Below are 254,960 nucleotides of genomic sequence, written 5' to 3'. Positions count from 1 at the left end.
GCCTTATCTATTTCACATTTGATATATTTATACATTCAGTTACAGAGTGACGAAAACCCCACAAGGCAAGACAATAGGGATAACTTCAAAGTTCCGATGTCGAGCGCAATTCAAGCATGTTCAGCCTTTGGCAACATTTCACAACGTTTTACGGTACAATCGATCGAACATGTTCCTTCTACGACGCTATCAAAGAACGTCATACGACCCTTGCTCAAAAAAGTTGTTTTGATCAGGGTTACGCCTTTCAAGGCCTTAGTAAGCTTTCAAAAGGTGTATGGTAGACATGTGGATGACGCATCGGTGATGATCCGATGCCAATGCCTAATTTGACTTGTGCCATATGGTCCCCTGATTCTTCTGGTGAGCACGTGACTTGTCGGAAGGGTAGAATACGCTCACCTTTTATCGATCACCTAGGATTACAACTATTTCATTTCACAGTGTTTGTTTGTTTGTTTGATTGCTGTTTAACGCCGCACTCAGCAATATTCCAGCTATATGACGGCGGTCTGTATGTAATCGAGTCTGGACCAGACAATCCAGTGATTGACAACATGAGCATCGATCCACGCAATTGGGATCGATTACATGAATCAACCAAGTCAGCGAGCTTAACCACCCGATCCCGTTAGTCGCCTTTTACGACAAGCATAATCGCCTTTTACGGCAAGCATGGGTTACTGAAGACCTATTCTATCCCGGATCTTCACGGGCCTATTTCATAGTGATTCGTCAACACATGCTAATGAAACAGTCGGAATCATCGTATGGAGACGTCTTATGATAATGGAAAGAGTTTGCTGGTTCTAATACACTAGAAATTAACTGTGAAATATACAAATAAATAAATATCTAATAGAAGTCTCTGCATTAAGCAGAGTCGATTGTACGATTCCGACTATATAAAGATCATGTGTTTATGAATCACCATCAAATGGCAATGATACTATACCCATGCAATGAAACCACCCGACTTCATACCACAGTAAATGTGTCTTTTCAATTTTAGTCTATAGCCTAAAATGTGTATTACCAAATCAGTTAATAAAAGAGAGAAACACTTTGCCATATTCATTAGAAATCTCTACTAAAAGCAGAGTCAATTGTACGATTCCGATAATGTCATGAGCATGTGTTTATGAGTCCGTTGTTTAATGTCATGGTTCAATATTCAAGACATATCAGCGGCGGTCGGGTAGCCTAGTGGTTAAAGCGTTCGTTCGTCACGTCGAAGACCGGGGTTCGATTCCCGACATGGGTACAATGTGTGAAGCCCATTTCTGGTGTCCCCCGCCGTGATATTGCTGGAATATTGCTAAAAGCGGCGTAAAACCATACTCACTCACTCAAGACATATCAAATCTTGTCATTTCATATCATGTTCTAAATGAGCTAAAACATAGATCGTAGCACGTTTAAACTTGTATGATGTCTGAAACATGTTAGGACAGTCAATGTTTCTTTTACAATTTACAAACAATAATTATCATTTCCAAATTTTATTTCACGTTTCGATTATATGTAGCAAAACCACCTCATCTCATCATTCACAGCTTCATCTTATTTCAAACCACCGACGGCAGTTCTTTGTCAATAAAGAGAGAAACATTCTGTGTGTCCAGATTTTCGGTTGTTATCGGACATTTGATACCCGAAAAATTCATTTGGGACAGGTTGCTTTCCGATTTAATAACGACGGAGCTTAAAAGTTATAAATATACATAATGCCTTGTCATGTTTTATAAAAACAAGGATCGTGATATATTTTTCAATTTCTGTGTTTACGTAAAAGGAATTCGTTGATTGAAAGTGTAGATCACTGTCCTGGACATGGATGCAGTGATGGTAATATACGGTGGTCATTTAGGGAAGTAGAGTAATGCTCCGGGGTCAGGGAAAGGGTACTCTCGCGTGTTGCTTTAATTAATATTGTAAATAAATGGAAGAAACAAGACTCATGAAATAAAAGAGAAATTGCAGATAAGACCCCCATGACAAATGACTTGTCTGACCCTGACCTTGAATTTCCCTTATGACCCGGTTGGTTGTGGGTTTTGCATAGCAAAACAAACAGGATAGTATTCTCATAATATAATAATAATGTATAATAATATATAATATATCATTTGTTTGCTTTGAGAGATACGCTCCATGAAGATGTAATGGTAGTTATAACACTGGTGGTGTGAAAAAATTGTTTGTTTGTTGTTGAACGCCGCACTCAGCAATATTCCAGCTATATGACGGCTGTCTGTAAATAATCGAGTCTTGACAAGACAATCCAGTGATTAATATCATGAGCATCGATCCACGCAATTGGGATAGATGACATGCTTCAACCAAGTCAGCAAGCCTGACCACCCTATCCCGTTAGTCACCATTTACGGCAAGCATGGGTTGCTGAAGACCTGAATTCCATTATTACACATTTAAATAAAAGCGACAAGACCCTTTCCATAACAACACAATAATCGCTTTGAAGGTAGAGTCTATTTACGATTACAATTATGTGAAATGGTGTGTATTGTCTTCAGCATTTTGGCATTGATCGATGGCTTTATCGATGTCCCAGGTTGTACCTGAACAGTGGCTTTCTGTAGAACAAATCATTTGGTTTGAGTGTGAGAGTGAATTGGGTTTAACGCCGCTTTGAACAGTATTCAATATCATACAGAGACAAAATAACCGTTGAGGAGCAATAGTTGTGTTTAACGCGCTTTGACCAGTATGCCAGTTACATCACGGTGTGTCAGCTTAATGTGGGAGGAAAGCTCGATGTGATGCAGACGTTTACGACTTTGGTGAAACCCACGAGCACAGTTGTGGTGCTGACAAACCTAAAAACATAATTTGGGCGAACCCGGATTCGAACCCACGATCATAGGTTTCTGGCGCGCCCAAGAGACAGACGTATTCGGTAATGTGGATCTCTCTGCTTCTGTGTCTATATAACAACTGTACCTTTGAATTATGTATACGTCACTTTACAATTTTAATATTCGGAAAACTTGTAGTAGAGGTAAACACACATGAAGAGGGACCTGGATTCAGGTCATGGGCATTTACCACTACACATCACAGCAGATCCTTGTGCGACTAAGGGAAGAAACTCTGCTTTACGAATGGTAGAGCTTTACATTAGGCCACACACATGCACACACATGTACACACGCACACACACACACACACACACACACACACACACACACACACACACACACACACACACACACACACACACACACACAGGTACACCTAATTGTTATAGCCACACACAGGTACACAGACACAGTTATATAGCTGGAATATTGCTGAGCGCGACTTTAAACAACAAACAAACAAAATGTTACAGCCATATGCAATGACACATTTAAAACACAAAAATAACATTTGAAACCAAAACCCACTGTATCCATAAAATTTAAATGTTCAACATGTTTAAATGTTTAACAAAATGTTATCCATATTAAATGTAGAACGTATACTACTCATATGTGTTATATAAACTATTTCTCCGCCAGAGTTATGGTCATTTAGCCTTGTCTGTCACGGCCGATGAGTCTCTCTCCACACAATATACGAAGCTTTCAGTGACGTTAATCCCCCGACACACAGTAAAGGGTTAAGGGGCCAGCGCTTGGTAACCTGACGATATATGAGCGGTATCAAAATTAGTAAATACCACTCCGGCATAAAGAGAGTGTTCCCTGTCCCTGCAAATACCTTCTAAAATTTAATGTTCTCTGGATATACGAGTCTTTTGAAAATAAAAGCGACAAACCCTTCCCATAACAATGAGAAAAATCTCCTTTTATTACGCGTTTCGTGTTACAGTCAAATGGATAACTGGATGCAATAGACTACATGTAGGTGTTATAAGGTATACTTAGGTGTGTACATGTACGTTTTGGACCTTTCTAAGGGACATTATGAATAAATGTGTGAAAAGTAGGATTTAAAAGGGCGAGGTATAATAACTTTAGAAATTGTTTTGAAAGTTATCAGATATGTTCATATGAAAGAGAATTACAGTTTGACTCTGCTTTTAGAATATGGAAAGGGTTATGTCTCTTTTATTATTACTATTATCGTATCAATATCTCGTAGTTTCACATGATCATAAAATTTGACGTACCAGTGCGTCAAAAGGTGCCCTTATCCAATCCCATTCTTTCCAGTACAGACACACGTTAGTTCTAATATACGCCGCTATCAACAGTATAGATGCATTGTATGTCATGTATCGGGTATGATGCTGATACATAAACGCGACAAAACCCTTTCCATTTTCATTAGAAATCTCTGCCAAAAGCAGAATCGATTGTACGATTCAGACTGTATAATGAGCATGTGTTAATGAATCACTATCAAATAGTGATGATATCATATGTTCTCGAAAAGGTGAGGGTCTCCCCGGTAGCACCCGTCACAAACACATGCAAAGGCAAGTCAATTATTAACACACTTCATCAGATTCTGTACTTGTTTACTTGCATCGAATTGGCTTAACACCTGATTGCACAATGTACATGCTTGCCCTTTGTTCCACGCACTAAAGTCCAAGGTTATCTTCTATTTCCCTAACTGTGAAGGAGATGGGTGTCATTAATTTCACTTATTCGTAAGTACAAGATAGTCATCTATTTACTCAATTAGGAGTTGTTATTGATTAAATTCACTGTTCTCTTCATGGTTGCCATTTATTATATAAGTGGGTGAGTGAGTTGAGCAATATCCTAGCAGCTCCAACCATTCCTGTCTACTTTCACCAATTTTGAGGTACAATCGCGCATGCAAGCTCTTCCTACGAAGATTTTAAAGAGCGTCAACGACGCCTGAGGGATCAGTAAAGCTAAAACGTTTTTTTGGAAGATATGTGAATATCATTTTCGAATTTATTTCAATCATTGATAAAATTGTGTCCATGCCGATGCAATTCCCTATTTCGACATGTACCATTTGTCTCCTGTTTGTTCCGATGAATTATGGACCATTTGCAAGCCTTTGTGAAGGGTGCCACTGGTGGGGCAGGATACGCCCATAATATCGCGAACACCTGACATCATCACTATTTGATAGTGATTCATAAACATGCTTATGACATTGACTCTACTTTTACCAGAAGTTACCTATGATTATGGCCTGGAAAGGGTTTTGTCGCTTTTTTACGATTCCCCTAATGGATGAAAACGTGGGAAACTGATCACTTGTGTTCGTGATATTTCTGGAATAGTCATCGTGACCATCTCATGCAAGTTAGATCTTTTACCCTAGTTTTATACCTCTGTTGTAGAGATTTATTGATCTGGGTATAAGACCTGATTTAACGTGGATGGGGATGTCATTAAAAAGAGAGAAAAAATCAACACCACTTAGGTATCTAGAAATGAATCCATGTTGTTCTTTGTCTACTCTCACCCGTGAAGATTCCGGGGTAGAATAGGTCTTCAGCAACCCATGCTTGCCGTAAAAGGTGACTATGCTTGTCGTAAAAGGCGACTAACAGGTCGGGTGGTCAGGCCCGCTGACTTGGTTGATGCATGCCATCGATCCCAATTGCGTGGATCGACGCGCATGATATTAATTACTGGATTGTCTGGTCCAGACTCGATTATTTTACAGACCGCCGTCATATAGCTGGAATATTGCTGAGTGCGGCGTTAAACAACAAACCAAACCAAACCAAAACCTTGTCTACTCTCACTCTGTGTACTCCCTATGGGACTGTCATATTATCATATGTGTGCGCGTCATATAAAATGAAACCTGCTTTGAAGTCATGTTAGACGACAAGTAAATAGGTCACATCGCAATCCATTTCCCTCATGCTTGAACTACTTCTGAGTCAACAAATTGGAAGGTAAAGTGGAACAGAAACTGTAGAGTCAAGTGTCATTTTCGCTTCAGAGTTTATGTACGGTATATTTTCCATACAACTTGGATTCAGAGTGCATCTATCCCTAATCTCGGGGTTTGAATGAATCGAACTTTATGTCACACTAGGCTACAAGACATAGCATGTTGAGGGTTAATTAAGATTAGTGTATACACTTACATGGCAGCATTATGTACAATAATCACTTGAAAACATTTACAGTAGATTTACAAAATGTGATAACCTCTTTATTAGTTTATTTTGCATTCAAATACTAGTATTGTTTATGTTGCATTCACCAGTTTGAACATTGAAGGAGGTGAGGTGAAATGGGGAAACGTCGCGTCCAAGATTATTGCACTTATATAGCGACGTGCATGCACGTGTGTGTGCGTGTGAACACCAGTGATCAGTGTGCTTGTACTAGACCGGACTGATGCCGATTTATAGTGCTAGCCAACTGAGATACCATGCCGCAGTTTAACATGAATACCCCACTCAGACACAGTATACTAACTCCGAGCCGACCAGTCCTTGCTTTAACCCCTTAATGCCGAGTGCCAGGCAGGGCAACAACAAGTACCATCTTTTAACGTCTTTTGGTATGACGCGGCCGGGGATCGAACCCCGGACCTTCCGCTCTCCGGGCAGACGCTCTACCACTAGACCACGGAGGCTGTCGAACATTGAAGGAATACACTTTTCACAAATCCATTGTCTTTCATGCAGTCTCACACATTAGCGGATGGGCGGAATAGAATGTACATGACTTTTTAAAAAAACATATATTCATTAAAAGTGTCTAAAACAACATTATTTAAGTAAATAGTATGAAAGAAGGAGTCTTTGTTCCACCAAATATGCGAATTTTACATTTGTCAATGTTCATTTTCGCGAACACCTGGTATTATTATTACTATTTGACAGTGATTCATAAACACATGCTCATGATATAGTCGGAATCGTACAATCGACTTTGCTTTATGCAGCAATGTCTCTTGGATATGGAAAGGGTTCTGTTATTTTATTCACATTTATCGCAAACATATCAAATGCATTTGTTGATAAAAGAACAGAATCATCAGCATACATTAGTAATAATAACTCAATATGCTCTTTCAGAGATGTATCATCAATAACAACTCATTTCATTTCTGTTAGAAATTCCCCAAGACCATTTGGGAATAAAAAGAGACGGATCAATTACCAAAGAATGTCTGATTGACTTATAAACTGTCAGTATGTTCCCCTGTATGTTGAAGCAAATGCTTGACTTACCTAGCCTTTGCATGTGTTTGTGAAGGGTGCCTCGTATCATCACTAATTGATAGTGATTCATAAACACATGCTTATGATATAGTCGGAATCGTACAACAGACGCTGTTTTCTCATGATTATGGAAATAGTCTTGTCGCTTTTATTTGTATGATCAAGATATCAACGCGAAGTGAAGAATACAATTCAATGAAACCACTTTCTTACTATATTTACACATTACTTTTACTAACGTTTTAGATATTAACAATTATTATGTTTATAATACCTGATACAGTGAAACCCCGTTAATCCGAATTGAGTTCCTAGTCTGTTTAGTATATATTTAATCACGCATCTATATGGCTGCAAACACACTATGTACTTAACAAGTATGGATCATAAACAACGTGGGTGTTTTCCCTGGCGTGTCACGTTTATTCAAACAATACCAGCTTCATTTTTCAATTGAGGCTCGGACTGCTAGATCTCATGATAAGATCGAAGAGGTCAGGCCCATTATGTCATTCAGCTATTGAAAATAAAAATTATTTTACTTTTCTATGTCTGTGTCTGTTGTGATCTAAAAATATGTTTATACCAGAAATAAAGCGACAAAGCCCTTTCCATATTCAATAGAAATCTCTGCATAAAGCAGTGTCGATTGTACGAATCCGACTCTCATGACAATGTTTTTAGGTATCACTATCAAATAGTGATGATACCAGGTGTTCGCGAAAAGGTAAGCGTACCCTGCCCCACTGGTGGCACCAGTCACAAACACATGCAAAGGCAAGTCAATTGTTCACCTGAAAAACAGTTGAACATATTTTTTACCCTTCCCTTGCTTTTATGTCTCTTCTCTCTTGACATGACGATGCTGTCATATTAAAACAGGCTTTGCAAGCCCAACACAATATTTCATTTACGAAACGAACTGATAAAAAAAATATCCCAACAATGACCCCGAACCAGTGTTTGTTCAGTATATATAGGCCGGAGGATTTAAATGCAATAAATGTCGTAACTTTGACATTGGCACTTAGAACACAAATGAATGGCGGGACCTATAATTGACACTACCTACGGTAAGACAGTTTAGTCCTGGGATATAACTACTCTTTGGTATAAGAAGTCTTGAGGCCAGTTGTCGCATTTAAAGGACTTTCGAGAAGTCCCATTGATTTATTATGTAGTTGTTTCAGATAAAAGTATATGTACGTGTCTTAACGACAGAGAGCATCTCTTCACTCAAACTAAAAGAGGCCTTTCCTGTTTTCATGTTGTTGCCAAAACCTGACTTCAGATGAATTCTTATGGCCAAAACAGCCTCGTTTGTCGAGATGTTATATGAGGAGAGGGCAACTATTCATCCAGGCACCTGAAACAGATGTATGGGATTATATTAGTTTACATCACTGAGGCCGCTCTGACATTGGATCTAGCTTGCCATGTCTGTGTTGTAAGTTTAAAACACGCGACACTGTGTTATGTATTGTGTCAACATTAACTGGAAGTACATGGTACTATTAAATTGGACATTGTAATGCGTATTCGTTTTTGTAGTAATACACTTTTTACTACGTAGTAGTTTGTTTGTTGTTTAACGCCGCACTCACCAATATTCCAGCTATATGACGGCAGTCTGTAAATAATCGAGTGTGGACCAGACAATCCAGTCATTGACATCGTGAGTTTCGATCGACGCAGTTGGGATCGATGACATGCATTAAACCAAGTCAGCGAGCCTGACCACCCGATCCCGTTAGTCGCCTTTTACGACAAACATAGTCGCCTTTTACGGCAATCATGGGTTCAGTAGTAGTAGTAGTAGTAGTAGTAGTAATCATGGGTTCAGTAGTAGTAGTAGTAGTAGTAGTAGTAGTAGTAGTAGTAGTAGTAGTAGTACCTCTGATACCTCTTCTACTCTTAAATCAGAGGAACTCTTCGTGACCATTTCTTGTCCTTCAGTTTTACTTTGAAAGCGCCGGTATATTCTGATGTCATTGAGACTAACTGTCGGGTTGTGTGACGTCATGTTTCGTTCTTTCAAAGTCCATAATTTAGCTTGTTATTCATCATCAACGTGCATGTCAACATTACTTCATCGCATAATTAAAGTTATTAAATATATACATGTATGTCCACAGTTATTCATTCCAGAAATGAAGTGCCGTCAAAGAGATAGTCATCATAAATAAATAATGCAAAAGTTATGTACTAAAATAGAAGCATGCCTAATGATGTAACAACCTTACATATAGGTTGTCAAAAGAATACACTAGATCTAAGGGGCGGTCGGGTAGCCTAGTGGTTAAAGCGTTCGCACGTCACGCCAAAAACCCGGGTTCGATTCCCGACATGGGTACAATGTGTGAAGCCCATTTCTGGTGTCCCCCGCCGTGATATTGCTGGAATATTGCTAAAAGCGGCGTAAAACCATACTCACTCACTCACTCACTCACTAGATCTACATGCACAAGCGAATAAGTCAGAAGAAATAATCTTATTTGGGTAATTAGCGATGAACTCGATAAAACGTAGTTACTAAATCTGAAGCAAATGTGTGGCAACATCGTCAAACCCAACTCCAAAAAGGACTGCGGGTTATAAAAGGCAAATATTGTTTGTAAAACACCTGTTATTAATATTGTGTGTCGTGATATATTTACATAGTGTAATATTTCATCAAGGAAGAAAAAGTACCAGGATCCTAGATTTCCAAGAACATACATCAAAAGAAAAATCGTGAGATCACGGATGTCAGGATGACATTATTTGTACACATGCGTGTTCTTCAAACTTCCCCGTCCTTAAGATGAGAAGAATATCACACCTGGTCCCGCATCCCCCTTGAAAATACGTCACGCGTAGAACAACACATGCCCATCAGGTAGAGATGCGTGCAGCAGCTTGACACATGATGAATTACGAGCCTCCCCTTGATAACATGCTGAAGTCATCAGTCTCATTCTCACTATCTCCAACCATCCACGACCCCTCCCCCTGCCCTCGCTGGTATCTGAAAGTATGATATATTTACTGACTGTATGAGACTCTCACGTGACATCAGTGGAAGAGTATATATACAGATTCTAGTACCTTTCGTGTCCCAAATCTCCAGCAACATCTCAACTTCATCAGATAAAGCACTAAGGATGAAGCTGTGCATTCTCTTGGTGAGTAATACAACTGATATGTATTTCCTACTGTTAAAGATTTAGTTCGCTTGTGTCATCTTCCAGCCTTAAAGTAATATTTCTAAAAATTAGTGCAAGCGTTTATGTCCTTGTCCAAGCTGTCAAAACCTATTGGCAAACATTGACATTTCTGAAATTGAAATCGCGTTTTTGTTGAAATAGTCTAAAGGCGGGGCAGTGGGATGGCCCAGTGGATAAAGCGTTTCCTCGTCTCGGCCGACACCCGGGTTCGATATCTAACTAACTCAGACTCTAAATTTGCAACAAATATTCCTCAAACACCATGTCTGTGTTCTCGCTGTGATCTCGACCAAACTGAGGACTTACATATATGAAAATATGAGAAGGGACAAATAGCCAGTATATATCTTATCGATAACTTAGTAGATCAGTTTTCTTACCTGAATAAATTTTCAATTAAAGGATATACGACGTTCTATGTCAAAGGATGTTCTTCATGGATCTGAAATCCAGAAACTGCACCCAATGATTTATGCAACATATTTAACAGCGTGTTTTAACTTGCATTATATATATTTTGGCATAATACGTTACGTACGATAAACTATTTTGTTTATTGGTGATCGGTTCCATAAATGGGTTTATAAAATGAAGCTCATTAAGGTCACCGCAGTCAAATTGCTGGTATATTGCTAAAAGCGGCGCAACACCTAACTCACTAACAACTTTTCAAAATAAAGCTATAGCGAATATTGAGCCGATCATTTAAACGTTTAGTTGAATATATATATACTTTTGTCACAAACTCCTTTTCAAAATAAGACCATGCCGAATATTAAGCTGATCTTTAAACGCTTATTTGAATATTTTTATAGACTATAGTAACCCCATGAGCATAAATATTAAGATCGCCACTCACACAAATGAGTTGTGTGTTGTCCGTTTACCATTCCGTGTGGAACCACTTGGCTGCATATGTTCAATTCTGATTTTTGTCTGCGTTCCGACCGTTTTGAGACTTTTTTTCTTAGCAATACGTAAACCAGGCCCTAGAAGCTATCGATCCTCTTTCCTAAACACCTGGTTCGATTTCCAATGTATATACATTTTATTAGGGATCTGACCATTCAATATGGAAGTAGCTGTTGGAGAGGGTATGGGGGTAGTATAGAGAAAGATGGTTTCCGTTTAAATTGGGAAAAAATATCTTCAGGTTTTCACGACAAAGTAAATAAATGCTGGATGTGTGTGAATTCTTTTCATCCCTCATCCCGACGCCACATCCCCAACCCCACCCCGACTCAATCCCAACCTCACCCCCCGAATATTACGTGCTGGGCCCCTGAGTCTGATTGTGGTGTGCTCCACCTCTATATCGAGTGAAACGATGTTCACTCATATTCTGTACTATTCTTGTGTCTGAATTACTACCATGAACACTGAATTAACATAGGCGAAAAGTATATCCTTGACAAGTATGATGCACAATCACTACCCTGTAGACCAAACTCAATAGCTTATCGGGATGTTCTAAAGTCACGAATCCTTAACCTGTTTCTATCCTTTGTTAAGATCGCTACGTTAGTGGCAGTGGTGTATGGGCAAGTGCCTTCACCGAACCAGCCAAATCCCACGGGTCCAGCCCCAGGGAGTCCTGCGACTGGCTCAATGGCGGGACCACTTGGGTCGTTTGCACAGCAGCAACAACTGCAAAGGATGCAGCAGCAGCAGCAGCAGCAGCAACAACAATGTGAGTACATACAAAATTATCTTACCTCCTCCGATAAGGCAAACGCTTTAAAGCCCTAGATATATGCTTAACTGCCGGGGAAACGAAAGTATACAGTTGAAATTTGAATTTGACGCAAAAATTACATAACATTGGAAAATTAGGGCCCAAAGCTCAACTATGATACCCGTATTAAATACATCAACATCGAATAACCATTTCATGTTTGTTTTCTTTTTAGCCACAGTGTATACTTTCTTATGCCTGACTATTTACTCGAAATCTCTTATATTTATACATTTGTTTACGACACTGTACGGAATAGTGTGTAACATTCAGGGATTCTGCATTATGCTGAAATACATATATTTGAACTGGAGTAATAGATATCACTCATCTGAGTGACGCAACTCTGCTGTTGACGGTGAATGTAATAATGATGAAGCTAACAGCATAATGTTTACAAAGTATTCAATGTAAATGGCTATTCTGCTATGACATAAAATACCCAATTCTGATTGGTCAGTCGATATATTTCAAATCACTAGATTTCAAAACCGTACTGTATATGCATATATATATTGAAAAGTACTTTTACAAACTTTATCGGTTGATGTTTTGAAGGAATGATATGTATAATTACCAGTTACAAGAAGCAGAAACTACGATAAAGATTGACCCGGGAAGGGAGGGGGGGGGGGGGGGGGGGGGGTATTGTTCAAAATATACGTTTACTGACAAGTTCAATTTTCTTCAATTCAGTCTTCAGGAAATCTAGCTCCATATTGAAAACATCACATGTGTATCCTCCATATATCTACATGTACTAGAATAGAATGTGATATTGTCCCTTTAAACCTGTGTCATCATTTCGGTGAACAATGAATGAAGCCCATTTCGTGTATCCCTGTTGCCATCTTGTTTGAAGATTGCTTACGAAATCAGCCTTAAACCTCACTCACTCACTCACTGTGGTTAATGGTTGCATTTCTCACTCACTCACTCACTCACTCACTCACTCACTGTGTGTGGTTAATGGTTGCATTTCTCACTCACTCACTCACTCACTATACCGTTGTGTGGTTAATGGTTACATTTCCTGGGTGTAACTTCATCAGGAATGTATCTCTTTTTGGTTGGTTCGATGTAACTTTGACACTTTCATCAGCACAAAAAGTTACATACGTGTATCTTATATATGTAAATCATAATTTCGTCCACTTACATAATCACATACTTCACAAAGTGCCTGACATACAACCCCGGTCAACCATCCTGCGTGAATCCAAACTGTGTGTTATCAACGCCATGTGGAGTTTTCAGCATCTCAGAGAATGATCACGTCCAAACGCCGTCATGTCTTGGTTATATATATATATATATTGTTTATCGTAAACAAGTTATTTTTCACGTCAGCATAACATCAGTTGCCTCTTACGAACCTGCTTGATGGATAACACATCAAGTCAACGTCAACAGCCTTCGGCAACATTTTGACATGGGCGTTCATCTTTTGTGGACGTAGTTTTGTGCTATTTATATATTAAAGACGTACTTCAAGCATGTCATTGAATCTCTTCTTCCACATGTTTCCCGCATGTACAAATGTACACAGTGCGATATGCAGGTTTATCTCTAGTTGAAGATGTTCTTTTCCTTTTTTGGTTGTCTGTGTGTTTAAACAAAACGTACAAGGAATTGCGGTTTAATAATTCAAGAGAATCAAGAGAGGTTTATCAAGAGAATTAGAGTTGTTAGTTCCAAGTCCTGTTTGGAACTTTCAGCATTAATTCCCTTGGGACATATAAACCATAATTCCTAGCTACGGCAAGGTTATTCTTTATGTTACCATGAGCATTTTAATTACTATAGGAACTTCTTTCTCCTGTTTTATGTCATGGTTCTTAAAAGGTTAAACGCTTAATCTTTGTTGAGCAGCTACATAACTTGATAAAGAAGGAAATGATGTATGTCAGCTTCATTATTATGAAGAACACAAGAATATAATTACTCCTTCATCATATGAAATGAAGGAGTAAGCATATACTACGAAACGCGATTTTCCTCATAATGAAGAAGTTGACATCCATAAATTCCTTTCTTGTGTTTATCACTTTTAAATGCCTTTCAAATAACTTAACAATGTGACGCTTTAGAAAACATGAGGCTTTATATCCATGACGATCTATCCATTGCACTAATTATGACACCATTTACATTTATATCAATGTGCATCTCGTTTGTGCATTACTCCGTCATAATGGAATGGCCATATAAGGCTCATAAGCAGTTAAACACTTAATTAAAAATTGAAGATGGAATTTGGTGACAAATATGATGACCCCAGTGCTTACTGCCATCAAACACTCGTTGATTGCAACTGCTGACGTTATATTTGATTGACACGAGAGGGTCATCTATATGCTGTAATGAGAACTGAACATAGTTGAGCCAAATGCAACTTAAGCTATCATTTGCTCTTCAATAGTTAATTGTATATTTATTTGTTTATTTATTATGTGACATGTTTGTACTTTCTGGCTCAGTCTCCATTATTTACAGGTGATATTGCTGAAATATTGCTGAGTGCGGTGTAAACAATACAAAAACCTATGGACCATTGCTGGTCAACCTCACTATCTTCTCAAATGCAAAACGTAGAATTTTTATTTGTACTTATATATCTATCCTATTTGTAAATGTTGAAACATCTACTTTAATAAGCTCTTTTCCTTTCCTGTTATTAATATATTGATTTACATTTCAGATTTCAACCCATGGTCATTCTACTTGTAAGTATACATTGAATATAACCTTGCTTATTTCACAAGCAAACCCTTTCTTTCTGTAATACGTGATCACGGAAAGCATTTATATCCCAATTGGAACGCGATTCATTTAATTAATTCACGTGACTGCCACATGTACTCGGGTTTTACAAAACTGTGAATGGACATGAAATATGAATGAAAACTCCAGAGTACTAAATAATGGGTACCTTAATTAACTTGTGCTTTTGTTTCAGTTATAACCAGATTGACAACCCATTCCTTCGGTACATGATGTTATCCAATCAAATGGGAGGAGGAGGAGGAGGAGGAGGATCGAACGGCTTTAACCCCTTCTGGTTAATGTTCGCGAACTAATTCCTCAACATGGGGATTATCTACCTCAACATATCAACCTTCATTCTCTGTCCTCCCCCTTCATCTCGCGGCTTTACCCTGGAAGTCAGGAATAGCCACGTGCTTGGTGCTTTTATCCTGTATGCGTCTTTGTAAGAATTGAAAATGGAAACATTGGTTCTTCCTTCGATTTCCTGGATTTTGATCTGAGAACATCCTAAGTGATGAATTAATAAAGACGGGTTTAGGCTTTGTAAAAAAAAACTTCCAGTGTGTTGTACATATTAAGGAACCGTCTGTGTTGGCCCTTATGTATTTCCTTATGTACTTTGTTCTATCTGTAGAAATAAAAGTGGTTTTTTTATAAGTCAATGTTTGTGATAAACAGATGAAAACATGAACACATATTTACAGGTGTTGAGACTTTATACATATAATGGAGTGGGACCACAACTAAGTCAATGTCCGGATTTGACAGGTTCGACTGTATAGCTCTCAATTTCACTTTTAAAAACCACAATGTATCTTAGTGCACCATCAGTGAGATACATGTAACTCCTCTGGCACTGATACTGGTGATATATTTACTGTACCAGGTGTGGTATAAGCCATGTGGCAACACCAGTGACATATCTCCTTTGCAACTTATGATATATCTCCAGCGCCGCTTGGGCTATATCTACTGCGCCATATGTAATATATCTCCTGCACTATGGGTGATATATCTATCGCGTCATGTGAGATATATCTCCTGCACTATCAGTTATATATCTAATGCGTCATGTGATATATATCTCTTGCATCGTGTGCGATATATCTATGGCGTTATGTGAAATATATCTACTGCAACACTTGTGATATATACACGTCATGTGTGATATATACACTGCGTCATGTGATATACATCTTCGACATCACTTGTGATAAGTCTTGTGCGTCACGTGTGATATATATACCGCGCCATGTGCAATACATACTCTGCGTCATGTATCATATATCTGCCGCATCATGTGTGATATATCTCCTGCATCACTTGTGATATATCTACCGCGTCATGTGTGATATATCTACTGCACCACTTGTGAGATGTCTCCTGCATCACTTCTGATATATCTACTGCGTCATGCAAGATATACCTCCTGCATAACTTGTGATATATCTACTGCATCAGTTGTGATATATCTCCTGCGTCTTGTGAGATATATCTCCTGCATCACTTGTGATATATATGTGTGACATATCTCCTGCACCACTTGTGATATATCTCCTGCATCACTTGTGATATATCTCCTGTATCACTTGTGATATATCTACTGCATCACCTGTGATATATCTCCTGCATCACTTGTGATATATCTACTGCATCTTGTGAGATATATCTAATGCACCACTTGCGATATATCTCCTGCATCACTTGTGATATGTCTACCGCGTCATGTGAGAAATATCTCCTGCATCACTTGTGATATATCTGCTGCACCACTTGTGATATATCTCCTGCATCTGTTGTGATATGTCTACCGCGTCATGTGAGATATATCTCCTGCATCACTTGTGATATATCTGCTGCACCACTTGTGATATATCTGCTGCATCACTTGTGATATGTCTACCGCGTCATGTGAGATATATCTCCTGCATCACTTGTGATATATCTGCTGCACCACTTGTAAGATATATCTCCTGCATCACTTGTGATATGTCTACCGCGCCATGTGTGATATATCTCCTGCATCACTTGTGATATATCTCCTGCACCAGTTGTGAGATGTATCTCCTGCATCACTTTTGATATATCTCCTGCGTCATGTGTGGTATATCTACTGTATCTCTTGCGATATATCTCCTGCATCACTTCTCATATAACTTGTGCGTCATGTGCGATATATCTAAGGCATCACTTGTGATATATCTCCTACATCAATTGTGATATATCTTCTTTGTCATGTGTGGTATAACTTCTGTACCTCTTGTGATATATCTGCTGCACCACTTGTGATATATCTGCTGCACCACTTGTGATATATCTCCTGCATCTGTTGTGATATGTCTACCACGTGATGTGAGATATATCTCCTGCATCACTTGTGATATATCTGCTGTACCACTTGTGATATATCTCCTGCATCACTTGTGATATGTCTACCGCGTCATGTGAGATATATCTGCTGCATCACTTGAAAGATATATCTCCTGCATCACTTGTGATATGTCTACCGCGCCATGTGAGATATATCTCCTGCATCACTTGTGATATATCTCCTGCACCACTTGTGATATATATCTCCTGCATCACTTGTGATATATCTCCTGCGTCATGTGTGGTATATCTACTGTATCTCTTGCGATATATCTCCTGCTTCACTGCTCATATAACTTGTGCGTCATGTGCGATATATCTAAGGCATCACTTGTGATATATCTCCTACATCAGTTGTGATATATCTTCTGCCTCATGTGTGATATAACTTCTGTACCTCTTGTGATATATCTGCTGCACCACTTATGATATATCTGCTGTACCACTTGTGATATATCTCCTGCATCACTTGTGATATGTCTACCACATGATGTGAGATATATCTCCTGCATCACATGTGATATATCTGCTGCACCACTTGTGATATATCTCCTGCATCACTTGTGATATGTCTACCGCGTCATGTGAGATATATCTACTGTATCACATGTGATATATCTGCTGCATCACTTGTGATATGTCTACCGCGCGATGTGAGATATATCTCCTGCATCACTTGTGATATATCTGCTGCACCACTTGTGATATATCTCCTGCATCTGTTGTGATATGTCTATTGCGTCGTGTGAGATATATCTCCTGCATCACTTGTGATATATCTCCTGCATCACTTGTGATATGTCTACCGCGTCATGTGAGATATATCTCCTGCATCACTTGTGATATATCTCCTGCACCACTTGTAAGATATATCTCCTGCGTCATGTGTGGTATATCTACTGTACCTCTTGCGCTATATCTCCTGCATCACTTCTGATATATCTTGTGCGTCATGTGAGATATATCTCCTGCATCACTTGTGATATATCTCCTACATCAATTGTGATATATCTTCTACGTCATGTGTGATATATCTACTGTACCTCTTGTGATATATCTCCTGCATCACTTGTGATAATCTACCACGTCTTGTGAGATATATCTCCTGCATCAATAGTGATATATTCTCTGCGTCTTGTCTGATATATCTACCGCGTCATAAGAGATATATGTATTTCACCACCTGTGCTATATCAACTGCGTCACATGTGAAATATATATATACTGTACCACTTATATATACACTATACGTTGTCGCAGCATCACTCTGGGTGCATGGGGTTTTGTGCCCCGACTCGTAGTATAAAACCAAACGCGGGACGCATACCCTTTGTGATGATGCTACAACGAATTCATCTTAGAGACATGTTTTAATTTGACATTGTAAAAGGGGCGGGATGCTGACGGTCGAGTCACTTCGCAGTGCCTATCTTACGACAGTAGACAACTTACTTCATAGAGTTGAAAATCACGACCATGACCACAATCACCAAGAAGTCCCGTTCCTTATGCAGTTCCTTACCTTTAAGTCCAAGGTGTTTGATCGGGTTAAGGCAACAACTCCCATTCCCAAGTCATTTGAAGACGAAATGGGAAACTTGAGGAAGAGCCACGATCCCGTGTGTGTGCGCGTGTGTGTGAGCGTGCGTGTGTGCATGGGTGTGTGTGTGTGTGTGTCTGTGTGTGCGTGCGTGCGTGCGTGCTTACGTGCGTGCGTGCGTGGGTGTCTGAGAGAGAAGCCAATTTCTGGTGACCACTTGGTGACCCTCCTGGATTACTGCTGAAGACGGCATAAAGCTATTCTCACTTGTTCTCTTTTATCATGTGCGAATCAGACCAGCCGGCCTTCGATGTAACGAACCTGACTTGCCGCCGACAGTCCTTGTTTGATCACATCAATGCCGATCGCCAGGCACGGTAACAACCAGCACTATGTTTTAACGTCTATTGGCATTACGCGTCATGAATCGAACCAGGGACTTTCCGATCTTTCCGACCTACGGACAGACGCTCACTTGCTGAATATTGGTATTGTGGTTTGGAGAGGAAGTGTTCACAAGATATTGTGTCGAAAGGATCAATTTACTGTATAATGCCTCGTTATTTAGTTTGCTTACCGACGTTTTTTTGCCAAACTTTTCGCCGGTGGTCGAAATATAAATAAAATTAGACTCTTCAAATATATAGCTCTTTTTATAGAAAATATACATGTAGGTTTAGTCTCTCCACCCCCCCACCCCCCCCACCCCACCCCCACCCCACCCCCCCACCCCCCCCACCCCCCCACCCCCCACCCCCCCAGACACTGGTCCAGACAATTCAGTGATTGAGATCATGAGCAATTGGGATACGATGACATGCATCTGCTAAGTCAGCGAGCCTTACCACTCGATCCCCAAAATAAACTGTACTAGTGCTTAATCAGCACTCAAAGAATATGTCTACATGGTTTTGTCTTTTAAAATATAATTTGATTTAAAACTTTTGAAAATTAAAAACTTCTGATGTGTATCTTAGACACCTTATCCATATATTTGTTTTTTTCGGCACAAATTTACAAGATTTCAAACACGGTAGGGCCCATGTGGTTGCACATTCATTTCTTACCGCAGTCTTTAACCAATTTATTTTTACACAAAATTTCCCAGCCATAATTAATTAAATAGTCATAATCAAATTTTACAACAGTTCTTTAAATTTTCAATGACATAAGAAACAAACTCGGTATACTTTCTTTAACTAGTAAAACTAGTAAATGTTACTGGGTGATGACACGCATGGCATCTTTATTGATTGAGATATTGATGAAAGGCTTTTATTTGCTGATGATATGTCAATATTTCCTGATTTTGTTATAAATTTGCAAAAGAAAATAACTAGTTTGGAATTGGATTAACAATAAATACATAATAAGAGTAGATTTGGGGTCTCCTCCCATTAGTAAGAGAGCCCAGTTGTGAGACACCTTAAAACAACAAGGTCATACCTGGTTGCACATGTTAATCAGGTAATTAACCCCTATCATGAGTGAGTGAGTGAGTTGGGTTTAACGCCGCTTTTAACAGTATTCCAGTTATATCGCGGCGTGTCAGCTTAATGTGGGAGGAAAGCCCGAAGTGATGCAGGTCTCAGACGTTTACCACTTCGGTGAAACCCACGAGCACGGGTATGGTGCTGGCAAACCTAGAAACATAATCGGGGCGAACCGGGATTCGAACCCACAATCATAGGTTTCTGGCGTGCCCAAGGGACGCAACTCTGCACAGCGAATCGCGGCGCCTAAGACGACTGGGCCACCCGCTGATTCCAAAGATCTGGGCAGGCGGAGAAAGTACCATCCACGTAGACAATGGAAGCTGACTGGAGGACTCTAAGCTGATCATCAGTTGCAAATACCAGCATCTTGTCTTCTTCACCGTCGGCAAAAAGCAGAAACCGCTCACCATCATGGGTCTCTCTCCAGGGTGCTGCAATGTCGACTTCAGCTCTGGTTTTAGGGAGTTTCGGGATGGTGTGACTGCGGTGTCTGTACATGGCGCTGCCGGCTGAGCTGAAGGAGGGAAATATAGCTGCAGCCTCCGGATCATGTCTCAAGACCTCGTCGTTGTAGAGGGCTGGCATAGGAGTGGTTGGTTCTTCTCTTGCTCTCTTTCTTAAGCTGCCAAGGAACTTGATTCTGCTGGTGTCTTCTGGTGGGTGGTTGTGTACAGTGAAATTTCTAACAAAATTTCCAACTGTTGTACATTTGCCAATGCAGGTCTTAACGGCACATCGCCAATGAGTACCAGTTTGTCTTACTTTGTTCTTGTAGTGGAGATATCCCTGCAAGAGGACCTGGAGAGTACCTCTTTGACTGTTAATGAACTCAACCTGCTGCAAGCCTGCCATGATTGTGCATGAAATGTTCACAGACTAGGGGGAATTTATATGTGTAATAAGTAAGTTTTATCAAAACATGCATCTCAACTTTTTTCGTAAGCTCCTACTAGCTCCTAACTAAGTTATTTCCTGAGAATATTCAAACAGAATTACTGGCCTACTCTTATTAATTAATCCGCTAATCATGGGCTGTGACCATTGTTAAGTGGGTAGACTGGCTGTGTTAGCTAATTAATCCCACCTACTCCACTGTCTTACAATGGGTGTCTCACTAATGGGATGTCTCACTAATGGGATGTAACCAGATTTTGGTACTTCAACATGGAGGACCTTCATCAGTGGTGTATTAATTGTAAAAGATTGCAATGATATCATACTATAAATAAACTGGTATTATATTTTCATGTAGAAGCATGTGTTACTTAAGCTAATTGGGCAAACAAAGCGTAAGTACCTTTAAAAGATGATGATGTTCACGTATATAAAATCAATAATTGTAAATTTTGCCTGTTTTTGTTATATGGTGCGGAAATATGATCTACAGAAATATGAAAAATAATTCAAATTGAACATAATAATTACATGTATTGTAAATATTCTTTGAAAATGCAGAACTTCAAATAGTTCTGTATAAGGTGAATTGGGAAGGATGTAAAAGCATCAACATGGTGATGTATAATTAATTAAGTTTTGGATCAGGCTATTAAGAATGCAGTTAGGCAAATATCTAGGCACAGCCATTTCATGCTATGTACATATGAAAAATTAGGTCATACAAACTGGGTTTTATTTGTCAGATGTACAATGTTAAGTTAAGGATTTGATACTGTTTTGTTGATGCAAGATGTAGGAGACTGTAATGCGTTTATTTATACATTTAAGCAAAGAACAAGAGATTTGTTTAGGCAAGAATGGTCAGACTGTATATCGAATTCACCAAGACGGGAATTACACTGTACCTACACATCCGTATTACAACCTAAAACAATATTAGTCGTGAATATAGGCCTGTAAATTGAGGAAGAGGTGTTACAATGTTCATATATTGTTTAAATGATTTTAAAACACAAAATACTGGGTATAGAATGTATAGTAATCATGATTTTACTCAGTTTCTGCAATGTCTGTTGAGAATACTTAGGTGATGAATACTATGTACATATATATGTTCAGCTTATACTAACTTAAGGTGTCTTTCCTTTTATTATTATGGATATCCTACCATGCATACGTTTGTATCTGTAATAACAACAAATGATGACAGCATCTTCTTTCAGCTAGCTCTTTATCTTGATTCTTTTTTAAATATAACAATTCCAAAAACAGAAGCAATTGAAGCGCACTATCAATCACAGTCAAAGAGAAACAAAATGTGGTCTGCTCTCTTCCTATTAGTCGACAATGATTGATAATTTGATACAGAAATCATCGTAAGTCTTTACTCAGAGTGCACCTTAATGGTACAATGTTAAAAGGTTTCGAATAATAGTTTTATGAAAGTCTTTTTACCAGAGATATTTCCCACTTTTCATGTTGTTCAGTTAAAATCAAGCTGTGGCGGTGTAATACAAAATTCGTTACAACCCTTTGTGCTACGTATCAGTGCATCTACTTGTAGATGATAAGGAACTGTTACTGTTGCCAGTTTCCCCTCGAATGTCTTTGTAAAATTAATTGTTTGGAGTAGGTTTTATCACCTCTCTATAACCGTTATATATTTTGACAAAGTTTGATTTACATCCATATCATTGCGCAGAAGAGGGGTCCCCGTGGGGAGTCTGGGTGAAAATGGGCCTCTAGCATCATATACAGTAGTCGTAGGAGCTGACTTAATGGATAGTGAAGGTTTATTGTGTTTTGTTTTGTTGTTCTTTTGTTTAACGGCGCACTCAGCTATATCTTAGCTATATGACGGCGGTATGCAAATAATCGAGCCTGGACCAGACGATCTAGTGATTGACATCATGAGCATCGATCCACACAATTGGGATACGATGACATGCATCAACTAAGTCAGTATGCCTGACCACCCGATCCCGTTAGTCGCCTTTTACAACAAGCATAGTCGCATTTTACGGCAAGCATGGGTTGCTGAAGACCTTTTCTACCCCGGATCTTAACGGGTCGGATCGTATGGTCAGGCTCGGTGACATGGTTGGTTGTGTGGGACGTCGCTCGTCACATCAATCACCTGATTGTCTTGTTCAGTTATTTCAGGCTGCCTTGTGCTGTGGGCGACGCTCAACATGAACTAAACAAACAATGCAAGATGGAAATCGATCGTGGTGCTCCGGTGATGAAAGCTAACCACAGAGCCGGGACGATAGAAGTCCAGATGACCAGACCCCGTGACATGCTGTATCCGTTTCATCATACACGTGGACCATTGCTCTATATATCAACCACTGCTGTATCTAGCAAAACCTCGATAATGAAAAGGAAACAAAACAAACTTATTCTTTTGCAGCCTGTTCTCGGATCATATGTTGCCTCACTCGATCATAGCCCGTGTACTTCGTTTTTCGGGAGTGGAATAGGTCGGGTAGCCTAGCAGTTAAAGCGTTCGCTCGTCACGCCGAAGACCAGGTTCGATACCCTATATGGGTAAAAGGTGTGATGTCCTTATCCCCTCTGATATTGCTGGCGACCCGTGAAGATCCGGGATAGAATAGGTCTTCAGCAACCTGCGCTTGCCTAAAAGGCGACTATGCTTGTCGTAAAAGGCGACTAACGAGATCGGGTGGTCAGGCTCGCTGTCTTGGTTGATGCATGTCATCGATCCCAATTGCGTGGATCGATGCTCATGATATCAATCACTGGATTGTCTGGTCCAGACTCATTATTTACAGACCGCCGTCATATAGCTGGAATATTGCTGAGAGCGGCGTTAAACAACAAACCAACCAACCAACCAATGATATTGCTGGCATGTTGGTAATAGAGGCGTAAAACTCGCTCTTCCTTGTGGGCAGCCAAGGGCGGTTGGTGTGCCGTTTCAACTTCTATCCGAGGACCCAGGATTGGTGACTCGCGGGGGTGTAACACACCCATGGACGTTGAGCTCATGATATTTTGAAATTTCGCTGTTAAAGTACCTAACTATATGGTTGCTATGGTTCACGTTTTCAGAGAATTATTATCGGTGAAATATTTGCGTGTGACAAAAATAACTATCTTGTTACCGGCATCATGTCACATATCATGACGTCATTAAGTCCGTCGGCCAACTGATTTCATATCATCTTCCCGAGGCAAGCGTGTCCACTAGCCTATGTCAAAACCTAGTTTCTACACTTGCCACATCAAGGTCACTTATCTTGGCTTGGCTCGACCCTGCGCCGCCTCGCGTAGATCACGAGTTGCTCCCCTTGTAATAATATCCAATCAGATCGCTGTTCTTATCTCGTATAGCTTCACAAATATGGCGACGACAATATGCGACGACCTAGTCGATCAGATAAGGAAAACATTCGCGATTTCATCCCTAACAAAAAAAACATAGGCCATCGTTGGGGGGTTTAGAAGATGAAAAAGACATATTCGTGTCAACAGGCAGCGGTAAATCACTTACAGACGAAGGTGTACCAGTCGTGGATGTTGATTTTGTGAAACGTTCTCTGATTGGACTATCGACTATCCCCAGCAAAGGAAAGTTGGCTTAATGTGGCAAGGGTGGAAACAAGACTTGGATAAAAAGGCTAGTGGACGCTCTTGCCTCGGGATTACATTCCTCGGAAAGACGATAACATTTTATGAATGAGTTGCATGTGTCACAAGCGGGTTGTACGAGATTGTACGAGCTGAATGGGCGTGTGCACCACGTGACCAAAGGTCAAGGCCTTATGGATGCTCATGAACGTTCAGCTCGTAGACTCCTTTAGTTTGTTTGTTTGTTGTTAAACGCCGCAACATATTCAAGCTATTTGACGGCGGTCTGTAAATAGTCGAAACTGGACCAAACAATCCAGGTCAATATCATGATCATCGATCGACGCAATTGGAATACGATGGCATGAATCAACCAAGACTGAGAGCCTTACTACCCGATCCGGTTTGTCGCCTCTTACGACAAGCATAGTCGCCTTTTACAGCAAGCATGGGTTGCTGAAGACCTATTCTATCCTGGATTTTCACGTGTCAGACTCCCTTACAGCCCGCTAGTGAAAAATGTAATGAAAGTATCATTGCGAGTTCACAAGTTAAACTGTTCCACTTGTTACAAGGTCTACTGTTCAACGAAAAAACGTATGTGTTACATTACGATCTACCTTTTGCCCGTCGTCGGACTGTCAGTGAGTTATTCAGTTGGATTTAACACCGCCTCGCACAGCATTCCAGTTATATCAAGGCGTGTTAGGCCTAATGTGGGAGGTATGAAGGTCTTAGACGTTTATCATTTTAGTGAAACCCACGAGCACGGATATGGTGCAGATAAACAAAGAAACATAATCGGGATTCGAAACCACGAACATAGGTTTCTGGTATACCCAAGGCACGTAACATATCAACTCTGCCTTAGACGACCATGCAATCGGGCTGTCAGTACGCTATTTCAATCCGGGAGCAATTGTGACATAACGCCCCCCGACTTAGATTTAAATTCAACATATGAAACTAAAATACCCAGTAAACCAGTCCGTACCATCTAACATTTTCGGCATTTACTTCATTTTGAGATCCAGCTGTTGATGGTACAACTCAGCTCACATAAAGTAACGTTCAGTAATTTGTACTGCGTCTATCGTCTTGTGACCCTGACAGTGAAGACGTCATGTCTCCGATGGGGCTATAAATCACCACACAATGACGCTGGTATAAGCTGGACTGGTCGTACACACAAGCTTTAATAATGACGATACATTCTTGGATCACTTGTCAGAGTCAACAAGTCTGTGTATGCAGATATTCAGGGAGATATTAACGCTACAACTGCCCAGTGTGTAGCTCTGCTATTTAGAAACACACGAAACTATTTTCGAAGCGTTAAGTGAGGTTCCTTAATTGAGACATGGCCAAAATGTTCATTCATGTGTGGGTATGCGAATGTCTACGGTCCCTGAACCCATCGCTTCAGGTCATGCAGAGAAGCGACTCAAACTCACAATGGCGAAACGAAATGGCAGTACGTACGCGTCTTCAAAAGGCACAATGCATAGTTATACTTTATCATAAAAAAATAATTGCCTAAATTTTGAAAATTATTTAAACGAAGTGCAGGAAAACGTTTGTCTTACTATGTTTAGAACTTGTAATCATAATCTACCTATTGAAACTAGGGAATGGAAAAAAACTTTAACCTAAAGGAAATGCCAAGTTACCAAATTATCTGACATAGGTGATTATTTGTTTGTTTGTCCATCTTAACAAAACGAAAGAAAACCATTTTTACACAGATTCTACTACATCAAACCCAATATGCATAAAATGAGTTTACTTTTCAATAATTCGCGAACATTGATAAAACTGTCTAAATTCTGTACAGTCATCATGTCATTGTTTAAACCCATCAAGTAACTCTCCCTCTTATTGAATTGCGCATATATTGCTACCCTAGTGAATCTGTATAAATATGCATGCAGCCTCGGCAAAGATGTTTTTGTGTCTATTCTATATTTATATGCATATGTATTATGTTTGTACCTCTGATGCCGCTGATAGCGGCCTGAGTGTAAATAAAAGTTCCGTTCAGATTCAAGTAAGCCAGTTACAACATGGCGGTGATGGGGTCTGCTCCTGTCCTGGCACCTATTGTTCTGGACTAGTTGTACAGACAGGTGTACTTAACCCTCAGACAATAGCAGACCACAGGGGTCGTCACAACACCTAGACATACATTAGGTAATACAGTGGCGATACATTGGTAATACATTGGTGGTTGGTTGGTTGGTTGGTTTGTTGTTTAACGCCGCACTCAGCAATTAATGTTCCAGCTATATGACGGCGGTCTGTAAATGATCGACTCTGGACCAGACAATTCAGTGATTGATATGATGAGCATCGATCCACGCAATGTGGATCGATGACATGCATCAACAAAGTCAGCGAGCCTGACCACCCGATCCCGATAATCGCCTCTTACGACAAGCATAGTCGCCTTTTACGGCAAGCATTGGTTGCTGAAGACCTATTCTACCCCGGAATCTTGACGGGTCAATACATTGGTGGACATACGTTTCAGCAATGTTACAGTTGAATATACAAAAGCGCCAAAAATGTCAGGCTCCTAGTCGATTTAGATCGTGTTTTCTGCTTTAAACTATTAATGTAATCGCAACTTTGGAGCGCGAATGTTCCAAATTCAATTTAAAGCCGTCAAATGTACAGTTTACATATCTCTAAATCGGAAACATAGTTTCTTTATCTACTAATTACAGCTTGACTTAGGTCCCCGCTCTAGTCTGGACGGGATTATCAAGTGATTGACATTATGAACATCAATCTTCGCAATGTCATGCATCACCTAAGTCAGTGTGCCTGACCGGCCGATCCTGTTCGTCGTCTCTTACGACAAGCATGGGTTGCTGAAGTTGTATTTTGACCCGAATCTTCAGAGGGGTCAAGGTATATTGAAACCAGTGCACGTCATGTTAATCAAACCAGTGCACGTCATGTTAATCAAAACAAGTGCACGTCATGTTAATCAAACCAGTGCACGTCATGTTAATCAAACCAGTGCACGTCATGTTAATCAAACCAGTGCACGTCATGTTAATCAAACCAGTGCGCGTCATGTTAATCAAACCGGTGCACGTCATGTTAATCAAACCAGTGCACGTCATGTTAATCAAACCGGTTCACGTCATGTTAATCAAACCGGTGCACACTACGGTTCTCGGTGTATTGTAAGGGTGCAAACAACAGAGAAAGACGAGGAGAGTGTGCTGTCAAATAATTAACGTTTGAGATGACTCGATAAATAATTGGCCGTTTCTACGGCGTGGCACGGTCCGAATCAATCTCCGTATGACAATTTGAGGGAGTCTTGTCCACACCTCTTGCAGGGCCTGGCCCAGTTCGGTAACGGAGCAGGTGGCTTCTGACGTCGGCCTTCACATCTCTGTTTAGCTGCGGGTGTCGTCAGTTAAGATGCGTGCACGATGGACACGAGCATTATCGTCCACAAAAGGTGGACTAGCATGGCGCGCAAAAGGCAACACCACTACCAGTATAATGTCTCAGTAGTACTGTCCATGAACACTATGCAGTGGCGTGACACCGCCCCATATCATGAAGGAACCTAACCCCCAAATATGTTTTGAGAGATACGTTCAATGAAGATGTAATGATAGTTATAACACTGGTGGTGTGGAAAAATTGTTTGTTTGTTTGTTTGTTGTTTAACGCCGCACTCAGCAATATTCCATCTATATGACGGTGGTCTGTAAATAATCAAATCTGGTCCAGACACCCCAGTGATTGATATCATGAGAATCGATCACCGCAATTGGGATCCGATGACATGCATCAACCAGGTCTGCGAGCCTGACTACCCGATCCCGTTAATCGCCTCTTACGACATGGGTCCATGGGTTGCTGAAGAAATATTCTACCCGGGATCTTCACTTGTTCCAAATATGAAATGTTACCTTTCGTTGACATTCGCATGGCGTTCGTTTGGCTGCCTCCAGACACTCCCTTGCCCATCCAGAAAGTCCTTAATGAATCTAGACTCATCTGAAAACTACACAAGACCATAGTGTCGTCCTTAAGGAAGTCACGCGAACGTGATAACCTCTATAGATCATCTCTGCAAGATTGCACCGACATTTCAGAACCTAACATGCATGTATTCAGCCATGATCGCGATGATTGACCGCGTTGTTCATCCTCAAAAACATTAATGTGTTTTTTATTAATGGAGAAGCGTCAAACACCTACATGAATATGTTCCACACCATGTTACCCCCGGCTCCAAATCTAGGCGCTAGAGATGATGAATCGTCACAATGATCGTCACCTACATTGAAATGGTTGAAGGTGCAAAGGATACTGACGCTCTAGTCTACAGCGTATGTTTGAGGGAAGGTATTAATTGTGCCCAATGTCTACTCCCTGAGTAGATACAGGTAAGGTAAACCGAAAAGAATTAAGTTATAATTCGGTAATCTTAATAACCCACATATTGTGGAATTATATGGAATTTGATCACACAATATCATCCCAACATGAATTCATATAAAAATGTCAAACCCTTTTTTGGACTGATCCCCATGCCTCATTTGTCTAACTAGCAAAGACCCTCATCCCTGACTATGCCTGGGTTGTCCAAAAGCTACTTGTACCTGTTTTTAAAAAAATAGACAAAACGGTTTGATACCGGAAATACACATTAAAGCTTGTGCTCTTTTAATTCTGTGGCCACCATTTCTCACCCGCTGTCTGTCATATTTCAAAATATGTATACTGATAATTGAACACATAGACATGATACCTATCAAAATAAAGTTCTTGTAATATCCATGTCATATGTCCCAGTAAAGCTGCATCTCAAGGACCTCACGCTAGCTGTAAGTTCTAGTTAAGGCTATCCTTTTCACAATCGTTGGTTAAAGCCGAATACGTCCCGAGTTACTCGTATATGGTGACTAAAATGGCAATTGGGTGAGCCAATGTATTATTTCACGAACAGATAACCATTGTTGATTGTACCGCTCTCTTCCACACACAGGCCTTCTATTTTGGTGTTGGTTTTCAACATCGACTGACATAAGAAAATGAAACTGGAAAAAAAATTGAAGGTTGATTGGTGTTGGTTTATAACATCCACCGACATAAGAAAGTGAAAATGGGGAAAAAAAGAAATGAAGGTTGATTGGTGTTGGTTTATAACATCCACCGACATAAGAAAATGAAAATGGAAAATAAATAAATGAAGGTTGATTGGTGTTGGTTTATAACATCCACCGACATAAGAAAGTGAAAATGGGGAAAAAAAGAAATGAAGGTTGATTGGTGTTGGTTTATAACATCCACCGACATAAGAAAATGAAAATGGAAAATAAATAAATGAAGGTTGATTGGTGTTGGTTTATAACATCCAACGACATAAGAAAGTGAAAATGGAAAATAAATAAATGAAGGTTGATTGGTGATGGTTTATAACATCCAACGACATAAGAAAGTGAAAATGGAAAAAAGAAAGAAGTGAAGGTTGATTGGTGTTGGTTTATAACATCCACCGACATAAGAAAGTGAAAATGGAAAATAAATAAATGAAGGTTGATTGGTGTTGGTTTATAACACCCACCGACATAAGAAAGTGAAAATGGAAAATAAATAAATGAAGGTTGATTGGTGTTGGTTTATAACATCCATTGACATAAGAAAATGAAACTTGGGAAAAAGAAATAGCGGTTGATTACAAAATAACAAATTTAAACATTCCTCTGTAACAAATGTATATATAAACGCTTGAGTAATATTTCTTTAAACGTTAGCGTTATATGTAAAAGCATCGCATCAAATTGCTTCTATGGGACTCCGTTACAAATAAATATATTTGAATGAAGGTACATAAACATAAATCAAATCATTTTCAGTGACAAATCAAATTAGTCAATCCGGGATTAGCCCGTATCGCGGTTCTTGGGTTTGAAACTGTGCACCGATACTAAACTTGGTCTGTCACACCCGGGGGGTTAAGCGACTACGAGCTGATTTGTAAGCATCACCCCGCGTAAGCTGACGACACTTCCTGATAAATGTGAAATATTATTCTAAACGGCAAGTCACCCATCCAAATCACCCACCATCAAGCGTTGACGCTATTTTTTTTAAATCCGTGTGGATTCTGGGAAAGATTGGTCCTCATCAACCTTTGCTTGACTAGGAGGCGATTAAATGGATCGGGTGTCAGGCTCAGAGACGTGGTTGTCCTCCTGGCATGGTACCCAGACGGCGTTTGACATTACGTTGCTCATAATGTCAATCATTGGTTTGTCTCGTCCATACTCGATCAGTTAGGGGTGATAAAGCTGAATATAGCTCTGCGTTAAACAACACACAACCGTATAAACAAAGATTCAATTCTGTGTTTCACGAGCAGGAATGGCAATTTATCAGCAGGGGGCAGGAGGGGCATGAACAAATGGCACAGTTCTATTTTTTTTAAATAAAAACCTTCTAAATTCAAACATTAGTTCGGGGCTAGTCATGTAATAGATAGAGATGTTAAGTGTATTCTTTGGGTGTCATGAAACAAATGTTACATAATTTGATACAGCCTAATCCGCTCCATACTCTCCATTACATATGACCAGTCCATGAGCTGTCATGATCATAACTCCGCTACCAGAAGCCATAATACATTGTAGGCGTCGATTCTCTATTCTACAAGCCCGTTACGACAAATACAACATAATCCATTATTCAGTCAAGTAATGACAGACATGAATACATGACACCTTTCCTAACAGTTCTCATGTTTATGTTCTCCAACTTCTAAATCCTATCAAAGACTTGATGACAAACGGTTTTCATATAAACTGAAAGTAGTGTCACCCGGTTACAACAAACACGAGTATATATTTAGAACAAAGAAATACCATTACATATATTGTGTCGTCTTCATCCACTCCGAACAAAACCTAACGTCAAGTTGTGTGGTAAATACGATCTGTTACCAAGATGACTTCGGTCAAGAGCACGTTCTGTCAATTACGTGTGGCGAACAAAGACAGATGGTGCTACTTGTCACACAACTGTCCATCAACTGTTTGTCCCGTTCACGGTGTGGGCGGAGTCTCCAGAAGAAACGAAATAAATAACAAATTTTATGTAAAAACTTCAGAGTCACTCGCAAGCCGCTCTCTGTACAGACCCTGGACGTACTGCACCCACAATGGCATTCCTTCGAATATTAGCGGTAAGTGGGCATTCATTCTGAAACTAAAATTGATAAGAACGAAACATGAAAATAGGTTTAAACACAGAAAGACACTTCATTATTTTCTTTCTTTTTTTCAAAAGAAGAATACTCGATTTGTTAAAAGCTTAAAACATTAGGTCATTTTAAAGTTGGTTACTTACTTTTACAAAGGCTCTTGCATTCACATTAAGAAATTACATACACAACCTTATTATTATTATTAGTAGTAGTAGTATTAATAGTAGTAGTAGAAGTAGTAGTAGTAGTACCTCTAATACCTCTTCTACTCTTAAATCAGAGGAACTCTTCGTGACCATTTCATGTCCTTCTTCAGTTTATCTTTGAAAGCGCCGATATATTCTGATGTCATTGAGAATAACCGTCGGGCTGTGTGACGTCAAAGTTCAAAGTTTCAAAGCTCATAATTTAGCTTGTTATTCATTTTCAACATGTATGTCAACATTTATTTATCGTAATTAGTAGTTTAAGTTGTTTAAAACTGTTTGATATGCGAGACAGCTGATGACAAATTTCATCTTGAAACATATTAACCTTACTCGATTTTAAACTGAGATATATTTGAAAATAGAATCAAACATACAAATTGAGCTCTACTCATAGGGAAAGCTCGAATACGGTTATAAAGTCAAATGGTGGCACCAGGTAGTCGCACCCGAGCTTTCTGAAGCAGATGGTTAACGTACGTCAACTGACTGACTGTGTGTCCGGATGTCCCAGACGCGTGTGATGGTGCTCATGCTACACTCCACTGGTGCCTTAGGTCCAGACCGAGCTATGTCCAGATCGCCGTCATACATACAGATAACTGTAACATGTTTCACAACAGTATTCACTCGCTCATTTTACTTGTATTCCATTCGGGAACATCGTCTTATTGTTATCACTGTTTTCATTCATTGTTTGACCATTTCAGTATAAACTATGGTTCAGGGACTTTGAGACAGACTATCGGAATCATACAATCTTTAGTTGGTTGGTTGGTTTGTTTGTTGTTTAACGCCGCACTCAGCAATATTCCAGCTATATGACGGCGGTGTAAATAATCGAGTCTGGACCAGACAATCCAGTGATTAATATCCTGATCATCGATCCACGCAATTGGGATCGATGACATGCATCAACCAAGTCAGCGAACCTGACCACCCGAACCCGTTAGTCGCCTTTTACGACAAGCATAGTCGCCTTTTACGGCAAGTATGGGTTGCTGAAGACCTATTCTACCCCGGAATCTTCACGGGTCTTTAATTCGAATTATATTAAATGAATGGCAAAGGGTAGCCTAGTGGTTAAAGCGTTCGCTCGTCACGCCGAAGACCCGGGTTCGATTCCCGACATGAGTACAATGTGTGAAGCCTATTTCTGGTGTCCTCCGTCGTGATGTTGCTGGAATATTGCTAAAAGCGGCGTAAAACCAAACTCAACCACCACCTTAATGCCGTGCATCAGGCAGGGTAACAACAAGTACTATCTTTTAACGTCTTTTGGTATGACGCGGTCGGGAATCGAACCCCGGACCTTCCGCTCTCCGGGCGTACGCGCTACTACTCGCGAAGTTTATCTTTTACGTAAATCACATTTCTATGTGATGTAGACAATGTCCATTGTAAATTGAAACTTCAGTGATCTCAATGAAGAAAATCTAAAAGGCCGCGAAAACTTAGCAATAATTTCTCTCAAGGATTATTGCAACCATTTCAACATAAGTGAAACAGCCATCGGTCAAATCATATTGACAATGAATATAAGGAAATTACAAGTGGCCTTTACGTTATTTTGTGTGTATATTTATACAATGATGACACCAGGTATTAATGAAACGGTTAATCCCAGATTCCATTGTTAGCTATTGTTAATCTCAGATCAGCATCACTTCGGGTTTTACTCCCACATCTAGCAGACCCGCGTGAAATACTTATAAAAGGGGAGTTATACGAAATTTACTTACACTCATTCACACACACGCACACACATTCATGCACGCACTCGAAAACGACCTTCACTATCGTAAATTGCAGGTCAATTCCGTAATTTCAAAAAGGGCGAATAGTATTATTTGACCAAGGATGAATAAAGTTAGTTTTTGTAGAACATTTGTTTTATAGGCACCACCCCATTCCTCGGGTATCTTATAATCACAAACGCTGCCACGGTTGAGTTATCCCACTGTCAATGTGTGTTACCCATGTGGTCAAATGGATAAGTCCCGATCATATCCAATTTTCAGAGTGAGTGGGTGAGTTGGGTTTAACGCCGCTTTAAAGAGTATTCCTGTTATGTCACGGCGTGCCAGCGTAATGTGGGATGAAAGATGAAGTGATACAGGTCTCAGACGTTTACCACTTCCGTGAAAACCACGAGCACGGGTATGGTGCTGACAAACCTAGGAACTTAATCGGGGCCAACCCACAATCATAGGTTTCTGGCGTGCCCAAGGGACGCAATTCTGCACAGCGAATCGCGGCGCCTTAGACGACTGATATTGCTGGAATATTGCCGAAAGCGGCGTAAATCGAACTCACTCACTCGCTCACGTTTCCGGAAGCAATTTCTTGAGTATCAAATAATAATTTTTGACATATATATAGTTACATCCGAACAGGCAAAAAAAGCCATATAGATAATTCTACAACGTTTAATGTAGTAAGCCCCTATCTCACATACACGATTTAAGAAATTGCGAACACGATTTAAGAAAAGTTGAAAAATCGTGTTGATTCGTGTTCAGATTCGTGAGTGTGAGATAGGGGCTTTACTAAATCAAGTTCCACCATTTAACACTTTGGAACCGATACCTAGAGTCAACCCAATGTCTGTACATGTCTCAATGATGCATCTCCAGAGAACACATAATCTCATGATCGGGTCATTCTACAGAAAATGGCATAAAGTTGTCGCTGACTCAAACATGCTATTCTTTTGTTGTTGTTTTAAAATGACAACAATTTTCACATGTCTGTTTCATCACTATCAAATGGGGATATTAAATCATAAAAACTCATTTTATCATGTTCGAATTCATTCTGCCCCTTTGTATGTTTCATACGACAAGTATAAGTTACTTGGGAACAAATCTAACCCCGTGTGCCTACGAGTTGGATTTCTGTAACTGGAGGAAACAACTACCACTAGCTCCAATGTTACAACCATTACACTATTTATCTGGGTCCGTGTAGTGTCAGCCTAGCTTCAGTCCTCATCCTCAAGATGACAAGCACCTCCTTGGAATTAGTGACAGCGTACACGTCTCCGTGAGTTTCAGTCCTTCAAATCCCCTGACTGAACCATGAGTCTAGGTAGGGTCGTGACTAAAAAACAAAATATTCCGTCATTTGTAACAAATGAGAGGTCATAAATAGAACGCAGCATGTGAGTTGCTGATGCCTTTCCTCTGTCATCATTCAAACTAGTTTTTTATGTTAAACATTCTAAAAATACAAACATTATGTTGATAACACGGATATAGCTGAACAGGCAATATAAAGAATGTCGTTGTCATCGACAGTTTCCATCGTAGCTTAAAAAAATAAACTATCGTGTATACAAATGTTCTGAACAAAAATTCTATGTCGCTGATATGAGGAAGTGAGTAGGAATATCAGATCCTTTGAAACACGATAAGGAGAGAGGAATTTGACTTAGAGACACATTGCAACAGATATGGCGTAATATACCAAATAAAAAATGAACTGAAACCCATTGAATAATAGGTTGAGTTTGTAAAGGTAAGCATGAATGAGAGAAGCCCTGCAACCTTTTTAAGTATGACGTCATTACAAGACAGCTAATCTGGGATCCGAATCTTTTAGTTCGATGTTTAAACTTTATTTATCCATTTCATGGCGTTTTCTTACCGATTTACTTATTTTATTTATTTACGTTATAAATACTTATAATTATGACGATACTGTAATGCAAACATAGTTTGTATGTGCTGAATCTAGTAAACTGTGAAGGTGTCACGATATCACAAGTCATGACATCTTGGGCGTAAGGATGCACAGGCTATGGTATTTTAAAATTTGAATGGGATGATTAGATTTAGGAATTTTCTTTAAAAATTAAAGCATTGTGATTCTGGAGTTATTATTCTCGTTCTCTTTACACCTTCATGCTAATCACTTATTGATACCACAAATTATAAACTGTGATCCGTTCGATATATACCTACGTCATTTATAAACACATTCATATTTTTTACATCCAAAAGTGTCAGTATACTTTCCATTTATTTTTTTATATTATTATGTTTATTTTGATATTATTTTTTATCCTTTTTTCATTTTTATTTATATATTTATTCATGTATTTTTATTATTTTTTGTATAAAGGAGGAGAATATATGGATGTCAAATTCCTCATAATAAAGAAGTTGACATTCATATATTCTCCTCCTTATGTGTATCACTTCTAAATGCCTTTCAAAGACCTGATTTATTATTATAATTTTATTTGCTTTTTTTTTTTTTTTGGTTGGTTTGTTGTTTTGTTTGTTTGTTTTTTTTGTTTTTTTGGGGGGGTGGTGGTATCCGTTATACATCCTATCCTTACGTCGCAATCAAACGTGAAACACAAGTGTTTGAATGGAAAGTTAAATGTCCAGTTCCTGGGGGGGGGGGGGTATTCTTTTATACTGAACTGAAGGATGTTTTTTCGCAAACTTTACTGCTACACGGGGTTTTATAAAACATTTTTCTACGCAGGTGCATGGTCCTGAATAATTATGAGAGCAACTACTATTATTTAATGTCACTGCAGGATACATTTTATAACCACGGGATATGTACATGTATATCCAAAGGGCGTTCTCGTAAACTTTTAGTTTAAGCACACAAATGGGCCATTGTGTCAAAATGCATTCTTGGGGAAGCGGACAAAATTAACATGTTTTGCTGTGTCTTGACATTCTTCTTGTACGTATAATTCCGGAATAGAATAGGTCTTCAGCAACCCATGCTTGTCGTAAAAGGTGACTATGCTTGTCGTAAAAGGCGACTAACGGGATCGGGTGGTCAGGCTCGCTGACTTGGTTGATACATGTCATCGATCCCAATTGCGTGGATCGATGCTCATGATATTAATCACTGGATTGTCTGGTCCAGACTCGATTATTTACAGACCGCCGTCATATAGCTGAATATTGCTGAGTGCGGCGTTAAACAACAAACCAACCAATCTTGTACCGTAACGTATTAACGTTTCGTTCCGTGAGGGATTCACCCTGATATATGCTGGTTTCAAAAATATATTTTACCACTTAAAGTAACTCGACCTCTTTACCATCGATCACCACTTTAGCCTGAATGTACCCCCTGAATGTACCTTTTCGTTCGGCAGAATTGCTATTCCGAAAAGGGGCGGTCGAGTTGCCTTGTGGTTAAATCGTTCACTCGTCACGCCGAAAACACGAGTTCGATTCTGGTGTCCCCCGCCGTGATATTGCTGGAATATTGCTGAAAGCGGCGTAAAACCCAAACTCACTCACTCACACACTCACTGGACCGTATTAAGCACACGAATCGTTAAAAAATCAGACGAAAACGGTATGGTATCTGGGGCAGAATGGTTCCAGTGCACCCTTTATCATCGTATGAGCCGATTCTTGGGGATGAGGTGGTTATTCCAGAATGGTTCCAGTGCACCCTTTATCAAGGATGATTATAATATAATATTACAAGCTTTAGAAATATCTACCCGTATTTAAATAATGATGACTCTCTCATTGGAATCGATATCCGACCTCGGCAATCTCCATTGTATACACAGATGGGTATTTCCCGCATATTCTCACAATCTTCACGTCGATTACCCGAACCTTCCCTCCAAATACAGAGTGTCATTTCTCTCCCGCTTTTTGGTGCGATCGTTCGGCCATCGTTGCCCAGCTACATCTATGGGGAACAACTCACAATTGCAAGACGCTTCCCTCTCAAAAATACCACGATATCGAGTTACAAGCGCATGTTCGAATCTCAAGAAAAGACGTCATGATAGAACAATGTTTTATCGTAATATAAACCACGCTTCTTTCTTCATTATATTTTGCGGTTTATCGCGTGGCTATCATATATTATGTATTGCAATATGTTGCCTAGCTGCCACCAAGATGGCATGGATCGTTGCTCATGCTGTCAACCACTGGTTTGCCTGTCCAGACTCGATTTCTAACAGGTCGACATGAAATACCTTGAATACTTTTAAGAGCGTTGGAAAACAACTTTTACTCACACAACACGCAACCCTTGAAGATCCAGGGTAGAATAGGTCTTCAGCAATCCATGCTTGCCGTAAAAGACGACTATGCTTGTCGTAAAAGGCGACTTACAGGATCGGGTGGTCAGGCTCGCTGTCTTGGTTGATGCATGTCATTGATCCCATTGATTACGTAGATAGATGCTCATGATGTCAATCACTGGGTTGTCTGGTCAAGACTCGATTATTTACAGACCGACGTCATATAGCTGGGATATTGCTGAGTGCGGCGTTAAACAACAAACCAACCAACCAATCATAGTTAATGAGAAAATCCTCACATTTTCAAAAACTCGAAATATATTTATCAACTAGAATGTATTTATATATTGTAGATAGCAAGTACATGTCTTGTAAGTCTTCGTGTTTTTATAAATCACTAGTGTAGATACTCAAACACGATATTCTCATGTTGACATATATGTAACACCTATCGTCACGATAGGTCATCGATCAAGAGACATAGGTTGGTGGCATAAATGGTGATCCATAAATTATATGGGCGGTGATAGCGGCTTCGCATGGTGTCTCCATACGAAATCCTATAATGTTTCAAACTGTGTGTTTTTACTATGCCGACCTCTGTTCAAGGGTACGTTGACTTTGTACTGTGCCGGATGTAGGTCAATCCCGGAGTAGGTTTACCTCAAATGAGGTTTGGCAAATGAACGACTATGTTATTTTACGGTACAAATCGTAAATAACCCAAAATACTGGTTCTACTACTCAGTATTTGTTTACAAGCTGATGTCCAGCAAAAAAACTATAAAAGTATATTTATGTTATAAATGCACTAACATTTTCTCTCCAAGGCTACACGGGAAGTCGTTAAACAAAACATTTGTTTCTTTTGGTTAACACCGTACTCTGCAATATTCCAGCTATATGACGACTATCTGTAGACAATCCAGAGATTGATATCATGAGCAATGAGCATCAAAGCAAAAAGACATGATTATTGTTTGGAAATGACTTTATTTTCAAATGTCCCGCTTGCTCACTGATAATGTTCCTCTTGACACGTAAGCTCTTTCAATGTTTTAGTGGGAGCCTTTGTAGTTTTTAACAAATATTGCACATTCATTGACTTTCGGGTACTTGTATTTGTGTGTGTGTATTCCCGAGAGCATGTTTTCAGTCGAGAACATGGGTAATCACGATTCCAAACACTTGACGGTATTAATGACACAGAAATACCCGTATTGACGAAATACAAAGACATGTCCTTTGACGTTTTATGTAATGACGTCACAGACTACCATTGTTGACGTTCCGGCGTTCTCGACACGTTATTCAATGAATATAACATCATATCCATATGTAAACTATCGATTATATAAGTATGTCATTCTTCTAATCATCACTCATGTATTATATATACAAACACAAATCAGAATCAGTATTAGCTGTCTGAATTAAAAAAATCTTCGTGATTAATTTTAAATATGAACTAATGAGGAAATATTTCTTAATTTAAAGATGCTAATCTACTAATATTTCAATAGTGTTTGTTGGTTTGTATTGTTGTTCGTTTGTTTGATAAAAAGGTTCTGTTTTGTTGATTACTTTGATATCAGTAGGAACTATTACAGCTGAACGGATGCATGTCACTTCGAAAGCATTAAAACCCCTTTTCTCTAAAAGTAGCGTTTCATTTTATTATGAATAATTAATTCTTTGAGAAGAAACTGGATTACTGCAGAAAAATATTAAGCGTTAAATGTGCAGAAATATATTTCATGTTACAGTAATCCTTGCAATGTATGTTTCCATTTATGAGAGTACATGACGTCATTTTGTTCCCTGTCAACGTTATTTGACAGGTGACAGTTGTGATTGACAGGTGTACATATACAGGCATATGTCCACAATATGGGACTTACCTGCTCATCAGTTGAGACAGGTAACACGTGAGAAGGGGAAATGTCTCTTTCGTTCGTCACATACGACACGACTTTGTGGATGACCTAGTTAAATTGCATCGGGAAAGCCTGTTTAAAATCACTTGGCTTGCAAAATATGTTTATGTCCGAAGGATAGGTTGTCGAAAAATATTAGTTTCAAACTGTTAGTTATAATTTAATGATCCCTTAAAAGCATATAGGTATGGTGAAAGGTTTGTTGTAAGGAAATGAAAGGAACGTTCTATGTGTAATGACCTTCTTGCGAACACCTGGTGTCATCACTCATTTTCGGCGATCCATTTATTTGAAATGAACATTAGTAGTAATGTTTAAATGACATTGTCAACCATACAGGCGAGTTTTGTCCCATTCACGTTGAACAGAACTTAAAATAGGCACTAGGTGTAATACTGTAACGCACACTTTTAGTTTGGGCATTGGTTTAGAAATATTATCTTTCAAATGAAGCCTGATATTGGGTTGGTAAACAAGACAGAAGACCTTTTTCAGTTCGTCACTAATTTGGTCTTGAGGCAACAACTGGTTTTAGGATTATACCGTAATAACGTATCTCAAAGTCAGTGGTAAAGATAGTATTTATGCGATACGTGAAAATGAATTAAGAATATTGGTAAACATATATTATACTTATATCTTCCAATAAGATCAATTGCTCATTCATTTTTCTCGAAAACTGTTTTCGGTTGTACATCAGAAACCATGTTTAATGTTATGAACAATGGGCTATGATGGCTGTGCACTGCACTCATAAATCGCATATTCTACTATGCTCCGTGCTTTATTTTACATGAACTATTGAAAGATGCAGTTCACAGCCGCGAAATGGAAACAATGCCACAATATATTCAATAGAGTAAATAGAATTTAGAAAATATTCTCCACCAATATGGCTATCTTGCTACAAATCACTTCCCAATACTGGTATATTCGTGTTCTCTTGGCATTATGTTTGAGCAATTAACACGTGAAGGTTGTCATTAACTGAAGCTAACATACACTAGTTAACGCCGCAATAATCTAAACGACGTTACCTTAAGGCTGGGCTCATTTGTAATGCTAGCAAATTGGTTCATGTTGTTCAAATAATTCTTTCTGCTGGTTCAAATTGGTACATTAGGTTTAACGATAAGCTTACTTTCCTAGAGACACTGTATAAGTTTCACAATTTGTATTAATTTCAATGTCTTGATATTGACACCAGAACATGGAGCAAAGTTTCAATTTGAAATAACTGCATATCGAAAACAGGAAAAGTAACATATGTATGGAAATGTATTCTACCCTTTTTAAGGGCGGGGGAAACGTAATGAAACAGAACAACAGTTTTACTTATGTCCTGTTATAAATTATAATCATGTAATAAAATTACCAGTTTCGTACTTCATATAAACAGTACAGCCTGGTCATAATGCACTTTTGTTCTTTGGAAAATATGGCATGGAAGGTGAAATTAGAACCTTGTTGACATGATAAAGAAACGTTATAAGAACCAAAAACATATCCAGTTCATATGTATTTATTCAAACATGACTTAGCCAAGATAGATATATATGATGAATATTAATATGGGTTGAAAGATGTTTTGACTCAATTCTATCCGACCATTGCAGACTTCAGGTCAGGCAGGGCTATTGGAGGAGGTAACCTGTTTGAATATATATTTGTTAATGTTTCTTCTGTTATGTTTGTCTGGCAGGTGAGCTTCTGTGTGCAGATGACATCAGCTATGATGCCGACGGGACCACAGTCCACACAGCAGGTTTCTGGCAGCGTTGACATGTTCGTCATGGACCCAAACACCGCCAATGCAGCTCTTGGAGGTAACATTAACTACAACAACGTTTCCTGGAATTAATCAAGGAAATATTATCAAGAAGCAATGAGAACCACAGGCAGTATGTGGCCATCGGCTACAAACTATCCTGCAGATTCTTCAGAATCACATTACTGCATAATATAGTCAATATAGAGTTCCTACTCTGTTGTAATTATGTTATGGTTGAATACAAATTATCATTGGTATTTTTAGTCCATGTTAGTTCAGATGCTTCGACTCATATCGAAGTTATTATTCTCGGAGTCAACCATGAGCGGGATTTTTGAAGATGACTTGGTAGCGTTGGTAGTCACTAAAGAAACTAGATCTAGGAACAATGAACATGTACTTATAAATTGCTTGTTGATATTTGTATTCTGTTTATGACTGTTGTAATATTTTTGTTTTGATTGGAAACTTTAATCACATCTCGACTGTAAGTTAATTACCACTAAAACATGATTACCTATTAATATAACACCACATACATTGATGGAAGACATTGATTTCACAATACTTTCATGCTCGTGGGTTTCACCAACGCTTTAAACAACTTGTAACTTCATCACTCCGGGCTTTGCTCGGTGCTGAGAAGCCGAGGTATCACATAAATTCTGTTCAATGTGGTAAAACCAACTCACGAATTCACGGACATTATCAATAACATTGATATCCTGAGTCGTGTGACTGGATATAGGAGCTTGTTTGAGTTAATTTCATTGTATGGAGGGACAAGTTGACTTTGATAGTTGTATTGCAGAACGATATGGCATGGGGCAAAACCTACTTCTATAAGTAGTAAAATCCGGTCTTATTGTGTCTTTATCGTCTCCCTAGATCTGTTAAATATTGTCGTGTTGTTTTCTGGTCGATTTTGAACAGGCATGAACGATGGTTAGGCTAGTGGTTAATGCGTCCGCTCGTCATGCCAAATACATGGTTCAGTTCCCAACGTGGGCAGAAAATGTGAATTAATTTACTGACGTCGTCATTATATTTCTGGAATGTTGTTAAAAGTAGCGTGAAACTATATTATTGATATTTCTTTAAGAGACATTGCAGTACTAGGTGAGTATAAGATTTATGGATGAACAGCTTCTTACAATTAGGAACGATGTTTCGGTGTGGCTTCACTTGCTTAATAACGGTGTTGGAACCTAACCCGAAACATCGCTCGTAATTGTAATAAAGAAGTTGTTCATCCATAAATCTTATCCTTACTTACATTATTCATATGTTCACAGGCTCAGAGACCGTCGTGGCCCCTAGCGATCCTTCCCTAACCAACATCGTACCAAACGGACCGCAACCACAGCCCGCACCAGCAATTGTACCCACCCAGCTGACCGACCCTAGCGTACCCCAGCCAGTGTACATAGATCCCGTCATTTCTGATCCTATCCCCCAAACAGAACCAGGCACCGCCGTCCCTCCAAATGCAAATATTCCTGTTGATCCCGCCCAGAATGCAGTAACTAATCTTGACCCTACCGCACAAGCGCCGATAGGGGTTGACGGTACGGCTAAACCTTTCACCCCTACAGTTGCAGGCCAGGAACCCCCACTCCCTTCAGGGACAGCCCCTGTGGGTACCGGGACAGAACCCGCATCCACCCTACCACCATATGATCCTAATCCCTTTCAGCAGGGGTCAGCCGCTCCATCACTACCTGCAGACAACAGTCTTCTGACCCAAGGTAGGTGTAATTGTGCCATAATAATGTTTAACTCTAGGACGTTATTGAGCAGCCTGAAACTACCCATGACGATAGACCCGTGAAGATCCGGGGTAGAGTAGGTCTTCAGCAGCCCATGCTTGCCGTAAAAGGCAACTATGCTTGTCGTAAGAAGCGACTAACAGGACTGACTTGGTTGAGGCATGTCATTGTATTCCAATTGCTTGGATCGATGCTCATGGTGTCAATCACTGGATTGTCTGGTCCGGCTCAATTATTTACAGACCGCCGACATATAGCTGGCATATTGCTGGTTGCAGGGGTAAACAACATACAATACACTACAATACTATTCCATGACGATTAAAAAGAAATTGAATATTCTTTTATATTGTTTAGCAGGTGCTATGCTCAACCAAAATGTTAAATGCCAAAATGTAGGTGTACGTCCAGCTCTCGAATTACGAGCTTACATTTTGCAGCTTTAAGTCAAGGTGCCCCACCTCCTCTTCCAGCAAACGACACTGCAGGGCCAATCCCATTCACAAACCCACCTGTAGGAACAGCCACACTGCCTTTGGAACGGACAGCTGCAGGTGGGCCAGCGTCTTTCATGGGCGGGGCACCTCTGCCGAATGAACCACCATCACCAACGGGAGGAGCTCAATACCAGTACATGCCACCACCACCAACGGGAGGAGCACCTCTGTTGAATGAACCATCACCACCAGCGGGAGGAGCTCAATACCAGTACATGCCACCACCGCCAACGGGGGGAGCACCTCTGTTGAATGAACCATCACCACCAGCGGGAGGAGCTCAATACCAGTACATGCCACCACCACCAACGGGGGGAGCACCTCTGTTGAATGAACCATCACCACCAGCGGGAGGAGCTCAATACCAGTACATGCCACCATCACCAATGGGCGGAGCACCTCTCCTGAATGCACCATCATCTCCAACGGATGGGTCTACTGTGCAGAACGCGTCATCAATACCAACGGGTGGAGCACCAATCCAGTACATGTCACCACCACCAACAGGCGGAGCACCGCTGCTAAGTGCACCATCATCATCACTGCTTGGCGCAGTATCGTCACCAGCCGGTGCAATGCCAAATGCGTCATCATCAACAGGTGGAGCACCTTCCGCAAGTGGACCACTACCTTTTGCAACAAGCAACCCTTTCATGGCAATGGCCGGATCTAGACCTTCATCAAATCCTTATAGTCCTAATCCATATCAAAGAAGTCCATACCAGCAGTCACCCTTCGGGTCCAACCCTTTCCAGCGTCCATTTAGCCCATGGGGACAACCTTCGTATAATTCATTCACGAGTGGCGGGCCATTGGACCAGTTCTCCGGCTCGATGAACCAGATGGGACAAATGAACCAGATGGGCCAGATGGGACAAATGAACCAGATGGGTCAGATGGGACAAATGAACCAGATGGGTCAGATGGGACAAATGAACCAGATGGGACAAATGAACCAGTATAATCCATTCAACGGTAAGTTACTTAACTATACCCAGGTGCGATTCTCTGTGTATCCTCGTATCACCTGATGAAAAATCATTATCAAAGATTTATTTACCTCCATTGCTTGACGACGGGCCATTATCACGCCCGTTGTTGGGTGACGTCATGGGGATAGGGAAAGGTGACGTCACGTTCAATAGTGACGTCATCTGGTTTGTTCTATGACGTTTCCATATTTGTAAAAATGTGTCAATGAAATTCGTGTTGATCGCAGTGAATGTTTCAAAACCGATAGTGTTGTTTATTTTTAAATGACAACACATTCTATCCATTTTAGCTATAATAACGGTAACGCTACTATTGCAGGGCATTATGATTTGCAGAAGCCCTCGAACCTTTCAATACAGTCCTTCGTCGGGCAGTTAATGGAAGACCTCGGTCTTCTGCAAATGATAATGCCCTGAAAAATAGCGTTACCCTTATATGAGCAGGCCACTGTAACTTGATAATGCCCTCGTATTGCTTGACGACGGGCCATTATCACGCCCGTTGTTAGGTGACGTCATAGGATAGGTATAGGTGACGTCACGTTGAATAGTGACGTCATCTGGTTTTTCTATGACGTTTCCATATTTGTAAAAGTTGGTCAGTGACATTCGTGTTGCCCTCGGTCTTTTCAACTGCCTTCGTCGGGAAGTTAATGGAAGAGCAAATGATAATGCCCTGAAATAATGCGTTACTTTTATATTAGTGAGAGAGTGAATACTGTGAAACGCCGCAGTCAGCTTTTTCATATTAGTGAGAGAGTGAATACTGTGAAACGCCGCAGTCAGCTTTTTCATTGGGGTATGGAAACAATCTAGCCTAGCCCAGACAAACCACTGGCTGAAATTTATTAGAAACGTCCAACACCGTCGGGATGCAGTGACATGCAAACAACCAAGTTACCGAGCTTGAAAACATATCCATTTACAAGCAAAGGTTATGGGGACAAATCCGACTCTGGAATCCCCGTTGTGGTGACTTAAATTAGGATCAGGTAGACATAATATTAATGTGTGACTGTGTGTCATCGTGCCCCAACGATGTGGTCAGTTGTTCATGCTATCGACCACTGGTTTACTTGGTTCTGACTTGATAACTTACACTACGTGATTAAGCTAGAGAAGTGAAGACTGCGGCGTCATTGTATAGACAACATTCACTCACCTGCCTCGAAGGCCTATTTAAACAACTTAGTGTAACTTGTTGGAATGTGTTAGGAAATTGTAAATGAATTGTTTATAATATTATTCAATGATAAACGTATTTACCTTGTTACAGGGTACTACCAACAGCAGCAGCAACAACAGCGACAAAAGCAACAACAACAGTCTCAGTTGCCCTTTCCTTTACTCTTGTAAGTATACATGTTACCCAAAAGGATCTTTGGATTCTTCTATACTTGGTTATGAAATTGAATGACCCATTGAACTATACGGATACGAGGGCGGTGTGGTAGCCTAGTGGTTAAAGCGTTGGCTCGATACGCGGAGACCCGGGTTTGATTCCATGGGTACAATATGAAAAGCCCAGTTTCCGGTGTCCCCTGCCGTGTAGAGTAACATCTAGTCTCTGAAATGAACACATCTTACAAAAAAGAGTTGTTAAATAAATAAATATATAAAAAGGAGCCCAGAGACTCTCTTTCCGATACTGTAGTAATCTAGACTTGCCCACTATTATAGGCTTGCATGGGCTGTTTTGGATATATATATGTCAGGGTCTGGAACCGACTTCCCGCCGTGATATTGCAGCAGTATTGCGAAAAGCGGCGTAAAACCATATTCACTCGCTCGCTCTATTGATGCGGAAGAAAGATTGAATAGTTCTCTGTCTTTTTTTTTGAGATAGAGTATTCCTTTAACCCTTTCCTTTTCTTTATTGTTGTGCTTAAATATGTTTGACAACTGTGCTTCTAGATACAACTTTGATTTTATGTGAAAAGCTTGTTTACACAATGCCATTCAGAAAGTGGACAAATGTAACAAATGTTGTATTTGGTATAACACTTTCTTAGTAAAGTACAGATTCTCGTACTGTTATTGGGTTGAGGGATGCCATACTTGGGATAACAAATCTCGCAGTGTGGGTTCGAATCCCGGACGGAACTCAACCCCCAAAAGTAGATGGATGCTACTGATGTCAATCAATGGATCATCTGGCCCGAAAATGTGAAGACTGACGACATATAGCTGGGTTATCGCTTAGTGTGGTGTTAAACAACAAACAAACAAACAAATAGCCAATGATCGTTGAAATTTGATCTTTCATCAGTCAGCACCATACCTGACTGTTTGCTGGTGGTATTCACCAAAGTAGTAAACGGCTTGTCTCAGACATTAAACAGACACACCGGGATCTGACGGAAATACTGTTCAAAGCGTTGTTTCAGCTCACTCATCACTCATTCATCCTATTTCATCTTCAGCTCCCTGTTGGGAGGCGGGGGAGCGGAAGGAGGACTCGGAACGTTGCTGTACCTGCAGGCAATGGGTGAGGACTTTGCACAGTTCCTTAGAAGTGCACTGAACTGTCGATGCTGGGTTTTAAGCAAATGAATATATTCTCTCCCATGGGCTATACTGTTTTCGCTCATGGGCGAAATAGTTTCATAGCGCTATAAATTACCTGGATTAATTTCAAATGAGTTGAATTATGTGTCATGCTACTTGTAGACACACCTTTATGTATTTGCAAAACAAAAAACTGAGTTTTGAGAAAGGAGAATACTCTCGACCATGGGCCACATAGTTAAACTTGCGAATTCGACAATATTTTCTTTTTCATTTTGTCTTATATATTTTGCTTCCGTAGTGTATATACATGAAAACAGTATGTGGAATTTTGTAAATACTTTTGACCAAGACTGGCCACAGTATGGAGAGTTTCTGAAACCTTGGGTTTAAAATTGGACGTGTTCATTCTCCTCCTTAGAAATATATCCATATATTGTAGAAAGGTGTCCCATTATGTGCATGTGAGAGAAAGAAGACCAGTCCTGTTTTCAGTGACATTATGTGAAATGTTTATGATATCATAACATTTTCTGTCACTTAAATTCTGTCATTTAATCAGGGCCAAAACGATCCCTTATCATTCAATGGATATTCTTACTACTGATACAAAGATCCGTGCTACAGACTAACTTGCCTGTATTTCATGTTATTTTTGCCTACCTACAGTCTTTTCCTTCTCCTATTGTGACAGAGATGTCATACTTTCCCTGCGATAGTGCTTCTACTTTATTCTGATTGTTCAAATCACAATAAGAAAACGATAGTTGACACAGCTTGACGGCCGCGCTAGTTTCAGCTTTCGGTTCCAAATTAAACTTAACATGGCTAAATCTACAGATAGCCTTGCTCTACTTTGAAAACAGTTTGAACCATCGAGACCAATTCAATATTGAGCATACTTTACAAAATATAGCAGTTGTTTTCTGGTATGCAGTCAACTATATATAAAGTTCATTATATCATTTGTCATTTGTGAATTAGTTGGGGGGGGGGGGCTTTCTATGTACCCTTTGATGCAAATGTCCCGTGAAGAATCCGGGGTAGAATAGGTCTTCAGCAACCCATGCTTGTCGTAAGAAGCAACTAACGGGATCGGGTGAACATGCTCGCTTACTTGTTTGGTGTATGTCATCGAATCCCATTTGCGTGAATCGATGCTTTTGATGTCAATCACTGGGTTGTCTGTCCAGACTCTATCATTTACAGACAGCCGTCATATAACTGGAATATTGCTGAGTGAGGCGTAAAACAACAAACAACAAACATACTTCAAGTAGAGTTGAAAATTCCCTATAGCCGATGTAGCATTAGAATGAGTTTCGTCTTCAGTAGTGTCGACACAAAAGTAACAATAACGCCTATGAGCTGGCATAGGCGGTTTACAGTGCGGCGTTAAACAACAAACAAACAAATGTTCAACAGTGTACTACCAATGCATGCTGAAAACGGCCAATTATATATAAAATCGTTTAACCATATTGTTACCAGCGACAGTTGAACACTTGTGTTTACATGTTGTCGTCCTTTTCAGGTAACGGTCAACAAGGACAAATGCCACTTCCCCTGATGATGTAAGTTAATGTATACAAGGTTACTGGACCCTTAAAGATTTTGATTTAGAATAGGTTTTCAGCAACCCATGCTTGCCCTAAAAGGCGACTATCCTTGTCGTAAGAGGCGACTAAAGGGAGCGGGTGGTCAGGCTCGCTCACTTGGTTTGTTCATGTCATCGTATCCCAATTCCGTGGATCGATGCTCATGATATCAATCACCGAATTGTCTCCTCTTGATTTTTGACTTGATTATTTACTGACCACCGTCGTAAACCTAGATTATTGGTGAGTGCGGCGTTAATCAACAAACACACACGCAAATGCAAGGTTACCGTCATTCAGTCCAACGTACATCCGTTGAATTGGTTGCCCATATCCACTTTTGGTTTACTAGTGGTACACATTGTGTTAAGTGTAAAGAACACGCATATCCCTCCTCGCCCCACCAAATCTCACCCCACCCCAAACAACCCAATTCCTCCTCACCCCACCCCACCCCCACCCACCCCAATCCCACCTCATCCCAACCAACCCAATCCCTCCTCACCCCAACCAACCCATTCCCTCCTCGCCCCACCAAACCTTACCCCACCCCAACCAACCCAATCCCTCCTCACCCAACCAAACCCCACCCCACTCCAACCAACCCAATCCCTCCTCACCCCAACCATCCCATTCCCTCCTCGCCCAACCAAACCTTACCCCACCCCAACCAACCCAATCCCTCCTCACCCAACCAAACCCCACCCCACTCCAACCAACCCAATCCCTCCTCACCCCAACCAACCAAATCCCTCCTCACCCCACCAAACTCCACCCCACCCACCCCAATCCCCCCTATCCCTCCTCACCCCAACCAACCCAATCCTTCCTCTCACCAACCAACCCACTCCCACCCACCCAAACCAACCCAAACCCTCCTCACCCCACCAAACGCCACCCAACCTCTTATCCCCACAATCCCTCCTCATCCCACCAATGCAAACCCCACACCACCCACACCAACCCAATCCCTCCTCACTCCACCCTACACCAACCAAACCAAACCCTCCTCATCCCACCCAATCCTTCCTCGCCCCACCAATCCCAACCAACCCCAACCAAACCAATCCCTCCTCATCCCACCCAATACTTCCTTACCCCACCAATCCCCACCCACCAGAATCCCACCCAACCCCTCCTCACCCCACCCAATCCCTCCTCATCCCACCCAATACTTCCTTACCCCACCAATCCCCACCCACCAGATTCCCACCCAACCCCAACCAACCCAATCCCTCCTCACCCCACCCAATCCCTCCTCATCCCACCCAATACTTCCTTACCCCACCAATCCCCACCCACCAGATTCCCACCCTACCCCAACCGACCCAATCCCTCCTCACCCCACCCACTCCCTCCTCATCCCACCCAAAACTTCCTTACCCCACCAATCCCCACCCACCAGAATCCCACCCAACCCCAACCAACCCAATCCCTCCTCACCCCACCCACTCCCTCCTCATCCCACCCAAAACTTCCTTACCCCACCAATCCCCACCCACCAGAATCCCACCCAACCCCAACCAACCCAATCCCTCCTCACCCCACCCAATCCCTCCCCATCCCACCCAATACTTCCTTACCCCACCAATCCCCACCCACCCGAATCCCCGCAAAACCCAACCAACCCAATCCCTCCTCACCCCACCAAATCTCTCCTCATCCCACCCAATACTTCCTTACCCCACCAATCCCCACCCACCCGAATCCCACCCAACCCCAAACAACCCAATCCCTCACCACTGAATACATTAAGTGATCTCCATTCAATAATCCATTCCAGGTCCATGATGGGAGGCGGTGGCGGCGAGATCTCACCGCTGATGTACATGATGGGGAGCCAGTCGTCGCAGATGATGCAGAACCCGATGATGATGAGTTTGTTGTTTGGGTCTCTGCTTGGTTGATAGCATACACTGAGTCGCACCTGAATGACGTTTTCATCTGCCTGTTGCGGGGTATCTCCGTACATGGCATTGCATTGTATTTACACATGCATTTCATCATGTCCATCTGTTTGTCGTACATTCAGCCATTCCATCGGTTCATACCATAGCTGCATCCGGGCAACTTGAAGGGATTGGTAACATAGTGCATGGCTTTTGATACTTCAACAAATATGGATATTATTTGCATGTATCATATTATTGTGACTATGAGAATAAAATCTTTTTGTGGAACTCATGTGTGATTGGTCTCGGTAATTGCACAGTAAAACAATGGTTAATGATTATTTCATTCACACTTGGCAGATCAACCTATCGGGCAACAAAAGTATACACTTGAAGAGGGAATTAAATCAAAATATTACAAACGTTATAAAAACGTTACAATACTGCAATCTAGGTCCCAAACACAACCATATGACCATTTCGTAATTGTTTCAATCTAGCCACCATCAAACATGAGTGTATACTTTCTTTTGCCCGTCAGTTTGTTAAATAATCGAGTCTTGACCAGACAATCCAGTGATTGAAATCGTGTGCATCGATCCGCGCAAATGAGATACAATGATATGCATCAACCATATATATATATATATATATATATATATATATATATATATATATATATCCACCATGTCGGGCGATACATGCATGACTCCTTGATGGCATACTGTTGATTCAATTGTCCTTGGTATTTCCCGCCATTTCGCCTGATCGAATAGCTACCGCCTCCGTGGTCTGGTGGTGGAGCGTCCGCCCGGAGAGCGGATGGCCCGGGGTAAGATCCCTGACCGCGTCATACCAAAAGACATTAAGAGATGGTACTTGTTGTTACCCTGCCTGGCGCTCGGCTTTGAGGGGCTTAAACAAAGACTTGTCGGCACGGAGTCAGTATACTGTGTCTGAGTGAGGTATTCATATTAAACTGCTGCATGGTATCTCAGTGGGCTTACACTATAAAATCAGTTTTAGTCCGGACTATTACTAGCAGCCACACAGACACGTGCATGCACGTCGCTATATAAGTGCAGAAATCTTCGACGTGACGTTAAACCCATTTCATTATCAGCTCAGCCAGGTCACACATTGTGATCTCTCGATTTTTATTATTCAGCTCTTCGGACAAGCCTGGGGTACAAGGGACTCATTCTGCTCCCCACGGGATCCCAATTCATGAACTACCCCATGGGGATTCTGGGTCCCCAGTTCCCTATAATGGTCATAGGAGGCGAGCAAATGGATCAGGTGGCCAGGCTCGGTGACTTGGTTGATTGCTTGTCATCGTACCCCGACGGTGTGGATCGTTGCCCACAATATCATTCACTGGATTGCCTGGTCCAGATATGTTTATTGTCAGGCCGCCGTCACACAGCTGGAATATTGCTAAGAGCGGCGTAAAACATCTTATTATTCCGGATCAAAGGGTATAGCTCAGCTCCCTGGGGAATAAACAATCCCAGCTGCCTATCTCACGCTAGAATCATACTCATCTCAGCTGGATGAGGCTTCCAAAGGGGACACAAGAACAAAACTGTAACAGGATGACAAAGAGAATGTGCCACTATAACCCCAGCATAACACAACAGATATATCACTGTGTTAAACAGTCACTGGGTCACTACTCCCCGAAAACATGCCTCTCGAAGATTAGTGATACATGATTCTAACATTAACCTGTCAGCTCCTTGTGGCGCTGTGTTAAATCACTCGCAACGACGTAGGCCACGTGAGCTTTGGGGAAGTACATTTAACACAGGCGACACATTCACGACTAAACTGTACCGTGTGGAGTGGAAGGAGTGGAAGAGGGATCACGTTATTATTCATCAGCTATAGACATATACATCAATCGGCGGGTCACTGCGGTGCTTCCGACAGGTGGGGCCTGGTCGCCGTCTTCGGACATCTGTCATTGTTAACTTGATGGTCCCATGAAGGATCCTGAAGTGCAAGGACATTAATCACACTGTCATGTTCATTCGTGACCACTCGTGTTATTACGATGCATGCTCTTGTGGCAATCGACAGACGTCGCCTCTTTCCTTAACCGCAAAGACGACTCGGTTGTGAATGTTGGAAATGACGCAACTTGTGGTTATACTGAAGACAGGCCTCCATCTAATTATGTAAACACTCACAGATGCACATTGTTTACGTCTTATTGGTTAACCTGCGTTCAATTTTCGTTAGACTTATATATATGTACGTATACGTAGTTACTAATGTAGAATTGGTTTCTTTGTTTGTTTGTTTGTTTGTTTGTGTTTGTTTGTTGTTCCAGCTTTTTGACGACTGTATGTAAATAATCGAATCTGGACAGGTAAGCATCGATCCACGCAACTGGGATACAATGTCATGCATCAACCAAGTCAGCAGCCTGATCACGCGATCCCGTTAGACGCTTCTTAAGCCAAGCATAGTCGCCTTTAACGGCAAGCATGGGTTGCTAAGGACCTATTCTACCCCGGATCTTCACAGGTCACTGATGAGAATTTTTTTATTCAAGAAATAAACGACGAGTGGGAGTCGTTTATCGAACAATAAAACACTGCAGGGAGAATAAACCATGAGTTGTTTTTTTTCTCCCTGCAGTGTTTTATTGTACGATAAACAACGACCACGAGTCGTTTATTTCTTATATGAGAAATCAACATTGTGTACAGTCTTCTTAAGGATGATGATAAAATTACAAGCTTCAAAAATATTTACCCGTATTTAAATATCGATGACTTCCTCAATAGAATCCGACCGCAGCAACGTCGGACGAGTCCATTTTATGCACAGGTGGGTTTTTCCCGCATTTTCTCACAATCGTCACGTCGATTACCTGTATTTTTCTCCAAATACCATTTGTCAAATCTCTTCCGCTTTTGGATGCTATCGTTCTGCCCTAGCGTTTATCTGCGTTGCCCAGCTTCATCAATGGGAAACAACTCACTACACACTCCCCGCTCAAAAATAATGTCGTCCAATAAACCACATCATCAATTTGTTCGCATTTTCGAATCTCCAGAAATTACGTCATGATAGAACAATGTTTTATCATGAAAAGAACGACGCTTCGTTCTTCACTGTTCTTTGCGATTTACCGCATAGCCATCTTATATTGTAAAATATATTCATAGGATACTTGTATACAACATAGGTTGAGGGTATCGTCCCTTTCTCTGCTAACCTACTTTGGAGACCATTTCTTAGTACTTCTGACCCCTGATGCTGTTAATATCCTGTACAGTTGGGAACGTAAATGGAGAATTAGCATTGAGTCCGTTGTCCGTTTCAGGCAGATAAAACATGTCGCAGTGTAATATGCTTTTTATGGTGACATTAATTTAGAGTATTCAGAAAGTAACAGGTATCTTGGATTCGGGCTTCGTGCTAGCTGTGGAATGCGGTATGCACTAAAAGAACTTGTCAAATCAGCATCACGTGCTCTTGACTAATCCACGTGTTTTGTCCTGTAGTGGCATGTCTTAAAATGTGTTCACTCGATTATAGGAATGTTTTTTGTATGTTGAATCAGCAAGGAATTATTTGTTCAATTAGCAAGGAATTTTAGGTTGAATCGGCAAGGAATTATATGTTGATTCAGCAAATAATCATATGTTGAATTAGCAAGAAATTATATGTTGATTCAGCAAATAATCATATGTTGAATTAGCAAGGAATTTTATGTTGAATCAGCAAATAATCATGTGTTGAATCAGCGAGGAATTATATGTTGAATTAGCAAATGATTATATGTTGAATTAGCAAGGAATTATACGTTGAATCAGCAAGGAATTATATGTTGAATGAGGCAATAATTATATGTTGAATTAGCATGATTGTGGTAGACTAGAACGTCCGACAGGCAGATTAGGAACCAGGATCCATAGATGGGCGAAAACTCCGGAAAATCATGGGACAGTGAAGTTTAAAATGTTTTAAAGAAATTTTATTTGCGTGACATAATGTGTTCCAAAGATTCATCTCCAACCTTGATGCTGAATAACATTTTATTTCAACGCCGTTTTGAACAGCATTTTAGTTATATATTACGGCGAGTCAGCTTGATGTGGAAGACAGCCTGAAGTGATGCAGGTGTTAGACGTTAACTGCTTTGGCTGTCATACAGCTAGATAATTGATAAGTGCGGCTTAAACAACAAAATACACACCTGCTCTGAAGATGTTTTGTAATTGGTACCTATCATCTCTATATATGTTTCTTGGAGAAGTGTATAGGGGTGATAGGTAGCAATGAACAGTCCCTGAATCATGGCGTATGTGTATTGAAACAGTAGTCTCATTAGTTATATGAGAAGTGACCAGGGAAGATTCCGGATTAGAATATGTCTTCAGCAACCCATACATGTTGTAAGAGGCAACAAACGGGATCGGGAGGTCAGGCTCGCTGACTTGGTTGATACATGTCATCGATCCCAATTGCGTGGATAGATGCTCATGATGTTAATCACTGGATTGTCTGGTCCAGACTCGATTATTGACAGGCCGCCGTCATATAGCTTGAATATTGCTGAGTGTGGCGTTAAACAAACAAACAAACAAAATATGAATTGATCACTAAAAAATCAGTGCGAGGCATGCGTATAGAAGCGTCTGTAAAATATTACTGTGTACGGCGAAGACAATCTTGAGAATATTCTATTAGCAAGAGATTCGATCATTCAGATGTACCTATTTATTTACCTTAACAATCCTTCCCTCCCCTAATTTAATTCAAAATGTTACTGTTATGATTATACTCGCTGTCAGCTGAAAAGCAACAAGAAGACAACGTCGTCCATATCCCCCGCCCTTTCTAAAATGTGCATAAAATCGCAACACTCGTGTGTGATATATCCCATTATACCAACAGATTCGTGAAGATCCAGGGTAGAATAGGTCTGATGAGGTTCATCAACCCATGCTAACAGTAAACGGCGTAGCAGTGCTACTTCATACGCAAACACTATGTTGTCACCTCTTACCGAAAATATGCAGTCCTTGCCAAGTTTGATTTAGTTCTAAAACGCACGTCAGTGTTTTTCTGACACACCGCTCATTGTGACGCTAAAGATATGATATCGGATATAAAAAAGGGCCAAATGTCAAGCTGTAAATCGTCCCTATATGAAATGCTCCCTCAATTTATAACGATTTTTCTGTCCAGAATGTATTCACCTTTTTGCCATGTATACATAGTTTGAATACATGTTTGGTTTTGTTTGTTTGTTGTTTAGAGCCGCACGCAGCAATATTCCAGCTATATGACGGCGGTCTGTACATAATCAACTATCCAGTGACTGATACCATGAGCATCCATCCACGCAATTGGGATCGATGACATGCATCAGCTAAATCAGCAAGCCTGACCACCTGATTCCGTTAGTCGCCTCTTACGACAAGCATAGTCGCCTTTTACGGCAAGCATGGGTTGCTGAAGACCTATTCTACCCCGGATCTCCACGAATCTGATGGCATTATGGGTAAATGCCTACAAACAATGATTGAGACATACTTAAACATTGCCGAACACCAGGTATCATCACTATCATGATAGTGCAAGCTTATGTATGAAAAAAGATTTTTTATGATTATTTAGAAAAGCATTTGTCGCTTTTATTTCATTTCTTCATTCGCATAATAATGTATATATATGACGTATAAAAGCTTATGTCTGGTATTATTCATTTGCAATTATGCGTTGAAAGCTTTTGCCGATTTATTTCTATGCTATTCGCTTCATATTCTCAGGCCGTAGATGATGGGAGCACATGTTGCTTACTTGCCTACCAGTGTCGCACTGGTGATTGTCGTACTTCTTAGCACAAGATAAAGGTTCATCTTAATATATATCAGGCGTCTTTGTTTTGCAAGTTTATAAAATATGCGAGTTTCGTCCTTGTTTACGTAAGCAGGAAACAGGGGAATTCTCGAATGTCAGGCCAGACGGAGACGGGTTTCCGCCTTGCATCAACACAGTCATAAATCTCGCGATATATCAGGGAAGAAGACTGGACGCTCGTGGAGCCTTCCTTCGTATTGTCTAAAACATAGACCTTCATGCTCGGCTTTTGATCGACACATATATGATTTCTTATGTCATATTTTCTATATATTATGTGTCTGTGCCACAGGGAGGAAAATTGGTATTTGAAATTTATGATACAACAACGACCTTTTATTATAAGCTGGTAATTTTGTATTTAGTTTTCCGTTATCGCTGTTGTTCAAAAAGGATATAAAAATTCTGATAAAAAATGTGAAAAACACTTGTCCTGCTCTTCCTTTTCACAGAAAAAGTAACCCTGAAGATCCGGGTTAGAATGGGTCTTCAGAAACCCATGCTTGCCGAAAAAGACGACTGTGCTTGTCGTAAGAGGCGACTAACGGGATCGGGTTGTCAGACTCCCTGATATGGTTGATGCATGTCATCGTATCCCAATTGCGTGGATCGGTGTTCATGATGTCAATCATTGGTTTGTCTGGTCCAGACTCAATTATTTACAGACCGCCGCCAAATAGCTGGAATATTGCTGGGTGTTGCGTTAAACAACAAACAAACAGAAGAAAGTGACCAAAAAATATCTCCTCTCTTAAAAAAACAACAAAAACCACCCACCCTCCCCAATCTTTTGGGACCGCCTCCTAGGTCTAGTGGTAGAGAGTCCGCCTGGAGAGCGGAATGTCCTGGGTTCGATCCCCGGTCGCGTCATACCAAAAGACGCTAAATGATGGTACTTGTTGTTACCCTGTCTGGCGCTCGGCATTAAGGGGCTAAAACAAGGACTGGTCGGCTCGGAGTCAGTATACTGTCTCTGAGTGTGGTATTCATGTTAAACTGCGGCATGGTATCTCAGTGGGCTAGCAATACAAATTCGGCATCAGTTCGGACTGGTACAAGCAGCCACACACACACACACACACACACACACACACGCACGCACGCACGCACACGCACACACACACATACTATAAGCCCACCATGGAATGTCCTCCATCAAAATATAACATTGTTGATCACGTAAAGCTACCGCGTTGTCCACTACCTTTAGTGCTTAACGTACGTGTCAGTGCAGGTATTCATAGATTTGATAAATTGAGCGTAGTAAATCTATTGCTCATGTGAACAGCTGACGATGTCAGTTATATAAGAGTGACGCCAGGCAATGTCAATACTTCGTTGATTTGTATGCACTCTGTTCCTTCATCATGTCATGTACAGAAACACGTTCAATAAGTATTGACGATGATCCAACACATGTTAATTTTGATCATATTGTATTTCAAATTAATAATAAACAATGTATTTTCTTTGCTGCTATCGAATATAAGTTTCGATATATTTAATTTGAAAAGAAAAAATTCGTCGGATAATTGACTGGAACAAAAACATGTATTTGATTATTGATATATTTGTGCACAGTGGATCTAATGTGTGAAACCCCGTAAATCCGAATCGTACCTTTTCCAGTGAATTACCTAAATATTTTCTGTCCTTTATAGATGTATTTTAGAATGAATAATTTGTTCTCATCGCTGAAATATTGCGGATGCCATGTAAAATTTTAACTGACTCACTCCAGTGAAATCATCGTGGATTTGATAATGAACGAAACATTGTGACGGAGAACTGTCCGCTAATTATAAATTGCCCAGAGAGCGGAAGGTCTACGGTTTGATCCCTAGCCGCGTCATGCCCAAGGACGTTAAAGAAGGTACTTGGCATGGTTGTTTTGTTTGTTGGTTGGTTTGTTTGTTTGTTTTTTGTTATCTAACGCCGCACTCAGCAATGTTCCAGCTATATGAAGGCGGTCTGTAAATAATCGAGTCTGGACCAGACAGTCAAGTGATTGACATCATGAGCATCGATCTACGCAATTGGGATCGATGACATGCAATCAACAAAGTCAACAATAAAAATAGATTCGAAGGTCACTACAATTTCAAGTCGATAAATCTACAGTATAAAACTGATTAGCCAGGTCAATCAACCAAGTCAACAATAAAAATAGATTTGAAGGTCTCTACAATTTCAAGTCGATAAATCTACAGTAGAAAACTGATTAGCCAGGATTGAATGCAAAAGTCATGAAAAAAAATATGTCAATGATTATTATGGTAGGGTAAGGAAAGATAGCAATTAAGATGGAAGTAACATGACAATAATTATGATATTGTCCTTTTTCAAAAAAAAAATATTAAAAAAATATCTTATGTTATGTTATGTTTTATCGATTTTATTCATATAAGCCTATCAAATTCATCTCATCTTTTCTCAACCTGTATGTTTCAGTGTTGTTTGATGTTGTTTTTCGTTTTGTTTTGTTGTTTTTTTTGTTTTTTGGGGAGTTTGTTTTGTTTTGGTTTGTTTTTTTGTGGTTTGTTTTGTTGTTGTTGGTTTTTTTTTATTTGTTTTTTTTTATATTTGTTTTTTGGGGGGTTTGTTTTGTGGTTGTTGGATTGTTTTTATTTGTTTTGGTTTTTTGGGGGGGTTTTGTTGTTGTTTTTGGTTGTATTTTTTTGTTTTTTGTTGTTGTTTATTTTTTTTTTTGGGGGGGGCGGGTATGTTTCAGTGTTAGAAAACAAATCTGAGATAAATCTCACGACAAAACACTGCATACAAAAATAATTCAGCAAAGACATACACAATCTCATGGAGCGTGTTTCCACGTTTACCGGCCCTGTATAACACAGGAGCATCCCGGGTCCGAGTACAGGCTAAACGCATTGTGCTGTCTGTGAACACTCGCGACCACACCCACATGAGTCACAGCGGCAATGCGGAAATGATATTCACGAAAACAGAGGACAGAGAAAGGTAAATATTTGAACCTTTTTGGTCTTCCACGCAGAGAACGAACTTCCAATATTATCGTGTTTCTATGTCAACAGCCACGTGACCACTTAACAGGCTCAGTGGATTGGTGGTGAACTACAAGAATAGAAGATGCTTGCGAGGGTCTCGACCGGTATCCTTTGGATATTTAGGAGGGTCAAGAGGAGGGACTACAACATGCGCGTTTTGTATTTTGGCTTCAACAGGAATATTTTCGTTTTGTTTTTTTCGAAATCACGAAATAGTGAGAAGATATCACTTATGCGCAGTGGGGGTGTATCTACCATGCTCATATGTTTTGCCATTATTAAAAGTTTTGGCAGAGGTTCGGATGTTTGTTTGTTTGTTTGTTTAACGCCGCACTCAGCAATATTCCATCAAAATGAAGGTCGTATGTAGATAATTGAGTCTGGAGCTCATAATTCAGTGATTAACATCAAGAACATCAATCTACGCAATTGGGATATGACGACATGCATCAACCAAGTCAGCGAGCCCGACGTCCATAGCGTAAATTCCATACAATGTCCGTATCACCATGTTTCGAAACAGAGAGCTTTTTCGACGTCTTGGAGGGTCATAATAAAATCATTTCTCGGGCCAATTGTACAGTGACATTGACCTACTTTCATGACGGGTCGAAGCTCACCCATCTCCATCCTCACGGGTTTGTACACACGACGTTCCATTTTTACACCATTATCATTAGTCTTCTGCAACCCATGCTTGACGTAAAGGGCGACTTTGCTTGTCGTGGGAGGCGACTAACGGGATCGTGTGGTCAGGCTCACTGACTTGGTTGGTGCATGTCATCCAGTGCCGTAGCCAGCCGGGGGCCAGGGGGGAGGTGAGGTGAGGTGGGGAATGGGGGGGGGGGGAATTATAGAAAACAATTTGAACAATTGTGAAAGTTAACTTGAATAACAAATGAATAATCCTATTTGCCCCCCACCCCCCTGTCAAAAAAAGTTAACTACGGCCTTGTCATCGTATCCTAGTTGAGTAGATCGATGCTCATAATGTCAATCGCGGCGTTAAACAAACAAACAAAGGAAACAAAACCATTATCAAAACAGAGGTGTTCCGCAAAAAAAAGTAGTATTGAAGCGTTTCTATTTTATTGAAATGAAATGAAGCTGTGGTGGAAGTGAAATGAGTCCTGTTCTGTGCGAACCGTACCGTTACCTCAGCATGAGTGTTGAGAGGCCCCAAGCTGCAGCACATGTTGCACGAGATATATCCCTGTTTGTGCGACTATATCTAATCGCTCATTGGTCAGGGCACTCGCTGGTTCCCTCCAGCTGGAGCCAGGCGATGACTGGATACGTTGGTTAAAAATAGCGACAACATCACACAGTGGCAGCAGGTATTCACTGAGATGAAGGAACTGTATACAAGCCCGGAAGTATTGACAGCGGTTCATGTAGCGACGGTTCATCAGTACCAGTTGTTACGTTGTAGCAGAGCACGTTATGAATAGGTATACTTTAACTTCTTTAACATTATTTTCCTGTTCTCAAAAAAACCCATTCCATTCATTATTCCGATGTCTCATTTATGGCTAAATAACAATTAAAAAAACGTATTATCTTGGACACGAATAGTTACTTTACTATAAAGAGATTAGATGATAAATCGGAAAAGATATGATCCATTATTCAATACGTTCCTGCATGACATGCCCTTGAATCCCGTATCGAAAACATAAATGATACTTCATGCACATTATGAGAGGGAAACCTTTTCCCCACCACAATCAATATTCTAACAATACCATGGCGGGGACAGTAAGATACGACTCGTACATCATGAACATTACCTGTTTGGGAATCGAACCCGGATACTTGGTGTGACAGGCGACCACCTAATCTGCTCATCTACCCACCCACCCCACCCACACACACACACCCTGCAACATTTATTATAACGTTATACCATCATCGCGTATCGGAGTGATGGGTGAGCCTAGTGGTTAAAGCGAAAAAGCGACAAAAGCTATTAAACCGGTGGCACCCATCACAAACACATGCAAAGGCAAGTCATGACCTGAGTCAAACTAGGAAATTGCATCGAACATCCCCAATGTGTCAAATTGGAAAATGGCCTCCACAAGTCCATTCCTGGTTGTCCCCACCCCCTTCCCGTTATATTGGAATATTGTCATGTATTTATTTATTTTAAGTCATGAATTTTCATAAGATTACATAAACACGCAATACGCCTGTTTAAGGTGAATATAAAGCAGCTGTGTTCTTTGCACCGCTGACGTTCGATACTTCTGAAGTACTGACATGCATTACCATTGATCCGCTCATACTTTTATTCTTCTAAATCCCACCGACTTTAGAAAATAAACACGTGATATTAAATTCGCTGCCTTGAATCTAGTGCAGTAAAAACAAGGGATCCGTCCTAATGCTCAATTAAAGGGAGTGTAAGCTTGATAAATGAGCAGTCCCAACAAATTTGATTCAAATCGTTCCAACAGTACCTTGGATAGGCCATATACAATTATATGGTGTGTACCAGTCCGGCAGCTTATGATGGCCACAGACGATGGCCCAGTTTCACGTATGGCACTGGTTACAAAGTCGAGGCTCGACAATATCATTACCTCAGTTCGATAACATTGATAGGGTGTTTTATATCAAAAAGCCGAGCAAAAGAAACTATGCACCCATATTTGATGGTGGTTTAAAATGAAACATAAGAAATGGTTATTCGATGATAATGTTCGTTCGTTCGTTTGTTGTTTAACGCCGCACTCAGCAATATTACATCTATATGACGGCGGTCTGTACATAATCGAGTCTGGACCAGACAATCCAGTTATTGACATCATGAGCATCGATCTACGCAATTGGGAAGCAATGACATGCATCAACCAGGTCCGCGAGCCTGACCACCCGATCCCGTTAGTCGCCTCTTACAAGCACATTCGACTGTTACGGCAAGCATGGGCTGCTGAAAACATTCTAACACGGATCTTCACGCCGCATTTCGTTCTGCAGAGTTGCATCCCTTAGGCGCGCCAGGAACCTGTAATCAAGGATTCGAATACAGATTCGCCCTCATTATGTATCTTGGTTTGTCAGCACCAGACCCTTGCTCAGGGGTTTCACCAAAGTGGTAAACGTCTGAGACCTGCATCACTTCGGGCTGGCGCTCGGCATTAAGGCGCTAAAGCAAGGACGGGTCGGCTCGGAGTCAGTATACTGTGTCTGAGTGGGGTATTCATGTTAAACTGCGACATGGTATCTCAGTGAGCTAGCACTATAAATTGCCATCAGTCTGGACTAGTACAAGCAGCCACACACACACACACACACACACACACACACACACACACACACACACGTGCATGCACGTCGCTATATAAGTGCAATAATCTTGGACGCGACGTTAAACCCCATTTCACCTCACCTCACCTGTTGGGTTTTACGGAAACCACGAGGGCCCGGGGCCCTGTTCTGCCCCGGAATCCCCCACGGGGAAAAACCAAAGTAACCGTCAGTTTACAGGCTGCATCAGAAGTCTTATATTTCACTCAGATAATAAAATATGCATGAGAGTAAAATTGATTGCCGTTTTTTATGGTGTTGGAAACTGTGTTTTCAAGGAATTGGTTAGATGATTTAATCAATGGTATTCGTCCTGACGTGTGTCTTCGTGTCTGTATGTCACACATGAGAGACTTTATATGATACGCGACATTCTCTATCCAATGGTATGTAATGAATCAGACAATTCTCATCGATCACACCCAATTTCAATGAACGCTCGTGTTTAAACAAAATGAATGTATGCTATATGCCACAGAGTTCTGGTAATATCGCCTGCCGCTATTGGTCAACAATGCGTCCAGCAATATCCAAGCCATTTGGGGAACCGGACCAACCAATTGATATTCTAACTGGATGGGGTAGGAACTTGATTGTTTTTAAATAATATAATTTGCAAAACATAACTTCTTGCAAATTTGAAATAGAGCATTGAAAATGCTAAATGTCCTGAAATAAAAGTGTTCTTAAAACAAACCTTGGTACACTCAACCAAATCAGTTCAACTGAGGGGTTTGAAAAAATATGCCGATTTTATTTGTTCTCCTAAATGAAAACTGAAAATTGTGACACACATCATGCTGAGCTGGTGTGTGTGTGTACGTGGCTGAGTGAGTGAGTGAGTGAGTGAACGCCGTGGTTGAACAGTTTTATTTCACTTATACCACGGCGTGTTAGTTTGTAGTGAAAGAAAAAACCCGAAGTGATGCTTTCATTAGACCTTTACCACGTTGGGATTCGAACCCACGAGCATAGCTTTCTGGCACGACTAAGGGACGCAACTCTGCACAGCGAATTATAGTGCACTGGATGAGTGGGCCATCTGTGCGCCCGTGCTCGTTATAGGTTATTTGGTAGTTTAACACCGCACTAAACAACGTGGCGGCGGTAGGTAAATTATCGAATCTTGACCAGGCAATCCAGTGATTGACATCATGAGCATCGCAATTGGGATACGATGACATGCATCAACCAAGTCAGCGAGTCTGACCCCCCGATCCCGTTAGTCGCCTCTTACGACAAGCATAGTCGCCTTTTACACGAAGCATGGGTTGCTGAAGGCCTATCCTAACCCGGATCTTTACAGGTCAGCTCGTTATATGAAAGACACTTATCAGCAGATAACTCACTTAAGAAAATGGGGCACGGGTGGCCCAGTCGTCTAAGGCGCCGCGATTCGCTGTGCAGAGTTGTGTCCCTTGGGCACGTCAGAAACCTATGATTGTAGGTTCAAATCCCGGTTCGCCCAGATTATGTTTCTAGGTTTGTCAGCACCATATCCGTGCTCGTGGGTTTCACCGAAGTGGTAAACGTCCGAGACCTGCATCACTTCGGGCTTTCCTCCCACATTAAGCTGGCACGCCGTGATATAACTGGAATACTGTTAAAAGCGGCGTTAAACCCAACTCAATCAATCACTCACTCACTCACTCACTCACTCACTCACTTCAGAAAATGTGTTATATATCATAGTTACCCCACATAAATATAAAACGTCAAAGAATAACTAGTCTCGATCACTTAAGGAAACAGATGCTATGGGCCGTGAAAGACAAACTAGTGGTGAAAAGAATATGAAGAGATCATTGAAAGATATCATGAGCATTGGTACCAGATGTTCGCGAAAAGTGTAAGCATGTCCTGCCCTAATTTGTTTATTTAATTATTCGTCATTATTCGTCACGATATGTTTCGCCCACTGGCGTCCTTCCGTAATAGCCCTACGACCCACATCAGGCCGAATGCGAGCCACATGTCGGCCGAGGTGAAGTTAGCCGCGCCCTGCACTGTACGCCACGCGCGGCGGTGGATTGTTCCTGTAGATACTCGCGCTGTTCAATGCCAGTGACAAAGGAAACGCCATAGTCTGCAGCAATGCGATAGGCTTTATCAATTTTGAATTAGCGGTACGGCTTGACAGCGAGCGCGGAGGTTGGCGCATCAGTTGAATATTGGCGGGGAATATGCAGCAGGGTGGAGTCGGGATACAGTGAAGCTTGGCTATGTGTTATTGGCACTGAGTACGCTGTGAAAGAGGACGTGATAACGACAGCTCGCGTTGTACAGAGACTCCACTTCACGCGTGGGTTTAGTTTTTGACTGATTTGGACACTGACAGCAAGCAGTTTAAACTTAGAACCAGTTATATTATCAGGAAGTGATATTCTGGAGTGAGTGAGTGAGTAGAACGGAAACTACTGTCATCGTTGCAAAGAGGAACCTGTGGAGTTTCTTCCTGGATTAGGATTAACGTGGATAAGGATTAACGTGGAAGTATGACGAAGCAGGGACACTCCGGACAGGTGCAGGTGATTGACGGGAAGAAGAAGCCGTTGTGTAGAAAGGTGAGATGTTTACTTACACTGACCACTGACTGACCACTGACTCTGCCAGCTACAGGTCAGCGTCAATAGATGGGGAGTAGTGGGGAAAGAGGACAGTGGGAAGATGCAAATATAGTCGATGGCTAAAATTCAAAACGATTTGTGTAAGATTTACTGCACTGCTGGCAGAAGGAATATGTAATATTGCTGGTAGAATGTACGGTGGCCCATAAGGGACATGGAGTCTGTTTTTCAATATTTTGATATTTCACTTACTGTTATCGTAACCTTTTGCAAATTAACACGATTTGTCATACAAATATGTGATAAATCATGTATAAAGAAGATACTGATTCGCTGAAAAGTGAAGCGAATATGTCAAAACTAAAATGATAATGTATAACGGGATATGTTACAGTAATGTTGCTGGTGGAACGAGAAATGTAATGTTACTGGAAAAACAGACTGGTATTGTTTGTAGAAAAGACTAAGTAACATTGCTGGTAGAACGGGATGTATGTTATATTGCTGGTAGAACGGGATGTATGTTATATTGCTGGTAGGACGGGATGTATGTTATATTGCTGGTAGGACGGGATGTATGTTATATTACTGGTAGGACGGGACATGTCATATTGCTGGTAGAACGGGATGTATGTTATATTGCTGGTAGGACGGGATGTATGTTATATTGCTGGTAGGACGAGATATGTCATATTGCTGGTAGGACGAGATATGTCATATTGCTGGTAGAACGGGATATGTCATATTGCTGGTAGGACGGGATATGTCATATTGCTGGTAGGACGGGATGTATGTTATATTGCTGGTAGGACGGGATATGTCATATTGCTGGTAGGAAGGGATATGTCATATTGCTGGTAGGAAGGGATATGTCATATTGCTGGTAGGACGGGATATGTCATATTTCTGGTAGGACGGGATATGTCATATTGCTGGTAGGAAGGGATATGTCATATTGCTGGTAGGACGGGATATGTCATATTGCTGGTAGAACAGGATATGTCATATTGCTGGTAGGGTGGGATATGTCATAATGCTTGTAGGACGGGACATGTCATATTGCTGGTAGAACGGGATATGTCATATTGCTGGTAGGAAGGGATATGTCATATTGCTGGTAGGACGGGATATGTTATATTGCTGGTAGGAAGGGATATGTCATATTGCTGGTAGGACGGGATATGTCATATTGCTGGTAGGACGGGATATGTCATATTGCTGGTAGGACAGGATTTACGGGATAGAGGAGACTAACGGGATCGGGTGGTCAAGCTCGCTGACTTGGTTGATGCATGTATCGTATCCCAATTGCGTGGATCGATGCTTGTGGTGTCAATCACTGAATTGTCTGGTCCAGATTCGATTACTAAAAACCGCCGTCATACAGCTGGAATATTACAGAGTCCGGCGTTAAACAACAAATAAACAAACATCATAGGTTGGGAAATGTTATATTGTCAGTAAACGGGATATTGACCAGAAAATCGGCCTCATGTACGAACTATATGCAGAGGGAACCGTCGGTAGGCAGTTTCCTGCGAAATCATTAATTGTCACAACTCCATATTGCTGCTCGAGCATACTGTATAGGCAACGGAATAACTCGAGTGAATCTAAGTGTAGAGGCATGTAGTGACCACTGTTCGCTGACCAAGACCGTCAGAACAAGGCTGGTCACATCTTCACGACCTAGCTTAGATAAATCTTAACACAAACACAGAAGACTAGAGTGAGTGAGTGAGTGAGTTGGGTTTAACGCCGCTTTTAACAGTATTCCAGTTATATCGCGGCGTGTCAGCTTAATGTGGGAGGAAAGCCCGAAGTGATGCAGGTCTAAGACGTTTACCACTTCGGTGAAACCCACGAGCACGGGTATGGTGCTGACAAACCTAGAAACATAATCGGGGCGAACCGGGATTCGAACCCACAATCATAGGTTTCTGGCGTGCCCAAGGGACGCAACTCTGCACAGCGAATCGCGGCGCCTTAGACGACTGGGCCACCCGTGCCCCCCAGAAGACTAGAGGACTCGTTGAGGATTCAGTGTGCGTGTATGTGTATGAGTTGGGTTTAATGCCGCTTTAACAGTATATATATATATATATATATATATATATATATATATATATATATATATATATATATATATATATATATATTCAAGTTACATCACAGCTTAATGAGGGTGGAAAGCCCGGAGTGATGCAGGCCTCAGACGTTTACCACTTCGGTGAAACCCACAAGCACGGGTACTGTGTTGACAAACCTAGAAACATACCTGGATTCGAACCCACAATCATAGGTTTCTGGTGTGCCCAAGGGACGCAACTCTGCACAGCGAATCGTGGCGCCTTAGACGACTTGGCCAGTGTTGGAATACGTTACAAAATTCCTGTTTCTGTCGCAATAGGCGACTAAACCGATTTGGCGAACAGGTTTAGTGACCTTGATGACTGTGTGCCATCGTTCCCTGACGCCGTGAGACGTTGTTCATAGTATCTATCACTGGTCTGGCTGGTCCATAGCCCGCTTAGATTGATTTTATAACTCACAGAACCAAAACCCATCCAAATTGATTCCATTTCCAGTTTACGCTAGTTCCTACTTTTAAAGATAAAAGCACAACTAAAAAGGAGAAATAGTTCAATATCGTTTAGTAATAAACACTTGAAGTTAATGCTGTGTTTCTTCGTCAAATCGGCCAAATGTCAACAAATAAGTGGGTTTTTTTCTGATCGAAAAGAGTACCTAACATTGCAAACGAAACACAACGAAACAAAATGCAGCATTATTGTTTTAGCCGATTTTCGTAAATAATTTAAACCACTTAGTGTAAAACACACAAAAATAGGTTACATAAACACGCCTATGATATTAGGCTTTTGTCCTGAGCTCGTTAGTTTAATAATTCTCCGTCTGTTTAGGATTTCAACCAAAACTGCATGGAGAAGTTTTATACCTGTCACATAGAGCAACAGAAAACGCCAAAACTATTATTATACCACTTTTTTTGTAAATTGATGTTAGTTCAAGTTCTGATGACCGCACCTGCGCGGAGAAGATGTTCCCATATGCAGTACGAACTGTCGCGAGTTGCACGTGTGTCACGATGTCTATGTGCAGAAACCTGAATAAAATACAAAATGATAGATTCTGGTCAGACAGACAGTACTCCGAAGTAGCCTGTTTTTATCCTCACGTACATACTTTTCAAAGTCAAATTAAAAGATCCGTTTGTTTTAAAAAAGTGTAAAATAAAAAATAGATAAACTCTTTATGAGAATTTAACTGCATTAAAATAATTAAACATATCGACTATTTTAGTGCATCTGATTCGTTTAACGCAAATCATCAAACATGCGACCTGTGAAGATCCGGGGTAGAATAAGTCTTCAGCAACCCATGCTTGCCGAAAAAGGCGACTATGCTTGTCGAAAGAGGGGGCGGTCGGGTAGCCTAGTGGTTAAAGCGTTCGCTCGTCACGCCTAAGACCCGGGTTCGATTCCCGACATGGGTACAATGTGTGAAGCCCATATTGGTGCCCCCCGTCGTGATATTGCTGGAATATTGCTAAAAGCGGCGTAAAACCACACTCACTCATTTTCGTAAAAGGCGACTAACGGAATCGGGTGCTTAGGCTCGCTGACCTGGTTGATGCATGCCATCGTATCCCAATTGCGTGGATCGATGCTCCTGATGTCAATCTCTGGATTGTCTGGTCCAGACTCGAGTATTTACAGACCGCCGTCATATAGCTGGAATATTGCTAAATGCGGTGTTAAACAACAAACAAACAAACATGATGCATTTATTCGTTCGCTGTGTTACACTTGCTATCAGGCATCTATTCCTTGCACCGGACTCTATACTTGTAGTGTTCATCCCGTTAAGATCAGGGGCAGAATAGATCTACAGCAACCCATGCTTGCCGTACATATATTGCTGAGTGTTTCGTTAAACAACAAACAAACAAACAAACAACCATCAAATATGCATGATATCTACGTGGAATCTACATACGATGGAAAGTTCGTTTATGCCAACCTATCCATTTTATTATTCAGAAATCATCCTGTCCTTGTCATTGTAATGTGTGATAAATGTAGCTGTCGACAACGTGTGGACACAGCTGCGATCTGGTTTAAACATTGTTTTGTTTATTCCTACAAATTATAATCAATAATGGAATATGCCCTTCACGGTAATGCACAGTAACGTCTGGTGTGTATCGTACAGTAATAACACGTTTAACATGTATGCGATTGCGGTTTGTAGAGCTGACTCCAGCGCCGTACATGTGGTATATATTTTCCATTACTGAAATGGACACAGCTAAAAATAGCAACAAAAGCTTCCGTCAATTGTTGCTTTGTCAACAACGGTCCTTGGCAAACTGTTAACCAAGAGTTTTTTATTCACGCACATAAAATTGCATATTTATTAATTGAAATGGCCTTTGTGTAAGTAGACAAGCTCTGTCGATTACTCCTTACAGCTAGTAGTGTAAATAGCCGTACCTAGTGTGTCAATTTCTGTCAGTCAGTGGGGAATTCGACTCACCTTGTCAATTTCACTAATTGATTGCTAGCAATTCATCCGTATTGCGGCGAGCGGTTATAATATTCTTCAATTCTTTTACTGATATGTTAAATTTATGATCAATTACACAACAATCTTATAATCAATTACATCGTTAACAGTAATATAATGTAGTTTATATATTATAAACTACATACACGTGTGTCAGAAGCAAAGAGAGAGATATCGACGTTAGCATAAGTATTCATGATTCCATTTACTACCTGGTGTAATTTGTGAAAGCACCTGTCGCATCAATCGATCAGATATTAGAGACCATTGGTGCATTAAGTGAACAATGCATACAGTTGTTAATATCACTTAAGAACTTTTTCAGTGTATGTCAGTTTTTTAAGTGATATTGACATTCTGGCAATAACAGTGAATACTGTTTTACGCCGCAAGTGTGTACTCACACCACCCTCCACCCCCACCACCCTCATATTTGCTTAATATTAACTCTATTTGTCACTACTTAATGGACCCGTGAAGATCCGGGGTAGAATACGTTTTCAGCAACCCATTCTTGCTGTAAAGGGCGACTGTATGCTTGTTGCAATAGGCGACCAACGGGATCGGGTGATCAGGCTCGCTGACTTGCAATTGGTTGATGTATGTCATCGTATCCCAAATTGCGTAGATCGATGCTCACTGGATTGTCTGGTCCAGACTCGATTACTCACAGACCGCCGTCATATAGCTGGAATTTTGCTGATTGCGGCGTTAAACAAGCAAACTGTACTTTAAAATATCAAACCCACGAACACAAGAGTCTGGCCACCGAAGGGACGCAACTCTGCACAGCGATTTGCAGCACATAAGACGACTGGACCCCCTTCATTTTTGTTTTGTTTGTTTGTTGCTAACCGCCACACTCCATGCACCAACCAAGTCAGCGAGCTTGACCACCCGATCCCGTTAGTTCTCCTCTTACGACAATCATATGTCCCCTACCAGTATTTAAATGAGGTGTTTGGAGACTGCCAAACCTATATGGTTCGCCTGGCTCGATCACGGTGTATAATTTGTAAATGGCCCTGTGACATTGTCCGAAATACAGTTTTGCTGATTGTAGCATAAAACAATAATATTTATCAATCACTCGTCATGCCGCACTCGTCGAGCACGTTACGTTACGTAAAAACTATCAAAGGCAGTAAATGTTGAACTGTTAATTTCTTGATCGCCGTGCACAAAACTGGTGGCAGTCATGCCACATTGTATTATAAACCAAATCCAAATGTTTTATTGTACATAAATAGCAGTTCGTGACACATATTGCCCTTTCCCCATAAGAAATATCACAGAAGGGGCAGTAACCGTTCCTTGATACACATTTCACCATGCAAATGTTGTGAATGTCATTTCCGCGTGTTGCTCGTGCTTCTCGCCCGTCATGTGTTTGTGTCATCGTCGAAGACAGGGCCTCAACGCGTCACGTGGTCTATATTTCTTATCGGAAGATCCGGGCGTGTCCTTTCAGTTGCGTTTTGGCGAATACCGCATGTATAGAAACAATTGAAAAGTATTAACATGGCGATATGTATATTGAAGCGTTACGCTGGGTTTACTCTTTACGGCCTGCGTCACCTGTCATTTTAGTGATTCTGTCAGTTCCTCCCCGGTTAAATTTAATCAACCTAATATTTGTGCTTTGATGGATTTAGTAAAGATATTTTGGTTGAATTTTCATGGTTCCTACTCCATGGTACCTACACATGTCGGACCGCATGACATCGATGATAACTAGCCAAAGCTGTTTTCGAATTTGATAAATTGAAACAGATGACCTAATGTTACCTTCTGCAGAGCCATATTCATCCTAAAACAAAATGACAACATCGATGGACATTGTCCTTAAAGAGAGGCCATCGCTATGGCATGTAGCCTTCTAATTAATACACTGTACAATTTGCTATAAGCTTTAAAATGTTGCTCATTATCTACTGTATTGTCATAAATATGTTCCCTTGGGCACGCCAGAAACCAATGATTGTGGGTTCGAATCCCGGTTCGCCCCGATTATGTTTCTAGGTTTGTCAGCACCATACCCTTGCTCGTGGGTTTCACCGAAGTGGTAAACGTCTAAGACCTGCATCACTTCGGGCTTTCCTCCCACATTAAGCTGACACGCCGTGATATAACTGAAATACTTTTAAAAGCGGCGTTAAACCTAACTCACTCACTCATAAATATGTAGATAAAGGTCATGTTATCTCTCTTAAAGTTCTGAATATTGATATGCAATTTGCTGGAATATTATGTTCTGAGAATATTGTTCGCCGGAAGTCCAAATGGGTGCCAGTGGCAGTTTTTCTACTTAATAATTGTTTATATTTGTTTCTAGAAATTATGGGCATGTTGTAACAGAGCCTTGTTGAACACCTATAAAACGTTCAGTCAGTCAGTCAACCAGTCAGCATTATGGCCCCTTTGGTTCTCTATGCAACAATTTCAAATGTCAGCAAAATGTCACTTGGGGAATGTGTCGCCATCACAGTTTTAATATTCATTGTAATCGAATGGATACACATATTTGTAAATTCAAAGCATATTGAATGCCGGGTGATCAAAGTGGTCAATCTGCAGTCTTTTAAGTTGTGAGACATATCCCAAGTGTCACCATCCTCCCAAGACAAGGGGGATAACGGACTATAAAGGTCCTGTGGAAACTGGACTTTTACAGTCAGTTACCTCCCTTGTCTCGGGTAGATGAAGTTTCCAACAAATATTGTGAGAATGCTGACAAAATAAAATACCGTTCATATCAAAACCGAAATTGTAGAACGCACCCAAAAACAACACGAAGGGTTACGAGCTTGCACGATCCTAGAAGTTCACTTCCATTTACCTACTGGTAGTGATGCTGTTCAAATCCAGTTAACTAATATTGACTTGAAAACCATTTCTTGACTTGAATAGTAAAGCCAAACGTTTATCAATATATCCGTAGTTTCTTATCGATATTTGTTATAAACAAGGGAATTGACGTTTAACTCGAGTTTTAGTTGTATCGATGATGTGATGTTCAATAACCATCAAATAGCCAATTCCCTTCCACTGATTAACCACCTGAACTAGAAATAAAGGAGACCTGTGAGACCGCCTCATCTGTTTCATATTTAGATCTATGCATAGAGTGAAACCAAACTCCCCACAAGACTAGAGGGATATTTTCAATAGTCAACGTTCCCTTCATGTGGAGCAATATTCCTGCAGCTCCAGCCTTTTGTGTTACATATCACAATAGAGCATGATCTTTCTGCGAAAGAGCATCACACAACTGTTGCTCAAAAGTGGTTTGATCAAAATTATACCATTCAAGGCCCAAGTACACACACACACACACACACACACACACACACTTTACCTCACCTCAGCTGTGCTCCGCAAATTATCTTTCCGAAAAACTTCCACTTAAGCTTTAAGCCTGCTGTGGATTATTTTGTTTAGAATACTGTACTTTGCTTCAGGTAAACGTTTCGGGACATAAAAGTTCATCGAAAATATAATGGGTTATTCGTCGTTATTACATCACAGTGCAAATACAAGTTGCAGTTCCAAGAAATGTCACTCCAAATGCTAAAACTCAGCATGCTTGTATGGGGTCGAATTAAAGACAGTCATGAAACGTTTGTTTATGTATTTTGATTTTTATAAACCTAATAATGAAAAATATTTTTCTTTATGAAATAGTTCACACAAAGCAAATACCCCACGGAAAGAGAGCAGAAATGACATAATAGAGCAAAGTCGACGATTATGGGCGATAAGGCGTAGGTCATCTTCTATTGTTGAAGCTTGAGAGCTATCGTGAATCTTGTAATTAATGTAAATTGGGATCAGCAGCTAATTGCCTATGACAGTTGTTTCGGATTTCTCAGTTCTCTGTTGAAACACCCCTGTCGGGTTAGAATTGGTCATCAGCAACCCATGCTTGTCGTAGGAGGCGACTAACGGGATCGGGTGGTCAGGCCAGCTGACCTTGTTGATGCATGTCATCGTTTCCCAATTGCGTAGATCGATGCTCGTGATGTCAATCACTGGCTTGTCTGGTCCAGAGCCAATTTTGTATGTACAGACCACCGTCATATAGCTGGAATATTGCTGAGTTAAACAACAAATAAACAACTGAGAAAGTCCCACTTGACGTGATTGGTTCGTCCTAATTATCAATTATTGAAATGAGGACGATTAGTTTCAAATCTGCACTCCCCGACTAGGAACAAGCGACACAGGGGGACTTATTTTTCCATTAAATTGGCATTTGGGAATTGTCGTTTGCATATTACTGAATGTCAATCACATAATTATCTCTGTTATGTTCATATCGTCGGCGTCGATGCGCATGTTCCTATTCCACTTATACCAACTGATGTGCATATCCGAAACACTGCTCAGTGTCACGTATAATCTGATTAGAGACGCGCCGAATGACGTAGACAACTTGTGCACTCGTAAATTTTTTTTAACTGGGTTTCGTCTCAGCGTCAGGGGAAGAACCACACTTAAACTTGGCTATCTGATGTTACATTGATCATTAAAGATCACTCGGATTATGCCGTTATCTACATACAGCCTTAGAGCGGCATTTGAAAAAAAGACCCGTGAAGATCCGGGGTGGAATAGGTCTTCAGCAACCCATTCTTTCCGTGAAAGGTGACCATGCTTGTCGTAAGAGGCGACTAACGGGATCGGGTGCTCAGGCTCGCTGAATCTGTTGATGCATGTCATCGTATCCCAATTGCGTGGAGAGAAGCTCGTGTTATCAATCACTGGATTGTCTGGTCCAGACTCGATTATTTACATACCGCCGTCATGTGGCTGGAATACTGCTGAGTGCAGCGTTAAACAACAAACAAACAAATCGTTGCTGGTTAAAAGGGGTCCCCTGTACCCGACACATGTAACTGAAGGCAGGGATGTGGGTAGCCTAGTAAAAGTTAAAGCGTTCGTTCGTCCCGCTGAAGGTCCCGGTTCGGTTAAAAAAAATGAATACAATATGTGAGACCAATTCCTGATTCACCCCGCCGTGGTATTGCTGGAATATAACTAAAAGCGGCGTGAAACCATACTCACTCACTTAGGTGTTGAAATACATTAGAATCGGGTTGCCATGGTGTCCTGATGGCTTACATCGTTGCTCATGCAATCAGCCACAGGTTCACGTTACCCAGTCTCCGTTTTTTGGCAGACTAGAGTGACATAGCTGTGATACTGCTATAAATACGGACTAAAATAATATCAACAAACTCGCGGTCGCCCACAGTCAGTCACATCAGCAACAGTTATCCTGCCGTAAGAGGCGACTATGGGGCATCGGGTGGTCAGGCTCGCTGACTTGGTTGAATGAAGCATGTCATCGATTCCAATTGCGTGGATCGATGTTCATGATATCAATCACTGGATTGTCTGGTTTAGATTCGATTATTTACAGACCGCTGTCATACAGCTGGAATATTGCTGAGAGCGACGTAAAACAACCAACCTGCCATACGACCATGCCTAACTTACATCTGACGGTGGCGTAAAACAACAGTCTCTCACGTACTTCACCCCATCTATTTCGCCCCTTGTATTTGCTGTGATATTTCAGACTTACCTGGAATCTATGAACCTCGTGCCGTGTTTTACTCTATTTCGATCGGACCGCCTCCGTGGTCTAGTGGTAGAGCGTCCGCCCGGAGAGCGGAAGGTCCGGAGTTCGATCCCCGGCGCGTCATACCAAAAGACGCTAAAAGATGGTACTTGTTGTTACCCTGTCTGGTGCTCGGCATTAAGGGACTAAAACAAGGACTGGTCGGCTCGGAGTCAGTGTACTGTGTCTGAGTGGGGTATTCATGTTAAACTGCGGCATGGTATCTCAGTGGGCTAGCTCTATAAATCGGCATCATTCCGGACTAGCACAAGCAGCCACACACACACACACACGTGCATGCGCGTCGCTATATAAGTGCAATAATCTTGGACGCGACGTTAAACCCTATTTACGCCGAAGACCCGGGTTCGATTCCCCACATGGGTACAATGTCTGAAGCCCATTTCTGGTGTCCCCCGCCGTGATATTGCTGGAATATTGCTAAAAGCGGCGTAAAACCATACTCACTAAACCCAATTTCACCTCACCTCACCTATTTCGATCGCGACCAGATGCCGCAAACCATGTTTGGAAACACTGACTGATCGCCGAAACGCGTAGTATTTGTTTGGCTTAAAGAAAGGTCAGATATCTGTGGTCGTGACCTGCGTGGGGCGTGATGCAAATTCATAGCACGTGTTGCAGGAACAACATCTCCAAGGGATTCGCTCCAAACTACAAGATATCTTTTTCTGCTTTTTTACCGATATTTGATTGTTTCAGTACGTTTTTACATTTTCTAAACAAATAACATCTTGTAACATAGACAACTATCGCGAGACTTGATTAAACGTCACAGGTATTCCAAAATCAAATTTTTGTGGGAAACATTTTTATACGAACCCTTAACGATGTTTACACAGTTGACAGTGCTTCGAATATATTTCTATACGATGGTATGTGGAAATCAACATTTTCGTCAGTCGTAGTAGCTGTATGTAGTCAATTTAATGATGCATCCGTAAAGGTCCGGGATGGAAAAGGTCTTCAGCAACTATACTTGCTGTAAAAGGCGACTGTATGCTTAAATCGTTGTAAGAGGCGACTAACGGGATCGGAGGGTAAGGCTTGCCGACCTGGTTGATGCATGTCATCGTATCCCCATTGCGTAGATCATGCACATGATGTCAATCGCTGGATTGTCTGGTCCAGACTCGATTATTTACATACCGCCGTCATATAGCTGGGAAATTGTTGAGTGCGGCTTTAAACAACATACAAACAAACAAACATGCATTTATTCGCTGTGTAACGCTTGCTATCAGACATCTATTTGCTTGCATCGGACTCTTTACGTGTAGTGCTCATCCCGTTAAGATTCGGGGCAGAATAGGTCTTCAGCAACCCATGCTTGCTGTAAAAGGCGACTATGCTTGTCGTAAGAGGCAACAAACGGGATCGGGTGGTCAGGCTTGCTGACTTGGTGGATACCTGTCATCGATCCCAATCGCGTGGATCGATGCTCATAATGTCAATCACTGGATTGGCTGATCCAGACTCGATTATTTACATCAGACCGCCGTCATATAGCTGGAATATTGCTGAGTGCGGCGTTAAACAACAAACAAACAAATACAATAGAATACAATGTACCATACGGGAAACTAACTCTTCATGCGCAGCTACCCTACGTTCATTAACGCAAACTGTCGGCCACCAGTGGTAACACCAATTTCCCCGTAATCCATAACCCGTGTCGTTATTCAACCCAGTGAGTGGATTGATATCATCTCCCCACGACCTTCCCATTACCTCCATTAAAAGCCTTGTTAAATCGTAATTTCAGCACAATCAATTCACTTTATGGTAAGTACCGCTGAACGAGCGATTGTGAGCGTGTGAGTAGGGTTTAGCCGTCTTAGACAATGTTCCAGCCATGTGACGGAGGGGCATACATGTAATAATTAATCGGCTTCACGCGTGCGAATGCAGATATGCGGTGATTCGGGCACCGTGAGGTCTATGGCGAAATATAGTTCTATGCTATACTAAGTCAGGAGGTGGATCCAGGAGCCACAAACGTAACATCAGTGGGGTGGGAGGGGGTCCACCCAGAAACCTACCCAAAAATCGGTAGCTCATAGGCGGATCCAGACAATCCCTCCCCCACCAATCACCCCCCCCCCCCCCCCCCCCCCCCCCAAACCATTCCACTGTTACGAGAAATTATCTACTAAAAGCAAGTTCCATTGTACGATTCCGACCATATCATGACTATGTTTCCCGGTGCAGTACAATGAATTGATTTAAAAAATTCAATTAAGGGTCAACAATGGCACGTTCCAATGATAGCAACCCAGGACATTGGAGACTCCTGTACTTGTAATGATAATTGAGAAAACGATACATATACATTGTACATCGATTTACAGAACCCTTGTTCAACTTGCCATTTCAATTCAAAACTTTCATAATGGTTACACCACATGGATGCTTCAGTGGGCATGAATTGAATTTTCACAGCTTCATGTCTTGTGTTGAGTTTGGATGTGGTGCAGTGTGTTGATGTCCTTAGCGAAGGACACATGTACATGATTATAGTCCGGACAAACTGCGTGAAATAGAAATTGATTAGATAACGACAAACGTAACATGATGCTAATATAGATGCACGACATATGTCACATACGTGACGTGTTGGTCGATGTAGGTCACGCCCTGTCATCAACCATTCAATGTTTGAAATATGCCAGCAAATGTATTTGAAGCTCTAGTAAAATATGTCTACCTTTGGCGCTTACTCGTATTGATTTATTTCGTAGCAAAAGAACACCCCTCTATGTCATCGGCCCAGCAGTTATCGGCGTCACAATACGCTGTACAAAGTGGCGTCGAATAGCAGGCAAGGATTGACTAATCGTAGGTTCGAATCCCGGATTTGGGTTTCACGAAAACGTCTGTCGGTTTTCCTTCCACATAAAGCTGACTTGCGTTGGAGAGCGTTGACTTAAGGTTTTCAACTTCTTTTTTCTTTAACGTGACGTCGAGGTACAGGTGCTTGAGATCCTTTCGTATATTGCTTGACACTTGCTTGTCACCTGTTCCGAAACGACGCATTAAATTAGTCACTCTGCCTTCAATGACACTAAGGCTTCTAAAATGTCACTAAAAGATACAGACTCTAGAAACATTCCTTTTAGGGGAAAGAAGCGGGGGGTTTCCACTTGGGCCTACTTGGTCCCATCCCGACCCTACCCAAACCGCAGTTGGATCCGCAACTGTAGGCCCAAAGTGTCTCAGGTCGTAGATGTTTGCAACTTTGGTGGAGTCCCGATATAATATGCGACAAAATCCACTATCATAAGAAATATCTGCTAAAAGCAGGTTCAACTGGACGATTCCGACTATATCATGAGCACGTGTTTATTAATCACTATCAAATAGAGGTGCTACCAGGTGTTCGAGAAAAGGTGAGCGTACCCTGCTCCACCGTAGAGACACCCGTCACAAACACATGCAAAGGCAAATCAATTGTTCACCAGAACAAACACGGGAACCCATGAAAAACGGATCCCTTTTTGCAGCAAAATGAATTAATTTCAAAAATTCCATTACGGGGCAACAATGGCACGTTCCAGTGAGGGCAGCCCAGGACCTTGTTCAAGACACCTGCAGATGTAATGATAAATGAGAAAACGATACACATACATTGTACATCGATTTACAGAACCCTTGTTCAACTTGCCATTTCAATTCAAAACTTTCATAATGGTTACACCACATGGATGCTTCAGTGGGCATGAATTGAATTTTCACAGTTTCATATCTTGTATTGCGTTTGGATGTGGTGCAGTGAGTTGATGTCCTTAGCGAAGGACACATGTACATGATTATAGTCCGGACAAACTGCGTGAAATAGAAATTGATGAGATAACGACAAACGTAACATGATGCTAATAAAGACGCACGACATATGTCACATACGTGACGTGTTGGTCGATGTAGGTCACGCCCTGTCATCAACCAATCAATGTTTGAAAATATGCCAGCAAATATGTTTGAAGCCCTAGTAAAATATGTCTACCTTTGGCGCTGACTCGGATTGAATTATTTTGTTATCGGCGTCACAATCCCTTGTACAAAGTGGCGTCGATTAGCAGGCAAGGATTGGCTAATAGTAGGTTCGAATCCCGGATTTGGGTTTCACGAAAACGTCTGTCGGTTTTCTTTCCACATAAAGCTGACTTGCGATGGAGAGCGTTGACTTAAGGTTTTCAACTTCTTTTTTCTTTTAACGTGACGTCGAGATACGGGTGCTTGAGATTCTTTCGCATATTGCTTGACACTTGCTTTTCACCTGTTCCGAAAGGACGCATTAAATTAGTCACTCTGCCTTCAATGACACTAAGGCTTCTAAAATGTCATTGAAAGATTCAGCTAAAACGCCACCATAAAGTGTGACACTGTTCAAAGCGGCATTAATTCCAACTAACTCGAAGCGAGTAACTTAACTCCGGCGCTTACTGCGCGTCGCCTCACTGCGATCTGACAAAAACTTTACAAACACCAAAATGTTCTCATCAATCCTGCGTGATTAAATTTGTGCATGCCTTTCCTCCTACCTTTTATGGATGATTGGTGTGAGTTCTAAGTTAACTCTCCAAGATATATTTCCAGACCCATGAAGATCCGGGGAAGAATAGGTCTTCAGCAACCCAGGCTTGCCATAAAAGGCGAGTATGCTTGTCGTAAAAGGCGACTAACGGGATCGGGTGGTCAGGCTCGCTGACTTGGTTGATACATGTCATCGGTTCTAATTGCGTGGGACCCGTGAAGATCCGGGGTAGAATAGGTCTTTAGCAACTCATGCTTGCCATAAAAGGCGACTATGCTTGTCGTAAAAGGCGACTAACGGGATCGGGGGGTCAGGCTCGCTGACGTGGTTGATGCAGGTCATCGATCCCAATTTCGTGGATCGATGCTCATGATATCAATCACTGGTCCAGACTTGATTATTTTACAGACCGCCGTCATATAGCTGTAATATTGCTGAGTGCGGTGCAAAACAACAAACCAACCAACCAATTGCGTGGGTCGATGCCAATGATATTAATCACTGGATTGTCTGGTCCAGACTCCATTATTTACAGACCGCCGTCATGTAGCTGGAATATTGCTGAGTGCGGCGTTAAACAACAAACCAACCAACCAACCAACCAATTGCGTGGATCGATGCTCATGTTATCAATCACTGGATTGTCTGGTCCAGACTCGATTATTTACAGACCGCCGTCATATAGCTGGAATATTGCTGAGTGCTGCGTTAAACAACAAACCAACCAGCCATGTTTGTATGGGTTCAGGTCAACGGAAGACACCTTCCCTAGGCAAGGGCGGTAGCAGACTGTCACGACCACAACAATCCGAAGCGAGGTCCCTTTTCGTAATTTCGCTTTTCGTGTGAGTTCAAAAACATTCCTTTTGGTGAGAGTTGCTTTAATTTCTTGTTTTTCTGTTTTTGTTTCAGACTGCGTGTTACAAGTTCACACTGTTCATAGTTGCGGTTCTCCTGGCGTCTCTCATTGTATCATGCGTCATCGTTGTAGTCTGTAAGTGTTCTTACGTGAACAACTTGACCCGTAAAGATCCGGGGTAGAATAGATATTCAGCAAACCATGCTTGCCGTAAAAGGCGACAATGCTTGACGTAAGAGGCGACTAATCGCATTGTGTCATCGTATCCCAATTGCTTGGATCGATGCTCATGATGTCAGTCACTGGATTGTCTGTTCCAGACTCCATTATTTAAAGACCGCCGTCATGTAGCTGGAATATTGCTGAGTGCGGCGTTAAACAACAAACAAACAAATAAAAGTAAGAAATGGATATACACTCTTCAAAAACAGTGACGAACAGGTAGATTTTTTGTAAATTTATTGTACCTAATAAAGTCGATATATTTAATTTGATTTAATATCATAGATACAAATATGATTTTTTTTTAGCGCGATAGTCACATATTGTCGTTGTACAAAGGCATTGAAAACTGTCACATCAGACCACAAGGTTGCGCTGAACTCAGTTTCTCGTGTGAACGCCCCTGGCAGCTATCACGGCTCTGCATCTCCTCGGCACTGACTGGATAAGTGTACAAATTCTGTCCTGCGGAATTCTGCGCCATTCTGCGTGTAACGCGTTGGCCAGTTGCGGAAGTGTCTGCGGCGTGTTCTGACGTTGACGTACACGTTGATCGAGTTCATCCCAGGGGTGTTCGATTGGGTTGAGATCTGGAGATCTTGATGGCCAGGGCAGGGCGTTGATGTTGTCATTATGAAGGCAGTCTACTTTGACAGGAGCTGTGTACGGTAGAGCGGTGTCCTGTTTGAAACAGCTCCCTCTGGTGGTCAATGATTGGAAGAAGGTGGGGTTGAAGAATTTGATCCATGTAGCGATTTGCTGTCAAATTTCCATGAACTACAACCAAGTCAGATCTCGTGGTGTAGGATATGGTCCCCCACACCATGACACTACCGGCACCGAAATTGTCGAATTCACGTACACAATGTGGGGAAAAACGCTTATGTCGACAACGATGAACACGTTGTCTTCCATCCCGCCGTTGAAGAAGAAATCGTGATTCATCGCTAAACCACACTCGTCTCCAGTTTCTCAAATTCCAAGGCTGTAAGGTATGGATCTTTGCAAAACAGGGACGATAACTGGTCTTCTGGGTCGGATTCTAGCCTCGCGGAGATGGTTCCTGACAGTCTGGTCCGATATCCTCCTCAAAACAGGGATGCGTCCTGCAGTCTCCGTAGCTGTGGCATTGCGATGACGGTGGAACAGTCGAATGTAGCGATCCTGTGCAGGGGTGGTAACTCTTGGTCGGCCGGTTCTCGGACGGTCTACAGTGGACGTTGAAGTGGCGTGCAACAGAAGACTGCGATTCCTCTCTTTGGATACGTCCTATAGCATGTTCCGATCGGCAGCGCTGGTCTCGGCATTTTCGAATATGAAAAATTGAATGAAACATTATTGGCTTATGCTTGCCTTTTTATAGCCACTACCACGAGTTATGAATGCCATAACTTGCACGTGCATTTTGCTATACTGTTTTCCGCCTTGACAACAACTGTGAAAACAATGCCGTTTAAGACATTTCGAATCGATAATGGCTGCGTTTTGACGCATCGTTTGTCGAATATCAGGCCACCAACATTTTCCAATAACATATATCCAATTTATATACCGGATTTTTTGTTTAGTCAGGTTCAATGAACTACACACTACCTGTGCGTTTGAAGAGTGTATACGGCAACGTGACTTAAAGATTGTTGAGATAATTTGTCAACGCACTGTGCAAATTGTTTGTCAGATGAAATTTTTTTACGTATACATACATTTATTGCATGTCACCTTGAATGTTATTTTCAGTGCGTGGCCAGTTGATAGAACCAGAGAAGGTGAAGGTCACGGTCGGAAACCTAGAGCTGTAAGTGAGAGCCGGGTTGCAAAACTCGAGATTCTATGTTCATTTTATGAGTAATGAAGAAAAAGGAGGTGGGAGAAAATATTTGTCCTTGAAGTCAAGTGAGGGAGAGTATTTGTCCTTGAAGTGAGGTGGGAGAGAACATTTTTCCTTAGTGTGAGAGAGTATTTGTCCTGAGACTGAGTTGGGATAGTGTAATTGTCCTGTGAGTGAGATGGGAGAGAGTATTTCTCCTGAGAGTGAGTTGGAATAGAATATTTGTCCTGTGAGACAGTATTTGTCCTGAGCCTGAGGTGGGAGAGAGTAATTGTCCTTGGTGTCAGGTTGGAGAGAGTATTTGTCCTGAGCCCGAGATGGGAGAGAGTATTTGTCCTTGGTGTCAGGTGGGAGAGTGAGTGAGTGAGTATGGTTTTACGCCGCTTTTAGCAATATTCCAGCAATATCACGGCGGGGGACACCAGAAATGGGCTTCACACATTGTACCCATGTGGGGAATCGAACCCGGGTTTTCGGCTTGACGAGCGAACGCTTTAATCACTAGGCTACCCCACCGCCCCCAGGTGGGAGAGAGTATTTATCCTGAGCCTGAGGTGGGAGAGAGTATTTGTCCTGAGAGGGAGGTGGGAGAGAGTATTTGTCCTGAGCGTGAGGTGGGAGAGAGTTTTTGTCTTTGGTGTCAGGTGGGAGAGAGTATTTGTCCTGAGAGGGAGGTGGGAGACAGTATTTGTCCTGAGAGTTAGGTGGGAGAGAGTATTTGTCCTGAGCGTGTGGTGGGAGAGAGTATTTGTCCTTGGTGTCAGGTGGGAGAGAGTATTTGTCCTGAGAGTGAGGTGGGAGAGAGTATTTGTCCTGAGCGTGTGGTGGGAGAGAGTATTTGTCCTTGGTGTCAGGTGGGAGATAGTATTTGTCCTGAGAGGGAGGTGGGAGACAGTATTTGTCCTGAGCGTGAGGTGGGAGAGAGTATTTGTCCTTGGTGTCAGGTGGGAGAGAGTATTTGTCCTGAGAGGGAGGTGGGAGAGAGTATTTGTCCTGAGCGTGAGGTGGGAGAGAGTATTTGTCCTTGGTGTCAGGTAGGAGAGAGTATTCGTCTTGAGCGTGTGGTGGGAGAGAGTGTTTGTCCTTGGTGTCAGGTGGGAGAGAGTATTTGTCCTGACCGTGAGGTGGGAGAGAGTGTTTGTCCTGAGCGTGAGGTGGGAGAGAGTATTTGTCCTTGGTGTCAGGTAGGAGAGAGTATTCGTCTTGAGCGTGTGGTGGGAGAGAGTGTTTGTCCTTGGTGTCAGGTGGAAGAGAGTATTTGTCCTGACCGTGAGGTGGGAGAGAGTGTTTGTCCTTGGTGTCAGGTGGGAGAGAGTATTTGTCCTGAGAGGGAGGTGGGAGACAGTATTTGTCCTTGGTGTCAGGTAGGAGAGAGTATTCGTCTTGAGCGTGTGGTGGGAGAGAGTGTTTGTCCTTGGTGTCAGGTGGGAGAGAGTATTTGTCCTGAGAGTGAGGTGGGAGAGAGTGTTTGTCCTGAGCGTGAGGTGGGAGAGAGTATTTGTCCTTGGTGTCAGGTAGGAGAGAGTATTCGTCTTGAGCGTGTGGTGGGAGAGAGTGTTTGTCCTTGGTGTCAGGTGGAAGAGAGTATTTGTCCTGACCGTGAGGTGGGAGAGAGTGTTTGTCCTTGGTGTCAGGTGGGAGAGAGTATTTGTCCTTGGTGTCAGGTAGGAGAGAGTATTCGTCTTGAGCGTGTGGTGGGAGAGAGTGTTTGTCCTTGGTGTCAGGTGGAAGAGAGTATTTGTCCTGACCGTGAGGTGGGAGAGAGTGTTTGTCCTTGGTGTCAGGTGGGAGACAGTATTTGTCCTGACCGTGAGGTGGGAGAGAGTGTTTGTCCTTGGTGTCAGGTGGGAGAGAGTATTTGTCCTGAGAGGGAGGTGGGAGACAGTATTTGTCCTGAGCGTGAGGTGAGAGAGAGTATTTGTCCTTGGTGTCAGGTGGGAGAGAGTATTTGTCCTGAGAGGGAGGTGGGAGAGAGTGTTTACCCTGGGAGTATGGTGGAAGTGAGTATTTGTCGTCGGAGCTGGTTGGGAAGTGGTGGTGGTGGGTTGGGGTGGGGGCATATTTGTCCTGGTAGTGGGATGATTTGGGACAGTTGTGGGAGTGGGTTGGGAGGGAAAATAAGATACTAGCATAGCACAAACGTAACACGTCACAAAACTATTCATAATGTTGACCATTTCTTCTCATTGTAGTGAAATAAAGAGAAACGTTTACGACCAGCTGAATAATTATTATCGAATGCTCGACGTCGACGGAAACGGAACCTACTCACTTCAAGCGGCGCAAGCGCACTTCAACTCTATGGACAAAGACAGTAAGTTGAAATCAAAACTTGAAAATACATCGTGCAAGGTACTGTTGTTTTCATATACTATGTTACGAGAAAACTATTGAGGTTGGTTTAACGTTGCTTTGAACTATATTTCAGTTATCACGGCTTCTCATTTATATGCGGAAGAGACGTTTACCAGTTTGGTCAAATCCATGACCACGGGTATGGTGCTGACAAACTGAATCAGGGATTCGAACCTACTATTATCGGTTTCTTAAGCGCCTAACGCATGTAGCTCTGCGCAGCGAATGGCGACGTCTAAAATGACTCGGCAGTCAGTGCCCCCCAAACACATTCCAAACAAAATGAAATGACGAAGATGTCCTGTCTGGCTGTAACACCCGTACTGAGGTGAAGGTCACGATGCCCTTTGACCTTCATGTCGGAAAACAAGCAGAATATATGTTCCAAATACAGTTTCTTTAATGTTTAGTTTTGATTTCCACAGTGTTTACTTTGCAAAAGATCCTTTGCAAAAGACTGTATTATATACGCATATTATGATCTTGTAGAATTACATTGTACATGGACCCTTCAGGATGCGGGGTAGATTAGGTCTTCAGCAACTCATGCTTGCCTAAAAGGCGACTATGCTTGTCGTAAGAGGCGACTAACGGGATTGGGTGGTCAGGCTCGCTGACTTGGTTGATGCATGTCATCGTATCCCATTTGTGTGGATCGATGCTCATGATGTCAAGCACTGGATTGTCTGGTGCAGATTCCATTATTTACAGACCGCCGTCATATAGCTGGAATCTGCTGAGTGGGGCGTTAAACAACAAACAGACATTGTACGTGGTTGTTATATATGCTGTGAAATTTAGGTTACGGTACCACACAACTAAGAGATGGAATATCGCTGATGCCAATGTTACACTCTCTGCATTCAGATAATGGAATAGTGACGTCAAAGGAGGTGGCGGATACAATTGGACGACAGTACAAGTTTATCTTCGAGGCAGAGGATTTTGATTCAGATGGCGTCATCAGAGCCAACGAGGTCACCGACGTACACAAAAGAGTGGACATCGACGGTAAGAATATTAATGTTGTGGCAGCACACAGCTATGAATAGCGATGAAACGCCGCTTAATTCATTATCGTAGGGATAAAAATGTTGTTTCTCAGGGCACCCACAAACATGTTTCGTATTTTCCTATTCAATTTCTGAACCTCAAGGTTGTTTGATGTTTCAGTGTGTTAAGTGTGTTTGTATATTCATTTTACAAGTTTGTCCAGATTACTTTTGTAAAAGATCATTCGTTTTCCAGCTGTATTCTAGAAATGTTCCAGCAGTATTCCAGCTATATTCAAGATATATTCAATCTTTATTCCAGCACTTTTACCGCTATATTCAAGCAATATTCCAGCTTTATTCCAGAAATATTCCAGCATTATTCCAGGATTAGTCCAGCTCTATTTCGGACTATTCAACCTATTTGTCAGAAATATTCCAGCAATATTCCAGCTATATTCAAGAAATCTTCCAGCAATATTCCAGCTATATTACAGCTATATTACAGCTTTATTCCCGCTATATTTCAGAAATATTCCAGCTTTGTTCTAGAAATATTCCAGCTATATTCCAGCTATATTCCAGCTTTATTCCAGCTATATTCCAGAAATATTCAACCTATTTTTAAACAAATATTCCAGCAATATCCCAGTTTTATTTCAGCAATATTCCAGCTATATTCCAGCAATATTCAGCATATATCCCTGCTATATTCCAGCTTTATTCCAGCAATATTCAACCTATATTCCAGCAATATCCCAGCTATATCTCAGTATATTCGAGCTATATTCCAGCAATATTCCCGCTATATTTCAGAAATATCCCCGCAATATGCAACCTATATTCCAGCTGTATTCCAGCAATTTTCCAGCTTTTTTTCCAGCAATTTTCCAGCTATATTCCAGCTATATTCCAGGAATATTCAACCTGTATTCCAGCAATATCCCAGCTATATCCCAGCTATATTCCCGCTATATTTCAGAAATATTCCACAATATTCCAGCTTTATTCCAGAAATATTCCAGCTGTTTTCCAAAATATTCCAGCTACATTCCATCTTTATTCCAGCAATATGCAACCCATATTCCAGCAATGTTCCAGCTATATTCCAGCTGTATTCCAGAAATATTCCAGCTATGTTTCAGCTATATTCCAGCTATATTTCAGAAATATTCCAGCAATATTCAAGGTATTTCAGTTTTCGAACCCTGAAATTATGCTAAGGGACTCAACTTCGCACAAATTGATACTCATGATCAATGGAGCAACACGAATATTCACTTAAACATCCACATGAATAGTTGATATCTAGGAAAGTGTATCATTCGTTTGTTTCAGATGATGAATTGGTATCAAAAGACGAATTTGCTTTTTACCATGAAATGGTAAGTTTACATAAGGAGCATTTACTTTAATCTGTTCTGTTTCATATTAGGTACATCAAGCTGTACACATAAAGTGACGAACGCTTTCCATAATCTTAAGAAATCAACATGTTTATGAATGACTCTCAAGGCTTTCGAGAAAAGGGCGGTGTATCCTGCCCCATCGATGGCTCTCATCACAAACACATGCAAATGCAAGTCAAAATTATGCGTCAGAAATCGAAATGTCCTCCCCATGTCTACTGGATTATTTCTCGACATAAAGGACTTTTTGTTTGTTTGTTTGTTTGTTGTTTAACGCCGAAAGGTGCATTTAAGTACAATAAAGGTGTACTGATTGGGTGTTTCATATTTTCAATTTATTTTACAGGCTCGCAGAGCAGCGCACGACCGAGGGGCTCTTTAAAATACATGCGGTTTCATCCTCGTGATATCGACGACTGTTCATCTCATCTTTGAAAGCATCGATGCATGTCCAAAGCATTAATGAATGACATTGGACATGCATCTACTTTGATAATTACGTCAGCATGTTATTAGTAATAGTAAACCTTACGTTCATGCTACATAGAATCGGTCCTTGGGAAAATAAATTCAAAAGTTCTGCTTTTTTTTAAAATTACTCTCGACATTTGCATCTCAATATATAAAGCACAGAAGAGTGCTCTCAGGCACAATATAGAAATATTTAAATAAGTGGAGTAAGATTGAACACAGTTTTATTTATATAATAATAAATTATATATGGGCCTGTTTTAAGTTATATGGGAATTTCATGGTGATAGCCAAGTGGTTATATCATTGGCATCAATCAACACTAAGCAATAATTCCTCCTTACCCTTCAGCATGTATACCTTTAAGCATAATACTATTTAAAAGTTATAAATGCTTTGTACCGTCCCCAAACTTACCATTAATGCTATTCTTCATGTGGGATTGGCCTTTTAACTTTTCTGTACTAGTAACTTCGATCTTCTTACCTCACCTAGACAGACGGCCCTTGTGAGCTGAGCTGATGGTATGGCGTTTTGAAAAGGATGACCCAGATGTGTTGTTTATAGCATCAGAATATGACTGATATTTGGCGTTAAAAGCAAAATGACCCATACGAATCCATTTCTAAGATGACTGAAATAAACACTGCCATTTTGTGTACCGACACAATGAGGTTCTGTAAATAAAACAAATCAGAAACATATCTTTGGATCTAGAAAAAATCTCAGAAAACACAAGATCTGAAATTTTATTATATTAACATGTGCAGAGCCATTATATGATTATGATTTGTCAGGGCATGAAATTGCACAAAACAATCTTAGGGGCCTACTATCAACCTTACAATTATCATATTCCACTTGCACAAAGCAATCTTAGCGCGATTGTAAGATGGCTTGGAGTTTCAGCTAAGATCGAAATCTTCGACGGTGGAAGTAAGAATATCTTTAACTCGACTCCTGTCTATACAGTTGTTTGCAAAGTCGCATAGTTTGCTGCGCATGCCAATACTGGAACCGGTCAGGACACACAACTGGTACAACCCGCCACCGCACCTTGTACAGTTTTTTTTAAAAGGTCCCAGTTATTTAAAGAAAATGGTTACTAGGATGATGGCATAGAATGTTTTTTCTGCATTGAAATTTTCGTGATTTAGGAATTATGAGTTTATTATTGCAACTAGAGAAATACCTACTCATGTTTTATGAAACTATTAAAACACGAATAAATACATTCATACATTTAACTCTAGATTTAGTGACACAATTATTTGAAAAATTAAAATAAACAATAATAATATTTCCTTATAACACATAAATGTTTGATCGTAATCTATTTTTAAGAGCTTTACGTAAAATTCTAAATATATCCAACATGTTTTGTTTTGCTGCTGTAAGAAAAGATGTTATGACTATCGTTTCAAAACACAGAAAGACAGTTTAATATATATTCACTTGGTATAATTTACATTAATAATTATTTCATAAAAAGTGTGGATTTTACTTGTGCTATTTTTAGGATATTCACTCAAATTTCAAATGTCTCATCATGTGTGTATCCTTGTTTGATGAATACTTGTATTTATTCATAATTCATGTACTAAAACTGCTCGTACCTCGGCCCACTCGATTATACAATTAAACCTGTATGATTTTGTACTTCAACTTGTATTTAATTGTAAATTGTTTTAATGATGATGAACTAAAGACAAAATCACTGACACGAATGTGACCCAAAAGATATACAGGCGGAGGTCAGTGATTTTACAACATTAATACACTGGGCAAGAAGGTACTGTAGATTCGACTCTTTGGGCGATGGCGTATACAAAGGGAAACAACTCCCACCGAGAGTATCAACTAAGATTAGCTGCCCTTGAGTTATCTCAAAGGTCACGGACGTTGCAGACAAGTTTCGTTTTTATCCTTCCCTTGATTAGCGAAAAGGTTTGTTGTTTCACACTCCTTTCAGCAGTGTCGGGTGGAAGTGATACGTTTATCTACTGACTCGATAGTTATGTGGTTCTCTGTCGCAATTGACGATATTTCTGGCGTTAAATCTGTGGTGCATTCTTCGTGTTGTTAAAGTATCAATTCGAATCGAATAAAGTTGAATGAAATAGTAGGGCAAGGTTTGAACGTAAAGCAGGTTATTTATGTGAAGCAGACCCTATCCTGCACGCCATTTTGTCAAGGTTATTATGGGACTACACCGATCTTAGCTACTTAAGATTGGTCCGGACCAATTGTAAGTTTCGATTGTAGCTTACAATGATCGTAGCCTACACTCGCTTTGTGCAAGTGGATGACGATTGTAGCCGAAGCCTAAAGATCGTGATCTTTAGGATTTACATTAATTGTAGCGCGGAGATTGTTTTGTGCAAGTGGGGCTGGTGACTGTGCCTTGGTGTTATGTTTTTAAACCCAAAGAAATATTTACAAATTCAGATCAACATAATTCTGCGTGTGTTTTCGGAGGTCATCATTAAACGGTTTCGCACGTCTTCACGAAACTGGGTCATGTTCTATTCTATGTCTTGACAGTGTTTCAAAAGGATAAAATTGGTTGTATTAATAGTTTTCAGGGTTACTGTCGTGTGAACTCGTGTGATATAGGATTCCTCGGTACAACGTGTATCTCTCATGTACATTCCTTCCCTATTTATCCCCTTTCATCTACGACCCGTCACGATTCCGGGGTAGAATAGGTCTTCAGCAACCCATGCTTGCCGTAAAAGGTGACTATGCTTGTCGTAAAAGGCGACTAACGGGATCGGGTCGTCAGGCTCGCTGATTTGGTTGATGCACGTCATCGATCCCATTTGCGTGGATGGATGCTCATGATATTAATCACTGGATTGTCTGGTCCAGACTCGATTATTTACAGACCGCCGTCATATAGCTGGAATATTGCTGAGTGCGGCGTTAAACAACACACACTAAACAAAACTTTCGTCAACATTTATAAGATTTCATACATCATCATTTGCAGGTTAACGCCCGGAAATTTGTCACCATGTCCATCGTATGTACTTGTAAATATGAGCGTATTTATGTATTGTGTTGGCTTAACAGTAGTATGAATAATAATGTTATTCTGTTTGTTGTATTCAAGGTCATTAGCCCACATATAAAGGTACATGGTTTTTGCCATTGACAATTGGCAATAGAATTTGTTATTTCATTGCATCGTTGGAGTTTCGTTTTCTCTGTGTTTAATGTACAACAGCTTGACACATGATTATAATAAACTTGTGGACATTGTGAAATAAAGCCTTTTTGATATATAGTTATGCTTTCATTGTGTCGGAGACTCTGGTCTTTGACACGACAAAGAACGGATTCTTTGGCTAGCATTCGACCACTGCCGGTTCTGTAAAGGTGAGTCCTGGACTTATTAATGTGTGCAGCTTTCTTCGAGATCGATTATAAAAAAAATAATGCAGATTATAAAACAAAATATCCAACCACACACAGATGTTTTGGTTTGGTTTGTTTGTTGTTTAACGCCGCACTCAGCAATATTCCAGCTATATGACGGCGGTCTGTAAATAATCGAGTCTGGACCAGACAAGCCAGTGATTAATATCACGAGGGATCGATGACATGCATCAACCAAGTCAGCGAGCCTGACCATCGGATCCCGTTAGTCGCCTTTTACTGCAAGCATGGGTTGCTGAAGACCTATTCTACCCCGGAATCTTCACGGGTAACACAGATGTATAACCAAGTTGGATAACCGAGTTGGAAACAGAAAAATCTACATCATACCATCTGCGCTTTCCTGATATGATCGAATCTTTCTTTCGTTCTTTCTTTCTTTGTTGTAAACGCCGCACTAATTAATATTCCAATTATATGACGGAGATGAACGAATCATGTCACGTGGGCCAAATGTTCATATGATAACTTGCCAAAGCAATTTGGCACTAATTTACATAGTTTGATTTTTGTTTGTTTGTTATTTAACGCCGCACTTAGCAATATCCCAGCTATATGGCGGTGGTCTGTAAATAATCGAGTCGGGGCTAGGCAATCCAGTGATTGACACCATGAGCATCGAACCACGCAATAAGGATACGATGACATGCATCAACCAAGTCAGCGAGCCTGACCACCCGATCCCGTTAGTCGCCTATTACGACAAGTATAGTCGCTTTTTACGGCAAGCATTGGTTGCTGAAGACCTATTCTACACGGGATCTTCACGGATCTACATAGACTGAAACAATGCAAAGTGCTGTAACAATTTGGCACTACGTGTATATTATATACCACAGCGAGCTGATACTTTATAATACGATATGTTTGTACGGAGTTGTAACTTAGTGCTCATATATAAGTCGATAGATGTCCTTCTCCATAGACCGCCTCCGTGGTCTAGTGGTCTAAAACTGAGTTTTGTTATAATCCCGATTCCAAGTGGAAAACGTCAATGACAGATCTTTAGACTCGGTTCGGTTAACAATTTTGAGTCCTGATATATATCTAATAGCACTTCAAACTCGACCCGTGAAAATCCGGGGTAGACAAGATCTTCAGCAACCCATGATTCCCGTAAAAGGCGACTATGCTTGTCGTAGGAGGCGACTAACGGGATCGGGTCGTCAGGCTCGCTGACTTGGTTGATGCATGTCGTCGATCCCAACTGCGTGGATCGATGCTCATGATATTAATCACTGGATTGTCTGGTCCAGACTCGATTATTTACAGACCGCCGTCATATGGCTGGGATATTGCTGGAACCAACCAACCAACTTCAAACTTAATGCAGTAAGCTATGTAACTAGCACCATCATTACAATGGTAAGTAAGGCCTTGGCAGCGTCATGTTGTAGTGCCCAGAGATCTATTAGGTGCACACACTCACACAGCTGGACGAGCCTGGGCCTAGATTTTCGAAACGATCTTAGCTAAGATAAATCTTAACTACTTACGTTCAAAGATAAGATATCTTAAGACTAAGATAAGATGGATTTTCGAAACAATCGTAAACCTGTCGCAGATCGCTCAGAGCTACGACACCTATCTGTAGCGGGAGAATAGCTCGAAGTCGTCAAGCGTATCGAGGGGACGAGTTCTGTCTCGGAATATCCTCGGTCTTGTCATCAAATCATTGTCATCTTCATCATGAAAAATGTCCAGAGCAAAGTATACCACCATCTTGGATGAAGATACAATAAACTTACGACAGGTATAGGGCTATCTTAGATTTACGACAAACTTAAGATATCTTAGGGCTACGATAGTTTCGAAAAAAGGCTACGATAGCCCACGATTTCTTTACGATAACTTTATGATAAATTTAGGGCTAAGATCGTTTCGAAAAAATCTAGGCCCTGGTCCTAATGTCGAGCAAAAAAAAAAACTTATCGTCTCCGCATAGTTAGGTAAAGACAAGATATTATCTGTCGTAATACATACGTGTAGGTAAAGGTCCCACGGACATGTTGCTCGTGGCACGGGATATTGCTACGCAACTGCCATGATGGACGATAGATTAGGTTTTATCATTGATATCATGATCTGTATTTTGACATACGTGATTGCAGGTTAAGACTGACATCACGACTTTCAGATCGTGTCAGTACCAAACTTAAAAACAAGAAAATGCTTCAACCTTTGACTTTAGGGGAGAACGTCGCACACAAGACACCAATTCTAAAGAGAAATACTGTTAAATACCATTATCTAGAACTGAAACGCAAACATATATGAATGATTTTGACAACAGGTTACAGATTTTTTCAGACTTTTTTCTACAATCCAGATACTAATAAAACAGTTACTCATCTTTGAATATGACATAACATATCCATTTTTCATGATCTATGTACTATGCATGACTGGGTTGTTTTAAGACATGGCATCAAATAATTTGGACTGAGTGCAAAACAAGGGTCATGGAAATCTTGCCCTGCACTCAGAGCGAGTGAGCGAGTTTGGTTTTACGCCGCTTTTAGCAATGTTCCAGCAATATCACGGCGGGGGACACCAGAAATGGGCTTCACACATTGTACCCATGCCGGGAATCAAACCCGGGTCTTCGGCGCGACGAGCGAACGCTTTAACCATTGCCTGTGAAAAGCTCGTAGGAAGTCCTGTTCATTGATTTTGGTTTTAATGTACCACAGTCCAAGTATGCCAAGTGTGCTCTGTGTTTTACTCGTTTTCCCGAGGAAAGGGAGTTAACTGACTATTAAAGTCAAGTTTCCAGTCTTGCCGAACCCTTGTCAATAGTGGCAATTACCAGTGGCTATTCCCTTCTATGTCCCTCCTAATGACCAATCAGATTCCACCTCTCATACCACTTGCATTTGCTTCAAGCAAAATGGCGGCAACCCGTCAAGACGATCTGGCCGATAAACAAGATCTATATTGTAATAAAACGGGTCTTACCTCGCGATGTGCATTAAAGGGCGTCAGCACCTTGATTAAAATTATGAAACGATTTGGACGTTTCTGTTGACGCCAAGTTGACGGTACGAATGCTTTGCAAATACTGCAAGAGACCAAAATCTGCACGGCATGTCGAACCGGATGTCGATTTTGTAACGCGATTTTGATTAGACTATGCACATACTCGTTAGTTCAGCCAAAATAAAACTCAATGATTTCAGTCTAGTTCGGCAAGGGTGGAAGGTGGACTTTTATAGTTAGTAAACACCCTTGCCTCGTGAAGATGTGTTTTACTTTGACCGGGGTCGATTTGTGTGTTTATACGAATATGTTTACACATTGAGCTGGTTGAAGTCCCTGTGTGCCTTAGCAGTATGCAATATAAACGGCATTTTGTTTCTTTTTAGTGTATCAAGGTCAAATTGATATCGTGCAGAATATCCACTTACGACCAACCACGGCCACATGTACGACTAAAGAGAGTTATCTGTTCTTGTGATCACGCTTCATTTGGAGTTATCTCCCATTCTCTAGTACTCGAGACCATATACGCCCGATCCCCTTTCGGATACTCGAGTCCCCGTCACAGCCCTGGTATGCGTGTGTGTTGCTTTCTATGTGCTTGTATGGTGCGTAGGTCTCTTTGCTTGTTTGTTTAACGCCGCACTCAGCAATATTCCAGCTATATGACGTTAACAAGTACTTCATCGAATCTTGACCAGACAATATAAAGTTGAAATTTTATTTTTTGTAAGTTACCTAAATCTGACCGCATTTTACACAGCTTGTCACAGCCACATTTACCTGTTGCGACCACGGCTATGACTCTATTGAATATGATACAAGGCGACTAAATTGGATCGGGCGAACAGGTTCGGTAACTTTTCTTGGTATTGTTTATAATTGCAACAACTTTGGCTGTTGATACTTGATGTACCATTGGCCGATGGCCCACGTCTATGGTGTTTGTTGTTTGACACCAGCTATATGACGGCTGCCAGTCAATAACCGCATCTGGGTGGGGCGGTGGTGTAGCCTAGTGGTTAAAGCGTTCACTTGTCACGCCGAAGACCTGGGTTCGAATCCCCCCATTGGTACAATGTGTGAAGCCCACTTTTGGTATCCCCAGCCTTGATATTGCTGGAATTTTGCAAAAAGTGGCGTAAAACTCACTCGAGACTGGACAGACATCCCAAAACCTTTTACCAGAAAACTGTATTATTGACCATGGGGATCATCAATATCACAAAAGAACTTCAAACTGGGGCCACAAATAGACATCGTACTGATAAGGTTTGGAACAGCAAAAGTAGCAGATGGTCCCTTTTTTGGACGGTGGATCTTTAACGATGGAAAATGAAGGTGAAATGAATTGGTTACACACACCAAACAGTACAAGGCACCTCATTATAGGTGTAGTAAACCTGACCATCCTCTATGCTCGCACTGACAAGTTCTCAGCAGCCATTGAACAAATGAAGTTTGCTAGTTCACGCCAGTGATGACATTTGAAAAACCACGACTTTTATAATGAAAAACATGATTATGATCACTGCTCAGCCTAATTGGCTCAAAATATACTGTAATGCACTCAAATTCTCTTAAATGCATATTTTGGCTCTGTAAGCATCTCTTATATTCCCAGACTGAGGCAGCTGAATTTTGGCAGGTATGGTTCTCTATATGGAAATTCATTTTCATTTCATCATTACGATTTCACTGTGAAAAGTTTATGAGGTACATCGAAACTTTGAGGAGTAAATTTAACTGTTGTGTAATCCAACAATGTTATACACTACTTTCATTCTCGGAGATTTAGAAACATTGTGGGTAGCTGCGGTTTCATATTTGTTCCTACGTTTGTCCTCAGTATTAAAGCAGAAATACATGAATAGCAGTGCTGACAGACACTTTTGTTCAGTGGTTGTCTTCAAACTTTTGACTATATATCCATGCGTACAAGAATAGTCAAGGGTCAATGTATTATTAGTATATCACTGTCAGTTTCGGGGGTCGGGGGTGACCCGACAGAGTGTGCAGAGTTGCGTCCCTTGAAACCTATGATTGTGAGTTCGAATCCCGGTTCGCCCCGCGAATGTTTGTAGATTTGCCAGCACCATACCCGTGCTCATGGGTTTCACCGAAGAGGTAAACGTCTGAGACCTGCATCACTTCGGGCTCTCCTCCCACATAAAGCTGACACGCCGTATTATAACTGGAATACTGTTAAAAGCGGTGTAAAACCCAACTCACTCACTCATATTTCCTGATGACTTTATTATCAATGGTTCTCGGTGATTGTCATTTCCACAGTTGGTTGAATCACTGGTTTCCATTTGCGCATTTAGTAATAATGTGTGCATGGTATCTTAAGAATTGATCTCGAGGGTAAAGTGACCGCCTCCGTGATCTAGTGGCAGAGCGTCCGCCCAGAGAGCGGAAGGCCATGGCCAGTGGTTCGATCCCCGGCCGCGTCATACCAAAAGACGTTAAAAGATGGTACTATCCTGTCTGGCGCTCGGTATTATGGGTCTAAAACAAGGACTGGCCGGCTCGAAGTATGCTGTGTCTAAGTGGGATATTCATGTTAAACTGCGGCATGGTATCTCAGTGGGCTAGCACTATAAAACCGGCATTAGTCCGGACTAGTTTAGTTATAACAGTGATTATTCACGTTGTCATCTACACGAAATTATATTGCCTGGTTGATAAATGACAACACTGTGAGTTAAATGCGATTGACAAGTTAATGTCATATCGTCAATATTTCAGCCATATCGTAACTAGAACAAATTAATGACATTATAAAACCTGTTGACGATGGACAATAAAATAACTAGATATCACAGAGTTTATTTACAACCAGATTTAGAATTGATCTTCGGCAACCAATGCTTGTCGTAAGAAGCGACTAACGGGATGTTACGCTACTTTAACCCCTTTCGAGGAAACAGTCACTAACCATCTAAGTTACGAGTTAAACGCTACTAAAATTATATAATTCAACTATGTACATAATTCAAAATTTACCAATTTGTACATTTCTTTTTTTTTAGAAACATAGTTGTGTGTTAGTTTGGTATTCTACTTTTTAGAGGTTCCGTCTACCCAGTCCAGGGCTGTAATGTATCTAACACGTGTTCTTGTGCATGACAGATTAGCTGATCTCACTGTCCGATAGGTTATCATAATATACAAATACACGATTTGGAGGATTGTGTTATTACCTTACCATATATGGCCATGATGTGACGTAATTGTGAGTTATAAATACTAGTTTTAAGCGACACAAAACATAGCCATAATCAGTGACAGTGAAGGTCTGACGGGGTGAAGAAGACGTCTTGACAATGGGGTCAAGTTCTGTTTGCGCTCGGTATCCTTCTGGCCTGCACTCCAAGCCAGTATGGCTTTCCTACTTTTTCAGGAGGCCTGTGACTAATACTGCCCCAGTAGGTAGCAATGTACCGGTTACGTCTCCCAACCCAGCTCCTGCACCCGCTCCAACACCTGCTCTCGTGAACCCTTTCCTGTCAGGTGGACTTGCACCTGCACCCGCACCTGCACCTGCACCGTCATCAAGTCCCCTGGCGGGAGCACCTTCTCCAACAGGTAGGCATGTTTATTTCTTGAGCTATATTATACAATGCAGTGAAATAGATTTATGAAACTATGCTTGTTCATTCTGTAATTCAAATTGTTCCAGCTTTATTAAATTTTAGTTATCAGCTTCAATTCTCAATATTTCATTCTCAATTTCAATTCCCAATTTTTTGGTTTCCAATTCTCTAAGCCGAATATCTTTTTCCACAGCCCATTTTTCTCTTTCAAATTCTAATCTCTTTGAAGCCAAAACATCTGTTTTTTCTTCAATCAAAGCCAAAGCATCAGCTGCCAAAATGTCTTTGTCAACCAGGTATGTTGTCAACATTTTCTTGACATCAGCCTTAATCCTACATGACTGGATGTCAAGTTTGTAACATATGGCCACTTCGACCAGTTCAGACTTCTTGAGCACAAAGACTTGTTCCGTTGAAGGTTGGCCTACAAACTCCTCGACACGAAACAAAACACCATAGTGATTGCTGGCTTCACACAATATTAGACAATGAAATGTTTATCCAATGATTTGAAAAATGATTTGTCATGTGTTGAATTTCGAACCCGGACGAGACCCTACTTTCTGTTACGTGTTGATTCCCAAATTGAAACAGCGAGCGAGTGAGTATGGTTTTACGCCGCTTTTAGAAATATTCCAGCAATATCACGGCGGGGGAAACCAGAAATGGGCTTCACACATTGTACCCACGTCAGGAATCGAACCCGGGTCTTCGGCGTGACGAGCGAACGCTTTAACCACTAGGCTACACGACCGGTATAAATTGCGGTATAACAGTGGAAGCAGTGGAAATGACAATGACAAATACAATAATCACCTCGACACAACAGTTGTCCAGCTTCCGAGATATCTTTAGGCTAGGAATCCAGAGATATGGGTTCACTGCACAAAAGCTAGTATTAATGTAATGTCCGATAAACTGTGAGATGGGACAGGGTGGCGCCCGGTCAGTTTATATAGTCTAACTACCTTCCAGCACTTTCTACACAGTGCCAGACCGGTTCCAGTGCCACTTGAACATCACAGAATATTCCATATGTTTCAATTACTATTGACATCCATCCATGCTATTCTGGAAGTTTACAGATAATTCTAGCATCAAAATATAATAACTTCTTTACCACTGTTTACATTAAATAGTACTAAATTCCTATTATCTAACCATTGTCCAATACTATGCAATGAACGTCTACTGAATGTGATCAAAAACAATGTAATACAGTTAACAATAAATTACACTGCCCTATAACACAAATCTGAAGACATTAAATTTTGTTTTACTTTTACCTTTCAAGCTTAGCTTATTTTGTTAAATCTCTGGATTTTCTATTCAGTCAATATTCATTTCCTATTAATGAGAAGGCCATATACCTATTCCTAAGTGGGAATTCCGAGTTAGAACACGTCCCCAAGCTATGCTGGTCATAAGAGGCGGCTGCATTGATAGGGTGGTCAGGCTCGCTGACTTTGTTGATTGAGTACCTGGTATCTTTGCTCATAATATCCATCCCTGGATTGTCTTTTCAGTCAATCTTCATTTCCTATTAATGAGGAGGCCATATACCTATTCCTAAGTGGGAATTCCGAGTTAGAACACGTCCCCAAGCTATGCTGGTCACAAGAGGCGGCTGCATTGATAGGGTGGTCAGGCTCGCTGACTTTGTTGATTGAGTACCTGGTATCTTTGCTCATTATATCCATCCCTGGATTGTCTTTTCAGTCAATCTTCATTTCCTATTAATGAGGAGGCCATATACCTGTAGGCCATGTATACAAAGAAGGTCATGGTACATTTATACATAAGAATATATACTAACGCAAGAAGGTAACTGTGCTTCATATAAAGTTCAGTAATAATATATTCATTCTGAAAGAAATAATGCATCTTTCAAAACATATTAATTTTGGCATCTCCTCGACTCGTGATTCGCCAACTGCACGTGCATGTAACTCCACGGCGCACAATTTGTGGGGTTGCGTGTTTGTTGGGAAAATGATACAGTAACTCGTGATTTCATGATGCTTTAGTTCCCAGAGAACGGGAAGACACAGTTGGTAAAGAAAGTTAGAAACTCGAAGACATGAAAGTTGTGGAACCGAGGCGAGCGGAAAAAACACTTTTGCTGTTTCATTCCTTCTCCACCTTCGGTCTCAAATGGTTGTTTGGATAAATAATATGCACGAAGTTCGCTAAATGCCCTGTGCTGTAATATTGGGATTCCCCTACATTCCGTAGTTTTAAAAGTAGTCCGCTTTGGTGAGCGTGGCTTCATATTTTACATTCATTAGGAAATGAATGCAATAACACGTGACCAATTCAGCTAATCACAATGCAGGAAATACAATGAACACATAGACAATTTAATTATTTTGTAATATACTTGCTTATGTCATCAGTGATCAGAACACTGTTTGTTTAACGCCGCTCACAGCAATATTCCAGCTACATGACGGCCGTCTGTAAATAATCGAGTCTGGACCAGACGATGACACGTATCATCCAAGTCAGCGAGCCTGTCCACCCGATCCCGTTTGTCGCCTCTTAAACATGGGTTGCTGAAGACCAATACTAACCCGGAATCTTCACGTGAATATAAAGTGTTAAAGGCATAAATGCTAAAACGCTTGACGTCAAGATTAAAGGGTCTAAATGATCAGAAAAAACCGCCTCTGTAGGAAGTCGTGCTGAGGAAAGGGTTTCCCCTAAGAACGGGCAAGTAGGTCGTCAGTGTTTACGTATACGTCTTTTCCAGAGTACAGTCTCGTGCAAAACGTATGAACGTCAAATTGTGTCGTTTATTCGCCTATGAACGTCAGTTTCGCGGTCATGGGATCGGCCTCTCGTCCAATGGAAAGGCCGTATATCGTGTAAACTTCACATCAAAAACATATTTATCCAAATCTGTTCAACATTGCCCATCAACATTGCCCTTAACACCTTTTGCAACTGTACAGATTTTGACTGAATGAACGTATGTGCCTATATAATATTCAATAGCAATGTAATAGCAATAAAGTCAGTGATATTGATATCCACCGAGCTCTATAGTCCAAAATAGGACTGGATATTTAATAATGATCTTCACAAAACCGTTGGTCTTGATGTAATGTAAAATGTGAGAGGCACGCTATTGTCCATTTGTATGGTATAAATACCTTCCAAAAAGGTTCCACCCCTTACTGGATTAGTCTATAGCTGTTCTCCGAGATTCCAAATTACACTTGATTCCAAAAGTATGAAAATATGGTAACTTCCACACTACTGCTTACATTCAATGGGAATACTTCCCTGACAACTAATTATTGTTGAAACGCAATGCTATTAACTTCTACTGAATTTTAACAGAACAAAATCAATAACATTGTTTAAGAATAATTTCATGTAACCCTATGACAGGAAGCGTCCAAGCTACGACACCAGCTCCAGCTCCAGCACCAGCTCCAGCAGGAATGCAGCCTCCAAGTAGTTTTGGACAACCAATATATAACAAGTCTCCTCACAGCGACATTAGCACGGACGATCTCTTAAGCATGAGATTTGGCATCAATGCAACAGTTGAGTTTACCAAAAGAGTCGAAGACAAGGGAGAAAGTTTTTGTCAAAGACAATGTCTGGACGAATTGGAATACTGCGCAGTGGCTGTCTATTGTGACTTTACAGCTCCGATAACTACCGCAGCTCCCTGTATTGGCAATCCTTTGGAGTGTGGAACTTTCAGACCCAGTCAAAAAGATACTGGTTCTGAGAGGGGAGTCTGTTTGTTCTATAAACAGAAAACAGGTTCAACAGACATCGATCCAGGCATAACATCAGAGTCAAATTGCAAAGAGGTGGTCTATCGTAAGTAGTTTTATCACTAATTCAGTCAAATCCCCATATCTACCACCGTTTTCAATTGTAGACTATGTGTTTATTTTCATCGTCCGCTTAACCTGCTAACAATCGAGGGGGGGGGGGGGGGGGGGGGGTGTTGGGGGGGAATGGTGTAAATCCTGCTGGGGTCCTGTGCAGGTAGCAGAGGTGCCGTAAGCCCCCATAGTCCCTAGGGCCTAACTTTCACTGACAGAAATAGTTTATGACGTTTACTAACTTAGTCTCTGTCCACACAGACACTAACATGTTAGAAGCCATTACAAACCAATTAGTTAATTTTAGCTAATAAGACTAGTAAGTGGCCTTTTGCAGATTAGTACAATTTACTAAGCGATTACTATCCATCTTTCAAAGAATCTTTTCATAATTTACTATTACTGCAATAGTACATTTGTTAAGCTTGTTGTAAGTCTTACTACACTTTAATAAAGGTTCGTTTCTTGGTCATACCACCCTCCCTGTTGACAGTTGCTGAATACAGTTTGCGAAAACCAAGTAAATAACAGGTCACAATTTAGCGGAAATACGACATGTGACTTTACACTTTTATCGCACTCACCCACTGTTACATAGTACAAAATTAATGTCAAAGGATACTGACGTTTATTACAACAATACACCATACTATCGTAAATGATAAAAATTGACCTTTGTACAGCGTATCAGTGTAAAGCGAATGGAGATGTAAAACAAATGTACTTTCAGTGAATTTAATGAATTAATGAATACAAAATATATCCAATTATCTTTTTATTTGCGGAATCCTTGTTACAAATAGAGGCTACAGCCCATGGTTGCACATCTAAAAGCAAATGGTGTAAATATAGCGACAAAACCCTTTCCATATCCAATAGAAATCTCTGCATAAAGCAGAGTCGATTGTACAAGTCCGACTATATCATGAGCATGTTTTTATGAATCACTATCAAATAGTAATGGTACCAGGAGTTCGCGAAATGGTGAGCGTATTCTGCACCATCGCTGAAAAACATGGGAACATATGGGACACGTCAAAATAGGGAATTGAATCGGACATCATTTCTGTCACTGATGCGTCAAATTTGGAAATGTCCTCCACATGTCGACCTTAAAACCTTTTGAAAGCTTTACTGTATCCTTGATCAAACGACTTCTGAGGAAGAGTCGTATGACGCTCTTTGAAATCTTGGAAGAAAGAGCATGCTCGATTGTATCTCAAGAGTTGCAAAATGTAAAACACCAATGACTGTAGCTGCTGGAATATTGCTCAACATAAAGGAAAGGTTGACTATTGGAAAGTTGAAGTTATACCTCTTGTCATACAGTCTTGTGGAGAGTATTGTGTCACTCTGAATCTTTATGCATGGATCTAAATATGAAACAGATGAGGCAGTCTCAATGGTCTGAGTTGAAGGGAGTTTTTTTCTTTTTTCAAAGAAAAGGATTTCTTCTTCTTTTTTAAAAAAAGGGGATAAGGACAACACATTCACTCTCTGTGTATGTGGATGCAACAAATGTATGACACATCGTACAAGCAATAGACAAAGAAGACCAGTTTCAATTTAAGCAAATGATGCTTGTCCAAGTATAAGACTCATGAAGAGAATGGTACAGCATTGGTTTCTGAAAGTAGTGTCACTTGTTGACTTTTAGCATTTTACCTGTTCTTCTCAACATAATATCTATCCTGAAATGTATCAAGATTGGAGGTGCGTTAGAAACTTTGCATTTGTAAGTGTAAACTTTTTCCATTAACAATATCAGGTAAAAGGATTCATCTGCAACACTATTATCTTTAAATCCAAAGATAACAAACCAAAGGCTGAGGTTTAAACTGTTTTTAATGAATACATAACACTATCAAATAACAGCAGGGTTTCTCGATATGTCTACACATATGTTGTGCAGATCCGATATGCAGGAACTGGACAGCTGGCGTCCCTGATCACTGGGTTCCATCCGGCAGACCTACCGTTCAAGCAGGGGGAACAGTGTCCCGTAGCTACTCTTGTGAAAACGGCTACAAAGAGAACGGTGTACTGAGGGTCACCTGCGATAACTCAGGAGTGAAAACCCCGAGCTCGGGGGCTAGTTGTACAGTCAAAGGTACGTCCTGGTATTATTTGTTATTGTAAAGATGCAATGACAATACTGTTTCTGATAATCGACATCTCATTCTCCTTGTGGTCCATCGGTCCACCAGACATCATCTGTTAACCAGCGTGGCGATCATCAGAGAGTGAAAAATAACTAAGAAATGATAATATTCATTTCGAAAGTTAACATATGGGTTGATACTGAAACCCATTGTGTTCTTATGGTGACACTAGGTGTTAAATTTGCAGACCAATTTCCGTCGAACGTCACTAGGCCCACAACTTTAGCATGGAGATAACATGAACAAAGTGTCATGAAATCATAGCCAGTAGTTTTTTTCTTCAGGTTGGTTACAAGATTTGACCTTAGAGTGACCTATCTGTAAACTTCATTCTCATGTAAGATGCATAACAATGTTTGCAGAAACATATCAGGTATGCACTAACACTATCTGATCAAAAAAAAAGGAAAATTAAATTTAAAAAATTTCCGAAAGTTGACCTTGACCTTGTGACCAATTTACGTCACCGGGTCACCGGGCCTGCAACCTCAGTGTAGAGATGACATATGCTAAGGGGCGGTCGGGTAGCCTAGTGGTTAAGGCGTAAGCTCGTCACGCCGAAGACCCGGGTTCGATTCCCGACATGGGTACAATGTGTGAAGCCCATTTCTGGTGTCCCCCGCCGTGATATTGCTGGAATATTGCTAGAAGCGGCGTAAAACCGTATTCACTCACTCACTTACTCACTCACTCACTCACTCACTCACTCACTCACATAAGCTAAGTTTCGTGAAATTTGAAATAACGGTTTACTCGGAAAGTTGGCAACAAGGTTTTCCAAAGGTTTTAACCTCTGCTTAACGTCAAACGTCACAGGGCTGCAACCTAAGTGTAGAGAAGATGATACGAGGCTTTTATGGCACATAAGTCATTTGAATGAGATTGATCTTGACCTCAACATGAAATGTTTCAAAGGACTCCCCGAGACCTATATGTTTCAAAGATGGTATATTATAGTCATAAACCATGAGTTTCGAGTAATTCTCAGTGGCGGTGGCTGACGAATCATGACGCAGGTTCTTAATGATTTGCTATTTGAATAGGTCTCTTATTATTTGATACTACAAAGTGATATCAAAGGCAGGTATCCAGACTTTTGGGATGCAGCTATAATTACGAAAAGATGGATGGGTATGTATTAAGTATGTCTACACACATTTAAAAATGTTTTTCATATTTTGTTTTAAATAGTACAAATGTTTAGTGTTACAGTTTGGGTATTCCGAACAGTGATATAAGAAATACCAATATCTAGGCATTTGGGTAAATTTTCTCAACACAGAAAGTGAATTATTGACTATCTACTTTTTTAGGTCCACATGTGACCAAAACTACTTTCACGTCTCATCTGAAAAATGTGAATACTGAGGGTTGCAACTGCACAATGTATGCACAGCATCAACCCTTAGTGTTTTCTGGTTAATACTAGCGGTTTCAATATCAACCCCTAGTGTTTCAGTGACACTAACAGTTGCTCATGCCACGCTTAGTGTTCGCATGTTTAAACTAGCGGTTGCAGTTGAAACCCTTACTGTTCACAGTAACACCAAGGTTTATGTGAACACTAGGGATTGTAAAACAGCTGCCGTCTTCTTTGGCGAATACATTGTACTTTGCAATGACCTTACAGTTTCCAATTCCCATATCTTAAGACTTTTTAGTTTCCGATGGAATCCATCGCTGCTTTGGACAAACGCAGCCTTATGCTGGATCTGTAATGAAACGGTGGTGGGTAGGTATACTTGTCATATAATACGAGAACGTCAGAAAAAAAGATGATTGATGAATGTCGACGTTGTGATCTGTGACATTGAAAACATGGGAACTTTTATCATTACAGATGCAGGAAGTACTAACGGTGCAAACACTGGGACGGAGTTGTCAGATTTGAGGATTCCAGTGATGAGCTGGCAAGGTACGGGTTTTCATACACGGAAGCCCGACATTATGACGACGCGAGCAACTCCCACTAGATCGGCCACAAATACAACATCGCCTACTATGAGTTCGACTACACCATCTCAGTCAGAGTCGGCAGCTGGGGAGGGTGGTTCTCAGTCGGAATCTGCAGCTGAGACTCGGCCCGTTAATGAGTCCATGAACCCAATAGTAGTGCCCTCGACATTAGGTGGGTCGCAATCAGCTGGTTGGTCACAGTCGACGGGTGGGTCGCAATCAGCTGGTTGGTCACAGTCGACGAATGGGTCGCAATCAGCTGGCGGGTCACAGTCGACGGGTGGGTCGCAATCAGCTGGTTGGTCACAGTCGACGAATGGGTCGCAATCAGCTGGTTGGTCACAGTCGACGAATGGGTCGCAATCAGCTGGCGGGTCACAGTCGACGGGTGGGTCGCAATCTGCTGGTGGATCACAGTCGACGAATGGGTCGCAATCAGCTGGCGGGTCACAGTCGACGAATGGGTCGCAATCAGCTGGCGGGTCACAGTCGACGGGTGGGTCGCAATCAGCTGGCGGGTCACAGTCGACGGTCGGGTCGCAACCTGCTGGTGGGTCACAGTCGACGAATGGGTCGCAATCTGCTGGTGGGTCACAGTCGACGAATGGGTCGCAAACAGCTGGTGGGTCAAAGTCGACGAATGGGTCGCAATCAGCTGGCGGGTCAAAGTCGACGGATGGGTCGCAATCAGCTGGTGGGTCACAGTCGACGGGTGGGTCGCAATCTGCTGGCGGGTCACAGTCGACGGGTGGGTCGCAATCTGCTGGTGGGTCACAGTCGACGAATGAGTCGCAATCTGCTGGTGGGTCACAGTCGACGAATGGGTCCCAAACAGCTGGTGGGTCAAAGTCGACGGATGGGTCGCAATCAGCTGGCGGGTCACAGTCGACGGGTGGGTCGCAATCAGCTGATGGGTTACAGTCGACGGGTGGGTCGCAATCAGCTGGTTGGTCACAGTCGACGGGTGGGTCGCAATCAGCTGGTTGGTCACAGTCGACGGGTGGGTCGCAATCAGCTGGCGGGTCACAGTCGACGGGTGGGTCGCAATCTGCTGGTGGATCACAGTCGACGAATGGGTCGCAATCAGCTGGCGGGTCACAGTCGACGAATGGGTCGCAATCAGCTGGCGGGTCACAGTCGACGGGTGGGTCGCAATCAGCTGGCGGGTCACAGTCGACGGGTGGGTCGCAATCAGCTGGCGGGTCACAGTCGACGGTCGGGTCGCAACCTACTGGTGGGTCACAGTCGACGAATGGGTCGCAATCTGCTGATGGGTCACAGTCGACGAATGGGTCGCAAACAGCTGGTGGGTCACAGTCGACGAATGGGTCGCAATCAGCTGGCGGGTCAAAGTCGACAGGTGGGTCGCAATCTGCCGGCGGGTCACAGTCGACGGTGGGTCGCAATCTGCTGGTGGGTTACAGTCGACGAATGGGTCGCAATCAGCTGGTGGGTCACAGTCGACGGGTGGGTCGCAATCTGCTGGCGGGTCGCAATCTGCTGGTGGATCACAGTCGACGAATGAGTCGCAATCTGCTGGTGGGTCACAGTCGACGAATGGGTCCCAAACAGCTGGCGGGTCACAGTCGACGGATGGGTCGCAATCAGCTGGTGGGTTACAGTCGACGAATGGGTCGCAAACAGCTGGCGGGTCACAGTCGACGGATGGGTCGCAATCAGCTGGCGGGTCACAGTCGACGAATGGGTCGCAATCAGCCGCTGGGTCACAGTCGACGGGTGGGTCGCAATCTGCTGGCGGGTCACAGTCGACGGGTGTGTCGCAATCTGCTAGTGGGTCACAGTCGACGAATGGGTCGCAATCAGCTGGTGGGTCACAGTTGACGGGTGGGTCGCAATCAGCTGGCGGGTCACAGTCGACGAATGGGTCGCAATCAGCTGGCGGGTCACAGTCGACGGGTGGGTCGCAATCAGCTGGCGGGTCACAGTCGACGGGTGGGTCGCAATCTGCTGGTGGATCACAGTCGACGAATGGGTCGCAATCAGCTGGCGGGTCACAGTCGACGAATGGGTCGCAATCAGCTGGCGGGTCACAGTCGACGGGTGGGTCGCAATCAGCTGGCGGGTCACAGTCGACGGTCGGGTCGCAACCTGCTGGTGGGTCACAGTCGACGAATGGGTCGCAATCTGCTGGTGGGTCACAGTCGACGAATGGGTCGCAAACAGCTGGTGGGTCAAAGTCGACGAATGGGTCGCAATCAGCTGGCGGGTCAAAGTCGACGGATGGGTCGCAATCAGCTGGTGGGTCACAGTCGACGAATGGGTCGCAATCTGCTGGCGGGTCACCATCGACGGGTGGGTCGCAATCTGCTCGCGGGTCACAGTCGACGAATGAGTCGCAATCTGCTGGTGGGTCACAGTCGACGAATGGGTCCCAAACAGCTGGTGGGTCAAAGTCGACGGATGGGTCGCAATCAGCTGGCGGGTCACAGTCGACGGGTGGGTCGCAATCAGCTGATGGGTTACAGTCGACGGGTGGGTCGCAATCAGCTGGTTGGTCACAGTCGACGGGTGGGTCGCAATCAGCTGGTTGGTCACATTCGACGAATGGGTCGCAATTAGCTGGCGGGTCACAGTCGACGGGTGGGTCGCAATCAGCTGGTGGGTCACAGTCGACGGGTGGGTCGCAATCTGCTGGTGGATCACAGTCGACGAATGGGTCGCAATCAGCTGGCGGGTCACAGTCGACGAATGGGTCGCAATCAGCTGGCGGGTCACAGTCGACGGGTGGGTCGCAATCAGCTGGCGGGTCACAGTCGACGGGTGGGTCGCAATCAGCTGGCGGGTCACAGTCGACGGTCGGGTCGCAACCTACTGGTGGGTCACAGTCGACGAATGGGTCGCAATCTGCTGATGGGTCACAGTCGACGAATGGGTCGCAAACAGCTGGTGGGTCACAGTCGACGAATGGGTCGCAATCAGCTGGCGGGTCAAAGTCGACGGATGGGTCGCAATCAACTGGCGGGTCACAGTCGACAGGTGGGTCGCAATCTGCCGGCGGGTCACAGTCGACGGGTGGGTCGCAATCAGCTGGTGGGTTACAGTCGACGAATGGGTCGCAATCAGCTGGTGGGTCACAGTCGACGGGTGGGTTGCAATCAGCTGGCGGGTCGCAATCTGCTGGTGGATCACAGTCGACGAATGAGTCGCAATCTGCTGGTGGGTCACAGTCGACGAATGGGTCCCAAACAGCTGGCGGGTCACAGTCGACGGGTGGGTCGCAATCAGCTGGTGGGTTACAGTCGACGAATGGGTCGCAAACAGCTGGCGGGTCACAGTCGACGGATGGGTCGCAATCAGCTGGCGGGTCACAGTCGACGAATGGGTCGCAATCAGCCGCTGGGTCACAGTCGACGGGTGGGTCGCAATCTGCTGGCGGGTCACAGTCGACGGGTGTGTCGCAATCTGCTGGTGGGTCACAGTCGACGAATGGGTCGCAATCAGCTGGTGGGTCACAGTTGACGGGTGGGTCGCAATCAGCTGGCGGGTCACAGTCGACGGGTGGGTCGCAATCTGCTGGCGGGTCACAGTCGACGGGTGGGTCGCAATCAGCTGGTGGGCTACAGTCGACGAATGGGTCTCAATTAGCTAGTGGGTCACAGTCGACGGGTGGGTCGCAATCTGCTGGTGGGTCACAGTCGACGAATGGGTCGCAATCAGCTGGTGGGTCACAGTCGACGGGTGGTTCGCAATCTGCTGGCGGGTCACAGTCGACGGGTGTGTCGCAATCTGCTGGTGGGTCACAGTCGACGAATGGGTCGCAATCTGCTGGCGGGTCACAGTCGACGGGTGGGTCGCAATCAGCTGGCGGGTCACAGTCGACGGGTGGGTCGCAATCAGCTGGTGGGTCACATTCGGGCGGTGGGCCGCAATGAGCTGGTGGGTCAAGGTCGACGGGTGGGTCACAAATATCGCTTACTACGAGCTCCACTACCTCAAGCACAACAACAACAGCCCCTACTACGAGTTCCACTACATCGAGCACAACTACAACGTCCCCTACTACGAGCTCGACTACATCGAGTACAACTACAACATCGCCTACCACGATCTCCACCACGTCGAGCACAACAACGACATCCCCTAATACGCGTTCCACGACATCGAGCACAACAACAACATCGCTTACGACGTGTTCCACTACATCGAGCACAACTACAAGTTCTACTACATCGAGCACAACTACAACATCGCTTACTACGAGCTCCACCACCTCAAGCACAACAACAACATCCCCTACCACGAGCTCGACTATATCGAGCACAACAACGACATCCCCTACTACGAGTTCCACGACATCGAGCACAACAACAACATCGCCTACTACGAGTTCCACTACATCGAGCACAACTACAACATCGCCTACTACGAGCTCCACCACGTCGAGCACAACAACGACATCCCCTACTACGAGTTCCACCACGTCGAGCACAACAACAACATCCCCTACCACGAGTTCTACTACACCGAGCACAACAACAAAAAAGACGAATGGTAAGGCAGTTGCGGGATCAAAGGTGCAGGGTGAGATGCAGTCAAGTAATGCGTCTGATGGAAACGGAAAGAAAAACGGAAAGGGTTAGAGCATAAGGATCCGATGCCTGGTCAATAAAATGGTTAGAATGCAAGAAAATTCGTTCCGTTTTTTTATACCCTTTCCATTTTCAATGATATTGTTTGTTTATGCTATACCACGGCGAAATCACGCACAGCCGTCACGGTAACAATCAGTCATTCACATAACCCATATCAATGTACTTCACTCACGTCACGCACAGCCGTCGCGGTAACAATCAGTCATTCACACAACCCATCTCAATGTACTACACTCACGTCACGCACAGCCGTCACGGTAACAATCAGTCATTCACACAACCCATCTCAATGTACTCAATCACGTCACGCACAGCCGTCGCGGTAACAATCAGTCATTCAAACAACCCATCTCAATGTACTACACTCACGTCACGCACAGCCGTCACGGTAACAATCAGTCATTCACACAACCCATCTCAATGTACTTCACTGACGTCACGCACAGCCATCACGGTAACAATCAGTCATTCACACAACCCATCTCAATGTACTTCACTCACGTCACGCACAGCCGTCGCGGTAACAATCAGTCATTCACACAACCCATCTCAATGTACTACACTCACGTCACGCACAGCAGTCGCGGTAAAAATCAGTCATTCACACAACCCATCTCAATGTACTACACTCACGTCACGCACAGCCGTCACGGTAACAATCAGTCATTCACACAACCCATCTCAATGTACTACACTCACGTCACGCACAGCCGTCGCGGTAACAATCAGTCATTCACACAACCCATCTCAATGTTCTACACTCACGTCACGCACAGCCGTCGCGGTAACAATCAATCATTCACACAACCCATCTCAATGTACTACACTCACGTCACGCACAGCCGTCGCGGTAACAATCAATCATTCACACAACCCATCTCAATGTTCTACACTCACGTCACGCACAGCCGTCGCGGTAACAATCAGTCATTCACACAACCCATCTCAATGTTCTACACTCACGTCACGCACAGCCGTCGCGGTAACAATCAGTCATTCACACAACCCATCTCAATGTACTACACTCACGTCACGCACAGCCGTCACGGTAACAATCAGTCATTCACACAACCCATCTCAATGTTCTACACTCACGTCACGCACAGTCATCACGGTAACAATCAGTCATTCACACAACCCATCTCAATGTACTACACTCACGTCACGCACAGCCGTCGCGGTAACAATCAGTCATTCACACAACCCATCTCAATGTACTACACTCACGTCACGCACAGCCGTCGCGGTAACAATCAGTCATTCACACAACCCATCTCAATGTACTTCACTCACGTCACGCACAGCCGTCGCGGTAACAATCAGTCATTCACACAACCCATCTCAATGTACTACACTCACGTCACGCACAGTCATCACGCAACAGTCATCACGCAACAGTCACTGTGACAAATGTCTTAAAGTGAAACACAACACAAGTCTCTGAAAAAATGGTATCACAAGTCAGTATCTCATGTGTCCGCCATGTGCATTGATGACTGTTGTGCAACGTCGACACATGGAATGGATGAGGCGGTTGATGAATGCCATAGGCACTTGAGCTCACACTCTGAGAAACGCCTGACGCAGTTCAGCTACAGTTGTCGGCCTTGGTCGGACGTTATTCAGCCGTCTTTGAATCTCGTCCCACAGGTGCGCAATGGGATTTAAATCGGGACTGAGGGCAGTCCACTGCACGGTTCTGATGCCATTCTGCTGGAGGAAGTCTCTTGTTGCTCTCGCAGTGTGGGCACGGGCGTTATCATGCTGAAACTCGTGCTTGCGGCGACGTGCCAAATGAGGTATGGCGTTTGGTCTGAAGACTTGATCAATGTACCAAGCTGCTGTGACACCATTGCTCTCCCTGGACCGATGTTCCGGAAGACCACAGGGCCGACCCTCTGTGCAAGACAATTCCGCCCCACACCATGGTGCTCGGACCACCCCAGGAGTCCCTCTCAACAACACAAACATCCGAATAACGTTCCCCACGGCGTCCTCAGACTCTCCCTCTCTGTCGTCTGCTGTTGAGATACAGTAACGGCTCTCGTCTGAGAAGAGGACTCTTCTAAACTGCTGGTGGCGCTAATGCTGGTGCTGTGTTGCCCACTGAAGACGGTCCCGGCGATGACGTGGGTCCTCGGTGTGGCCTGTGACAGTGGAGGTGTCTGCTCGTCAATCGTCGACGCGCGGTGTCCACACTAATATGTCGCTGGTATGTCCCATGGTCTCTCGAGCAGTTTCCGCAGCAGTAACAAAGCGATCTTGAAGATGCTGTTGCACAATCTGACGATCCTGATGTCGGGTGGTGACCCTTGGTCTTCCACTACGCGGTGGGTCATCTGTCGTTTCGGTGGTCTGGTACCGTTGCTGGAGCCTGTATATGGTCCTAACGTGGACTTGAAATGCATTGGCTACTTGCCGGGCGGTTTGTCCAGATTGCAATTGTCCAAGGGCTTGGTGTCGCTTATTTTTTCTTGGCATGTGCTAGCAATTCAATAACGAATGAATGTTATCCGATCTGGGTGGATTTTTCAATTTCAGCTTGCACGGGACTCACGTGCATCAGATTACCATGGCCGTTGCCGTGGTGCGTTTGGGCGATCGGTTTTATTGACATCTGCTTTGGTTTTTTTTATCTTGATCAAATTTCATATTCGTATCCAAACTTCCTGAAATTACCCTGACAATTATTGGGAGGGTATCCATACTGCCTGAAATTACCATGACAATCATTGGGAGGGTATCCATACTGCCCTTAAATTACAATGACAATTATTGGAAGGGTATCCAAACTGCCTGAAATTACCCTGACAGTTATTGGAAGGGTATCCATACTGCCTGAAATTACCCTGACAGTTATTGGAAGGGTATCCATACTGCCTGAAATTACCCTGACAATTATTGGAAGGGTATCCAAACTGCCTGAAATTACTCTGACAATTATTCGGAGGGTATCCAAACTGCCTGAAATTACCCCGACAATTATTGGAAGGGTATCCAAACTGCCTGAAATTACCCCGACAATTATTGGGAGGGTATCCAAACTGCCTGAAATTACCCCGACAATTATTGGGAGGGTATCCAAACAGCCTGAAATAACGCTGACAATTATGCACAAAGATTCAGTGTGACAAAAACTATCTACCTAACCAGAGTCAAAACTAACACCTACTAAATACAACTGTTTTATTCCCTCAAAACAAATATGGCCCTCAATTAACTAGATTGCCATAACTATACAATTATTTTTTTAAATAACTCCTGCAAATAAAAAAGACATGAGAGTAGAGAGAAGACATGAAACAAAAATGAAAATACACTTTTGGCTGATATCACATCGTGATACATATGCAAAACCAAAACGCCGTGAGAGCACTGCAGTACTCTTCAAAACGGCGGAAGACCCAACGATCACCCACTTACTCAAACCCAAAAGTTGCTGTTGCCACCTTAAAACCATGGAGTGTGACATCAGAGTACTACTAAGCTGAAATAAAAGCAGCATCTCATCTATAAAGCCCGAGGTACATTACATCACATTTTACATGACACAAGTGCGAGACGTAATCTCTTTGTCTTTACATAAATGTGATAATACATTTCAACTGACAGAATATGTGCAAAGGTGTATGACACCAAGACCACGTGTGTGTGTGTGTGTGTGTGTGTGTGTGTGTGTGTGTGTGTGTGTGTGTGTGTGTGTGTGTGTGTGTGTGTGTGTGTGGGTGTGTGGGTGTGTGTGTGTGTGTGTGTGTGTGTGTGTGTGGGTGGGTGTGTGTGGGTGTGGGTGGGTGGGTGGGTGTGTGTGTGTGTGTGTGTGGGTGTGGGTGGGTGGGTGGGTGTGTGTGTGGGGGGGGGGTGGGGGGGTGGGTGGGTGTGGGTGGGTGGGTGGGTGGGTGTGTGTGTGTGTGTGTGTGTGGGTGTGTGGGTGTGAGAGAGAGATCATTACTCCGCAGGCATTATTCGTTAATCCAGACAACTTCACTGCTATTGCTGTAGTCCGGGTGAACGGTTTCACTGTGCATATACGTATATCTATTTATATTACGCATACTAGAAATCCTCCAAAACAGCATCACTTTTTGCACATGGCCTGGCATATTCGCTGTCGTTAAGGAAAACTCCATCCACAATAAGTTGGGTATCTAAGATACGATATGGGCCGAGTCATTATTTGAAGCTTGTCTATATTTCATTTCACAGCAGTCTTGAATCCGGACTCAAATCGATACGAGCTTCTATTAGAGAATTTGCGGTATCCTAGTTTAAAGCGAAAGAACCACCAGTTAACGAATGCACGACAACTATACTAATGTATAGGCCTTTGAAATCATATGACGCAACGTACTCCAATAATCTTCTCCTTCTTAGCTCTCGGTATTCAGGGTAACGCTTTCGGCAAAGCATCATTTTGTCCATGTCTTGTTGAGAGCTGTATTTACCTGGTCCCAGATACTCATCCAGTCTGTTTCAACTGTGACGTAGCAATCTATCACAGCCTTTGCTCGACACACACTGGTTGATGTTCTAACTGTAATCCCCTGCAGGGTACCCTAGATATAAGCAGTTGAAGACAGCACAGGCTCCAGCGAAGATCAGGAACATGAAGAGGTTCATTCTGCCGGCGTTGGTGTACCACGGGTACCTGTGGCGATCTTTCAGGAAAGCTTCACAGAGCATCGCACCTGCACAGGATATTGGAAATGGGTATAAATCAATGGGATCTCGTAGTCACACAGGACTTAGGTAAATGGGATTTAATTCAATGGTCTTCACACCGAACCTCCACATGACATGGGAAATGAGATTCAATCAAATGATATTCATTGCATCTTGACATGGCATGGGAAATTGGATTAAATAAAATGGCATTCACATCGAACCTACATATGACACAGGAAATTGGATTAAATAAAATGGCATTCACATCGCACCTACATATGACACGGGAAATGAGATTCAATCAAATGGTATTCACATCTCACCTACACATGACATGAGAAATGAGATTCAATCAAATGATATTCACATCTCACCTACACATGACATGAGAAATGAGATTCAATCAAATGATATTCACATCGCACCTCCACATGGCATGGGAAATGGGGTTTGATCAAATAGTACTCATGTGACTCGAGTTCTAAAATAGAACCACATGTGGTAGATTTGAACATTAAAACCACAAGTTAACGTTTATGAAATCATCCAATGGGTAATCAGGAAATCTTAGCAATTATTATTAGTCGTTTTGTCGTATTGAAATTTGCCACAGCCCAAAACGACTCGGTCGACACAAGATACTATTTAATTTCCCTGACATCGCAATAAATAACAAGATGGAATACACCACTGGTTCAATTTGAGGAAATTGTGTTTAAGATTATTAGTTGAGTTTTGTCATTAACGTGTGCTGTGCACCTCATGCCTTGGGTCTGTATTTAAGGTGAACAAATAGATCGATAGACAATAATTCGTTAGTCAGACTTTGTTACTCACGTTTATGTGAAAACATATCGTAAAGAAGTCAGTACATAGTTCTAATTAGTACGTTATATACATCTTCGATATAACCATATTCTGCATGTATGGCGATCGGTTGAGGCAAGTCTTGCAATGGGGGAACCACCCTACAAACTGAACATCATAATCGGCCCAAATCAGGGATTTGAACAGACGGCTCCAGGGCCCCCTAGTAAAAAACGATCTTAGCGCTAAGACTATCGTAAGCCTATGTAAATGGGAGTTAAGATCATCTTAGCACTAAGATCGCTTTGTGTAAGTGGGGCAGGAGTGTACGGAATACAGCAAATGTACGGTCCCTTACGGAAAACTACTAAATATATTATGCTGTTTATAGACCGACCCGCGAGAATTCCTCCTCCGAAGTGGCCTATCCCCATGTTGACGATGTCATCTGCGAAAAATCTCCTGTACACTGCAAGGCTGATCTGTATGATCCCTGAAATACATACAAAACTGGGATCAGTGAATGTTGTGTCATGCCGCAGTCATATTACAAGTTCAACACCGCTCGATGAGAGAGGGGTTACAATTGCTGCAAAACAAGATATTATTTTAAGTAACACTATAGGCCAAAATATAATTTACGAAACACACATTGCAACATTGCAACAATGCAATGTTTGTGGCAGACAATTTTCCTGACAATATGTAGCGTTATGTGTTCTTAAAGAATCCCCCCCCCCCCCCCCCCCCCCCCTCTAGTAGTGCTACAGAACAGACATGAAGTCTGCATACCCAGTAGGACAATGACCACCATCCGGAAAAGTGGGTGACAAAATATCCTCTTCATGGGGCTGTCATCGGCCTTCTTCAGCTCCTTCCAATTCTGTAGTAAAGAAGAAGAAGTACAATTTGAAAACAGGGCATCGTTGCACAAGCAGCCTTAACAGTCCAACGTGTTTAAAATGATAGTTAAGATAATCGCAGCTCTAGGGTCACTCCTATCAATATTACAGCTATATCAAGGCTTGAAGGGTCGGTTGGACATTAACGAAGGGCTGCACTCATTGCTTCTTTGCAGGGAATCAAAATCGGGACTATTAACGTGATAAGCGAAAGCTTTAACAAGAAAGCTGTCCGCCACCTCCAACTAAAATAGGTCAAATAGGTTGGTGGGTTTGTTGTTTAACGCCGCACTCAGCAATATTCCAGCTATATTGCGGCGGTCTGTAAATAATCGAGACTGGACCAGACAATCCAGTGATTGACATAATGAGCATCGATCTACGTAATTGGGATCGAAGACATGCATCAACCAAGTCAGCAAGCCTGACCACCCGATCCCGTTAGTCGCCTTTTACGGCAAGTATGGGTTGCTGGTGACCTGTTCTACCCATGATCATGACGGGTTCGATTATGTACAGACCAACTTCATATAGTTGGAATATTGCTGAGTGCGGCGTTAAACAACAACGAAATGAACACACATACAATAATGTGTGTAATACCGAAAATCTAAAGAAGACTGAAAGTAGGAATGTCTGAGTAGGACATATGGAAGCATTTCTGAGAGGAGTCGTACTTACGTATATCATTGCGCCAAAGTGAGCAGCTAAGATGCAGTATGTGCCCCCACTGCCTCCGACCAATGACGTCTTATGGTCGCTGATGGAGTGCAGCAATGAACCTGGAACACGCACGCAGAAAGGATTAGAAGCCAACACAGCAAAACATATCAATTACATTTAAAAAGAAATTAGGCTCCGGCAAAATGCGCAGTCCTAGTAATTTTGATTCAAGTTAAAACAACAATTTGGATCTCAACGCAAACAATGGTGTATTGTTTGTTGTTAACGCCACACTCAAGGTATAAACGGTGGTCTGTAAATAAGATTCTTGACCAGACAATCCAGTTGTTCACTTCCTGAGCATCGATGTTAGTCGCCTCGCGACAAGCATGTAGCCTAACGGGTTACTGATGACCTATTGTAACCCGGATCTTGGCGGGTTTCTATGGTAAACTGAATTCCACAGAGACAAAGCCTCAGTATCTGTCATTGAATTATGACGACCAGAATTAGACTGGAATCCCCTTTTCATACCCACCTAATCTCCATTTTGTGCCCACCAAATCCCCATTTTGTCAACTCGTGTTACTGAAACAAGCAGACCCACCTGAAATGACGCCGATGATGTACAGTATGGCGATTTTCCAGAACGAGAAGACGATCTCCACAGGGAAACAGATGAGGATTTGAAGTATGATGGTTAACAGAAGATCCACGTATCTGTCAAGCAAAACAGACTCGATAATCACGATCATAGGTTTCTCGCACGCACAAGGAATCTATTAACTTTGCAGCTGTGGTCTGTGTCGATCTGCATGTGTGTTTGGCATTGCCCTCTTTAGCCATCACGGCTCGGACGGTCGGTATAGAAACCAACAGAGAGTTTACCGTTTTAGCTCTGAATTAACACTTTTGTGCACCCCAGGGAATATTTGCACCCTTAGGAATGAATCTCGAACATTTCTTTTTTCAATCGAAAACTTTGTTAAATTGGATGGGACCATCTTCCCGAGGCAAGAGAGTTAACTGACTGTAAAAGTCCAGTTTCCGCCCGAGGAAAGAGAGTTAACTGACTGTAAAAGTCCAGTTTCCGCCCGAGGAAAGAGAGTTAACTGACTGTAAAAGTCCAGTTTCCGCCCGAGGCAAGAGAGTTAACTGACTGTAAAAGTCCAGTTTCCGCCCGAGGAAAGAGAGTTAACTGACTGTAAAAGTCCAGTTTCCGCCCGAGGAAGGAGAGTTAACTGACTGTAAAAGTCCAGTTTCCGCCCTTGTCGAACTAGGCTGGTATTATGGAGTTACATTTTGGCTGGACTAACGAGTTTATGCATAGTCCAATCAAAATTGGGCAACGAAATCGAAATCCTGTTCGTAAACTGTGTTTTTTCAGATTTTGGTCGATTGCAGGATTTGCAAAACATGAGCACCGCCAACTCGTTGTCGACACATATTTTTCAAATATTTTCATGTTTTTAATCAAGGTGCTCACATGACTTGAAGCACTTCGCGATGTAAAACCCGTTTTATCACAATATAGATCTTGATTCAGATCGTCTTGACTGGGCGCCGCCATTTTGTTTAAAGCAAATGCAAGGGATACGAGAGGTGGAACCTGATTGGTCCATAACCCAGGCATAGAAGGAAGTGGCGCTTCGATCGAGCCCAGGAATTCCAGCCTAGTTCGGCAAGGGTGGAAACTGGACTTTTACAGTCAGTTAACTCCATTGACTCGGGAAGATGGGATGGGACAGAAGGAGAGTTTAGTCAACTAAAAACAGAACAAAGCCTCTGTATGTTGTAACTTATGAACATGACTGAATTCTTATGGACATGTTGGTCGAGTATGGATTTACGAGGGGCGGTCGGGTAGCCTAGTGGTTAAAGCGTTCGTTCGTCACGCCGACGACCCGGGTTCGATTCCAGACATGGGTACAATGTGTGAAGCACTTTTCTGGTGTCCCCCGCCGTGACATTGCTGGAATATTGCTAACAGCGGCGTAAAACCATACTCACTCACTCACTCGTGTGCTTTACGGGCCTTTGCAATTACAAAACGATGCTTTAACCATCAGACTACCCCACCGCCCCTCGTCATCTGGAAACATTTCATAACATGCAGTTCAATGCATCTCTCATATTTTAATTAATGCTACTCAAGAACAGCCATTAAACCTGAGCTTACCCCTGGTGTAGGAAGGTGTAGCTGATGAACCTCCACACTTCGTATCTGCGGGCGGGGTTGTAGATGAGGGGGCTGTCGATGGGGACGCCGTCCATGGCCGTCACTGGCGTTTTCTGCTCACTTGCGAAGACAGCGTAGACGATAATCTGCGGAGGATGAACGTTCTGCGCTACAGTTAATGTGTTGTGTGTGACGCCGCTCTAAGAAATGTACGAGTCATGTCAAAGCGGGTCTTGGATATATCAATACACTGTAGATCTCTCTATTCTTTACACTGCTAGGTAATGTTCTGGGGTCAAAATTACCGTTTCGATCCCAGGACAGCACATCCTTTTCGTCCACATAACCTGAGTGAGTATAGTTTTACGCCGCTTTTAGCAATATTCCAGCAATATCACGGCGGGGGACAGCAGTGTGGGCCTTTACACATTGTACCCATGTCGGGAATCGAACCCGGGTTTTCGTCATGACGAGCTAACGCTTTAACCACTAGGCTACCAGACCGCCCCCAGAAGAAGAAGAAGAAGAAGCAGAAGGAGAAGAAGCAGAAGGAGAAGGAAAAGATGCGGGAGAAGAAGAAGAAGCAGAAGCAGCAGAAGAAGAAGAAGAAGCAGAAGAAGATGCGGGAGAAGAAGAAGAAGAAGAGTGAGTTAGTGAGTGAGTGAGTGAGTGAGTGAGTGAGTGCGGTTTTACGCCGCTTTTAGCAATATTCCAGCAATATCACGGAGGGGAACACCAGAAATGGGCTTCACACATTGTGCCCATGTCTGGAATCGAACCCGGTTCTTCGGCATGACGAGCGAACACTTTAACCACTAGGCTACCCGACAGCCCCAGAAGAAGAAGATTCAGAAGAAGAAGAAGCAGAAGAAGAAAAAGAAGCAGGAGAAGAAGCAGAAGCAGAGGACGAAGAAGAAAAAGCAGAAGAAGCAGGAGAAGAAGAAGAAGCAGAAGAAGAAGAAGAAGAAGAAGAAGGGTTATCGCAAACAGGGTAAGCATGCCCTGCTCTATCGGTATGGTGCTTACTGCATATGAAGTAATGAATGTATCACCCACCTGCGCTACAGTGATCAGCAAGATGAAGAAGGGTGGGGGGAGCCAGGAGAATCCAGAAGAAAACTCCAAAAGGTCCTGTGGATCCGTGGTGTTGCGGCAGACGTCGTACAATATGCTCACGTCGTTGAGGTCATCGCTGGTGCCGTCGTCGGAGTTATCTAATCTGTCCCCATCTGCTTCCTCTCCCGTTACCTAGTAACAGAATGGGTAAAGGTTTCATTCAGTCAGAGGTCACCACTACTTTCATCATGCCAGGAACAAGACTAAATATCAGCATGCCAAGAACAAGACTAAATATCAGCAGGCAAAGAACAAGACTTAATCTCAGAAAGCAGGAACAAGACTAAATTACAGAATGCCAAGAACAAGACTCAATTTCAGCTTGCCAGGAACAAGACTAAATAAAAGGATGCCAGAAACAAGACAACATTTCACGTGCCAGGAACAAGACAACATTTCAGCATGCTAAGAACAATACTTAATTTCAACATGCCAGGAACAAGATTTATTTTCAGCATGCTAAGAACAATACTTAATTTCAACATGCCAGGAACAAGATTTAATTTCAGCATGCTAAGAACAATACTTAATTTCAACATGCCAGGAACAAGACTTAATTTCAGCATGCTAAGAACAATACTACATTTTAGCATGCCAGGAACAAGGCTTAATTTCAACATGCCAGGAACAAGACTTAATTTCAGCATGCTAAGAACAATACTAAATTTTAGCATGCCAGGAACAAGGCTTAATTTCAACATGCCGGAAACAAGACTAAATTTTAACATGCCAGAAACAAGACTAAATTTCAGCATGCCAGAAACAAGACTAAATTTCAGCATGCCAGAAACAAGACTAAATTTCAGCATGCCAGAAACAAGACTAAATTTTAGCAAGCCGGAAACAAGATACTGTTCTTTTGTGAAATGTAGGTGGCGTATATACCAAAGTTTTGAGCTTGACCGGCGTCAGTCATTGAGGATTTGTATTCTCGAGGAGTTACTCACAAGTCTGACGAAGGCCACGTAGCTGATAGATTTGCTGGGGTTGTAGTCGACGAGATCCATAACGGCATACAACTTGTCACGTGGTAGGAGGCGTCTGTAGGTGTCGTCCAGAAGATGTTGTCGCAACTCATTGTTGGTAATCTGCTCACCGCCGTATACGAACTACAATAACAGTTGTACTGTAAGTAAACTATTTATTTACACGTTATCTTATCGAATAATAATTCATGTGACGAATGTTGTAGGTATAAATAGGTACAGCGCCATATATTTCATACCACAATACTGGTCAATATACGTCACTGAATGTTGTTTAACGCCACAGTCAGTAATAGTGCAGCTATACCACAGCGGCCTGTAAACAATCGAGTCTGGACCAGGTAAACCGGTGACTGATAACATGATCACCACTCCACGTCACTGGGGTTAGATGACACGCAGTCTGCCAAGTCCCAGAGCATATCGAGGTCCGTATTCACGGGTGTCCGCTGTACATACTGATGTTTGTTTGTTGTATAACGCCACACTCAGCAATATTTCAGCTATATAACGGCGGTCGTAGATAATCGAGTCTGAACCAGACAATACAGTGATTCACATCATGAACATCGATCCACGCAACTGGGATACGATGACATGCATCAGCCAAGTCAGAGAGCCTGACCATCTGATTCCGTTAGTCGCCTCTTACGACAAGCATAGTCGCCTTTTACGGCAAGCATGGGTTGCCGACGACCTATTCTACCCCAGATCTTCAAGGGTCGTACATACTGCTGAAGATTACTGCCTCCTTTAACAAGGTTATTTACAGATGAGATGTAAAAGCTTCATACTCACCCCTTGAAAGAGTGGTCTGAAGTGCTGAAATGAGAATCGACAGTTCTTGTAGTAATTTACATCTCAGTATATTCACAAAGTACGCTTTATCTAACAATCCTTCAAACGTATAACATGTACATGTATTTCTTGTGAAAACGCTGATGACTAGACTGAAGATACAGCGTGGAGAAATAATTCACTTAAGTCAACAATTCTAACATTTATTCCAGACGTGTTTGAAAAAGAAACTGGTTTGAATCACATTATAAACTTTGGGGATTTGTGGAAGCGATAAGCTTGAGTTTCAACGCTGCTTTGAAAGGTACACCAGTTCTTCCATGTCGTGGTAGTTTGACGTGGATGGAAAGGCGAAGGTCCATTATTTGCCACTTAGGCGAAATATACAACGTCAACGACAGAGAATCACCAGCCTCGATTATGTGTCGAAACGGATTCCATTGGGCTTCAAAGGCAAATTAGTGGGGACAATTATGGGAATGATCACTACAAATCAGTGATGACATCAGCACGGTAGGGTACTGACAAACTGAGGCTCAGTGTCGGGTAAGTCGAAGCCACGGGTCTTCTTTGATCACTGTCAACCATGCCCTCGGATTTTAAGGATGATCAAATGTCATATTGATAGACTGAATGGTTGAAAGTCTTTGTTTGTTGTTTAACACCGCACTCAGCAATATTCCAGCTATATGACAGTGGTTTGTAAATAATCGAGTCTGGACCAGATTATCCAGTGATCGATATCATGAGCATCGATCCACGCAATTGGGATATGATGACATGCATCAACCAAGTCAGATAGCCTGACAACGCGATCCCGTTAGTCGCCTTTTACGACAAGCATAGTCGTCTTTTAGGACAAGCATGGGTTGCTGAAGGCCTATTCTACCCTGGATCTTCACGGCTCGGTTACAACGTGAGACGGAACCACTGAACGATCGTGTACGGAAGGGACAATGTCACCGCATATTGCTACTACAAGAATCTCACCTCTTCCAGTGTCCTTCTGAGAAGCATGGGGTCTGTAGGGCCCTCTGTGTATGTGCTGGCTCTGCTCGCCCTGCTGGAGCGGGTGGAGTACCCGGCTCGGTGGACGCGGTCACTCTGCCACCCGAGATTCAACCGACCGCCACTGTACATGGTTGCTTAGAGAGTTATGACGATATGATCAAAATCACGTATCAATTAAGTGAGTGTCCTTAGTTATCCACAACTTATGTTGGTCCTTTCTCAATTCCTCATAGAATGGAAATCTGTAAAACAAAGTGAAATCATCTTGAGAGGTTCCAGTTGTGAATCACGTGGTTCAAGTAGGTCAAGTGTTCATTTTCCATGAAGTCTTCCAGATAACAGCTTTTCGTTATTACACAAATAGTGTAAAACATGTCAGTATATCTCTTTCAAAGAGTTCATATCACTGCTATCACCACTGCATATGTGTACTATCATATGTGTACTAGCATTACCCCATATGTGTACTATCATATGTGTGCTAGCATTACCCCATATGTGTGGTATCATGTGTGCTAGCATTACCCCATATGTGTGGTATCGTATGTGTACTATCATATGTGTGTTAGCATTACCCCATATGTGTGGTATCGTATGTGTACTATCACATGTGTGCTAGCATTACCCCATATGTGTGGTATCATGTGTGCTAGCATTACCCCATATGTGTGGTATCGTATGTGTACTATCATATGTGTGTTAGCATTACCCCATATGTGTGGTATCGTATGTGTACTATCACATGTGTGCTAGCATTACCCCATATGTGTGGTATCATGTGTGCTAGCATTACCCCATATGTGTGGTATCGTATGTGTACTATCATATGTGTGTTAACATTACCCCATATGTGTACTATAACATGTGTACTAGCATTACCCCATATGTGTGGTATCATGTGTGTTAGCATTACCTCATATGTGTGCTATCATATGATTGCTAGCATTACCCCATATGTGTGGTATCATATGTGTGTTAGCATTACCTCATATGTGTGCTATCATATGTGTGTTAGCATTACCCCATATGTGTACTATCATATGATTGCTAGCATTACCCCATATGTGTGGTATCATATGTGTGTTAGCATTACCCCATATGTGTACTATCATATGTGTGTTAGCATTACCCCATATGTGTGGTATCATATGTGTGTTAGCATTACCCCATATGTGTGGTATCATATATGTGCTAGCATTACCCCATATGTGTGGTATCATGTGTGCTAGCATTACCCAATATGTGTACTATCATAAGTGTGTTAGCATTACCCCATATGTGTGGTATCATGTGTGCTAGCATTACCCCATATGTGTGGTATCATGTGTACTGGCATTACCCCATATGTGTACTATCATATGTGTGTTAGCATAACCCCATATGTGTGGTATCATATGTGTGGTATCATTACCCCATGTGTGTGGTATCATATGTGTACTATCATATGTGTACTAGCATTACCCCATTTATGTGGTATCGTATGTGTACTATCATATGTGTGTTAGCATTGCCCCATATGTGTACTATCATATGTGTGTTAACATTACCCCATATATGAACCATCATATGTGTGTTAGCACCACCCCATATGTGTACTTTCATATGTGTGGTATCATTACCCCATATGTGTGGTATCATTACCCCATATGTGTACTATCATATGTGTGCTAGCATTACCCCATATGTGTACTATCATATGTGTGTTTACATTACCCCATATGTGTTGTATCATATGTGTGTTAGCATAACCCATATGTGTTGTAGTATTGGAGATAACAAACTCTCAACACTAAAATAGATTTGTGAATTAGGGGTACCAGTTGGGGCCGGCTGGGTTAGAAAAGGTCACCAACAACCTGAGGTCACCAACAACCTGAGGTCACCAACAACCTGAGGTCACCAACAACCTGAGGTCACCAACAACCTGAGGTCACCAACAACCTGAGGTCACCAACAACCTGAGGTCACCAACAACCTGAGCTTGTCGGGGATAGCAACATGGGTCAGGTGGCCATGCTCGCTGACGTGGTTTGTTTGTTTGTTTGTTGTTTAACGTCGCATTCAGCAATATACCACATATATGACGGCGGTCTGTAAAAAATCGAGTCTGGACCAGACAAGCCAGTGATTGACGTCATGTAAATTGATCCACGTAATTGGGAAACGATGATATGCATCAACCAAGACAGTGAGCCTGACTACCCGATTCCGTTAGTCGCCTCTTACAACGTGGTTGGTTGTGTCTCATCGCACCCCGACGGTGTGGTAGGTTACTCATAATATCAATCACTGGATTGTCTGCTCCAGACTCGAATATTTACAGGCCGCCATATAGCTGTAAAAGAGCTGGGAGCGGCGTTAAAACAACAATATGTGTGAATTAAGGTCCAAAACAATATTTACATTGATCAGGAGCCATTTCCTATGAAATATTTCCGTTATGGTCGAGCCATCCCCGTTCTAAATACATCACAACTTCGTGTGTGCGCCATACCGCTGTATCCTAGATCTGACATCAGGGATCCCACCCTTATTCTTTCATTATATCGAGCCCGTTCTGTCAGCACTGTAAACTGGGTGTGTCACGATTTGATGTGTGCCTATTCATACACGGGTCTCGGACACGACCTTACCTCGACTAACAAAACAACATTGCCGATTATAAATAGTATATTTCGTTTCGTCACGCCTCGGTAAATGTAAGCATATTGTACAGGTAGGTGCGGAACTTCAATGTAAGCCGTGTTTAATATGGTCGTTGTGGACAACCATGGCTGTATAGGCTGGCTTTTTTTGTTTTCTCATGGGATGATTAGATTATGTGCGTCGATATATGTATTACGTAATATACTCATTTAACTACACGTATATGTATATGTACTCTTAAAACGCAGATCAACATTTAAACATTTAAACAATCATACATTCACAATCGTTAATGGTGATCGCGTGCACTAACAGTAAACACCTGTTACAGCAGTATGAACAACAAAACAACATTCACGGTTACTAAACGATAATTGCCGAAACGCACCCTCCTACACAAGGCTGTATCCGTAGTTGTGTGCTATCTTTAGTGTATACCCATCGTAAGAATTGAGACTGGGTGATACACTGACCTACCAGACCCGTGAAGATCCGGTGTAGAATAGGTCTTCAGCAACCCATGCTCGTCGTAAGAGGCGACTAACGGGATTGGGTGGTCAGGCTCGCTGACTTGGTTGATGCATGTCATGCTATCCCAATTGCGTGGATCGATGCTCATGGTGTCGATCACTGGATTGTCTGGACTCGATCATTTACAGACCGCCATTGTATAGCTGGAATATTGCTGGGTGTGGCGTAAAACAACAAACAGACAAAGAGAGTAACCTGCCATTTGAGGAAAGATTTTTAAGGAAAACGAAAAGAAACGTATTAATTGCCCCATTGAAGATGAATTTTACAAACGAATAAACATGTCACAAAAATAACACAATGTGTGTCAAACATGCTTGAAAGAAGCTCCCACTATACACTCTTTGATTGCTTATAATGTCTGCTTTGGGTTTGTTCAGATTTTTGTATTCTGTGGGAACTTTCTCAAAATTATAATTTCTACAACACTGTGACTTTAGATTTACTATCGCATGTTAAAGAAATACATAACCAAGTGGAAATACCAATACGATGAGACCTCGTTAGTCACGACACTGCAAAAACGGACATACCACTTTCCAATTACTGCAGGATTAACGGTGTTTCGCTGTACTTGATTACACAGTGAAACCGCATTAATCAGGACCTCGTTAATCCGGAAACACCCTACACTGGACGTTTACCTCTGGGAACGTTTACGTGTATACAAAGTGACATTACCCATAACAACGATTCGTTGTACCGGAAAATGTTTAATCCGATCGATTGTCAACGAGAAACTGTCCGGATTAACAAATTCCGGATTCAAGGTTGGCGTGGAACAATAAAACGTCGCGTTGTCCTCGTAACTGACGCCATATTGATTTCTGCTGACAGCAAAACAAAGGTCTACACGTTGTTGTTGTTGTTGTTGTTGTTGTTGTTGTTGTTGTTGTTGTTATCTGTATACAAATTCCGATATGAATTGACAAACTATGCCTCTTACGCTAAACAAGTCACGATGTGCAAAATGACATCCATTCATTGCACCACTGTTTGTCAGTTGGAAGTGTATATGATTAAGAAAATCAAATCCTGCTGTTACAACTTTGTAAACAAAAGTATAGGCATGTTTTCAGAGGTATCAAATTGGACCAGATTTGAGACGAAACGAAAACCTTTAATCAACGTGTATATCCTTGAGAAATCAAACCCTGCTGTCACAACTTTAACCATATAAAATATAGGCATGTTTTCAAAGGTCATAAATCGGACCAGTTTTCAGACGAAACGAAAACCTTTAATCAACGTGTATATCCTTGAGAAATCAAACCCTGCTGTCACAACATTAACCATAAAAAAATATAGGCATGTATTCAAATGTCATAAATCGGACCAGTTTTCAGACGAAACGAAAACCTTTAATAAATGTCTATATCGTTCAAGAAATCTAACCCTGCTGTCACAACTTTCAACATGAATAAAAAAATAGACCCATCTGCAGTGTATATCATTCGGGAAATCTAAACTTGCTTACAAATAAAAATATTGATGACATATATAGGCATGTGGGGATAGATTATAAACTCATACCAAATCCCTGCGGTTCTTACACATGTTGCGTATATCATTCAAGAAATCAAAGCCTGTTGTCACAAATAGATATCCTTGCGAGGTGATGATTAATCGAACCAGCTTTCAACTAGATGCAGCTATTTGATACTCAAGCGACACTACATTCTTCGCGATCTCTAACATACACTTTCTAAATAGTAGATGGTAATATGATCATTAAAACGAAAGAGAAGAATTCGCCATACCTGAGTTCCCGATAATTCACAGTATCATGTCTACCCGAACACCAACAGAAGGGTAGGAAGCCTAGTCACGTGACAGCTATAGCGGTTTTTACGTACCCGTAAGGCGAGGTGATCACAATAACGGCCACAGCTGAATAGCCTTGCTGTACGGGTACAGGGAGGCGCCCTGCCTACACAATAGCTAGCTGGGCCAGATTGACTTGACTTAGACGTCTATTCACTGGATATACATAGTGAATGATGCGTTATAACGGGGTGAAGAGTAGTGTTACGGTGGTTGCGGTAATAGGGCTTCCCACACAACATACAATGCATGTGTCATACAGTAGTCACACAGAAGCCACACCCGTTTTCACTCAATCAACTAAGGATATGACGACCTCAAAGGAAAGTTTAGATTGGGTTGTTATATCGAAATTATCTGTTGACGTCTACAATGATTCATTACCTTGCATATTGTTATTAATTTAGTGAGCGAGTATTGTTTTACGCCGCCTTTACCATTAGGTGGCGGCCAGAAATGTGCTTCAACCATGTGGGGAATCGAACACGGGCCTTTTAACCACTAGGCAACCCTGCCGCCCTTTAACTTACAAACTAACATTACGCTTTATCCGACTTATAGACAGAGCTGATTATTATTATTATTATTATTATCATTATTATTATTATTATTATTATTATTCCTGACAGGGGGGCGCCTCCGTGGTGTAGTGGTAGAGCGTCCGCCCGGAGAGGGGGAAGATCGGGGTTCGATCCCCGGCCGTGTCATACCTAAAGACGTTAAAACAAGGACTGGTTGGCTTGTAGTCAGTATGCTGTGTGTGAGTGGGTTATTCATGTTAAACGGAGTCATGGTATCTCAGCACTATAAAACTGGCATGAGTCTGGACTAGTACAAGCACACACACACACACACACACACACACACACACGTGCATGCACGTCGCTATATAAGTGCAATTATCTTGAATGCGACGTTCAACTCCATTTCAACTCAACTCAACTCAACTCTTCGTACGAGGATCCGCTTTCCATGGGTTCGAATCCCACATTCGCTTCGTAAAAGACTCTTGGTAAATCAGTATCATCCCAAATTGGTAAATGTCAGCGACCTGTGATAGTCACGTTGTCCCATCCTACTTCAATAAGTTGCCATTCCGAAATATAAAGGAAATACTGCTGTTCAAATAGGTAACACCCAACTCAAGCTTTCATTGCAGTATATATTTCTTGAGGTGATGTTAAATGGTGTAACTGGTTAACGACGTCAATTAGTATACGTGAGGTGTTAAAGCATTGCCCCGTCACATTCGATCTCAAACAGACTTAAAAGTATATTAAATCATCATCTCAATTCTTAACAGTTATAAAATTCAATACAATTTCGGGAACGCAAGCGAAAACTGAAGGACTCGGTCGTTTACGACTAAGGCTGACAATCGCAGTATCCATGGCGGACAAAATCCAGCACCGAAATTCAATTTTTAATTTGGTTTAACTTTACTGTTTCCTCAACCTGAATGTTGTTATAAGTGATTAAGGGCTACACCTCACTGCATTTGTGGTTATAGTCTGTGTAAATAAAGTGGGCATGTTCTCTCGCTTTGTTTGTTTGTTTGTTGTTGAGGGCACGGGTGGCCCAGTCGTCTGAGGCGCCGCGATTCCCTGTGCAGAGTTGCGTCCCTTGGGCACGCCAGTAACCTATGATTGTGGGTGAGGGCACAGTGAGGTGCCCCTTTAACTCAGGGCCATTCACTTTCTTTATTTAGCAACTATTATAAAATCCCAAAGTTCTGCACAATAGTATGTATCTTGCAACTGAAATATTATTATATCCCCGATGTCCGAAGGACCTGGGTGGCGACTAGACAAACACATGTTTCATTAATACAAACCAATTGTGTGATACACAGACGGTAAATTCCTAGCTGTGGGGGTAAGAAATAAGAGTGTTAAGACAACAGGAGTAGAGCGCCCTTGTTTCTCGGCTGGCTGCACATACAGCGCGGTGAAGCGGCCGTTCAATGAATAAGACAAATAGCTGGACTATTGCTAAAAGCGGCGCAAAACCAAATCCACTCCTCGAGAGTCATTTCTCAAGGACGATCTACGTCGGGTAAGCATGGAGAAGACAATGGAATTGCTTCAATTGTCATTCAGTAGACACGCCAGAAACCTATGATTGTGGGTTCCAATCCCGGTTCGCCCCGATTATGTTTCTAGGTTTGTCAGCACCATACCCGTGCTCCTGGGTTTCACCGAAGTGGTAAACGTCTGAGACCTGAATCACTTCGGGCTTTCCTCCCACATTAAAGCTGACACGCCGTGACATAACTGGAATAATGTTAAAAGCGGCGTTAAACCCAATTCACTCACTCACTCATTCAGGAGCTGTTGTTTTACGCCACACACAACAATATGGTCACGTGTTTGGGGAGGACTTACGTGTTCGGTTAGGTTCTGACAAGACAAGGCTCGTGTCTGTAATCAGCAGATCCTGGCACGCCAAGGCGAGGGAGGTGACATGGGATTTAACGTCGCGTGCGTGCGTGTATGTAGTCAGGTTGTATGAAATACCATGCCGCAGTGTAACATGGATACACCACGCAGACAGTATACTGACCCCAAGCGGACCAGTCCTTGTTTTAGCCCCTTAATGCCGAGCAGCAGGCAGGGTAAAAACAAGTACCATCTTTTAACGTCCTTTGGTATGACGTGGCCGGGGATCGAACCATCGACCTTCCCTTTTCAGAGACCCAAATCAGGATTATGCTGCGCCTTAGACAAATGGGCATCAGTATTAAAGTATGTGCCAGGGTTTGTTCATTTGAAGTGTTAGCAAGGTAAAATCAATCTCATTAAAATCAGATCTTAGTTCTCGCTACCGTTAAACAAAGATCTGAGGACATCCCATTAGGGGTCACGTCAGAACGACCTTTCATCCGACCAATCAGAGCGTCGCTTACCAGATCATTAAAGTGACAGTCGAAACGTGATTTCTGATCATGCACCCTCGAAAATGTTAAAACGGTCTTAACGACCGAATCTATACAATCTTGACCATATATTAGCCATTCTAGAACGTTCTTTTGTTCAGATTTCAAATTTTAAAGCGAGAATTTGTCAAAATATGTTTCGAAGCGTAGGCGCCAATTTGAAATTAGTGCCGTAAAGCACGAGAAAGCTGCGTACTCTGGACTAGTCTTTCGGACTTCCTTTGTAAACATTAACGTTTTTTGGTTTTGTCGTTTAACGCCGCACTTAGCAATATTCAAGCTATATGACGGCGGTCTGTAACTAATCGAGTCTGGACCAGACAATTCAGTGACTGACGGAATTGGGATCGATGACATGCATCAACCAAGTCAGCGAGCCTGACCACCCGATCCTGCTAGTCGCCTTTTACGACAAGCATAGTCGCCTCTTACGGCAAGCATGAGTTGCTGAAGACCTATTCTAACCCGGATCTTCACGGGTGGCAAACATTAACTGGAAACCCATCAAAGACATTAACCTAGCAAGGTTTAGTTCTCGGAGTTGATTCCTGCCCATATGTCTGTGTACCGCAGCCTTGAATATAATTAGAACCGCAATTCTGCATTTGATAACCTACATTTGTTCATATCACTATTTGAAAGTGAATGGCGACCATGACTAAGAATTACTTTCTCATAATTTCCGCGGTGAAGCGGCCTTTCAATCAACTGTATCAATCAGAGCTCGTTGTTGAGATTTGCAACTTCTAACGGACAATCTGATTCGAGTATTTTCCATGATGTTCACGTCCTGTACGTAAACACTCCACTGCAGCAGTGCTATGTGTTACCATACTTGGTTTACATAATTTATTGCCTCAAAATACAAAGGGATCGGCGTGGGGAGGTGGGAGAAAAGGGGAAGAAAAGTGGTTCTCTCTCCCTAACATAAACATTTAGGCGAGTCCCTCTCTCTATAAGTATTAGTGTTGAATCCACACACACATACACACACGCGCGCACGCGCGCACCCGCGCGCACACACTTATTACATGTATTTTACAAGAACAATGATATCACAAGAGATAACGGAGAATCTCACCAAGTGTTTTTTTTATAACAAATATATCTACACGAATCGATAAAAGCAAACCTCGAAATTTTAAACTTTTATCGATGAGTGTTGATATATTTGATATCAAAAGACCCAAGGATGAGATTCTATTTATCATCCAACATCATTCTTCCAACTTTTGCAGTTTGTAGACAGCAATAAGATGTGTCTAAGTGTAAAAGGAACTACTAAAATCTTCAGTAACAGAGCCATGTCATCATTTAGTGATGTCATTTGATTGTGAATGGCCTGCAAAGCATTGTGATGCAAGATATCGCTTGATCTCATCCAAGCGATGTCTCCTGTGGGAGCCATGGCCAGTTTTGGGTGATACATACAATAATGTATTTATATAATCAATAATGTACATACAAATACAACACTCAAGGAGGTGTAACAACATTCACTGCTATTATTTATTGCTTTAACATTTGATGAACTTTAAACGATTGTATTAAATAATATGAAAACGTGATGCATTCTAACAAATATGTATAATTTTTATGTATAAAATATGCTTAAAATCAGCTGTTTCAATCAGCTGTTGTTGTTGATATTTGAAACCTCTAATGGACAATCATAATTGTGTATTTTTCACTTTCGTGATATAATATTAAATAACACACAAATATGAATACACATGATGCATATTTCCTGTACACAAATACTGCAATGCTGCAGTGCTGTGTTCCCTTACTTTCGTCCATCAGTATAAGATTTTACAATCTCCTCTACAGAATATCTTCATGCTATCTCTGGTTCAGACTCTTTCAGAGCTGTGGAAAATGGTCTCTCAAACAAGTGAATGGTTTCAACGTACATGTTGTCACGCATAACGCCATACTTGTTCATTGCGTCATCAATGCACCGAACATCCGCTCGTACATGCGTATGCACCACAAGGTCTACAGATGGCGTTGCTATTGACTGGATGTAGGATATGTGACGACTCAGATGTTCTGGAAGTAACTCCATATCGTCTCCATACAGCTCGATGTTGTAATGTAGGCCTGATTTCTGATGATAGAAGTCCCCGATGGAGAAAAGCGCAATATTTTCAAGAAACTGATTTGAATGGCCGCCATTGTGGGTACTTTCAGTTCCCTCTGCACATGCGTGGTTACCACAAGGGAGACAACTTCCATCAACAGAGGCTAAAATTAAAGTTTTATGCATGAAATGTCTGATATTGGACGCCACCAGCTTGTACGGTTTACAGTGGAGGAAAACTCGCCCGTCTGGGAAGAGTGTCCTGCAGATCCTGCCGGACGAGATGATGGCCGACATGTCACGAGCGGTCACTCGATGAGGGACTCTTGATTGGGGCCAATAATTGACCATCTGGACATCTGTTGACTCGAATTTGTATAAGTACCTTTTCTGTAAAAGAAAAAAAGACGTTTACTTTCAGTGAAACGTTCGGGAGATATGTCTAAGAGTTGCGCCCCTTAGCCGTGCCAGGATTGATGGTGTTCGAATACCAACCTGGACACGATAATGATCCTTGCGTTGTCGGTCTTATACCCGTGTTCGTTGATTTCACCAAATTTAAACTTGTACGTTTCATCTAACAGGTGAGGTGAGGTGAAATGGGGTTTAACGTCGTGTCCAAGATTATTGCACTTATATAGCGACGTGTGTGCACATGTTTGTGTGGGTGGGTGGGTGGCTGGCTGCTTGTACTAGTCCGGACTGATGCCAGTTTATAGTGCTAGCACACTGAGATACGATGCCGCAGTTTAACATGAATACCCCACTAAGACACAGTACACTGACTCCGAGCCGACCAGTCCTTGTTTTAACCCCTTAATGCCGAGCGCCAGACAGGGTAACAACAAGTACCATCTTTTAACATCTTTTGGTATGACGCGGCGGAGGATCGAACCCCGGACCTTCCGCTCTCCGGGCGGACGCTCATCTAACAGTAAGGTGACAGATACTTTTCAAAGAGGCGATAAGACGAACTGCGTGCCCACCTTCCCCTCAGTCTTCCCGGCTGAACCCAAGTGGTGGAAACGAGAGCTGACAGACCCGGATTCAATGTCCCACGCCGTGTTTTGGCTGTAATTTTGCGCACAGAAGCCTGGTTCCCTGGGTATGCTGCGCTGCGCTCAGTCCAGCGCCAGCGCAGCATACCCTGGTAACCAGGCTGGGCTCAAAGCGGCGTAAAAGACAAATCACTTACTATGAAAATATGTGTGTATACCTTCTGCAGGATGTGGGAGTAGCCATGCTGTTCTGCATACTGCCGCTGTAGCCGCTCGGCTTGAGTGTCAATGACGACGATACTTTCATACTTCAGTTGGTCGTTGTCTCCATGTGCTTTATACATGTGTCTAAGCAGCGCCTGAAAAATACCCTGACCTTGGTACGTGACCTTGACCCGACCTCCAATCCTCACCATCGTCTCTCCCTTGTCAACAATCAGGGCAGCGTGAAACCCAACCTAGAAACAGAGTGAGTCAGTGAGTGAGGGTGGGAGGGAGCAATTCCGGAATTCGAACCGCGATCTGCTGAACCAATTCATTGACAATTCCACCCCACCCCTTTCTTAAGAAGGAGTCGTGTTGTGAATGAGTATTGTCTTAGGCCGTTTTTAGCCATATTTCAGCAATACCACGGCGGACGACACCAGAAATGGGCTTCACACATTGTACCCATTTAGGGAATCGAACTCGGGCCTTCGGCGTGACGAGCGAACGCTTTAACCACACCGCCCCTGAGTTTGGATTAACACCACTTTGAACAGTATTTCAGTTATATCACATCGTGTCAGCTTGTGGGAGGATGCACGTGAGACCCACGAGCACGGGTATGGTACTGACAAACCAAGAAACGTTATCAAGGTAAATCTGGGATTCGAATCCTCATGGATCATTTGTATCTATCTATCCATCTATCTATCTTGAACTGCATTAACATTATGCTGTTAGTCTATTAAAGCACAGTTTCTTTTGGGGGGGGGGGGGGCCTCCATGGCCTAGCTGTAGAGCGTCCGCCCGGAGAGTGAACGGTCCGGGGTTCGATCCCGCGTCATACCAAAAAGACGTTAAAAGATGGTACTTGTTGTTACGCTGTCTGACGCTCGGCATTAAAGGGCTAAAACAAGGACTGGTCGGCTCGGAGTCAGTATACTGTGTCTGTGTGGGGTATTCATGGTAAAGTGCCGCATGGTGTCTCATCGGGCTAGCACTATAAAACCGGCATGAGTCCGGACTAGTACAAGCAGCACACATATTCATGCACGTCGCTATATAAGTGCAATAATCTTGTCTCGACGTTAAACCCCATTTCACCTCACAGCTTCTTTTGTTTTTGTAAAGCTTACCATGTCTCCCTCCACTTCACAGGCGAAGCAGGTGCAGTCCGGGTCGGCAACATACTCGAGATATTTGTCAGGTAAATAGTCTCTGCCCTCCCAAGCGTCAGGCAGGACGCCCATCACGGCGTCATAATCGGCGTCATCGACTTCTCGGAACGTCAGCGGGATCGACATCGTCTGCAATCAATGTATGGAACGTACAGTAGGCGTAGGATATAGTGTGGCCTCCATCCCCATCTGGAGGGGCAGTGGGATAGCCTAGTGGTTAAAGCGTTCGCTCGTCACGCTGAAGACCCGGGTTCGATTCCCCACATGGGCACAGTGTGTGAAGCCCATTTCTGATGTCCCCCCGCCGTGATATTGCTGGAACATTGCTAAAAGCGGCGTAAAACCGTACTCACTTACTCGCATCCCTATCTGGAAGGCAGGCTGTGACATAATGCAGGTCTCAGACGTTTACCACTTCGGTGAAACCCACGAGCAAGGCTATGGTGCTGACAAACCCAGAAACATAATCGGGGCGAACCGGGATTCGAACCCACCGTCATAGGTTCCTGGCGTGCCTAAGGGACACAACTCTGCATAGCGAATCGTGGCACCTTAAACGACCAGGCCACCCATGTCCCCAGAACGCAACACTGAACGGCAAAGAACAACGCCGCTGAATGAACAGTGCCATTACTTGGGAATATATTAAATATTCAAGACAAATGTTTTAAAATCACGAGAAATGATCAGTTCAACAGACTATCGATAGATCATAATTCCTACATCAGACCTGCAACTAGTTCGTCATTCTTAGCCAAACCAACCCATGTACTCACGTGAAACTATATCCAGCAGTCGTTATCGTTCAGCAGCACTGTTCCAGGCGATGTAAACATCTTAATCTCTGCGAGTGTGTTGGGTTCAGAAACATGTTATGTAAATACGATGTCGTGTCATGTACACCACCAGTTGGTCGCCGTACCAGCATGTACCTGTCTGGACTGGCCAGGGCGGGCGATGTGACGCACCTGCCGCTTCCGTGACCTTAAGGGCGAAGCCTGAGATTGACGGAGTGGTCCTCACAAGTTTTAACCGGTTACAGTGACTCACTGGCATGAATCTGTGACTGACAAAAACAAACACGACTACAAGTACACACGGCTACAAGCAAAGGGAGCAATCACATGGTCGATCACCGTTTAGGAGATATCTTTAATTGAATCATTGTTGAATGTTATATGAGTGGAAAAAAACACTTCATTGACAAGGCACTACATCCGTCAGTTTTCAGGCTGTTCAGTTCATTTTTTGTTATTTTGGAGGGATGACATTGTAGATTTGAATCCACTCTTAACTCAATACCGACTAGACGGCCCCTTAAGTAAACAAATCTAACCTGTATAAACCGGATGATGTAATGATAAGTTAACCGTCGTTGTTAGTCTCCCATGTTTTGTTAATATTGATATGATTATTGATGCTGCTACTATCAATACCTTTTCGTTGTATCCTATATGAATTCGTGCGGAAAGGGTGTAAAAAATAACATTACAGAAATGATCGAAACATGGACGTTAGTTCAACTGAATGGCGTTTTCCTTTTAAAAAGTCTTCATATACATGAAGGTGAATATTCGGGTGATTCCAAAACATTACCAATGTCATATATTTGATATATTTGTTTCACCAAAATGATATACTGGAACCTAACGTGCTTATTTGTATTTAAGCATTATTTTGTCACCCAAACCTTCACCATTTCTAAATATAAGGCAGAAGTACAGCTAGCTGTAAGTGGAGCCTCTGTTTTTTCCACTTAGCACTTTGGTCGTATCCTCGTGGGCACAAAAAGAGTGAGTGAGTTTGGTTTAAGGCGCTTTTAACAGTATTCCAGTTATATAACGGCGTGTCAGCTTAATGTGTGAGGAAAGTCCGAAGTGATGCAGGTCTCAGACGTTTACCACTTTGGTGAAACCCACGAGCACTGATATGGTGCTGACAAACCTAGAAACATAATTGGGGAGAACCGGTATTGGAACCCACAATCATAGTGCTCGTGGGTTTCACCGAGACCTGAGACCTGCCTCACTTCGGGCTTTCCTCCCACATTAAGCTGACACGCCGTGATATAACTGGAATAGTGTTAAAAGCGGCGTTAAACCAAACTCACTCACTCACTCACCATAATTATGTCACCTCAGTAACAACACAGAAGATGCCATCGTTTGTTTACTCTGAGGATTCATCCCTGAAAAGCATTTATTCTGTGGAATAGGTCCGAGGACAGCTGGTGTTTTGACGGAACAAAACTTTGTCCAACCAAACAGGATGTTAGTAATAAAACGCAAGTTATCAATTATTAATTGTTATTTTAAATAATCACAATGTCAAGATCAAAGGTCGTTTCACACATTCAACAATGTATGCAATGTTGATATTTTTTGTAGGATAAACAGAAAACCCTGTATCAGACACAGTATAAGTAAAACAGATAAAGAATCAGCCAATGAAAACAGTTGTCACCGCTGTGCTTTAGGTTTGTTTTGGAAGCCGATTACAGAGCGTGTGATTTCAGCACTTTCGCTGACATTTAAATACTTTCTACGAATATTATGAATTTCTCTCTCTCTCTGAAATTGATTAATGTATCCAGGAAAAGTAATATTCGCAACAAAATCGCCATCATTTTTTAACTTGCCCTTTCACAAGGTAGAAGGGAAAAAGTAAAAGACAGGCAATAAATATGTTTTCATTGTATTTTGTGTCTAATTTATATTTTTCAAAACAAAATGAGTATATTCCAGTCCACCAGATACAATGACTCTTTGCTGGACTTCTAGTCTTCTCGTCCACTAACTCTCAACATTACATGCTACGTGAAGATCCGGGGTAGAATAGGTCTTCAGCAACCCATTATTGTCGTAAAAGGCGACTAACGGGATTGGGTGGTCAGGATCGCAGACTTGGTTGATACATGACATCTTATCCCCATTGCGTGGATCGATGCTCATGATGTCTGGATTGTCTGGTCAACATTCGATTATAGACCGTCATTGTATAGCTGGAATATTGCTGTGTGCGGCGTAGAACAACAAACCAAACCAAAAGACATGCTACTTAACTCAAGCTCCTCACAGCGATAGTCCTTTCGGGGAGCTCTCTATACTTTGTTACCGAGAGTGTAACGAATGTGTCACGTGCTGGGAAGGAGCTTGGTACTTAACTCTTTCCATTCGTGACCAACTCGTGTTATTCCGGGACAAGCCGAATAGCGACTCGTGCCCCTCTCGTGGCCATTTTTGCGACCGGGTTCCGTCTTAGCGCAAACGGGCATACCTAAATCAGTTGTCAACTCGTTGTGTAATGGTTCACACATATTTCCCCATATATTATATATATTTCAGATGCAATTTAGTGCAGATCTGGACATGCGGAATTTTCAGTATGTTTGAACACATTTAACTGTGTCTTTGGTATATTTTTAGATACAAGACATATGTAAAATCAAATATTATTTCTGAGGGATTCTTTGACAAAGAACTTGAAATCATACGCGCATTCTGATTGGTTTGTCGTATTTTCGCACATAACATTCATCGATAGGAGGACGAATCTTCTTGTAGGTCACGAAAAGGGGCGAGTAGTGACGAATGAACTCTTTCAGGGGAAGTCACTCTGAAGTGATCTTACAGTTACCTCCCTTGGCTGCTTACACAACAAGCTCCTTCCCAGCGCGTGACACCTTCGTTACACTCTCGGTAACATCGCTGCCACCAGTGTGGGCGCGGCCATTACAAGAATCTTGAAATTTGCCCTCAAACCCCATATGTAGTAACGTTTATACTTTTGTTTATGTCTTTGGGAGTGCCATCATATTTCAATTTGAAAAGGTTTACGACTGACCATGTTTTCCAGATGAATTTACTTTGTTGTTTTGATAATCAGATTGGTTCGAGATTGCAGACTAACGGAAAATCAACCAACTTCTCCCTTACATTCTTACTATATCAATAACACGATAGTTTTAATGAAACAGAAATTCAAATTGACAAACGAAGAAAGTAATTTAGCAGCGATAAGTGTATTCGGCGTCACGACAGTCGTCACTTGTTTGTAAACATAACGGTCATTCGGTTGCGAGTTCAACTCCAAGCATGGTTGTGGCCATCTATTCACAGTGGGGAGTTTTGACTGGTGGCAGCGATAGTATAGAGAGCTCCGGGAACGTACTATCGCTGTGAGGAGCTTGCTTACACAAGGGACACAACTCTTTATTATTATTTTCGGAATTACTTCCCTTTGACCACAAACAAACAAGGTTGATAATAAGCGCATGATTTCGAAAATTCTAGGATTTATAAAGTTATCTCCCTTTGACCACAAAAAGAAACGATATTTGTCAAAATTAGGTTCTGGAAAGGTGATATTTGTCCGAAACTTGTCTTCATTAAATTATCCTGTTTGATTAATACTCACTTTCAAACCCTTAAACTGTGAAAACATGTTGTTTTCCTAAAGCTTCTTTCATGTAGGTTGAAAGTGTTAATTAAAATTTCATATTATTAAAATCAGACTTTAAGATCTGAATTTAATGAGATTGACTGAGAGGCGTATGCTTATGTCTCTTATCCCACAATAAAGTCTGTAGCTGTTTTCCAGCCCCTTAATGATACATTTTCCTTCAAATATTGATTTAGTGGAAAATTAGAATGAGCTGTTTTCACAGTTTATGTTTTACTGTAACCCATCCTGAAATTGTGTTTAGATAAAGCCTGTCCACATAATTCTTTCAAGTTTTAATAATTAAGAAATAAACGACTGATGGTCGTTGTCTATTGTACAATATAACACTTCATCATGTTCATGGATAATAGACCATAAGGGGCGCAGCTGTTAATTGATGTATGAGATATCAACATTATGTACAGCTTCTTTTAAGGATGTTGATAAAATGTACAATTTTAAAAAATATTTTCCTGTATATGAATAATGATGACTCCCTGAATATAATCCGACCTCGGCAATGTCGGACAAATCCATTTTATGAACAGGGGTGTTAAGTTTGGCATTTCCTGGAAATTCTCACAATTTTCAAGTCGAGTTTCTCTGCCTTTCCTACTTATACCAATTTTGGGTGAGATCATCTCGGGCTATTGTGTTTATCTGCGTAGCCAAGCTACATCTATGGGGAAGAACTCACTAGATCCTCTCAAAATGACGTTATCTAGTTTACGACGTCATCAAAATGAGTGGGTGAGTATGTTTTTAAGCCGCTTTTAGCAATATTCCAGCAATATCACGGCGGGGGACACCAGAAATGGGCTTCACACATTGTACCCATGTCGAGAATCGAACCCGGGTCTTCGGCGTGACGAGCAAACGCTTAATCACTAGGGTTCCCGACCGCCCCATCAAAATGAGAGGGCATGTTTGAATCTCCAGACATGACGTCATGAGGCGACTAACGGGATCGGGTGGTCAGGCTCACTGACTTGGTTGATGCATGTATCGCATAGCGTGGATCGATGCTCATGATGTCAATCACTGAATTGTCTGGTCCAGACTCGATTACTTACAGACCACCGTCATATAGCTGGAATATTGCCGAGTGCGGTGTTAACAACAAACAAAACAATATGAAGATTTTCTAAGTTAACAGGGTTTTATAAATATCTAATTCTGTGTACTTATTTTTTATTGGTTCTATCATAAACTTTCAGTACAATGTCTTGTCTATTTCTTATTTAAACTTTCTAAATCAAATACTTGCAAACTTTATAAAAAATGTGAACAGTGAAAGCGTAGAGAAAAGTCAACAGTATGTCAAATTGTCCAATCTGTGTTTACACGACTATATAAAATATTTGTTTTGTACCTTCTGAAGCCAACTGGAGTGTTTTCATATTGAATTAAAAACAAGAAGTATTGTCATCTATATGTTCCAAAGTTATTATGTTTTGGCTTGAAAAGAGGTGAGACTGAAAGAAGTGTACGTTCACAAAACGTAAAATGTACGTCCATAAAATAGTTTACCATCGTTATATCCATTTGTGGAAAATTATATTACTTTCAATTCAGACATTTAAAAAAAATGTTTTGGGGTTTTTGTTTGGTGATAGGCAATGGAATGTATATAGCAGTATGGTTGTATCATACACTCAAAACAACAATAACATTTTGGACAATATACAAAAATATTATGTATCACCCATTGTGGTATGAAAGAAAATGTATTATTTAATATGAAAGAATATTGAAATAAAGATTTAAATGTATTAGATCATCAATAGAAATTACTTGAACATTGAAGCCAGAACAAAATATACATGTGTAATAAGTTTGTTGGGCTGGCTTGGGCAATGAAACGAAACTTTTATTATTGAAATTGAACTTTTCGTATCATAATTCTACTTTTACAGAACACCACAAAAATCAAAATGGCAGCGCCCATGCAGGAACATGTTGAAAGCGAGAAATGGATCACGGAAAGTGGTGTTTTTTGCCGAAATGACTACGGCAACACTCCACTCGAAAAATCTAAGCTGTACAATCCAAAACTGCTTATTTTCAGGTAACTTTAATTTTCAAAAGTTTTGTGTCTGAGCCATGGCAGTAAGACTAAGACTACACTTCAGCAGTACAAGCTATTTATCACTCAAAGCCCGCTCAAGCAGTTGTAATCGTATTAAATAATTTTAGCTCGTATCCGCACCTTGTTTTATGGTTGACGAATGACCCGTGATTGTTCACTGTTAATATGTATCCGCACATGGTATCCACGAACAGCAGTTTGGGAAAGTTTGATGGCAATGGTTCATTGTAAAACTAAGAATCGTAGTCGAATCTGACTTTAAGGATAGATAGTGTTGAAATTCTGATTTGGTAGGTTTATTCAACATTTTCCGTGAAAACATATTTTGAGATATGATTTGGATTTGTAAATGACCCATAACAGCTGATGCAAGATTGTAATTGTTTACAGACACACAAATCCAAAATTTCACAATTGTAGATAAACGCCCCTGCACACACACTAGAGATAAGTTTTTTTTAATTATATATATGATAAATAAAGATTAAACAAAGTGATATTCTACATGATATAACTTTAAAAGGTATGTGCGTTTGACCCAGGGTTTTACCTTGACTTGACCTTGACCTACAACAGTTGGAGTCCAGGGGACCCCCAATAATTAATTTTAAGGTTCCTAGCAGGCAAAATGAGGGTCCTGTAAGTAATGACATGGTGTAGTGTACTGTACGTTTAGATATTTACTTTGGAGCCGGGAATGAATCAATGATCATGTGGACAGTGGTCATGATTGATGGATGAAATGACAGACACCCATAATTGTTCTTGATGCGATGTTGGTACATGCAGTGAATATTATTGTGTGTCCCTGGGACCCGTATATTCTTTTTCTGTGTCCATTCTCCACATTTGTGTATACTGGACGCACATGTGTGCATAACAGAAAACCCTGGTCTGATTCAAGACAATCAAGTGAATAGGAGTCTTTCAGCAAGTGAATGATGCTTAGCGAAAGTATGCACATTTACAGTATCCGTACCATGATGACACACAAGTGCCCCCCCTCCCAATCTATGTTACTTAGTCAACGGGTCAACTGTGACATGTAATCCTTCAGACCAATTCTTTTGACCAATTCTGTCAAGGATTTCCCCAGTGGAAAAAACATTAATCAGTCAGAATACTTGTTTAGGATTAAAGGGCTTATTAACAAAGTTGGATGTGTAAATTTTGAATAAATAGCCATATCAAGTTAATCAATTCAAGTCAATTGTAGTTCTAAATTATTTTCGTACACATGCTTCCAGAGAGCTGATTCTAGCAACTGTTTCGGAGCTAAGTAGGACAAAAGAGACCCCCCTGTATGCTGTGGACACAAGCAGTGGATCAGGTACATGCATTGCCACATATGCTACTCAACATTTGCGAGGAATATTCCCGTGGGGACTGAATGATACTGTTTGTTTCTTTGTTTATTGTTTAACGCCGCACTGAGCAATATTCCAGCTATATGATGGTGGTCTGTAAAATAATCGAGTCTGGACCAGACAATCTAGTGATTGACATCATGAGCATCGATCCACGCAATTGGGATACGATGACGTGCATTAAACCAAGTCAGCGAGCCTGACGACCCGATCCCGTTAGTCGCCTCTTACAACAAGCATAGTCGCCTTTTACGGCAAGCATGGGTTGCTGAAGACCTATTCTACCCCGGGTCTTCATCGGTCCTGAATGATACTGATTGCTTGTTACCCACAGTAGTATTTGACATTTTCATGCAATTGGTGCGCTGGGAAGATCTGTGTTAGAATACTTCTTTCAGAAACCCATTGCCCTAAAAAGCGACTATGCTTTTTGTATCCTCGCTGTTAATGTTGATGTAGTATCAGATACTAACTATATTAATGTTTTCATCAAGATATATGTCTACACATGCACACACATGCACACACATGCACACACATGCACATATGTATATATAAACTGGTAGACTCATTATAATCATACTTCAATGGAGGAGGTATGGTTTGAGATAAACGTTGAATTAGTTGGAGACTGCTGAAGCCTCTAATTGACCATGTTGACAGTTATGAGTATTTAACTGTTTAGTTTTTTTAATTGCTCACAAGGTAAATATTTTATAAATCTGAACAGATCCGTGAAGATTCCAGGGTAGAATAGGTCTTCAGTAACCCATGCTTGCCGTAAAAGGTGACTATGAATGTTGTAAAAGGTGACTAACGGGATCGGGTGGTCAGGCTCGCTGACTTGGTTGATGCATGTCATTGATCCCAATTGCGTGGATCGATGCTCATGATATTAATCACTGGATTGTCTGGTCCAGACTCGATTATTTACAGACCGGCGTCATATAGCTTGAATATTCCTGAGTGCGGCGTTAAACCACAAACCAACACAACTATAAATCTGAACATGTTTAACTGATGGGGGTTGCCACGTGTGCTGCACCCATGGGTTTTCACTGGGTTTGAGTTATCATATCAATGGGTTATCATTTGATTTGTCCAGTCCAGCTTATTATCATATTTTACAATTGTATTTTTTCAAATGGCAAAAAAAAGTAAAACTGCAGTTTGAGTAAGAGCAATCCATGATTGCCTAGTGTCCTTACCCGTAATGTCCTGTCTTAGATTCTCCACATTGGTACACTGTATTATGGCCCGGAATAGTGTCAAGGTTGTAAAAGTGGCGTTTAACCCAACTCACTCATTTAAGTAATTGAATGCATTATTTAGCAATCTGATGTTTTGTCTTCAGGTTTGGCTGGCATGCAATGGAAGAAGCAACTGAAAAGCCAAGTGCACGTCACAATAACAGACTCCAGCCCTCACAACTGTGTCAAACACAACTGCAGCAAGAATGACCTTCTGGTGGCAACCTTGACCCCTGACCTTTGCCGACCTCCAGGGCTGCCCCTGGAAAGTCAAGATGACAATACACTACACGTGTGCCGAGCTCTTCCCCATGCTGTGCTGCAGATGGAGGCGTTTGACTTTGTGTGAGTCACTACTTCAGTTTCCCATCATTCTCTGGCCCCATGGGGATTCTGGATTAGAACAGGTCCCCCGTAGCCTGTGCTGGTCAAGAGGCATGTACACCACAATAGTTCCTTGGTAGCTTGTGCTTGGTTACTTAATAAGGTGACTAACTAGATCGGGAGGTCAAGCTCAGTGAGATGATGAAATATGTGTCATTGTACCTTGATGTCTTGGATTGTAGCTCATAATATCTATCACTTGTTCCTGACCTGATTTATTTATAGTGAGTGAGTGTGTATGGTTTTACGCTGCTTTTAGCAATATTCCAGCAATATCACAGCAGGGGACACCAGAAATGGGCCTCACACATTGTATCCATGTGGGTCATCGAACCCGGGTCTTTGGCTTGACAAGCGAAGATTTATTTACAGACTGCTATCATATGACTGTTATAAGGTTGAGAGCGGGTTTAGGCGAAAACAAAGAACATTATTCTCCACACGGGCTGGAGTTATCTTCCCTTAGTTTCGTCAAAACCTTTCGTATGACCTGTTTCACTGCATGGACAATTCTGTTCTGTTAGCTCAGCTATTAATAGTCCATATTATAACCTTTAGAGGTAATTATCAAGCACTCATACCAAGCACTGCTTAATTCCAACATGAGGCTGATATTTTTGTGGTATTTTGACAGATGTATAGGATTTTCCTAGTCATAAATCCTACCTAGTAGTTATTGCACTGGTGTAATATACAGATAGTGATTTCCAATGTTATATAGTCAGGTCATGTGTTACTGTACATTTTGCTTGATGACTACCTCTAAAACTACTGAATATTAAGCTAAGAGCATAGTTCTGACTTGTAGGCACAAAAGTTTTGGAGGGGTCCAGTCGTCTAAGGCGCAACGATTCGCTGTGCAGAGTTGCGTCACTTGGGCATGCCAGAAACCTATGATTGTGGGTTCCAATCCCGGTTCGCCCCGATTATGTTTCTAGGTTTGTCAGCACCATACCTGTGCTCGTGGGTTTCACTGAAGTGGTAAACGTCTGAGACCTGCATCACTTTGGGCTTTCCTTCCACATTAAGCTGACACACTGCAATATAACTGGAATACTGTTAAAAGCGGCATTAAACCCAACTCACACACATGGATCAATATCAAACTCTATATTTTTGCGGTGTCTGCTCAGGACTCTCTTTGCTTGAGGGTGATAATTCTTTTCAGCTGAAATATTTAATTAATTATGATGATAATGGGTGAAAACTGAAACTTGATTTTTCCTATCTGACAACTGTATATGACCACAGATAAGCCGATCCTGTAGATAAGCCGAGGTATTAACTTGACCATTGAAACATGAAAGAACATGATATGACCCGTAGATAAGCCGAACCAGGAAGTGAAAGGCAACGACACACCGCGAAGTTGGACTGCAAGACTGTACCGGTACTTGCAGATATTCAATAATATGAGATGAAAAACGTTGTAATTATATTGAAAAAGTCATTATAATTTCTAATAAAGATTTAACAAACCAGTCATTCACTCCCCTAATGTGGGAAGCTGTTTCTGTTGTCTTTTTTTAACCTCATAATGATCGTTATGTTGCAATCAACAACGAGACGCCATTTTGTGTATCATTGAAAATAGAATTATGAACCCGTGAGAAGATTTGGCTTATCTGCGGACATATACAGTATTCATTGCACTGTTATTGGTGGACTTGACTGTATACACATCATATGAAGTATTTTTTTAACAAAGCTATCTGGACCCACGCAAGAACCCCACCAGCTACTTTGATCCTGTTTTCGCCAACACCAAGAACAATGGAGTTGTCTCCCTTGTGGTGCCGAACGTCTCCGGCTTTGCACGGACTCCACACATAGTGTTGCGGAACTACGGTGCTAATGTCATCAAAACTGACTACTCTAAGGAAATGGCGGCAAGGATCATCACGGCATGCATGGCAAGGTTAGCACTGCAGGAATATTGGTCATGATTAATGGCTGCATGACTTCGATCATTTCAATTATTTACCAATTAACATTTTTCAAAAGGATTTTTTTAGTTCAACTGATAGAAAGTCAAGTGATCTTATAAATATTGTGTCCTTTTATTGGTCATTTATCTGTCTCTTTGAGGACCCCTGAAGATCCGGGTACAATAGGTCTTCAGCTACCCATGCATGCCATAAAAGGCGACTACCGGGTAACAGGATTGGGTGGTCAGACTCGCTGACTTGGTTGATGCATGTCATCGTATCCCAATTGCGTGAATCGATGCTCATGATGTCAATCAATGGATTTTTTAATCCATAATCTATTTTTTACAGACTGCCATCATATAGCTGCAATATTGCAGTGCAACGTCAAACAGCAAACAAACAAACCTGTATGAAAGAGAGGTGTCATTGAAACTGTTTAGAGAATTCTGAACAAATTTTATACTTGTCCATAATGGTAGGGGGCTGGGGGGGGTGGGAAACGCTGTTGGGTAGCCCACTGGTTAAAGTGTTCGCTTTAAGGTCCAGGTTCAATTCCACATGGGTACATTATGTGGAGCCCATTCCTTGTGTCCCCTGCTGTGACATTGCTGGGATATCGTTGAAAGCAGCATAAAACTATACTCACTCACTCACTCCACAATGGCGGCCATATTGAAAAGGTCAATACTAGCCATTTCTTCTTCTTTTCTCAATCTTCTACCCTTTCCCATCACATACCCGTTTTTCTTATGTTTCTGCATTTCTGACCACTCCTCTGAAAGTACAAGCCATATGGAGCTAAAACTTTGAACCTAGTCTATAAATGTTGTTCTCAGAATTCTGATCCGATTTTAGACATGTCAACCATTATTTCTCCAGAGCCATGTGGCTCCATTTTTTTAAACCTGTTGACAGACAGTTATGGCCCTCTGTGAGTCAATTATGATTTTTTTATTTCAGCTTTTCTAGTGGATGCCAAATAATTTGGCAAAATGTTAAGATTAAAAATAACATTTACATTGGCAGCATAAAATTTTTTTATTGATTAGCATGTACTCTATGTATGCATAAGTGTGCAATTTAATGAACATGTTGTGAGGATGTCCATCTTTTTTCCTTTTCCTTGTATGATCTTTATGATTTAAAATATTATTCCAGAAAAAGCTACAGTGTTGACATTATGTTCCAGGAGTGCTGCTAGCTGCAGCAAGGGTATTCAGGTGCTGTTCTGTGCCAGTTTCGACGACTTCCTCCTGGTGACAGTGAGGGTGTTGAGAGGACCGGTGCACGCTGATGCGTCCGTGGGGCTAGTCCGTCAACTCATCCACTGTCAGATCTGTGAAGAGAGACAGTTCTACCCAGACCAGAAGTCTCCTCTAGGTAAGGCCTGTAGACAGTTCTTCCCAGACCAGAAGGATCCTCTAGGTAAGGCCTGTAGACAGTTCTTCCCAGACCAGAAGGATCCTCTGGGTAAGGCCTGTAGACAGTTCTACCCAGACCAGAAGGATCCTCTAGGTAAGGCTTGTAGACAGTTCTTCCCAGACCAGAAGGATCCTCAAGGTAAGGCTTGTAGACAGTTCTTCCCAGACCAGAAGGATCCTCTAGGTAAGGCCTGTAGACAGTTCTTCCCAGACCAGAAGGATCCTCTGGGTAAGGCCTGTAGACAGTGCTATCCAGACCAGAAGGATCCTCTAGGTAAGTCCTTTAGAAGTTCTATCCAGACTAGAAGGATCCTCTAGGTAAGGCTTGTAGACAGTTCTTCCCAGACCAGAAGGATCCTCTAGGTAAGGCTTGTAGACAGTTCTTCCCAGACCAGAAGGATCCTGTAGGTAAGGCCTGTAGACAGTTCTTCCCAGACCAGAAGGATCCTCTAGGTAAGGCTTGTAGACAGTTCTTCCCAGACCAGAAGGATCCTGTAGGTAAGGCCTGTAGACAGTTCTACCCAGATCAGAGAATCATCAAGGTAAGTCCTGCACACAGTTCTACCCAGACCAGAAGTCTCCTCTCGGAAGGCCTGTAGGCAGTTCTACACAGACCAGAAGACTCCTCTTGGTAATGGCTGTAGATCCATTGATCCTTCGTCTGCCAGTTCTGTATCCATACCAGTAGGTTTTGTAAGTGATGACTATCTAGGTACTGCCTCATTTTTGGATTTCACCCAATGTTGTGATTTTAGGGACCAGTCATTATTATAGGCTGGGGTGGGTCAGAGGGAATGAAGGGAGGGTTACCAATAAATATGACAGTCTCATGAATGAAAAATAATACACATAATGTGTGTGTTGTGTGTGTGTGTGTGGGGGGGGAAATAATTGACCGGTCCTTTACTGATATACTCACTCATTTTTTATGAAAAGGCTTCATTGTCATTACCAGGATATTAACAGTATTTGATCTCCAAATATGAATGAATAATTTCACAATGCTATCAAACATTTGTTACAGAGGACCCATATTCCTTGCTGCCATGTGACTGTCATGTGACCTCACCAGGCAGAACGGCTGTTGTCCTAGGTCCAATGTGGTGAGTTGATACATTTGCAGGAGGTGACCTATCACTTCACTTGAACTGTTTACTGCCTTCTTAGAAATATCTATCGTTTGCAGAGACAGACATTTAAGCCAACTGGAAATCTTGATCATGTTTTCAGACGTCAAGTTATATAACTCAACTGCTGGACTACAGACCATCTGACTTCTATATTTTGGGATTGAATGACACGAATTTGTGCACTATGCTTAGTGGATCACTAAAATCAGAAAATAGTCAATGTTCAAAGATTAAAGTGAGACAGATTTCGCAGTCTTCAAACATATCTTTGTTTGCTAACTCAAATCTTACAATATATATCTAGAAGTTTATGATAACCCTATTTACTGAGAGTACAATCTAATAATAATAACAATAATATGGCTATTTCTATAGCGCCAAATTCCACATCACCAAGGGACATGCTAAATGCACAAACACAGCATATGTACATATATACAACAGATGGGGGACAGTAAGATGATAAAAATATACACATTCAGTTGTAGCATTCAAGAAGGTGTTTTCAGTTTTTGTGACTTTAACACAAATTCACACACGCCACAAAAAGACATCTTGACCGAGCACAAGCCATTAGGGCTGGGATGGGTAACTCGGGTACTCGGGTACTCGGGTTGGGTTGGTACTGAGTAGGGCCCAGGTACCCACAGGACTACCGGGACCCGTGGTAAGTCATGTGATATGTTGTTTGATGACAAAAATTATCTAGAACTCTGTGGTTGCACTACAAGCCACTAATGGTCGCATTTCTTTCTGACTATGCACCCATTCCTTCTAATTTTTCATATGGTTGAATAAAGATATAACCATATTCAACTTCAGCGAATGAATTACCAGATTGTTTAATACATGTATCTAAATACGTTTTGCCAGGGCTATGCTAAAAATGGTCCCAATCGGACATTTTAAGGCATCTCCTGAGACCCACAGTGGGTTTCCGGGTAGGGTCGGCTAATAGGGGGATGGGTACCCAGGTAGGGTTGGCTAATAGGGGGATGGGTACCCAGGTAGGGTCGGCTAATAGGGAGATGGGTACCCAGGTAGGGTTGGCTAATAGGGAGATGGGTACCCAGGTAGGGTCGGCTAATAGGGAGATGGGTACCCAGGTAGGGTTGGCTAATAGGGGGATGGGTACCCAGGTAAGGTCGGCTAATAGGGAGATGGGTACCCAGGTAGGGTTGGCTAATAGGGGGATGGGTACCCAGGTAGGGTTGGCTAATAGGGGGATGGGTACCCGGGTAGGGTTGGCTAATAGGGGGATGGGTACCCGGGTAGGGTTGGCTAATAGGGGGATGGGTACCCGGGTAGGGTCGGCTAATAGGGAGATGGGTACCCGGGTAGGGTCGGCTAATAGGGGGATGGGTACCCGGGTAGGGTTGGCTAATAGGGGGATGGGTACCCGGGTAGGGTCGGCTAATAGGGGGATGGGTACCCGGGTAGGGTTGGCTAATAGGGGGATGGTTACCCGGGTAGTAAATTTGGACTTGTCCCAGCCCTACAAGCCATGTATCATTGTCCATCTTAAAGCTTTTTTGAACATTTTTATTTTAGGTGTGGTGACATCTTCAACACAGATTTTCTCACCAAGATGACTCAACAGACAGAATGCCTCAAAATCTCTGTGAAAACAAAATCCTTGCTCTCGAATTTGATAGAAGAGTCAGTTTGTTACCTGCCAAAGGAAGAACAGTGTGTTAACTTGTCATCTGTATTGGCTGTTGAAGATTCAAAGTCTCTAAGGGACAGTGGTACTGAAAATGACAGTTCTCAAGAAGACTTGAACATAATCAAATCCCACAATGTCTACTCAGAATCCAGAAAACGTGAATATGTTTCAGAATGTGACACACAAACTAAAAAGATGAAATCAGTAAAGGACGATGAAGAGAAAGACTCTTCTAAAGGGAGATCACTCTCAAATTCTATCAGCAAAGGGAGACAATCTGATATGTGTCCACCATTCTACTGCTCTACACTACAGAGGAAAAACTACAGAGACATCACTGTGCCAAAGTATGTATTGGAAGGATTCAATATCAATATTTAGCAATATTTAACCAATATATAGTAACCACCTCCATGGTCTAGTGGATAGAGTCTCAGCCTGGAGAGCGGAAAGGCGGTGGTTCAATCCCTTGTCACACCAAATGACGTTAAATGATAGTAGTGTCGTTACCCTGCCTGGTACTCGGCATTCAAGGGATAAAATGAGGACTGGTCGCTTTTAGTGCATTGTCCCAAATCCTCGTTTGGGGGCCAAATGAAAGAATCCTTTAAGGGACTGAAATGTGCCAGTGATCCCAGTGAGTGTGTGAGTGTTGTTAAATGGTGCAGTCAGCTATTTTCCAGCCAAAATCAACCGGTGACTGAAAACAAGAGTAACATTTCATGGCACCACAGTACAATTACATACAAATAACAGAGCCACTCACTCACTCACTCAATTCACTGGCCATTCTGAACATGCATTTTAACAACACTGGCACAACATAAGTCATTATGCAAAAACCGCCTCATGGTCAAGTGGTAGAGCGTCCACCCGGAGAGTGTAAGGTCCGGGGTTCGATCCCTGGCCACGTCATACCAAAAGACGTTAAAATATGGTACTTGTTGTTACCCTGTCTGGCGCTCGGCATTAAGGGGCTAAAACAAGGACTGGTCAGCCCGGAGTCAGTATACTGTGTCTGAGTGGGGTATTCATGTTAAACTGCGGCATGGTATCTCAGTGAGCTAGCTCTATAAATCGGCATCAGTCCGGACTAGTACAAGCAGCCACACACACACACGTACATGCATGTCACAATATAAGTGCAATAATCTTGGACGTGTCGTTAAACCCCATTTCACCTCACCTCATTCTGCAAAATGATATTTTAGAGAAGTTATACATCAACCATACCAGATTCTCATGATTTCTTTATCACTCATTTGGGGACATTTGCAACATAAAGGACATGACTACCATGAATTTCCCATCGTCCACTTGTTTGCTAACTAGCTCTCACAAATCGGTCCCCTCCTTTAACGAAAAGCTGTATCTAGGCTTGAACATTGTTACATAATATGTACATATGCTCTTTGCTTTCAGACTTGATCGGATGGTAACACTGCTCAGATCCTCCGGCTTCAGAGCCAGCAGAACACACTTTGATGCAGTGGCCATGCGCACAGATGCCAACTTGAAACAGATATATGGTGTTCTCAAACAACACTGTTCAAAACAGAAATAAATGTGCATAGAAACTTGACCTGAAGCCTTATATCTTTTATCTTGTAAATACTATTGCTTGAGGAATAGGAGGGAGTGAGTGAGTTGGGTTTAACGCCTCTTTTAACAGTATTCCAGTTATATCGCGGCATGTCAGCTTAATGTGGGAGGAAAGCCAGAAGTGATGCAGGTCTCAGACATTTACTACTTCAGTGAAACCCACGAGCACGTGTATGGTGCTAACAAACCTAGAAACATAATCGGGGCGAACCAGGATTCGAACCCACAATCATAGGTTTCTGGCGTGCCCAAGGGACGCAACTCTGCACAGCGAATCACAGCGTCTTAGACGACTGCGCCATCCGTGTCCCCTGAGGAATAGGATGATGGATGGTGTAGATTAATTTACCCTGAGCTGGAGGGATTTCTGTTGGAAATGATTTATCACAGGAAATATATTTCTGTTGTTTGACAGGTTGAATTCAGGTTGGTATGGTTGTTTTATTCTTGAGCTCATGATGGTACAACAGCCTTGGTCTATGTGCTAAGGGACAACATGCCTCATTGACATCTACCAGAGGATAATAATAATAATAGGTTATTTGTATTGCGCATATTTCCACACCACTCAGAGGCATGCTCAAAGCGCTATTATTACCCCTGTCACTTGATCAATGTGCAGTCAACAATCATTGTCAGCTCCCTGTGAAGTATACAACCCAAGCTACCTGTTAGGCGCTAGAAGGTTAACAACCACATTGCCATCTCATCCTACCGGGTACCCATTCACTGCTGCCCTAGAAACGCTCAGGTGCCAAGCTACCAAGATGCGGTCACCCATCCAAGGACTCACCACGACCGTTGCTTAACTTCACCTGATTTGTGACCTGTGTGCTGTGCACAGGACATTGTACCACCACGAGCAATGATGTTGTATAATTTACCAAGATGACAGTAGTCTTGCAACCAACTGACATCTGGAATAAATGCTATTGTTACATGATAATATTTAGATTATGTCATTCTCGATTATCTAGTGTATTATACATGTGAACACTTCTAGTTGGTTGGTTGGTTGGTTGGTTGTTTAACGCTGCGCTTAGCAATATTCCAGCTATATGACTGTAAATACGGTCTGTAAATAATCGAGTCTGCTGTTGCTGCATCTTTTGGAATGTAAGATAATGTTAGGAGGGGGCAAAATGTAATATTTAATATATTATATATGGACTTAGATATATCTTTACAATATTGTAAGATACAAGGTATTTTTAAAAGGGGGGTAAAAGGGAAATATCAATGTCCAATATAATTTTACTGCCTACAACACACAACATTTGGTTTTTCGGAAGGGGGAGGTCTGGACCCCCTGGAAAACACAAGCACCCTCAATAACCAGCTGTTGAAATACAGAAAAGATCAATACAATATCCAAGGCTACAGCAAGGCTGTCAAACAATGTTATTTTAATGCTTCAAACCAATGGATAAAAAAAAAATATCCCCACATTGACTTCAAAAATACAGAACCTATTTTTTACAATATTTCAATTAGAAATTCTTTATAATTGTGACTTTACACACATTGATTCCCATGCTCATTGAGTCAACACATGTTCCACTGTATACCAGGTGTGTGTTTTTAATTGTTAATTTGAAAGATTCATTTCCTTTAGGGAGATGTCGTAAAAGGCGACTAACGGGATCGGGTGGTCAGACTCGCTGACTTGGTTAATACATGTCATCGATCCCAATTGCGTGGGTCGATGCTCATGATATCAATTACTGGATTGTCTGGTCCAGACTCGATTATTTACAGACCACCGTCATATAGCTGGAATATTGCTGAGTGCGGCGTTAAACAACAAAACCAACCAACCAATTTTAGGGAGAAACGGACATGTGATGTTTGTTGTTTAACTCAGCACTCAGGAAATATTCCAGCTATACGACGGTGGAGTTTGGAAATGCATTTCTTCATACTCCAATGAACTCACACAAAGTGAGATTCAGTTCTATTATCTAACCTAAGCTATATCAATTTTCTGGCAACATGGTCATATTATGGATTGATAAGTTTCATATTTCAGAACCAGGTTTACATATCTGAGAAACACACACCGACCTTGGCAAGGTAATAACCAGGCAAAATAATCGTTATCGTTTATGACGGAACTGATTGGATTTTTATTCAATATAAATATGTATCAACTGGTCTCTCCAGTACTGGACAAATCCCGTTGTATTTTAGCCAGCTAAAATTAGCTATGTAGTAACCTTGGGTCAAATACCAGTCATAACCAATGCGAATGTTTATAGGACCGACTATTTGATATTTTAAAGGTCTCGTCGGGTTAAACGATAACAATAATTTACTGAATATGCTGGATGTCCTGAAAAAATGTGAGGGGGGGGGGGGGGGGGGGGTGCACAATTAAGATCTATTTATTGTCTTTGGTGGTAATTTATACAGAATTTTTTTTTTTTTTTTTTTTTTTTGGGCGGCGAATCCGTAGATAAGCAGGAGTGATTTCGTAGTAACGGTTCAGTTATATTGGTGGACTTCAATGATACTAATTACAAATGATTACTAACAGTATTAAGAAGAAGATGTTAGTTCGGTAAGTGGTTGGCGTGGATTACTGTACATATTATTATTATCATTATGTACAGATCAAAATAAAAAAAATGCAGCAAAGAAGGGTTTGGGTGATCCTGGCTGAGTCAGGCTGGTTGGGCTCATCATCGGCTCACGGCCCTTGCCCCCTCAACACGCAGCCCAGGCAGCGATTAAGAATTCTCCCAGGAAGATCTGCCTCGTCGAACCTACCCAGAACTTTTCGAACAATGTGAAGACTCAACAACACTGCAGACTTCTGCATTACCCAGATTGTCAGAAGGGTGGTATTCACAGCAGAAAACCCGGGTAAAAACCTAAGGCACCGAGAACAATGAGTCGGACAACTTGGTACTTGGGATGCAAGCGTGACATTTCGAAAGCTAGGTGTCGTGTCTTCCCTGAGTCTTGTCAATCACATTGGTGTCAAAAGGGACAGAAGATTCAATTTTATATTTGATTTCATTGGATTTATTAAAAAAAGGACAAGGTCGGCTTTGTTGGCCTTGGCTCGTTTAAGAAAACTTTGGAATACCTTGTTTCCACCATGATTCGTGACATGCTTCCTAAGAGGATCAGACAAATAAATGTGTGCAAAATTGCTCAATACAGCTCCATCATGAAGAGCCCCCACGTTAATTAAACCACGCCATCTCATTATAACTGGTAAATATAAGCGATGGTAGTGGTCCGAGACATCTTTAAAGAAGTCCCCAACAATGGAACATTTCTTCGTGGGTCTTGGTGATACATCTCCAGTGTGTGGTCTGGCATCTGGTTCGATTTTTAGAGTAGTTGAACCCATCAAGGAATACTTGTGGGGTTCCTCTCTGAAACTCAATGTACTCAACTCTGCGTATACCATCCATTGATGCTTTAAGAGTTTAAGAGTCCGCATTCTGCCTCAGCAATTGCGGCTGACCTACACATATCTATTGTGAGTTTTAGTATTAATTAAATTGCTCTTTATGTATTGATAAGATTTCTATTTTGGTATATTGATATGATTTCATTTTTTTATCTTTGGCTGCTATATATACTTTCGAGTAGCTGTCCATCTCTCAGAAATAGTTAGTTTGGCCTTCGCTATCCTCGTGGTTTAAGGAGATGTACGACAGATAGCTGATCTAACTGCAATTCTCGTCCTAATCGAGCCCAGGCTGGGGCATGGTCTTGACATTCCAGTAACAAGACAGCAATGAATTCGGGTTGATTGCAGGATGGGCATACCTTGTCATAGAGCTTTTTGTGACCGAGTCTGAGGCGTAAGAACTTTCCTTTCATTGAGTACGAGTATGACTTTTGGTGGATCTTGGGTTGAATTTTGTAGAGCCATCTGTCGATCTTACTTGCCACCCACAGGGCTTGCATTCTTTGGGCTATGGAGGCTTTGATTTTGCTTTTTAACTCAAGTTTACTGACGGGAATAGGCTGTATCTCCGCTTTGTCTAGAGCTAGCTTCGCCAGTGTGTCTACTTTTTAATTTCCAAGAAGTCTTTGGGAGACGGGACCCAACGCAGCTCGACCTCTTGCCCCTGTTTTTCGGATTTGTGAAATATCTCTATTTACCCATACTGCTTCCTCATGAGCTAATTTAGAAGTTTGGGTTGGAGATATCAACGATCATGATGTTAAACAGGATGGGGATTATGACGCTGCCTTGTGACGTGACCTATGGTCAGATAGCTGACAAATGGGATGTCTGACAATATGGGAGTGAATCGAGGGAAGAGCGAGGGTGGCGGGATCTATTGTCTGACATGATTCTTCGTGTGAGGGTGTCAATACCCTAAATTTCTTGTTTCGTACAAGCAACAACACCAAAGGAATAAGAAAGGACGGGTACAGGAAAAGTATTTGTGGCTTTGACTTTATTTGACGTTTGAAGCTCTGAATTCTTTTCTTAAGTCTACATTTATATTCTGTCCGAAATTTGTTTTTGATATGGGCATTCTGGAGTTTGTCTCTAACCTGCATTGATCCCTGATAGTAAGAATAGGCCTGACCTTCCACGAGATGGATGATGATGATGATTATTATTATTATTATTATTATTATTATTATTATTATTATTATGATTATTAAATGATTTAAAGGATTCTTTGTAATTAACCATAATAAATAAATAAATAACCACGTAAGTATATCGAAGCCTAATTAATAAATCATAATTCAGTTCTATTTCCCTATCGTATGTGTTTTGTCTACGAGTTCATCGTGGATTTTGTTGGTAGTGGCGACGAATTACGAATTCACCTACAGCCACACCAGCCCGTGGTGTCTCGAAGTCCTTTGAAATATTTCATGGTCCACACTGAAAGAGTCAAGAGAGAGTAGTCTCCCTTAGAAATCGCCTATTTCGTACACAAACAAATAAAGGTGCAACACGTGTACAGTTTGTGCAGGGCTTGTTGCTCGGGGAGTGATGCGACGGTTGCTGTACAGGTGAGTTGCATCGACAGGGGTCCAGGAAGTAGCGTGGGATATAATTTTGTCGCGTGCTGAACAACAGGTGCCCTGCTGGCGATACCGGTACAGGACTTCAGAAGCCGACACTGACGCCGGACACTTCCTCCTCACACTTAGAACAGGCAGGTGTTTTGGCATTGACAGTTTGTTGTGCTTTGTGCTAAAACGATGACAGTGCGGGTGCACTTCACAGCGCGTTCTTCGTTGCACTGTAAGTTTTTGTAGCGCTCAGTAAAAATATCATTCCTCCTGTCAATGGTGCTAGTGATACCGGTGATTGAAAAGTAACGATGCTCACCACCATGAAGGCATATATACTTGTTTAACAGTGGCAAGGACTCAAGTGGTCAGTGTTTCTACCATGAAGTTAAACGACCATGGATAATTAATGATTTAATCAATAAAATGTTTATGTTGCCATAAGTTCAGTATTAGACAATTAATAGATCTAATTAGGAGATAAACATACTGTGTTTTTAATGTAGAGCTAGGTTACCTGTAGATTTAACTGCGGTAAATTGAATTTGGAATCGAATGCGCAGCTTTAGGTTTCAAATGTTAAATTTAGCGTGGTTAAATCTACAGGTAGCCTAGCTCTACATTGAAAACGCAGCATGTTTATCTCCATTCTGCCATGACTAAATAAAATGCACACTCTTTGGTGTTAGCAAATAGATCTATATTAAGTGAAGTGGCATGGGTTGAGTCCAGTGTTTTGAGTGGGTTGTCGATCTGAATTATATAATCACCATCAACAGCCTGTAAGCAAAATTTGCCGCTGTATACGCTTAAGCAGTTTGTTTACACAGTAATACTTCACTTGAACATATGACAGGCATCAAAAGCATATAAGCATGGCAACTTGGTAAGCTAACATGAGGTGGGCACACCTAAAGAAAACTAAGCAACCTTTGCAAAGCTTTCGTTCTACACCGCACGTCACCATTATGATGTCATATCGCTCATTGTGATGCAAAAGATATGATGTCACAGTCGTATATAGAGAAGCACCAAATTCCAAGCTCTCTGCAGTTGTCCCCAAAACTTAAAATACATTCTCTTTGAAGATTTCTACTGTGTTTTCAGCACGAAATGTATTGCCACACATCCTTTGAATATTGTAGTAAATACAAATTTGCATTTTGTAACCTATAAGTGTAGATATATTTATTTAAATATGTCTACCAACAATGACTGCAAAAAGTACAATTCTATGAATATTAGCTTCAATCAGAGCTGTTTCAATCAGAGGGGATTTATTGTGATTTAATAGCCTCTGATTGACCAGTCAGAATCGAGTAATTTCCAAATTCATGGTAGAAGGTTCATTTACTAAATTAACATTAGATCTGTTGCCATAATCATATCACATGTTTACGTTATTAGCTGATAAGAGAACTGGTAGCAGCTAGGGAGTCTATATAAGATATATAAGATTGTACGTAGATGCCTTTATCGCAGATGCACAGTGATTGATTGATGTTAATATTGATTAACTTGAGTTAAATTTATTAAGGCTAACCATCTGTATATTTATGAAGATTTGAACGATTTATGTATTTTGGATGCATTCAACTAGAAAATCAATGAAACCAATAGCAGCTAACATTTAGAATAGTTTGGGTATCAGAACAACACCTTTAATCATGTTTATGAAACTGGGTTAATCAATGTGGCTGTCATGCCTTGATAATCAATAGCCTTTATTATCAGTATTGATAGGAATGGAATATTTCAATAAGTGACTGACTCATGAATATCATGGCTTGGCAGGGGGCACTTGTGGCCCAGTCGTCTAAGATGCCGCAATTCGCTGTGCAAAGTCCTTTGGGCACGCCAGAAACCTTTGATTGTGTGTTCGAATTCCTGTTCGCCCCAATTATGTTTCTAGGTTTGTCAGCACCATACCCGTGCTCGTGGGTTTCAACGAAGTGGTAAACGTCTGACACCTGCATCACCTCGGGCTTTCCTCCCACATTAAGCTGACGCACCGCGATATAACTGGAATACTGTTAAAAGCGGCGTTAAACCCAACTCCCTCACTCACTCACTAATGGCTTGGTGGAGGCAAAAAAGATGGAAAGAAGTCCAATGCCCCACCCTTATTTATGGGTGACTTCAAAGAAATAATGGACACGTGTACGGAAACACAGTAGCCATGGACCAGGCCCTTACTTATGCTTATTTTGCTCACCAGCTTCAACCTTTGACCATCATCATGTTTACATAACCCCTTCTTCTAGTAGTGTCTGCACAGGTAGTCGACCTTTCATTCTGACACTCTTCCCAGGAAGTAGAACAGTGGATTTCTTTGATGCTCGTTGTTGTTACAAAGTGCTGGAAACATAGACATTGCATTTTTCGCAAGATCAGCTTCACATGCCATACATCTAGATTTAGAAAATTAAGCGTGGTGTATTGAGTGATTGTATATATTCATCTCATAGTCAAACGCATATCTATGTGTTTGTGTGCATGACTGTGATATGTTAATGATATATGAAATGGTAAAAAAGTCAGAAATGCCACAATTTTATGTTTAGTGATGTGTGTAGTCTGGACTAATGGCTTACAACAACATGCGACATGGTCTATTGTATTGCTAAGCCTTTATTTGCCAAAATCTCACGAAGTCGACCAGGGGAATAACTTTCTCGTGCCCAGTCATTGGAAACTCGACTTCGTGTGTATGAACCCTTCCAGTGTTACTGCTTTTTCAACTCCCCTGAAACTAGGGTCTCTAAACATTTTTTTATCTTATTATGATCCGAGCAATGATGCATAGATAAGGTAAGGTGCTGGTTTGACATGGCTTACAGTGCAGCCACATTGCATGAAGAGTCAAGTCTTGTAAATCCAGCACTCGTTAATCCGACGATCAGCTTTATCCAATATGCTAATGATGGGAACCGATTAAATCAGTGCTATTAAGACCCGTTAATCCAACAGTCTTGCACTCCGACTCCGTCACACCTAATTTGCCATGAATTGCTGAAATCACTCATTAATCTGTCTTTTTAATCCGACACAGTGTTCAGCGTGATCTGTGATCATCTGCCCACATGTACAAAGTCCCGTGTTTTGATGCGAGCTGAGTAGGCTGGTAACTGCATATTACAACGGCTGCAGAGAACAAAATAGACAATGAATGCTTTAAATAAAGAAAACAGGATTATTAACATGCTTAGATAACCTCAATCTCATTAAAATCGGATAGAAGTTCTCGCTATCGCCGAGGACATCCCATTACAGGTCACGTCAGAACAACCTTTCGCAAAAACTATGACCGGCCAATGAAATGACTCACAGGAAGTCAATGTTAGCCTCGAAGAAAGCAGCTTTCTTAAGCTTTGCTGTACCAGTTTCAAACAGGCTACTTCCATTCAAAACTATGCTTTTTAAAGTATTTTGAATATGTCATACACTCTGTAACGGTTGTTTTGTGTTATGCTTTAGAGGTTGCATGTTTAGTTAACACATTCCGCTAACAATGTAACATTTGAAATGTGATGTTTTCCCTTAACTCAGTCATTTCTGCATATATAATCACATTTGATATGCAGTAAGTATGTAGTATACAGACTAGAATAATGTGTTTTTAGCATGTTTAGTATGAATTATTTCTTTGACCAAATACTACCTTTGACCTTCACATTACCCCTTACTCTCCTCTGAAACCTCTGGTTTTATGAAGCTGTCATCCAGGGTTTATTCTGTAGATGTGTTGTTATGGTAACCAAGTCCTGTTTTCCAGGTTTCCAAGCAAGATGTGCCTTCCTCCAGTGATGATCACCCTGACAGTGTTCCTCATCTTCACCTGCATCGGTCAGCTCAATTCAGAGGAAGTGGACAGCAATGGCTATATTGCTTATTGTCCTTGTATGGGTACGTCTCTAGTGGTTACAGCACTGGCTATATTGATTATTTTCCTTGTATGGGTATGTCTCTAGTGGTCACAGCACTGGCTATATTGCTTATTGTCCTTGTATGGGTACGTCTCTAGTGGTCGCAGTACTGGCTATATTGCTTATTGTCCTTGTATGGGTATGTCTCTAGTGGTCACAGCTCTGGCTATATTGCTTATTGTCCTTGTATGGGTACGTCTTTAGTGGTTACAGCATTGGCTATATTGCTTATTTTCCTTGTATGGGTACGTCTTTAGTGGTTACAGCATTGGCTATATTGCTTATTTTCCTTGTATGGGTACGTCTTTAGTGGTTACAGCATTGGCTATATTGCTTATTTTCCTTGTATGGGTACGTCTTTAGTGGTTACAGCACTGGCTATATTGCTTATTTTCCTTGTATGGGTATGTCTCTAGTGGTCACAGCATTGGCTATATTGCTTATTTTCCTTGTATGGGTATGTCTCTAGTGGTCACAGCACTGGCTATATTGCTTATTGTCCTTGTATGGGTACGTCTCTAGTGGTCGCAGTACTGGCTATATTGCTTATTGTCCTTGTATGGGTATGTCTCTAGTGGTCACAGCTCTGGCTATATTGCTTATTGTCCTTGTATGGGTACGTCTTTAGTGGTTACAGCATTGGCTATATTGCTTATTTTCCTTGTATGGGTACGTCTTTAGTGGTTACAGCATTGGCTATATTGCTTATTTTCCTTGTATGGGTACGTCTTTAGTGGTTACAGCACTGGCTATAGTGCTTATTGTCCTTGTATGGGTACGTCTCTAGTGGTCACAGCACTGGCTATATTGCTTATTGTCCTTGTATGGGTACGTCACTAGTGGTTATGGCAATGGCTATATTGCTTATCGTCCTTGTATGGGTACGTCTCTAGTGGTTATGGCACTATATTGCTTAGTGTCCTTGTATGGGTATGTCTAGTGGTTAGAGCACTGGCTATATTGCTTATTGTCCTTGTATGGGTACGTCTCTTGTGGTCACAGCAAACCGAAAGTGGCACCAGACCGTGGGGATATGTCATCTCCTGAAGACTCTTGTTTCAATACAAATCATTTGCACATGTAGCAGTTATGTGCATTTCGATTCCATTTGTTCCTGAAAACCAAAATACAGCAGTGCCAGTTGAGAGTTCCTCCATGCCAATGGGTGCTGAGTTACTTCAATTCTGATTTATTTCTCATATTTTTCAGGGAGGTTTGGAAACCAAGCAGACCAGTTCTTGGGAGCTCTGCGATTTGCAGCCTCTGTCAACCGTACCCTTATACTTCCTCCATGGGTAGAATATCGCAGATACGAGACAAGATCTGTAAGTCTGACATGGAACATTTGAAAACGCCACTCTGTCTTTTTGTTTGTTTGTTTGTTGTTTGATTGTTCAATGCCACAGTCAGCAATATGCCAGCTATAAGGCGGTGATCTGTAAATATTCTGTAAAAAGTCTGGACCAGACAATACAGTGATTGACATCATGAGCATCGATCCACGGAATTGGCTACAATCATATGCATCTATCAAGTCAGCGAGCCTGACCATCCGATCCCATTAGTCACCTCTTACGACAAGCATAGTCGCCTTTTACGGCAAGTATGCGTTGGTGAAGAACTGTTTGACTCTTATTCTGAAAACCATGTGTTCTTGACCAAAGGAGTTAGTGCTTGATTACTTAGTGTAATGATCCCCTGAACTGAAAATTCCCAACTGAAAAATAGCCTGTAATAATATAATATGTATAATAGCTAAAATGGATAGAATTATCATTCAAATGCAGTCTCTGGTTTAGAGGCTGAAACTTATATGTTGCAATGGCCTGAGATTTGTCACTTTCATTTCTCTCTCAAACAGGTCCAGGTGGCTTTCGATACATACTTCAAAGTTAGCGAGGTAGCCAAGTTCCATCGTGTCATCACCATGGACCGATTTATGAAGAAGCTGGCACCAACAGTCTGGCCGCCAGGGCAGCGCATATGTACGTACACTCCAAGTCACTGTAGAACCATTGACAACAATAACTCCAATATTAACTCACTCGATGTTTTGTTACTCGTCGTCTAAATTCATCAGCCAATAATGACAAGAGCGATGACTGTAGTTCAAAACATGGTATCTTTACCAAATCCTCAGCCACAACTGACTACTGACTAACTGGCATTACCATGACAACATGATACACATGCAAATGACATCACGATAAATACAAAATCTGTCTATTTAGCTATCAGCTAAAGGTTGCACGGGAATCACGCACGTACGAATACGGTGTGAGCGTAGGGCGTCTCAACGTGGTTCAAATGTGTTATATGGCCCTGTGACGCAGGGGTAGCATTATGCAGATGGCTATTTCAATGAATGCTCGTTTCACCTGTGATGAACAGGTCTGGTTGTTGATGAAATATAGTGATAGCTAAATAGACAGATTTTGACAGATGCACTGATTGCCTTTAAATGTGATATCCAGTTATGTATGACTGTTTAATAATCTCATACCAACTTTGACAGGAGTAGGTCTGATAGTTTTTCAGATATTGTAGTAAATGTCGGTACTTTAAATTACCATCCAGACTATACCCTGGTACCCGAGATAGGTACACAATGTCCGATTCGGAAACGTTTGACCATATTCCTGTCAAAATAAATTTAGATACACGTATAAACTGATCTGGTCATGCATACACTGAAGTTAACTGAAGTTATTATGCAAACATATAAAGTCAGAAGGAATGTGAACATTTGTCACTTGTAGTGTAACCATAGAGTGCTAGATAATTTTTGCTATTAAACAATATAATCATGTGACTAACCACGTCCTGTGGGTACCCGGGTCTTACTCAGTACCCCTGACCCGAGTACCCGAGTTACCCGTCCCAGCCGCACTAAGGATACATGATCATACATTCTACACTGTGTGAGATGGAACAAACTGTCTGTTTACAAAGGGGAATAAATCGTGTAACCCTTCTTGCATACCACTAATAATAAAGTTACCACATAACATGATTCACTCACTCAGTTAAACAGAAATACACAGGGTCCTTGTCATGACTCTGATGTTAGAAATTCAGTCACTAGATTCAAATAGTCTAGCAACTAACCTCCATGACACTACCCCTAAAGAGGAGAGAATATCTGTTCCTTTCATGTGGGATTGGTCAGTGTTTGTGGTCCATTGTGCATGTTGTAGTTATGTGGATTTAGCCATTTTAGTTCACCAGTTAGTTTTTGTTTTACTGACATTTTGTAGAGTTGCTGTGACATTGTATTGTGTCTGATCGACATTTTGTGTCTGAATGACATTATGTTGTGTCTGACTGACATTATGTTGTGTCTAAATGACATTATGTTGTGTCTGAATGACATTATGTGGTGTCTAAATGATATTATGTTGCGTCTGAATAACATGTTGTGTCTGAATTACATGTTATGTCTGATTGACATGTTGTCTGAATGAAATTATGTTGTATCTGAATGACACTATGTTGTCCAACTGACATAATGTTGTGTCTGATTGACATTGTTGTCTAACTGACATTATGTTGTCTGAATGACATTAGGTTGTGTCTAAATGATGTTATGTTGTGTTTGAATGATGTTATATTGTTTCTGAAAGATGTTATGTTGTATCTGAATGTTATGTTGTGTCTGAATGTTATGTTGTGTCTGAATGTTGTCATGTTGTCTGAATGATATGTTGTGTCTGAATGCTATGTTGTGTCTGAATGTTGTTATGTTGTGTCTGAATGGCATGTTGACTCTGAATGATGTTATGTTGTGTCTGATGTTATGTTGTGTTTGAATGTTGTTATGTTGTATTTGAATGACACTATGTTCTATAATTGACATGATGTTGTCTGAATGGCATTATGTTGTGTCTGAATGGCATGCTCTGTCTGAATGACATTATCATCATTATGTTGTGTCTGACATAATATATGATCTGGTGTACAGAGTGTTGTGTCTGAATGGCATGTGTTGTGTCTGACATGTGTTCTGTTTGTTTGCAGCATTCTGTCACAGTGAGCGGACCTACGGAGACAAAGAGAACGACTGTAATGCAAAAGATGGCAACCCATTTGAATCCTTTTGGGATACATTCAATATCGACTTTGACAAGTCAGAGTTCTTTTCCCCTCTCTATTATGAAACTGAGAATGCCCATGAAATGAAACGCTGGCAGAAAAGGTAGGTAGTTGCTATTGGTAACCGTTGTCATTTAGTGAGTAGAAATTGTCCGATGTAATTATATGCTCTCTGGTTTGGTTCTTCTGTAACCATGGTAACTGAAGTTGCTCATTATTCTAGCTCACGGTAAGACGTCCGCCTCCCTTGAAAATGCAACAGGCAGTGACTAACACATATGCAGAGCAATTCTAAGCCAACGTGATACCAAACATTATGTGATTAGATGAGAAAATCAGAGCTGACATTGTCAGTCAGTTGGGATGGAGTTCCCTCCCTTGATTCAACCCAAACCAATATATTTCTTGTTTTGCTGATCCATTTTATATAATATTGTGGGTTCTTTTAAATGACACTTTATGAACAAAAAATGAAATCGCTACTACACAAAGTTCTTGAGTAACAATATTATGGCTGAAGTGAAGTGGAATTTCAAATTGACAATCGATCTATATCAACTTGACTGTGGGAAAGTAGTCAAGTGTTTGTGATCGTAACCGTCAGTTGGTTGCGTTGTCATCTCATGGTTGTAAAGTGCCTAGTGTAGTGGTTGCACATTGACCTGTGCACAGCGCACAAATCGGGGGAAGTTTAGCAATGTCGGTTACGGAGAGTCCTTGAATGGGTGACTGCGATTCGGCAGCTTAGCTCCTGAGAGTTTAGAACTAGGGCTTCGGTCCTGCCCCACACTGAAGCACATGTAGCACATGTGGTGTCTCCGGTGGCAAGTGACTTTGTTCCAAATGTGCCTCTGTTCACCCAGTTGTGAATGGGTACCCGGTAGGATGAGATGACAAAGTGGTTGTTAACCTTCTTGTGCTTTGGTTGTATGATCCCCAGGAAGCTGAGAATGATTGTTGAATGCACATTGATCCAGGGACCGGGTAATAATAACGCTTTGAGCATGCCCCTATGTGATGTGGAGATATACGCAATATAAATGGCCACCTACTATACTATAGCTGTGGCTGGTGGCAGCTTAAGTATAGAGAACTGAGCCAATGGGCTATCCTTGGGAGGAGCTTGGCACAATCTGTCTTGTCGGCATATATCAAAAATATTCTAAGGAATCTAAAAAATCACAGTGAAAACTGCAAGAGGGAAGTTGGGTGTTTTTATGCTCGTCTGCAATCTCTAACCAATCTAAGGGTAGGTAGAATAGGTCTTCAGCAGCCCATGCTTGCCATAACACTATGCTTGTCATATAAAGAGGCGACTAACGAGATTGGGTGGTCAGAATCGCTGACTTGGTTGATGCATGTCATCGTATCGCAATTGCATGGATCGATGCTCATGATGTCAATCACTCGATTGTCTGGACCAGACTCAATTATTTAAAGACAGCCATCATATAGCTGGAATATTGCTGATTGCGTTGTTAAACAACAAACAAACAAACGATCAAGCCATGAAATTCCAGCCTAGTTCAGCAAAGGTGGAAACTGGACTTTTACAGTCAGTTAACTCCCTTGCCTCAGGAAGATGTTAAACAGCACACAAATTATCCTTCACAATTGGTTTTATTGTTGTCATTGGCAGATACCCTGGAGACAAGTACCCAGTACTTGCCTTCACTGGCCCGCCCGGAGCCTTCCCCGTCCAACGGACAGATGTCCCACTACAGAAATATGTCCGCTGGTCGGACAAATATGAGAAAATGGCAAACGATTTCATCGCTAAAAATATGAAAGACAAGCCTTTTATTGGGATTCATCTCAGGAATGGGGTCGATTTTGTAAGTTCTTTGCCCTTTTCAGACTATGTATAGTTGATGTGATAGTTTCACTCAAATGTATATGGCACTGTTTAGATACCAAGGGATTTATTTTATTTTATTTTGTATTCTATTTTAACGTACTTAATTCAATACCTTACATGTTTCAACTGAGATGTTTTTGCAAACAATACCAATTGTCCAAGTGAGTTCTCCAAGTTCTGCATGGGTTCAAAATACATCAGTTTGGCTTAAAAAATTAAAAAAGTTGGTTCTCAGGCAATGACTATTGAAAATATAGTGCGGGCGGGCGTTGTTTTTATTTTTTGTTGTTGTTGTTCAAACTCGTACGAGTATGTAACCAAATAAACATTACCACCATCAATAAATAATAAGCATACCACTGCATACCACACGAGATACCAAGTAAAGCAGTGTAGGTGTTATATTGGATCGCGTTGTTTTTAAGTATTAGGATTTTTTTTTTAAATAGAAATAAAAACGAAACGTACAGCAGACTTTATGATGATGCGGGCGGTGCATGAGAACGAAGACTATTATTCTTTTAGCCTAACGGTTTGCTATTTTATACGTTTTTTTGTGGTGATAGCAGAATATCTGTTAGTCTGTCATTTCTAGAACATAACTCATCATCCATTGACTGTTGCTTGTACACACAACAAACAGGTGCAGTGTTCCTGCTGGCTTATGAAACTGCCAGTCTTCGTGGACTGATGACTCTAAAAAATTACCACTCACCCCTAATTTTTGTCAGTCCCAACTTCAACAAATGAAAATATGTATGAAAATTACCAGGTTATAATTCTTTATAATTTTTTCAACATCATGTTCAGTGCAATAACGTCCTCTCTGAAGTAAGATCTGTAGTTAGATCTACACGTCATTCATACAAAGTACAGTCACAATTTTCTCTTCTTTTTTTTTTATATTTTGAGACGAAGTCATGACAAATATATTACCGGTATTTACTTTGAAGAAAAGGGAATTATTTTTTGCGCTAAAAATTGATAAGGGGAAACCCTTATGGTAACAGACAAGCTGACTTTTTTTAAATATTATATAGGTTTTGTTCAACAACCAAGATTTATAAGGTACTTCATTTGCTGGTTCAAAGGGACTGGCAGTCACATGACTTACCAGGCCAAGCCTAATTTTACAGGTAAACAGAAACACTGAGGTGTTGAAGGAAAGCGGTTTCTGGATTTACCATGAGAAACATTACCAAAAGACCTTTCCAGCATATCCAGAGGCTCTTTTCCAAGGAGAGCAGTTTTCTGGGTGGTAGTGACCTTGATACCATATTTCTGTTGCAGACATTCTAATGCAATATCTTTTTCGCTGCTCTGTTGCAGAAAAGAGCGTGTGAATACATGGACAGCTCCAACAACATGTTCGCATCTCCTCAGTGCACCGGCTACAGGGGAGAAAAGGGCAAGGCTACCAAGGAAACATGTTACCCGTCCGATAAAAGTGTTGTTAAGGAGGTCAAGGCTGAGGTCAAAAGGTTAAACGCTGGTACGGTTTTCGTCGCCACAGATGATAGAGATTTAATAGATGTCATGCAGAAGGCCATGAAAAAGGTATATTTTCACAATGATGGTAGTTGTATGTGGGTTCAAAGTATCCCATTCTTGTCTCCCCTTGGTTTACTTGTGTTTGTTTGTTTGCTTGTTTGTTGTTTAACGCCACACTCAGCAATATTCAAGCTATATGGCAGCGGTCTGTAAATAATCGAGTCTGGACCAGATGATCCAGTGATTGATGTCATGAGCATTGATCCACACAATTGGGATACAATGACTCTTACGACAAGCAGTCGCCTTTTACAGCAAGCGTGGGTTGCTGAAGACTTATTAGAGCCCGGATCTTCACATATTATTGAAAAATTGCTAGAAGCAGCGTTAAACCATATACTATGTTTTAGTGATGCAACAGTTACATCCCCTTTATGTAGTTCAAATAACCACTAATTTTTAATTTGACAGGACACCTAATTTTGCACTGGGTAGAATTTAGAATAAAAAAGACTCTAAAAAAAGATATGTTAGTGAAGGGGTCGAGTCTGATTTTCTTTGAACATTTGAAGAAAAAATGTTTGAAAAAGTTGTGTACCCAAACAACATTGTTTTCAATTAATTGAATTAAAGCAGTAGTAAATTATTAAAAATATAATCTGAGCCATGTTTATTTCATTTCATTTTCCTATTTCAGGTTAAGTTTGTGAAGCAGGGAAGTCCGGCCAGCCCTCACCTTGACCTTGCTATTCTGGGCAAGGCGGACCACTTCATAGGAAACTGTATCTCAACATTCACAGCATTTGCCAAGCGGGAGCGAGACACCAAAGGGTTGTCCTCATCTTTCTGGGCTTTTGAACCCAAACAGAAAAAAGATGAATTATGATGACCTTTTTGTGTTCATTTTATTCAAATTTAATCTGTTGGTTGCTTTGATGCTGTTTTTTATTGAGAGAATCTGTGATTGCTCTGAAATGTGTCCAGTGATATTTGTCCTTCATATTTGTTGTGTAGGATGAAAAGAAGAACAATTAGGACAGGTCAGTTTTATTTTATTTCAAAAATATTTTGGTCAATAAGTCAAAATACCGTATTCAACGTAATAAGTGCCTCGCTCTAATAAGTACCCTCGGCGATATTTTCTAATATATTGGCTAGTGAACAATCCCAATTAGCACCCCTTCCGATTGATCAATGCACACAAACTTATTTATTCGCGTATAATACGCTCTCGTGTGTTATATGCACCAATAATTATGGGCAATTAAATTCTGGAAAAATACATCTGTCGTATTTAAATATTTCTGTGTGTCAGCATAAACCTCGAAATTTACATTCACCATTTACCAAAATAATATTCTAATAAGAGCCCCCAATTTCTAGTTTTGAGAGTGCCCTGGTCGAATATGGTAATTGTTTAAAGTGTCGTCAGGATTGAGCTTTTTTCTCCAGAGACCTTTGATATCTGACAAAAATACAAACAAAAAAGATCAAATTAATCCTGTTTTTTATGGACCTACTTTTCAAGTATATTTTTCTACTTTTCCAACATGTTAGGTAGGCTCATCCATAAAACACGAAAGTGTGCTACCATGGTTACTGGGGCCTTCTGAATAATGCATATACAAAGCATGTCCTCGTATCTCAACGGCATAGACTGATGCTCAAGATGTCAATTACTGGATTGTCTGGTCCATACTTGATTATTTACAGAGCATCGTCATATAACTGGAATATTGCTGAGTGCGGCGTTAAACAACAAACAAAAATATACAAAGATAATCAATTTTGCTCCTTTCACTCAGAATAATCTTGACATGAAAATGTTATAACTGGAGACTAAAAGGCAATTTGTGGTTTCTACACACTGCTCACATCCATGAGATGATCTTCAGGATATATGTTCATTTCGCTTTGTGAAACACAATTGAGTCAGATGTAGCTAATATGATACAACAGTGAAGTCAGATGCACTATCCAGTTATGGTGCTTAAATACAGTGAGATGTTGGAAATTCTAACAAATAAAAATATGCGAAATTTTCCATAGATTGAGACAAAACAATCAAGTGCCAATATAAGTGTGAATGAGGTGTAAGCCCGGAAAAGTTACATTGGTACAATGTGTGAAGCCCATTTCTGGTGTCCCCCGCCGTGATATTGCTGGAATATTGCCAAAAGTGACGTAAAAAACATACTGTCTCGCTCGCTTTGCTTGATTCATTAATTAAAAACAGCAACTACGCCACATGGTGCCACAATTTGCTGTGCAGAGTTGCGTCACTTGGGCACACCAGAAACCTTTGGTTGTGGGTTTGAATCCCGGTTCTCTCCGATTATGTTTCTAGGTTTGTCTGCACCATACCCTTGCTCATGGGTTTCACTGAAGTGGTAAACGTCTGAGACCTGCATCACTTCGGGCTTTCCTCCCGCATTAAGCTGACATGCCGCAATAAGACTGGAATACTGTTGAAAGCGGCAGTAAACCCAACTCACTGTATTATATTGATGCTGCTGTAAATAAACTGACTAAAAGCAATCCATTGGCTTATCTGGAGGGAACTGAAGATATAACATGAATCTCGCTCACCTACGCCATTACCAACCTCAACTGTTTAACCTGTACTCTTGTCTCAGAGTTTGTACAATAACTGTCTCTCAGGCTTAAAAAAATGAAAGAAATGGTTCTCAGGCAATGACTTTTAAAACAAAAGTGGGGGTGGGTTGTGTTTTTAAATTTTTTTTGCTTAATTGTTCAAACTAGTATGTAACTAAATAAACAGTTGTGTACCATCAACCTGGGAAAGTGCCTCCCAACATAAACAAGCATACAAACTCCTATTGCCACCATTACCATAACACCAGTAAAGCATTGACCATGTAAAGGGAAGTAACTGTGTTCTATATTGGATCGCATTTAAGTATTTGGATTTTTATATATTTTTTTGGAAATGGGAAATAAAGTCGAAATGTGCAGCAGACTCTAAGATGATACAGGCGGTGCCTGAGAACCAAGACTATTCTGGTTTTTTTAGCCTCAAGGATGCCTGTGAGTGCTGATCTAGGGGAATTCCAATTTTTCTTTTCTTTTCCTTGGATATTATTGGTAGCAACTTTTCAGATAAGGCATAATTGTGTGGAGGTGTCTCCATATTTGATTTTGCTGTATTGTGATATCAAGCAAGTCAGTATCAAGCAAGAAGGTGTTGAGTTATCTCCCTTTGGCTGTTACATGTCAAGCTCCTGACAGCAATAGCCCGTTCGCTGAGCTCTCTATACTATCGCTGCCACCAGTCAAAGCTCCCCACTATAATAGGTGAATACAACCATGTTTGGAGTTGAACTCGCAACCGACTGACCGTTAAATTTACAAACAAGTGATGACTGCCGTGATGCCGAATACTCTAACCCCGGCTAAATTATTTTCTTTGTTAACTTTGTTATATAAGGAAGGAAGTTGGATGATTTTCCGATCATCTGCAATCTCGAACCAATCTGATCAAACAAACAAAAACTTAAATTCCTCTGGGAAATACTGTCAGTCATAAACCTTTTCAAAATTCACTATGATAGCATTCCAAAAGAAGTAAACAAGAGTATAAACATTACTACATTTGGGGTCAGATGTCAAATTTCAAGATTCTTGTAATGGCCGCTCCCACACTGAGAGCAGCGATGTTACTGAGAGTGTAGAAGCTTGGCTACATGTATGTCTCCAACTGTATGTATTGTTACTATATAACTTGATTAAGTCACAATATGGCTGAAATATTGCCCATGTGACTCTAAATACTCTCTGTCACAGGTGTGATGTATCAAAATAGTTTAGCCCTAATGCTATATGTTAAAATCTTGCCTCCTAGCAGTAACTTAATGGAGAACAAAACGTCAAGAAATCTCACAGTATTGATTGTTTTCCTTTGGTTGTTTGCCAGGATTAAAGTGACTTGTAGAATGTTTAATTTGCTTGAGGAAGAAGATCCTCAAAATCAGTGAAGGAATGGAAAGAAATGAAGCAAAATAAATTACTTGTTTTTCTCTCATATTTGTTTTAGTAGAAATTCTATGTATTTTTGCTTTGACTGTATTGTGAATACTTCTCTTACATAAGCAGGTATATTCTTCTTGTGGCCTTTTGAGTATGTTTTAGGATTTCGAGTTAAGGGGGGACAACTCCGTTCCTGCTATGGCTCTACTGCGAGACTGCTGTGTACTTATGAGAAACTGCCATTTACTCTTGTGAGGCTGCCGTGTACTTATGTGAAACTGCCGTTTACTCATGTGAGACTGCTGTTTACCTTTATCAAGCCAGTGTATATTTTTGTTGACAATATCTTTTGCATCATTGACAGAAACATTTACTGGTAGGCAACAATTATCTTCAGCTTTGATGTTGTGATGTAATATTTTTCCTTGATACCATTATGAGTATGTATTACTGGAATGTGGCTGCACATTAAAACTGAGACAAATACATAAATAAACAGGTTATCATGCATCTCCTATAAAACACTAACATTGCCATATCAAATATATTATGTTGGGTTCTTTTGACCATAAGTAGAAAGTATTATATACCCTTGACAAATGAGTGCTTTAACAAACTTGAACATTCGAAATTCATGTTTCTAAACAGTTACCTCCCTTTGATTGAACAAAATCTCTTAAAGAAATAGAGGTGAGGTGAAATTGGGTTTAATGTCGCGTCCAAGATTATTGCACTTATATAGCGACGTGCATGTACATGTGTGTTTGTGTGGCTGCTTGTACTAGTCCAGACTGATGCCGATTTATAGTGCTAACCCACTGAGATACCATGGCGCAGTTTAACATGAATACCCAACACAGACACAGTATACTGACTCCGAGCCGACCAGTCCTTGTTTTAGCCCCTTAATGCCGAGCGCCAGACAGGGTAACAACAAGTACCATCTTTTGGTATGATGCGGCCGGGGATCAAACCCCGGACCTTCCGCTCTCCGGGCGGACACTCTACCTGTAGATCACAGAGGCGGTTCTTAAAGAAATAGAAATAATCAATATTGTATACATGTAATACATTGTGACACTCATTGTTTTGTCTGAGTGAAAATGACAGCACCTGTAACTGACAGTCTATCATAAGTCAGTATAGAATCAATCTGTGCATAAATAGGAAGTCAATATGTAATCAATCTGTGCATAAATAGGAAGTCAATATGTAATCAGTCTGTGCTTAAATAGGAAGTCAATATGTAATCAGTCTGTGCATAAATAGGAAGTCAATATGTAATCAGTCGGTGCATTAATAGGAAGTCAATATGTTATCAATCTGGGCTTTAATAGGAAGTCAGTATGTAAACAATCTGTTGAAATTGAAGTCAATATTGGATCAGCCTGAGCTGTAATTTAAGTCTTAAGTCTGCTGTATATTCAGGTAGTTTTTTAATAACTATATATTTGTGTAGCTTTACTAACTGTTCTCAACATTATTGTGTAACATAAGTATTGACAATATCTCTATACATGTTTATAGAGAACTAGTCAACAGATTTTGTTGGTTTACCAATAAAAATAATGCATTTGTGTCAGTAAAGAGGCTTTGACATAGAGTTTTAGAGTAACTTGTATATAATTTACTGTGGTTCTGTTCTCTTATGAGAGGTTTGCAGTGGCTATAGATATGGAATGCATTTGATAAATAATTATTTTGAATAACTACTGTTGGTTAGAATTTTGTAGTCATAAAAAATTCTAATTCTAATACTAATTCATCTTTAGAGTGGTTGGGCAAATACAAATAAATATGAAATATGTTTTATTTAGATAGAGGACAGGTGCCAGTACTTTATTGGAATATAATTAAACGTACTGTCGTTAGGACAAAGGGCGATAAAGTACTAGCACAAGTTCTCTATCTATCAAGGCAAATACTTGAGTTCCACGAACTATACACTGGAGATTGCACAAACTCACATTCGAAAACAATAATTCAAAGCTCATTACATGATTTCATAATATACGGTTACTGCCATCTTCCTGAGGCAAGGGAGTGAGCTGAATGTAAAAGTGCAGTTTCCACCTTTGCTGACCTACACTGGAATTTCTGACTCGATAGTACCGCCACCAGTGGCTATAATGACTTATGCCCCTTCTATGTCCCTCCTATTGACTAATCAGATGCCACTTCTCATCTCATCTGCATTTGCTCCAAACAAAATAGAGGCCCCAAGCCAAGACAATCTAAATAATCAATATCGATTTTGTAATATGAAGGGTTTTATTTTGCGAAGTGCGTCCAGTCATATGAGCACCTTGACTAAAAACATGAAAAGATTTGGAAAAGATCTGTTGAAGAGGAATTGGCGGTACACATGCTACAAACCTGATGTCGATTTCGTTACATGATGTTGATTGGACCATGCATAGACTCGTTAGACCAGCCAAAATATAACTTCATAATACCACCCTAGTTCGGCAAGGGTGGAAACTGGACTTTTATAGTCAGACTCCCTTGCGTCAGGAAGATGGGTTCGTGCAGTCCTGTGTTTGTTGTTTAAGGCCTGTGATGCTGAAATGTACAAGTTTCACGATGCATGAGAGTTTCACGTCTAAAAACTGTATACTTTACTGTCCTTTATCAGCATATAAATGTACTCCACCTGACCAACATTGTGACCACCCAGTGGACACATGTATTTGCCTGTGCACTGATTGTCTTCTGACTGACTTTACATCCGTTAGTTGAATTTGTAAACTGAAACATATCAAAAGAGTGGGCTGAATAAAGACCATATTTGTTCTGAGCTTCTCTAATTCAGTTGAGATTGTTGCACAAAATATTGATGTAATTAATCAATTGTTAGTACAATATCTACTTCTCACTGACTGCCACTACTTCAGATAATGACCTTTGTTCAATGACTGCTGATAAGTTGTGTGGAAAATAGTGGTACGTGTCTTCAAAACATACATTTGTATTTATGTGAGAAGTTATCTTTTTTCAACTGTTTTACTACACATTGATATTTTCATTGGTAATTTGATACTTGAAACATGACCTTCACCTTTAATATCAGCACACAAACACTTCTGACAGGTGATAGTGTAAGGAAGCAAATTAATTACCTCAATTTAACAAGGCTTCACTGTCATCACTTTAGCGAAGAAGTTATTAATAATTAATAATGATTAAAAGTCACTGTTGAAGTCAACATTTCAGATACTTATGGAGTCGATTATACACTCAAATATTTATGGAAGTGACAAAAATCCGGCCTAATCTATGAATTAAGACATGCCTGACCCCCAAACAACCAGGCAATTCAAAAGTCACTTCCTCTTATACTGCAACCTCATTGGTGCAATGCCCGAATATCATAACAATCATAGCATGCATAATCATTATAATGGGAGCGGCCTTTGACATATTTATGTATGAATGTTGTCTGGTATGAACTGCTGTTTTCTGTATGGCTTGGTTTGTTATTATGGATCTTGTATGAAGTCAAATGAAGTAGTTATACTTGAATGTTCCATGTACTCTATGAACCTAATTCTTCTGACAGGGTGACTGTGCTCTTCGTGCTTTTGTTATCATGTTATGTATAATTTACTATGCAGTTATATTTATTTTAACAAATTTCTATTTTGAAGCCTTTTGAATAGAATACATGTATACAATAAATTATTTTACTGACATTATTTGTTTTTATTTGATTGGTCAGATGAGAATGTCACATAGTTAAATCTTGCCTTGGGGTGCAACCATTGATCTCACTTTGGATATCTTACAATTGTCAATGGTCCATGGCAGAGAGTAAACCTACTTTAAAAGTCCAGTTTCCACCCTTGCTGAACTAGGCTGGAATTTCTGGGCTCGATCGTAGTGCCACCAGTTATGTCCCTTCTATGCCTCTCCTATCAACCAATCAGATTCACCCTCTCATATCACTTGCATTTGCGTAAAAAAAACGGCGGCATAGAGTCAAGACGATATGATTGATAATCAAAACCTCTATTGTAATAAAACAAGTGCATCAAATTACTTGAGCCCCTTAATTATTAACATAAACAGATTTGGAAAATATCTATTGATGCTGTGGTGGTGATACACTTGCTTTGAAGTCTGCACAACACTTTTCGAACAGGATGGCAAATTCATTACTCGATTTTGATTGGACTATGCATAGACTCGTTAGTCCAGCCAAAATATAACTCCATAAAACCAGCCTAGTTCGGCAGTAGTGGAAACTGGACTTTTAAAGTCAGTTAACTCCCTTGCCTTGGGAAGATGGGCAGTAAACTGATTATTCACATGCTTGGAACAATCACAATATTTGTGATAGGTCTGTGTGTGTGTTTCTTTGTTTGATTCTGCACTCAGCAATGTGCCAGCAAAATAACAGCAGTCTGTAAATAATCAAGTCCTGTCAATCCATTGGTTGATATTGGGAGCAACAATTGGGTTACACAGTTGGGTTACCACACAATGAGTAGGTGAGTTGGGTTTAACATCGCCTTGAACATTTTTCCAGTAACATCACGTCAATGACCCTGACCACCCAATCCACTTGCTGGCCTAACAAGCAACATAGGTTGCTGGGGACAATATTCTCACCCAAAATCACCACAGGCTTCTGTATGTTTTGCTTGTTTGTTGTTTAACGCCGCACTCAGCAATATTCCAGTGGTCTGTAAAATAATCGAGTCTGGACCGGCAATCCAGTGATTGAGATCATGAGCATTGATCCACGCAATTGAGATCGATGACATGTATCAACCACGTCTGTGAGCCTGACCACCCGATTCCGATAGTTGCCTCTTACAAGCACAGTCGCCTTTTGCAGCAAGAATGGGTTGCTTCTAAATGTAGAGCACATGTACAATACAGTTACAGGTGACTGCACACAGCTGCTGCACACTCTGTTACACACAGAGCTGTATTCATTATGTCAATTAGTGAGTTTGGTTTAACGCTGCTTATAACAGTATTCCAGTTATATTGCGGCGTGTCAGCTTAATGTGGGAGGAAAGCCGGATTGTCTGGTCCAGACTCAATTATTTACTGACTGCTGTCAATTATATATTATAGCTCGAAGATTGCTGAGAGGTAGCGTTAAACGAACAAACAAAACAGGGAACTACATGGGTTTCAAGTCCAGGGGCTTCCAGGGGTACAGTTTTCTATGGTGTCCCAGGCTGGTGACATGGGGCACACTTCACTTGATTTCCAAGAATTTTAGTGAGGTCATATTATTGAGTGAGTGAGTGAGTTGGGTTTAACGCCACTTTTAACAGTTCCAGTTATATCGCGGCGTGTCAGCTTAATGTGGGAGGAAAGCTCGAGGTGATGCAGGTCTTAGACGTTTACCAGTTAGGTGAAACCCACGAGCACGGGTATGGTGCTGACAAACCTAGAAACATAATCGGGGCGAACCGGGATTCGAACCCACAAAGGATTCTGGCATGCTCAAGGGACACGACTCTGCACAGCGAATCGTGGTGCCTTAGACGACTGGGCCACCCGTGCCCCCTTCATATTATTGAACATGCTCAAAAGCCATCACAGACAGCCTGAGAAAGTGCTCCTGTGCAGCTGTGACCTCAGACATGTGAGGTACCATGCTGCCGGTAACACTACCAAGTGATGGTGCTCTGGGAAACACTGATTACTCTTGTTACAGCCAACGATGAGTATCCTGTTGCTGTGTTTAAATGATTCCAACAATGACATTATTAATTTGGGACCAAATGACATATTCATGCTTCACATATTGTATGTGTATATTATATCTCCATTGCATTTCTTTTTTGAGGAGCATATGCAACATTCAGTTTACAATTTCGATTAGTTTTTATTCCAACAGACATACTTTTTTGCTTTCCCCCTCAATTTCTATCACATCAGGACTCGATATCTTGCCTCCAGGAAAAACGTGATTAGGAACAGCACTTCAGTGTGCATTAAATGTTTGACTGACACTCTAGAAGTCGGTGAGTGAGAACAGTTTGACAACCGTGTAAGAATCTTCATCGAAACGTCGCTATATTCAATAAACCAGAGTGAGTGAGTTGGGTTTAACGCTGCTTTTGACAGTATTCCAGTTATATCACTGCGTGTCAGCTTAATGTGGTAGGAAAGCCCGAAGTGATGCAGGTCTCAGACGTTTACCAAACCTAGAAACATAATTGGGGGAACCGGGATTCAAATCCACAATTATAGGTTTCTGGCATACCCAAGGGACGCAGTACTGCACAGCGAAAAGTGGTGCCTTAGATGACTTGGCAACTCATGCCCCGCAATAAACCTGCAGTTGTTATCCATCAAGTTATACATTTTCTTACTTCAGTGTTCAGGGCTCAACTGAATCAAAGAATGAAAAACCAACAAACCCTGTGATATTTTATTGGACCACTTTATTGAAAGTGTATACATAGAAAAATACTCAACACAGAAAAATGTTAAAATGCACACAAAAATAAATAAATAATATAAGAATAATTCAGAGATCAATGAAATCCATGTTTCTGGAGCCTACATCAAACAACTATTCTACTCTAAAGTTCTTGGTCAGGATCATCCTGGAGGGGCCGATCACTTATCTCCCCACTGGGAAACTACTACACAAACCTTTTCAAATGGTTAAAACAAGTGTCTGTACATTTTACTGAGCACTGATTACCTTCCCAACTACAAACAGTTACTAATACAGTGTCTGCATCACCACCTAAACTGCCTGCCAAAAGAAAGTTTACATCCATGTTTAAAGAGGCTGAGGATAAAACAAACAAGAAATGTTTATTCGATGGTGATGCGTTTGATATGGGTATCACACTTGTGTCTTGGACCTTAAGTTTGCAGTGTTTTGTTGATGGTTCAGCCTGGTAACATTTTGACAACATTTGTCATTTTTTTTTATCAAGTACACCTTCTTTGGCCTGGCAGTTTATTTTGCAAATTAAACAAAAAAATATTGATGCAGCTGAAAAATTGCTCTTGCATTTTTATTATTTTTAAATAATATTTTACATGCCACAGTCAGTAATACTCCAGTTACATCATGATGGCCTGGACATAATCAAGTCTTGGTCAGACAAACTGGCAGCCGATAGCATGAACAACATCCTACACCATCTGGGTATGATACCACACAATCAGCCTTTGAAATAGACTATCCGATCCTAGTTTGGGTTGACAAGCTTGGAGTACAGGGGACCTTTTCTCACCGGAGATCCCCAATCTCTTTGAAAATACCTCCCTTGAAAGATTACATCGACAAGAAAAGGACTAAATTAACCCTTCAACCCCCTTTAAATCATGTTCATAGGTGATTCATAGTTAAATAGTCTTGGACAAAAGTCGTAAGAAGGAACATCAACCAACAGACAATTGGTCTTAATTTGAATCATGAGAACACTGTCTCGTCATTTCAAGTACAAGATTGTGGATGTGAGATTCGGAAAGCCTGATTGGCTCTTTTCTTCTACCACAAACAGCAACGTGATTGGTTGGAACAGACAAAGTGAGCACAGTTCACCACAGCAGTTTTTCAGAGGTTTGCCTTACACACAAGACAACCGGTCAGTGACACTGCTTGGGAGCCCCGGCTAAGCAAACATTTGGTTTTAATGGATCCAACTTCTTTTGTTTTGTTTTTTATATAATCATGCTTTTTGGTCTCTGGCATAGTGGAATCAAGATTTAATCACAACATTTTACAGTGACACTTCCATATGAAATATTGGAAAATACAATAAATAATCTGCAGTTTCTCCCACAACCAAATTCTACATTCTGCTAGTTTAATCAGAAGTTTCAAATTACAATAACAACCACTGATTTTATGGCCACATCACCAAGTTTGCTAATATTAATGGGAGGCTCCTTCTTTCTCCATCATTGTTGCCAGGCAATTTCAAATAATGATTCAAACAAATGCAAGCTTATGCTTAAAACTACATGCAGCAAGTGCATGTCAAAAGCTTTCAAATTTGTCAAACCCTTACTTAGAAGGGTCTTTGTAAACTTTCAACACCTCTTAGCTTTCTGTACCATACGACATAAACAAACCCTGTGTTATGTATAATTTATCATGCTTACTTTGGCTTGACGTCAAACCGTGGGTACTTCAAGATTATGTGCATGTTTAAATTTTGATAAATTTACGGTACCAGGTTGCAACCTGGTTTTTTATCTGATGGAACTAGGTTATCATGTCAACATGCATCTGATGCAAGATAAATCAAGTTCCTTAAATTGAGCCCTAGTGGCAGTAAATTTAGACAGAAAACACAGCAACACATGCTGAATAATTGTGAATGCATGCAGTTTCTAAGAAATTTTGAGAATGCTGACCACTTAACCTTAGGCTCTGTGTAACAGGAATACTAGTCTACGATACCAAGGAATGGAAATATCATAGTTAATAGTGAGCGAGTGAGTGAGTAGGGTTTCACGCTGCTTTTAGCAATATTCCAGCAATATCACGGTGGGGGACACCAGAAATGGGCTTCACACATTGTACCCATGTCAGGAATTGAACCCGGCTCTTCGGCATGACAATCGAACACTTTAACTGCTAGGCTACCCGACCGCCCCTCAGAGTTAATAGATCAATGGGAAGATTAACATTAAAATCAGATTTTCATGCTCGCTACCACTACACAAAAATCTGAGGATATCCCATTACAGATCAGAGCCTTTTGTAAACTTTCATCAAACCAATGAAATGACTAACAAGATGTCAACATTAGCCAATCAGAAAGCAGCTTTCTCTAGCTTTACGGCACTAGTTTCAATCTGACGACTTCCATTCAAGACTGGTTACAAAAACATGGACTGAAAATTTGAAAACTTAAGAACAAAAGAACATTCTGGAATGTTTAAAAGATGGCAGCAAATCTATGGTAGTACTTCCTACGGGCTATGCAACGTCTCTCCTCTTTCAAATGTTTACCTCATTGAAGCGAGAGACTTTGACAGAATCAGTTGTACAGCCACAAATGTCTTCCAGAATGCCCTGTGCTAACAATTTGGAGGTTAATGATAAGAATACATATTCCTACTGTCATTTTCCCGATCTGGTAATCTATGATCTGATTGGTGGGATGAAAGGTTGTGACTGGTAATGGGATGTCCTCAGATCTTTGTTTAGTGGTAACAAGAAAAATATGATTTAATATGATTGATAGGTTGGTTGGTTGCTTTGTTGTGTAACACCACACTCAGCAATATTCCAGCTATATGAAGGCGGTCTGTAAATAATCGAGTCAATCCAGACAATCCAGTGATTAATATCATGAGCATCGATCCATGCAATTGGGATCGATGACATGCATCAACCAAGTCAGTGAGCCTGACCAACCGATCCCATTAGTCACCTCTTACGACAAGCAGTCGCCTTTTACAGCAAGCATGGGTTGCTGAAGACCTATTTCTAGCCCGGGTCTTCACATATTATTGAAAAATTGCTAGGAGCAGCGTTAAACCATATACTATGTTTTAGTGATGCAAGAGTTACATCCCCTTTATGTAGTTAATTTGACGGGACACCTAATTTTGCCCTGGGTAGCATTTAGAATAAAAAAGACTCTTAAAAAAAGGTATGTTAGTGAAGGGGTTGAGAAAAATATGATTTAATATGATTGATAGGTTGGTTGGTTGCTTTGTTGTGTAACGCCACACTCAGCAATATTCCAGCTATATGAAGGCGGTCTGTAAATAATCGAGTCAGTCCAGACAATCCAGTGATTAATATCATGAGCATCGATCCATGCAATTGGGATCGATGACATGCATCAACCAAGTCAGTGAGCCTGACCACCTTAGTCGGCTTTTATGACAAGCAGTCACCTTTTACGGCAAGCATGGGTTGCCGAAGACCTATTCTACCCCGGATCTTTACGGGTCGGCATTGTGTTTGTCAGTAATGTAAAGATACAATGGCCAGAATAATTTTTTCTCTTATTATGGATAAGCTTACAATAACAAAACTTATTTTAGGAACTTAACCTCACATTTCCTTACTCACCTTCTGCCTCTGTGCCAGATATGGACAACGAATAAAATAACAAATCAGTAAAACAAGGAATTAAACAGGTTTGCCTTGATAACAGCAATCTGCTCAAAGATTGTTAATGTCTTTTGTTTCTTTGTTGCTTAAAGCCGCACTCCAATATTCCAGCTATATGACACAGTCTGTAAATAATCAAGTCTAGGCCAGATAATCCAGTGATTGATATCATGAGCATGGAATTACTAAAATTAGAAACCTTTTTATAATGCCCCTCATTTTAGTAATGCCCATGTCCCTCATCTTAGACTAACATTTAGTCTCTGAAATCTTATATAACGCAATATCCTTCTTGACTCTAAAAATATAAAAACATTCCCTATGCTAATTTCAGAATAGAATATTGTGGAATAGAGCTAGCTAGAGCTGGCTAGACTTGCTTTTGTATGCGTTTCTAGATTATTATTTTTTTTATAAAATAAATATAGTCCACGGTCATGGTGCAGGACTACCATCATGCTGTGGTTAGTCACGTGATGTATATTGTTTAATGACAAAAATTATCTAAAACTCTATGGTTACACTATAAGTCACTAATGTTCCCATTTCTTTCTGACAATGCACCCACTCCTTCTGACTATTATGTTTGAATAAAGATAAAACTTCATGCATTAAACTTCAGTGTATGCATGAGCGGATCGTTTTACACGTGTATCTAAATACATTTTGCCAGGGCTATAGTCAAACTTTTCCAAATCGGACAGTAACCTATCTCTAAATATCTACAGGGTCGGGTAATAGGGTGGTGGGGACCCGGGTAGTAAATTTGGACCCGTCCAAGCCCTATTCTGAAGATACATTGTTGGTAACAAGTCGTGCCTGGGGTTCACATAAACTCAACTTTTTAATAACAACCTATGACACAAAGTGGCATGTCGATTTAACAAGGCACCAAACTGGTTTCGTTTTCACTTATAATGTCAAGTATGGACGTACAAGCTGTACCAAAGTGGCGTCAGTAGTGTTGATGTATCAGTATAATAAATGGAATATATAAGAACATCTGATTCTCCAACTCCACACAGCCATGTTTTCACTGTGGTTTGGAGTATTGGAAGCAGCAGCAGTAGAAACTAACATTTTTGGTCCACTCGTCAATATAATAACATATAGCAAAACCCTTAAAAAGGGCAAATTTCTACTAGTCCTTATGATACCTTAACTGTTGGGCAGTTTGGCAAGGACTTCTAATAGCGTATTCGATGTATAAGCCCCCAGGGTGCTCTCTCAAAATTATTCTTATTAGAATATTATCCTAAATTTCGTGGGTTATGCTGACAGCCTGAAGTGTTTATATACGACAGATATATTTTTCCAGAATTTAATTGCCCATAATTAAGGGTGCATATAATACACGAATGCGTATTATACACGAAAAAATAAGTCATGTGGACATTGATCAATCTGAAGGGGTGCTAATTGGGATTGTTCTCTAGCCAACATATTAGCAAATATCGCTGTGGGCACTTATTACGTCAAGTACAGTAAGTGCCAATTTCTAACACTGGCAGCATGCAGTGAATCCAGTTTTGTGCTCTGTTGAATGGACTCATCAAGTGGCTTCGGTGCAACACGATGATCAGCTTGGGTACATTTTTAAATTACCGATTTGGCCAGTGTAGTTTCTGTATTTAGTATTGTTTGTTTGTTGCAGCAAGCAGCAGTACTCCATCTATATGACTACAGACTGTAAATAATCGAGTCAGGGCCAGACAATCCAGTGATTGACATCATGAACACCGATCTGGCGACGTCAGTGGGCATTCTGGGTAAGAATAAAGATCCCAAGCAAACTATGCATGTTGTATGGCGACTAAATGAATTGGGTGGTCAGGTTTGTGATTTGGTTCATGGCATATCCACGTATCTCAACTGCATGCATTGATGCTCATGATGTCAACCACTGGTTTGTATGGTTGAGACTTAATTACTACAGACTGCAGTCAAAAATGCTGGGGTATTAAACAACAAACGCAAATACTAGAGACTTACCCAAAAGGATTGTTTACACTGTATCACTTCACTTCCTCACAAGGAACTGATCTAGGATTCCAAACAAACAGTTTTTGGCAGGTAAACTGGTGAAAAAATGCAATTATGTTCAAAATTAGGATTTCAGCAGAATTTTAACATAAAATTCAATGCAAAAATGTAAAACTAAAAATTAAAAGCCTTGTTGATTGGTCCTGCTATCAGTGAAATACAAGTCACCTTGCAAAACTGTAACATTAGTTATCACAATAGCATGACTTGGTACATTGTTAATTCCAGTTGGGAAGTATCACGGACATTTGCTCCAGATTTGGGGCAGATAACTCCCTGCTCACTCCATGCATCGATCCTGGTCACGGTGTTCAAGAGTTTCAGCAAGGTTCCACACAGGCCACACAACAACTAGGAGAAACGTAACAGCGGAAGAAGGTACCCATTTGGCAGCACTTTGTGAAACAACAGGTAAATATCTGTGGGACACTTCAAAAAGCACTCTTAACCCATAAGGCTTTGTAATTCCAGTGTGTAGAAGCACAGGGTTAAGACAGCGTGGGATCTTGTCCTGGCACTTGGTGCATCATCTTCACACACATCCACTGACATCGGAACACAACACTAATGAAACTCGTCACAGCTATTCACTGATACCAAAGACCTCTAAATTTGTCAACTTGAATCAAGTGCTTGAAACTGAAAAATTAAATATTCATTCTACACGTACTATTTTCATAATCAACCTAAAATTTTCTTTTATGGTGCCGAATATCACAATAAAAAATATTTTGTAGATTAAAGTTGAAAAAATACTGTACTTTCCATTCTCAAGCATCCTGTATTACAATTCATTTTTCTTACAATTCCAAAAAACGAAATGGTTTCAACATGTAGTGTACACTAAAGGCAATAAATCTTATTGCCTGCATTTATTACTCAAAATAATTTAAAGGCTTAGAACCAACTTTTTATGATTCTTTGCAGCTAACATTTGAGAATAGTCATGGGTAATATCGCCGTGAAAATGAAATTCGTTTCACAGCTAAAACATCTCACACTGTCACAATATGAAATGATTACAAAAGTGAACAGAGCCAAACAACAGCACAGAATACAAATATGGAGATGTGTATGTACAAGAGTGAAATCTTAACAGTAACAAAGTACTGTATTCAACGTAATAAGTGCCCATGGCGCACTCAAAATTAGAAATAGGGGGCTCTTAATAGGATATAATTTTGGTCAGAATTTTGTTGTTGTAAATTTCATGGTTTACGTTGACAGCCTGAAATGATACAAAAGAAGAATCTGTGCGTATTATACACAATAGATATATTTTTCAGAGTTTTATTGCCCATAATTAGGGTGCATATAACACACGAGTGCATCGTATACACGAAAAAATAAGTCTTGTGTACATTGATCAATCGGAAGGGGTGCTAATTGGGATTACACACTAGCCAATATATTAGCAAATATTGCTGTGGGCGCTTATTATGTCAAATACGGTAACTCACCAGAAAGGAATTCTGACACAGGCTCAGTGCACAGTTTCACAGCATTTGTGACAAGGTGACGTACAAGCATGGTTAGTTACGTCACTATGAACAGTATTTCAGTCAGCACAAATCCTTGAATGATCCTCTGACTTTTACGTCCATTTATTTCAGACTGTCATTGGACCCATTGTTTAATGAATACAGGTGTTTTTATCAAGGTATGCATTTATGTTGCCACAGAGGCATTTGCTTCAAATTCTTTCTAAATTTCAGTTCAGGTGTTTCTTCTCAGTGTCTAACAACTATTAATTTACGGAACAGATCAAAATTTCAATTTTAAGATATTTTCAATTCTTTTCAACCATATTCATCTACAGTATTCGCTCTTTGAAGCACCCTTTTCTAATAAGCAACCCTGAAAACCAATTTGTATAATCTACGCCCCTGTATGAGACTGACAATTTATGTGACAGTCCATATTTTCAGCAGCACAGATAGGCTATATAATTGTCTTGTAACTATTATTGAAAAAAATTAGTTTCAATTTTTTAACTTACTTTGTTCACTACTGCCTGATCTCTGAAAAATTAAACTCGTTATGTATGTTTTCAATAAGCATCCCCCTTTGTCCATTTTCAAAATACTGTATTAAAGCTAAAGTTTTAAAAAGGAACACCAAACAAATATTTTTTTCAATGTAACTTGTGACACGATTCATGGCAGGCATTCTTTCACTGCATTGGTTGACCTAACATTGATTCTAACAGACATTATACAAGTATTTACGGCATATCACTGTTCATCAGTGTTATGTGGGAGCATGCTATATTGAAGCAGGCTGAAGATGTTAAACACTGGGGAAACCACAAGCACTGTTATAGTGGGCCACCCTATGGCGGTTATTTAGTATTAGAACCTAGGACCAGCGGATCCTGCCCCACTCCAGGGGCACAACCACCTTGGAAAATACATGACAGATTAACAATAGTAATATGAAATACCGTATTCAACTTAATAAGCGCCCCGCTGTAATAAGCGCCCACGGCGATATTTGCTAATCTATTGGCTGGTGAACCTCTTCCGATTGATCAATGTACACAAGACTTATTTATTCGTGTATAATACACACTCGTGTGTTATACGCACCCTTAATTACGGGCAATTCAATTCTGGAAAAATATGTTTGTCATGTATAATACGCAGACTTTTCTTTTGTATCATTCAGGCTGTCAGCATAATCCTCAAAATTTACGATCATCTCTGGGTGTTTTTCACCAAAATCCTAATAAGAGCCCCCTATTTTTACTTTTAAGAGCGTCCTGGGCGCTTATTACGTCGAATACGGAAATTAGATGGTCTTTTACTTCTTTTGAGTGGTATATATTCCATTTGTTTATGAGAAAACAAATCTCATTTTGTAGCTTGTATTACTCTGCCCTGCATAACTTGTCAGCCTTGAACAACTGGGTATCTCACCCCTGGGATGATAGCCGAGAATAGCTCATATTCAATCTCTATATAAAGGTGATGCAGCACAAACACAGACAGAAACCTGTCTATTTGAGTGTCACTGTAGGCTGACAAATTCATCTTGAAATATCAGATGGACGTTGATGAACAGGACTTTAGGGAATGTGTATACATAAACTGTGATCATGATTAATGGTGTGAGGGTGGGAATACTTCAAATAAATAAAAGTTTTTTCAGCCAAATATTTTTTCAACAAATACAAGAAGACAAGGTATGATACGGGCCCTTTTGGTGCATATGTCATCGCACAGGAAACAATTCGTGAGAATTAGACTTGTCACGTTTCAAACTTATCAAAACAGTAAACTTAAAGCTGGACAAATTTTTCAAAAAAGCTTCCAAAACTTTTTATGGTATACATGTGGAGGACAGTTCCAAACAATTCTTTATTTTGACTTTTTTCCCATGTGTTTTCAGGTGAACGATTGACTTGCCTTTGCATGTGTTTGTGATGAGTTAACCACAAGTGGATGAGGATACGCTCACCTATTTGATAGGGAATCATAGGCACAAGCTTATGATATGGTTGGAATGGAATCTGCTTTTTGAAGAGATTTCTTTTGATTATGGAAATGTTTTTGATCGCTCATATTTAGAGATAACATTTGACCCTGGTTTATATGAAGTACATGGAGATCCAGACAGTAAAAACATACGTTGTATGGTGAACATTCTTCTTGGGAAAACAATTCTGCCTTTTCCCCTCATTTCAACCTCACTCATTTTCTTGATCATGTCTTTTTGTTTGTTTGTTTGTTGCTATACACCACACTCAGCAATATACCAGCTATATGACAGTGGTCTGTAAAATTATCAAGTCTGGACCAGACAATCCAGTGATTGATATCATGAGCATCGATCCACGCAATTGGGATCGAATACATGCGGAAGCCACCTATTAATACTGTAAAATGGCTTGTTATTATCCTTTTGAAAAGGGCTGAAAAATTCCATAACAATATTTCAAAGTCTTCAGTGACTTAAAACATTGGACATTTATTGGCCCGCAAACGGCCCCATATCATCCTTGTTCTTTCAGTGTGCAAAGAAGTATTTTATTTTTTTTCAGAATGTGAAAAAAAATACAACACTGGCTATTGGTAATTGAAAATTACTTATCTTGCACCTTGAATTTAATGTCTATAAATTTGTATGATGAAGTTATATGTTTCAACACCATTTTGAATGTTGTTGTTTTGGTCAACTGATCAAGATTCACTTTTCCGAGAAAAGGTCTTTCTGAAGATACTAAGCTGGGTTTCACGTGCAGCGAAGCAGTTCTTCCTTTGGCAAGGGAGATAACTTCATGGTTTTCTGTTACAAAAAGGAAGATCACTCGTGAAAATGTCAATGTTGGGGAATTTCCATGGACAACGCTTGGACTATCCACGGATCATTCCGGGAACCTTCTCGGAACTCTTCCTTTGTCAACATTCCATCATGGTTCTGTGGAAGGAAATCACACTGTATTATTTACTTCTATACACATCAGTCATTTGTGACTGTGAAGGCAACAAGAGCCTCCATTTCAAACCAGACTGGGCACAATCTCATGAAAATCAGATCCTTGTGCTCGCTACCACTAAACAAAGATCTGAGGACGTCACATGACAGGTCAAGTCAGTACAACCTTTCACATACATTGGTCGACCAATAAAATAACTCACAGGAAGTCGACATTATCCAGAAAGGAGCTTTGTCAAGCTCTACAGCACTAGTTTCAAAATGGCTACTTCCATTTCAGACTACACTATAAAAAACATATTTTGGCAAAGTTCACAATTAAAAATTTAATAACTGAATAAAAGAACATTCTGGAATGTCTAATCTATGGCTGAGATTGTAGGGCCGTACTTCTCACGGGATATGGAAAGTCTCTTCTGTTACAAAAGTTTATCCAACTGAAGTGAGCAATAGACGATGACTGAGTGAATCAGTCATTCAAGTTTAAAAAATTGAGGTTGCATGATTAGAAAACGCATTCAGACGTTCTCTTTTGCAACTATTTGATTGGTGGGATGAAAGACTCTCTGACATGACCTTTAACATGATGTCCTCAGATCTATGTCTAGCAGTAGTGAACTTTTAGATCTGATTTTAATGAGACTGGATTGGACACACAGGCCTCATGTGCAAATGAAATGCCTATCCAGGCCTCAGAGTTGCGACTAAAATGGTCGCCAATGCAACCTAAATTGAAATTTGTCTACTGTCTAAAATTCAGAGGTAGCCAAATGACTACCTTGAAAAATATCTTGTGGCGACTAAATTCTATTGCTAAACATATGTAGACACAAAAATAAACGTGTCTGCTACTAATTGTGCTCGCAAATAAAGTCAACAATGAACCGACATACATAAATATTAATGTAAGTAGTATTTTATTTTAGTTGATAGTTTATTGGATAAGCAAGGATATACCTACATAATCTAGTAACATAGATTTCATCATTGTTCAAGTCACATAAAAAAACTGAAGGACAGAGACAATCTTATTGAAAGATTTTCTTGGATTATCCAGTGCATTACGTAATGGAGATATCATCAGAATCTGTCGATTCGAGTGATTTCTACGCCTTAAACCATGTTATGGTTGATGTATAATTTCTTGTTTAAAATGCACGTTCAGAATGACCACAAAATAGCTTTGTTAGCTGATCAAATGCCATGGAATCATTTAGATTTATTTATTGTTTTTGTTTTTTTAAAGAAATCAGTTGTGTTGTTTCTGAAGGCCATCCAACCATAAGGCCATCCAACCATAAATTAAAGGTAATAATTTAACAAACCGTTGACATTCACAAAATAATATCGACAGTAACCTGAATTATTAATGAACTGAAATGGAAGCTGCTTATTTATTCATGTTTACCAAATGTCAAATCTCCAAATAATGAACTGTTGTGATCTACTTACCAGATCCATCTGGTCGAATATTTTGTTGACTCTTTTCTCTGGTGTGTCTTCATCTTTTGGAAGATCAAGCAGATTACCCACCATGCAATAGATGGCATCGACGATATCCACCATCTCGGCCTTGGTTATGTATCCATCGTTGTCAAGGTCATACAAGTTGAAAGCCCCTGGAAAGCATGTACAGTCATATGGTTAACACTGGCGGGTGAGTGAGTGAGTTAAGATTCAAAGTCACATCGGCAATATTTCAGCCATATAGTGATTTAACATACTGATTTTAAAAAACAAAAAAAACAAAAAATGCAATTTATTGTTCTTACCTTAACACTGGCACTCATAAGGTAAGAACAATAAGTTGCTTTTTTTTAAATCAGTATGCCAAGACGGAGGAAGCAAAATGACAAAAAATCTTGAAATGACAGCTAAAATATAAAAAAAGGCATATCAAACAAAGAAGTTTATAAAACGTTTTGAAAAAGTACATGTTAAGAGAAATTAGTGACCCAATGGAAATCACAAATTTTTCCAAATTATTAAACATGCTTGAAACACAGTTCATTATTTAGTTATGGATGTCAATAGCACCCAAGAAAGTCCAAGTTAGAATTGATCTTCAGCAACCCATGCATGTTGTGAGAGGCGACTAACGGGATCGGGTGGTCAGGCTCACTGACTTGGTTGATGCATGTCATTGCATCTCAACTGCGTAGATTGATGATTATGATGTACATCACTGGCCTGTCTGGTCTAGACTCGATTATTCATAGACCGCCCTGATCTAGGTGGAATATTGCTGAGTTCGGCGTTAAACAAACAAACAAATCAAATGCCTCGCCCTACTTGATGGTTCTGCTTCCAAACTCACAGTTTCACTTACGGATTGACTGTGTATTTTTTTCAGTTCACTGAGGTAAGAAACGAAAAACCAATGTGCAAACTGTATGAATCCATGTAGGAGCATTCTTTGGTAAATGAATGCAATAACACGTGACCAATTCAGCTTATCAGAATGCAGGAATTACAATGAACACAACAAAAATTTAATTATTATCAAGTAAACTGTGACCATCCTTGGCTATATGGCAGGATACAATACATCATGGACCTGTGAAGATCCAGGGTAGAATAGGTCTTCAGCAACCCATACTTGCCGTAAAATGCGACTATGCTTGTCGTAAAAGGCGACTAACAGGATCGGGTGGTCAGGCTTGCCAACTTGGTTGAAGGATGTCATCAATCCCAATTGCATGGATCGATGCTCGTAATATCAATCACTGGATTGTCTGGACAAGACTCGATTATTTACAGACCTCTGTCATATAGCTGGAATATTGCTGAGTGCGGTGTAAAACAACAAACCAACCAACAACCAACATATCATGATTCCTTCTTCATGTTGCAAAATGTATCACAATACCCATTTTGCAGTGAAATTGCTTGGATATATCAAGGCCTAATTTCATTTTGTTTTCACCAAAGCAATTAGAATCAATTGTGCTGAGGAAAAAAGGGAATCGCAAAAGATTAATTTTATCCCACATTCGCGAAAATTCATTGGACAACATTCTTCTATGAGCTGATGTGAAGCATTTTATCATATCTATTATATATCATATAAACACCAGCGCTGGAAATACCCTCCTGCCTCTCCGACATTCCGAGAGGATGTGTTTTCGTCTCGGCCAGTTAACTTTTAGAAAATGAATGCCTGATGGTCAGGTGGATTTTTTAAATCATATTTGTTAAATATATGAATAAAAAAAATGTAAAATTTGGCAACTTTCCAATTAGGCAGGTAACTTTGGAGTTGCCAGTCTGGCTGTCTGGCTAGATTTGTTTGTGACGATTCAACATTGTCAACACCCCTCCAATAGTTTGAACTTCTAATTTTTTACTGGTACTGGGGTACCTCCCACATCAGACAACTTGCTCAGGCTTGAAGACTGATGCCAATTTCTATATCAGTTGATCAATTTTAAACTGAGGATGAAATTTATGAACAATGAATATTTAATCTGACAGGAATAGCCTAGACTCAACCAGATATTGATACATATGTTACAGTGCTTACACTACAGTACATATGTTAAAATACTGTAAATCTGGAAAGTTTTGCGAACAGGAACGTACTGCGAAAACTGCAAGTGACACACACAATAGTTTCATGAAGCTGTTATTTTTGCAGTCACCAATATCCCCGCAAAATACTTATCGTCAATGTATATACTATGCAAAGAAATTAGGGGATATGTCATCAAGACATATCTTCTGATGTATGTCGTACTGGCAAATGGAAATGATATGATCATATCTGCCGGGGAGCACTAGCGGCGATCCGATCTAATGGGTTCTAGTGGTTGGCGTGATGAGATGGAGAGGCACAAGGTCGTTAAAGAGGTCAGGGATCAAATTTGAAATTTGCAGCCAGTGTCACTTATCGTGTGAAACCACCTCTGTTGGCCAGGCGTGCACCAATTCTTCGTGGCATGCTTCTGACGAGTCGACCAATGTCAGCTTGACACCAAGATCATTGAGCCGCATGGGGTGGATGTTGACGTTGACGTACACGTCTGTCAATGACGTCCCAAATGTGGTCCATGGGAGAAAGGTCAGGGCTGAGTGCTGGCCATGAAATGGATGTTTAGCTGTTGGGTGAAATGGGTGACAATCCTGGTGCGATGAGAACATGCATTATCAACGTCCATAAAACACACATTAGGACATCTCCGTTGTTTCGGTCACGGAAGTGGAGAGTGCACTTACTTCTGGGCATGTACTCTCAAACCAGTTGCCTGTTGCAACCAGTCCCTTATCTGAGTGGCAGTTTGCAACCGATTTCTTAATGCCATCGTTCTGACTCATCTGTCCTGGGCTGGAGTTGTTGCCCTTGGGTGTCCAGAGTAGCGTCAATCAACGTTATGTGTTTGTTGGTATCAGGCCCACAATCTGCTGATGATTGAGAAACATGCCTATGGCATGTAAATGTTCAGCATGCTGATTCTACTTCCTTAATTATTAAATGTGTTTAATAAAGTGTCTTTGAGTGTTTGGTTTGATATACAGTACTCATGTCCTCATGCTACATAACAGTACTCACGTTACAGTACTTACAATCTAACTTTTCATCCAAGTTCCCCCTTGACGTCACTGATAAAGCACAGATGAATTCTTTAAATGTTATATATCCATCCTGAAAAGATGAAAAAAAAACACATTTACACGTAGTGGGATCATATACCGATACATTGGTGGATCGAGATGTTTTACTTCTCTATACAAGTATCGATCACATTTGCACACTAAGTAAAAAGTATTTATTCTCACATTAATGTATTCTTTAATAAATGTCACATCAACCACTAATTACAAGTGAAAATAAGCAGTGAAAACGTAAATATTTTCATCCACTGCATCATACTCGACACTGCCAAATGTAATCTGTTAGTGTGCCAGGTATTTGGCCATCCTGTCTGTGAAAAAGATGGCTTACACACCACAGACAAGAGCACATGCAAGTATTGTGATAGGTATAGGAGTGTGAGCAAGGTATTGTGATACGTATTGAATCGCACAGTGGAATGTATTGTCCCAGCCCTAACATTTTCTGTAAAAGTCAAAAGGCTTCATTTGTCTATATACAGAAACTCATGGGGATGGGCAGTTAACTAGCCTAGTGGATAAAGCGTTCGCCTGTCACGCCAAAGTCTCGGGTGTGATTCCCCAAATGGGTACAATGAGTGGAGCCCATTTTTGATGTCTTCTGCCATGATATTGCTGGAATATTACTAAAAGTGGTGTAAAAACATTCTCACTCACTCATTCGGATGAAGGGGAGGGAAAAAAGATTTAAATATATTTTTGTGTTCAGAATTTATACATATTTGGACAAATATACAAAAAAAACATTTCTTATTATAAGCGAGTGCACATGAGGGCTTCTCGAAGTGTCACCGGGTTGTAAAACCAGTTTAGGCAGGTCTAGTGACCATAACGCTTCCCTCCCCCTAAATTGTATGGCGACATCACTATTTTGTAAGGTCCGGCTGTCGTCATACTCCGGTGTTGGTACGTTCATTGTCAGAGGTCCATGTGTCTAGTGTAAAACCCTTGACAAAATCATGTGTCTTCACCCCCAGGTATCGCTAAATTCTTCACATTTCCTACTGTTACTGGGTGAAGTAAAACAAGTTCTAAGGATGAACAACTTCTCTATTATAATTAGTGCGACGTTTCGGTGTAGATCCTAACACGTTTATTAAGCAAGTGATGCTTGCTTGATAAAGGTGTTAGGATCTACACCGAAACATCGCACTAATTCTAATAAAGAAGTTGTTCATTCATAGAACTTGTCTTACTTCATCACACCAACTTCTAAATGCCACTGAAAGAAATGTTACTGGGTGGTCAGTCGAAACTCAGGTTTCGCTAAGGAAGTTGTTATGGGGCAATTTTCTCTGTTACCTACTTACCCTGGTGGTATTGAGCTAAAACTTATTAGCCAGGCTCTAATATTTTGTACCCTGTTTTTCTAGTAATCCGTGGATAACTAACTTTCCCCTGATTTAGGTCAAGTACTTATTTACAATTGGGAGTCAACTTACTCTTTTGATCAAGTACCTTTCTTATTGATTGTAGTGAGTGAGTGAGTGAGTAGGGTTTTACGCCGCTTTCAGCAATATTCCAGCAATATCACGGCGGGGGACACCAGAAATGGGCTTTACACATTGTACCCATATGGGGATTCGAACTCGGGTCTTCGGCGTGACGAGCGAACGCTTTAACCACTAGGTTCCCCGACCGCCCCCTTATTGATTGTAAGTCTACTTTGTATTTGGAGAAGTCTAGTATTTCCTTGGCCAGTCCTAGTGGCTGAGGCTTTAGTCTATAAGACTAGTTGGCGTTATTCATCTTATTGTCCAGGAGACTTGCTTTCAGGAAAAGCCCTCAGTGTGTATTTCTCCCCATCTAACCCTGTTGAGGGCACTCACTCATTAGAGTGTTGAGTTACTTAAGTCCCAGTTGTTAATTGGTCGCAGCTAACTTAATTGGCTGTCTATGCATCTTGCCAATTATCTTGTCAATTTGTTTGAAAGGCATTACTTAGAAGTTAACGGATGACAAAGTAGACACAGTTTATGGATAACAACTTCTTTAATTGCTGTAAAGGCGATGTTTCAGTCTAGCTTTACAACAGTAGAAGGATCTATACCGAAACATGGCCTTTTAAAGCAATTAAAGAAGTTGTTTTCCATAAATTGAGTCTACTTTGTATCTTGTCAAGTGTTGATTTGGCTACTCTCTATTTTTTATTACAGTTATACAGTAGCTTCGCTAGTCTGCTTGTACATTTGCTCTGGTATAATTAATCAGTGATCATTGTCAGTGTAAATTGTTTTTTTGTTATCCTTTATATTGTCGTCTACTGATACAAAAACTGTGAACTTTGACCAGATTTTCAATTGTTACTTTATTCTTGTTTAATGACACCTTGGTCTCAGGAGCACAGCTCTGTGACAGAAGTAATTCTCTCTACATACCTACCTTGTTTGAGTCAAAGACATTGAAGACAAACTGAGCAAACTTGGTTGGATTTCCATGTGGAAAGAACTGCTTGTAGATACTCTGAAACTCCTGGAAAACAAGAGAATAAGTATAATATCTTAATGCATGAAACTGACACTTACAAACAAAAAAACACATCAAGGGAGGCAACTCCGGCAGTTCTCTTTAACACATACCCTAAAGCTGTTATGGCTAAGGAAGTTACCAAACCTTGTCTGCTGTATTGTTTGTTGATTAACGGTACACAAAGCATGACAGCCTGTAAATAATCAAGTCTCGACCAGACAATCCACTGACTGATGTTACGAGCAACTACTTCAGTGTACAGTGACCGACTACCCGATCCATTAAGTCATGTTGTACAAAAAGCAATGGTTGGTGGGGACGAGTTCTACCTCAGATGGAGGAAAAGGTCTTCTTGTTTACATCTGAACAACTATAGACATGATAAAGAATTGACCACATAACGTCTGAAATTTGGTGGAATTCACGGTTATATTCACATTGACATTTAATATGGATCTGCACGTATCACATACTATCAAATAACACACTGACGAATTTCTACAACTTCATTATTAACCAGGTAGCCGAATCTCTAAGATTTTGTTCTTGATCATTAATAGTTTATTAATAGCATATTCCTGTCTATGACATTAAGATCCAGGCTAGAACAGGTCTCCATCCTTGTTGTAAGAGGTTTTTAATGGGATCACTCATCAGGTGGACAGACTTGCTTACTTGGTAAATGCATGTAATCGTATCCCAATTGCGTAGATCGATGGTCATGATTGCAATAACTAGATTGTCTGGTCCAGACTTCATTATTTACAGACCATAGTTACATAGCTGGAATAGTTCTGAGTACGGCGTCAAACAACAAACAAAAATTAAGCACAAGAATAAATTTTGAGTCAAGCAAATAGCTCTGTCTTGTAAGCTAAGCTCATCGCAGTCAATACTGAAACTGATGCTCCAAGACATTTATGTGGCAGTAGATTGATGGCAAAACATTGGTGAGAGAGTTGTGTGCAACGCTGATTGAAAAAACTTGGGGTCGATGTAACTGCTGGCCCATTGGCCCATGGCAAGTTAAAATTACAAAGGGCTTGCTGCAACTTAATGTCCCACTCGTCTTGTCAAAATTTCACCCCTCCTCTGTATATGTTTAATTTGTTTAATTGGATCACCTCGGTAGGATGAGTGAGTGAGTATGGTTTTATGCTGCTTTTAGCAATATTCCTGCAATATCATGCCGGGGGACACCAGAAATGGGCTTCACACATTGTACCCATGTCGGGAATTGAAACCGGGTCTTCGGCGTGATGAGCGAACGCTTTAACCACTAGGCTACCCGACCGCCCCACGGTAGGATGACAACCGGCTGCCATTTTGTAATGTTGTGTACTGTGATGAACATTTGTATTTGTTCATAGATCGCCATGGAATGACGCAAACCGAAGCCAAGTTCAACCTCAGTATGCAGGTAAAAAGGTTTCAGGGGTGAGGAGTTCTAAACATTTCAGAGCCCTGCTAGGTGGCTATGCAACCTCAGATTCAAACATACACTCCACACTGTATGTATTAACAATTGGACTTTTTCCCCCATCCATGACCTTCATAGACTCATTAGAATAAACTTACAGTCATTCAACAGTGGCATTCACTCCACACCAAATGTATTAACAATTGGACTTTTCCCCATCCGTAACCTGCATGAAATTCATCAAATTAAACTGACAGTCATTCAACAGGGGCATTCACTCCACACTGAATGTATTAACAATAGGACTTTTCCCCATCCGTAACCTGCATGAAATTCATCAGAATAAACTGACAGTCATTCAACAGTGGCTGTCACTCCACACTGAATGTATTTAACTATAGAACCTCTCCCAATCCGTAACCTGCATGAAATTCATCAAAATAAATTGACAGTCATTCAACAGGGGCATTCACTCCACACTGAATGTATTAACAATTGGACTTTTCCCCATCCGTAACCTGCATGAAATTCATCAAAATAAACTGACAGTCATTCAACAGTGGCTGTCACTCCACACTGAATGTATTTAACTATAGAACCTCTCCTTATCCGTAACCTGCATGAAATTCATCAAAATAAACTGACAGTCATTCAACAGGGGCATTCACTCCACACTGAATGTATTCACAATTGGACTTTTCCCCATCCGTAACCTGCATGAAATTCATCAGAATAAACTGACAGTCATTCAACAGTGGCTGTCACTCCACACTGAATGTATTTAACTATAGAACCTCTCCCTATCCGTAACCTGCATGAAATTCATCAAAATAAACTGACAGTCATTCAACAGGGGCATTTACTCCACACTGAATGTATTAACAATTGGACTTTTCCCCATCCATAACCTGCATGAAATTCATCAAAATAAACTGACAGTCATTCAACAGTGGCATTTACTCCACACTGAATGTATTAACAATAGGTCTTTTCCCATCCGTAACCTGCATGAAATTCATCAAAATAAACTGACAGTCATTCAACAGTGGCTGTCACTCCACACCAAATGTATTAACAATTGGACTTTTCCCCATCCATAACCTGCATGAAATTCATCAAAATAAACTGACAGTCATTCAACAGGGGCATTCACTCCACACTGAATGTATTAACAATTGGACTTTTCCCCATCCGTAACCTGCATGAAATTCATCAGAATAAACTGACAGTCATTCAACAGGGGCATTCACTCCACACTGAATGTATTAACAATTGGACTTTTCCCCATCCGTAACCTGCATGAAATTCATCAGAATAAACTGACAGTCATTCAACAGTGGCATTCACTCCACACTGAATGTATTTAACTAAAGAACCTCTCCCCATCCGTAACCTGCATGAAATTCATCAGAATAAACTGACAGTCATTCAACAGGGGCATTCACTCCACACTGAATGTATTAACAATTGGACTTTTCCCCATCCGTAACCTGCATGAAATTCATCAAAATAAACTGACAGTCATTCAACAGGGGCATTTACTCCACACTGAATGTATTAACAATTGGACTTTTCCCCATCCATAACCTGCATGAAATTCATCAGAATAAACTGACAGTCATTCAACAGTGGCATTCACTCCACAATGAATGTATTAACAATTGGACTTTTCCCCATCCATAACCTGCATGAAATTCATCAAAATAAACTGACAGTCATTCAACAGGGGCATTTACTCCACACTGAATGTATTAACAATTGGACTTTTCCCCATCCATAACCTGCATGAAATTCATCAGAATAAACTGACAGTCATTCAACAGTGGCATTCACTCCACAATGAATGTATTAACAATTGGACTTTTCCCCATCCATAACCTGCATGAAATTCATCAAAATAAACTGACAGTCATTCAACAGTGGCATTTACTCCAAACTGAATGTATTAACAATTGGACTTTTCCCCATCCATAACCTGCATGAAATTCATCAGAATAAACTGACAGTCATTCAACAGTGGCATTCACTCCACACTGAATGCATTAACAATAGGTCTTTTCCCATCCGTAACCTGCATGAAATTCATCAAAATAAACTGACAGTCATTCAACAGGGACTGTCACTCCACACTGAATGTATTAACAATAGGACTTTTTCCTCATGGATGTTTATTGAAACTGCCTCCAGCAGTCCATGTTTTCCCCGCAGTTGATAAAGACTACTGGAAAATAGACTGAGTCCAGGAAGCCCTCATGAAAGCGCACTTGCACAAAATGTTAGGATGTTTTTGTTTGCATTTTTTTGTGCGTGTAAGATGAGAAGAGTATTGCAGCCTCATGAAGCTGCCTCAGACATGTTTTTGTAATTATCTCCCTCCAGGTCACGGTGACCTCATTCTTCTGCACAAATAACAGGGTTTTCATAAACTCTTTTTTTTTACTTTAATCATGAAGAGTTTTCACAGAGGCATGTAACCGAATCATGTGTGAATTCATACATATCAATTGAAAAGTAAACCTTTTCTTTCAGTGTGTGTTATATAATCCAGGAATATTCAAAAAGTCTGAAATCAGATCTTTGTTTTTTCGTCTGTTGTTTAATGCTGCATTCAGCAATATTCCAGCTTTATGACGCCGGTCTGCAAATAATCTGGACCAGTCTGGACAAGACAATCAAATGACTGACATCTTGAGCATCGATCTACAAGCGAGCGAGCCTGACCATCCAATCACGTTAATCGCCTCTTACAACAAGCATGGGTCACATGCTGATCCCACATTCTAACCCGGATCTTCCTGGGTCTAAATCAGGTGTAAAGACAGTTTTTCTGGTCACATATAATACTCCTTTTTTATCTTAAAGAATTTTCGTAATGACAGGTCCCAAAGGATGGAACTTTAAACATAGAATTGCTACCCATGGAAACCATCAGGTGTGAATGTGAAGGGCTTTTTTACAATTGTTCCTTTAGCCCTTACATTTTTGTTGCCTGGTTTACGGATCAGAGGCACTTCAAAATCTAAAATTCATAAAACATACAAAATCAGAATGACATGGAGTTTTTCGACAGCCAATGATAATCCAAGGGATTTTAATATGACTAAAACAGATTTTTTTCGACAATAAATCCACATTGGTGCTGTAGATTTTCCATTAATTAATCATTCTACCATGAATTTGGAAATTACTCGATTCTGATTGGTCAATTAGAGGCTATTAAATCACAATAAACCCCCTCTGATTGAAACAGCTGGTTACCGTGTGCGAAATACGCATCAGTCGGAAAGCGCACGTTAAATCTACAAAGTAAGTAAGTAAGTAACAGCTGGTTTGACAGCCGCATCTCCGCGGAAGCTATTATTCATATAATATACTGAACAGCATTGAAAACACACCAGCAATAAATCTTGAAATATTACAAAAACAACTTGAGCAATGACCGATTTTGATTAGAACAGACATAGACGGATTTAAAGGCAGACGACAAAGGAAACAGGAATACCACACAGTAATTACAATTACGTCATCAGTGTAAGGAAGACACATAGTGTTAAAATGAAAAGTCAATATCTGGTATGTCCGCCATTGACAGCAACACAGGCCATGCAATGTCTTCTCATTGATCGAATAAGTCCGCGAATAGTGTTCTGGGGCATTCCACTCTTGACGTAGTGTATGTTCAAGTTCTCTCAGGTTCTGTACTTGCGGACGACGTCAGAGGCGTTTACCCAGGTAATCCCATAGATGTTCAATTGGCGATAAATCAGGTGACAGGGCTGGCCATGGAAGCAGAGGCACATTATTGTTCGCTAGGTACTGTGTTGAAACACGTGCTGTGTGCGCTCTTGCATTATCTTGCTTGAGGGTGTGCATATCCTGGTGCTGATGACAGAATGGGATGAAGTGCTTTGCCAATATGTTATTCCTGTAGTAAAGGGCATTAACTCTTTCACGACAAACATGGAGCTCTGTTCGATTGTTATGACTGATGCCGCCCCACACCATGACACTCCCTCCCCCCCATCGATCTGTCTGAACAACGCAGTCATTGTGGTAACATTCTCCACGTCGACACCACACTCGCAGTCGACCGTCAGCATTCCGTAAATGAAAACGGGACTCATCAGAGAACAGCACACCATGCCACTGTCGCAATCTCCAATGACGATGCCTTTTGACCCAACGCAGACGTTCATTTCGATTTCGATCAGTGAGTATGGGTCCAACATATGGATGTCGAGCACGTAGTGTGCTGAGGGGAGACGTTGACGTACGGTGTCACTGATCAATTCCGTCAGCCTTGTACGGTTGCTGCAGTCCTGGTGTACGATCACGAAGATGCCGACGAATAATATGGCGATCCTGACATGGTGTAGTTACACGACGTTGACCCGGTCGATCTCTGGTGGTTCTTGTCTGCTGGTATCTGTTCAGTAGCCTGAGGACTGTTGAATGATGGCATTGAAACCGTTGTGCAACGACTCTACTTGACGTACCAACTTGAAGCATGCCCAAGGCACGTTCACGTTCCTCTGCATCCTCTTGGCATATCTTGTGTCAGTACCCTTTACGTCTGCAGCAACAAGTGATGTGGCTTTTAAAAGTCTGTCTTTTAAAGCCCTTTTCTGCATACTTCCCATGAAACAAAACATGTTTTCCATGATGTGCACGCAATTTGTTGCGTTTTGGCGATTTCGCTCACAAAAAATTTAGGAATGTGTTTTGACGAGCTGTTCTTCTTCATGCTTCGTCCAGAACGTCTTATATTACTCATTCACTTATATATTTTCATATGACTTAAGCCCGGATAAAAATGCATCGATTTTCATGGTGGTGCGTTTTCAATACTGTTCAGTATAGTATTATTTTCAGTCATTGTCGGTGGGCATATATAAATAATTATCGCTACAATCACAGGTTACAAAATGCACAGATGCGAATACTACAATATTCAAAGGATGTGTGGCAATACATTTCATGTAGAAAACACGATAGAAATCTATAAAGGGAATGTATTAACGTTTTGGAGACAACAGAGAGCTTGGAAAATTGCGTCACAATGGTGATATGCAGAAATTTAACAAATTGAACATTTGAAGCCACATGCTGCATGTTCAGTTCCAAATTCAATTTAGCGCGGTTAAATCTACAGGTAACATAGCTCTACATTGAAAACACAGTACATGTATGTTTATCTCCCAATTGAAATATTTCATGATTCTTAAAAAAGCAGCACATACTATTGTATGGTCCAGTACTTCATAAGACATAGAGAGTTTCAGGTAATATGTCTAAAAGACATTTGGTAGGTAGGTAGTCAAAATCATTAATTCAAGGTTTGAAATTCTACCAAAAATGGAAGACACTTGAATATTTTCATGCTGGTAGATACAAAGGTTTGTTAAATGCCACTTTTTCATCTCTAGGTCAAAAATAGACTGGTACACTTGTTTAACTACCTAGTGCACCTCTTCCATGGAACGTTGTGTAGTTGTTCACACTCTCATAAATAATGCAGAACGGATGTTAGTCTGGCAGAATCTATAGTGGACTGGAAGATTACTTTCAAAACGTAATTGTTTTTGACGCTTTTTCTTCAGGATACTTTCAGGATCTTGGAATAAAGAGTTGATTGATTTAGCTGAGCTAAGCTTATAACAGTCTGTGTGACTATAGAGTGAGTGAGTTGGGTTTAATGCCACTTTGAACAGTATTCCAGTTAAATCACAGCATTTCAGCTTACTGAGGGAGGAAAGCTGAGGCGTCTCAGGTCTCAGACGTTGACCACTTTAGTGAAACCAAGAGCACGGGTATGGTAATGACAAACTTAGAAACATAATTGGGCGAAAGGGGATTCAAACCCATGATCAATGGTTTCTGGCATGCCCAAGGGACACAACTCTGCACAGTGAATTGCACCATCTTAGATGGCTGGGCCACCCATGCCTCTGCAAGTAACTAGAGGCCAGGATTTTTCCCATATTTAAAGAATGTTCCCTTTCTAAAAAAAATATGTGTTGTGTTCTATTACAAATGTACTTGAAGAATATTAGCTCTGCCTATTGCCAATGAAAGAGACAATTTTTAAGGATTTTGCTATATGTTATGACATTAGGAGGACTAGTGGACTAAACATGTCAACTCTATTGCTTTATGTTTTGTCTTCAAAGCTCTCAACACAGATACTGTCCCATAGCTCACAGAAAACAAACAAATATCCCGACACTCAGTGCTACCAGTGTAAGACCTGAGTTCACTGCCGCTACTTTGAACAGATGTTAATCATAGGTAACTATCTCCTTTGAAGTGTCAGGGTCATTGTGACATCCTGGCAATAATGCTGAGTCATCAGTACAGCAGTGAGTGAGTGAGTGAGCCAGAAGTGCTGCACGTCTTTGACATTTACCAATGTGGACTAATCTGTAAGTAATCTTTATGACAGTCCATATTTTCTTATATATATTATTATATATTATATTACAGATATTTTACAGAAATACGTAGCACGTGAGGGGAATATACCGCCTGATCTTTCAATAAGAAACGTCAATGCCACTGAATAATCAGCCTAGATTATCTGACAGAACAGATTCCATAGAGCGTAGAAGGGTTGGTTGGTTGGTTGGTATATTTACGCCGCACTCGGCATTATTCGAGCTATACGGCAGTGGTCTGTAAATAATCCAGTAAATAATCTGCAGACAATCCAGTGATTGACATCATGAGCATGTATCCACGCAATTGGGACCGATGACATGCATCACCCGATCCTGTTAGTCGCCTTTTATGACAAACATAGTCGCCTTTTACGGCAAGCATGGGTTGCTGAAGACCTATTCTACCCCAGATCTTCACAGGTCACATAGAAGGGAAAATGGCAGTGAAACTAATACAAATAAATCACTGAAAATCAGTGATGACACCAGGTGTTCACAAAATCAAATCTTATTTGTTTGGTTTTATAAGTAAACACCTCTGTCAATTCTCTAAGCTTCTGGGACCGTACATTAATTGCTAAGCTATGTTGTGCATCACTCTTTCACACATGACATGCAAACTGAACTCGGAAACCTCAAATGAAACTGTCAGGAATACTCCCTTGGCATCGCTTAATGTCCTTCCATACTAAAGAAGCTGCTGTGGCTTAGTCATTAGAAAGAGCCAGCTGCGGCAGTGGTCTGTTCATGACGAACATGAAATTTGATTGTGCCTTTGTAGTATCTGCAAACACTATGTAGCATTCAGTGCTGGGAACTGGTCATAATCTGAAAAATGTTCAGTAATCAAAGATATTTTCAGGATGTATGAATGTCAGAATAAGGGCAGTTCTGACTGCTTTACTCTCATATTATCAGATAAAACTGAGACTAACAAATTCAGAATAATGACTTAAAGGCCCTTGGGACTGATTTGTCCACCTCACAGAGACCTTAAAATCATACTTACATGAATAGCGCCGATGTTTGGTTCAACAACAAAGATATATAAGGTACTTTATTTGCTGTCCACAGGGACTGGCAGTCACATGAATTACCCATCCAAGCCTAATCTTTCCAGCAAAAAAAACGGTAATTACCAGTAAATACCAGTTACACCTTGAAAGTAGACTGGTCTAGGTTTGGCAGAGGCTGGATTCCCCAAGGTGCTGGTGGGTGATTGGCACGGACAACAGATGCTGGCGACATGATCTTAAGATCGGGAAGGAATGTGCTCTTTTATGAACCTGGGTGCACTGTCGATGCTGTACCTGAGTCGACATCTGAACTAGATTCTGTGAGTGTCAGGCAGGGAAGGGGTGATGGTGTCACCACAGTACAGTTACAGATGAGCAAAGCTGATGCTAGTGTCAATTACTATCAGTGAGAATCAATATTCACACCAATCAGTGGCACACCAACCTTGCCAAAGCCAATACAGTTGCAGTGCTTGGTTTCCGTGGTCTTAACGTTATATATTGCTAACACTAATCAACTGGTCAATTCGGTTTACTGAACAGGGAAGATACAAATGGTCCTATTCAGCTAGCCTACAGTAGAGGTGTTATAGGTGGGGTCGCAATAGAATACGTATCCTGATACTATGGGTGCGATACGATTCGTATTCCAATACTGTACTTTCATTATATAAAAGTTGATATTCTTTCTTTTAGCAGGTAAATCACAGCCCTGAATTATTTTTTTAAATGTTTGAGATGGAACATTGGTTATTGTAGGGCAGAAATATATCGGCTCGAGGGCACTGTGAATGTAATGCTATTTATAGCCGACTGGGAAATACTAGAGAATGTGTGTAAAGCTGGATGTTGAACAGTTTCTGTTATTCACATGTTTTAACTTGTGATGTAATATATCCTATGTACCATGATACAGGGGTTGTAAATTGTGGGCCTCCTATTGGGATAAAATACTGTATCGCTGTATCATATCACCTCTAGTCTACAGCTCATTTTGTACCAGTAGGTCAGGTCAAACAATTAGATTGTAGAAACAAATAACTACAACTAGCATCCCTGCTAAGAAAGAAAACTGTCATATTTCAAAATGGCGTCACTGAGATTGCTGGAAGCTGGTGTTGCCAGCTTCTGTGCTATATGTCATAAGACTACTCACATTCTTTTAACTGAATGCTAGCGCTGCAATATTTTTAAAGAATGACAAAGTTATGCTGTAACAATGTATAAAAATACAAAGAAGTTAATATGAATTTGAGTACTTAATACGTCCACAATCTCTAGCTCTACGAATGATGAACAGAAAAGTTGGGAAATCAATAACACGTATTGACAACAGATCAGGTTTTGTGAGAAACAAACTACGATTGTAACAAACAAATTGCTACATCACATCGACAGTGTGGACGTTGCAAATAATATTAATCACTGGTTTGCCTGGTCCAGACTTGATTATGCACAGGCTGCTATCACAGCTAGAATATAGCTGAGTGCGACACCAAACAACATCAAACAATTCATCCATGAGATAAAACCAAAACCAAAACTCACAATAAATCATGGATTAAAATCAGTTTATTGGATTGACACTCGTAACATAGTAACACTGTGTTGAGGATCTACCAAGAATTGTTCTTTTGGTTCAATGTTCTGTTGATTGTGGTCAAGTACGTATTGATGCCATGATAAATTCCAAGTGTCAGTCTATTTTGGAGGCAATATGCTATGTGATATTGAATCTCTATTCTTAATCTTCATCCCTGTGGGGTTCCCAGGTTACAATACTTCTCCAGAACTCTACAGCTTACTGTAAGCAACAACTAAATTGGATCTGTTGGTCAGACCCTGTGACTTGTTTTCGTGTCATCATAACCAGAAGATGTAGGGTGTTGCTCATAATATCAACCTCTGGTTTGCCTGGGCTAGACTGCCATGTAGGGCTGGGACAGGTAACTTGGGTACCCGGGTTGGGTGGGTAGTGAGTAGTTTGTACTGGGTACAATCTCAGCACCATGGCGCTCGTTAACCTGCTTAACGCTTGCCCACTTTGCCCCCACTTCGCGTCATAATAAGATAAGGATATTTTTATACCATAGCAATCCTTCTGGCTGGTTGGTTGGTTTGTTGTGTAACACCACACTCAACAATATTCCAGCTATATGATTGGTTGGTCGGTTTGTTGTTTAACGCCCCACTTAGCTATATTCCAGCTATATGATTGGTTGGTCAGTTTGTTGTTTAAAGCTGCACTCAGCTACCGTATATATATTCCAGCTATATGATGGCGGTCTGTAAAAAATTGAGTCTGGACCAGACTATCCAGTGATTAATATCATAAGCATCGATTCAAGCACTTGGGATCAATGGCATACATAAAATAAGTCAGCGAGTCTGACCACCCGATCCTGTTAGTCACCTTCTACGACAAGCATAGTCGCCTTTTACAGCAAGCATGGGTTGCTGGAGACCTGTTCTACCCAGGATCTTCACGGGTCCAATCCTACAGAATAATGGACCTACTTATGTACTACTTCCAATTTATTGCAATTATAATTTCAACTATTGAAATACTATTGCCGTGGTTAAAATGTCTTAAAATTTGCACCAAATAATCTTCCCTAATTCATACCAATATGATATATCAAAAAACTTTCTTGCAATATGAATACACCCCAATCTACATCCAAATCAGTGCTAATTTGTGAAGTGATCTCTTTGAAAAGACAATTACATTGAGCTGTTAATACTGAGATGCTGCTCTCCACATTCCGAAATGTTATGAATGTACGCCAGATACATCTGGGCTGCTTTTGAAACTCAAAACCTTCCTGCACACCCAGACAGTAATCCAATTAACAGCTTTGCTTCTTATACACAAATAAAATGTTGCTGTAATATTTGTGAAAATAATATGGCCGCCATCTGTGACACTGCTGACAGAAATTAGCCAAGCATATGGTGGAGTCTCTCATGAGAAGGGAGACTAGCTCAGCAGACATTTCCATCTACATTACCAAAACAACACATCTCGCTGATCGGAACACAATTATACCTCTAAAAAACATTTAAAAATTTATATATATTCTTGCTTGCTCGAAGTTACCTGAGTAGGCAATTGAGTATCAAGTATGGAAGGGATTTATCAGTAAGGTCCTAAGCCGGGAAGTTAAGAAGGGAGGGAGGGAGAAAGGAAGGAAGGAGGGAGGGGGAGGAAGGAAGGCAAGGAGGGAAAGAAGGAAGGTAGGGAAAAAAAAAAAAGGAGGGAAGGAATGAGAGAAAGGAAGGGGGAGGAGGGAGAGAGAGAAGAAGGAGGAAGGGAGGAGGGAGAGAAAAAGGAAAGAAGGGAGAAGAGAGGGTGGGATGGAGGCAGAGAGAAATGGAGGAAGGAGGGAGAGAAATGAAGGAGGGAGGGAGGAGGGAGAGAAAGGAAGAAAAAAGGGGGGAGGAGGGAGAGAAAGGAAGAAGGGAGGGAGGAAAGGGAGCGAGAAAGAAGGGAAGGAAGGAGGGAAGAGGGAGAGAAAGGAAGAAGGGAGGAAAAGGAAGGAAGGAGGGATGGAGGGAGGAAAGGAAGGAGAGAGAAAGGAAGGGAAAGTGAGAAAGGAATGAATGAGCGAGGGGGAGAGAAAGAAAGGGAGGGAGGAGGGAGAGAAAGGAAGGAAGGAAGGATGGAAGGAGGGAAGGAGGAGGGAGAGAGAAAGAAAGGAAGGGAGAAGGGAGAAAAGAAGGAATGAGCAAGGGGGAGAGAAAGAAAGGGAGGGAGGAGGGTGAGAAAGGAAGGAGGAAAGAAAGGAAGGAGGGAGGGAAGGGAGAGATAAAGAAGGGAAGGAAGGGACGGAAGAGGGGAGAAAGGAAAGAGGGAGGGGGGAGAGAAAGGAAGGAGGGAGGAGGGAGAGAAAGGAAGGAGGGAGGGAGAGAAAGGAAGGAAGGAGGGAGAGAAGGGAGAGATAAAGAAGAGAAGGAAGGGAGGGAGGAAGGAGAGAAAGAAAGGAAGGAGGGAGGGAAGGGAGAGATAAAGAAGAGAAGGAAAGATGGAGGAGGGGAGAAAGGAAAGAGGGAGGAGGGAGAGAAAGAAAGGAAGGAGGGAGGGAGGGAGGAAATCCCCACTGAATGTATTCTTTAAGTGGAAAAATTGATCAAAATTCAAGACTTGAAAATTGTATTCTTAGGTACGATTGCTTTGTGAAAATGGGCCCTGAAGAATAATAAAGCCTTATTTATCAGGTACAGGATGGAACATGTTTTAAAAAGAAGTTTAGTTCCTCAAACAATATGTTACTTCATAAAGACAAACTGAAGTACAAAAAAATGTTTTAGAATAAAGCATGTAGAGGCCATGCAGCCTCATACCTAAGTATACATCTCAAAAGTCAAAGGTCTTGAATTTTCTTGTAATCTTATGAAATAAATTGCACAAATCTCATTATTTTCAAGCAATAATTAAATAACACCCCTTTCTTTCACATAACTATAGTCATGCCAATAATAATACCAACATAATATTTCAACATGTCCAACCCACACCTTCATTCCTCTAGACAAAGGCAGCCATTCCAGTACATAGATATGATCGGTCTATTACAGTGGGCTAACAGACTCAGCTATTGACAATGAGGGCCCCTGACAACATCAGAGATACCATCATAGGTTATTAGTCATGCACAGTTCACATACATCAGAAAATCACCCTGAGTCAATTAGCAATCATCGACTCTCGTACCCCCTGTAGGTGCATGGATTAACAGAGGCTTTGTTGGTACAAACTGTACTGCTAGCTTGACAACATATCCTTATAACGACAAGCTCTTGATACACAGTTCCAGGGTAGGATGGTTGTCCCTTAGTTTAGTTTGTTTGTTTGTTTGTTTGTTTGTTTGTTTGTTGGGAGAACAGTAACACGTACATGCAGGGTTCTAACTGACACAAAATATTGCATCAAATTGTGAATGGATGCAAATATTTTGTTGTTGTTTGACGCCACACTCAGCAATATTCCAGCTACATGATGACGGTCTGTAAATAATCGAGTTTGGACTAGTCAATCCAGTGATTGATATCATGAGCAGCAACCCACGCAATTGGGATACAATGAATGTACAGTAAATCGCCCCAGTCCGGTTATTGTTCGTTTCACGTCGTTAGACTTGAAAATCAGGGCGATTGCGCTCCGTCCAAAGCATAAAGAGAATGGTTACGGAATCGCAAATGACTTGACTATAGCTCAACGGAAGACGCTACAGGAGCTACGACGTAACAATAAGCGCGGATATTACAAGAAAGGGGTTCTTGTGGTTGAACATATGCAGACTACAGATAGACGTCATGAGTCTCCACCAGGCCACCCAGACACAGACCAGGCGACTTCAAAGACTCCGCCCAGGGCGGGTGTGCCAGCTAGTGTCCGAAACCCACAGAATGAAGATGATTTTCGCAGATAGGGGTGTGGCCAAGGCCGTAACTGTAACTCTAATACCAGACTAACCACTTCTTTTGTATTCTGGAACATTGCTGGACTACAATCGAAGCTCCACGATACTGACTTTATCTCATTCATACACCAATTTGATGTCATCAGTTTATGTGAAACATGGTCATCCCATAGTGATAGTCAACTATGTTTCCCCGGATATATTACTCACTCCATCCCAGCTGAGCAAATATCATTTTTTGGGCGACTGTCAGGTGGTCTGGTTGTTTTGATAAAACAACACCTAGTCCAATATGTGAAAGGTTGTGTGACCGGTCCCAACGGAATTTTCATCGTACTGGACAAGCGCTTATTTTGTTTGGGAAAGGACACCATTGTAGCTTGTGTATATGTCCATCCTGAGGGCTCAACCTGGTATAAATCGGCTACAACGAAGTGTGGTATAAGTTTATTCTTTGAATCACTACTTGACGTGTTACAAAGATTTGGAGACTGTAGTATTTTGATTGGTGGCGACCTTAACTCTAGAACTGGCACAGATCCCGACGGAATTGAATGTGACATTGCCGAAAGGCTTGGGATTGATGATTTTTCGGACATTTATGATAATATTGATATTAAGAGACATTCGTGTGATTCAAAAGTTAATAATTTTGGTAAAGTGCTATTGAATGTTTGTAGTGCTTTAAATTTATATATTTGTAATGGCCGATGTGGTTCGGACGCTGGGAAAGGAGACTTTACATTTATAAGTCATATTGGACAGAGTGTTGTTGATTATATCATAACAGGCCCTGACTTGTTTACATCATGTGACCGCTTCGATGTCCTATCTAGGTCAGATTCAGATCATCTGCCTGTTGCGTGTTCATTTGTGTCACGTGATATGGCTTCTGTGGGTGCTAGCTTATGTAATGCACGAGATGTGCGTGACAACTCCCGTTATGTGTGGAATGAAGATAAAGTGTCAACATTTAGAGATGTATTACTTTCTGACAAGTCAGCTTCAGTGTTTGATCAGTGTAATGAACATATTTTATCTGGAAAATTTGATGATGCTGTAACTTTATTCTCAGATTTATTAGGTAATGCAGCAGAATGTATGCGTAAGTTTTGCCCATCTGCTTGGTTAGTCGATAAGCAACCTTGGTTTGATAAAGAGTGTGAATTTCTTAGATTTGAAAAGCAAAGACTGCTTAAAGTTTATAGACTACTTGGGGATCATTTGGCACTTTCAAACTATCTACATGCAAGAAATAAATATACAAATATACTCCATAACAAAAGAAAAGCCTATCAAGATAAAATTCTTAGTAATATGGTGACAGGCATATACAACAGCAAAATATTTTGGTCACAATTGAAGCTACTCTCTGGTGAGGGAAGGAGACGCTCTCCTAATATAGAACTAGGAGATTGGTATCAGCACTTTAAGAACTTATTTGGTGAATACTCTTCTTCAGAGGTTGAGGAGAATTTAGTTTTTGACGATGTTAATTTTGACGAAACAACTCAGAGTATTCTTGATTCCCCTATTTCACAGGATGAAGTGCTTGATGCGATTACAGGATTGAAAAATAATAAAACTGCGGGAGATGATGGACTGATAGCAGAAATGTTTAAGTCTTCTCCTGATGTTCTGGTTCCTTTTTTGACATTCTTCTTTAATGCTATATTTGATTCTGCATATTTTCCCTCATCTTGGGCTGTTGGCCACATTGTTCCTATATATAAGAAAGGCGATGCCAATTCTCCCACTAATTATAGGGGTATCACTATCTTAAGTGTATTCAGTAAACTTTATATTTCTATTTTAAACAGAAGACTCCAGTTTTGGTCGGAATCCTATGATAGACTAGTAGAGTCTCAGGCTGGTTTTAGGAGTGGATATTCCACAACTGATAATATTTTTGTTTTATATTCAGTAATAGAGAAATATTTGGCTAAGAAACGAGGTGTGATTTATGCCTTGTTTGTTGATTTTGCCAAAGCCTTTGATTCCATAAATAGATCCAAATTGCGTATGGTACTATACAAAAATGGTATTTCTCCGAAAATGTTCTGTTGTATACAGTCAATTTATAAACAAGTTTTGGCATTGGTCAAATACAATAACTCATTTTCTGATATGTTTAGCTGCAGTAAGGGAGTTCGTCAAGGATGTGTCCTTAGTCCCATTTTGTTTGCCTTGTTCATAAATGATCTTGCCATAGATATTGAATCCAGTTGCGCACATGGTATCCAATTTCATCCAGATGTAGTTCAATTGTTTTTATTACTTTTCGCAGATGATGTCATTCTCATAGCAGATACTGTTTATGGTCTCCAGAAAAGAATCAATGTGTTAGAATGTTATTGTAAAGATTATTCATTAACAGTCAATATTGATAAAACTAAAGTAGTAGTTTTTAAAAATGGGAGTGTTCTTTCAAAATATGAAAAATGGGTTTACGATGGAAAATTGTTGGAATGTGTAACTACATATAAATACCTTGGTGTATTATTTTTTCGAAATCTATCTTGGAGTGCACATATATCTAATGTTGTTAATCAAGCTAAAAAGGTTTTGTTTAAGCTTTTGAAGTCCCTACAGCTAATTAAACCTACTCCTATGAATATTTTCTTTAAAATTTTTGATGCTAAAGTTGTGCCAGTACTTCTTTACGGTGCAGAAGTTTGGGGTTTATCTTTATCGTTTTGCGAGGAGATTGAAGTTGTTCATACACTTGCTTGTAAACGTATTTTAGGAGTTAAGTCAGCAACTTCCAATCATGTTGTGCGTGGAGAGTGTGGGAGATACCCTTTGTATATCTATGCTTTCAAAAGATGCTTGAATTATTGGTGTAAGATTTTAAAGATGCCCGATTCGCGTTATCCACGAAAAAGTTACAATATGCTTGTGCAGCAGGCCATAGCAGGTAAGACTAATTGGGCCTCTAGAGTTAAATTACTTTTGTACGCCTATGGCTTTGGCTACGTATGGGAAAATCAGCATCTTGTTATTTCTATTTCATTTATTGATGAGTTCATACAAAGATTAAAATGCTCTTATGAACAAGATTGGCATTTTGCTTTGACCAATAGCCCCAAGTATTCATCATATCTTTGTTATAAATTTAGGTTTAGCAGGGAATTTTATTTATCGGCTATTACAATCAATAAGTTTCGCGTTGCACTGGCACGTTTTAGAGCTAGCTCCCACTCGCTCCACATAGAAACCGGGAGATATTTTGGTATCCCAAGACAGCGAAGGTTATGTATGGTTTGTAAAACAGGCTATGTTGAGTCTGAATACCATTTTGTATTGGTTTGTGAAAAATATTATGCTCTCCGAGTGACATATATTCCTCAAAAATATTATGTAAATCCATCAATAGAACAATTTTACATACTTATGTCGTCTCTGCATCAGTCAACAATTAGAAGTCTGGCTTGTTATATTTACCACGCTTTTAAGTTAAGGAATTCATTTTTGCAGAAGTAATATTCTTTATCTATGAATGCCTTGCTGTTGTGTATTTAGGTGTACACAGTTGTATTTTTATACATGTCTGGTGAACCGAATTGTACTATGGGCCGCTGGCCCACCCATGTACTGAATAAACAGATTAGAAATAGAACAGAATGTATCGATCCTGTTAGTCGCCTCTTACGACAAGCACAGTCACTTTAACGATTGCTTGCTAAAGACCTATTCTAATAAGGATCTTCATGGGTCTGGTTTTACCCAATCCCATGCTGTTCTTAGAGGTGACAAAGGGAATTTTGGGGCCACAATGCCTAATGAACATGGCAAATAATAAAAGTATTATATATGTTATATATTATGGTTGACAAAAGCCAGTAAGGCCTTACATTTTTTTCGCTTGGTTTATGGATGCACCGACCTTAAAATAGTAATTAAGAAGAAAAGAAAATCAGGATGAAAAGGGTTTAATTTTTTTTATCACCAATCAATGTTATCACTGTACAGTGTACAAATGCATTACTAGACCGGCCTCTTAAATATACCTTGATAACGAAGTAATAAGTGGGCATTACTGAGATATAAAGGGCTTGGCAACAAGAATACTTGATATTACAGGAAGAATCAAAGGAAAGAGATCTGTTACTTGTTAAATACATAATATACAATGCATTTCTAAATTTGTTAATATTGCATTTTGTTTGTAGATTCTGATCCATTACACTTACAGATAGAGCAGTTGGACAAATAAAACTATCTTTGTTTTGTTTGTTTGTTTGTTGTTTAACACCGCACAAGCCATATGACGGCGGTCTGTAAATTATCGAGTCTGGATCAGACAATCCATGATTGTGGCTTGTGGATTCAGTCTGTTGCATTTGTAAACAGACAAATTTAAATCAGTGTGGCCTACATGTACAATGTGTGACTAATGACCCTGTTATGACCTGTGTTTGTCATTGGGCTCCAGTTGTGCTGATTCAGTTCAGACTGGCAATCAAAAAAGGCTGTCTACAAAAACAGACCTATTTGTGCATGCACTGAGGGCATTCCAGAGCAGAATAGTCCCCAGCAGCACATGCTTGTCATATGAGCGGACTAATGAGGATCTGTGGTTACAATGCGTGACCTGGCTGTGTGTCATCATGCCCTCACAGCGTGGATCGATGCTCATGCTGTCAACCACTTGATCATAATACAGGCCCCAGTGATAGGCCTACCAAAAGAAACCATCAAAGGCATTTGTTTGTTTGTTGTTTAACGCCACAATCAGCAATATTCCAGATATATGACGGCGGTCTGTAAATAATCGAGTCTGGACCAGACAATCCTGTGACTGACATCATGAACATCGATCCACACAACATGTATCAACCAGAAGTCAACAAGCCTGACCACCCGATCCCGTAAGACGCCTCTTACAACATTGTAAGTCGCCTTGTAAAAGTATGGGAGTTAGACTGTCGTAGTGCTCCAATCATTTTGTTGAACAGGCCCCAGCAGAATGTGTCAATCTGTCCAACCAATCAATAACAATTTCAGATAATTTGTATTGTGACATTGAGTGAATCATTAAGCTGACTGAAATTTTCAGTTATTTCACAAACTGACTGAAGTTTGACACTGACTGTATCACATAAAAATCAGCTTAGTCAGCATTCACCAATTTCTGTATCAATTTACACAGACATATGTCAAGCACAGTCTGAGGGGCTCTCATCAATATTCAGATCACTGGAGCTTCATGGATCCCACTATTTCCCAGGCTCAAACACCAATCTCTGCGTGGAATGTGCCAGCATGGTACTAGGGTTACTGATAATTTATTAGGCTGCCAAACTATCACGTTTGCCAGGATCCATTTGACAAATGAAGTCTCTAAATGAAAAGTCTCCCACTAGAGAAGACACTAATCGCTAGCTTCAGAGCTGGAAAGCAATGGCTGAGAGGGCAGGATCCCTGAATCTGTACAATGAACACGTCTATATTTTCACATTACAAAATCTATTTTCACGGAAACTGGATAATTTGAAATTGAAACAACAGCATTTCCTCAGGGACTGGTTCAATAATTTAATGCAGGATAAAAAAACAAGTATTAAAGAGTATTAAAAATACCCCACACACCCTGAAAAATAAAACTGTGAACATTTTCATATTCTCAAAGCGATTCTTCTGCCAAGCGAAATCTACTTCGCAATGATTCATAATGATGTTTGGAAACCTACGATGGAGACATCATTCATTTTCAGAGTAAAATATGAAAATTTTAGAGCTCTTATTTATTCATTTAAACTGTAAAGCTCCGGAAAAGTTTACCTTGTCGCATGGAAACCGTGCAGACCTGTTAAAACAATAAGTCATGATCACCGGTAACTTTTAAAACAACTTGCTAATTCATCGCAGCCTCTAGACACTGCAACTGTAAGCAAGGATTATATCCAACCTAAATATTATCCCGGGGTAAGTTTAACTCTAGAGTATAGTATCCTACATTAGTACCACACTGGTATGGGTTCAAATTCACAAGAGAGAATCATCCTGGCACAAGAGAATTTCATCCCTGGATAAAAAATAGGGTTGGATAATATTCACTCTTACACAACCAATACATATCGATAACAACACAGAAGCAGATCCACATACAGGGGTTTACCTAGGTTATCTATTTGGGAGTCCAAAGGACTCTCAGTAATACATTTGTGGGGTTCTTTCAGGTCCAATGCCGGTGACCCGTGAGGTGGCACACCCATTTGATTTCCAGGATTCTTTTGATGTAATATCACAGCACAACCTGGCACCTGTTTTAGATGGGGATTCTAATATAATTCTGAAGTCAACCACAGACATACTGAACTTTTGAGTGTATTCTTGCCAGAAGAGCAATGTCAGTGACACTGTGATATGCAATCTACAATTTTGATAAGTTGAATAATTAAATATTCTTGCAACCAACAGGACTCGCAGCTAAAATTACTTGCAAACCTGTGAATATCCGGGGTAGAATTGAGGTCTTCAGCAACCCATGATTGCTGTAAGAGGCGCCTAACGGTATCGGGTGGTCAGGCAGGCTAACTTGGTTGATGCATGTCGTATTCCAATTATATGGATCGATGCTCATGATATCAATCACTAGATTGTCTGATCCAGATTGCCATCATATAGCTGGAATATTGCTGAGTGCTGCATTAAACAACAAACAAAATATTTGCATCCATTCACAATTTGAATGCATGTACGATGCAATATTTTGTGTCAGGTAGAACCCTGCATTTACATGTTACTTTTCTTCCAACAGGCCTGAGAGTGAGCGACCTGAATAAAACAAAATATATCACTGATCAATCTCTTGGCTATGTTTGCCTCTCTATGTATGACAGCCTTCAACATCTCATCCAATTTTGCCATTATAGTCATTGAGCTAAAAATGTCCTCCATCACAAAACCAGGGACCTCCATCAGTCAAGAACATTGTCCGATCAACCATATATCACAGTTAATTGATTAACAGTCTTAACGGTGATAAGTGTGGTTTAAAGCCACTTTGAACAGTTACAAGTTATATTATCAAGTGTCAGCTTATTATGGGAAGAAAGTCCAAAATGATGCAGGTCACTTTGGTGAAACCCACAAGCACGGGTACCAGGTGCAGACAAACCAAGAAACATAATCGGGGCGAACCAGAATTCGAACCCACAATCACAGCTTTCTGATATGCCATTTTAAGGACGCAAAACTGCACAGCGTGACGACTAGGCCACTAATGCCTCTATAAGCTGTTAAAAATAGCCAGTGGGTCCTTGTCATAACCTTAATGGTAAAAAACAAAGCAATAACTGGGATCCCTACATTGAAATACGCTAAGTAGAAATCAAGGACCCCAGGACCCTCCTTAATTTTATACACTGTTGAACAAATCAATAGTGATCAGAACTGAATAATCTCTTGACATTCTCCAGCCAGATCGACTTTTATATTTTCAATTAATTTTTTAATCTGGATAAAAATAATTCAACCTGTGTATGACCTTTAAACAAATAAACATGTTATTAATGAAGGACATCCTCAGGGGTTCTTTCCTGCTGTAGCATAATTGAAGCTCGGGACCACTTTATTTCAACTTTGAACACAAGGGTTATGACGAAGACCGAACAACCATGACGTTCTTTCTCCGTTTCAAACACTGAATAAGTATGCATTTTAATGTATACTACTCAAAAGAAGTTAAAGAACACCAAATTGTTCATATCACTACAGCTAATCTGCCACTCAAAGACAGATTTATTACTTATATCAAAGAATCGAGTGTTCTTTAACTTCTTTTGAGTAGTATATATGCAGCTAGCACTGAAACACATTTTTAGAAAAGTGGGATGCACAGCTCTTTGGAAAGGGAAGGGGCACTTGAAATGGAAAAATGCTAGGTGAATTGAAATAATTCATTTGGGAAACACTTTGAGTTTATAAGCAAAAATTAGTCAAGTAATTATTATTTGGGAGAAATCATGTGACCAAATGATTCAGGTACATGTTTTTCCAAGTTAACATGATCGGTATGCTTCAAAATAGGGGGGAAGGATCCCTGCATCCTGCTCTTCATCTGCATATGATGCAATGTGACGTGTGTACAGTTCTAGCTTTAACTTTCCTTCTCTTTGGTCATGTGGACACGGCTCCAACCTTAGATCAGAAGGCCCATGGTTCAAATCCCAAAACAGGACTCGGACATTTCATGGCTGCTACATATAGGACCAGAGGAACCAGAGCATCTGCTCAGATAACACTACGTGAATTTAAGTGTCACACTTAAACAGAGCAAACAAACATTTTCAAATTTATTTACACATTCAAACATAAAAAAAATATTTTAAAAATCATCAAAAAGTAAGAATATCAATAGTTGAGAAAACATTTAAGTTAAACTATAAAAAACAAATCTTTAATAAACAATAACTGACAAATTATATACAATTGAATATATGACAAATCAGTTATGCCAAATCTCTTCCTAAAAATATAAGTATTTGCATAAAAATATCCCTTGTTTAATTCTCAAATTCCATTGACATTTCACTTGCTGCCTTGACATTTGATTCAAATCCTCCTAATATGAATAATTCATGGGTTTCTATTCTGGGTATAATGTTGTCCAACATTATGACAATTATGACAATGACAAAAAGTAATAATGACAATGTACCAGCCACTACAATGTTCATTAATAGACTTATCTTTCTTGCTGATTGCTCCCTATTAATTAATCATGATTTAAGCATTACCAGTATTTCTGTTTCTTAAATTTCTAGACTGACTTTCTAAAATGAAAACAGACACTATTAGATAATTTAGTCGCACAAGGTCAAGGTGACCCACTGTTTATCAGTGGCTATCAAACTGAGCGCCACTGACAGAACTTACCGGCTGATAAAAATCAAATAGCCACGTGTCTACACAAAACTGCAACACCTGTATATCCAAAGGTGACAGTTCGTGATTATTTCACAGTTTCACTAATAGATAGTCCTCATGGGGTTAAAAAATGTCACAACAATTGACAACTGAAAAATGACTTTTTTTAAATCATAAAACATTTAACTACATATCAATTCCTTAATGATAGCAACTTGCCTAAGCAAATGTGTTTTATATGACAAAATTTAAAAGTCACACACTGCTGAAGTGTGAGAAAAAAGATTGTGTCTATGGCTAATGGCTAAAGTTTAAATATCACAACCCAATACAGCCCTTTTAGGGAAGTGAATAGCTTTCAACTTGGTTTACAAGAATCAATAAATATTACATATTCATACATACTTAATCCAATTTGTAGGACTGAAGGTTCCACTATCATAAATAACTAAAACAGTAAAATATTCACACCTTGAAATAATAAAATTAAACAGCAGATAACTGAAGCAATAATAGGTAGGCCACATGTTCATGCTAAATCCAATCACAAGAATCTTTCATTCTTCATCCCAATTTCAAACTCATCAATCCCTTTAATATTTGAAAATTCATTATTCTTAACTTCTAACTTCAGATAATTTCCATACTCTATGTCCATACTCTATGTCCATAGTCTATGTCCATACTCTATGTCCATTAGCCTCCAGAATCACAGGACGCTGTGTGGCCTGAAGCGTTCTCTCTTGGGGGAGTCGTCAACCCACACATTGTTGTTTGCACCAAACTTAGCAGAGTAGGCTGTAGTCATACGGGTCAGGCGAGCTACAATTAGCTGCATTTCTTGCTTATTAACCTTCTTCAACCCCAAATATCTCCGCTCTAATCCCGGAACAACGATCAGCGTCTTGCGGGGTCTGGGAATGATGTAGGTGAAATCTTTATTCAACAGATCCACACCTCCGCGACTGGCCACTGTCGGTCGGGTCACCCGGTCAACAATCAAATCCAAGTCCGGGTTTGTAACTACTTGAGTATACGATCTGTATCGGACTGGTTCAGAATATGGACGCTGTTGAGTCATCTGATGTTCGCTGTCTTTTCCTTTCCCAGAATTCATTCTTCGTCGTGGGAGCATAATTTTCTGACTACCTTCAGGCGGCTGTGGTGTTTGACGACTCCCTGACATTTTCCAACTTCAAATCTGAATAAAGTTTAGTATCTTTCCAGAGATAGTTTTTTTTAATTAGCACAACAAACCATCCCAAAATATCCAATGCTGAAAGTTCAAGTTTAATCCAACATATACAACAGTCTCAGCAATGGTTGCCCCTTTCAGCGTGACAAGATAGACAGCGTGGACGAGAATGACTCCAAAACCTGTCTGATAACAGCTGAACTCAAATCACTGCACTCCTCTCCTAAATACTTGAGGAGTACTGAACAAGTGTTCCAAATGTAAACTTCTGCTTGAGAGTCGACAAGCCGCAATAGACATACTGACATCGAGGATCCCAGTCACATATCAATATCTCCCATCAAACGTGTAACCATATCCTTTTGTGACCATGACAAGGGTCACAGGAGGTCGCACTAAAGATTGCAGTGATTCTATTGGTTTTGTGAATGTGGAACAATAGGAAGACTGTCATGGCAAGATAATCCACCAGATAATCTACACTCCGACAAACAGATTAGATCAGGATTAAGGGCAGGGGGTATGCCTTAACATACATACAATGTTTTCAGTGACAATTACATTCTTTATTGCCAAAACCTCATTAAGATCCATGCAAAGATAAATTGCTCTGCCCAATAATAATACTATTAGGAAAGATTTTGACCTCATCATTTGTGAAATAAATATTAATCTGTTTATGGGGAACAACTCACTAGACACTTCCCTCACAAAATTCCCTCGTCTAATTTACGTCATCAAGTTGCGAGCACATGTTCAAATCTCCTCGAATGATGTTTTGTTTGTTGTTTAACGCCGCACTCAGCAATATTCCAGCTATATGACAGCGGTCTGAAAATAATCAAGTCTGGACCAGACAATCCAATGATGGACATCATGAACATCAATCCACGCAATTACAACAAGCATCAATAAGTTGCCTTTTACGGCAAGCATGGGTTGCTGAAGACCTTTTCTACCCCGGATCTTCACAGGTCGTATGTAGTAAGGGTGGACACTGAAAACAAATCTCTCTGATCTAAAATTGATTGATCAATGCAACACATTATTAAAGGTAGCATGGCCATAAAATTTGGAATATTTCGAAGATTACTGGTTGTTTTTTGTGGGTGAATGTTTTATGAACCAAAAAACAGTTCAAAGTTTCTACATATCAGTTCTACATACCAACAGAAATATATTTGCATTTTCTCTGAAACATTTTGATATGCAGAGTAACCTCCCTTAGACATGCCAGAATCCTCTGATCATGGATTTGAATCACCCTAATAATGATCTTGGGCTGTGAGAACCATATTCATACTTATGGGATACAACAAAGAAGTAAAAATCAAAGACCTGCATCACTTCAGGCTTTCCTCCCATATCAGTGAGTATGGTTTTATGCTGCTTTTTAGCAATATTCCAGCAATATCCCAACGGGGTCACCTAAAATGGGCTTCACACTGTATGGGCTGTACGCATCTGGGAAATCCACGCAATTGGGATCAATGACATGCATCAATCAAGTCGGCGAGCCTGACCACCCGATCGCCTTAGTCGCCTTTTACAACAAGCATCAATAAGTTGCCTTTTACGGCAAGCATGGGTTGCTGAAGACCTTTTCTACCCCAGATCTTCACGGGCCTCAAGCGATATGTAGCAGATTTTTTTTTGTACATCATGCCTACATTCGATCAGTAGCTATGAGATAGCTATGTGATAAATCGCAAAGAACAATAAAGACCAAAGTGTGGTTATTATATGATAAAACATTGTTCTATCATGACGTCATTCCTGGAGGACCCGTGAAGATCCGGGGTAGAATAGGTCTTCAGCAACAGATGCTTGTTGTAAGTCTCAGGCAAGTAACGGGATTGGGTGGTCAACAACAAACAAACATACAAAACATGTTGCTTGAGAATGAGGACATCAAATCCAATGTTAACAGACAATGCTTTATATCACAACACATCGAATCCAATGTTACCAGACAATGCTTTATATCACAACACATCGAATCCAATGTTAACAGACAATGCTTTATATCACAACACATCGAATCCAATGTTAACAGACAATGCTTTATATCACAACACATCGAATACAATGTTAACAGACAATGCTTTATATCACAACACATCAAATCCAATGCTAACAATGTGATACATCATTACACCTTGACTCCAATGCTAAGACAATGCGTTGAATTGAATCCAATCTACTAACAGACAATGTGGTATATTGTAACACATTGACTACGATCAGTGTCTAAAATAACAAAAATGCAAGGCTGCCATCAGGACCCACACTTTACAAGCTGCAGGCGCTGACTAAACTCTTCAGGCCCTCATTTAACAAACTGCAGCTTATTGTGACAAATATACTGACACATAAATTTACTGCAGGCCATAAGTACCAATACAAGTTTGAAACTACGGGCCCGACACAAGATCTACGAGGTGGTTGCCATGTCAGCGATCCATGATTGTGGCTTCGAACTCATTGACCATCCCCCTTATTCACCCGATTTGGCCCCATCAGATTTCCACCTGTTTCCCAAAATGAAAAAGGAACTAGCCGGTCACCATTTTCCTAGTAATGATGACGTCATTTCCGCTGTGAATTTTAGGGTGTCTAAAGAAAATTTCTTCTTGACCGGCATCCAGGCCATCGCTGCATCGCTGGCTAAAGTGTGTAAACCCGGAAGGGGACTATGTGGAGAAATAAATAAAAACCATCGACTTGGTACGGGTCTTTCACAGTTAAGCTTAGAACTTTTCAGCCAGCCCTCGTACCTGCCAAGGCCTATGAGCAGGTGCTTGTTTCGACCACTGACTACAATGCTAACAGACAAATTGTGTTACATCATAACACATCAACTCCAATGCTTACAGACAATTTATTATTCCATAACTATGTTCAATGCTAAGCGACAAGGTTGCCCTACATGGAATCTCTATCTGTCATAACACTTTACTGTGTCACAGAGGGATTCCTCCAAGGTAAATATTGATATAAGTGCTGTCCTCAAACACCATGACAAGCCATTAATAATTCAGATGAATCTCAGAGCCCAGTAATCATTGGGTCTACTGCAGTCATGTTAACGCTAGAAGATCCGCATGCTATGTGCCATAAGCTACATAGTGATATTGATTGTGTGAGTAGATTGACGAAAGGTCAGACTCACCTGGGGAACCCTTCAGAGTGTCACCACTCGACAGCTCTGTACATCTACATCAAAACAAATCACCAGCACTTGCAAATATCTGCACCACATAAAATCTACACACAGGAATATTGGCCTGTTGTTGACTGATAATGTCGGTGTTGACGTATCAACTGGAAATATCATTTCAGATCGATAAATTATACCATAAAAAACAGAATATCAAATTGACAATCCATTTAGGCCTGTGAATGAGTTGTATTTGTTTCGTATTTGTAAAACAACATGTCTATCGGAGTACAGTTCTGCAGATTGCCAAGCACCATTCACATCTCAAAACAAAACAGTGCCAAGGCTGCTCATGAGTAGCACTAGGACTGCATATTTCAAGTATAATGTGTACTACAATACGCTTTTCAAACTACATAGCAATATTTTTTTCTGTTCTGGTATATTGGGTAAAAAATATATGACAAGTTTCTTTATCATTTGTATGGTTTAACCTAAAATCTACACCAAAGTTCATTAACAAATGAAATTGATTGACAAAATCACAGATTAAACGCGGATGTAATTTTTTCTCTCACCTGGTTATCTCCCCTATATCCATGACTAGAGACCTGTGAAGATCTAGGGTAGAATAGGTCTTCAGAAACCCATGCTTGCCTTAAATGGCGACTATATTTGTCGTAAAAGGCGACGAACGGGATCGGGTGGTCAGGTTCGCTGACTTGGGTGATGCATGTTATCGATCCCAATAATGTGGATCGATGCTCATGATATTAATCACTGGATTGTCTAGTCCAGACTTTATTATTTACAGACCACCGTCATATAGCCGGAATATTGCTGAGTGCGGCGTTAAACAACAAACCAACCCAAACCAATCATAGTCAAACAGTTACACTTTAGCTTCCGATATATATCGCAATACAGATACATGTACCTATATTGCAATATATAAGTTAGCTACGCGATAAATCGAAAAGAATAATGAAGAACGAAACCTGGTTTATTTCAAAATAAAACATTGCTCTATCATGATGTCATTTCTGGAGATATGAGTGTGTGCTCGCAACCAGATGATGTCATATATTGGACAACGTTATTTTTTAGATGGAAGTGTCAAGTAAGTTCCCCATAGATGTTACTGGGCAACGTAGATAAACGCAGTGGTTGAACAATTGCATCCAAAAGTTGGAGACATAAGACAATCAGTATACAGAGAAAAGGTACAGATAATCGATGTAAAAGTTGAGAGAATATGCGGGAAAGACCAAATTTACCCCCCCCACCCCCCCCCCCGCCGTTCATAAAATGGCCAAGGTCGGATTCTGTGTTCAGGGAGTCAACATTATTTAAATACAGGTAAATATCTTTTATTGCAGGTACTTTTTCCAAACATCCTTCAAGAAGCTTTATGTAATGTTAATATCTTATATAAGAAATAAACGACTCGTGGTTATTTCTTAAATATTGCAATACCATTTTTTGGCCAATTGACCGGTCTAAGTGGCACTGTTGTCACCTGATGTCGCAATCAAAGCGAGCTGACTGTAAAATGAAGCAAAAACTTTTGCCCTCAGTGTTCACTGTTCATTGATGACCACGCCCTTGCAGCATTCCTGCATAATATTTGGAAATTCTTCACGTTTACAAACTTCTGGGGATCTTTGGGTGCACTCTTATTTTCATTATAAATGTTGAATGAAATGGTTGCAACTGGCCAATTCAACAAAAAACAAACTGAAAGAAAAGATTTCCTGTTTGTTTTGAGTTGGTTTTATATAAATATGAAAGAATGAAGATTAATGCCTATTATTAGAGTCTCTACTTCTCTTACAATGTAAGATTGTATGTGAGTTCAGTGTGACCTTACTCCAGGAGTTAGTGAGCAAGAAGCATCAATAGGTGAATAAAGTACATTGGTTGTTGGGTACTTGACGAGTGATTCACTGTTAAAGTGATGTGCGCACAGTGCACTACATGCTGGGGAAATATCCAGTGATTAACATCATGAGCATCGATCTATGCAATTGGGTTACAATGACATTCATATACCAGGTCAGCGAGTCTGACCACCAGATCCCGTTTGTCACCTCTTGCGAAAAGCATAGACACCTTTTACGGCCGGCACCGGTTGCTGAAGACCTATTCAACCCGGGACTTCAAGTGTCGCACATCTTTAAAATATGTTAATCACACCCTGGAATGAACACTGCTCATCAAAATGTCCACTGGATCACGGATTTATCATTTTGACAAAAGCTTAAATTTTAATCTAAATGCCATAACGTAATCACCTTTTCATAATGAAATTTTTGTTTGTTTACAGACATGTACAAATCTGAATACTATTGTGTTTCTATAATTATGTTTGATATCAATGTTTCAGAAAGGCCATCTGGTATCACAGAGGAAGTGTTTCACCCCCCGAAAAAAACTTTTTAATACATATATACACTTAAGTATCTGTGTTTGACACTGACAAAAATTTGTCAGTAGTCCAGAGGATCAGGGGGGCACGGGTGGCCCAGTCGTCTAAGGCGTCGCGATTCGCTGTGCAGAGTTGCGTCCCTTGGGCACGCCAGAAACCTATGATTGTGGGTTCGAATCCCGGTTCGCCCCGATTATGTTTCTAGGTTTGTCAGCACCATACCCGTGCTCGTGGGTTTCACCGAAATGGTAAACGTCTTAGACCTGCATCACTTCGGGCTTTCCTCCCACATTAAGCTGACACGCCGCGATATAACTGGAATACTGTTAAAAGCGGCGTTAAACCCGACTCACTCACTCCCAGAGGATCAGCACAAAGAAAAAGTTGCTGGTCCTGTTGGATCACTACTTGACATAATGGTGCTGAACAAGATAGGTTATAGAATACAGATGCTTCATGTACGCACAACAAGTGGGTGTGCGTAATTAGAAATCAGTCAAGAAGGTAATCACTGTACCACGCAGGGTTGTTTAGGTTGTTGGTGCTATCATGGAACTGTTCTGGGTGAACAATACCTTCCAAATGGCGTGCTGGTTTTCTTGGGGAATTAGTCAGCAAAGAGCCGGAGTCACAGGCAACAATTAACAATTTACAATTTACAATATCTTAGAGAATATAGCTGAGGGTGCCACAGAGAGTCGGTTCAACCCTCTGGGCTGTGGGAGAGAGGTTTGCTTGGTAAGAGAGTCAAACCCCTTCTCTCTCTATCATGTTGTTGTTGCATTAGGTGTTTAAGAGGTCGCCTTCTGCCAAGGCAATTTCGGCTGACCTGTCCCTCTTTGGGACTCCTGTGTGTGAGAAGGGTTCACATATCTATTGTGAGTTCGGTGTTCACATAATTTCTGTTTTTGCATTGATATGATTTCTATTTTCTTATATTGATATGATTTCATTTTTATCCTTGGCTGCTCTGTTTATATACGTTCGAGCAGCTGTCCATCTCTCAGAAATAGAGTTAGTTTGGCCTTCGCTATTGCATCTCTTGGCTTTAGGAGATCTATGACAGATAGCGGATCTAACTGCAATTCTTGTTTTAACCTAGCCGGGGCTGGGGCATGGTCTTGACATTCTAGTAACACGTGGTCAATGGTTTCAGCCTGATTGCAAGATGAACAAACCTTGTCATAGTGCTTTTTGTGACCAAGTCTGAGGCGTGAGATAGCAATTTCAATTTTCCTTTCATTTGAGTATGAGTTTGGCTTTTGTTGGACCTTGGGTTGAATTTTGTATAGCCATCTGCCGATCTCTATCATGTTGCTACAGTATGTATTTAACAAACATTTGAACAATAAAAAGGAATATGATTGGTTGATACACAATTGGTTGTGCCCTATGTTAAATGAATGGCTAGACAGAGGGGAATACTTATTCCTGTTAATCATGTTGGACTGGCACTAATCTTGTTGACATATTTACTGGATGTTTTGAAAGAGATTATGGTGTCACTTTTAATATAATAAACGAGCTTGTGTTGGGGATAATCCTTAATGCACTATAGATGAGCTTGTATGGGGGCTAATCCTTTGAAGTAATTGCTGAATATTATTCTAATATAGGTGATGACAGATTTACTTAAACAAAATAGTTCAAGGTAATCTATAAGACTATGTAGACATATCTTTTGTCTGGGAGATGGGATCTTGATACCTTAGGCTAGCATTTATCTAAAAGCTTCAAATCAATTAAACTATGTAGATGTAAAACTTGTTTTATTGAATAGTATGTCTAGGAGATGCGCTCCCATTAAATTAGGCTAGCATCTATCTAAAAAGCTATATACTGATATTTTATATATACATTTTACCTGATGATAAGTATTACTTGCTAAACTATAATTATATGAAATGATGTATAAATATTACACCATGATAACTCATAAAAGCACTTGATGTGGATCTAATCATTATAGGATATCTTAGTATAAATGTTATACCATGATAGTGCTGCTTAGAGTATAGATTTCAAAAGCCATAAAATACAAACTAAGATTACTTTGTTCGTGCCCAAAATAACACAAGACCTCCGGACCAGCATCTATTTACTTTGACTATTCCTTATATAAGGAAATATAGGACTTGGACCTGTGGACCAGTTTCAGACACTGTACACACAAACACACAAACATGCACACACACACACACACACACACACACACACACACACACACACACACACACACACACACACACACACACACACACACACACACACACACACACACACACACTTGTACGACACTGAGTGGCAAATCAATCACCTGTTGTACGACACTAGCTGTGTGGCAATTCAATCATGTTAATATGGATATTCTACAATTGCATGACACTCACTCTGTGACAATTCAATCATGTTAATAGGGATTATAATGCACAGTCGTTCGACACTAGCTGTGTGACAATGCTATCAGATCACACGGTGCATGACACTCACTGAGTGGCAACCGAAGCTACCAAATGTACATTTTTATCAGAATTTTACTTTATAAATGTTTCATCCCAACACAGACTCACGAGAAGAGACTTTGATTAATTTTACATAAATATTCCTACTCTGTCTACTCAAACAATCAATTTGTCCATCTAAAATAACTTGGGCGACCATGGAAATGTATAATCTAGTTATACAGGATATCAATTGAATCAATTCTAGTTGTCAGTAATCAAATAATGACAGATTAAGTGATTCCTGTCACTCTTGCTATAGTTATCTGTTTGTTTCTATCTAACAGTCTACAACTGAGAGAAAATCCACTTACAGACAGCGATATAGAGAGCTCAAACCAAGTGATTCTTAAATCCAAAACAGTGCTTGCTAGTTGTAAAAAAATTGGAAAAATGAGTACATGTACTTGCAAAGAAAGACAAAATGCAGCTTCATTCACCAGAAACTAATACAGGGGCTCTAACTGGGGATAAATAGAGGCAGTATAGCTGTGGTAACTGTCAGGAATGAGATGGACAGATCAACACGAACATGTCTCAGTAATGCTGTACCCATGTCACATTTAAATGATCAACAGTGTAAGTCAGTATCTGGTGCAGCCACTCTGTACACAGATCACATCGGCAAGACGTCTACTCATGCTCAAAATAAGACGCTTGATCCTCAACTGAAAGATGTGTTGCCATTCCTGATGCAATGCCTGGTCAATTCTTGGAGTTTCTGCACTTGAGGGTCCCTGGAGCTAACCCTATGTCTCAACATACAGATCCAATATATGCTCGATTGGATTCAGGTCTTGGCTTCAAGAAGGCCCATGTAGGCAGAGTCTCAATGGCGTCGTTCTGGAGATGGTCAGTCACAGCTCATGCTCAGTGTGGTCAGGCATAGTTCTCCATGAAGATAGGACGTGTACCAAGTGCATGGTTATCAAAATGACGCAAAACAAAACTGTCCAATATGGTATCTTGGTACCTTTGTCAATTTGATTTGTGATCTAATCAAGTTTACAATCAAAGGAGCAACATCCCCATACCATCACTGAGCCTCCACTACATGCCACTGTTTCCTGGATGTTGCGCTGAAGATAAGATGTTCCCCTTTGCCTCCAGACACGAGTCCTACCATCAGTGTTGTGCGAAAAAAAACCAAAAAAAAACACTCTTCGAACAAATGAATCCCCTCCTCCATGACCTCAAGTTCCAGTATGCTCGAACCTGACACCAGGCTAAATGGTCTGCATCTGTTGGGGTGAGAAGAGTGGACCTCTTACTGGTCTTCTGGGCATTAATCCTGTCCCACTCAGTCGGTACCTGATAATCTGTTGTGGGTACGGCGGTGATGGTTAAAAACACTGCAAGGTGAAGTTGGCAGCCATTTTGTACAAGGACCCTGTCCTCTCTTGCACTGGTCTTCCGTGGACGTCCTGATCTCCGCAAGTCAGTCAATGTGTCTTTTCTAATGAGACAACTGATTACAATATGACTGATGTTCATGACATGACATGCCAGTTTGGTGCCTGCCAATGATTTGCCATCTTTGACTTTCTGGGGGGCACAGGTGGCCCAGTTGTCTAAGGCGCCACGATTCGCTGTGCAGAGTTGCGTTCCTTGGGCTTGCCAGAAACCTATGATTGTGGGTTCAAATCCCGGTTCGCCCCGATTATGTTTCTAGGTTTGTCAGCACCATACCCGTGCTCATGGGTTTCACCGAAGTGGTAAACATCTGAGACCTGCATCACTTCGGGCTTTCCTCCCACATTAAGCTGACACGCCGTGATATGACTGGAATACTGTTGAAAACGGTGTTAAACCCAACTCTCTCACTGACTCACTCTTTGACTTTCTGTGAAAGTACGCTTGGGGATTTCAAAGACAGACTTTCAAATTGGTAGACCATTCATTTAAAATTAACAACAGTAAAGACGCAGTAACTTTCTGTCATCGAACATGAATTTCTCTATAGAGACCCCTCATGTGTGCGTGTAGCTCGTATAAACCCACCTGCAAGGCAGTTAAGGTGGCTGACATTCAACAGGCAGATGATGTGTCAACACACAGTGTACCATTTGAAAATCTCTACATGGAAAATGAACTCAATTACACTTCAAATTGGGTGGTGCGATACTTGTGACAAGGTGCATATATCGTTGAAAGACAATAACAATATACTTGTTGTTTACACTATAAGTCAGCCTTAGAAATAGGCACTACTCCTGTAGTCCTTGCCAAATGCCCAATAGTAAAGGTATCATAAGGACTAATACATATTTGCCATTTTTTTAGGTTTTGCTATATGTGGACTGTAACTGTTAGGTTTCTACCACTGTAAGTCACTAAATATGATCATTTCATACATGTATCAAATAGTATTTGCCAGGGCTCCGGTAAAAAAAATCCTAATTGGACATTTTGTACCCAACTTAGGAAACATCAGCAGATACCCAGGTCGTAGATTTGGACTTGTTCCAGCACCACCCACAAGGCTTGTGGGATAAATAGGTTGTAGGGGTTGTAAACAATGTAAACACACAGGTGTCATGTGCAAATTGGGAATTCCATTGAAAGACTGTGTTCAGGTCACATGTTACTTCAGGTCTTCCAGCCAAAGGGTACCATTCAATGACTTCCTTTAACTGTCAGCCCTTGTCTCCATATGTTCCAAATCGACCTAAGTTATGATTGATTGGTTGCCAATGAAGAAATTGATCTTGAAATTTTTTACTAATTATTTACAGTTTATATATTGATCCGCAACCATGGCCACAAAATTTAGCAAAATTTCCATCTGTCAATGGTCAAGCATATAAAGAAAGGTATAATATATTCAAAACGATGCGAAAAGCAATTTCATGTCAGTGAGTACACTGAAACTAAAAAATGTTTTCTGCATAGATTTGTTTGCAGATTTTGATTTATTTTAATTTATTAGTCATAATACAATCAATTGAGTATAACATGCACAAAGACACAAAATTTTCCCCCAGTTCCATGTTTTCAAGGCCAGCTGAAGTTACAATGTATTCTTGTTGATGTGTCTGTGTCATGGATCAAAGTAAAAAGAATTCTTTTTTCATGACAAAATAATCTACTCATCGATCGTTCTTCTGTCATGTCTACCCTGCGGTCATTTAAGCTTTCAAAACTCTTATCAAGAACACTGCAAGTAATTCCCATCTTCATTTAGTTCCCCAGCAGCATTAACATACTGAACTGACATACACCCTATTACCGCATTCCATGTTTGATCTTGCTAGCTCATCCAGGCGAGTCCCATTAGACTTGCACAAGTCTCTAAGGCAATAATTATTAGTGTTAATCATAAGTTCTAGATTATGTAAATAATAAGAACAAGTTGTCCCTATTAAAGACTGGATGTACTGTCCACATGTACTCTCTATATTTTAGGCTATAGAAGCAAAGTAAGCTGTGGCCAGGGTTTTCAATGTAGAGTCCAGCACCACCACAAGGCTATAGGATTGGTTTCAACAACATGGGTCAACACCTGATCGGCCAAGGTCAGGACGACCAATAGTAACCATCCCTGCCCAAGATCGCTACACCCAAATACCCTGACTGCACAGAATCTCTGACCAGACCGTATGGAACCGTTTAAGAGCAGCAGGTCTACGAGCAGGACGTCCTGTTCGACACGTCATATTAAGTCGACAACATCGTTTAACAACAACTGCATTGGTGTCGTCAACACAGGGTATGGCCATCTGTGATGGAGAGATGTCTGGTTCAGCGACAAATCAAGAATTCTCCACCGTCGAGGGAATGGAAGAGCAGGGGTCTACAGACGTCATCAGGGAGAACATTACACCGGAAACTGCGTACAGGAAGTGGACAGGTGCGGTGGGGGTAGTATTATGATGTGGGCGGCTATCTCTCATCATGGAAGCACAGGTTTGGTCCATATCCTGGGCAATCTTACGGCTCAACGATACATCAACGAAATTCTCCTACCACACGTTCTCCAAATTGCAGCAAACGGCAAAGGTGTATTCCAGCAGGACAACGCTCAACCACATACAGCACAGATCACAAGAGCCTGTCTACACAACAACAATGTTGATGTTCTCCCCTGGCCCTCCAGATCCGTGGATTTGAACCCGATAGAGCACCTGTGGGATGAATTGGGTAGACAGCTACGCCAACATCAACCACAACCCCATAAGTTGCAGCAGTTGGATTTTGTGTTGCAGGCCGAGTGGGCTACCATTCCCCAGTATTTGATTCGCATATTCGTCTCTTCCATGGGCAGGAGATGTCAGGCCGCTATCGATTCCAACAGGTTACATATGCGTTATTGATGGTAGCTGACCTTCACCTTGACCTTTTCCTATGTACCGATAACTGAGATAACTACAATCACCAAGTGTTCTCTCCACAACATTTTGGCTCAATTACCTTGTACGGGTTTCTCGTATAAATGTATTTTCCTACCTCACACAAATCTGGTTTTGCATTCCTTTTTGTTAAGAGTATATCTAGACTTGCCTATAAGGATGATAAAATTACTACAAAGGATGATAAAATTACTACACATTTTTCTTTCAGTACAGCCTTGGAGCAAGGCTAGAGTCCCATGTGCAGGGAATTAAAGTACGACTTTGTCAAGCATGAAAAAACATGAACATAAATCTCTGGCAAATAGTTGGACAAGTATCTGTTCACACAAAGTATGAAGGCTCCATTATTTATACCAGATGTCCAAGAGGAACCTGCTGTAGACATAATCCAGGCCTCTGGCTCAGATGCTCTCACGCAGTGATTTAAAGCTGACAAACCCTTTTACCATATGAGCTCTAAGCATAACAATGTTCCACTGCTCTTCATGGAAGTGAGACTTCCAAAAGCATTCTAAAAAAAAAGTGCAGCATAATTGGGTGACGTGACTTAACATGGATTGTAAGAGTGGGTGAGTTGGGATTAAGGCCTGAACAGAATGTTATGGCGTGGTCGCTTAATAGAGGAGGAAAGCTCGAAGTAATGCAGGTCTCAGACATTTATCCCTTTGGCATGTTTGGTGAACCCCTCACAGAAAATGTTATACACCGAATCCATTCAGCGAATTTAGGTTAACGAACAGGTGTTAACAAACTTGGTCAATACATATTTGAAATTTGAGATATAACATCACTAGACATGATGATTTACCACTAAAATAGAATTTCCAATTCTCCATGGCATCGTTTTATAAACAGAAATGAAGATTACCCGTGTCCATTTTATCTTAAACTACGCTGAAAATAGCTTTCAGCTGTACACACGTTTTCTCCCAATCTACCTTTGATTCCGTTAAAAATTACCCCCTAATATAACTTTAATGAATTTTTATACAATGATTGTAAGAATTGTATCTGAAAATATTATCTTATCAGGAATAATATATTCCTGGATCCAATATCGTGTTATTTTAGCACCCATAAAAAGATACTTGCATTCGGGTAACATGATCTCAATAGATGGGGGTCAGGAGATAAGAACAAATCATACAGACATATGGTCCACAATAAATTAATTATCAAATTTTCACCCAAAATTAAAATATATCAGGCAGGAGGCATTTTGTTTTGTATGATCTCATTTTTTACACAAAGTTTGATCCTGCTTCGTGTGTACATTAGCTGTCTCTAGATGGGATTCAAGCATGACGGACTGCATATATTGTGTTCTTCATCCAGCAAAGACAGAGAGGTACACACATAATGATTGCGAGGTGAGCGTACAAGTAAAGCAGCAGTATTGATACTTCCTGGGACCTTGTTCAGCTGATGTTGTTGGAAAGTATGTAGTATTAGGGTGGACACTGAAAACAAATCTCTCTGATCTAAAATTGATTGATCAATGCAACACATTATTAAAGGAAGCATGGCCATAAAATTTGAAATATTTCGAAGATAACTGGTTGGGTTTTTTGTGTGAATGTTTTGTGAACCAAAAAAAGTTCAAAGTTTCTACATATAAGTTTACCCACAGAAATATAATTGCATTTTCTCTGAAACATTTTGACATGCAGAGTAACCTCCCTTAGACATGATCATGGATTTGAATCACCCTAATAATTATCTTGGGCTGTGAGAACCATATTCGTACTTATGGGATACAACAAAGAAGTAAAAATCAAAGACATGCATCACTTCAGGTTTTCCTCCCATATCAGTGAGTGAGTATGGTTTTATGCTGCTTTTTAGCAATATTCCAGCAATATCACAATGGGGTCACCTAAAATGGGCTCCACACATTGTACACATCTGGGAAATCCAAACCATTCCTTTGACATGACAAGCGAACACTTGAACCACTAGGCTACCCTCCAACCACCCCTCTTCCGGCATCAAGCTGACATTCCGTGATATAACTGACCTACTTTTCAGAGCCACACTTCCTGAAGAAATCATGAGACTCTGTAGATTCTTCTTCCAGGATCAACACATTACAGTGATTTCTACGACTAAAGAATGTTATGGTTGATATTTCTCTAAAATTTTGCATAATGACCAAAGTCACATCAGTTTAACTTGCTTCAAATCCACGTTCAGAATTGTTAGTGAACTCCTATCTCAGAATCAACTGCAACAACAAGACGTCATCACAATGGTTTAAAACCCATTCACACACACAATAAGCCCTACTTCCAGTTAGTTTTTCCCTCATGTAATGTGTCCGTGATTCAGCTACACCCAACACCAACACAACCTGCAGGGCTGCAAACTCACACAAAAGAAGAACCAGATGGTTGTTGAAACATTCTGATCACTTTAACTTATGTGAGGTACAGTTAGAAACACACACCCTGTGGGAGGACATATTGTACCACCATCTGGTCCACAACAGAGTTTCCAATGTCATGTATATGTATCGACTTTGTCAACTCACTCAGGCAGAACCTAACCAAATCAAATCATGTTCACTGAGGCGGAAGAAAACTGAATCAATACATAGATCTGCTTGAACCCCTGCAGTTGTTTGTTTAACTTCATAGCTCTTGATCAGGTTATTCCAGACCTTATTGGTGGCGCCATTCAAGCGCCAGTGTCGACGTATCCAGCACTTTATTCACAAGTGTTGTTTTTTTCTACATGATGCCTGCATTGGCCAAGGAATAAATACACAAATGATGGATGTATTCACATGAATAATTAAGAGTTGACACATGTTTTGTCAATGTCAATGCAAAGTTTTTAGTTTGTGCACTTTAGCTCTTGATCAGCTTAATCCAGACATTATTGTAGGCGCCATTAAAGCATCAACATCACAATATTCAGCAATTCATTCTGTTTTTTCTATATGATGCCGCCCGTTTTGGCCATGCAATTAATATATATAGCATTGATGGATTCCTAGGAATCTTTAACAAGTTCAGTTTGGCTAACATGTTGGTAAAACTGTAGTTTGTGAAATGAAACTCCAATATCAAAGTGTCATTTAACTTCACTTTCCCATATCAAGGAACACCAACTTATGTACAAATGAGTTATCTGACAAAGAATAGAAATAATTCTTATTTTCAGCGGCCATAATACACATGAATTACAAGCACATGGCGCAGCTTGATAATGAAATCATCCAGCAGTCTTCATCTGTGTTGATGGCGATTACTTCTACCGATACAGCTTCGTGATAATTCTAAAATCATTTTCTCTGTATATCGATGTCTACCTTTAGAAACTGTTCAGAAACAGACAACAGACATCGATCTGTCCCTGGCAGATTAACACCTGAGCACAATGCTACAGGTAAGGCTTTACCCCCAACACCTACACCTCCCCCCATGTTTAACAATGGGGTTAGGAATAACTTTGGCAAGATGATACTCCATTGTGAATAACGATATACACAAAATGATTTATATATGCCTCCAGCCTTGCCATCATTACCCACAGTGAGTACCGAAAATCTTCTAAAAATAGTACTGTTGTTATTTTCCTTTACATATTTACATTTTCAATACAAAATGCATCAGAAATGCATTTGTCATTTGGTGGGTCTGGAGTCAGGGCAGCAGAGTGTTTGAAATTAAGGAGGGTCGTGGGGCCCTTGGGGTTTCCATCTATAGTGCTTGTAAGGTATAGTAAGGAAACCCCAAAAATATCTAAGTTTGAAAATAAGAGTATGACTTTCATGCTTAATTTATAACACACAGAAAACATGATCTTGTTGTGCAAACTATGACGATAGTTTCTCTGTCCATGAAACCTAGAGGATCTATTTATGTCACCTACTAATTGCTGCAGACTTATTTACTAAAGGTTAAATAAACCAGGTCAGGTTCCTAGACTCAGCAACCTATGCTGGCCGCAAGAGTTGACTAAATGGTCAGGCTCAGGGACTTTTTGACAGCATATAACAATAGATGTAACCTGATGGCGTGGATCAATGTTCAAAACATGAATCACTGGATTGTCTGGTCTAGACTAGATTATTTACCGAGCTCCGCCATGTAGCTGGAATATTGCTGCGTGCGCGCTCAAACACCAAATTCACAATCAATCAAACAAACTATCACTTTTGTGCATTTCTCAGTATAACATAATAATGCATTGTGGGTGGAGAGTTGTAATTTGGACTAACGCTAACACTGGGTTGATATCTGATTGGTTAAAGCAGTTCAATGAAAGTAAACCATGGCGGTGTTCTAAGTTTAAGAAAAAAAGTCCAGAAATTCTTGTCATAACCATGACAACATCAAGGTGAAAAATGAATATTCTAACACCTCAGTCTCATCCTCGGGTAGAAAACCACCCTATGGGAAATATTTATTTGGGAGACACTAAGTAACAAATGTATACTAAAAACAACTCTACATGACCCTTCAGAAACTCTTAATAAGATATTTAAATCAGCCTCATGCCCAATTTTGTCTCGCAGTCCTTGAACCATATTATTTTCCCTTGTTATGCTAAAGCCCTAAATGAATCAAGTCTAGATTTTTCCCAGGTTCTCTCGCATCTCTCTTGGACTCCTTTTCAGTTTATATGTAGTTGCTAATATTTCTATCAAAATTTTACATTTTGAGAGTCCATAAGCGTTAGTCTATCCCACACCTCAATAACTTGTTAAATCTGGGAATAAAAACTCTGCTGCAGACATAAAAGACATGTATGTGACAACGTCCTGGCAATGAACTGGAATGTGCAATGTTATCAGCGCACTGATCCAGCAAGGTTAAAAATATACTGTTGAGTGCCTGCTTGTAGCTCAAACAAATACACGTCACCTGTCCCAACACTGCTGGAGTGCTATTTCATGGTTGGGTGCAAGTTGATTTTTATATTTCCCACATTCTTGTGGCCTGACCAACCACATTTTTACTGCAGACAAAAAGTATCATGCTGTTGCTTGACGGCTATCCAATTTCAGTTCAAATCCACCAACCAGGCATAGACACAGCTACTAGTCTGTAAGCCCGAGACAAGTGAAAATCCAAAGGAGCTACTTGTTTTATGTAGCTTTTGTGTTGAGAATTGCTTCAAAGACCATGATGGATTTGACTGACCTGGGGGGGGGGGGGGGGAGAGGGAAAAGGGCAACAGGTGGCCCAGTCATCTAAGGCGCCGCGATTCGCTGTGCAGAGTTGTGTCCCTTGGGCACGCCAGAAACCTATGATTGTGGGTTCGAATCCTGGTTCGCCCCGATTATGTTTCTAGGTTTGTCAGCATCATACCCGTGTTTGTGGGTTCACCAAAGTGGTAAACGTCTGAGACCTGCCTCACTTCGGGCTTTCCTCCCACATTAAGCTGACACGCTGCGATATAACTGGAATAATGTTAAAAGCGGCGTTAAACTCAACTCACTCACTCACTCACACTAACTGACCTGGACAGTGGTAGATATAGCCACTAGTCCAAAATAGTCCGAGACTAGTAACCATGGTTACAATATAGACCGACTAGTTGTTGTATTACCAAATCTAGTTAATTTACATAACCACTTGTCTAAAATGAGCTGCGGACTAGTTAGATTTGACCATTGGTGTATAACACTGGAAAATTTCGTATATAAAGTAAAACAACCTGACTTTTTCAGTGGATGATGTTCAATTCATGGCACAGCCCTTCAGTTCAGACAACACAAGGCCACCCTCAGGCTGTGCCATTCATTGTACACCCTCCAATCAGGTAAACAATACCTGATCACAACAACCTTTTCACTAAGTCACATAAAATCATCTGAAAAGAAGGATGTATATGTTTAAGTTTTTTAACAAAATGAGGTAAATGGAAGCCAAGATTTAATCTCAGAGTGCATGAAAAAACATTTCAGGGGTGAGGAGTTCTAAATTTTTCAGAGCCCTACTAGGTGGCTATGCAACCTCAGGTTCAGCCACTTCGTGGCCTCCACCATTTTGTTGTAGGCAGTTTGGTGAAGGGCCAGTAACTTTTAAAAGAAGCAAGCCTGCTGGCTACATACAAATTTGTTGTTAAATCTACCCCTGCAAGTGTAGCTTTAGCCATCAACATGCCATGAAGAGCTCATCCAAGACTCTTATCAACATGTAGCAATAACAGAAACAATCTCAGGAGCATGTTTTGCAGAAACAAAGGAGTATGACGATGATGAAAACCAACTGAAAAAAACATTTCAGAAAACCCTGGGAGACGAGTTTCATTCCTGGCTGTTGTGTCACTGTCAAAACGTGTCCTGTAAAACATGCAGGGAAATGTGTAGACAAACAAACTGCCCAATCAGGGAGCATGTTTGGTCTAGTAAGCTCGGGTAATAATCCTACAGTACATATGATTACGACCCGTGTAAATCTGGGTAGAGAATAGGTTTTCAGAAACCTATGCTTGCCGCAAAAAGCGACTGTGCTTGTCATAGGAGGCAACTAACGGGATCGGGTGGTCAGGCTCGCTGGCTTGGTTGATGCATGTCATTGGATCCCAACTGTGTGGATATATAGATGGAATATTGCTGAGTGCGGTGTTTAACAACAAACAAACAAATACATATGATTACACTAATTTCTACTGAAAACGGTGCAACAAGCCAAGTTTGGGGGAGTGTTTCTGAAGAGTTTTGACCAGACTGCATTATGTATAGAATGTATGTAAAACTAAGATTAGATACCAGTAATCAAAATGTTTAGGGATTTTTCATTGTCTTTGAATTCATTTTTATTTTTATTAAATTCTTTAATTGAAAGTATTTTTGCTGTTTCCTTCAACTCTGACTAAAACAAGAAGCATCGGTCTTCAGAGTCAAGTCAGGGACTACAGGTTCTGAAATTTGTAGGTTTTGATAGCAATCTGGCAATTGTTCTTATTTCAAACCCTGCGCCACGATTGGTCGACAGTCTGTCTTTCAGCATGAGCAGCACCATTGGTCATAGCCAACTAGTCCGCAGCCCAATTTGGACTAATGGTTACCAAAAAAAAACTAGATATGGGGACAAAAAAACAAGTCTGTTCAGATTTGTTGTTTTGTTTGTTTGTTTGTTGCTTAACGATGCACTCAGCAATATTCCAGCTATATGACGGTGGTCTGTAAATGATCGAGTCTGGACCAGCAAGCCCGACCACCCCATCCCGTTTGTCAACTCTTACAACAAGCATAGTCGCCTTTTAAGGCAAGCATGGGTTGCTGAAGACCTATTCTACCCCGGATCTTCACGGGTCATTTAGATTGTTACTTGTCTCGGAATAATGGACTAGTGGCTGTATCTATCCATGTCCGGGTCATAATAATCCATCTTGATTTTAAAAGCAATTCTCAACACAAAATCTTATGCACTTTCTGAGTCCATACAAACAGGGCTCAATATAAGGTCTTAGGAACTTCATTTAACTTGCACTGGGGGAATGTTGACAAGAAAACCAAGTTGCACCAAACAAAACCAGGTTAGGTTGAAGTATGGAGTCTGATGATGTACATACATGGTATTAACAAGGCATGATCGTAAAAACAATACAGCGTTTGGTATGGTTGCTACAGTTGATTGGAAGCCAGTATTAAGATGAGAAGGGTTAAGATACAGGGCTCAATTTAAGGAACTTCACGTAACGTGCACCAGGTGCATGTTGACATGAAAACCAAGTTGCACTAAACAAAACCAGGTTGCAACCTGGTCTCATAAATTTATCAAATATAGGCGGGTATGCTGCCAGTCACATAAATTAACGACAGTGTTGAGTGAGTGAGTGAGTGAGTGAGTGAGTGAGTGAGTGAGTGAGTGGGCTTCACACATTGTACCTATGTTTGGAATCAAACCCGGGTCTTCAGCGTGACAAGCGAACGCTTTAACCACTAGGCTACCCGACCGCCCACGACAGTGTTGAAAAACATAATAGGAACATGCACATATATAATCTTGAAATACCCATAGTTTGATGACATCAAGTCTAATAAAGCATGAGATATTACACATAACACAGGGATTATTGATGTAGTATGGTAAACTTTGAGGTGTTGAGTATGTTCAAAGATCAATTTTCTGTGGACAAATAAGGGTTAGTCAGATACAAATGTGAACTTTTTTGCCATGCACACATAAATATTAGGCTGCATTTTTCAAAAATAGGTTGCACTTATGCATGTTTTATATAACTAAATCGAGCTCTGCTACAAATGAGAAGGGGCGGTCGGGTAGCCTAGTGGTTAAAGCGTTCGCTCGTCACGCCGAAGACCCGGGTTTGATTCCCGACATGGGTACAATGTGTGAAGCCCATTTCTGGTGTCCCCCGCCGTTATATTGCTGGAATATTGCTAAATGCGGCCTAAAACCATATTCAATCACTCACTCACAAATGAGAAAAACATTTTTTTTTAAGGCTAAAACTGTCACTTACCTCTCTCCGTAGGACGCCACTTGGACAATCTCGCTTAAAGTCCTTATACCTACAATAAACAGAAGAAACATTGTCATATATAACAGTATCAAGGATGACTAATAATATTAAGATTGAACATTGGTTTGAAAAAACAATCAATAATCATCACCATTATCATTCATCAATCACATATACGAAGATAAATCGCTTATTTAAAAGCATTCATAGCAACATGATAAATAACAGTAAACAAACATAAAAAAATCTTTATGCAGTAATTTCCCCTACTCTGCAATGAATCTAATAGAAAAAAATGCCTTAGCAACATCCCTAGCAACCTTGTCCATTATCGTATTTTTTATGCTCATGCAGTCTGCAAATTTAGCCACTTGTCTGAAGCCTCGGTCCAGTCAATATACTGAGACTTAAAAACATACTGAGTATATAAAATATCATATGTTCAAGCAACTCAATCGTTTCCGTCACCAACTGCTTTAAATACATTTAATGGCAATTACACTGGATATAAAAATCACCAACATGTTTGGATTTTAAATTACATTTAGCAGTGTTGAAACAACGATGAAACACCACAAAATCTAAAACAGAATAGATTTATCTCTTCTTCTCTTTCTTATTTAATTCTTCTATAATTTATTATCACCTATAAATTCATTAAAATCATATAACCATATATTTGAAAAAGGGCTCATCTACAGATTTATCTTCTAATTATTCTATAAATCATTATCACCTAGAAATTCATAAATTCAAATAACCATATATTTGAAAAAGGGCTCATCTACAGATTTATCTTCTAATTATTCTGTAAATCATTATCACCTAGAAATTCATAAATTCAAATAACCATATATTTGAAAAAGGGCTCATCTTTAGATTTATCCTCTAATTATTCTATAATTCATTATCACCTAGAAATTCATTAAAATCAAATAACCATATATTTGAAAAAGGGCTCATCTATAGATTTATCTTCTAATTATTCTGTAATTCATTATCACCTAGAAATTCATTAAAATCAAATAACCATATATTTGAAAAAGGGCTGATCACGCATTTCATGATTGATTTCTTGGTGTGTTTTTTAAAACTAACCAACAGACAGCATCAATGAAATAGTTTAACTGGACAAACAGGGATTGATCTGGACCTGCTCAGAGGCTGATATTCAGCCCCAAATCTGCAGCCAATGGCAGTACAAAGTTCAAAATTCGAATTACAAATTCCCCAAATAAGGTGTTAGTTATAGCAAATGATAATCATGTGTTTAGTTGTAACAAGGATAACTAATGTCACGGATCGAAGTGCAATTGTTGTCAAGTGTGCTTCAAGATGTTCAAGTCACTTACCGTATTTGACATAATAAGCGCCCAGGGCGCTCTCAAAATTATAATTAGGGGGCTCTTATGAGAGTATTATTTTGGTTCAAAGAGCGTAAATTTCGATGTTTATGATGAAATGTTTATATACCACAGATATATTTTCAAGAATTTAATTACCCATAATTAAGGGTGCATAAAACAAACGTATTATGCACGAATAAACAGTCTTGTGTACATTCATCAATCGGAAGGGGTGCTAATTGGGATTGTTCATTAGCCAGTATATTAGCAAATATCGCTCTTAATAGAGCGGGGCACTTATTACGTCAAATACGGTATACTTTTTAGGTGTGTCTCAAACGATAAAAGTGTGCCACAGTTTATCATGACATCCTTCCTCCTGCCATATTTTGTAAATAATACATCTTTCTTCCTATCACAAACAACCCAAGATTTATACTGAGACACTGTGAAAACACATTATCAACTTTGACTCAAAATCAATAAAAAAATAAATGCTCCAAATCCAAACACAATGAATGAGATTTGAACCCTTATGACGATATTTGTGTGTTAAATTTGAAGTTAATATTGTGGCAAGTGAAACAACATCCTCAATGTAAATTTATAATATTCACGTGACTGCAGTCAATAAAATATCGCAACTTAGCGTTTAAAAAACAGATGTGATATATTTGGTACGCATTCTTCGAATTGTAGGTTTGCAGTAAGGGCACTAGGAGTTTGTTTTAACAGTGTTATCGGGATTTTAACTAGTAAAAATGAGTAGTGAAAACGTAAATATTTTCATCCATCCATACTTGACACTGCCAACTGTAAATCATTAGGGTGCTAGGTATTTGGCCATCATGTCTGTTAAAAAGATGACTTACGAACCACAAATAAGAGCACATGTAAGTATCGTGATATGTATCGGATCGTGAGCAAGGTTTTGTGATAATACGTAACGGATAGCACAGTTGGCGTATCGTCCCAGCCTCTGAAACCTAGAATGAAAGAGGTTTTGGTGCTTAGCTTTAAACTATTCCATTAAATGCAATGTCAAAATATCTCATAATTTGAGAAAATAAGAACTTTAACAAAAATCCCAATTATGAAAAAAAAAAGAAAACTGCTGGAATTAGTTTGGAATCACAGATAAATCTTTACAACACTAACTGTCATGGTTGTTGTCTAACTCACCACTCCTGCAATATGACAGTGGTCTGTTAATACCAGACAATCCAGTGATTGACATCATGCGCATCGATCTATGCAATTGGGATACGATGACAAGCAGTCACTGAGTCTGAATCCTATTACTCACCTCTTAAGACATGGGCTTCTGCAAGATCACTAACCTATTACCTGGGATAACGCCTCTTAAGACAAGCATGGGCTTCTGAAAGATCACTAACACAGTACCTGGTCTAACACCTCTTAAGACCAGCAATGGGTGCTCAGGGGAACGAACACATTCTACCCCGGGTCCCCACAGGGACATACTTTCACAAGCCCAATGTTGATGAACCAATACAAATTGAATAATCATTAATCAAGACTTTTTCTGTCTGTTCATGCAGATACATCATCCATCACACCATCAAATTCCATTTCCCCTTGCGAACTCCATAGCAGAATATGCCCCAAGTATCCAATTGTTGGTCACACGCGCTGAATGAGAATAGGGTCATTAGGAATACAATGTGTGACCTAGATTTGTTATCGTGCCCAGTAGCATGGTCAGATGCCATGATAGAGTTTGAATATTGCTGACTGCAGATTAAAACAACATTAACTCTCTCATAAATAAATCTAATAGTAATTTGTTCTGATAGATTATTCATACACGCAAATGACTCTCTCTCAATACATGCTCACCCTTAATACTAAATTCATTTTCAATTATTTTTTTTAGGGATTACAATTTATTCAGCTAGAATAAATATTGAATTTCAAATAACTGAATACTGTTTGGCATTTGCATAATGGAGTTTTTCAAATTAAAACATATTCCATCAAAAGATGACAAATTCCCCAGCCCCCACAATAGCAAAAGGCACCACTTCAGCCCACGGTGTGACATGTACCAAGTTTGGATAAGAAATCTTTCACGGTTTTCAAATTATGTTTCAGAAACGAAATACAGACTGACAGACAGACAGATCAACGGATTGACAGACAGACAGACCACGTGATGACTATATCCCCACATAATATGCCGGGGGACATAAACTGAATCAGTTGGTGTGCAACAATATGTTATGGGGTGTTAAAAAAAAGGGGCCAATGGAAAGACCCTGATGCAAAAAAGTAAAGACTTGATATGCTTTAAAAAAGCAGTGTTCCTTGACCTTGTTGACATGACCCTAGTTTTAAAAATGGAAATTTGGTAGCACTAGATTGAAATATTATATCAGCAAAAATTAGGAACACAGGAACAACATTAGTTTCAAACAGTGTAAGGAGTTTAGATTAGACTAGCAGAACACCTTAAAGAACCCAGAAACCCCCTTAAATTCAACACTGTAAGGAGTTTAATCTGTAAAGAATTGAGTCTGGACCAAAAAACTCAGTGATTGACAATGACATCATGAGCATCGATCCATGCCATTGGGATACGATGACATGCATCAACCAAGTCACCTGATCCTGTTAGTCGCCTCTTACGACAAGAATAGTCGCCTCTTACAACAAGCATTATATAAGTCGCCTCTTACGACAAGCAGTCGTCTCAGACTAAGACTTAACTCCAGCACAACACCTCAAGGAACCCTGCGAGGATCAGACTTAATTTCACCACTGTAAGGAGTATAGATTAGACTACCCCAGCAGAACAACTCAAGGACCCCTGGACCCCCTAAATTTTGACAGCTCAAAGTTCTTACCATTGTTGGAGTTCTTTTCTTTCAACTGAAACAGAAATGTTGAAGAATGAGTAAAATATGCTGCAAGAGTTATGTCTCAATATATCTGAGGGGCCATGAAAATTAGCTGGCCTGAAAGGTGAGGTGAAATGAGGTTTAACGTCGCGTTTAAGATTATTGCATCTATTTAGCGACGTGATTGGTTGGTTTGTTGTTTAACGCCGCACTCAGCAATATTCCAGCTATATGACGGCGGTATGTAAAATAATCGAGTCTGGACCAGACAATCCAGTGACTGACATCATGAGCATTGATCCACGCAATTGGAATCGATTTAGCTACACTAAATTTAACAGTACTAAATTCAATGAAGCACGGTTAAATCAAAAGGTAGCCTATCCCTCCAATGAAAACACAGAGTTTATCTCCAAAATATGTTTCTTGTTTATTAATGTTATCGACTCGTACACAACCACTTCTGATCAAACATATACATTACAAATTATCATTGACACTGATGAAAGAAATTACAGCTTAGCTGCTCTTTATAAATGATGAGCCATCAGTCGAGTCCAACATTAACAACGAAAGTTTCCTCAAGGGAAAAGCTATTGTGAACATGTTTTTATCTATAAAGAAACCATAAGGCATCAAACTGTGTGATCCTCTCTTCTTCTTTGAATATTAAAGTGTTCTGCATCTGCCTGAGGCAAGGGCGTTAACTGACTGAAAAGTCCGGTTTCCACCCTTGCCCAACTAGGATTGAATTTCTGGGTTCGACCGCTTCACCACCCGTGGCTACAACAAGTCCCTTCTATGTTCCTCCCATTGTCCAATCAGATTCCAGTTCTGATATCGCTTGCATCTGCTTCAAACAAAATGGTGGCGCCCAGTAAAGAAAATCTGATGGATAATCAAAATTTATATTGTAACAAAACGAGTCTTACTGCGAAGTAAATCAAATCATGTGAGCACCTTGATTAAAAACATGAAAAGATTTGGAATAAATGTGTTGATGCTAAGTTGGCGGTACACATGCTTCCTGTAATCGACCAAAATCTGGAAGTTTATGAACCTGATGTTGATTTCATTAAGCAATTTTGATTGGACTATGCATGGACCCCTCAGTCCAGCCAAAATGAAACTCCATAATTCCAGCCTAGTTCGATATGGGTGGAAACTGGACTTTTATAGTCAGTTAACTATGTTGCCTTGTGATGATGAGTCTACTGGTGTTCAGTTGAGCTGTGATGGACCCCTATATTTTCCATCTTCCCGAGGCAAGAGAGTTAACTGACCATAAAAGTCCAGTTTCCACCCTTGCCGAACTAGGCTGGTATTATGGAGTTTCATTTTGGCTGGACTAACAAGTCTATGCACAGTCCAATCAAAATTGTACAACGAAATCGAAATCTGGTTAGTAAACTGCCGTGCAAATTTTCGGTCGATTGCAGGATTTGTAATGTATGCACCGCCAACTCGTTGTCAACAGTCTTTTCATGTTTTTGATCAAGGTCCTCATGTGATTTGATGCACTTCGCGATGTAAGACCCTTTTTATCACAATACAGATCTTGATCATCGATCAGATCGTCTTGACAGGGCGCCGCCATTTTGTTTGAAGCAAATGCAAGTGATACGTGAGGAATCTGTTTGGTTCATAGGGGAGGCATAGAAGGGACATAACTTGTAATAGCCAATGGTGGCGCTACGAACGAGCCCAGGAATTCCAGCCTAGTTTGCCAAGGGTGAAAACTGGACTTTGAAAGTCAGATAACTCTCTTGCCTCGGGAAGATGCGGGAAGATGATATTTGCCTTTTGAAAGGCTTTCAATATTGAAATCAAATATAAACAAACATTTCTATGTTTTTTTAATCAAACTTACATCCAAACATAAATAGTCGGTAACTTTAGCCACTAGTCTGAAGCCCGAGTCTAGTCAAATTCTGTTTGGGGTTAGTAAGACCAGCCAACAATAGTCAGAATGATAACTCTACTGAAAATGATGCTTAGAGACATGTTCAGTCCAGACGACTCCAACGGATGTGGAACAGGCTGTAGAACATACCGTATTCGACGTAATAAGCGCCCAGGGCGCTCTCAAAATTAGAAATCGGGGGCTCTTATTGGAAAATTATTTTAGTGAAAAGTTGAAAGATAAATTTCGTGGTTTATGCTGACAGCCTTAAATATTTATATACGACAGATATCTTTTTCGAAAATTTAATTGCCCATAATTAAGGGTGCATATAACACATGAGTGCGTATTATACGCGAATACTTAAGTCTTGTGTACATTGATCAATCGGAAGGGGTGCTAATTGGGATTGTTCAATGGCCAATATATCAGAAAATATCGCCGTGGGCGCTTATTAGAGCAGGGCGCTTATTACGTCGAATACGGTATGTTAAATTCAAATGCTGCCATACAATTGTTTGTGTCCTGTATCTTTACACAAGGTAAAATTCCAGTCTGTTTTCATATTATAGTTTGAAGAGAAATATTTTATATAGCGATCAAATCAGGCTTTACATTTAACCTCAAGTAAAACTGACCAGCTAAATTCATTATGAACGATCTCTTCTCACTTTTAGAATTAATCAGTATGAAAGGCGAGAATTCCTTTAGTACAAGATTTTACAAAAAAGTGATTTTTTACTTCACAATTGAAGAAACAGACTCTAACTGCACATACATAAACAAAGCATCAGTGCTTGAAATGCATACTGAACAAGCAGTACATGCATTATTGCACAACTTGCAACAAGCATGTTTATAAGCCTAGTTGTACTGCTAATCATCCAACTCAGAAGACAGGGCTTTGTCCATGACATTTTAGTGCTGGTAGCCTTCTACAGAGAGTTGATGCAATAATAGTGATTGTCTCAACATGATGTGTTAGCCCTAATGACTTTGAAAATGACAGCTTGTCAAAACAGCTCGTGTAGCTACTCTGAAAACAAGCTGTGCCTGAGTAGTTTTTGTCCACATCAGACAATCCTGAAAGCTTGCCATGTTATTATCATAGCAAACAGAATTCACCTAGATTATCATGGTACCAGTATTGACAAGACATTGAAGAAGTGATTGATTAACTTAACTGAATTAGGAATATGTAAAAACAGTCGAAACTTCTTCAGTAATGATCTACACTAATGATGAAGTGTCTAGACATTCACTCGCTGACTTTGATGATGCATGTCATCGTATCCCAATTACATGGATCGATGTGCATGATGTCAATCACTGGACTGTCTGGTCCAGACTTGATTATTTACAGACCGCTGTCATATAGCTGGAATATTGCCGAGTGCGGCGTTAAACAACAAACACTGCCGTCATATAGCTAGAATATGGCTGAATGCGGCGTTAAACAACAAACCAAAACTAAAACCAAAACAACAAACAAACAAACCATCATGAGATTTTCAGAGTTTAGAACACAAACAAGTATGGGTTCCTTCAGGTATGATACTGGTTACTTGCTTTAATATTTTGCAAAGCTGTTATCGGAAAGCAGGGTTAGAAACTAACAGTTTTTGTGCACTAGTCCTTATAATGATAGCATATAGCAAAACACTTAAATTTGGCCAATATTTACTAGTCCTTAGGATACCTTTACCATTGGGCAGTTTGGTAACAACTACAGGACTATTGACAATTTCTAACGCTGGAATGTGGACTACCAGCTGTCTGAGGTACTGCAATTCACTGATCAGAGTTGCGTCCCTTGGATACACCAGGAACCTATGATCATGGGTTCGAATCCCAGTTATGTTTCTAGGTTTATCAGCACCAAACCCGTGCTGGTGGGTTTCACCAAACTGATAAACTTCTGAGACCAGCACACTTCTGACTTTCCTCCACATTAAACTGGCAGGCCGTGATGTAACTGAAATACTGTTCAAATCAGCGTCAAACCCAACTCACTCAATCTGATGGGGAAAAAAACCCATCTTTACTGATTATTACACAACTGGCATACAACCATCTGATAACTGAAGACGATGTTAGTGCCTTTGTTGTCGCAAAAACCTTTGCCTTGTCACCATCGTATCTGTACATTAGATCTACACGTTACAGTTTGATGCATACAGCTGATTAAGTAGATCCTTTAAGTGAACCTCAAATACTCACTACGATCTTGTTGACAGGGGAGGTTAACCAATCGATAAGGGCAAGCAATGCGCCAAAGACTAGGCTACACGTGCCGCCGACATCCTCACGAGCTTGTCAGAGCATCATAACATTGGACCAGCAGCTGTCTGACAATGAATGGCAACTTGTCACATACGATCAGTCAATACTTACAATATGTGCATGACATGAGGTCTTTAACTTCGTTTGATGTCAACTTGCTCCCGCGTTTACCCATGATGTGTCCAAGAGCAGGAAACGGCGGAGATTTCTTCGTCTAGAGCGGCATCACCGCGACGATATTTTGGTATCCGCCATATTCTGTGCCGCACGCGCCACACTGTCCTGCAATGAACTCGGCCCTACAAAACTGTGACGTCATGGAACGATAGGTGACAAGGAGGCAGATCGAGATGGCTGTGCAGTTAAGCCGCAAATATACATGTCACTGAATCGATAATGCAACAATAATGTGTCTGCTCCAGATTATGTTGGCATTGCGGTTGGACGGAGGGCATCTTGTGATAAAAGGAAACTCATTATTTAAAATAAAAACGTGTTGTAAGATTGATCTAGAAACTAGAAAATGCATCAACAAAGATTTTTAAAAACATGGATCTACACTCATTTATTACAGTGTTTAAGGATACCTACATACGGGATCGGGTGGTCAGGCTCGCTGACTTGGTTGAGACCACATGACCATGTTACTAGTATTCTATACCATCTCACAATATTCTATACCATCTAACAATATTCTATACCATCTCTGGCGGTCGGGTAGCCTAGAGTGGTTAAAGCGTTCGCTCGTCACGCCGAAGACCCGGGTTCGATTCCCGACATGGGTACAATGTGTGAAGCCCATTTCTGGTGTGCCCCGCCGTGATATTGCTGGAACATTGTTTAAAGCGGCGTAAAACCATACTCACTCACTCACTATACCATCTAATAATATTCTATACCATCTAACAATATTCTATACCATCATGCTCGCAGACGAGGGCGAAGGTGTGGTTAATGGAATATTAGTTTTGTTTTTTGTTTTACGCTGCACTCAGCAATATTCCAGCTATGTGACGGCGGTCTGTAAATAATCCAGTCTGGACCAGACAATCCAATGATAGACATCATGAGCATCGATATACGCAATTGTGATACGATGACATGCATCAACTAAGTCAGCAAGCCTGACCACCTGATCCCGTTATGGTCGGCTTTACGGCAAGCATGGGTTGCAGAAAACCTATTCTACCCCGGAAGATGGGAGGGTCCATGAATGATACAGAGGGAATGTATCGATGTCCAAGGCGTACTGTTTGTTTCATTTGGCAGAAAAACAATTGTTTCAAAGGCTTCTTGTTCACTGTTATATTTTATTGATATTCCATAAATTGACACAGCCTTTTTGAAAATAAATATTCGACATGATATGGTACATTTAGAGGTTTCGTTCACTCTCTCGTGATAACAATAAAGAAAAGATTCATTGCAATATGTTTTGTTAGATTTTTTTATGACCGAGTTTAAAAATCATTGCCGAATTCACAACAATAGTTTTCGATGTTAAAGTAATTAGTGAATACATGTATGAATATTATTTTTTTGTCGTAGTTACCAGACTACCAGGTAATTTGTCCTGTTCGGAGGGTGCCGCGTTTCTACTAAATTTACGTATCGTTTCCATAGCAACTAATGAACTTTCGGGATGAACCGCGCATGGCGACACTCGGTATAGCAAACCTTAATTGAAAACACGGCGGGATAAGGCCGTATAGGCTTCACCATTTCGTTGATAAACCCTGGCAGTAAAGCCAAATCGTCCCAGGGTTGTAAAAATTCAGCCAAAACATTTCCGCTGTTCGCACCGATGTGGCGTGACAGGAAGTCCGTGCAGTATACTGCTGCCTGATTACGAAATCAACGACTTCCTGTGAAGTTATCAGCGATAACGGGCGGTTTGGACACTGGGATGCATGGTGGCGTGGTCAATGTTTATCAAGTTAAGCGCTATCTCTTTTAGATTTAACACAGATCTTTATAAATACATCAGTGCCGTAGCCAGCCGGTGCAGTTGCCCCCCCTGGATTTTTTTTTTTTATAGAAAAAAGTTTTATTTGAGTCATGAAAATACAAGTTGGGGACATGTGACTTTCTGGTTTTCTTCATCTGGGGTTGGCATAACTTCAGTCGTAAGAGGCGACTAACGGGATCGCTGACTTGGTTTGATGCATGTCATCGTATTTCAATTGCGTGGATCGATACACATGATTTCAATCTCTGAATTGTCTCGATTATTGCTGAGCGCGGCGTTAAACAACAATGAAAAACAAACAAAGCCAATTGTTGTCATCAATACAGTGTCCATGCAGAGTATGGGTGAGTGAGTTGGCTTCATGGCCGCTTTGAACAGTATTCCAGTTATATCACGGCGTGTCACCCTAATGGGGGAACCCCAAAGTGATGCAGGTCTCAAACGTTTACCACTTTGGTGACACCTATAAGCACGGGTATGGTGCTGTCAAACTTAGAAACATAATCCGGGCGAACCGGGATTCGAACCGACAATAATATGTCTCCGGCGTGCCCAAGGAATACAACTCTGCATGCACAGCGAATCGCGGCGCCATATAAGACTGATCCGCCCGTGCCCCCGAACTATTAGTGACTGAGTGAATATATTGTAATTTGTTTGTTTATTGTTTAACGTGACACTATGCCAGCTGTAGGGTAGACCCCCATTAGCCATATCCAACCAGTCCGCAGTTCATTTCACTAGTAGTTGGATTTTTGCAGACAAAAATGTTCCCTGAAGATGTTCACTAGTCTCGGACTAACGGATTTGTGGGCGTGTCTGTCCCTGCTGCTGTTCTATGACGTCGGTCTGGTCCAGACTATCCAATGATTGATATATGAGCAGCCCCCCACGCCTTCCGGGTAGGATGACACGTAATTAACCAAGTCACCCAGTCGGATCACCCGATCCATTAGTCGCCTCCAACGACCTGCAGACGTTGCAGAGGACCATGTAACCCGGAATCTCCACGGGGGTATTGCCGAGGTCAGGAATACATTCCAGCTTTATCACGCCTGCATGCTTGTAAACACGTCTTGAG

At 40.8% G+C, this 254,960-nt stretch overlaps 11 protein-coding genes across 15 annotated transcripts; 8 read left to right on the top strand and 3 right to left on the bottom strand.

Annotated features, from left to right (window-relative positions):
• Positions 1-10,211: 10,211 nt before the first annotated feature.
• LOC139458961 (uncharacterized) lies at positions 10,212-15,496 on the top strand. The gene is made up of 4 exons (XM_071240401.1): positions 10,212-10,311; positions 11,866-12,043; positions 14,790-14,814; positions 15,048-15,496. Exons 1-4 carry the CDS (start codon positions 10,291-10,293, stop codon positions 15,166-15,168), a joined length of 345 nt encoding a protein of 114 aa, XP_071096502.1. The 5' UTR covers positions 10,212-10,290; the 3' UTR covers positions 15,169-15,496.
• A 16,450-nt stretch (positions 15,497-31,946) lies between these two features.
• On the top strand, positions 31,947-51,204 carry LOC139458466 (basic salivary proline-rich protein 1-like). Its single transcript, XM_071239904.1, has 8 exons — positions 31,947-31,970; positions 41,865-41,988; positions 43,229-43,681; positions 44,143-45,174; positions 46,468-46,543; positions 47,615-47,679; positions 49,234-49,273; positions 51,081-51,204. The coding sequence occupies exons 1-8, from the start codon at positions 31,947-31,949 to the stop codon at positions 51,202-51,204; spliced, it is 1,938 nt and encodes a 645-aa protein (XP_071096005.1).
• A 14,305-nt stretch (positions 51,205-65,509) lies between these two features.
• Positions 65,510-88,997, top strand: LOC139458960 (uncharacterized). Its single transcript, XM_071240400.1, has 7 exons — positions 65,510-65,971; positions 81,658-81,739; positions 83,564-83,621; positions 85,847-85,968; positions 86,877-87,020; positions 88,340-88,386; positions 88,757-88,997. The coding sequence occupies exons 1-7, from the start codon at positions 65,903-65,905 to the stop codon at positions 88,790-88,792; spliced, it is 558 nt and encodes a 185-aa protein (XP_071096501.1). The 5' UTR covers positions 65,510-65,902; the 3' UTR covers positions 88,793-88,997.
• A 9,633-nt stretch (positions 88,998-98,630) lies between these two features.
• Positions 98,631-110,759, top strand: LOC139458465 (streptococcal hemagglutinin-like). Its single transcript, XM_071239903.1, has 5 exons — positions 98,631-98,892; positions 104,661-104,858; positions 106,751-108,693; positions 108,727-109,413; positions 109,497-110,759. The coding sequence occupies exons 1-5, from the start codon at positions 98,631-98,633 to the stop codon at positions 110,757-110,759; spliced, it is 4,353 nt and encodes a 1,450-aa protein (XP_071096004.1).
• On the top strand, positions 110,756-111,467 carry LOC139459483 (uncharacterized). The gene is made up of 2 exons (XM_071240923.1): positions 110,756-110,763; positions 110,810-111,467. The coding sequence occupies exons 1-2, from the start codon at positions 110,756-110,758 to the stop codon at positions 111,465-111,467; spliced, it is 666 nt and encodes a 221-aa protein (XP_071097024.1).
• A 3,894-nt stretch (positions 111,468-115,361) lies between these two features.
• LOC139459662 (rhomboid-related protein 2-like) lies at positions 115,362-129,714 on the bottom strand. Of its 2 annotated transcripts, none has more exons than XM_071241270.1 (11): positions 129,637-129,714; positions 124,583-124,845; positions 123,593-123,616; positions 122,756-122,917; positions 121,749-121,940; positions 120,693-120,838; positions 119,121-119,233; positions 118,532-118,632; positions 117,741-117,831; positions 117,346-117,441; positions 115,362-116,164 (listed from the first exon to the last, which is right to left on the bottom strand). In XM_071241270.1, the coding sequence occupies exons 2-11, from the start codon at positions 124,730-124,732 to the stop codon at positions 116,007-116,009; spliced, it is 1,233 nt and encodes a 410-aa protein (XP_071097371.1). In that variant the 5' UTR covers positions 124,733-124,845; positions 129,637-129,714; the 3' UTR covers positions 115,362-116,006. The 2 variants fall into 2 exon arrangements, with proteins under 2 accessions (XP_071097371.1, XP_071097370.1); XM_071241269.1 differs by lacking the exon at positions 129,637-129,714 and adding an exon at positions 129,541-129,630.
• A 4,360-nt stretch (positions 129,715-134,074) lies between these two features.
• LOC139458959 (histidine N-acetyltransferase-like) lies at positions 134,075-137,986 on the bottom strand. Of its 2 annotated transcripts, none has more exons than XM_071240399.1 (4): positions 137,726-137,756; positions 136,961-137,131; positions 135,839-136,078; positions 134,075-135,012 (listed from the first exon to the last, which is right to left on the bottom strand). In XM_071240399.1, exons 2-4 carry the CDS (start codon positions 137,126-137,128, stop codon positions 134,377-134,379), a joined length of 1,044 nt encoding a protein of 347 aa, XP_071096500.1. In that variant the 5' UTR covers positions 137,129-137,131; positions 137,726-137,756; the 3' UTR covers positions 134,075-134,376. The 2 variants fall into 2 exon arrangements, with proteins under 2 accessions (XP_071096500.1, XP_071096499.1); XM_071240398.1 differs by lacking the exon at positions 137,726-137,756 and adding an exon at positions 137,779-137,986 and having other exon boundaries at positions 134,076-135,012.
• A 5,388-nt stretch (positions 137,987-143,374) lies between these two features.
• Positions 143,375-154,247, top strand: LOC139458958 (TRMT1-like protein). Its single transcript, XM_071240396.1, has 8 exons — positions 143,375-143,513; positions 144,782-144,864; positions 146,256-146,496; positions 148,244-148,453; positions 149,656-149,846; positions 150,912-150,990; positions 152,569-153,030; positions 154,106-154,247. Exons 1-8 carry the CDS (start codon positions 143,380-143,382, stop codon positions 154,245-154,247), a joined length of 1,542 nt encoding a protein of 513 aa, XP_071096497.1. The 5' UTR covers positions 143,375-143,379.
• A 4,962-nt stretch (positions 154,248-159,209) lies between these two features.
• LOC139458957 (GDP-fucose protein O-fucosyltransferase 1-like) lies at positions 159,210-171,932 on the top strand. 3 transcript variants are annotated; one of them, XM_071240393.1, is made up of 8 exons: positions 159,210-159,286; positions 163,065-163,195; positions 164,425-164,540; positions 165,077-165,200; positions 167,233-167,410; positions 168,947-169,142; positions 170,495-170,722; positions 171,354-171,932. In XM_071240393.1, the coding sequence occupies exons 1-8, from the start codon at positions 159,267-159,269 to the stop codon at positions 171,540-171,542; spliced, it is 1,182 nt and encodes a 393-aa protein (XP_071096494.1). In that variant the 5' UTR covers positions 159,210-159,266; the 3' UTR covers positions 171,543-171,932. The 3 variants fall into 3 exon arrangements, with proteins under 3 accessions (XP_071096494.1, XP_071096495.1, XP_071096496.1); XM_071240394.1 differs by having other exon boundaries at positions 159,219-159,432; XM_071240395.1 differs by lacking the exons at positions 159,210-159,286; positions 163,065-163,195 and adding an exon at positions 164,174-164,196.
• Positions 171,933-189,291: 17,359 nt separating this feature from the next.
• Positions 189,292-252,183, bottom strand: LOC139458956 (neuronal calcium sensor 1-like). Its single transcript, XM_071240392.1, has 7 exons — positions 252,022-252,183; positions 247,731-247,755; positions 243,518-243,566; positions 198,183-198,272; positions 195,753-195,831; positions 192,642-192,808; positions 189,292-191,171 (listed from the first exon to the last, which is right to left on the bottom strand). Exons 1-7 carry the CDS (start codon positions 252,083-252,085, stop codon positions 191,073-191,075), a joined length of 573 nt encoding a protein of 190 aa, XP_071096493.1. The 5' UTR covers positions 252,086-252,183; the 3' UTR covers positions 189,292-191,072.
• LOC139459376 (octapeptide-repeat protein T2-like) lies at positions 207,769-211,259 on the top strand. Its single transcript, XM_071240835.1, has 3 exons — positions 207,769-207,772; positions 210,311-210,494; positions 210,755-211,259. Exons 1-3 carry the CDS (start codon positions 207,769-207,771, stop codon positions 211,257-211,259), a joined length of 693 nt encoding a protein of 230 aa, XP_071096936.1.
• Positions 252,184-254,960: the final 2,777 nt, after the last annotated feature.

The sequence above is a fragment of the Haliotis cracherodii genome, unplaced genomic scaffold (genome assembly GCF_022045235.1).
Source record: "Haliotis cracherodii isolate W230 unplaced genomic scaffold, xgHalCrac1.p SCAF_13, whole genome shotgun sequence".
In the NCBI taxonomy this organism is placed as follows: Eukaryota; Metazoa; Mollusca; class Gastropoda; order Lepetellida; family Haliotidae; genus Haliotis; species Haliotis cracherodii.
Note: the sequence above shows the minus strand (reverse complement) of the source record. Positions and strands in the feature narration are given on the sequence as shown.

Coding starts and splice junctions, on each gene's coding strand:
- LOC139459662 (XM_071241270.1), bottom strand. CDS start 124,732: ATGTACAGTGGCGGTCGGTTGAATCTCGGGTGGCAGAGTGACCGCGTC. Junction 117,832..118,531: donor ACTTTGGCGCAATGATATAC/GTAAGTACGACT, acceptor TCTTTACTACAG/AATTGGAAGGAGCTGAAGAA. Junction 117,442..117,740: donor GGTGGTCATTGTCCTACTGG/GTATGCAGACTT, acceptor TATGTATTTCAG/GGATCATACAGATCAGCCTT.
- LOC139459376 (XM_071240835.1), top strand. Junction 210,495..210,754: donor GAAAGAAGGGAGAAGAGAGG/GTGGGATGGAGG, acceptor TGAATGAGCGAG/GGGGAGAGAAAGAAAGGGAG.
- LOC139458961 (XM_071240401.1), top strand. CDS start 10,291: ATGAAGCTGTGCATTCTCTTG. Junction 10,312..11,865: donor TGAAGCTGTGCATTCTCTTG/GTGAGTAATACA, acceptor TCCTTTGTTAAG/ATCGCTACGTTAGTGGCAGT. Junction 12,044..14,789: donor GCAGCAGCAGCAACAACAAT/GTGAGTACATAC, acceptor TTTACATTTCAG/ATTTCAACCCATGGTCATTC.
- LOC139458958 (XM_071240396.1), top strand. CDS start 143,380: ATGGCAGCGCCCATGCAGGAACATGTTGAAAGCGAGAAATGGATCACG. Junction 149,847..150,911: donor AGACCAGAAGTCTCCTCTAG/GTAAGGCCTGTA, acceptor CATTTGTTACAG/AGGACCCATATTCCTTGCTG. Junction 153,031..154,105: donor AGAGACATCACTGTGCCAAA/GTATGTATTGGA, acceptor CTTTGCTTTCAG/ACTTGATCGGATGGTAACAC.
- LOC139458959 (XM_071240398.1), bottom strand. CDS start 137,128: ATGTCGATCCCGCTGACGTTCCGAGAAGTCGATGACGCCGATTATGAC. Junction 136,079..136,960: donor GTGAAGTGGAGGGAGACATG/GTAAGCTTTACA, acceptor CTCTGTTTCTAG/GTTGGGTTTCACGCTGCCCT. Junction 135,013..135,838: donor ACTCCCACATCCTGCAGAAG/GTATACACACAT, acceptor TTTCTTTTACAG/AAAAGGTACTTATACAAATT.
- LOC139458960 (XM_071240400.1), top strand. CDS start 65,903: ATGACGAAGCAGGGACACTCCGGACAGGTGCAGGTGATTGACGGGAAG. Junction 65,972..81,657: donor AGAAGCCGTTGTGTAGAAAG/GTGAGATGTTTA, acceptor TTTTTGTTTCAG/ACTGCGTGTTACAAGTTCAC. Junction 83,622..85,846: donor ACGGTCGGAAACCTAGAGCT/GTAAGTGAGAGC, acceptor TTCTCATTGTAG/TGAAATAAAGAGAAACGTTT.
- LOC139458466 (XM_071239904.1), top strand. CDS start 31,947: ATGGCATTCCTTCGAATATTAGCG. Junction 43,682..44,142: donor CAACAGTCTTCTGACCCAAG/GTAGGTGTAATT, acceptor TACATTTTGCAG/CTTTAAGTCAAGGTGCCCCA. Junction 49,274..51,080: donor ATGCCACTTCCCCTGATGAT/GTAAGTTAATGT, acceptor AATCCATTCCAG/GTCCATGATGGGAGGCGGTG.
- LOC139458465 (XM_071239903.1), top strand. CDS start 98,631: ATGGGGTCAAGTTCTGTTTGCGCTCGGTATCCTTCTGGCCTGCACTCC. Junction 98,893..104,660: donor GGGAGCACCTTCTCCAACAG/GTAGGCATGTTT, acceptor TATGTTGTGCAG/ATCCGATATGCAGGAACTGG. Junction 109,414..109,496: donor GGGTGGGTCGCAATCAGCTG/GTTGGTCACATT, acceptor GGTGGGTCACAG/TCGACGGGTGGGTCGCAATC.
- LOC139458957 (XM_071240393.1), top strand. CDS start 159,267: ATGCGACGGTTGCTGTACAG. Junction 163,196..164,424: donor TGCTTATTGTCCTTGTATGG/GTACGTCTCTAG, acceptor CATATTTTTCAG/GGAGGTTTGGAAACCAAGCA. Junction 164,541..165,076: donor GCAGATACGAGACAAGATCT/GTAAGTCTGACA, acceptor TCTCTCAAACAG/GTCCAGGTGGCTTTCGATAC.
- LOC139458956 (XM_071240392.1), bottom strand. CDS start 252,085: ATGGGTAAACGCGGGAGCAAGTTGACATCAAACGAAGTTAAAGACCTC. Junction 198,273..243,517: donor GTGGCGTCCTACGGAGAGAG/GTAAGTGACAGT, acceptor CTTGTTTTCCAG/GAGTTTCAGAGTATCTACAA. Junction 195,832..198,182: donor ATGTCTTTGACTCAAACAAG/GTAGGTATGTAG, acceptor TCATCTTTTCAG/GATGGATATATAACATTTAA.